Genomic DNA, 239720 nt, shown 5'->3' on the forward strand with positions numbered 1-239720 from the left:
CCACGCACAAAATAAGGGCATACGAGGAAGATATGCTCAACAGTCTCCTCCACATCCATGCACCCGGAACGCACGGAGTACCCCACGTGTCTGAACCTGTGTAGATACTACCTGAAGCATCCATGGCGCCTCCCAACCACCAGAATAAGTCGGTACGTCCATTTACCCTTCGAGGAATGGGATAATTCCACCCGCAATCTGATCATCGAGGATGATCTTCTCGTACTTCGTATACCCTTCGTGTCACGTTTGCCTTGCTCACCTTTAAGGAGTTGGCGATCACGATGAGTTCCTTATTCGTGAGCTACTCCTTCAACTCAGCCTCAGCACGACTGCCATCGCTCACGAGTTCGATGGCTGGCAGGTTGGCCGAATATCCCTGGTCTGTGTTTGAGACACTGGAACGTCGCACGTGAGACTCGACAGTTGGAGGCCAGAAACTTTGTTCGAGACATGGAAAGAGTACCTTAATGATACGCTCCAGGATCACTGGTTATTCTGCATATTATTTTCCTGTTTTTTTCTCTCTCTTTGTCTCTCTCTCTCTCTCTTTCTCTCTCTCTCTCTGTTTCCTATTCTTTTCTGTATTTTTTTCCCTAGCTTTTTCTTCATCTTTCCTAGATTTAGAATTCATTATCAAAAGCCTAGTGATAACAATTTTCATTTGATGTATTATAACCGGGGCTCTACATTTTCGAAACAAAACAATGAAATTGATTATTTCGCGCTGTCATGCCGATTCGAACAGTTTCATTTTCACTTGATTCCTTCCGGCTGCTGTCATCTAATCACTTCTTTCTCTCTTTCCCATCTGTTGTTCATCGGATCGTTTCAAATGAAACTGATGACTATTTCAATTGACGGAGAGAGTGATGGAGAGAGAGACTCTTTCATTTTCTTCAGCGTCTCAATTAAAACTAGCACCGCATCGCGACGGCAATGGCATCCAATAAATACGTTACGAAAATTCCGATCAATATTTCGGAATTTTTTTCGCTGTTGATCACTGGCGCTGCGTAACCACTTCGGATTGTGGAACTGGTTTTGGTTTTCTCCGTTTCATATCGTCACGGTTTTCTTTTCTCCCTCGTCCATATATTTGCGCGAAGTACTGTATGGAAGCCCCCTGTCTCCGTTAGCGCTCATTTTCATTTTCGATTGAGAATCGTCAAGTGAGAGTGATGATGATAATTTTCTTTTTCAATTGAAACGCATTTACATCAGTTTCTAGCCCTGCAGTTGTCAAAATCAAAGCAAGAGCTTCGGAGTAGTTTTCATGAGACTCACGAAGAGCTTGAGAATAATACAAAAGCTTTTCAATTAAAAGCGACGTGTCAAAGCGTCACTACAACCTGATAATTGTCAGTTGAAAATCAGGCTCTGATTATAACTATCACCATTTTTCAATATTCTCCTTTTTTGATTTTCAATGACTGGTTTTCAAATTTTCAACAAAATATCTAATTCGCTATCTTAAAAAAATTCCTACCGTTTCGGAGTTCAATTCCGGAGTTTGATGTGAGATGGCGCTATTGGGCTTGCGATTAAACTTCGCTGAATCAAGTATTTAATTTTGTAAACACTTCTAAAGTGCTATGATGATCCTTGTGGCAAGACAGCTTTATTTAAAAAAAATATTTTGGTAATCCTGCTCATTATTTTAAAACTAGACATCCAATACAAAAAAATTTCAGCTTTTCCAACATACCTTTCAAATATAACTGAAGGCTTTTGTTGGTTGTTGTTCGGAATGGCAAAGCTTTTCCCTCCAGTCAGTTTGCTAAGCATAGCACATAGCATTATCTTAACAAAACGGTTCCATGTGGAATAATGAGCTCACATACTTACACTAGAAAAGGCTATGAATATACGTGTTACGTAACGATGTTCCATATAAATTCAAAATGAAATGCTAAATGAGGTTAAGTAATGAGTCGCTTGTACTGCACTCTAGTGCAGAGGTGAAGTATATTTCCATTCTGAAACATAGATTAATATGTTGAATTCTAAAGCACTCCTGATAATGAGCTGCAAATACCTGAATGCTGGCAGCAGTGATTCAGTTAAATACTGAGCCATCATTATTTCTGAATTACAGCATACCATCATCATCGTCGAATTTTTGTCCAGAGAGCCCTTTTCACTACATCGTTTACAATCCTTTTCACTTATTACATCCGTCACTGCTTCCGATCTGTGTTTCGCAATCATTTTTCCATTCATCATTCACCAGTTGAATCAATCATTCATCGCGTAAAGGGTTTCGCATGGTAAGTTCCGTTTCAACCTCTGCAGTGTGCTGCCAAAACCACTCGGAAGCTCATCAGTCCATCGTGGTTCCCCCGTTACGGGACACCTACGCTGATGCGCTTAAACCATCGTCGTCCCTTTGCCCCGGTGTCGGAAGCGACTTTTATGATTGATGAAGAAAAGCGAACCGAGGACGGTGCACCTTTCATGGGTTCTCTAGCGCTGCATCCATCTATGATGCTTGTCGTGGAATATTCTCAAGTTGCCTAAATTAAATGAATATGTCATCATTTTACCATGTGTCGGAGCACTCAGCATGTGCCTGGGGTAAAGCATAAAAGCAGAGCCCATCGCTCTGGTCGGGGCGATTACCTTAAGAAGGTCGAAGCTCTCTATCGAAATTAAACATACATATATGTCACTTCATTAGTTTGAGTCAGCTCACAGTGGTAAATTTTCCAAATTATCCTATCGCCCTTTTACTATGTTATGTTGACTTATCGCACTTTCACTATGTTATAGGGTAATCGTTCCTATATTCATCTCAGTACCTATATTCATCTCATCAGGCCTTTTTGATCAATTCATCGTCAAATTTTACCATATTTTCAACGTAAAACTTTCAACCACTTGACAAAATTGAGCAGCAAATAGATTTACTTTCAAAAATTTGTAGAAATTTGACGGTAAATTGGACAAATTTGAGAAATAAGATGAATATATGTGCAGCTAGCTGTTGAGATGAATACTGGAGCGATTACCCTATGTATAAATATTCACTTCAATTCGGATGCCGAACGCGATCTGGCCCTGGAATATTTATTAATATAGATGGTTGCATTATTCGACCTTCTCCAGGGGCATTTCATAGATTTAGAAGATATTAAAGTTATTCCCCGATTTCAATCGAGGATGATTCTGCTGAGGATACCAAATTCGTACTAAAAATGTTATTTCGCTTCATTCAAACAATTTAATCATCTTCTTCTTTAACCGATGAAGAATATTCAGAAACAAAACTTGTATTTGTAAACTTGTGGAGTATGACAGATGATACAACACAAGTAATTTTTCTTGCTATTATTCTCTGTGAAGCGATAGAAAACTCGCAGTCAGTAAAAACTGATTAATATAAATATTAATTTTAAAGCGATTCCCAAAATTCCGACCCTTCGAAAATAGCGCAGTCTGTAAGGCGAGACTTATGTTATGCAGTCGGCAAGCGAGACGAGATTCAAAATGAGATTGGTTTGATGAAACTTCAACTTAATGTCGACCAGAATAATGAATAAGGTGGGGCGCTTCAAACTGTTTGCAGTTTATAGCCATAGTTTTCAAACCGTAGTGAACAACCAGTCCCACTTAATCTGTCAACTTAGTGTGTGGAAAATCTCACCAGTAACCATAACAAAATTAGACTCATAAAACTTTATTACTATTTTTCACTCGCAATATCCGGTGCTAGTCTGTTTCGTTATTATAGTTCCATCTGGTCTAAAAAATAACCCTGTTTCACCATACTATGGTGTATTACTTTCGACTACACCAGCATCACCATTTGTGTTTTTACTTTAGCAATGGCAGGAAAACATTCGCTTTTTGATTGAGAAGTTATTCCCAGAAATTTCAGGTCGAAAGTTGTAAAATTCGAGGCAAGGCAACACTTTATATTTTGAATTAGAAATGTTACGAATATCCGCATCCGCATCCGCAAATGCGGAACATCCTACCATGCGGTTATTGAAAAAAATATCGCTTCATAAAATTTTGTGGAAAACATTTCCTTGGTGTATTTACTGTTCACCCAAATAACTTTTGCACTGGAGAGAAAAATTATCATGTGGAATAGGCAAAATAAAACACAAGGGATGCTACGGATATCCGCATCCGCATCCGCAAATGCGAAACATCTGCATGAAAAATGACATCCGCATCTACATCTGCATCCGTAATCCCATATCTGCATCCGCATCCGCATCTGCAGATGTCTGAAAAATCACATCCGTAACATCCCTGATGAATGGAACTTTCCATACGAAGTGACCACGAAAATGCATGAGCACGATCATCATGTTATGGACAGCAAGCTTGTTCTTAAGTGATAATTTGTATTTTCTGTTTATCAGTGTATATAAAGATTTAATTAGATAGTTGCATTTGTTTGATGTTTTGTCCACATTTGATCTGAATAAAAGCTTGCTGTCCAGAACCAGACCAAGGTACACCAACTCTCTGGCCCAGTCTATGGGTGTATTGTTAATTTGAACCCTGGCTTTATCATGCGGAACGAGTCGGGGTGAGTTCGAGTGGAAAAACAGAATTGTCTGAGTTTTAACCGCATTGATGCAAATCTTCCAGTTCTTGAAGTAGTCGGATAGAACATCCAGACCCGCCCGCAGTTTCCTTGTCAGCGAACAAATCACTCGCTCTTTGTACTTGATAGCAGTGTCATCTGCGAACATAGACAGGACACCACCACCCGGAAGGGGAGGGACGACTGACGTAAAAATATTAAAAAGAATAGGACCCAGTAGGCTACCCTGTGGAACTCTAGCATCAACATTAAATGTATCAGACTGGGAACTGTTCAAGCAGACTATAAACGATCTACCCGATTGATAGTTTTTGATGATCTTCACAAGAAAAATCGGAAAGTTATCGTTGCAGCTTATAAACAAGGCCATCGTGCCAGATGTTGTCGAATGCTTTTTCAACGTCTAACAACGCCATGGCAGTTGTTTTGGAAACAAACTTGTTCCGCCTTATAATGGTCGCTACCCGAGCGAGTTGGTGCACTGTGGAGAGCCACTTCCTGAAACCATATTGTTCTCTAAGAAAGATATTGTTTTGCTCAGCGAACTCTAGTAAACGTGTCAGAATTAGATTTTCGAATAATTTCGAAACGGACGATAGCAGGCTAAAGGTCGGTGGAATCTTTCCCAGGCTTGTGGATGGGGATTACTTTAGCAAGCTTCCAACGGAAAGGGAAGTAGCTCAGTTCCAAACACTTGTTAAAGATCTTTGCGATGTTATGGAAGAAGTCAATGCTCAAAACCATCGACACCCGCGGCCTCCATATTTTTAGAAGAATCAATGGTTGCCATAACCTCATTAGCAGAAATTTTTGATTCATCAGAGACGTCTAGAGTTGTGATAGAGATTCTATGCATTGCAGCGGCCACATCAGGTTCAAAGGGATTCACCAGGGAACGACTAAGGTTATGCGAATTTACAAAATGCTGACCAAGTGCATTAGCTTTTTCAGCTGGTGTTATTAACAGAACTTGGCCTGCGTGTTGATCAAGTTGGGAGAGAGGGGTAAATCGGGGAGATAAATGTTGTCGTCGGGTTTGAGATGCGTCTCGGTGATGATGGAAATGTCGATATTCCGCTCGTCGAGGAAATCGGCGAACTCGATGATTTTGCTCTTGAGCGAGCAAGCGTTCCAATTAGCGATGTTAATGTGTTCACGGTCCATACTTGGTGATAATGTAGATCGCTGCTTGCAGCTGTTCTGCTCGGGTTTTGCAAGTACGAAGGGCTACGTACGCTTCGGCCAGAAGATGCACAAATTCCTCTGTAGAAAGCAGGGAGTCTGCGCTGATTTCATCGATGTCTGTTCGTGTGAACTTCATTCCAGTAGCAGGGGTTGAGAGCCACGGAAGTCCCGGTGGAGGCGAGGAACGGTTCGAAGCCCTGACATCAGCAAACGAAGTTGTTAGGCGATTATTCAGTGGAAGAGGTGCAAGCACTGAAATCTGGCGACACGAAGTGATAGCGGGAAAATATTGTTCGTTGTGACCGTTCTGCGACCGGGTTAGTTGTTGGTCGAGGCTCTTTTGCTAATCTCTATGAATTCCGCCCGCTTTGGTCAGGTTTGACTGGTAGCCTTATGTCCAGCTCCACAATTCTCACAGAGTGGGTCGGCGGTTTACATTAGTTGGCAGGCGTCGGGTGCGTGCGTTTGGCCGCATTTGATGCAGCGATAGGCCATACGGCAATTTTTAGTCCCGTGTCCAAACATGAGGCAGTTCGAGCATTGGGTGACGTCACGATGCACTGGTTTGAAGCGCTCCCAGGTTACGATGATGTGAAAAAGTGCTCGGATGGACTACAGGTCCGCCAGCCACGTTGAATTTTTCTCCCGTTTTACGAGATATAACTGATCACGGTACTTCCGAGTTTTGTTGTGACGCGTCATCTTATGGATCTGGATTGGTTTGAGTCCTTTTGCCTTTAGTTTCTCCAATAGGGTGTTACAGTATCACTTGCACCGCCATGTAATGATTCAACGGAACCATCAGTTTGTATCCTTCAGTGCACATGCGAATGGTGCATTTCAGTCCTTTGTCAATATAAAACACTATTGCTTCACGTAGACCTTCCGTGAAGCCTTTCACAAAGAAAGGTGGGATTTTCGCCTTCTTCGCTATTTCGGGATCAGTGACGTTCTCCAGAACAGCGAATCTGTTGTTGGCCAAAAGCTTTGAGCCGCAGAATCAGGTGCATTGCCAGGCCGAGGCCGTTTCCCCGTACTGGAACTGGTTTTTGATTTACCCATATCATGGTTCACCGTAGCGTCGGTTTCCAACGCGAACACAGAAACTTACGAACGAACGGACAAAGCGAACGGAGCGAAAATAAACTACTGTACTGCTCAACACTCTAGCAGAGAATGATGATGAACTGATTTGCTCGAGGTGAATCTAACTTCCCGGCTAACTAGGTACTTCATTCTGTCGTCCTTTTTAGGGAAAGGCAGCAAGCGACCAATCGAAATTCGACATTTGCGTTTCGACAATGTTCAACAATTTTCAATAGTACAATAGTTCGTACAATCAGATTACAATTTTCTGCATTTGGACCGGTGCTCAAATGATTTTTCAATCGATTGCTGAAAAAATGACAAAAATCGGTTGGAAACTGACTGAGTTTAAAACGTTTGAAATTGGCCCATTTTCGTGCCGCTCTCGATGCTTTCGGTTTAGAAATTGGATTCCGGTATTAAAGTTGGGTCTCTGTATATGTTGCCGTAAAACGTATTCTACGTCAAAATGCCTGACTTTGCAACAAAGAGGGGGTCCCACAGGTCGGGGGGTATTCCAATCGACACCAAAATTGGATTTTTTTTTTTTTCAAAGTGAATCTAGACGAATAATTCCCCCAACTTTGAGCCAAATCCGTGGTGGTCGTGTCCAAGTGGTATGGACACTTCGTATGAAACAACCCTGATTTTTTCTTGTTTAACCTAAGGTTTTAAGAGTGTTGTTAAGATGTTCCGGGATATGAAGACCATCGAGCGGCGCACTGGAGGCGGCCGAAAGTGGGATACCCATAGAAAGCGCGGAAGGTAAGACAGTACTTTAAGAAGAACCCAAACCTTTTCACCCGAAACTTGGTCAGAAAGTTGAATTTTTTTAATTGGTTCGTCCAGCAGACAAGAAAGCGATCTGAGCTACGTGTTTTTGAGGCCAGGAAGGCGCCAAACCAGACTGACAAGCAAAACACGGTGGCGTGGCAGGCGATCTGCGAGTGCGGACGGTACAGCGAGTCGTTCGTTACAAACGGCACCATGAACGGGCATATTTAGCAAGATGAATGTTTGCAGAAGTGCTAGCTACCCTTTCTCCGCTCTTACCGTAGTCTCACGCTGTTCTGGCCGGATCGTGCTGTTACAACAAGCCTGTAATGATTTCGCAAGAAGCGAAGGGCGTTGATGTGGCAAACCCACCAAATTCACTACACGCAAAGTTTTTCCGTATTACTTAATTAGCAATAACGTGAAATGACTCTTCAGGTAACAAATCTCTTACTTAAAAAGCAACAAAGTTCATCTCCAGTCAAGTAACAACACATACTGCCTCATATGTAGCACGTGTTACGGGAGTACGACAATCTGACTTTTCAACCACATGCAAAATTTTCTCTGGCGAGAAATCTCCAGTCAAGAAATAACACCGTCGCATATGTTGTACATGCGCTGCGACGGTGACTCCCCCTGCCGCAGGTTAATGTACAGCACTACTTAGAGCTGTACGTTAACTCACGGTAAGACAAACCGTCATCGCAACTCAAGCCATTCCTTCTATCTTCAACTCATCCGGTGTGCGTGCATTAGTTTGTTGTACGCATAAGGAATGAAGAAATAATATGACAAGAGTTGCCAAGCAGCATTTTTTGCCGTCATACAGTATGCAAACGTTGATGATTTCAAAGACTTCAAATGCGTCTTAGAATCATATCACGATTTGTAAACTGCGTCAGGGAAAAATACAAACATTTGCCTCTACGCAAGCTATCTAAAACACGCAATGAGTGTGCTTCATAGAAACTCATTTGGACCTGTTTCAAGATACAAAACTCGTGCCCATCCCGAACAACATTCGCAACTCTGGGCTCACGGTATTGCGTATTTTCATTTCAAGTAAACACTGTGGAATGAAACAGTGGTGTTTCTAATTAGACATTTGAGGTTGACGGGTGAGATTCTTTTTATGTATAAATGAGGCAACAGAAATGAACCTGATCGTTGCATTAATACAAATGCAACGAATGAAGTTTTGCTAACACATGCATTGCGGTTCTTGGCTGTATGTTCTCCTGCAAAAACACATACAATCGTGTGGCCGTCATAATTTTTGTTACTTTTTGGTTATTACTCTTTGTGTATAATGCGCGGTCTAATACACAATAAGTAATAAAAAGTTGCACCAAAGTAATAAAATGTTCCCCGTTTGTGTTGAGTGTAGAACTTCGTCCGATCGAAAAGTTTTGAGCGATAATAAAAAAAAACTTTAGAAAAGCGGAAATACATCCAAAACCGATGAATCTTTGAAGAAAAACTGGGAGAAATTGTACAAGAAAGATGGGCAGAGCCTCGCCCAAGATCTCATAAACAGTGTCAAGAAGAATTTCAATAAATCATGCCAAAACATAGCTAATATATAGTTATTTAAGCCCCGAAAATTTGAGAAATATCCGATTTAAACTGAATTTTTTGTGATCATTTTGTGTGTCTCATTTTTTTCGAGTCTAACCTTTGCCAATTTTTAAAAAGAGCGCGTCTTGTTGGCTTTTGTTTACATGCTCCCAGTCGGACTTCGGAACTGAACCAGAAGCAAGTAAGATCAAACCAGACCGAGAATTGAGCCCGAATTTCGTTTACTGTTTCGATGTCTATCCATTTCAGACAAAAAATAAAAAATAGCCAATCTTTTTTGAGTTTGGTAACAACCTGACAGCCAAAAAAACGCTTCGTTCTGCACTCTTATCGGCACCACAGAGAAACTTTTTATAAGGTTAGTAAAGCTCCTCCTAACACGATTGAAACAGGAACATTCACATCGGATCAAAGTACATTTTCTTCGCCTATCATTGTGTTTCATCACCGATTCACCAAAAAGTAAAAGTGTCACATACGTCAGAGCAGTTAAAGCTTTCTCCAGCATATGGCAATCAAATCAAAGACCACGCATCGAAAACAACCCGACATTTTGCGTTAATCAATTTGCGGCAAGAACTGTTTCCAAAATCCCCAAAAGCCTTTTGTTAGCAAACTTGGTTAACTGTTTAATTCGACAGCGCTCAAATTGTTTTCTTTCACCGAAAAAAAATCTCATCAGCAACAAACAATGACGACTCCCCGAAACAGCTTTCGACACACAAAAACAGGTCTCCTATCCCGCACCAGAAACATACGTCAGAGCATTTTCTTGTTATAAAAAACTTTGTATGGTTGCGTTGCGTTTTGCCGCTGGCATTTCGAAATTAGTCCGTTGGATAAGCAATTCACTAGGTTCTGTATTCTGACGGTGGCATTAGACCATTAGGTAATTGGGTAATTGTGCTGATTCGATTCCACTCCTGCTGGCAGTTCGGCGATGAACTATTTTTACACTGAATGTAAAGTTTTCTAAATCAAGACCAAACAAGCAATCAACTTGCAATAAATTGTTTCTCTAGAATTCTATCCCAAACAGTCCAGTTTAACTCGTTTGATGCAGCTGAGCTGTAAAAGCAATTACATTCGAACATTTTGAATTTCGCTATCTACACAGTTTTTGGCAATACGAAGCCGTACCTGTATTCTAAACGACGATAGCGATGATCCACCATGAGAATCAATGGGAGCAAAAAACACTAGTACATTGACAGCAGAGCTGCCAGATTTATCAGTTATTCCAAGATTCTTCGAAAAGACTAGTTTTCTATGAATCGAACACTCTCCAGTAGCCAAAATAAATCTGGCATACCTGCCATACGCACACAGCATTTTTTCCTGGCCCTACGCTATTTCCGGCAGCCGCTAATGTGATTAACAACTGTTCGCTTATTTCCTCTGAATGTTAGCCCTGTGGTCTCATGCACTGGTCGCGTAGATTGACTTGATGTGGTGTGTTGCGGTCAACGGGCATTAGGGCGTGTTTTCGGTAAACGTAACGAGGCATCCGACTGACTGTTACCTACCTACCTGTTTTCAGCCTCAGTGAATTTCTGCGTGTGATCTAACACTTTTTATGTCGGCAGCGGCGGACGGGAACAAACCGCCGTCAAGTGAGTGAGGGTTTTATACTACCATTAGTGTTGCGGTGCGGTGCTTTCTTTTCGAGGGTGTTACCGTACCCAGCCTAAAATGGAATTGGTACAGTGGTTCAGTATTACATCATGCATCACACTGAATTTACGTTCGAAATATTATTGTTATTACTGGAAACATTTCGCAAATTGACAAAGCTTGTCATGACAAATTGATGAAATTTTTCAATCCGATAAGCTAATATGGCGAATGGATAAAACACATAAAGGATGTTGTCAGACTACTAGTTCAATGGATATTTCGACTACGTCAAAACCATCCAACTAGTACTAGTTAAATGAAAATATCCAATGAACTAGTAGTTTGACAATCTCCATTGTGTGTCTAATCCATCCGCGATCACCGCTCGTGTACATGTCGAAAGGGTGAAGCGAAAAGTAACTACATCTATTCATAAAGTGCTCGCAATAGTGTTTCCAGTTATTCTCTCAAATTTTATATTCTGATACATTTACATATAATGGTTGAGGCAGTACAAATAAAATGTCACGAATCGAAACGATTAAAAACAAACTTTCGATGAAAATAGCAAGCACTGAAAAGCTTCGCCACGCAAAAGGCGCTTCTAGTTTTTCCGAAGGCACATGAAAGATCAATTTACCGTTGAGCTGATCCAGGAACTATAGGTCCACGGTACCAAGAACCATGGTTCAGCCGACATAAATGGTAACTTGATTTATTGCAATCTACAATTCAATCCAAGCACTGTAATTCTGTTGTGTATAATTTATTTCCCCATTACAGAAATCATTCAACATGATTGAGAACTTAGATCTCACTTTATGTAGCGCCTCGATGATGAAAGTCTCAATTTCGCATGTCTTTGACGAGCTAGTATATCAGACAACAGTTATATCAGGAAAGAGAACAATCTAGGTATTCGAAGAGAACCAATCGAAACACGTTCGAGGAGCACTAGAGCACGACATGCTATAAAAATATTAGAATGAATAACAGCAACAAGAAACCTAACCATTAGCTTAACAAGCAGGCTTGCCAAATCCACCGATTTGTTTCACTTCTAAGGATGTTCAGTACATGGATAAACCCGTAAGGTATTGTAGAAATCCGTAGAGACGAGCGGTGTCATAATGCTCTGGATGTTCATGGATACTTCAAAACACGATGTTGACTTACTGTCATTTGTTGTTTGCTTACCGCTCACGATGAACCTTAACGTACCGCGACGACGTAAGCGACCCGGTGACATATTCCGGTGGGTAAAATCCCGCGGGATGAAGCGAAATACGGGAGACGGGCTCGGCGAAAAACCGTTCGAGATCCAGACGACCGCGTTCGGCGAAGATGCCAGCGGCCATCAAGGTGATGATAGAGCGGGTTCGTAGAAAAAAGCTTTTGGAATACAAGCCGTACAAAAACGCAAGGTTTACGGAGTGTCGAAGGTTATAACGAGGAATAACTTGACCAGAGTCAAACTGATACTTTCGCGGCACACAAGTCAGGAGTTAGTGTTTTCTGGCGAAAAACTCATTGTCTTGCAACAGCCGCAGGATGCTGGCGGATATTGGCCAGCATCCCTCCGTCCCACATGGACATTGCGCGGTTCCGAAGCGTCGCGTCGGTGATGCTTCGAGGAGGCGTATCATGGTGTGTCCAGCTGGTCTCGTGGTACGATGTTGCCCTAACTAGCCAATCGTCGTAGATTCGAGTCTCGGCTCGGAAGAAACTGTTAGTTTCAGTAGGATCTTAGCGCTAGCACCGTAATTGTCCTGTACACTTAACAGTTGGCTGCGAAGTCGGTGAATAACAAACAGAAGGTCGAGTTCCGAATTGGAATGTAGCACCACCACCAAGACATCATGGTGTGGGAATCTCCCGCTCGTGTTTATCGAGGATAAACGTGAAAATCAACTCCACGTGCTATAAGACCGAGGTTCTGAAATAGGTTGTGGCCCCGGCCCTTTGGAACCCCTGCGAAAAGGATTATTACGTTTTTCAGCAGGACGGCGCACTTACCTACACGGCGAGTAGTATCCAAGCGTGGAGTCGGGAGAATTATACTGATTTTCTCAAAATGACTTAGTAGCCTCCCAGACCCCGGATCTTAGTCTCTTGAACTTTTCTCATTTTCAATATCTGATACAATATGTCGATAGACCATGTGCGTGACGCCATTTTTTTTTTTAAGAGCCATTTTTTTTTTTTTAAGAAACGCCTCAAGCTCGTTACAAAGGGGGGTGTTGTTAAGATCTTCAACCAACATTGCCTCAATGAAAATTAACCGATCGGGGACGATTCATAGCTGCCCGAAAGGCTCTACGATATCCTACCCTAGCCATGGTATCTCAATTTCGATTAGATTACTTTGGGACCTCAAAATCGACTACTCTAATATAGGTAAGTATCCAAGAATGAGTGATTTCAGAGAAAAATCGACGACAGACGCGGGGTAACACCAAACTTCTTCGCACGTGGAGACATCCAGCGGTCTCCGCAGAAAAAAGCTGGATGGATGAAGCGAAAGGCAGTTTGTTGTTCTTTACGCCTATGTCCACACCGGATATGACAGTCGACAGTTTCTTACCAATCAAGACATGAACTAGAAGAACATCACCAGAGACCTTCTCCTGCTTCGTATATGCAACGCCTTCTCCTGCTTCGTATATGCGTAAATGAAGTAAAACCTAAATAAATCCACCCAGTCGTGAGACCCAGCCTTTCTCCTTCGAACTTGTAATTTGTTGAAATAGATTTACTCCAACATTTAAAAAATACACCTTGATTATTTCTGCTGGATTTGTTATTCATTCTAAACAACAAATTTTTAGTATCCAACAGCACAACTATACCGAACATTTAAAATTTAACATATCTTCTGCTTTGTGCAACACTGGCACAACTCAAAATTTTGCATTTTTGAGTTTTTGATGGCAAACGATGCCAAATACTATTAAGTTTCATCACACGAAATCCCATTTCGAAAATCACAAAAACTCCAAAGTCATGAGTAGAAGTGCCTTTGCTGCACAAATCGAAATTTCTCCATAAAGTTAGTAAAAATAAGGTTTTAACTTGGACAACGTGAGCACGTAATATGTGCATAATAGACCCAAAGATATTAAATAAGGATTGGTAATCTTAAACTTCAAAGTTTTCTTGAAAACCGAAAAATAAATTTTCGACGCAAATTTTCAAATGCGTTTTTCTCGAAACTATGTTTTTTGAGTTGTGCCAGTGTTGCACGAAACCGACGATATATGAATATAAATTAACACATATACATGCAAATAACATTAAATTCTTTCAACTATATAATGCGATTTTGTTTTGATTGTGGTATAATCGATTTGTACTCATATACTGCCTATAAATATTCAGATTCTTTAAGTCAACGTTAGTCAGTAGATTTCAAATAATGTATAATTAAATGTTGTTTCTTGTAAATTAATTTGAATGATCTTATCAGTGAAATTAAAATTCTTTAACGCAGTTGATATTACTGATCGTTTTTGAGGAGCATCCAATGAATTGCAAAATACCAATCAATATGGGTTCTTGAAACCTGGATTATACCCAGTGGCCAGAATCCGACCTAAAATCCAATTTTCAATCCCCCCCATGACCACTTCTGGTTGCCTGATAATCATAAAATCATAAAATCCGTCATAAAATTGCCGAACTGCCTAATCTGGGTATTTCTATGGTGAAGATGGCGACAGTTTCCGATCAACAGCCTAAAGTGACAAATATCATCCAATACGATTTGAAGAAGCGGTATGATACCCTGAGGCCAGAAATCATCTTCAGATGCCATTTTAAATTTCTAGATAGTAGCTTCCGGTTCTACCAGTCTAAAAGGGACAAACATTACCCAATGTGAGTTTTTCAGTACCCGGGATGATGCTCAGAGACCAGGAATCAACTTCATACTTTATTTTGAAATCCGTATTTGCGACACCTGTTTTCTTTAAATAAGTCGTGTAATCTTTGAAAGAAGAGATTTTCAATATTTTTACAATTTAACACATAATGGATAAAATAAAAGTCCGATTACACTGGTCAACACAAGTGTTGCCCCGAAGGTCAAACTAATAGAAAATGAAAAATTATAGCTTTTCCTGTGAATTCTTTTCTTTCCAGGGCAACTATAATGAGCTTTAGAGCAGCAGTTTTTTCGATTTTATCAACCAGTGTTATAATCAAATTAAATGGGTACCAATAAAGCAACTAAACCTTCAATTTAAAACTAAGATTGTTGAAATCAGTGATGCCATCTTTGGCAAAACGAGGGAATTTGATAAAGTTTTCTGAACACGTTTCATTTCATAACCTTCGAACTAGTTGTTCAAATCGGTTGTGTGGTTACTGAGATAATGGAGTTTCATAACTTTTACATTTTGATACATAACAGACAAAGTTACAGTCCGATTATAATAAAATTCAATAGGGTTTTATCAGGCAACTAGACCTTTCTATTGCATCTTATTTTGTGAAAATCGGTCCACCCATCTCTGAGAAAAGTGGGTGAGATCAAACAGTCATAGAAACATGTTTCTTGTCATAGCCTGAATTCACATTATTATACATAACGGACAAAGTTAAAGTCCAATAACAACAAAATTCAATAGGATCTTATGGGGCAAGAAGACCTTCCATATGACACTAATTTTGTGAAAATCGGTCCAGCCAACTCTGAGAAAAGTGAGTGAGTTTAAACAGTGTTTGAAACACGTTTCTTTGCATAACTTTTGAACTACATGTCCAATCATTATGAAATTATTCCAAGCCCGTTCTTTTGATACCAATTTTGTTCAAATCGGTTTTGTAGTTTCTGAGATAATGAAGTTTTGTGATTTTCACATTTTGATACATAACCTCAAAACTAAAAATCCGATTACAATAAAATTCAATAGGGTCTTATGGGGCAACTACACCTTTCATTTTCAATTAGTTCCATGAATATCGGTTTACATACATACATATACCGTTACATACATACACACACACACACACACATACACACACACACACACATACAGAAAATGCTCAGCTCGTCGAACTAAGTCGATTGATATACGAGATTCGACCCTTTGGAGCACTTTTATACCTTTGGTTTTTTCAGTGATTGCTATACCTTTCTAGAAGAAAGGCAAAAAGAAACACGTCAAGTGCGTAGCTCCAGCGGAAATGTTCAAAAATGCGATAAGGACCATACAGGCAACTACATCTAGGCAGGTGCAAACGGACGCCCCTCTGCTCGCAATATAGGAGAGGTTGCTTGAAAACTGGGGCAGTTCCCCGAGAACATTAAGAAACGATTGGTAGTGATAAGCCTTACTTACTTTACTTTATTTTGTTGGCTAACGGACCGTTCTCCGGTCTAGGGCCGAACGAATTAGAAATGTCCAGCTTCTTCTGTCTTGGGCAGCCGTTCTCCAGTCTCCCCGTACACCAGCAGATCGTGCATCTTCTTCCACCGCGCACATCCACCGCGTGCGAGGCCTACCACAGAGTCGACGGCCTCTTCCTGGTTCTCTACTGAAAATAGTTGTGGCGCCTCTCGTCAGGCATTCTGCCTACATGTCCAGCCCACTCAAGCCTACCCCGCTGTATTACCTTCACTATATCAGCATGTTTGTATACCTGGTACAACTCGTGGTTCATGCGACTGCGCCACACTCCATCTTCTAGCTTACCGCCATGTATCGAACGCAGAACTTTACGCTCAAATACTCCGAGCACTCGTCGATCAGCTTCATGTTCGTAAAGGGCCACCGGGAGTTTCAGCGTCCTATACAGCGCTAGTTTTGTGCGATTTTGCAAACTACGGAGCCTCAGCTGATTACGTAGTCTGTAGAAGGCCCTGTTCGCAGCTGTATATCGTTCTTTCCACGTTTGCTATTCTTACTGCACCCTCTGATGTTGAACAGTAAGTTGAAGAGGGCATCCCCCTGCTTCAGTCCAACCAACGTTACGAACGCGGCTGATGTCTCGCCAGTTATCCGCACGCACGATTTCGATCCCTCCAGCTTTATACGACTCAACTTAATTAGTTTCGAGAGGAAACCGTGTTTCAGCATGATCTGCCACAGCTCGTTTCTTTCCTCTGAGTCGTATGCCGCCCTGAAATCCACGAACAGATGGTGAGTCGGTAAGTTGTACTCCCGGAATTTATCGAAGATCTGTCGCAGGGTGAAGATTTGATCCGTCGTGGAACGCCCCTGTCGAAAACCAGCCTGGTATTCGCCAACAAAGGATTCCGTTAACAGTCTCAATCTGAAGAAGAGGATACGGGAGAGCACTTTATATGCGGAATTGAGCAACGTTATACCTCGATAGTTGCCACAATCCAATCGATGACCCTTTCTATAGATAGGGCATATGAGGCCTTCCAACCAGTCGTTTAGCATTTGTTCATCCGCCCAGATCCTTAGTATTATCTGGTGGTTCGATAGTACAGCCGCTCGCTTCTCGCTATTAGAAGTTCGGCCGGGGTACCATCCTTCCCAGCGGCCTTGTCGTTTCCAGCTCACAGCACATCGTCTTTTTAACCTCCTCCTGTGTTGGTGGCTCCACAGCTTGTTCGTCACTCATAATCGTCATCCTGTTCCTGCTCTGCTCATCCAGCTCCTCACCGTTCAATAGCGCCTGAAAATGCTCCTTCCACCTAGCTGCAACGGTCGGTTTATCAGCAAGCAGGTTACCGTCCTTGTCATTACACATGACCGGCACAGGGAAATTCCTGCTTCTGACTCTGTTGATAGTTCTATAGAATCTCCGCAAGTCGTTTTGAGCATAGCTGTCCTCTACGCTGGCGAGCACCTGCTCCTCGTACTCGCGCTTCATCCGACGGTGGGTTCTATTTTCGGCAGCTCTTGCCCCCCCCATACCTCTCTCTGTTCTGACGCGTAGCCGCAGTGAGTATGCGGCTCCTGGCACGGTTCTTCTCATCTGTCGCTCTCTGGCGCTCGGCATCGAACCAGCCATTAGGCTGTCTTCCACGCGGCGTACCTACCACCTCTCTCGCAGTCGTTTCGATGGCGCCGTGGATACTGCTCCACAGCCCATTTATGTCTTCCACTCCTTCCTCCTGCTGTTCAGTGATAAGCCACAACAACAAATTTAAGGTCCGCCATAGAACCAGCTGGAGTAGAGACTGCGGCTAACCAGAGAATCGGCTAAACGACCAAAGAATATGAAGTTGGTGCGGAGTAACGGCGACGCCAACATATTCAGGACAAACTGATCTATGTATTCTGAAGTCTCAAAGATAATGAGAGACGAGGCCCAACTCAAGGATTTAAATTGGATGCACGGAACATCCGCCGATCTCACACCAGCGAGATGGTCCTGGAGCTCTGCAAAAATGCCAAGAGTAAGTGCGCCTCAGAGATAACTTTCCAGCTCAAAACCCTGAATGAAATCGCTAGATGAATGCACAAGCCCTTAAGGAACAGTGTGTGGTGTTAGTGGCCACAGAGACTTCTTACCCCAGGATGCCACTTGGGCATCCTTCAGTAGCTAGAGGTTTGCTTCAGATGCTTTGAGAGAAGACATAAGTCCTGGATTTGCAAGGGGCCCGACAGAGACCACATATGCAGGCGCTGTAATGACACAGGCCATCAAGCGAAAGATACGAGGAGTCGCCCAAGTGCTTGCTGTGTACCGGGGGGGAGACGCCAAACATTTCGTGGAAGATTCAAGGTCGACAAACACAACTTTAACCTGAATCACTACAATGCCAAGCGGTCAGCTCAGTCGTTATCATCAGTGACATTACGATTGTATAGGATCCATAGCGCATCCCTTCCGGAAACGGTAACTGGGTTGCGGATAAATCCAGTATTGCGGCCATATGGGCGAAGAGCAGGTTCCCAGCTCAAGACGTTGTGACAACTTTAAACGAAAAATACACTGTTGACAAGGTGGACGGAGTGTTCTACTCTAGTTGTTATGCTCCGCTACGTCTATCAAAAGGTTTTTCCCGATGATCTACCCTTGTAACTATGGAGCAGACAGGCTAACGCCATTGGTGGCGAGTGAGTTCAATACTTAGGCTGTTGGATGGGAAAATCGCTGTACGAGCCACACGGATCAGATCTTGCTGGAAGCTTTGACAAAGCTCAACCTATGCACTCGTGTTATTCGTGTTTTGATAAGACGGTCGTTTTTGGATAAGCGAAGTAGTGATTTTATCGTACGCGCGGTGGAGTAATTCTTCAAAAATCGTCACCGTTTCTTTATGTCGTTTCGGGACAATTCTTCCACAACCTGCCCTGAGGCTTAGGTTTCGTGCTGGGCAAAATCAACACGACGAGTAGCCCTCTCTGGACGTGACGCTTAAACTACTCGTTTATACGTCCTGGTAAGTGTTTAGTAGACGGAAACACATCGCGGCCGTATTTTCAGCAGAAATGGTGCGGAATCAGTCATCGAAGTGACGTTATGCAGCCTAGGACTGATCACGAACCGGAGGGTAGACATCAGTAGAAACTGCTGGTCGGACGTGAGGCAGCAAGCGAGAGGTAGAGCCAACACTCCAAACAACCTATTCCCCGAAGAGTGGAAGTGACAGAGACTGGACCTATTTCAGAAGCCTGGGAAACAGTCAGGTGACTCATCGGCATAATGACTACTGTCTGCTAGATAACGCCAGATTAAAAGTCTGGTAAGTACCAGTTTCTGGTAGGTAGGTCCGTGCTGGAACCAATTCTCTTCCTCATTAAGATGGCGGAGGTAGCGCCTCAGAACAAGGGAAGGAGCATTCGCTATTGCACAATCGTCACGCTAGACTGTGAGGAATGTATTCAACAGGGTTAGTAGTGCGTCCCAATCACCGTAGGAGTTTGCAAAGTTTCATCCTGAGCTCGGTATTGTGAACTGTCATGTAAGACGATGTGTTGAAGCAAAAGTTCCCTGTAGAGTTTGTTTTCGTCGGCTTTGCAGACGAAATAACGCTAAAGATCTACGATGAATCGATTAAAGAGATTGAGTTAACGGCGGCACATGGTATACGCAATATCGAGGACTGAATGCACTTCAGGAAACTAGAGTTAGCGCATCATGAGACGGACGTCATGGTTGTGAACAACAGTAAACAAAAGCAACTAGTGGTGGCCAGAGTCGGAGCTTTAATATTATATTATCTTAAAGCGATTCAAAGGTTTTGGAGGTTGACGACGGCTTCAACGGCTAATGCAACACTATCTCGAATGACATCGAGGAGGTAAAAGATTGAAGTAGCTTTGCAGTTTTGTTTTATACACTATAGCAAAGAACAACTTTTTTTTGAAAAATCTTCTATATTTCCAACATAAATAGTTCATTTAACGAACGGAGCTCAGGATTAGGGCAGGCGCTACTCAGTTAGTGAATCAATATAACTAAAATTTCAAAACAAACTGAAATTAAGCTACAGATACTGAGAAACATACTAAATAAAAACAAGCGGGGTCCTAGCGAAGTTGATAACGTCTCCGCCAACCACGCTCGACGCCTGGGTTCGAATCCCAACGCCGACATAGGTGTCGATGATTGTGGGGTGGCGTCATCCACTCACAACCAACCATACTGGTCTAAATTCAATGCTAGCCGGCACCGTGCGATTTTCTGAGGCTGATGATCTGATCTTTTGGAATCACGCCTTACATCGCATGAGGAAGTCAAGCCGTTGGCGCTGGTCCGTTAAACAACGGGTCGTAAGTTAAGGTTCCTGGTTGGAGTCGCTTCCCCGGGCGTCGGTGATTGGCACAACAACAGTGGCGGAACTAGACTGACGGAAAATAAGCGAGAATAAAAAAAAAGATGGAATTAAATTCATCATCACACAGTGTCTTCAGCAAAACTCATCGACCACTCACAGTATCATTAGTTAAATTGCATTTTTGAAACCTTATATCTGTAAAAATACTACAGAAAGGTAAAACCGTAAAAACTGCGTTATAGTGTAATCTAGTTAATGGTATCACGCAGAGCTGAAACCCACTACTGCTCCTCCGCCTTTCGTTACTATAATTTGCTAGTCAAGAAAGTCGAGCCAAGCATTAAGGCCGTCCATCATTAATAAATCCGCAAAGAAAACTTTGAACTACCATCCACAGCACCTCAAGGAGCACATCAAAATTAATAGATGGAAAAAATAAACTCTGCCATGGCAACATCAATAGTGATTACCATTTGAATATTTAACAGAACTACCGCTGCGAGAATGCGGTGGTCGTCATCAGAGCTTCGTAGAATCGTGAGATTTATAAAACCTGTAATATCTGCAGAATGTATAATGAGCATTATAGCAGGAAAAATCTGCACAGCTGCAACCGTATCATCCCTGTGATAACTGGATGAAAAAGCCCGTCGAAATTACGCTTCCCTTTGCGGGGTTAATTGCAATTCATAGTTAAAGGGCCACTATTTGTCCTGGAGAGGAAAATTGTTTTATAATTCACGTACTTAAAAGGAAGTACTGAGTCGACGGTTCCAACCGACCGCCGGCTGTTGGCTAGTCCGAGGGCATACAATTAAGTGCGCTTTCTGTCCGGAGCTCCCGCGTTAGCCGTCGTCCGTTGGAAATTACCTGTTATTAATTTTCAGACGCCCGACGGTGAATTTCCACTCCAGTGCACCATTGCAGAACGAAATAGATGGATGGTGGAAAGTCGTGCTGATTTAGGTCTGGCACGAAAATTGTAAAGCCCGACTGAAGATGAAATATAGTCTGGTGACATACCCCCTCCCTCCCCCACATGGAACGCGTTTGGAGTCAATTCGGATTTTCCCTCTCTGTCAAAGTCGTCTTGCTAAGGCAACTCAAAGCACTGCACCGTCCTGTGCTAATCTGCATGTTGTTTCTAATTACTGCTCAGCGAACGTGTACAATTTTTCTTTGTTCGCCGAGTTTCGCTAGCTGTCCTGTCCTGTGTAAGAAAGCGAACTTTCCCAGCGATGCGGAACGAAACGAGCAGCAGAGTCTGCACTGAAGATGTCACATCAGGCACGGAGAAGCAGCGAACAACTTAATCTACAGATTAGCACTGTAATAAGCGAACTAAACTGTGCTTGCAGTGTTTCGGGTTTGAGCGCGAAGTAAGTTGAAAATCTAATTAGCCAACCTGCTGCATGGACGAGGACATGTCGGATCCTTATGCGACGGCTGCCTCATCCAGAAACACCGGTGACTGATTGGGCAGGTTTGTTTCGTAACAACCTTGGTACGGTTTCTGGCGAGCTTCGCTCGCAATCAGTGCGCAAAAGTTGCTCGGAATGAAATCTAATTCAACAAATCCGAGGCAAAGATTTCTGGATGCACAGAGGGAACAAAAAAGAATCTGACGCCTTTGTTGTAAATCGGAATGCTACCTGCATTCTTGGCTGCCATCGAGGGATTTCTAGAACGTTGTACTGCATGGAAAACGGAATGTTCTTTTTTTGCATAAAAACATCAAATAAAAAATGTATTCCGGCTGAGGTAAGCTTCGAAAATATGAAAGAAATCTTGGAGGAAGAGCTTCTCTTTTTTGCTTTTACTGAGAAGAAATGACTTCCAGCAGCACAGATAGCATATTTGCAAAAGTAGGAAAAAATCCAACGCGAGAATCTCTTTCGTGGAGCGAAGGTTTTTTTTTAATTATTTTGTTACTTATTCCTGGAGTTTCCTTTTTTTACATTTCAGTGTGATGATGCAATCCTTAGATTTTCGCTTACCAACCCAAAGCAGCAGCTCCACTTAACGTTTGCATACCGTTTGTGAAAAATTGCAAAATTGTTAGCTTCATTTTTGTATTCCATTTTGGTTACTTGAATATCGCTGTTTTGCGAAAAATGATGTATTTCCACAACTGTACAACTTTACTCTCCTGTTTTTACTTCTCGGATTAAAACGCGAAAGTTTTTGAAAACAACTATTTCTAATTTTAAAGCTATGAATCCTTAACAATTTGGATTTTTGGGGATACAAGCTATGATGGAAAAAAATAGCATCTAGCGATTTTTGAATAAGTACTTATAAACCTCGTATAAGATGCATTAAACTCACACTCCTGCAAACAGATGTGTGGGTCGAGTTACAAAGATTACAAAAGAACACCATATAGGGAAACTGCTCCATTATTAATCCCATTATTCACGAAGAATGCACGGATTAAACACCAAATTCTAACGAAATCATTGAACAAATGACTTAATATGCTTACATGCTCTCATGGAATCATTAAGCATTTTTCACAACGCTTTCATATCCATCTCAAAACTTGAATCACTGCTCAATTATTCATCTCACGACGCCTTCATATTCATCACACTGTTAATAATGAATGAATCACATTATCATGAATTAGCTTAGCCGCAGCCCGTCGTAGTAGGTTACCTAGATATCCGCTGTAGTTGTATACGCGCAAAATTGGTAATCTAAGAAAACCACTGCAGTGCTGTCGATTTATGTCAATTATGTCGGAATAATTCAACATTTTCAGAATGATTTTTTCGTATTAACAGAAACTTATTTGGCAACTTTTGATTTTCTTCAACGCAGTGAAAACAGATGAAAATACATACAGTTGAAATTTAGGAATTGTAGAAATTCATCTCTTACATTCTCTTCTCCCCTCTCCATCCATTTTATTTTTTCAATGCGACTGACTTTCGGTTTTTTTTATTATGGGGGGTTTGTTAGTAGTTTATGTATTTATGATTAATATTAGTAAATAATGAGTATGTGTCTCCAATCACAAATGGTAACTTCTCAACGCTGTTAGAAAAATTGTAATTTTAATTGTTAGGATTTGTTTGCTTTCGCAATTAGGACTTATCATTCGTAGGGATTTAAACCTACTTGTCAGAAAAGAGGAGGTAAACTTACAACTAACTTAATTGCTAACTTATTGGCTATAAAGAGAGCTTATCGTAGCAATTGAGGATTGCAACGATTTTTGTCGAAAATTGTTAATAATTTTATTTGACATAGCTTCTAATGGTTCTACACCAGTAAGTCTATGTAATTCGAGTGTACCAAACCAAGGAGGACGCTTCGAAACCATTTTCAGAATTTTATTCTGAATCCTTTGAAGCGTTTTCTTCCTTATCAAACAACAACTTGACCAGATCGGTACAGCATTACTGGTCTAAAAATTTGTTTGTGGATCAAAAGTTTATTCTTTAAACAAAGTTTGGAATGATAGGATATAAACATCTCGTATATTTGATAAACTTAGCTTGTACACTTTCAATGTGCTCTTTGAAAATAAGTTTTTGACTGACTTTCGGTTATTTTTTCTCTGGAACTGACTTGCGATTACTTTTCATAATGGGACAATTCGACTTGGTATTGATTTCCACTTTCGTTGAACAAACCATTATTTTTTATCGGTACATCTGAAATTACACTCAATGATAGACCAAAATCCGATGCTAACTCAGAATTGACAAAATTACAGATGGGACTGACTTGCGGTTACCGGCAGTACAGGACTATCCACATTCCTCGTGGACAGTTGTGCAGTTAGGGGTTGTGAAATGTCTACGATCCATACAAAATTTTTAGAATTTTTATGGACGGTTGTCTTTTTTTTTTTCTTCACATAACATTTATTTGACACGGCACAAATACAATTTAATGTTTAACGGCGCCAATTATATCTGATGACTTAAAAACTAAAGCAAATTTTTTATCCTCGCTGCCGACTACGAGCTGAAATTAAGTCTAACTTAAAACTAGCATGGGATTTCCAATCAGTGTTTTGTTGTTCAATGGTCGTCTGATAATCGTCGAATGGCATGTATGGATTCGTTCTGCTGAGCCACGATGTCGTGAGTTGGGACAGAGGCTCGTAGTCCTTGGGTCCTGGTTCTGTTGTGCGGGGTCTGGTTGCTGGTTTTGTGCTTAAGGTTCAAACGTGTTCTTGTCGTTTTGTTGGGTGTAGACGGAGGGGAACGGGACTAGACTGGGGCGTGGATGGATTTCAGGAAAACGTATATAAGGGACATGTAGGATAGGTCACGGCTCGCCAAGACATCACGAACAGGAACAGCCGGCTGTCTACCCTCGGCCTGCAGGGAAGCTATTAACTTAGACCTGGCGTCACGGTGTACAGGGCATGACCAAACCACATGCTCTATGTCGTGATAACCTTCACCACAGGCACAGATACCACTTTCCCCGAGCCCAACACGACGGAGGAGCGCGTCAAATCTATAGTGATTGGACATAAGCCGGGACATCACGCAAATGAAATCCCGACCTACATCCAACCCCTTGAACCACGGGTTCGTCGATACTTTGGGGATTATGGAATGTAACCACCTTCCCAATTCCCCTCTGGTCCAAGCATTTTGCCAACTGATGATCGTATTCTGACGTACAAGTGCGAAAAATTCATTAAAGGCAATTGGTCTTTCATAAATATCACCGTTTGTTGCGCCCACCTTAGCCAAAGAGTCCGCTTTCTCATTACCCGGTATCGAGCAGTGAGAAGGGACCCACGCTAAGGTAATCTGAGTAGATTTTTCGGATAAAGCACTCAGATGTTCCCGTATTTTCCCCAGGAAATACGGAGAGTGCTTAACATCTTTCATCGATCGGAGAGCCTCAATGGAACTGAGACTGTCCGTAAAGATGAAATAATGGTCCGTGGGCATTTTTTCGATAATCCCTAGGGTGTACTGAATTGCAGCTAATTCTGCGACGTAAACAGAAGCAGGATTATCGAGCTTATGGGAGACGGTTAAATTGTTATTGAAGATACCGAAGCCAGTGGACTCATCAAGAAGTGATCCGTCAGTGTAGTACTTATTGTCGCAGTTGATGTTTCGATATTTATTGGAAAAAATTTTAGGGATCTGCTGCACGCGTAAATGATCCGGGATTCCACGAGTTTCTTCTATCATGGATGTATCGAAAAACACAGTAGAATCAGAAGTATTTGATAAGTCGACACGATTTGGAATATTCGAAGAAGGGTTAATATTTTGGGACATGTGATTGAAATACAATGTCATAAAACGGGTTTGAGAATTAAGTTCGATTAACCTTTCAAAATTTTCAATCACGGGACGGTTCAAGACCTCACATTTGATTAGAATACGAGAAGACAGGCTCCAGAAGCGGTTTTTCAATGGTAGTACTCCAGCTAAAACCTCCAAACTCATCGTATGGGTCGACTGCATGCAACCTAAGGCGATACGCAAACATCGATATTGTATTCGCTCCAGTTTGATCAAATGTGTGTTTGCTGCGGAGCGGAAGCAGAAACACCCGTATTCAATAACAGACAATATCGTTGTTTGGTAAAGCCTTATAAGGTCTCCTGGATGGGCTCCCCACCATTGTCCGGTTATTGTACGAAGAAAATTCACTCTTTGTTGACATTTTTTCATCAGATACCTCACGTGACAACCCCAGGTGCCTTTAGAGTCGAACCAGACACCAAGATATTTGTGTACCAAAACCTGAGAAATCGTTTTACCCATTAATTGTGTTTGAAGCTGAGCAGGTTCATGCTTCCTAGAAAAAACTACTATCTCAGTCTTCTCCGGAGAGAATTCGATACCTAGCTGTAAAGCCCAAGCAGACAAATTGTCCAAGGTATCTTGCAATGGTCCTTGCAAATCGGCAGCTTTGGCTCCTGTAACAGAGATTACACTGTCGTCTGCAAGTTGTCTTATCGTGCATGAATTTGCCAGACATTCGTCGATGTCATTTACATAAAAGTTGTAAAGAAGGGGGCTTAAACATGAGCCCTGGGGAAGACCCATGTAGCTAATGCGAAAAGTTGCCAAATCGCCATGCGTAAAATGCATGTGCTTTTCGGACAACAAATTGTGCAAAAAATTGTTCAAAATTGGAGAAAATCCTTGTCGGTGAAGTTTACCCGAAAGAATGTCAATAGAAACGGAATCAAAAGCCCCCTTAATGTCCAAGAACGCAGACGCCATTTGTTCTTTACGAGCATACGCCAGCTGAATATCTGTTGAAAGCAACGCAAGACAATCATTCGTCCCTTTGGCACGGCGGAAGCCAAATTGAGTTTCTGATAGTAGACCATTTGATTCGACCCAGTGGTCTAAACGACGGAGTATCATTTTTTCCATCAATTTCCGGATACAGGATAGCATTGCAATCGGCCTATAAGAGTTGTGATTAGAAGCTGGTTTCCCTGGTTTTTGGATGGCGATCACCTTCACTTGCCTCCAATCCTGCGGTACAATGTTTTGCTCCAGGAACTTATTGAACAAGTTCAACAAGCGCCTCTTGGCATTGCCGGGTAGATTCTTCAACAAGTTGAATTTGATTCTATCTAATCCAGGCGCGTTATTGTTACAGGACAGGAGGGCAACTGAAAGTTCTGCCATCGTAAAAGGTGATTCTATCGCGTCGTGGCCCGGAGACGCATCGCGAACAATATTTTGCTCAGGAACAGAGTCCGGACATACTTTCCTGGCAAAATCAAATATCCACCTACTTGAAGACTCCTCGCTTTCGTTGGCCGTAACGCGATTCCGCATTCTTCGGGCTGTGTTCCAAAGAGTGCTCATCGATGTCTCCCTCGACGTCTCGTTCACGAACCGACGCCAATATCCACGTTTCTTTGCTTTAGCCAAGCTTTTAAGCTTGGTATCAAGCTCCGAATACCGTAAATAGTCGCCAGGTATACCTCCCGTCTGGTAGGCCTTAAACGCGTCGGATCTTTGCGTGTAGACATCGGAGCACTCTTGGTCCCACCACGGAGTGGGAGGCCGTTCTTTGATCGTTACGCCGGGATATTTCTTCGTTTGGGCTTGCAACGCGGCGTCGAGAATCAAGCCCGCGAGGAGGTTGTATTCTTCAAGTGGTGAATGATGTTGAATCGACTCGACCGCTTTTGAAATCATTTCCTCGTATAACTTCCAATCGACATTTCGTGTGAGGTCATACGGAATGTCAATTGGTCGCATGCGAGTTGACCCGTTAGTAATTGAAATAAGAATGGGCAGATGGTCGCTACCGTGAGGATCGAGGATTACCTTCCATGTGCAATCCAACCGTAGCGACGTCGAACATAAGGATAGATCCAAAGCGCTTGGGCGCGCTGGAGGTTTCGGGATACGTGTCATTTCACCGTTGTTTAAAATAGTCATGTCGAAGTCATCGCAAAGGTTATAGATTAAAGAGGAGCGGTTATCATTGTATGGGGAACCCCAAGCCACGCCATGAGAGTTGAAGTCTCCCAAAATCAAACGTGGCGAGGGAAGAAGTTCTATTAAATCAAAGAGCAGCCGTTGCCCAACCTGTGCTCTGGGGGGAATATATATTGAGGCAATACAAAGCTCTTTACCTTGTATTGTCATTTGACATGCGACAACTTCGATGCCTGGAATCGAGGGGAGGTTAATACGATAGAAAGAATAGCACTTTTTAATCCCTAAAAGTACTCCTCCATATGGGGTGTCTCGATCAAGGCGAATAATATTAAAATCATGGAAGTTGAGATCAATATTTGAAGTAAGCCAAGTTTCACAAAGGGAAAATGCATCGCATTTGTTTTTATTTATCAAAACTTTAAACGAATCAATTTTTGGTAAAATACTTCTACAATTCCACTGTAAGACAGAGATAGAATCCTTCATATACGCAGTTGAATTAGGCATCGAAGGATACAATCGCTGCAAGGAGGGGCCATTGGGCAGTCAACTGCTTCAAAAATTATCTAACTGTTGGGAGGAATGCTGTAAGAAAAATTTTAATTGGATCGGGTACATTGAAAGTTTCAAAAATTCAGTCCACAATGTCAGAAAATTTCACTAATCCAGAGTTTGTTTCATCAACTGGGAGTGTAAAAGGAGCAACTGGGGTTTTAGATGTTCCTGGCAGTGCTGGGAACTCCTTCTGGGACTTTAAATTTGCCAGCCCAGGAGGAGTTTGCTTCGGTTTTTCCGCAGCACTGTTTGGTTTGTTTGTAACTTTCATTTCACTTTGAGAAATCTTAGGACCTTTTCTGGGAAGTTTAGGAGAGGAAATATTTTTCCTCTTTCTAGACTCCCCAGGATTGGCGTAAGATGCTCCCGCTGGTGAATCGTCAGAATCGGTTTCCTCAGAGGGCAACAGATCGAAGGGGTTCGAAGTAACGGGAGAAGTGGTAACGGTCTTCTTCAGCATGTCAGCGTAGGAGCGCTTTGAACGCTCTTTGAGAGACCGTTTTATTTTATCCCTGCGCTGCATGTACACCGCACATGTCGAGAGCTCATGCAGATTTTCTCCGCAGTGAATACACTTTTCAGCGTTAACACTGCAAGAATCTTCCGCATGAGACTCCCCACACTTGCCACAACGTGCCTTATTGCAGCAGTAGGCGGCTGTATGGCCTAACTGCTTGCAATTCAGGCAGTTCATGACGCGGGGCACGTAGAGCCTCACAGGGAGACGAACCCGGTGGATCGAGACGTGGCTTGGTAGTGCAGACCCGGCGAACGTAACTCGAAACGAGTCTGACGGAGTGTATACTGTTTTGCCACCGATGATCGATGCTGACCGCAATTGCTTGCAGTCGAGCACCTTTACTTCGGGACACGTTTTGTTCTTAAAGCACCCTTTGGCACTTTGCAGTATACACTCGACGGACAGACTCGAATCGGTTATGACACCGTCGATCTCCACGTCTCGTGCGGGTATGTAAACGCGATACTCGCGTGTGAAGAGCTCAGAGCAAGCTATATCGTTGGCCTCTTTCAGGTTACCGACCACGACACGGAGCTTGTTAGGCCGGACCTTGGAAATTTCGGTCACGCCCTTGTACTCCTTCGTCAGGTCTTTAGAAATCTGCAAGAGGTTCAACTGTTTCGATTTCGGTCCCGCCTTTGGCCGAAAATAGACAGTATAGCTGCCCTGGGCTCCGTCTGGGTAAAGCCTGGGGCGAGGGGGGACTGAAGAATGAACAGGGGAGGGGGTAACAGAAGGGTCAGGGTCAGAGGGGTTCGGGGATGGTGGCGCGGGAGGCGAGGGATCTACATCCATCGCGCTATGTTTAGCGCACTAGCGCTGACAAGAACACGTACCTTTTTATTTCTCCCTTCCAGTAAGGTTGGTTGTCCGATCGTTCGAAGTAGCAGCCGTTACAGCCAGCAGCACCAATACAGCAGCACCAAACAGCCACCAGCAGCGAGCCAGGTGTGAGATCACTCCACACAGCGATACGACTCGCTGACACTGATGGCTTCTTCTTTTTCCTCGTTTGTGTCTCGTCCACTGCTGTAGCACAATCCAGCCAGCAGCCAAATCGGCTTACGCACCAGCTGGCAGTCACGATGCGAAACAGTTGCACAAAGGAACGACCTTGAACCCGGATTTATTTCACTCGACCAGGCAAACAATGCCAACACTTGTTCACACGTCTTTTGTTTTATACTCTATCGGACCGATCACCAAACACGTCCAGTACTGATGCGTGTTCGGCACAGAATGCTGGACGGTTGTCTTGAAGGGTAAGTTTTCTGACCGCGTCGTGGATGTGCTTTCATTGTTCCACTGCTCGTTCAGGTCCACTCCAACTGATTCATCGATCAGTCTATCAACCTTCCGAGTGTAAACTGCTCCTTCCAATTTTCATATATATATATATATATATATATATATATATATATATATATATATATATATATATATATATATATATATATATATATATATATATATATATATATATATATATATATATATATATATATATATATATATATATATATATATTTTCTGTAAATCAGGATGTGGTTCAGTTAATAATCGCTTAACTCCCGAGGCTCAAAACAGTAAAATGAAGTTTTTACTAACTTAAATCTTTTATTATTCATCACCAGATGTAGATTGCTTCATTAAACCGACTCGAACGCGAAGAATCATAATGAAGCTTAATTATTACCAGAGAAGTAAATTACCCCGGGAATGCTAACGGAACTTCAACGCTCTTAATTCTACAAGCATTTTTTTCTTGTTTTTTTTTTCGTGAACTTGAATTACTCCCACCGAACGGCCTTCAACTGAAAACATCTCATTAAATAAATAATAACATGCCTTTAATCCCAGCCACTATAACGCAAATTGCACTAAGTGTTACCGCCTCCGCTCTTCTCCTCAGAGCTTCAAGCTTAACCCCCGGCGTCTATATAAACGTTGTACCACCCGGTCTACTCCTAAGATCGTGATCCCTCCTGTGAAACCAGGCAACGCGGTCGGGCGGGATGTCGTTTCCCCGAATGCATAATGACGGCGAAAGAGAAAACCGCAAACTAATTAACTGCGGTGACAATTAGGTTTTGAGTTTTTTTCCCCAGGATAGGCCACAGGATGGGGTTCAACACCATGGGAAGGTTTTTTTCTCGCCCATGAACACAGAACAATGAGACTAATTTAAGCTGTTACTACGAAGGGGATGGAGAGGAAGGGTTAATCCAACGCTCTAAAGAAATTGTTTGATCCACTTAAGCTGATGTATAGGTTCAGGATAAGAAGGAGTTGGTTCAGGATCTAATTTCGGCGGTAAACAATACTCGTTGCTTGTCAGACTTTAAATTATTAAAATTTATGCAAGCGGGTTTGAAAAAAGTCATTTGCCGGCGTTTATTTCTTCAAAGTCGTTCCAAAACTAGGATATTTCATTGACGTTAGAGCTCTACTGTGTATTTAGATACTTATATGCTGCCCACATTGTACACATACTCTACATAAACAGCCTCCATTGATTTCTTACACTTTTCGCTTTTAAGCCGATAAGTCAATTACTAAGCTCAAGCGCTCAATTCTTTCGACGTCGTAAAAATTAGCAAACGAAACATAAAACGAAAGCCGAAAGACATTACCACTTTCGTACAGCAAAAAATGCGAAAGCCATCCTCCTTTCCGCCATTAATTGGTGTACGAGAAACTTTTCCCTTAAGTTTTCCATTTCCGGTTGCCACTCGTTTGTGCGCCTTCAGATTGTCATTCAGATAAAAAAAGATCCTGAATAAGAGGGTTCACGTACGGTGCTCCCGTAGGTATCTTGGCTCGTACACGAGAACTGACCAGATGCAATGAATTCCAGCGTGCATCGATATTATTTTCATTCTGTTTTTCTCGGGGAATGAGATAGACTGAGCGAAACGGGAAGCCGTGGGGGTAAATGCAATAAAAATGAAGACTTATTAGTGTGGCGTAATTTTTATCGTTCCTGGTTTTTCCTGGAAGCTCCACACTTGTCTGAGTATAACTGTACAAAATGGAGAAGCTCTGGCGAAAACAGCTTACGAAAGTGCAGTCAGACGTCTGGACACTTGTGAAATTGTGATTTGTGGCCATACTGTGGGTTCGGTACTGTGTCAGTGTAGAAAGAAAGAACTATTTCAGGAGGCATGGTTTTGAAGTAGTGAAAAACTATTACATATATATCTAGAACACAGTTATATTTACTTTACACTAATGGGGCCGGAATGTTTTTGTAAAAACAGCCTCATTTTATTAATGGAAATAGAGTTCACAAAATCTGTTTTCATTAGTATTCTTCTGTGTTGAACTATCAAAGGCAAAGCCGGCTTTACGATTGTGGGGACCCGTACGAGTTAAAAACAGTTACTTGCTATTGAAAAGATACCAAAAATTATTAAGGATTTTTTCTTACGAGTTTTCCTGTAGAGAACTTATTAGTTAAATAATCAACATTTAATTCCTTTAGTATATCGTACTCGCAACTTAAGGTGAAACGGGATTGTGGTCTTTTCCTATACAATTTTGAGGTTAGAGTTTTTTCTACTTTTGTAGTAAAAAAATCGGCTTCCACTAAATAAACAGCACTCATATTGCTACTTCAGGCATGCAACAGTTGTGAAAACAATTAATAAAAATTTCATGTACGTAGTCTTCATAAATCAAGAGAAAATTAGATTGCAAAATTCGGGTTGATCGCGACCACGTCCCGTTTCACCTTAACAATGCTAAGTTTGACAGCCTGTCATTCTTCATAGTCGTACGCAACCTGTTTTCAATCAGTTTCATCTTCGAAAAAGACCTTTCCCTAGTTGCGTTCGAGATCATTAGACTCAAATAAATTCGCAACGCAATTTCAGCGATTACAAATACATTTTGCATATTGTCGTTCACAATCACATTGTATAAATGTGATTTAAATGGACTCTGAACTCTGGAGGACTTTGAAATTGCTTAGCAAACGATGAACTAACTCGTTTCCCAGTACATTTCCCAGATCTGGTTCGATTCATATGGTGTGTTAATGTGTGTCATTCCAGGAGAATGCCAGGTGAACTCTTATGGATGAAGTCGTGATATTGACGCTCGCTAAAAAAAGCACTGAAGGAAAGTGTCAGTTCAAATTTTCTTATTGTAAATCGAACCTTTGATTGAATCTCATTTTTGATAAAGAAAAAACTTTTTCTCGATTTGTGGGGGCCCTAAAAATGTGGCCCCCCTTTAAATCCGGCTCTGATCAAAGGTATAATTAAAAAACTGGGTATCGATGTTTTCTTCAAGGGACCGGCATTCTTATAGCAAATTTCTTTATTCCACCAGCTCACCTCGTTTTGATCTGGAAGCGCACTAACTGCTGTCAAAACCCTTCTTTTTCCGCTCGATTTTGACCTAGTTTTGACCTGCCGTGCTGCCCGAAGCGCACTGTAAAATTTGTCAGCTTCAACCCACCACCGCACGTGCTAAGTTCGTAAACAATTATCGTGTATCTCTTTCTTACTTGCGTCTTAAATGGCGATGACGTTTCATTATTCCTCGGCAGTTTTGCCCACAAACAGTGGAACAAAGAAATTCGCTACTAGAGTATACAAATTACATGAAAGCTTTGTTTCCTAGTTTAAATCAATATTTCGTTTGTATAGATACGCAATTTTATAGAAGAATACTAATCCTTCTCGTGATTAATTCACTCACTTTCAATACGGGTTGCCTAGCAGTAGAGACATGAGCGCAAGAAGTTATTATGGAGCGAGAGAACAAAAAAAAAAATCAGCGTACAAGATGTGAACACTTCATCTTGAACGCTGTTTTTTTTTTGTTCTCTCGCTGCTATATTGCTTTATTTAGTGATACCACTTACCGTGCAACGCGCGTGCTGTTTAAGTAAATCGTTGCGTAGTTCGGTCAATCATCAACTGGAGAACAACGTTCGTGTTGGTGTTCATCGCATGACACAAACAGTAGGTTTCGTTTTCATGAAAGGGGTTTCCATGCAAAATTCCAGCTCGATCGTGCAGCCTCTTTTCCGGAAGCTGGTATGATCACAAAATTCCATTTCCACAGATAGACAAACATTCGATGCAATTCCCCTCTCTGAAACAATATATTTTCTCGGTATTCCCTCGCCAGAATAAACTGGTGATGCTAGACACCTTGACACAAATAGGCAAAAAATTAACGAGAAAGAATTGTTTATCTCGGGGGTTCCAGTAAGAAAAGTTCATGTTTGTTAAAAACAATCAATCTAGCAACTGAATTGATTCCGGGCGGTCGTTATTTTCTCCATACATATACACGGTAACTTATATAGTACAAGTCCCTGGTAATGGTCTGAAAGAACAACTTAGCTTTTGCCATCGGACTTCCTAAAGCCGTGCCTCAAAGTGATCAAGGCTCCACATTTTTTGACCAATGAAAGTGAAGCATAATTCGATATCGAAAACATTGTTTGATGCCAAATATCTTAGGGATATATGAATCTCCGAGACCTGATGTTATGTCTAGAATTGTTGTTTATATGTATTATTACAATTTTCTGGGAGTCAGAATGTTTTCGAGCTGGAAAAGTTGATTTTTCTCAAAAAATATTATTTGAGATAGCACTAGATCTCGAAGTTTTAGCAATTCTGAGACATGAGGTTTCAGAAAAAATATTTATGCATGTTAAACTTTAGCCACTTTGAGGCTTCACATCCAGAAATCCGATTGAGCTGAATTTGCTTGGGGACAATTTTTGTAAAGTAAAGGCATCTGGGCCCTGCCGCTGAACGTAATTTGAAGGTCAATAAAAGCTGTAATGCAACACTCTTATGTTGAGTTGAAGAAATTGCAGTTCAACGGTCTCCGGGGTCGTAGGATTTGACTATAAAACTATGGGGGGGTTTGGAAATGCTACTGAAAAATAGCCAACACAATTCCAATAACTTTCAACGAAGAAGACAAAGTCTTTCTAGAAAACGAAGAAAGAAAAAAATGGATCCATTCTGCATAACTCCGTAGAGCTTTGTAAAATAATAAAAAAAAACAAATTACATCTTCAAGGGGGGACCATACTCTGGAAGATTGAAAAATAATTAATATTCGTGATTTTTTCTTTGGATGTTCAAAGTATGATGAAAAGTTCATGTATTTGGCTATTGATATTTGAGAATGTAATTGGCATGTCGTGGATGCAAATATAGTGTGTATTACGCGAGTAGGGTCTCCCCTTAAACATCCAGAAACGAACAAACATGCAATAGTACAAAAGTAGACCTATGGTATCATAGAAAAGTGTTGGTTATCAATAAAAATTAAATTCACGAAAAGAATAATTCAGAACATTGAAAAAAAAATGTGAACTCAAGTCCAGGTGCTTCTTCTGTAATTTCTTTTAAAAAAGTTACTTCATTCTTTAAAAGGGGGAGATGTAGTATACTCAATTAACATATCAATTGCTAATATACTTTTCATTCCTTCATCCTTGCGTCGAATTCTAGCACTTCTCACCGTAAACTGCGAGGCTCTTTAATTTCACCAACAAAGCCTTTTCTGTCTTTCCCAACAATACACGCAAAACTTTTCCTTATTACTTTAGAAGCAATAGCGCAAAATTGCTTTTTGGGTAACAAACCTATTACTTAAAAGGCAATAAAATTCTTCCCCAGTCAAGTAACAACACATACTGCCATATATTTAGCACGTGAAACGGGAGTACGACTATCTAATAATGGTCGTTTCAACCACATGCAAGATTTTTTCTGTCGAAAACTGCTCCCTTTCCATCTCAAGCAAAAAAAAAATTACACACCGTCGCATATGTTGCACATGTTACAAGTTTCTTCAATCTCCAATTCATTTGGTGTGCGTGTATTAGTTAGCATACGGAGAAGAGAAAAAATATGACAAGAGCTGCCAAGCAGCATTTCCCCCGTCATAGAGTATTCAAACGTTGATGATTTCAAAGACTTGAAATGCGTCTTGAAATGACATCATGATCTGTAAACTGCGTTAGAGAAAAACAAAAACATTCGTTTTCCTGCAAGATATCTAAAACACATACTCATTGGTTCATGGAAACTTATTTGCACCTGTTTGAAAACACAATACTCGTGCCTATCCAGACAATATTCGCAACTTCTGCAACTCTGGTCAGACAGTATTACAGATTTCCATTTCAAGTAAACACTGGGGGACGAAACGAAAGTGTTTGACATTTGAGGTTGACGGTTGAGATTCTGATTATGTGTGGATGAAGGGGACAAAAATTAACCTGATCGTTGCATCAATACAAATGCAGCGAGTGAAGTCTTGCTAACACATGCATTGCGGTGCGTGGCTGTATGTTATCCCCCAGAAACACATACAAGCGTGTGGCTGTCATAAGGGGCCATCCACATACCACGTGGACAGATTTTGATCGATTTTTAACCCCCCCTCCCCCACCGTGGACAACTGCCCATATAAATTCTAAAAAAATTGTATGGACCGTGGACATTATCCAATAACCCCCCCCCCCCCCCCAGCTGTCCACGTGGTATGTGGATGGCCCTAATTTTTATTACTTTTTGTTTGTTACTCTTTGTGTATAATGCGCAGTTATAAGACACAATAAGTAATAAAAAATTGCCCTAAAGTAATAAAATATTCCCCGTTTGCGTTGGGTGCAACCATAAACATCAATTTCCAACGTTACACCCGAGCAATGTAAGTTATGTTGGTTATGTATTATCCAGAGACTGCCCCGAATAAAGTGCCACGTAACTGCATGAGCGCATCAAAACAACGCATGTTTTATATAAAGTTTATTCAGATAGTCTTTCATGGAACGATCCTCAAAATCTACCTTTCTATGAAGACCGTTGTCGACTGCTTGGAATGAAAACTTTGGAACAACGAAGAAGTGTGTCACAAGCTGTATTCATGGCAAAACTAATCACAGCCGAATTTGAGGCTCCAGATCTTCTGTCTGAAATAGGATTTTATGCACCATCCAGAGTTTTACGATCGAGATCCATGCTCCAGGTTGAATTTCAGTCAACGCAATATGCTGCCCATTCTCCAATTTCTTCAATGATTCGTCAATTCAACCGCTATTCTGATCAGTTCGACTTTAACCAAGCTCCCATTCTATATCGCCGCAGAATTGAAAGCAATATGTAAAAACTATCGTAACTATGTTATTGTGAATTATGTTAATGTGAATTATGTCAAAGTGAATTATGTTATTGTGAATTGTAAAATGTAGTGTAACGCTATTGTAATTGTTAAAAGATGGTGGGGTTTTTACGCACATTTGAGGAGGGTATTAAAGACCACCTCCAATGAGCTTTTCCCCACCCACACACTCTCTACATTTTATTTAGATCGTAAATGATGAGATAAAGAATTGAAATAAATAAATTAATAAATTAATAAATGAAAAACCAATGCATGGCTTGGGTATGTAAGTAGATATAAGAAATTTTGGTTAAGATCTACGAAGCAAAACAGAATTCATTATTGTGCATACGCTCAATTCGAGCAAGGTATATCTATTCTATACAAACTGTACAATCTGCAATATCTCTAAAATCAATAAAATCTACAAAAGCTGTAAAATTTGTCAAACTGTGAAATCGGTAAAATTCGTAAAAACTTTGTAAAATTTAGCAATACGAATGAATCTTTGAATCTTCTGTAAACAGACAATATTTTTGATCCCTAATAGACACCCGGCGCAGGAGATTATCCCAAAGTTCGGTTTTTGTCATCACAAATCCCTGCGCCAGCTATCTATTACACTGGTCGGCAAAATGAAAAAAAAGTGCAACCCAAAAGCTCAAATCATTAAAAGTGAAAGATTATAGCACGGTGCTCCCACAGACCGTTATTATAAAAAAATGTACCAAAGAATCTGAGTACACCAGTCGATTCGTTATGACGTCCAGAATCTCTGGTCAAAATTTCAAAATCATCGTACGTTACATTTTTGAGTAATGCCCTTTTGAAGGTCGTAAAGTACAAGAAAAAACGAAATACTTTATTCAACCGCCATTTTATGAAATAACTTCCAAAATAGTTTGTACACATTCCGAGTATTATATTTCAAGGCATCAACAATTGGCGAGAAGATTTCTTTGAAAATCGCTTCAGATTTGATTGTGAAAAATTGATTATATGTACTCAATGATTGCGGGAAAATTATTTCATATGAGGCGATCCAGCCGCAGGCTGAAAACCTCAAAAATACAGACAAAAAAAAAATTATTTCATGAAACAAGGCCTTATTTTTTGTGTTTTCAATTTTTCGATAAATCCACCTAACAGTTAGATAAAAAAATATTTTTTTTCTAATTTTCAATATACCAGTTGTGGAAAAGTATAAAATAAAAACAATTACTGAATACTGCGATGTCCTATCTGTACGTTGGACACGACAAAATAGAGTTTTTTGTGGAACACCCCTCCTTAATATCAGTTTTTTGTCTATAATTTTATCTGTAATGGTCAAAACTATGCAAAATGTTCTAAAATTTTATTCATTCAACTAAACTTTCCCCAAGACTTTGTAAAATTTATTGTTTGGACAATCACAGAAACAGTTATAGACAAAAAACTAGTTTGAAGAAGGGGGGTTCCACAAAAAAATCTATTTTGTCGTGTCTAACGTACAGATAGGACATCGCAGTATTCAGCAACTATTTTTATACTTTCCCACAACTTTTTTGAAGAAAGCAATCTGGTTTATTGAAAATTAGAAAAAATATTTTTTTTACCTAAGTGTTAGGTGGATTGATCGAAAAATCGTAAACGCCAAAAAAAAGGCCTTGTTCGATGAAATAATTTTGCCGAAGACATTGAGTACATAAAATTAATTTTTCACAGTCAAATCTGAAGCGATCACGATTTTTCGAATTTAGACCACTGTGCACTGTGGGATTTTCAAATAAATCTTTTCACCAATTGTTAATGTCTTAAAATATACTATTCTGGAAGTTATTTCATAAAATGGTGATTGGAAAACGTGCCTTGCAACAAGTATTTCGTCGTTTTTCATCACTTTCTTGTACATTCAAAAGGGCATTACTCAAAAATGTACCGTACGATTACTTTGAAATTTTGACCAGAGACTCTGGAAGTCATATCGAATCGATTGGTGTACTCAGGATCTTTGCTACATTTTTTTTATAATAACGGTCTGTGAGAGCACCGTGTATAGCTATTCAACCATACTTATGAATTTTGGTGCCCCTATACATTACCAAAACGCGTCAACTTACGCGAGAGTATCGTACATAAATTACTCGCAAGGTTCGTCGCTTGAACGTTGGTTTCGAGGAAACTCATTTAGGTCTCTTAAAAAACGGTTAGGGACACCAAAATTTAATTAAAATAGCTATAATCTTTCATTTTTTCCGGTTTGAGCTTTTGGAGTGCACCTGTGTCGACCAGTGTTATTGAAAAAAAATATGTTTTGGCGTTTCAACAGTTTGTTTTTTTTTTTAATTCTAAACTTTTTTGTTTCTCATTTCACCATCACAAAAATTTGACAGATTGTATCAAACATTGTTGTCTTAAATGTGTAGAAAATATGAGATTGACAATTTGGAAAATTTGTATAGGACAAAAAAAATTTACAGTCCCTCCACAATTATGGGTCATTCAACGTGTTGCTTGAATGTTCAAAAAAGGATATAAAATCGGAAAAGTGGTCAACTACGAATATTTTACTATCTATTCCTGTGTTCTGATGTATACTTTCGATCGAAGATTAGTTTCACTGCAGCTGATGTGTGTAAATCGGTTGAGAAGAAAAATATAACTTGCCTACCAAAAGGCACAATCATGGGTCACTTTTGGCATTCAACATCATTTGGTCTGAAAATTCGTCAAAATTCATCACAAGAGCTTTTTTATTGTGGTAATAACTTGATAATAAGTTATTTTATTCAGTCTTGATGCATTGTCATGCACAAGTTATAAAAATAGCAAGAATATGGACTGACCCACAATTGTGGAGCGCAAAATGTAACATTACTACAATTATGAGTCACTTCACTTATTGCACCGAGCAGAATTATTATTTTTGATGACATTTTTAACTTCAAATCATTCAATCGTATAAATAAGGTTAAAAGTGAGTTATAAAAAATGCCACTGCTAATAAAAATCTTCCGGTTTCGTGAAAATGAACATACTTGACCCATAATTGTAGAGACACTGTATATATTTTTTATAGAACCGCAGTTCTATTACCTACTGCTTTGCTAAATACACTACTTCAATCATACATGCCGTTTCTCTGGTATAAAATATTTTATTCATCAGTTACATTTTGAGGTCAGCAGCCAATGAAAGGAGTAAAACCAAAGTGAAGGAAGAATTTTTACCATTTAGTTCACGTAACACGTCACCATTACAAATAACTGGATTATAACAATAAAATAGTAAGAATATCAAGCATATCCAAAGGCCAGCGTGACAGGCCAATGTAAGTCATTCTCTTCAAGAAGACTTACAGCATATCGAAGTGGGGGCGAATGTAACGTCACCCATCATTCCTCCCACATTAGCTTACAGGGTTCCGTCACTTTGTTTGACGTAACTAGAACCCGTAAAAGAACCGGTCGTCTACCAAATGATAAAAAGTAAATAGATATTATGCGAACTCATTTCTGGTATTTTAAAACAGGTTCCCGGTAGGGGGTCGGGGTGCCCACTACACCTTGATAATTGAATTTTTTTTTTTTTGTTTCAAGGGAAATTGTCAAAACAGGTTTTTCTATTGGTTTTCTTCATTAAAAACAAATCGCCATCTTAGACTTCAAAATGGTGTCTAGAGTCAATTTTCGCCTTTTGTGCATTGACCCGACTATTTGAGGCTGTTCACCGCCACAACTCAAAATTGAACAATTTTGAAATTTTTATGTCAAACGATGCCAAACACGGTTAAGTTTCATTTCGCAGGAACTTTTTCGATCCCGTTTCTCTTGGAACTAGAAATTTTGAGTTGGCCCAGTGCCGCACGAAACCCACAATAAGGAAGGAATATCAGAATGTAGTCTTTGCTTTGTTAGAGACCGAATACACCTCTGCATCCCTACAAAGACCACGGAATGGAGTTTTTGTAAGTGGGATGGGTTTTTGATCAGGATTCACTTTGATAAGATATGTGACAATGATTTAATTGTGTTAATGTAGCAACATAGATATGATCATGTTGTGTTTTAGAGCATGTACAGGATGACAAAAAAGTCCGGTCACACACGGAAATTTCAATATTTCAAAGAATAAGAGAAAAATCTGAATCTGGCTTTTATAGCTTTATTCAGTAACTCATAAAGATACTTCACAGACGATATCTCGGAATTACACCACCTTTCTCTGATCGAACCAGTTCAGATGTCTCGGAAAGTCGTCGCAAGCGGCGTGCACGTGCTCCATCGGCATCTCGTCCCAGATTTTCATGATAACTCGTTTGAATTGCTTCAAATTTGTTATTTTATAGTCGTTCAGCTTCGACATCATGTATCCCCACTCGGAATAATCCAGTGGATTCAGATCCGGAGACGACGGAGGTCATTCATTCTTCGAAATGAAATCGGCCGAGTTTTCCTCACACCACGCCTGAACAACCTTTGCGGTGTGGGATGGCGCGCCATCTTGCTGGAAGCAGTAGTAATCGTCTTCAAACAATAGTTCAGCTTGAGGCAGAACATTTTTATTCAAAACCGTGTCCAGGTAGTACGCTGCGTTGGTTTTAACCCCTTTATCGATAAAAATTAGAGGCAGTTTACCTCTCTTGCAAATGGCTTCCCAAACCATCAATGACGTCTTATTTTGAAACCGGGAAACGTACAGCTTGTCCGCAGGAGCTTGCTTGAGGCTTACATTTCAAACTAGATCATTTTGGCGATTGACTGTTTGCTCTAAAACAAACAGCTTCTCGTCCGAAAAAATAATCTCGTCATCTGCGCGCCAACCGAGCAACTCCCGCGACCGTTGGTGCCTCTTGTCCATTGGAGCTTTGGTAACCCCATGAACCACCTGTTTTTTGTACGGTGTAAGTTTTAAATCCTTGCGCAGAAGCAGGCGGATTGATTCTCGGTTCATTTTAAGGTTACTGGCCAGCTTCCGTGCAGATTGAACGGGATTCCGGCGAATCCGGTCTCGTATAATCTTTTTCAGCCTTAGAGTTCTCACAGACTTTGGTCGTCCAGATCGTGCCTTGTCCTCGGTGCCTCCGATCTCTAGGTACCGATTTATGGTCCGGTGCACGAATTTCCGGTTGATTCCGAGCGGTTTCAGGTGTTTGAATATGTGTCCGGGTTTGTACCCTTTCACATATTCAGCGATAACAGCTGCTCTTAACTCTGCCATGACTCACAACTCAATGTAAACAAACTACACAAAAACGAAACTCTGCTACATTGGGCAGCAAAGTTAACCCTTTCATTTGACATATAGATGGCACCAGAGAGATGTAACGTGTAGGCTACAGGCTACCCCAAAAAAGTGTGACCGGACTTTTTTGTCACCGTGTAGAGAAGATTTCGGTTAACTGCCTTTCATAGCTGAAATTTTTAAATTTTTAACGAAGAAACGGCAAAAAAAAAGAAATAGATTAGAAAAACATATGGAATGTGTCCGATAGATTGTGAATCCAAAAAAAGTAAAGAACATTTATAAGACTAATTAATGACATATAGTTGTTGTTGTGCTCCTTTCTGCAACTGAAAACATTTATTGAAATAAGTTATTACAACAACATTGCAGCGCTTGCACAGATGTGTCACTCCTTTCTACAACCTTATTTTACTTTACCTCTATGGCGACAGGTCGTTAACGACCCACTGCCGAATCCAGAATACGTCTCCACATCACTCGGTCTTGGGCTAGTCTTCTCCAATCGCCCCTAACACCTGCCGATTGGGCGTGCTCCTCCACGCCACACATCCAACGAGTACGGGGTCTACCACAGAGTCGCCGACCTCTGTCGGGCTCTCTCCTGAATATTATCTTCGCCGGTCACTCCTCTGGCATTCGCACCACATGGCCAGCCCACTGTAGCCTGCCGTGTTTTAACAGCTAAAGACTTCCTGCAACGGCCTCAGTCTATGAAACAGGATGCAGGATAGAACCTTATACGCGGAATTGAGAAGTGTTTTACCTCGATAGTTACTGCAGTCGAGTTGATAGCTCTTTTTGCAGACTGGGCAAATGAGTCCGCTGGTAGTTTGTTTTCGACCCAAATTTTTAGCGGATGGATAGCACGCAACAGCTGCTCACTCCCGGTTTTGAAAAGTTCGGCTGGGAGTCCATCCTTTCCAGCAGCTTTGTGGTTTTTTAGCTCTTTACAAGCTTCCCTCACCTCGTCTGAGCTTGGCGGATCCACAGCTTGTCAAACCTCCTCTAGTTCTCTCCTGTTTCTGTCGACTGCTTTATCCTCTTCGCCGTTCAACAAAGCCTCGAAATGTTGCTTCCAACGCATGATCACCACTGTCCCATCGGTTATCAGGTTCCCTTCCCTGTCGTTGCATATGGCAGGGATTGGCATAGTCCGGTTCCTGATTACGTTTATCACCTTATAGAAACATATCGTGTTGTGCCTGGAGGAGCATACTTCCGCCACCGCAAGAGATCGTTCGCAATGCTCGCATTTTTGCGTTGGTGGAGTCTCTTTTCAGTCGCTCTAGCCTCTCGAGAACTCTCTCTCATCTGGCGTGTTACACGATTTTCGCCACCTTCGTGCGAGCTTGGGCTCGATTGTTCTCATCTGTTACCTCTTGGCACTCCGCATCGAACCACGTGTTGCATGTGGTTCCTGCAGCCGTGCCCAACACCTCTCGCGCTGTGTAGCTGACCGTGTCGTAAATGTGCTTCCACTGTTCGTTCAGATATCCAACCGGTTCACCAATCCGCTCGTAAACCTACCGTGTACTGAGCAGCAACTCCGTCAGCTGACAACCTCTGGACTGCCGTAATCTCGCAGACTGTCATAAGCGCCATTTTTTCAAATATGGGGTTCTTATGCCAATTTGTTCGTTATTCGAAGATCCATCTTTTGATATCTTTCTTTTAATTGTTACTTGTTCGTACGTTGCATAAAATCAAGAAAACAAAATGACGTATGCACCCTTTCAATACAAAAGTGACAAGTAAACCGTTCGTTTTTGGGCCGTATTGAAAAACTTATCAAATTGATGTACGTCATAATGTTGTATCACAGCAATGGATGTCCAACCGTATCCTCCTCGAAGTGCTCGATTTGTATACGTTGGCCAGCCGAGTTCCCGCGATAGAATCTACCGCTCAGAACTCACGTTCACCCGTCATCAGCCACCACCTTAACTTTTCGCAGTTCTCCAAACTCGATTATTCGGCGTCTAATCACACAGATGATCCGGATTCTTGTTCAATTTCGAATTTTATTTATATTTGTGACATTTCTCTTCATGCCGATTTTATCTAGAAATGCCAAATTTGTCCAAATATCGGCATAACTAACTGCTCTCGATTAGATATTACTAGGATATTTTTCAAAGCTCCGGACAATCGAATTCGACCTGTAGTACTCATCACATTCGATTTTGGGCTGTCAAGAAAGCAATCGTTTTTCAACACAATGAATTTTTAAAAAAATGAACCGTATTTTGACAACCTTTGGCATACCACGCATTCATAACCAGCACACGGTTCACCATTCGATCAGCATTGAACATCCGTTAAGAAATAAAAGACATCGGTTATTTCGTCGTTCATAGCTGAAATTTCACATTCGTTCTAGACCAAAAAACATTCCTAACAAGCGTTTCTGGCCGTTTCGAAGCACGGCAGCCAGCCAGCCAACAGGACAGACGGCGCGCCGCGGTGTGCCGCTTGTCCTAATATCCACATCCCAAAAAAGTCCATTTTGCCCATCTTCTCCGATACGTCCTGCACTTTATATCGTATCATAATAATGAAAAGCAGAAACGTGATCGAAATAATCATTGCCTCCTTGCGAGTTCTGTTCCGAACTCAAATCGTGGGCAGAGTATCCCAGGACATTCATCCGTCGGGGAGAAGAGGTTGTTAGCCAATTCAACTTTATCTTGAATCGATACACCCGTCCATCTGAAGCGAATAAAAACGATAAGCGTAGAGATTGTCATTTTGTTGTTGTTCAAAGTTTTCTTTTCTGCTGTCGCAAACATTGTTGTTATCGGTGGAAAACATTCCAAAAGAAGGATTTATTCTCGTCCGGCTTGCAGTCGGTTAGCCTTGAAGAAGGTGCCAACATACCGCAGCGGCTCCAACCGGAGGCAACCGCCAGCGTCGTCGTCCTCGTCATCGCGCTGTCACCGCTCTAACTTTTCCAATAAGCTTTCGGTCGATTACGCCCGAAGGAGGAAAGTTTTCCCCCTTTTTTTCGCGACGCTTGACGCTTAATTATAAAACGCTTTTGGGCACGCGGTGTAGCGAAACGTAAACAAAAGCAGGAAAATATTGGCTCCAATCGTTCGTTGTTTGCTTCATCGCGTCGCGTCGGTGGAAAATCCGGCAAAATAAGATTCCGAGCATGAGATTGTCGGCTCCTCGGGGCAGGTCGATATAAAATTATATCATAAAGTACCAGGAAACCGTCACGGATCGACGCTATTTTGACATGAAAAACAGATCTCCATCCCGCTATCTCTGTCGGTTGTGTTACAACCATTTTCGAGGCGTAAACTTTATATATTCGACGCAATTCTCATTTATCTTAGGATTTTTTTTCCATCGCAGCAAATTGAAAGAATTTGCCCAAGTAAAAGATGTGGGAGCTGTGATCGAAGCTAAATCCAATATTTTCACGTCACCTTCGCAATCGACAGCGCATTTCCGGCATTTTCCCATCGCACGTACGTTCTGGAGTACGCCTAATACGCTTTCGATTTGTACCGATTTTGGTTTTGTCTCCTGGATTGCATTCGGTTCATGTTGCGTCACCTGGCGTCGTTCTCATCACTAGGCTTCCAATCATACCCGTCGTCGCCTATACACAGATGAATATCAATCTGATTGATGATCCTGGAGCGCTCTACCCGGGGCGACCAGCCACTGTTCTGTCCCTGCTGGTCTTTAGCTGTGCGGTACAATTCTTGTTTGCTCACGAAATCAATTATTCAAAGGAAAACGAAACGCTTTGATTTGAAATTCGATCCAACTTTCCGAAGGGATCCGTCTTGTTTCGCACTGAGTCGTTTGTACCACTTTTTTTTCGTTATCTCTCGTTTTCGTTATCTCACCGCCTTCTTGAGGACCGAAACGGTACAATACAATATTCGATTCGAAGCCCGGAGGGCTGTGTCCAAAAAAAGCTCGATGCATACCAAAACAAAACAAGTAGCATAATGTACAATGCATAAATAGGATGAATTGGTCTACATGTGCCGCTTCATTCGCTTTTTTTTTTCTAATAAAAAAAAACATACCCAAGAGACAATTCCGTATGCTGGGTACCGTAATATTAGTAAATATCACAACACTAGTACTCAACTGGTTTGGCCCTGAGTAAACGTCTTTCGGCGATTCTGAGATTAGGGTAAATCATGTATTTTGGACAGGCTAAGGAGTCATTCAGATGAAATTGTAAATATCTCTATCAAATAAACATAAAAATGGTATCTTAAAGCATGCAAAGAATACCACAAGTATCATTAATCAAATGAGCATGACACCCCACAATATTATCAGGAGATGTTTCTAATAGAACATAATTTTCGAAAGGTATTTTAAATATATTTTGGACAGGCAAAATATATTGTGGACATTGTCCAACATATACTTTGGACACCTGAGATATTCTTGCATATTTTTTGAACATCTGATATTTTTTTCTATATTTTGACGCATTTAATGAAATGTTTCTTACCCTTGAAAGTAGGGAACCATTGATATACAACGTGGACAAGATTTGAATCATTCACGACCAACACCAACTACACCCGCCTCCTCAACTGTAATCTACCGCGCACGAGTGCCTCCTTATATATAAGCTCTGTAAATTTTTATTTACCAAACGCTTTTTTTGTATACTGACCACCAGTTGATGTAGTGTCTACGTGGTACCAATTGAATGATTCATTTTCAATTTTAAAAAAAAACATTCAGCGGCGTAGTGAGGGGAGTGATATAAGGGTTCAAAATACTCACAGAGCCTCAAAATCTGTGTAGTTTTCATTTGCGTAATCCTTTTTGAGATTATATAACACCAAGGTAACTTCAATCTGATAAAGACGGTAAACAATGAGCTGTCAAAATAAACAAAGCGCTTGCCTGGCAATGTGAAATTCGCCGCTCTTTTTTTTTTTTTTGTTTCACAGATCAAAATGATGTCCAGAATATATTTCTTCTCATTTTTTTGAATACATTTTGGACAGTACAAATTTAAGAGTTTTGAATGATTTTCTAAGAGTAGTAAATAAACAAAATGTGTGTTAACCTAATATAAGTGCGGTAAGACAACTAGTTTGACGGTGTTTCTGTTTTATTCAGATTTATAGCTTCTTGAAGTACAGTCGGTTTTGCTCTGTTCCTCTTGATTTTGACTGAAAAATGGAAGTCTTGAGTCAACAAATTTTAAATTATGATTTTTTTCTGTAATTTTGAAACATTTTGTCTATATTACCATACAGCCTTGAAACGACAGTTCAGATATTGGTTTAGAATACTGGTATGGGATTATATGCTTTAATTACGAAATAAAAGCTGATAATATACCCAGCCTGTCCAAAATATATGCATGTTCAAAATATATTATCTACCCTAGCTTTAGATCATTTCATACCTTTTCGAATGTTAAGAAGCATTTTTCGACAATTCCGAGAGTAGTTTGAAAATTAAGAGTAGTTTGAAAAATTAAGTAGCTTCTCAAATAAGAGAAAAACATGATGGAATATTATTTCAAATTAAGTTCAAAATCTGGGTGCGTCTTGAGCTGCCCGACAGATCAGACGTATTTTTGGTTGCTTGTGGACTGGTCTTTGACTGCCTATAGCTTCAAAGTTTGTGTTTTGTCAGTGTGTCTTTTAAAGATTACCTGGAAGTTAACTTACATCAGTCTTTCTCAAGACTACCTATTTCTTTCTTTCTCAATACTTGCAATTTGATATTATTTTTGAACTTTTTTCGTGTCACCTGAAATGACAGGACGAAAAAAGAAACCACGCATCGCTACGGGGAGGAAAAGGGAGGCATCTCTTTCTGAAACTAGCTTATGCAGTGAAAATTTATATGATATTCTGCCTGAGCAAGAAGCCGGCGAAATTGAAATGTTCAAAGTGAAATTTCTGTAAAAAAGGAGAAAGTTCCACCTATTGTGGTAACTATTGCTTCTGAATCTAATATTTTTAAAAGAGAACTTTCTACGTTTCTCTCCGACGTCAAAGTTACTTATCAAATTGGCCGAAGAGGCGAATGCCGTTTACTGGCCCAAACATTGAAAGATTGGAATCGTCTTATTCAGTATTTAACTGAAAAGATGTATAATTTTTTTACATATGATACTAAGAGCGCCAAGCCGTTCAAGGTCGTATTGAAAGGTCTCACCAACGATCAAACCGTTGATGAGATCAAAATTACTTTGACAGAATTACTTGGTATAGCCCCTACCCAAGTAATTCTGATGAAACAAAAATCACGAGGCGAAAACAGTCAGCGAACTGGAATTTCCCTTGTAAATTATTTAATTCATTTTAACCGCAGTGAGGCTAATAACTTAAAATTTTTTGAAAAAGCACATGCTTTATATAACGTGCGTGTAAAATGGGAATTATATCGAAAGTTTGGTGGAGGTGAAAAGAATATCACCCAATGCCGTGTTTGCCAACGTTATGGCCATGGTTCAAAGTTTTGTAACATGGACCAAAAATGCCTAATTTTTTTTTTCTTCACAGAAAATGCCTAATTTGTGGAGACTCTTCTCACAAAAAGGACACATGTCCTGTGAAAGAGAGTAAAAATTTTCGCTGTGCGAATTGTAACGGCAGCCATATGTCGAATTTTTATCAATGCCCAGCCCGTTTAGCAATTGTTAAGGTAAGGCAAGGTAAACAAATTTCAATTTCTCAATTAAAACCAACTTCAAAACAAAATTCTCCAAGCGTACCAGTGACGCATAGTTTACCTACTCCTTTGCATACCCGTTTAACTTATGCACAGGTTACAGGCAGTTCGAACATTATACCGCCTAGTGTTGGTAGTTCGAAAATGACCGTTAATATGGGTAAGCAAAACACGCTAGTAAATAATTGTACACCTATTACTCCAGCTAATATTGCTGCCGAAAATATTTTTTCGAATGTCAACTGCCTGGTCCTATTACGGCAGGTAAACTTTCTTTTTTGCAACAGGCAATGTTCGATCTTATGAACGCTATGTTGCAGGCAAAATCAATGTTTGAAGCCATTCAAATAGGCATAAATTTACTATTAAAATTGTTTCTAATTTAAAATTTAGCAATGATTTAAAAAAAAAACAATTAAAATATTAAATTGGAATGCTCGCTCACCGAAGGCCAATGAGAATGAGCTTTTTAATTTTTTAACAGTAAATAATGTGCATATTGCAATTATTACTGAAACATTTTTGAAACCTAACATAAAATTAAAATATGATCCCAATTACGTGCTTCATAGATATGATAGGATTCAGGGCTCCGGCGGTGGAGTTGCAATTGTTGTTCATCGCCGAATCAAACATCGTGCTCTTCCCCATCTTGAGACGAAAGTTATTGAAACTTTGGGAATTGAAGTTCAAACTGAACTTGGGATTTTATTTATTGCCGCAGCATATTTACCATTTCAATGCACACGTGAGCACAACAATTATTTTAAAGGTGATTTACAAAAACTCACCAGAAATCGTTCGAAATTTTTTATAATCGGCGATTTTAACGCTAAACATCGTTCATGGAATAATTCTCAAAGTAATTCCAATGGCAAAATTTTATTCAATGATTGTTCTTCAGGATACTATTCTATTTTGTCTCCGAATAGTCCTACATGCTTTTCTTCTGTAAGAAACCCTTCAACAAGTGATTTGGTGCTTACAGATCAAAGTCATGTATGTAGTAATTTGATCACACATGCTGAATTTGATTCTGACCATCTTCCAATAACCTTTTCTTTATCACATGAATCAGTTTTAAACCCTATGAGCTCTGTTTTTAATTATAACACGGCTAATTGGGAAAGATACAAAACTCATATTGAGAGAAATTTCAACAATGAGCTTGATTTGCAAAACGAAGTGAATATTGATTCCGCTTTGGAAGCATTAAAATGTGCAATTGTTGATGCCAGGAATTATTCTGTTCCAAAGGCTCAAATGAAATTTGATTCACCAATAATTGACGAAAATCTTCAACTTCTAATTCGTTTGAAAAATGTCCGCAGACGTCAATATCAACGTTCTCGTGACCCTGTTTTTAAAACTATTTATAAAGATTTACAGAAAGAGATTAAACATAGATTTACTCTTCTGAGAAATCAAAATTTTGAGACTAAAGTTGAAAAATTGAAACCATATTCAAAACTTTTTTGGAAGCTGTCGAAGATTCTTAAAAAACCTTCAAAGCCTATTCCAGTTTTAAAAGATGGTGAACGTTTTCTTGTATCCAATGAACAAAAGGCTCAAAGACTTGCTCAGCAGTTTGAGAGTGTTCATAACTCAAATTTGAATTTTGTAAGTCCAATTGAAAATTAAGTCACACGTCAATTTGATTTAATTTCTTCCCAGATTTTTTTACCTGCAGAAATAATTGAAACTAACTTGAATGAGATTAAATCAATTATTAAAAATTTCAAAAATATGAAAGCACCTGGTGACGATAGAATCTTTAATATACTAATCAAACATCTCCCTGAGAGCACAATGGATTTTTTAGTGAAAATTTTCAATTGCTGCTTCAAAATTGCATATTTTCCCAAATTATGGATAAATGCAAAAATTACTCCAATTTTAAAACCGGATAAGAACCCAGCTGAAGTTTCAAGTTATCGACCAATCAGTTTGCTTTCTTCAATAAGTAAACTGTTTGAGAGAATTATTCTTAACAGAATGATGTCACACATCAACGAAAATCCAATTTTTGCAAATGAACAGTTTGGATTTCGCCATGGGCATTCCACAACTCATCAATTGCTCAGAGTTACTAATATGATACGAGCTAACAAATCTGAAGGTTATTCCACTGGAGCTGCTCTTTTAGACACAGAAAAAGCATTCGACAATGTTTGGCATAAAGGTTTGATTGCGAAATTGCAAACTTTTAATTTTCCAATTTTCCTAATCAAAATTTTAAAAAATTATCTTACTGATCGAACTCTGCAGGTTGTCTATCAGAATTCAAAATCTGATAGATTTCCTGTCAGAGCAGGTGTACCTCAAGGTTCAGTCTTGGGTCCAGTCCTGTACAACATATTCACTTAAGATCTTCCTGATTTTTGGCCGAGCTGCAGGCCACCACGGGTCGACACCTGGCGACCGTCGAGGCCATGCACGCGTGTGTGACCACCGATAGGTGTGTGATAACATCGATTAGTCCTGGACCGGCAGCGGGAGCTTGCCTAGGGAGTGGTGGGGCTTCGGGCATTGGGCAGTCGATTCCCCGTTAAAGCCACGGCCACCCGTAAGCAGCTTCGACGGAGCGAATTGTGCCGCTCCCATCATCCAAATGCACTAACCTGCCTATTGGGGCTGATACCAGTAAGGTCCCAATTATGGTGTACTGGTCGCTGTGTTTTTAGGTTTTTGAGAGGGAATACGATTTTATACCACGACGTTGGGCTGGCACCTGCACCGAGCTCCCTTAGTAAAGTCGTGTGACAACGGCTTGAAACGGCGAGGTGGCATACGGCTGCAGGGGTCTTCGTCCCGTAAAGCCTGGCAGGCCTTCTATAACGTTCCGCGGTCATTGCCTGATGGGAATCAGGCAAAAGTGGGATCAGATGCCCTTTCCTGACTTACGCCGGTCGGGAGGCGTCATAGTTGCTCATGAGGGGCTATGGCGACCTTCACTAGCCATGACCTTACTGCTCCGGCATAGGCCACCATGGGACCATATAGGCAACCACTCCACCATGACCAAGGATAGCGGCTGGAAGGGGGACCCTTTTTAACCAAAATGTTTTCTTATAAAATCGACGAAGAGGCGAAAGTAGTGGATGGGGCGGACGGGTTAGTAAACCCGTTTGCCAGGCGGGGCATCGCCCGGTCTCCACCGAGACTGACCGATGCCGGTAAAGGCGGCGCACAGGTTGGTACACCTTTTGCGACACCGACAGGGGAATTCTGAGTTGGGGCAAAGGCGGGCACGCCTAAGCCAGCACCAACCGGAACGGCGAAGACTGGTGGCAAGGTGGAAACACCTAAAACCGCCAAGGAGCGGGAACAGATATCTGGGGCTATGCTACTCTCTGCGGTAGAAAGCCACATGAACAAGTTCCCGAGCGTGGAGGCGGTGTCCGTACAACTTGATGAAATACTTAAGTTCACGGACGAACGTAGCAACATATCAAAAGACCTGAAACAATGTCTTCTGTTGTTACGTATGAACGTTTGCAGCGCGAAGTCCGAGCTTTCGCAAGCCCTTAAATGGGCTGACGATGCCGAAAGCAAGGCACTCGCGCTAGAGGCGAGGCTCAACCAGCCTTAAAAAGGGAGTGCTGCAGCTGTGTCTAAATACACACAAACAGCTGCAGCATCGTTTGCCGAAGTCTGTTCAACTGAACCGACTGGCAAACGTGCGAGGGGCTCTCCGGGGGAAACGGCCTCCAGGACGCAACGAAGGCGGTTGTTCGGTGACAGCCAGGAAGCTGGCTCGTCGGTCTAGCCGAGCAAAGAACCGGCAAACGGCGAACCGGCAAACGGCGAACCGGCAAACGGCGAACCGGCAAACGGCGAAGCCACGGATTGGACCACCGTGGTGAATAAGAAGCGGCAGAAGTAGGAACGACGCGCGAAGCGCGGCGACCGCAATTAGAAGCCGCAAGGGGCGAGAAGGCGGAGCAAGGGTGACGCGCTCATTTTCAAGACCGATGCGTCTAAGTACGCCGAAATCTTGAAGGCCATGAGAGGCGAACCCAAGCTCAAAGACCTCGGCACGGACGTCAGGTCAATTCGTCGGTCACGCACCGGCGAGATGATCCTCGAACTCCGCAAAGAGGCGAAGCGCTGTGCCTATAAAAAACGGCCCAGGAAGTGCTAGGCGAGGAGGTTCAAATCCGAGCCCTCACTCCTGAAGTGACTCTCCAGCTTAAAAACCTGGACGAGATCACCGAAGGGTGCGACATAGCACAAGCCTTCGAACGAGAGTGTGGAGTGGTAGTGACCGCAGAGGCAGTTCGTCTCCGCAGGGGACCGGCCGGCACCCAGGTTGCTACCATAAAGCTTCCATTAGCGGAGGGTAACAAGGCCCTGAAGAAGGCCACGTTGAAGGTGGGTTGGTCGGTCTGCCCTCTGGGCACCTTCCAACAGCCTGACGTTTGCTTCAGGTGCTTTGAGCGGGGGCATAAATCCTGGTCGTGCAAAGGGCCCGACAGGTCCAATTTATGCCGCCGCTGCGGTGGCGCAGGCCACAAGGCACGGGACTGCGGTGCACCTTCCAAGTGTCTGGTATGAACCGGTAAACGGAACGCCAAACACGCCATGGGAGGCCCCAAGTGTCCGGCTGTACGGCCGGCTACTAAGCCGCAGGCCTGAGGGTGATACAGTTAAACCTGAACCACTGCTATGCGGCGCAGCAGTTGCTACGCCAAGCGGCTGCTGAGTCGTTGTCGGACGTGGCCATCGTCTCGGACCCATACCGCATCCCAACCGGAAACGGTAACTGGGTATCGGACAAGTCTGGGAAGACGGCCATTTGCACGACAGGCAGGTCCCCGGTTCAGGAGATTGTGTCGACCTCCAGTGAGGGGTACGTTATAGCCAAAGTGGATGGAGTATTCTACTGCAGTTGCTATGCTCCGCCAAGTTGGTCTACCGAAACGTTCGCGCAGATGGTCGACCAAGCAACCGTGGAACTGACGGGCCTATGGCCGTTGGTGGTTGCGGGTGACTTCAACGCTTGGGCTGTCGAGTGGGGAAGTCGCTGTACAAACCAGAGGGGCCAGGTCTTGTTGGAAGCTTTGGCAAAGCTCAACTTAGACTTGGCTAACGTTGGTACAAAATGCACCTACAGTAGAAACGGTGCCGAATCGATTATCGATGTGACGTTCTGCAGCCCGGGACTGATCACGAACTGGAGGGTAGACGACAGCTACACGAATAGCGATCACCAATCGATCCGCTATGAGGTAGGCGTGCGGAAGCAAGCAGCGAGTAGGGCCAATATTCCATCCTTCTACGGCTGGAAAACATTGCATTTCGATGCAGATGTTTTTGGGCAGGCAATTAGATGGAAGCACGAAGGGGGTGAACTGCTCCCGGATGTGGACCATCTAAATTCGATGCTGCCATGGGCGTGCGACGACACGATGCCTTGGTCTCGTCCGCCTAGAGAGGGTAGGCCACCGACATACTGGTGAAGCGATACGATAGCAGGCCTGCGCAATGCATGCCTCCGTGCAAGACGGAGGATGCAACGCGCACGTTCTGACGAACAAAGAGCGGAACGTGGTGTCGCATTCAGATCCGCTAAGGCAACGCTTAAGAGCGCAATCAGAGCCAGCAAACGAGCCTGTTTCGAACGACTCTGCGCCAGTGCCAATTCGAACCCGTGGGGTGACGCCTACAGGATCGTTATGACCAAGTAGGAGGTGCGCTAGCCCCGGCCGAACAATCACCAGCGATGCTAGAAACGATCATTCAGGGCCTCTTCCCAAGCCACGAACCAAGTCCCTGGCCTTCGGCTGACGAGTCACCACCTACCGTGAGTGACGGCAGCCGTGCAGAGGCTGACGATGCGGTAAGGGTGATGGAAGATGAATTAATCGAGATCGCAAACTCCCTGAAGGTAGGCAAGGCTCCGGGACCGGACGGAATCCCAAACTTGGCCATCAAGACGGCCATCAAAGAAGCCCCCGGGTTGTTCAGGGCGGTCATGCAGAAATGCCTTGACAACTGCCTCTTCCCGGACGTGTGGAAGCGCCAGAGGCTGGTGCTGTTGCCGAAGGTTGGGAAACCACCAGGTGACCCATCGGCATACAGACCAATCTGCCTGCAGGACACGGCGGGCAAGGTGCTTGAGAGGGTAATCCTCAATAGACTGGTGAAATATACAGAAAGTGAGAACGGTCTATCAAGCAACCAGTTCGGTTTTCGAAAAGGTAGGTCCACGGTGGATGCAATTCTCTCCGTCACCAGAACGGCTGAGGTTGCAATCCAACGCAAGAGGAGGGGCATTCGTTACTGCGCGATCGTCACGCTTGACGTGAAGAACGCGTTTAACAGTGCCAGCTGGGACTACTTAGCCTTAGCGCTACAGAGTCTCAGAGTGCCGACGCCGCTGTACAAGATTCTGGGCAACTACTTTCAAAATCGAGTGCTAGTGTATAACACAAACGAGGGTCAGAAAAGCGTTCCGGTTACCGCAGGTGTACCGCAAGGTTCCATCCTGGGTCCGGTACTGTGGAACGCTATGTATGACGGCGTGTTAAAACTAACACTCCCTCCAGGGGTGGTGATCGTGGGCTTCGCCGACGACATAACTCTTGAGGTCTATGGCGAGTCTATTAGAGAGGTAGAGTTCAAGGCCGCGCTATCAATACGCGTAGTGGAAGACTGGATGCACTCCAGGAAACTGGAGCTATCGCACCATAAGACTGAAGTTATTGTTGTAAATAACAGAAAGTCTGAGCAGGAGGCATCGATTAGTGCCGGTACATGCACTATCGCCTCAAAACGCTCGTTGAAGCTTCTGGGGGTTATGATCGACGACAAGCTCACGTTCGGGAGCCACGTCGATTATACCTGCAAGAAAGCTTCCATGGCCGTGGCAGCGCTATCTCGCATGATGGCAAACAGCTCGGCGGTTCGTAGCAGCAGGCGCAAAGTCCTTGCTAGCGTGACCACGTCCACACTCAGGTATGGAGGACCAGTGTGGTCCAAGGTATTGAGTACCTCCAGCCATCGCGGCAAACTCGAGAGTACGTACAGGCTAATGTGCCTAAGGGTCGCGTGCGCATACCGAACAATGTCGTACGAGGCGGTTTGTGTCTTGGCTGGCATGATGCCCATCAGCATCATCGTCAAAGAGGATGGTCGAAGCACTACCAACGCGACACGAGGGGTATTCGCAACACCATACGGTCATCCTCAATGGCCAGGTGGCAGCGGGAGTGGTCCAACACTACAAAAGGTAGATGGACACACCGACTCATTCCAGAGTTAGGAGGCTGGATTAATAGGCGCCATGGGGAAGTAACCTTCCATCTGACACAGATCCTGTCAGGCCATGGCTGCTTCAGGCAGTACCTGCATAGGTTCGGGTACGCCGAGTCCCCTATGTGCCCCGCTTGTACGGGTGCGGAAGTGTGTTCTTCACATGTCCGCGCTTCGAGCGGGTACGGTACGAAATACTGGCAATAAGTGGGATGGACACCACGCCAGAGAATATAGTGCGTAGGATGTGCGAAAATAGGAAAATCTGGGATGCGGTTATCACGGCAGCATCACAGATCGTTAGTATTTTGCAGGGCACCAATCGACGGGAAACCATCGACGTGCCCCAGTTAGTTAACGGTTAACTAACTGGCCTGTATAGGCTGCTCTGCTACCCATAGAGGTAAGTGCGAAAAGCACGACGGGCCCTCTCCCTGAAGTAATGCCTTTCGGCGGTCCCGGGAAGACCAAGGGCTTTAGCTGTTCAGCTTAGGTTGCTCAGCATGGGTAAAAGCAGATCTTCCTGATTTGCCTCCAGGATGCACAAAGTCATTGTTCTGCGATGACACAAGCATTTCCGTAAAAGGAAAAAGTCTTCGTGTCATATGCAGTCGATTGCAGAAAAGTTTAGATATTTTTTCTTCCTACTTGCAAAAGTGGAAAATCTCTCCCAATGCTTCTAAAACTCAAATGATAATTTTTCCGCATAAGCCTAGGACTTCTTTCCTCAAGTCAAACAATAATCACGTTGTCAAGATGAATGGGGTTATTTTACGTTGGTCTGACAAGGTTAAGTACTTGGGACTTATTTATGATAAAAAACATATTTTCAAAGAGCACATTGAGAGTATACAAGCCAAGTGCATCAAATATACGAGATGTTTATATCCTCTCATTAACAGGAATTCTAAACTTTGTTTAAAGAACAAACTTTTGATTTACAAACAAATTTTTAGACCAGCAATGCTTTATGCTGTACCGATCTGATCAAGTTGCTGTTCAACAAGGAAGAAAACGCTCCAAAGGATTCAGAATAAAATTCTGAAAATGATTTTGAAGCGTCCTCCTTGGTTTGGTAAACTCGAATTACATAGACTTACTGGTGTTGAACCATTAGAAGCTATTTCAAATAAAATTATTAACAATTTTCGACAAAAATCGTTGCAACCCTCAATTGCTACGATAAGCTCTCTTTATAGCCAATAAGTTAGCATTTAAGTTAGTTGTAAGTTTACTTCCCCTTTTCTGACAAGTAGGTTTAAATCCCTACGAATGATAAGTCCTAATTGCGAAAGCAAACAAATCCTAACAATTAAAATTACAAATTTCTAACAGTGTTGAGAAGTCACTAGTTGTGATTGGACACACATACTCATTATTTACTAATATTTATCATAAATACTTAAGCTACTAACAAATCCCCCCTTAAAAAAAAGCTCAAAATCACTGGAAAAAGCTCAGAATCATTGGAAACGTTTTAAAAAGTCGAGAATGGTGATGATCTTAAATTTGGTTCAGATCTGACAGGAACGGCTTTAAAAGCCTAATGGTACTATTTTTCCTGTTTAACTTTTCTATCATTCAGAAACCTGAAAAACAGCTTAAAATAAGTTATCTATAAGGCGTTCCTCGTACAGGGTGTCGAAAACCTGGGAAATCAGGGATTATCAGGAAATTCATTTTTCGATCAGGGAATATCGGGGAAAACTGAAAAATATTCAGGGAAAATTTTTTAAACCGATACGCGATATTTTAAAGCGGCTTTTTAGCGCAAAACTGAATTTTTCAGCACAAAAGGGTAATTTGGGAAATCTACTGTTGGGTTTTATATCCGATTGAATACTTTATTCACTGTGAATTCAGATTTGCGTTGATCTACGTTGTACTTTTTTGTACCGAATGCCGAAAAATATCAGGGAAATTGATGTTAAACTCAGGGAATATCAGTGAAAATCAGGGAATTTTATTTTGAAAACTTCTTCGCCACCCTGTCACAGACATCAGCTAATTTTAAATCCCTTGCTCTTGCGTCTTTCAGCGATTTTGAACTTAATTTGGAATTTTATGTTTTTATTGCTTATTTGAGAAACTTTCTCAGCTATTCTGAGCGTTCTGCGATTCTGTGCAGACGTTTTTCAGCGGTTCTAAACCTAATTTTAGATCATATTTTATTCTTTTCTTTTCTGACATTTTGCCTAATTTGGAAACGATTATTTTTTTCTTTCTCTTTCATTGCACCAAGTAATGATTGTGGAAGGATTTCTAGCGATTCTGATGATAATTTGGAATCATTTTAGATTTCAACCTTTTGTTACCTTTAGAAGCGCTCGCTCATTTCGAGCGTAACATGGAATTTGTTGGTGATTCTGAGCATAATTTGGGAGCAATATTTTGGTGTAGGACTACATCTATCTGGAAGTAAAGGACGCAAATTGAAAACCTAGCAGTCCAACCATGGAAAAAGTAATCAGGGTTTGAAGACTTACATTTGAGCGATTTCTTATCAGATTCTCGAGTAAATGGCTGGGCAGTACGTACCAGCAGTGCAGTACAGCCGTACTAGTTGGCATACAATGAACCCCAGGGTGGTTCAAAGCAGAATGCCCAGCAACTCCTATCTCTACCTCCACGTGGTACCGACTGGGATACGAACAACCAAAGATAGGGTGAACCGGTGGGAACTTGGTCGTATGCTGACAGGGAAACGGGAGCTGTTCTCCTCGGAGAGCAGCTTGCCTGAGCATCTGCTCTCCATGTTAGGGGCGGCTCAAACAGCGTGTGAATAATCCTGAAGCCTCAAAACACCGACCTGGTGATTCTCATCACTCGACCAATTCTGAACGATCAGATTGCTGCCCAGCTTATGGAAATCAGAGTGCGGGGACCTGGAGTACTGAATAAACGAAACTAGAGACGAACGTGAGACGTGAGATACCTTTACATTACCTAAACATTATTTATAAATATGCTTTATTTACCTAAATTTTGGTCATCTAAAACTATCTATTCTACTATAGTGCGTGTGTGTGTATCTATTCGCTATGCCATAAAGCTATGTACAGGGTGGGGATCTTGGCTAAACATTGGTCCGGCAACCACTCAAACCTCTCCGTTCCTTCCGATAATTAACCAGTAGCTCTGCATCGACTGTAATTGCATCACTCGGCAATCACCGCATCATCCGGGTACGGTAGGCTGTATTCGGCAATGTCGTCAGACATTAGATGCGCTGCTTGTGCCGATCAGTCCGATCAGCGGCTTAGTTTGTACGGCGGCTGGTTCGGATCCCAGCTAACAGTTCGTCCAGATGTGCGAGGTAGAAGGGCGGTATGGATGGTAGCTTCGCCAGGCGCTTTGAACAAAACAGTAAAAGCCGCCGAAAGGCTGACGGCACAACCAATGAGCTGGGTACCGGCTTTATAGTACTGAGCAGGATGCAGATTCGTGTGGTCAAGGGGCAGGCAGCAGAGCTGCATACCACCGCGGGTCGACGTATGGCGATCGTCGAGGACACACAATACATGTGCCGGTTGTCCCAATGTGTGGTCCATAGTATGGCAACTGGCAGCGTAGTTAATGGATATGAGTTGGATTTCGTAATAGTAACACGTCCTCGGGCTGGCACCTGCATCGATCTTCCTTAGTAAAGCCTTGTGACAACGGCTTGAAACGGCGAGGTGGTACCCGGTGCAGGGGTCACCGTCCTAGAAAACCTGGCCGTTCCGAGTCCATTGCCTGGTGAGAATCAGGCAGGAGTAAGATCAGATGGTTGTTCCTGACTTGCGCCGGTCGGTGTAGTCATAGTTACTCATAAGGCGCTATGACTGCTCACCCTAGCCATGACCTCACTGCTTCGGCATAGTCCACCATGGGACCACGTAGGTGACTACTCCACCATGAATAAGGATAGCGGCTGGCAGGGTGGCCCATTCAACTTCAAGATGAACTCATTAAAAACTAAAGAGACGGGTGCGGAGAGATTACCCAATCCCTTCGCACGAGGTGGCATCCAGCGTCTCCGCAGAAGAAGGTGGAGACGGATGCGGTGAAGCCTGGAGGTGAAAAAACGGTGAATCCGTCCGTGTCCACACCAGACATTTCGGTAGACGATCCCTCGCTAGTCGAGGCCGTCGAAAGGTGTATCGACACGCGGCCAAGAGTGGCGGCGCTGTCCGAACAACTCGACGCCATAATCGAGTTCTCGGCGAACAGGCGGAATATCACTGATGACCTGAAGCAGAGCCTCCTCCTGCTTCGAAGCACCATAGATGAAGCCAGAAAGGAGCACGAAGAACTCGTAGCTCAAACTCGTAGATAGGGGAAGCGGCCCCCAGGAACACCAAGAAACGGTTGGTCTTGCTACTCCCACGGAAGAACACACCAACCGGTTCAAGGTCCACCGCGAAAACGACACAAGTGGAGGCTACGGGCTACGGGCAACCCTTGGACTACCGTAGAAAGTAGGAAGTGTCGGGTAGGTGCGACGCGCCAAGATGGCGGAGCGGCCAGAGGACCAAAAATGGTTATGGTGGACGACAAGCCCACGTTCGGGAGTCACGTCGACTATGCCTGTGAGAGGGCCTCATCGGTTATTGCAACACTATCTCGTATGATATCCAATAGCTCAGCAGTTTATGCAGCAAGCGAAGACTTCTTGCCCGCGTAGTTTCGTCCATACTTAGGTATGGTGGGCCAGTGTGGTCCAGAGCGCTAGATATTAACAGCTACCGCGGTATACTGGAAAGTACCTACAAGGAGGACAGAGAGTGTTTCGACCAACGTGATACAAGGGCCATACGAGGTACCAGAAGGTCATTCTCGATGCTCCGCCGGCAGCAGGAATGGTCTAACTCCACAAAGGGCAGATGGACGCACCGACTTATACCGGAGATATCCAGCTGGGTCGCGACAGGGATCAGTAGGTGTCTGGGGGAGTGTAACTACTCCAGCATCTCTCCCCTAGTCTCATCTAGGGTTTGCAATCCCGGGAACGATTTCTCGGGAATTACCTTTTCCCGGGATTCCTGGATTCCAGGAATAGAAATATTGATTCCTGGGATCCCGGGATTCTCGAGCTCCTCGAAAATTTTTCCATTACAATAAAACTATATAACATATCAAAACATGAAACTTACGTTGTAGAAGTGTGAAGCAGCTTCAAAGTGTGCATTATACGAAGTGAAGATTTGCTTGAAATGACGATTATTATTTGCTTGCCGTATAATATAAAATTATTTGCTTAAATTATATGTTAAAAATATATGCTGTCTTATTCAGTAAACGAAAAATTAAGAAATGTTTCCTTTGTCTAATGTCTTTTTTGCTAATGAGTTCACTACTAAGCGGATAGTTGCTTGATTTTTTCTTTGTTTATTGACAAAGAATTTTGAAACCTGTAAATTGATAAAAAATTGAAACCCGTAAACCAATGCGACCAGAAATCGATAAATTAATAAAACTCAGTCAGTGTAACTTGGGTCGTGGCCGCGATTACACATTAAATACGTAGGCATTCAAATGTTCTAAAGCCTGCCTGCAAAACACTCAGCTTTATCTTCAACAAACTAAAAGTATTGGACTCTTCAGTTTCTCTTGAAATGTAGCAAGAGCTGGAATCGGTGATTAAGAAGTATTCTAGAAATCAGACACCAGTGGTGATTCAGCGATCTTAAGTCCGAAACGATTCGAGGATTCCAGTGAATATATATATATATATATATATATATATATATATATATATATATATATATATATATATATATATATATATATATATATATATATATATATATATATATATATATATATATATATATATATATATATATATATATATATATATATATATATATATATATATATATTCACTGGAATCCTCGAATCGTTTCGGAACAGAGTGGTCTATGTACACAAACCTGGTAAAAGACAAAGAAAATGACGGTAACTCGGTAACTCGTAAAAAATGGCTAGTGTCACAGGATATATGGTACATATAGCATGTCACATGTAAGATGTCACGTGTAACATTACATGTAACACAAAATGTTACATATTACATAATATTTTACATGTTACATATTACGTGTTACATTACGTGTAACATGTTACATATTACGTGTGGCATGTACAGAACATGTTACTTATCACATGTAATATGCTACATGTTACGTGTTACATGATAGTATTACACCGATTTATGTACATAGACCACTCTGTTCCGAAACAGAATGGCCATTCTGTTTCGGACGCAATTTCAACATGGTATAAATCACCTTTAAAGTTTTATTTTTTCAAATATTTTTGATCTCCCAAGTACAGTTTTCTGTGTAGGTGCGGAATATGCAAAAAACTCATTTAAAAAAAAAATGGTCACTCTGGTTCGCAACGGCTCATATGTCTTCCCTATCAATCTAAGCGTTCATTTCCCTGATGACGATTTTGATGTCTCTGCGCGAGCAACTATCGTAGAGTTTCTCCAGCTGTGCATAGAACGCTTCTTTCTCTACCTTGGGGTTTCCCTCGTAAGGGCCATGCACGTTAGGGATAGTGTAGTTGTAGAACCGGCCTTGTATTTTTAACAAGCACAACATGTCGCTGATCGCCTGCCCTTTTTTTTAGGGTGGCAGGAAATCTGCAAACAGACACCTGAGAAGAGAACTCAGGGTGTGGGGATGAGACTAGGGTTTGCAATGGATTTCCCGGGAAACGGGAATGAAAAATCTTATTTCCCCAGAATTCCCGGGAACCGGGAATGGAAAAAAAATCTTAGCAAAAATGGGATTTCAAATTAAGTTTATTAATAAAATGTATCAAAGAATCGTTTACAATTTTATTATCAATTCGCATGAAAAACGGATTAAAAAACATAACTTATTCAAGTTCACTTTATTCATTATCGATTTTTGTAGTAAATGTTAGCAGAAGAGTAGGTTTCATATATATATATATATATATATATATATATATATATATATATATATATATATATATATATATATATATATATATATATATATATATATATATATATATATATATATATATATATATATATATATATATATATATATATATATATATATATATATATATATATATATATATATATATATATATATATATATATATATATATATATATATATATATATATATATATATATATATATATATATATATATATATATATATATATATATATATATATATATATATATATATATATATATATATATATATATATATATATATATATATATATATATATATATATATATATATGTAGTCAGAGTGGTCTATGTACATTGGTGAGATAAAATCACCGATTTCGCAAAGAAACTGCTAATTTTATGTATCCCAATGTTAAACCACTTCATAACCTTTATATTAGAACATTTGTTCGGAAGAATCCGTTGAACTGAATTTTATTCAGAGATTTTTCGAAAATTGCTTCTCCTGAACCATTTGCTCGATGGCACATAGACCACTCTGGTTCGCAATGGCTCATATACAAGCCGGTGATCGGCCCGCACAGCCTGCACACCGTGACAAACGACAACGGCCAGCGATGCGTCAACTTCGCAGCTTCTCGAGGACTTGCAGTCCGAAGTGCCTTCTTCCCCCGAAAGGACATCCACGAAACCACCTGGAGATCACCTGACCAACGTACAGCAAACCAAATTGAACATGTTCTCTTTGACAGGCGGTTCTTCTCAGACATTAAAAACGTACGCATCAATCGAGGTGCGGATATTGGCCCGGACCACTACCAAGCTGCGGTATCTTTGCACTCAAAACTGTCGATCGTATACCACGCGCGACATTACCGAACCACGTGGCTCAACATTAGGCAGCTCCGGGATTGTGGAGGAATACGCGCAACAACTCGAAGCGGTACTATCCACGGCGGAGGGGCTTGGCGTATCGCCTCTCGAGGACGGCTGGTGCAACATTTGCACAGATATCGGGGAAATCGCAACGGCGATACTAGAAGTGGAAGCACCGAGTGGCAGAAACGAGTGGTAAGACGGGAAGTGCGAGACCGCGGTGAATAAGAAGAACCGGACCTGGGCGATATACCTGGGCAGGTCAACGAGAGAGAACAGGGTCAATTACAAACGAGCACGGGATCAATGCCGCCTACAGAATACTCACACAGATCCTGTTCCGTCGTCTATCACCTCTAACGAGGAGGTCCGTGAGTCAGATCTTTTCAATTCGATAGATCTAACAAAAATGTTGCGCGTACATACGTCCCCACACATCACATCTTCATCGACTTCACGGCGGCCTATGATACAGTCGATCGAAAATAGCTATGGTAGATCATGCACGACAACGAATTTCTGGATAAACTGACTCGACTGATTAAGGCTACGTGCGTGTTTCGGGGATACTCTCGAGCCCCTTTGAATCACGCAGAGGGTTGAGACAAGGTGATGTACTTTTCTGTTTGCTGTTCAACATCGCCTTTGAGGGTGTGATCTGGAGGGCGGGCATCGACACGAAGGGCACGACTTTCATTAGGTTTGTTCACTTTTTGGGCCACGCGAACGACTTGGATATCATAACATGTAGCTTTGCGACGACGGAGGAAACTTACTTAATGCGTCGAAAACGAAACACATACGACCGAGAGGTTCCAAGGAGAACGACATCAGCCTCCCAACTCAAGTCTCTGTAGACGGCGATTAACTTGAGGTAGAAATTGTGCCTACATTTCACTTGGGAAGATACTTCGATCTAGTCTAGAACGAGGACGCAAGAAGTTAGCGCTGTACAAAACCCTGATAGGACCGGTAGTCCTCTACGGAATCGATATCGAGACAACAACCCTTCTCGCGGAGGATCATAACGCTCGGGCGGACGACGGATAATGGCGACGGCGCACCCCATTGCACACCTGGCGAAAATCAATAGGTTGCGGTCGGCGGTCACGTCGTAAGGCTGCCGGACGACAACCCTGTAAAATCATTTCTTCTCAGCAACCCTGCCAGCACCAGAAATAGAGGGGCGTAGCGTGCACGATGGCTCGACCAGATCGAAGGAGACTTGCGGGTGATAAGACGGCTGGGGAACTGGTGAAACACAGCTCAAAACCAAGCAATATGGCGACAACTTCTTGATACAGCACGAGCCACCCCTGCTCTCGTCTGATTGATCTGTAGTTCTACTTCAACCATGCAGTCATGTCTTGGATACTAAACTCCTACTATTTTTCTACCAGTCTCGGCTTATAAAAGCTGTTTTCGGCCAATCTGAACCAAATTTCTCATCATTTCATGTTTGAATTAATTTATTGTTAATGATTTTTTTTGGTTGATATAACGACAAGGAATCTCCTCATCAGTGGTTTAAAAAATTGTGGTTTTTCCTATTTTTTTTTTTTTTTCGAGGAGAAATATCACAAGATATACTGACCACGATTATTTAGTGAATGTCGAAGATAAAATGAGATAAAAATAACCTATAACTTACAACCGTTGCAAAAATGATCAATTCTTGTTGAGTAATTTATGTTTCATGGTAACGATACTCATGAGATCAACTGTTAACCACCAGCACCAGCAGCACTATAGTTTTCGAGATATTATATAGATTAAAAAAATAGTTAATTATTTGTGAAATAATCAAACTGAGTTCACCCTGAACAACAAAGCAATGTGATGTAGTTTTAGCTGTGTCGAATTCAAGCTTCTGCTGCTGTAAAACTTCAATAGACGGTACTTTTCGGTTTTTATGTATGATTTTTTGATGAAATTTGATGCGAAAATAAATTTCCCGGAGTTTGAACATATTTCAACTTGAGGGGCAACAATGGCGCCATTTTGAATTTTTGAAAAACTGGCAATTTTTGAGTTTTTTTTGACGCCATTTTGTTCCAAGACCAAACATCAAAATTTTAAGAATTTGTCCACCACATATGAGCATCCTTTTACCCATCTTTTGAAAAAAAACAGATCTTAAATCGGACAAAAACTGAGCTCAAAACGATGATTCTACGAAACCGATTTTGGTATAGTTTTAGTATATTTCACAAAGTAAAATAATATCGATTATTTCTGAGCATTGATGGTAATTCGCTAATATCTTAAAGTGGTAGTCAAATTATATCTTTTTTTTAATTAAAAAAGTCTCAGAAATCGAATGGTAGGTGTCTGATTTACGTTAAATGTCAGCAAAATGTCGATTTTGCCCCAATTCCCCTACAATACCAAAATAGGTTTATCTGCTGACATTTTACGTAGATCAGGCACCTACCATTCGATTTCTGAGACTTTTTTACTCAAAATAGGATATAATTTGACTACCACTTTAAGATATTAGCGACTTACCATTAATGCTCAGAAATAATCGATATTATTTTGCTTTGTGAAACATACTAAAACTATGCCAAACCCGGTTTCGCAGAATCACCGCTTTGAGCTCAGTTTTTGTCCGATTTAAGATCTGTTTTTTTCAAAAGATGGGTAAAAAGATGCTTATATGTGGACAAACTATTAGAATTTTGATATTTGGCCTCAAAACAAAATGGCGTCGTAAAAACCTCAAATATCACCGGTTACTCAAAAATTCAAAATGGCGCCATTGTTGCCCCTTAAGTTGAAATATGTTCAAACTCAGGGAAATTTAGTTTTGCATAAAAATACACAAAAAATTATACATAGAAGCCAAGGCAGAAAAAAAAATCAATTTTTGTTGCACTGTGTTATTCTTTATCTCAGGATCCTCAGTATACGAAATGAGACCCAAACTCATAACCTCATTTGAAATAAAAATTATTATTAGCAATGCTGATAAAACCATTAAAAATACTAGGTACATGTAAATCGTTTGAATAATTCCATTCACGCAGATTAAAAAAAAACGTGCTTTTTTGCGCAGTGCGTCGTCCCGTATAGAGAAGCAATGTGCTGGAGTCTTTCATAGGCCCATCTTACCAGCACAGTCGGTCCGTTTCATATGCACGTTGTGAAACAGTGGTTTTCAATTTTTTTTTTATGAAAACTTTAATAAAATTCACTATAAAAAGGAAAGGTTTGCATTATTTCATGAAAAGCATTGATCAACGTTCAATTCTAAGAATATCGTTGGTTGAAATATTGCGTTTTGAACAGTGTTGTTAGTCTCACTCATAAACAGCATGCAACCCCTCAAGTGAGTTTCTCGTAGCTGCCGATATCACACACTGGAAAATTTTCCATTCAAGCTATTTCTCGTTCTTTCTCGCTGTCATCCTTGCTTTCATTCGCTCCCGAGACCCCTTCTTGCGAGCACAACCTGCCGAGTACAATTGTTTCAAAGTGCATTACGAGAAGCAGTCCGATACCCTACACGTTCCAGTATGCGATACTTTACAGATTCTTCCCTCACGTTCGGCTGTCGGTGCACGAAGCAAAGCAGGGTAGATGAAGAAAGCATTTTCGTTTTCGAGCACAGTTTTTCAAGCACTCCTCCTAGTCGAGCAATTTTAGTCGAGTACTCCTATTCACAGGAACTCGTGTACTCTTTTACAGTCGCTGAATAGTAATACAAAAGAGTTTTTGGGTGTCGGTGCGTGCTTGCTGCTACTCAGAGGAATGCATGAAGAAGAAAGAGTATCTCGAAAGCGTGTGTGCAAAAGACTTAAGTAGCATATGTCTCGTTCTCAAGCAGAAAGGAGGAGAAAGATTTTGCTCTTAGCTCGCTTTGCAACGCTGGCTTTGGACAGAACAACAAATGGTTTCAGTCTTGCCCGTCATTCCCCTACGGTACTGTTGCCCTTACCGACGTGTTTTCTTTCAAGACATCACTTTTTATTAGGTTCTAACAACAGATTAACAAATTGTTTAAGAGAGTTAAAAATGAACATACTTCGCCAATCGCTTCAGCGATTTGGTCGCCTCCACAGCCAGCGAATCAGCAGCAGTACCCTGATTCCAGTGCTAGTTTTCGATAGCGTAGCGGTATCCTGTGTAAACTCGCCACACTATTTTATAAAAAATACAACTAACGGGGCAGTGCAACAACTAGTCCCCAATAGTTGCAAGGACGTGGCCAGGGTGGCAACAGTTCTCTGGAGACATCTGACCTTTTTTTAAGGAAAAAATATATTTTCAATAGCAACTATACAAAACTATATATTTAAAAATGATGATCTAGGGCTCTGAAAAATTTGAAAACAATCACAAGTATTTTTGACATAATTCCAAAACTTTCCAGAAAGTTTCGAGATGGTGTTATTTTCCGTTCAAAACATATGGGCTTTCAAAATTGGTACCGTATCCCATTTCCAATCGAGATTCGAGCGCGTAGTACTGGCATTGACAGTCCCAGTTGCAGTTATTTGCAGAAACACTGCAAGGTTTGTAAATTTAGTTTATAGAAATAATTTTGAGCCGCAGAACGCTCACGTTGCGTGGCGGTACCAACTTTGAAAGCCCATATCTGATGAGTTATAAACTTTGAAAATCGCATTTGAATCCAAGTAAAAAATACATTCAATTCAAAATTCGAATAAACAAAGTTTTTTGAAACTCACGTAAAAAAAATACTACATGAAAACCGTAACAAGCGACTCTACTCTAGTTAACCACTTCATACCATGAAAATCATACTTACGATTTTCAGCAACCGGACAAGAGGAATGATTTTGCTAGAAGTTACATACTTTTCACCAGACGCTTCAGTCGATACCTTTTCTAAAAGTCTCAGCGCTCTGCAAACTTCTTTAAGAATTAATAACTCGTCAGCATTTAACATTGTTGGTGTTTTCGGTACAATGAGCAATACTCTCGAGACATAATGCACCATCATTAGAAATCTGTCGATCATGAACATTATTGCATTCCAACGTGTACGGACACTTTTACACAAGATTTAGGAATTGTCCTTCCTTCTTTCCATCCTCAATTTGCAAATTTCCTAATTCCCTGCTTGCTGTTTCACTGGCTTTGAAAATTTTTATCACACTTTTCATTTATTTAATTATGTTGGTTTTTTTTTTCTGCTGCAGCAACCATCATTGACGGATCTTCAGGAATCAGGCACTCAAGATCATCGTCATCGACCTCACCTTCTTATACCACTGGTTCTATACACGCAGCGTAAGCCTCTTTAAACAGTGGAACTGCCTTACTTGCGATTAAGTTTATTGTATGCGCTAAACAGGGAATATGACGTCCTTTACCAAACTCGAGTTTAACTGCACCAAGAATACTTGCCCCATGATCTCATGTCACGGAAGAAACTTTTTCATTTTCTATGTCCCATTCATCGCAGCAGTCACGTAATTTCTTCGCGATGTATTCAGAGGTTTTCGATTGCTCACATTGCATAACTGCCAACTAAATGGAGTGCAGTTGAGAATCGGAAACGTTCTAACAAAACATTTCTGTAAAATATAGAATATTAGATTAACAGAAAAATTGTATTCCTAGAGGAAAGATTCCGTTCCTTATTATCGGTTATTGAATATTATTATGTTAATGTTATTTTTCAATAATGAGAAGAATTATTATTATTTATTGATTATTTCAACCGACTTAAGTCTCAATGAATAACAATATATATGACTGGGGAAAGCCGCCTTGAAATGCTATGAAGGCAATTTTCAAACCGGCATGAAAACCCAACATCTTTTGACGTGGGACTACTTCTTTGTTTACTATACTGAGATGCATTCTGTAAAATTAGAAATGAAACTGGCAAATGTTGCGTCAGATTTCAAACATCAATAACAGCATAACCACATGATGGATAACAATAACCAATATGTTGTTGGATAGATAAAATGTAGAGCAATTTTGTAATATGAGCAAGATCGCGCCAAATGACCTATGGTCCAATATCGACCATTTTTGATTTGAATGAAACTTTGCACACGTATTTGGCTTAGCAAACTGAGCATTTTCCACAGATGGAGAGATTTTTTACACCCATGAGTTACATTCTAAAAGGGCGTATACCTTTTGGCATAGGTTTTATTCGAAGCATTGTAGCCCAGAAACCGTTGGTTGTATAGAAAAACTGTCTGAGAATGAGTTGTAGGGAATTAAAAATGCACCATAAAAAAATATACACTGTACAAAAAAAGTTTTTTTTTGACCAAAAAAATTAAAAATAAACATTAAATTTCAATTTAAAAAAAAAAGAGTTGATTTTTTTTTATTTTTTTATTAAAGAAACTTGACGTTATTACGCAACTTTTAAAAGAAAGTCCAGGATGGAGAAATGAAAAATAATTTTTTTATGGTGAATTTATAAAAATTCTAATTTAAATATTTTTCAAAATATTTGTATTCTGATGATTTCAAAAGATGCAAAGAGTCATTTTGAACCAAAAAGCTCTTGGTAGTAAACATTCTAAAGGCATCGGTTTTCGAGTTATTTTTAATTTTAGCTCGAAAAATTAGTAATATTTAGGAAAATACACGTTTTTCTTAATTTGTCCATGGTTCTCCAGCAAAAACCATACGTTCATTGGAATGCTTGATCAAAAATATACAATTCATTCCTTGACAACAAAATAATTATAATAACAAAATAATTATATAACAAAATAATTATAATAAACTCAAGCGCTGTATCTTATCCTACCTACCCGTTCCCCCTTGCCGAATGTTTTATAAAAAAATATGTTTGTCGTGCAACACTACTCACTCGTTTACTAATAATAACTGTTTGTAAAGTAGGCAACCAATAACTACTGGGTTACCTATAATATCTGTTTTCGTATATATATATATATATATATATATATATATATATATATATATATATATATATATATATATATATATATATATATATATATATATATATATATATATATATATATATATATATATATATATATATATATATATATATATATATATATATATATATATATATATATATATATATATATATATATATATATATATATATATATATATATATATATATATATATATATATATATATACGATTGCTCTTCTCCAGAAGTGTTAGTAACAGTTTGCATTGTGTGAAGATGAATAAAGTGAAAATGGAATACACCAAGCCCAAATGCTGTAAACCCTTTCCTGATCATCGGTGCTCATCAAGCTTACGCAATTTAAACGAAAACGTTATTGCAAAATTAAAAATATTGAACAGTCAAGCTCATTTTAATACGTCTTTATCAATTTGTGGTTCGTGTAGTTATTGGAATGATAGTCAAGCCACCATTCATCCCTTCGTTGTTTACTATTCAGAATCTGGAACACTTAAGAATATCAGCTTCATCATAATATCGGAAGTACTCCATCATGATACTGTTGCGGTTCAGGTGTTCATTGCCAAATCAATGAGTTTTTTGAAAACAACAATAGAGTTAAAAAAAGCGATATTAATGTCTAATGGAGTTGCCTCACAATATAATAACAGAAAAAACTTTGCAAGTTCAAAACAAAATATAACGTCGATGCAGAGTGGCATTTTTTTGCGACTTCTCATGTTAAAGGCCCATGCGATGCAATTGGTGGCATATTAAAACGAATGGCAGGAAATGCAAGTTTAGCTAAAGAACATGAACATCCCATTACAAGCGCAAAAGAATTGTATGATTGGTCTAATCAGAAAAATGATAAAAATTCATCAAACATGTCATTTAGTTGGGTATCATATGAAAAATATGAACAAGGAGTAACAGAATGGAGCAATATTTTCAAAAAATCTATAATAATAGCTGCCAGGCAAAAGTATTACTCTTTTGTTCCGATTTCAGAAAATAAGATACAAACGAAGCTGTTTTCAAAAGATGACGAATCATTTACTAATGATGTATATAAAATATAAGGTGAAACTAGTTCTGTAAAGTATCTATGTCATAAAAAAATATGTTCCTAAGATAATAAAACTCGAAAATAAATATTTGATTCTTATATATATCTATATCGCTTAGAACATTTAACTCTTTTCTTGAGAACCGTTCGCCCAATCGTTTTGTTGTCAAGGAATGAATTGTATATTTTTAATCAAAAATTCCAATGAACGTATGGTTTTTGCTGGAGAACCATGGACAAATTAAGAAAAACGTGTATTTTCCTAAATAATTATAATTTTTCGAGCTTAAATTATAAATAACACGAAAACCGATGCCTTTAGAATGTTTACTACCAAGAGCTTTTTGATTCAAAATGACTCTCTGCATCTTTTAAAATCATCAAAATACAAATATTTTGAAAAATGTTTGAATTAGAATTTTCATAAAAAAATCAATCTACCATAAAAAATTATATTTCATTCCTCCATCCTGGACTTTCTTTTAAAAGTTGCGTATCACCGTCGTTTCTTTAAAAAAAAAAATTAAAAAAAAATTTAACTCTTTTTTTTTAAATTGAAATTTAATGTTTATTTTTAATTATTTTTGATCAAAAAAAATTTTTTTTGTAGTGTATATTTTTTTATGGTGCATTTTTATTTCCCTACAACTCATTCTGAGACAGTTTTTCTATACAACCAACAGTTTCTGGGCTACAATGCTTCGAATAAAACCAATGCCAAAAGGCATACGGCCTTTTAGAATGTAACTCATGGGTGTAAAAAATATCTCTCCACCTGTGAAAAATGCTCAGTTTGCTAAGCCAAATACGTGTGCAAAGTTTCATTCAAATCAAAAATGGTCGATTAAATTTTCGCGTATTTCCAGGCGATTTGCAATGATTTTGCTCATATGCTAGTTATCACTCTAATTTCTTAAATAAGCGGTAAAATTGATAAAAAGTTTCAATGACAAATTCACGCGAATAATAAACCAATTACATGCGAGCATTCCTAGCACAGACGACGTGAATGGACACCATCCGTTACCTATGATCTTTATATCAATATCGAAACAAAAATTGACAGTCTTCCCGTCCCGAAAGGTCAATTTATGTTTGCTTCCATGAGCTCAGACTATTATGGTTTCTCGAAGGTAAAAGTTTTCCGAAATGTTTGAAATAATCTCCATTCTTGAACAATTTCCAAACCTGCTTTCAGAACCTAATAAAATCTGATGTCTTGAAAGAAAACATACCGGTAAAAGCAACAGTACCAGTGGAGTAAAGAACCGCACTGCCGTGATATGACATTGTGACGTAGATCCAAGTGATCAGTTTTTCAGTACGGCCCAAAAACGAAAGAATTTCTCGTCACTTTTGTATGGAAATGTGTGCCAACGTCACTTTGTTTTTTTGATTCTATGCAACGTACGAATAAGTACCAACGAGAAAGAAGATACCAAAAGATAGGTCTACGAATAAAGAACAAATTGACATAAAAACTCATTTTCGAGAAAATGGCACTTACGTCACTTTGTCATCTCACGGCAGTGCAGGTCTCTCGTCGTCTATGATTGCAGCGGTACTCTTCTATTCGTACATTTCAGCGGTACACTTCTATTTGTACTGCAGCGGTACTATTCGTATTGCATTGGTACACTTTTGTTCGTACATTTCTATTCGTGTGCAATCGAGGAAAACTGCAATTCCGCTGTTGATGGTGAAGGAGAGTTTATCTCATAAATATGATAACTATCAATTACTCAACAAGAATTGTGAGTTTTTGCAACGGATATTGATTTAATTTTATCTTCGATCTTCACTAAATAATCGTGACCGGATAGTATCGAAAAAGTAAACTCCCAAATATACACATTTATAGAAGAGTAAGAGCCTGCGAATGCTTGTGAATCTTTGCTTTATTTACTAAGATTCATTCCGAATCTCTTTTTACATTTCAAAGTTGTTAGATAATATATTATTATTCTAAACTTTACCATAATAAACGTTTATTAGCTGTCTTCGTCATACATCGAATGTAGTTGTAGGCCAATGAAAAAATGATTGTCAAGCAAAAAAATGGAATTGTTGATTGCTACGATTTTTTGCTGGAACTTGTTAATAATTTTGTTTCAAATATCTCCTTATGTTTGGCAATTAATCAACCTTTGTAAGGGCTCCCAAATTATTTTTAAAGTAAGATTCATATTATAGATTTGATTTAATCAGAGTTAAATAAAAAAAACCATTTATTATGATAACGTAAGTATTATTGGATTTGGTTTTCGAGGATATAGAGTTAATTCTGACTTTGACGCATTACGAAAAATTCTTGGTGATTTTTCAACAAGCACGATATGGTTGTGCCTTGTCAAATACATGTTGTTCGCACAAAAAAAATACTACAGGCATAATATCGTCAGATATAAACGATATTCTTTCGAATCTTGTTGAATATATTTCAAAAATTGATTTCCAGGGGAGGCTGAAAAAAAATACGTACAGTCGATGAGCAAACACATTGATTCTGTCTGCAGACCCTGTATATTTTGTAACAAAAAATTTCCTAATTACAGTGTTTAGTCCCACGTCACCATTTCATACGACCCTAGGGCTGTAAACCTTGTAGTATTCAAAATTTTATAAAATATAGAGAAAAACTCACCGAGAACGAAATGATCAGTGATGCCCAAATAGCTTTTCACAGTCATCATTTCAGTCCACACATCAGTTGTTAAGCAAATGGCTTCGACCGAACCGAAAAGGCTTTTAACCTTTTCTTTGGTTGTTCTTAACTTAGCGCGTAGCATATCGCTAAATTGGGTTTTGTGTGGAACCTTATAAAGCGGACACACTACCTTCATTAGTCGTCTGAATCCTCTCTTATCAACCGTACATAGAGGCAAGTTATCAGTGCACATCATGTACATGATAGATTTACTAATCTCTTTGCTTCTGGCGCCATCAGCTAGAACAATAACGAGCGTTTAGGATCGAAATCACAAATCAAGTTGTTGAAATATGAATTCTAACTCAACAGTTTGGGCGCTTTTGCATTAAGTATTTACACCGCTACAACCGCATTTCATTTTGAAACGTGTTCTCTGAAATAAAATTCATCCGATATCATGCGAATCCCTCTGAACCGAACAAGAATATCGAAGAGGCAACCACGAGTCCGAAACACTACCTACATGGTTTTGATTCAATAACTGTTTCAAAATCCATCAATCAATCGATGTAATTCAATCACAAGTAATATCAGAATAAATTCCAATTGAATGTATTGAATTTGATTTTGTTAACAACTCAACACAGAATTGTTATTTACTTATGTGATATGGAAAAATAATCTCGAGATTTGACTCAAAATTTGGTACGAGATTTCGAGCACGAAAAATTTGCACCAGCATTTATGCACATGTTTTACTTACCTCCAAAAGATGAAGCATGTTTCAGCGTCGAAACAATTGTTGGTTGTTTAAATGGTGCAGTTTTCTGGTGTTCTGAAACAGTCTTTTCCTCGATATCCTTCTCCAAGGATGAATGTTTATGTTTTAATCGCATATGGTTTAACATATTGCTCGTGTTCCGACAGTAGGTCATGACGATTTTACAAATTTTGCAATGTAGTTTTTCGTTTGCCCACTATATCAAAATAGGGTAAGCATGTATAAACCGTTGCCGTAAGGTTTTATCACTAATGCATAATGTTTATTACCTGATATTTACACTTACATATCTCAAATGAACCTATAAGCAGCTGTATCTAGTGACGAAACGGTAGAAATTGAATAGTTTGCTTAAATATTTAATGCTTTCTGCTTAGGGTTACCACTTGGTCGGAGTTAAAAATCATGACAACTTTTTTCCAGCAAAAATTTGATCTAAGCTATTTTCACTTTTTGAGGTATCAATATACCTAAAATACCTAAAAAATGCAACACTAGTAAATTGTTTGAAATAAACTTGACAATAGGGGGTTTCGATTGGGAAAAATACCTGCTTTTTTATACTAATCGATGACCGACCTTTCAGTAGGCACTACGAATTTTTCTTAAATCTCTATGATTTTTCTTTGATTTTTAAATTGCAAAATTAGATTTTTTTATAATTTCATCAACTAGCAAGTAGTAGTGAACAAAGTGACACTTCTGCTGCTGGAAAATATAACCCTGGTAGAGCACAAAATGACATTTCTGCTGGAAAATATTACCCTGACAGAGTACAAAGTGACATTAATGCTGCTGGCCTGTGGAAATATAACCCTGGTTCGCGTGTTATGACAGGGATGCCAAATGTGTCGTCACATTTGTTCTAATTTCGAAGGCATTAGAGCTGATGTGAAGAAGTGGAATAGCCGGAAGAAGTCTAATAGTCGGTTGATTAACCGCACCGGATTTAATGTGTTCACTGGAATTTTTGCTAACTTTCATCGAGGACCGTGTTTTCAAAAATTCCTATGTGTGGAGATATTTTTCTGGAGTGTGAAGACATTTGAATAATGGCCTGGCATCCCTGTGTCATAGTTTCTTGACGGCAGGGTTTGTCACTTACAGTTGTTAAAAATTTAAAATCATTTTTTTAATAGTTCTGCTGTATAAATTAGAAAAATAATCAGTGGAATATGTATTTCTTTGACATTTCGTATCAAACTCTATTGTCAAAAAACGATTAACGGTTTCAACGACTAGACAATTTCTCTCATCAAGATTCCACCAAAGAAAAAAATATTCCGAAATAAGTTTATTTTAGAATTATTTAATTAATTCATTTTAGAAAAATCAGGATAAATGGTAAAATATAAAAAATAAATGCTCCAAATGGTTCTCAAAATCAGGACATGTCCTGCTAAATCAGGACGGATGGTATCCCTACTGCTATACTATATATTGTCTTTCCAGTCGTTCCACCAATAGCAATAGAGCAGAATCAACTGTGACAGAACAACCATGTTGTCAGTTAGATTCATTTGTTATGTTCTACTTAGTTGCGCGGGCAGTGCAACCAGTTTAGCAGATAGATAGATAATTGTTAAGTAGTTTATGTATCGCTATTTGACTAAGTCCAATTATACTGACTATCGATAAGTAATAGAAATATATTTATCGCTCCCCAAACAGTAATAAGGTGGTTCAACTTAATTTACGATATTAGTGGTTAACTGATATACAAGTGGTCAACGAAGTTCAACGGATACTTCCTGGGTCATATTATACGGCATCTGGGGCGTTTTATCCCGGTAGATTGAAAAGCTTGCGATTTAATTATATTTTGACGTAGAATACTTCTCTCAGGAAGTTCGACCACATAGGGATGTGAAATGAAAATCTAAAACCGAAAAAAGTGAAAAATTTGTCCAATTTCAAATGGTAATCAATCATTTAGTATTCGATGGATTTCCTTCGTTCTTGCAGCAATAGATTGGAAAACCTAAGATTCTTCCCAGATGAAGATAATTATAATTTTATTATTCAAACTATTGTACTATTGTCAAGCCTTGTCAAAACGAAAAGTTCGACCTTTGATTGGTCGTTGTATGATTGCTTCCCAAGCACGGTCGACAGAATCATATACCTTGCAATTCAAAATATGCTATTTGGCCTATATAAGAGCCTGTTTCAGCCGTAGCCGCTCATAATAGTTCTAGACAGCGACAACAGCAGTCCTCCCTTAGCAGCAGCAGTAGCAGCAGTGCAGTGGATACCAGCGATAGCGGATAGCGGCCACAGCTATGGCATAGCAATGGCTAGCGCACTAATTGCAGCGAATATCAGCATCGATAGCAGCTGGGCCAGCTGATGCAGGAACAGCGGATACCAATGGCAGCGTATAGCGGCCACAACTGTGGCATGGCTACGGATGGCGTAGCAGTTGCAGCGAGTATCAGCATCGATAGCAGGTGATGCATTGAGGCAATTTAGTGAAATGCAGTCTTTGTACGATAACGGGCACTAGTAAATGCATTCAATGAAAAGTCGACTCATTTTGATAACATATGAGCCGTCTAGTTTCGAGTGTTAAATTAGCTTTTCACTGTTTATTTTATCACAAGAAATACTATATTCGCACTGTCAGTGATAACGCCAACATGTGATCGGTATCTTAGCCGATATTTGATTGAACAACAAATTGTCTTTTAAGGATGAAATCAAAACCTGATAATTAAAGAGTTAATATTTTCTCTTGAGTTAATTTACATTTTTAAATTTGTTAAAGTTATAAATTTTACTTTATCTCCGTGACTCAGAACGTACTGAGTTATCTTTTCCTTCAGTCATGAGCACGACATCCGAAAAATTTTCATTATCTGCATAAAAATTATTTTTTCACATAACCAAAATTCAAAAATTATCAAGCCCCAATCATGACAAGCAACTTACTATAATATTGAAAATGGTCAATCCTTGTTGAAGCGCAAAATTCGATTGATCTGATTTGTCAACGTTTATTTACTAGAAAAAATGACTGATACGGAAGCAGCCGGGTTATCTTTCTTGTAAAAGTATTCTACTTCAACCTTGCGGTCGTGGCTTTGCACACAACCCTCCTGTGATTTTTTGACTTTCGGTTACCGAAAATGACCAAATACTTGAATCGACTTCACTGACCTTTTTGAAATCCTGTATGATGGTTTCCGGTTTCTAGAGATCAACCTATAATGACCGAACACCAACGAAATGATGCCAAGAGACTTTAAATCAACTCAAGACGCCGTTTCGAAATCCAAGATGGTGGCTTTCGGTTTCCAGAAATCACCAAATACTACCCAAAATGGCTATATTCATAATCGAGATAATGCTCATAGGCCAGAAATCGACCCTTGAAGTCATATTTTAATTCGGAGGCAACTTCCGGTTATTGGAAAACGGTCAGGAATTATCATTTAGGAATCGAGATGATGCCCAGATACCGGAGAACATATCCACATGCCAGTTTGAAATCCAAGGTGGCGACTTCCGGCTCTCGGAAAACAGCCTTCAATGGCCAAACACCACCCAATATCGGTATTTCAAATGGTGCCCAGAGACCGTGAATCAAATCCAGACGCCGTTTCAAAATCCAATACGGCGATTTTCGGTGTCAGAAAACTACAAAAAATCACCCAACACAGGCATTTCTGTAATCGAGATGATGCACGTTGGCCAAAAATCGTTCCCAAACACTATTTTGAAATTCGAAGTGGCAACTTTCGGTTGCTGGAAAACAGCCAAAAATCGACAGTCCAGTACCGAGATGATGCCCAGGGATCGAAAACCAGTCCAGACGCTATTCAAAAATGCAAGATGGTGACGTCCGGTTACCGAAAATGGCCATATACCAATAATAACCAACGGCCGAAAATCGACTTCATTGACTGTTTTGAAATCCAATATGACGACTTCCGGTTTCTGGAAAGCAACATATAATGACCGAACACCACCCAATATGGGTATTTCTGGAATCGGAATGATCCCAAGAGACCTTTATTCATACAAGACGCTGTTTAGAAATCCAATATGGTTACATCCGGTTTCAGAAATCTCCAAACATACCCAAATGGGTATTTTCATTATCGAGATGATGTACATAATCCAAAAATCGACCCCTGACACCATTTTTCAATCCGAAGTGGCAACTTCCGGTTGTGGGAAAAGGGCCAAAAATATTTATTTCGTAGTCAAGATGATGCCCGGAGACCGGAGAACAAATCCAGACGCCTTTTGCAACTCAAGATGACGATTTCCGGCTACTGGAAACTACTAAATACCACCCAATATTGGTGTTGCACAGAAGCTAAAAATTGACTACAGACGCTATTTTTAAATCTGAAATTGCAACGTTAGGATACTGGAAAACAGCCAAAAATCATTATTCCGCAATCGATATGATACCCAGAGACTGGTAATCAAATCCAGATGCCATTTTAAAATCCAAGATGGTGATATCCGGTTTCCGCAATACCGAATACCCAATACCAGGCCCCAAATCCAAGATGGCGATTTTCGGTTTCTGGAAAACACCCGAAACGATGGGTGATAGTTATAGACATAAACATGTTAATACAAGACAATCCAACATAACTATTGAACTCATCTTTTGTAATCGTTCTCGAATGCAATAATGCAAGCCATGTTACAAACAGCTTTATGTAGTTCTACGTCAAATTTGCGATTGTGGTTGTGGAACACAATATTACAAAATAAATATCTCATTAAAATTTAAAAAAAATGGACTTTAACAGATATTATCGATTTAGCTGAGCTTTTTTACAACGATTCTCTACAATTTACAAGGTACGTATTAATAACCCACGTTAAAAACACTGACTGTATAGGCACCAACATTTTTATTACTAGTTTATCTTATAATGACGGAAATAATTGTTTTCCTCTCAACTTTAACAGTTGAGGTAGTTCTCACAATGAATGGATACCCTAAATGGGTTTGTAAAATACACACTTCAAATTATTTTTAATCGAAATAATCGACTTCAATTCATTCATGTTTGGTATGTGGGTCTTTTTGCACGTGTTGCTTGATTAGAGACTTGGATAATGCTTGAGCTATTCCTAGCCAAAATAATAAACTTAGTATCAGAACATACCGTAAAGTTTTTAAATTATTTTCAAATGTATTTGTTAGAGTTTTGATAGAAATCGGAACATTGTAGAAACATGATTCAGAAAAACAGTTTTTAGGGGAGAACACATAGAGCCTTATAGATATAACATGGTAATGTTAATATTTGATAAATATTATATACAGTTGATAGATATGCGGTTGCCGTAAACCTAATGGCGCAGCAACGCGGGCCGGGTATCAGCTAGTCCACCAATAAATAAAAAATAATTATTTGTTTAATATCGCTCTACTTCCAACTGAATTTTCTACCTCTTTTGCAACAAAAGCATTGAAAACATTGACAACATTTTTTCTGTTAACTGTTGTGGAATAGTCGCATACTTTAATTACTTTCATGATGAATGTAATTTTGCATAAATAGCTGTGGTAGTTTTTGTAATCATGCAAGCCGGCACGAGCCAAAGTGTGAAATTCACTATAAGTCCACCATCTACAACTTTGCCATTCAAACAAACCGTTTTGGCTGTGCGTGTGTGGTCCCCGTGACTCTGTGGTTAGCGATGTCGTTCGGCTAGCTCTCCCACACGGTTGTGATATCGGGTTCGATTCCCGATCGAGTCGAGGAGTTTTTAGCCCCAAGGCTAAGCGTGCGGTTTTGGGAGGTCACAGTTTGCTTCTATTGTTGGTAGACGCTTTATTTATTGCGTCCGTGGTAATCGCATTTTATAGTGGTATATAGCACAATGAATTGTGAATTTCGTGTGGTAATTGTAGGTGAAAGTGTTTCGAGTGTTATAACATTGTATTGAAAGTGATTTGGAAGTAAAACGATCTGTAAATTCAAAGTTTTATTGCCGTTTTTTTACAATTTGTCGCCTAGCAAATGGCTGCTTTCAAAGCGCAGTGTTGTGTTGGTGACTTTCCTTTGATACGGTAATGTGCAAGCATATTCTTTGCCGACGGCACGATCTGCTGAGAGGCAGAAACTGAGAGAGCGGCAGTTGTGACCATAGAAACAAGTTGGCTATACTTGTTTGTGTGCGAGCGGAGGCATGTTTGGTTTGCTGAAAGCTGATTCAATGACAAAGATAAGTGCATACATTTACAGACATGTTTGTTTATTCTTTTATAAATGACTCGAAGGTAGTAGTTTTCACCGATAAGAATCAAATTGTTTTTTTTTTCTATATTTCGTGTTGTAGACTGTAGACTTGTAGTGTGTGCAGTATAGTATGAATTTTTTAGCGATGAATTTGTGCGTCATTTAATGGCGAATTCATCTTTCATGTGTGCTACCACAGCGTAGCATTTTCGTACTGTTCTGTCATTCATACATGCACCGCTTGAAAAGGTGTACCACACGATTGCGGTTCATCTATTCTGCGATATTTCCCAATGTTAAAAATGTCATGAATTTCCTAACTGAAATATATCTGATGACCATGTTTTAATATCCATTGTCATTCCTTTTCTATTTATGACTTCACTAGCTTTTGAATAATTATTTTTACGCCATAGCAAAGTTTTGTTAAACATGCTAAATTTTTATAGACGCAGATCCGAAACGGTAAAATGAATAATAATTGTTCTGGCATTTTGTAAAGGGTTTAGAAATACTGTAATGTTGTGTCAAGCTCGTTTCTGCGGCTGTGCTACACCGTCCTGAACTACACTTTACAGCTCGAAAACAAACACGCAAGCGACACTACACTCAGCTGTCATATTTTAAGTACGCTATTTGAGAGCATTTGTTTTTGTTATTAGTGTTTTTAGACTGCACCCTGTCTCTTTCGGGTGTAGTCCAGGATAAAGTGTGTAGTCGGATACAGAAAAAGTATAGTCCGGAAAGTGAAAAAAAGTACAGGACAAAACTGTAGTCCGGGTGTGAATGCGCCGCGGAGACGAGTTCGACATTACTTATGCTTTTACGCATGTCGTTTGACAAAAAGGTCCCCATCGCTCAGCTTAACAATGAGTCAACATAACGCGTAACATTACTCGAACTCGTCACCCAGAGAGTACTGGTGTGGTTTGTGGAATTCGGAATATGGTGCATTGTTGCTAGTCGAAGTCGAAATCTGATGATTCAATTTTTTCGATTTGTCTAGTTTTTGATTCAATTTTATCGATTTGTCTAGTTTTTGAGCAGAGGTTTTTGTATACTATGTCCCAATAATGACTAGTTCGGCATTTTGTCAACAAACTTAAGATATATATTTCGGTCAATCTGCGTATCTGCATTTTTCAAATTATTGGGGCTTTGGATGCATGAAACTTGGCCAATTTTTCTATTTGATAGGCAACACTCGCATCGACAGTTAATAGAGAATCGGCGTGAAATATCGTGCTCCCGAGCGTCTCCGTCGGTAGTCGTGGATTGAGCGGTCGTGCACAATGCTTTGGTAAAACGCGTCTCCGGTCCGGGAGAGTTTTGCTCATATAAATGTTTTCGAAATGTAGTGACCCAACTTTATGATATGTTAGTTCGAATCGTCCACTTAGTGTGGTATACCATTTTGCGTTTCACTAGGATGTACCACACTTACCTGTGCGTGACGGTAACAACACTCTTTAGTTTATTACTGCTTTAAATCGGTCTCAAATAAAAAAATCGCTTTTTAAGAACAGACGAACAGTATACAAGAAACGCCGTTAGTCGACCTGTTAAGCTCAAAGACAGATGTCCGGGTGACCGAATATCTAGAGACTTCGCGTCGATAGCATTCATGAGGTCGTATTTTCTACAGATTGGTTATAAACGTGTTATAATTTTTGATATAAATAGGGTCACTTCACGAAGAAGTGATAGAAGTCGCGAGGCGTTAACGTGGACTCAAGTCTCGTAGCTTTCGTAACATTGTGTAGTCAGCTGAGATCAATCAATGGGAGACACGTTACGGTAGTTGCATAATGACTACATAAACAGATGTTCAAATATTTGAGTCGGTCTTGATTGAGTCATAGGTCCGGTATTCTCGCGTGCGCTTTATTTTTGCAGTGTTACTTCATCTAACATATTGATCGCGTTATGATTTCCGTAGAAGGTATAATGAACTCGTACGCGCGATATTTGTTATTATGAACCCGGTACTCGAACTCAGCGCATCGTTTACCAAAACGAACCTGCTGCAAACCTTACCCTTTTCTCCACCATCCCAGGGATTTCTCGTGGAAGTGCAGAGGTGTTCTCGGCTTCCAATAAAGCGAGTATTACGTCAACATATTCCTATACACACTCCTTCTTTGACCTGCATTCGGATGCGGCCGGCGCTGGTATTGCCTAATATAAAGATTAAGGTCACCAGTTTTTACACATTGAGGATGAATATTAGTCCCAAGCATCATCTGTTGGTTCTCTGTGTAATTACAGCTGATCTGGCAATAACGGAGTAGCAACCGCGGGCGGTCAATCATGCCCATGCTCATGCTCATGCCAAGGCTAAGCGTGCGGTTTTGGCTGTAAAAATATCCACTCTATGGGTTAAAAAATATTTTGACTCCAAAACGATTTGTTTGATTGACTTAGTATCTTTGGTGAAGAAGTAGATGATAACTTTGTCCTTCCAAAAAATATATACCCTGAAAAGAATCCTTTTCTTTCAAAAACAAAAAACTTTTTTTCTCTTGATTATTCCATGTTCGGACGGTCATAAATATACGTTAATCTTTTGTAGTTTTCATAAAAAATATAGATTTGTATAAAATGATCTTTTTAGATAATAAATTTTAATTTTTCTTCAACTTTGAAAAAACATAGAGTGTATATTTTTTTCGGAGAGACAAAATTATTATCTAAAACTTTTCCGAATACGTTACAGCGAACAAACAAACCGTTTTGGCTCTAAAAATATTTGTAATCTTCTATTCCTTCTAAACATAGCATTTATGAATAGCTGCTCAAAAATGAGTCGTGTTTCAAAATATAAAACCAATAGCATAAAATGGCATCTTTTGCCAATTTTTTTTTTTTTTTTTTTTTTTGTTAAGGAATTAGGATTACGTTGTCCATTGATGTGAACTTTTGTAATATATCCCAGTCAATTCCTATACGTGTCCCTTTGCAAAATACAATCACCACTATTGTTTTGAGCGATCAGGTACCTGCACCGACACGCTCCCAGTCAGGTAAAATATGGTTTATGAAGCCAATCACCTTTCCAGGATTCAAAGAACAAATCTCTTTGGGCTGTAAAAAGCCTTGATCTGCGTTTAAATAATGCACCACAACTGCAAAGCAGATGTTCTGATGTCTCGCGTTCCGTATTACAAAAGCGACAGATATCATCCTGAACCCGGACAATGCTCTTTAAATGATATCTTCTCGGACCGCGCCCCGTTACTACGCCGACGTATGTACAAAGAGCTCTTTTGTTGAGCTCTAGGAGCTTTTTTGAATAATTTTCGTTTGGTGTTATACATCTCTTAGATTGGGAACACTTTTTGACATCCAACCAATTGGTTGTCACTTTTTGTTTCTCCCAGCGTTTAAGCTCCATTTTCACTGCACAGTTTGATATACCACAGAAAGGTTCTGGGCCGATAAACTGTGAGTTAGATCCTTGTTTTGCAAGTTCGTCTGCCCTTCTCATTCCCACCAATGCCACAATGTCCTGTAACCCATTACAAATTTACTGAGTTTGTTTGACACAGCTTTCGCAATGTGAGAATACATTCCCAGACAATCTTGGGTGTGCATTTATAAGCATCAAGTGCTTTCAGCGCTGCTTGACTGTCAGAGAAAATACAAATATTTGCATGTTTGTATTTTCTAGTCAGACAAACATACGCACATTCAAGGATTGCAAAAATCTCTTGCCACTGAAATATTAATTCCAGGACCGTCTATGAAAAGTTTCAGCCAAATCAAAGATGACAATTGAAAAAAGCTGGAAAAGCTTGGGGCTGCTCATTTTCAAGATTTTATTATTTCAAATTGTAAATAAAATTGTATTTATGTACTAACAAAATATGATAGATTATTACCATATCAGAATAAAATATCACTATAAAAAGTCTGCCAATGATTAAAAAAAAGAACGTATGTGAGAAACACTTGGGGGAAGACATTTGCATAGTTTCGTCATTCTTTTTAAGAGGGGAAGGTGAGATGGCTGTTAAGTCAATACCCAGTTATACGACACACAGTCAATACCCGGTTATACGACACACAGCTGTTTGCAATATGGTCAGACCGTTTTGCTCGCTCGCTTTCAGCCTAACCTACGATGCGATGTCCAAGCTCCAACGCGACTGCAGAAGAAGCATCAAATTACCCATAGCGAACGGCAAGACGTTTGACTATGTAAAGTGCAGAAGATGCAAATATCCGCGTGCGTCACTCCAATTGTTTCGGCTTTCTGTCTCCGTCTTGAAAATAACAATAATTGCAAATCGATGTGCAGATTCAATATTTTAGAAACCTTTGCAAAAAAACACAGTTCAACATTTCATAGTGGCCTCTTTGATGCAAAAACACGTTTCTCCGAGTTTGGATTTCACCTAAAGGGACAACAATGGCGCCATTTTGAATTTTTAAGAAATTGGAAATTTTTGATGTTTTTCCAACGCCATTTTGTTTTAAAGCCGAAAATCTAAATTCTAAGAGTTTGTCTACATAATAACATTTTTTTACCCATCTTTTAAAAAACATATTTTGGATTGGACAAAAAATTACTTCAAATCGGTGCACACTGTTTCCAAAGCTGCAAAAACATGATCGAATTATTTTGACCCAAAAACATTGATTTTAGGAGCCGATCGTCTCTAGCAAAGTTGTTCCATTAATTATTCTCCATGTTATAGAAGTTGTAATTCCATTCACTTTGTTCAGCAAAGTTGTAGCAAGTTTTAAAAGAAATAACTTTGTGAAAGACATCATACTCCTATCTATCTATTTTATTGGACTTTTGTAAAGTTTTCTATAGATTACTACTGAAAATCATTTTTTGCTATTTAACTTTTTGTAGTGATTTTTTGAAATTTTTGAATGTTCTATAAAATTGTTTACTACAGTGAAACGAACAATATCTTTGAAGAAAGTTGGTTTTTATCTCACATATATTTTTGGATGTTGATGATTTTCACTAGAATAATGCCCTAATTTAAACTAATTACTCTTAACTCAAAAAATGATGATTTTGGAGTCGTAGTGTCTTAAGTAAAATTGTTCTATCAATTATTCTTCATTTTGTAGAGGTTAGAATTTTGTGATTAATCTACCTGAAAGTGATAAATGAGTTTTATTTTCCTTATCTTTGCATGTAAAAATCCACTTTGCGTAGTAAAGTTTTAGCACATTTTATAAGAAACGACTTTGTCGAGGACACTTTACTTGTATCTGCTAATTTAAATGAACTATTGTGAAGTTTTCTCTAGACTGCTCCTTAAAATCATTTTTTAATATAACTTTTTATAGCAATTTTCTAAATTTTTTCAATGTTCTACAATGTTGTTAACTATAATAAAACACACAAGTTCACCGAAAAAAGTATATTTTTTCTCTTAAGTTTATTTAGCTTTTATTGATTTTTATTAAAATAATGCACACATTTATTTACAAATATCTACACAGGAGACAGTGAGAGACAAATGCCTATATCTGGATTGAATGATATTTTACTTATACTTAAATATAGAAATAGTTTAGTCTGCAGATATTTGCAGATTTCAAAGATACCTGTTAGTAAGTTAGTGCATTAGTTCAATACAAATCGTCAATAACCAATGACATGTGAAAGATAAAAATGAACTTTCTTCGATGAAATTGTTTGTTTTGTTATAGCGAACAACAATGTAGAAAAATGAAATGTATGAAAAATTGCAGAAAATCACTACCAAATGTTATATTGGAAAAAAAATATTTTTGGTGGCAATCTGTAGAAAACTTCACAAAAGTTCATTTGAAATGGCAGATAGAAGTATGGTACAAAGTTGTTTATTATAAAATGTGCAACAAATTCGCCGAACAAAACGAATTTTTATATGCAAAAATTAAAAAAGTAAAATCACAACATATTCCTATACACACTCCTACTTTGACCTGCATTCGGATGCGGCCGGCGCTGGTATTGCCTAATATAAAGATTAAGGTCACCAGTTTTTACACATTGAGGATGAATGTCAGTCCCAATCATCATCTGTTGGTTCTCTGTGTAATTACAGTTGATCTGGCAATAACGGAGTAGCAACCGCGGGCGGTCAATCATGCTCATGCCCATGCTCATGCAAAAATTAAAAAAGTAAAATTCGCTTCTCACTGTTAAGTGGACTAATTACAAAATTTCAACTTGCGGTGGTTCTACGAAAACAGTTATGGCATAGTTCTAATACACTTCACAAAGCAAAGCGAAGTAGAACTTTTTCTAGTGGAATAAATAACAGTAAAGACAAGAAAATGTGCTGCTAGTCAACTTTTGTTCCGGATTCATATAATTAAAATGTTCGGCATTTGCAACAAAAGTGATCGGAGGTTAAATCACGGCTTAAAAAAAATTTAATTTAACTTCTCAAGTTTTGTCAGTTTGCCATTTTGCTTATTTGCCATACCCACGGAATAGTCCAACGTTATTGATCCTTATAAAGAAAAATGAAATTACCTGAATTTGACCACATTTTGACGGTTCTTTGTGTGTCTGTGCAATATGCGAATATGCTATGCTACGCTATGCATCAGCAGAACTTTTCGGCTATTCTGAGCTCAATTTGAGGTAGAATTGAAAAATTATCAATGATACCTTATAAATTAGATAAAATTACAAGAAAAACAAACCTGTTTCGCTCATCAAATTCAGCCATTCTCGTTTCATTCCAACCATGGTATCAATCATGTGTTGTGTCATTTTCCAACCTAACATCCAGATAAACATGCCAATAAAATATTTTCCCCGTGCTCGAGGTGAAAACTGTTTTATTGAATGATAACAACCGACGGGTTTCGCACGTGGAATTGAAATGGCCATCAGTGTTTTTTTCGTGAATGCCACCAGGTTGTAGAGCTGCGTTTCCCGTTCTTTCGAACAATGTTTTTTGCACTCCCAGCAAACCACAATTCCGCAGGTGAGCTCCGGTGTTACAGTGTTCAAATCGGCAATTTCGATAGTGGGCCTTTTTTTGCTTACCATACCAGAGACGCCAAACTGTACAAAACCGAATCGATCCGCTAAAGTGACGCTGGTGAGAAGGTAAAAAAGGAATACATAAAACACCCAGACGGATGACAACACCGCTAACCGCTTTTACGAGGAGGCACAGAAAGGAAATGGTGTGATTTGTTTTTCACTGCTTCCAACCTGTGCTGCGTTGGTAGTCTTGGGCAAACATGCCTTCGTTGAGCCTATCTTTGCCGTTTCATTGTTCGAGGATGACAATGAAAAATAGCGCCTGTAACGTACACACACGAATGTTCGAGATGACACGTGGTATGCGAAAATGGACTGACATGACAGACCACTTCTCTGTGGTACCGAGTAATAGGCATGTAATTTTCCACTTAACTGCGGCCAGTTACTAGACAAAGGAATTTCTTTCCGGAGAAGAATTTAAATTAGCCAACATGTTCTATAATTGATTATTATTTATTGAGTTCACGCTCTTTTTTTTTTGACTTCCGCTTCGATTGGGCTACGAACTTTTTGCAGTGTGTTGTGTGTGTTTGTGTAGAATTGCCCATTTAGTCTGTGTAATTGTTCATCAAAATTTCTAAAATGGCATGTACCTTTTGAATTTTATCATTCTTTTGATTTTATAAAACTTGATTTTCATAATTTGCCTACTAATGTTTGTATGTGAGTTGTGTTATATTTTTTGCTTTTTTTTTGTTTCTCCTCTATTTACTACTGTTTTCTTACATTTTTTCTGATTTATATGTGATCATAATGCTTTGCACTAAAAAGACTTTTTAGTAACATAGTTACCTTTCGAAGGAACGTTTTGTGAAAGGTGCAAATTGTTCACTCTTATGATAAACTAATGGATGACAAAATATTGAAAAACAACTGTCAACAAAGTTTTTACAAAAGTTATTTCGACCTTTCCTTTGGAGAATATAGCGATAAAGTTCAATTTAACTAATTATTTCTTTTAACAATTAACACAACTTGGATGCACACTCTCATTCACTCGTGCATTCCGCTTTAGTCTAGACCGTGTCCAGGTACACAAGCGACTTTCTCGCCGCTGACACCGATCGATAAACGCCAGTCTCCGTTTCATAGCACGTTAAACTAAATGGTAAAAATTAACTTAAACTTTAGTGTGGCACAAAAAAGATCCTAGATATAGCTGTTCACTCCCAAACAGTAAAAAAAGTTACGTTTTCTCGCAACCACTAATTATCTTGATACTGGGGTGAATCCATAGTGATGGGTTCTGGAGGTAACGTTAACTGGTAAATGTCAATTTTTAAAAGTTTTGAAGTAAAACTAAAGCACTTCGAAAAATTATCTAACGAAAGAAAAAAAATTCTCCACGTGCCTGTCGCGGAGATTGTTTTTTCGCCCATTGTTCTTCTCACGGACCGGTGAAGGGGACCGAAGTCACAGAAGTTCCGCAAAGAGCAGACATCTTAGGAAAGTCGTTGCTTGTTTGCCCTTTTGAACGAAAATGCCTTTTTTCCGGGTCATCCATGTCGGGTGCTTGCTCTTTGTTCGGAATAATAATAATTGATATTAGCCGCGACGATGAGAAAACTTGGATGGGTGATGGGTTGGATGCGATTTTCATTCGTCAGTTGGAAAAATCCCGACCGTGCTAGGTACTCGGGTGAAATACGAATTACCCCACTTTGATGCTAATTTTGACCCGTTAATTTAACAATGATTGACTTGAATTGCATCGGTTTCTACGCAAGTTTTGTCCTGTATCCCAACAAAAAATCCTACCTTTCACAAACACATAATACGATACTATTACAGGTAAACATTTTCATACGGAAGGGGTTTCAACCAAAACATCGCATGACAAAAGTTGAGTTATGGCAAGGATGAAAAATATAGCATAAATCTAGGAAAAGTTTTACAAAACATCCTCGTAAATTCGCACCATCCAACTTTTGCGTGAATATTCCATCGTAGTAAAGCAAATGTCTTAGCGAGATTAAATTTAAATAATATTAACAAACAATGAACAGTGCTCAATTTGCACTGCCAGCAAAAACCGATTAGTTGGATAAACACAGACGAGTTACTCCGATCCTCTCTACTTCAACTCCTACAACTGTTCGTCCTAGTTACCATGATTCATTCCCTCCCAAAACTCGCGAATAAACGAAAACTAAATTGATTGCACTGCTCTTATCAGCACCCGTCAAGCTTCAGTGCCCGAATAGAGGTGCGGAGAGTGGTTAATCGAGAAAAGGCGTGTAAACAACGATAGCCCTTTCCAAACCGAGTTGCCACACACAAACTTCCCACCGAAACATCCAAGCTTTCGCACACCGTCACGGCGCTGTCTGTTGTGGTCCTCCTCGGACCCATTCACCGGTAAACTTTTCGCCTAATATCTGTTGCTGTTGTGTTATGAACAGCCGACAAGCGTGCAACTTGCCGGTGCTATAAATTAAAAATTTATTTACCTACTGTTCGCAGCAGCTTGTTTTCCTATCAAACTTTTCCCTAATTTATTCTGGCTTGTTAAAATAATTCACTCTTTGCGACCTATATCTCGACCCGTCCGTCGCCTCCGTACGATTTCACTCTATTTACAAGGTGTGCAAACATTTTCAACCAAAACAGGTCTCTCTCTCTCCACCTGCTTAACCACGCCGCCAGGCAGCGACGACGATCAAAGGGGGAGGAGGGGGGTCAAGCCAACATTCGCTTGTCTAGGAGATGAACTTTTCACCCGCGGCTGAACTGTGTTCTGTTGGTTTGCTTTGCTTTTTCTTTACTGTTTACTGTATTTACACAATACCAGGGGTGACGCCACCCACATCGAGTTTGCCGGCTTTCTACGATTTTTTTGCTACTCTGTTTGTAGAAGCTTATAAGGTTTCTTTGATTTTCTCATTCTTCGCTTAATACCAGCGATGTCTACTTTGATTTTTGTTTCTTACTTGTGGTTTTGATCGTTGTTTCGATTTTGGTTTTGTTTATCAACAAAATTGGTTTTTGGTGACTAGAAAATTAGCATACAATAGCAGTGACGACAAACGGTAAAACCCAGAAAGCAGCGTGTAATCGCCAACCGAAATGACGAGTTGGCGCACATTGCAGGTTGGGTGGTCCTCTAGCTACTTCAACTGTCAATAAATACCTTTATCCGCTCATCAGTCACGTCCCCGTTGTGTGTGGTGGTCGTCCCCAGCACCGCTCCGGATATGAAGCTCGGATGTCCGTCTCCCCCCGGCGGCGGCTGCTGGTTCTGGTGGTGATTGTTATGCAGGAAGGTGTTCGTTCCACCTGCCCCGGCCACCCCATCGCGACCGTGTTCATCGTTCGGAATGGAAAAGTGCCGATATGAAATAAATTCCGGTGCCATCGGCTGTTGCTGCCGTTTGGCGGCTTCCAACCGCTGCTTCTTGATCTTGAGATAACCGAGCACCGAGACTAGCACTATAAACACAATAATCCCCAAGCAGCAGCCCACTATTAAACCTAGCCGCCGTGTCAGTATCGAATGAATAATGCCCTGGCTGGACATGCCGTCCACCTCGGCCAGTGGATTTGGCCCGATTGCGTCCAGTGTGCGCACTTCCGTGCACCGAGATGTTGGCGTGTCCATCATCAGCGAAAGCAACGTATTGCTGAACGAAGTGTCCAACTCGTCCATCATGAAGCCCGGCTGATTGTTCAGAATCTGGTTCTGGATCTGATTGGATTGGTTCAGCAGGCTGTGGATGTCACTATGGTAGGACAACCAGTTGCCCAGGCCTAGAACGCAAATCAAGTACCGGGTGTTCGACGATAAACGGTCCAACTTGGCGGAGTTCGCCAACCGATTCAGTGTCCGACCGCGAATCTGCAAATGAGAGAATCGGAAAACAAGGTTACATTACTGTGGTTGTTTGTAAACTCGCTAGCTAGGAGAATATCAATGAGAGCATGGATGTAACGTATGAGACGAACTCAAAAATTTTAATCGTTTTTTCATTGAATCAAAATTTCATTCCAATTTTGGCATTTATATTTTGACTAATTTTCTTCCTACTCACTTTTTGCTTTATATTTTGCACTTTCCGCAGAACTGTTATTTTGTTGTTTTTGACGTAGAACTGCGTCTTAGTTTAGCAGGGTAGCATGTTATGTAGAGTGTAACAAAAATTAGCCCTCTTTAGTTTTTGATTACTAGCATCTAATGAATTTTGAACGCCAACAAGTTCACTTCTATAGATCTGGATGGTACATGGCATGGTACGTCATTCTCGAACCCATGCATTGTAATTTTACTAAACAGATTCTTGAAAGATATAATAGTTGAAATATCATTTTAATTGCAAACTTGTGGAAAAATGAACTAAAAATAAAATGGAAAAGCAGCATTTAACCAATCGCTAGCTTGATTTTTGTTCGTGATGTTAATTCTATGTCCATATCGAAGATGACCCCACCTTTTTTTTAAGTTATATCATTCTCTCCGTTCCACGAAACCCTAAGATATTTTGATTTGTATATAACAGGAATGTACTAAAAACGTCTTTTTAGAGCCAGGACGGTTATTCGATTACTGTGATGTCTTTGGCAGTTTGATTCTTTTTTCCGATGGTAAATTGATGCAAAGTTGAGTTGTAAATCAATCATTTTGGTTTCGTTTCGCTGCATTCAACCAACAACCACCCCGATTTTATAGTTGAGAAAAGCATGATATAGTTTAGAATGGTTACTTTCACTAAATAGTTCCTGAACACTACACACTTAATCGATATGTTAAGTTTTTCACGATTTTTGGTGTAATTATTGGCATATCTTACCAGTTAAAAACCAGCAAAGCAGCGGCTATCCAATCACGAGTTCGCCTTCTTTTCCGAACAAAATAGAACTTTTACAAATGCAACAATATCCCTTTCCGACCGAGCCCACACAATTGTGTAGGTAAAAAATGACGGATAACAAAACCTAACTCGAAGCAATTCCTATTTAAAAACACTTGCTTGCTCCGGTTTTTTATTTTTCGTAGCAGCTACGATGTTGACACTAGCGTTGTGAACAATAAAACAATGAATAGGACGTTCAAAAAGCGAGAGAGAAGGTTTTGTTCAAGTCACCTTCTACCTACGCAATTATACGGGCCCGGTCGGAAAGGGATATAACACGTATCGTGTCGTGTTGCGGCTTAGAATGAAAAAAGTGTTCTTGTTCTCGTGTCGGATGGATGCAGATACCAAGACTGCAACTGTTACGTGTTGAATATTGCCGACGTGCGACTGGGGGGAATTAAAATTCTGCTAACGGTAACTGATGGCAGACATGAGCATATAGTTCGTAATGCTGCTGAGATGTCAAACTATAGCCGTCTTTTTGGCGTGGGACTACGTCTTTGTTTTCTATACTGGTATGCATTCTGAAAAATTGGAAATGAAACTGGCTAATGTAGCGTCAGATTTCAAACGATAATAACAGCATAACCACATGATGGATAACAATAGGGGTCTCCACATCGAGCTCGTATACGAATACCCAGCCGTAAACTGTGTATCTTCCATTACTCGTCAATGGAGGTGAGTATTTTTACGGCTGGGTATTTGTTAACGAGCTCGATGTGAAGACCCCTAATATGTTGGTGGATAGATAAAATGTTGAACAATTTTGTAATACGCTAGTTATCAATTTTTTTTTTCATTGCAAAACGGTAAAAATCGATAAAAAGTGTCAAGGAAAGATTTACGAGAACAATGAACCAAGCACATGCTAGCATTCCTAGCACAGACGACATGAATAGACACTAACCATTCCCTGTGATATTATATGTATCAATAGCCAAAAAAAATTGCCAGAGTCTCCCCATCCCAACAGGTCAATTTATGTTTGCTTTCATGAACCTAGACTAATTTGATGTCTCGAAGGTTCTCGAATGTTTTTTTTTTCGAAAAGTTTGAAACAACCCCTTTTCTTGAACAATTTTTAAACCTGTTGTTAGAGCGAGATAGAAACTGATGTTTTGAAAGAAAACTGGTGGTAAAAGCAACAGTACCGTGGAGTATATGTGGAGCAGAGCACCGCTAGTTTCTCGTCGTCTATCATTGCAGCGAGCACGACTTCTATTCACGTGCAATCAAAACTACAACGCTGATACTGATGGTGATTGAAAGTTTATCTCATGAATATGATTACCATAAAAAAACATAAATTACTCAACAAAAATTGAACATTTTGCAACGGTTATAAGTTATTATTTTATGTTTTTCTTCGATATTCACCAAATAATCGTGACCGACTTAATATCATAATTTATATTTAGTTTATAGAAGAATAAGAGACGGCGAGTGCTTATGAATTTTTTGTCCATTTATTAAGATCTATTCAGAATCTTTTTTTTACATTTCAACACTGTTACACGGTGACAAAAAAGTCCGGTCACACTTTTTTGGGGTCGCCTGTAGCCTAGACGTTGCATCTCTCTGGTGCCATCTATATGTCAAATGAAAAGAATAACTTTGCTGCCCAAAGTGGCAGAGTTTCGTTTCTGTGCAGTTTGTTTACATTGAGTTGTGCGCCATGGCAGAGTTAAGAGCAGCTGTTATCGCTGAATATGTGAAAGGGTACAAACCCGGACACATGTTCAAACACCTAAAACCGCTCGGAATCAACCGGAAATTCATGTACCGGACCATAAATCGGTACCTAGAGACCGGAGGCACCGAGGACAAGGCACGATCTGGACGACCAAGGTCTGTGAGAACTCCAAGGCTGAAAAAGATTATACGAAACCGGATTCGCCGGAATCCCGCCCAATCTGCACGGAAGCTGGACAGGAACCTTAAAATGAACCGAGAATCAATCCGCCTGTTTCTGCGCAAGGATTTAAAGCTTACACCGTAAAAAAAACAGGTGGTTCATGGGGTTACCAAAGCCACAAAGGATGGTCGCGGGCAGGCATGTCCAAACCCACCACACCACTGCGTGTGTGTTTTACGCGATGCCACGGAAGGTATTTTGATTGCACTTCAGTGCTTATACAAAACTAAAACCCACTGTGTTCTAAATAAAACAGCCCTTAAGAAGCGTCGGTAAATACAGGCCCGAGTGTTCCCGACTTCGTGAGCCCTCGAGAGCCCGCTTGCTAACACGTGTTTTCTCAAACGCTTCATTTTTACAAAACTACATATGAAAAAAATGTTGCAGGTGGTTGTATCATACTTGTATGCGATGACTACCGTCAAGCTGTCCATTATTATACCATTGTCGATCTCATCGTGGCGACCAATGCTTGTGTGTTCCCTACAACTGCAAGCACTCGGCTGCCTCATGTGCCGAAGTTCAAAACCCTCGGCTCGTGTGTTAACGAATGGCTCTCCAGTGTTTTGTCTTAAGCTAGCGACAGAGGGTAATACGAATAGCCCTGCGTGGTGTGTTTGTTAGCAGATGGGCCACAACCGTTTTAGTGTGCAGTGTTTTCCCCATGCCTGGTCGCGGGAGTTGCTCGGTTGGCGCGCAGATGACGAGATTATTTTTTCGGACGAGAAGCTGTTCGTTTTGGAGCAAACAGTCAATCGCCAAAATTATCGAGTTTGGAGTGTGAGCCACCAACAAGTTCCTGCGGACAAGCTGAACGTTTCCCGATTCCAAAATAAGACGTCAGTGATGGTTTGGGGAGCCATTTGAAAGAGAGGTAAACTGCCTCTTATTTTTATCGATAAAGGGGTCAAAGTCAACGCAGCGTACTACCTGGACGCGGTTTTGAATAAAAATGTTCTGCCTCAAGGTGAACTATTGTTTGAAGACGATTACTACTGCTTCCAGCAAGAAGCGCCCCATCCCACACCGGAAAGGTTGTTCAGGCGTGATGTGAGGAAAACTTGACTGATTTCATTTCGAAGAATGAATGGCCTCCGTCGTCTCCGGATCTGAATCCACTGGATTATTTCGTGTGGGGATACATGATGTCGAAGCTGAACGACTATAAAATAACAAATTTGGAGCAATTCATGCGAGTTATCACGAAAATCTGGGACGAGATGCCGATGGAGCACGTGCGCGCCGTTCGCGACGACTTTCCGAGACGTCTGAAGCTGGTTCGATCAGAGAAAGGTGGTGTAATTGCGAGATATCGCCTGTGAAGTATCTTTATGAGTTACTGAATAAAGCTATGAAGATTCAGATTTTCTTTTTATTTTTTGAAATATTAAGATTTTCCTGCGTGACCGGACTTTTTTGTCACCCTGTAGATATTTTTTTATATTTAACTTCACAAATAAAATAACATACTTATATTAGCTCTCTGGGTGAGGGAGGGTGAGAATTAAAATACGTAAATCACTGAACAAACGAATTTATTGTGTCCGTAATTACAGTATTTAGTCCCACGTCACCATTTCATACAACTCTAGGGCTGTATGACTTGTAGTATTTAAAAGTTTCATCCTTAAGTGTTCAGTATTCTTAGCAGAACGTGCCGAACTTTTCTGTTTAAAATCGGATTAGTTTCGTATATACCGCTGCACACTGTTTCTAAAGCTACAAAAACGTGATCGAAATAATTTTACCCCGAAAAATTGATTTCGGAGGGGAATTTACCAATTTTAATGGACTTTTGAAGGATTTTTCTATAGATCACACTGAAAATCAGTTCTGTTCAATATGACATTTAATAGTTGATGGAGGAAATAATAGATAAATATATACGTGATGAGTTTCTCAAAGACTCCCCGCTGCAAAGCGGCAAGTCAACAGAAACTGCTCTTCATAGCTTAGTGACGTTTATTGAAAAGTCCTTGAATTATCAGACGGCGAAATGTGCCTTTCTTGATATTGAAGGGGCCTTCGATAACACGTCCTTTGCATTAATTAATACGGCTCTCTTCAATAAGGGAATCGACCAAGCTTCAAGGAGCTGGATTCACGGTGATCAAGGGATGCCCGCAAGGAGGGGTTCTCTCGCCCTCGTTATGGTCACTAGTTGTCGACGCACTTCTCAACAAGCTTTCACAGCTTGGTTACGAGGTCATTGGATACGCTGATGACATCGTCCTCATCGTCAGAGGTAAAGACGACGCAACTCTGTCGAGCCGAATGCAAGGGGCTCTGAATGCCACCATGTTATGGTGTCTACAGGAGGGTCTAAACATAAGCCCCTTAAAAACAGTCCTAATTCCATTCAGTAGACGAAGGAAGATCTCCATCGCTCTTCCAACACTGAATGGAGTTAGACTGGTCTTCAGCAATGAAATCAAATACCTCGGAATTATTCAGGACAAGAAACTGAACTGGTCTGCACAACTGGATCATGCCGCTAAGAAAGCGACCTTCGCGATCTGGGCCTGCAGGACTCTGTTCGGTAAGACCTGGGAACTGAAACCAGACTTGGAACTCTGGTCTTACGACCAAGAATCACCTATGCTGCCCTTGTAATAATAATAATAATAATAATAATAATAATAACTCCAACTGCAGCCATGGAAGCTATGCTCTGCCTACTGCCTCTACATCTTCATGTGAAAAAGGTAGCAGAGCTTGGCGCTCTAAGGTTGCAAAGGAGGAAAACTATACTCGAAGGGGACCAAATCGGCCACCTTCGCATACTTAGGGAGTTCAAACTAACTCCGCTATTAACTACAGTCTCCAACTGGATTGACACGCATATTCCGTATAGAGTGATGGAAACAAACCGCTCTATGTGGAACAATGGAGGGCCTAATCTTCCACCTGGCATCGTCTGTTTTTATACGGATGGCTCGAAAATGGGATCCCTAACGGGATCTGGTGTATACGGGCCCGGTTCCAAGTAAACGTTGTCCCTGGACAAATGGCCCACCGTTTTTCAAGCAGAGGTATATGCCATATATACCTGCGCAAAAATATGTCTGAAACGCAACTACAGACATGTGAATATCGGTTTATTCTCGGACAGTTAAGAAGCACTACTAGCACTTAAGTCCGTCAAATGCGCTTCCAAACTTGTTTGGGAATGCATTGAAACTCTACGGGAACTTTCCCGACAGAACTCAGTTTTTCTGTTTTGGGTGCCCGGACATTGCGGAGTCGATGGTAATGAACACGCTGAATAGCAAGACAGGGATCAGCTAAGCAGTTTATTGGCCTCGAGCCGTTTCTGGGTACGTCCAATTCCGCTATCAAAACCGAACTACTGACTTGAGAAAGGATAGAAATAGCATCCCAATGGCAACAGGTACAGGGTTGTAGACAAGCTAAACAGTTAATCTTTCCGAACCCTGGAACCGCCAGAATGTTACTTAGTCTAAATCGTAGTGAACTACGGATAATCACGGGACTCCTTACCGAGCACTGTCCCGCTTTTTATCATTTAAAGAAAATCGGTGTAGTGTTGAACGACACCTGCCGATTCTGCAAATCTGAACCAGAGAGTTCAGAGCATTTGCTTTGCTCTTGCTTCCTCTAGGTACAACTTCTTAGGGAGCTACCTTTTAACTCTATACCAAGTATGAAGCTCTAATCCAAAGCAGGTCATTAGTTTCATCAACTATGTTGTACCTAATTGGGGTACAGGTTTACAACAAAACAGTTCTACTCCATCAATGAGTACGAGCAATCCGTAACCTGTGCAGAGCAATCAGGGCCCACCACAAAAGACAATCAGCAATAATGTCGCAGCGGTATTTCAGTACCCAGTGCCCTGCAAGCATACAGGAACAAAAAAAAACATTCAATAGTGATTTTCAACAATTTTTCAATCTTCTACAACATGCTTTGCTGTAATAAAACAAGCAATTTCATCATAAAAAGTTTATTTTATCAAAGATCTGCAGACAAAACCAATTCTATTTTAAAATATAAGTAAAACATCATTCAATACAGATATAGGCATTTGTCTCTCGCTTTGTAGATATACGTAAGTACATTGGTGCATTATTTTAAGGAAAATCTTCAACAACTAACTAAATATAAGTGATAAAAATAAACTTTTGGGTGAATTTATGGGTTTTATTAAAGTGAACACTATTGTAGGAGATTGAAAAATTGTAGATAATCACCCTAAAAATCTGTATTGAAATAACAATTTTAGGGGCATCATAAAGAAAACTCCACAATAACTCACTCAAATTGGCAGGTAGAAGTATAGTGTCTTGACAAAGTCCTTTCTTAGAATAATACTGCAACTATACTCAGCAAAATGGATCTATATATGTAAAAACGAAAAAAATAAAATTAATTTCTCACTTTCAGGTAGATCAATCACAAAATTCCAACTACTATAAAATGATGAACAATTATTAAAAAACAACTTTGCTGTGGTCACCAAGGCTTCGATATATATATATATTTTTTAGTGAAAAGTAATTAGTGTAAATGCACTAAGCATTATTTCAGCAAAAATGGTCAATTACTAAAGAAATATGTTGGATAAAAAAAAATTCTAAAGAAATTGTTTGTTTCGGTATATTGTTGAATGTTGAAAAATTGTAGAAAATCACAATAAAAAGTAAAATTTAAAACAATTGATTTTTGGAGATAATCTACAGAAAACTCCAAAAAAGTATATTACTATCCACAAAGTTGTTTCTTTCAAAATGTGCCACAACTTTACCGAACAAAGTGGATTTTTATACTCCAAAATGAGAAAAGTAAAATTCGCTTCTTACTGATAAGTGGAATAATCACAAAATTGCAACTTCTATAACATGCAAATTTCGATCACGTTTTTACAGCTTCGGAAATAGTGAACATCAAACTACCGTGCATTTGCAACGGCAATCACAGTTGCAGTTTAATTAAAACCACTTATTATACTTTTTTAATTACATGTAATAAGCCTAAAAAATGCAAATTAATACAATTACAAATTTCATTCAGTTACCACAGAAATGCATTACACCGCAGTAAATGCATTATACCGCATTCATACCGCGTCGGATATCCGTACTGATATATATTATATGGCTGAAGAGTCTATCATGCGGTCGTGTCCACCCTCCTACTAATTTTATTATTTTTGCTGTTTTGACTCTTTTCAATGACTACACGGGAAAATAGTTTTCACTGATTTTGCTGTTTTCATCGAATACACTGTTTTTACTACTACGAGAAAGTTAAGATTTGCTTTCGACTGAATATTGTTCGCAAAGGGGTTTTTTTTCTCGGCTTTACAGTCATTTAGCGATCAAAACAGTTATATTTTTTCAATGCCCAACGTTTCAATGCTTTATTGCATCTTTATCAAGGGTTCTACAAAACGAATTGTTTAAGCAAGTTTAACCAATTCGTTTTGTAGAACCCTTGATAAAGATGCAATAAAGCATTGAAACGTTGGGCATTGAAAAAATAAAACCGGTTTGATCGCTAAATGACTGTAAAGCCGAGAAAAAACCCCTTTACTACAAGAAAGTTCCGTTTTTGGCAACATGCTCCTCGATTTACAGTTGCCAAATATGGAACAGTGCCAAAAACAGAACATATTTTCTAAGATTTTTTTTTTGTTATTTATTGTTTTAAATATTAAAAATCAACATTTAAGTATTTTGGCGTATGATCCTAAGGGTTAAAACCACTATAAAATAAAATTAAGTATTTATTGGACATTACACTCTCTCTAAAGTTTCTTCATATTGTCTCACGAAAGAGAATGCGACTGATCACTTGTGGCGCACACGGTGCTCCCACATACCGTTACTATCAAACAAAAAATACCATAAAAACGGTGAACGCCAGTTTATTCGTCGCATTTTTGAGTTATGTCCATTTTATGTTAACATGACCGATATTCTTAGGAAAGTCATACAAACTCGACCAGTAATTGGTTTTAGCCTCTCAGGTTTCAATAGTACTTTGTAGTTACAAATATTTTGCCTACCTATAAGCAATTTGCATGAACAAAAAATGAGTCGAAGCTTCAAAAAGGGCGCAACCTTTTCATTGCAATATAAATTAAATAAGTGAGAGGTCGCTCAACCGAATCAATCTTAATAAAAGGTTATATTTTTGAGTAATAGCTTTATGTCAACTTTATCTTCGATTTACGTAGTCAAGATTTGCAACCATAAAACTGAGTTAAAAGGGATTTATGTATGTAACGTTCATTGTTTATGCGTTTGTTGAGATTGATTCGGTTGAGCGACCTCTCACTAATTTAATTTATATTGCAATGAAAAGGTTGCGCCCTTTTTAAAGCTTAGGCTTGTTTTTTTGCTCATGAAAATAGTTTACAGGTTGGTAAAACATCTATGTATACGTACAAAGTACCATTGAAATCTTTCCTAAGAATATCGGTCATTTCAACATAAAATGGACGTAACTCAAAAATGCTACCAACGATTTTTTCAAAAATTTACCCAGAGATGAAGAACATCATAACGAACAAACTGGCGTTTTCCTTTTTGCATGGTATTTTTTATTTGATAACAACGGTCTGTGGGAGCACCGTGACGCAACAAAGGATTAGCCCTTATATTTGAGTGAAGTGTTCTGGTCCGATCAATTACGCTTGGGAAAAGGTAGAAAAGCATTGTTATTTAATAAATACTTGTAAATATTCTCCTCAAGTAATTTATCCGAATGTCCAAAACATAAACGTGGAAAAACAGTGCTTTCTGTCTTTGTAACATCTTTACAAAATTAACAATATTTCATAAAAATCACTTGAAAAGTCATTATTAATAATTTGTCTTGAAATAAAGCTTTTAGATTTGGTTATCTCCATCTTAAGAAATATTATGCACTTGATATTATGCGGAGAATTTTGTTTGTGTTTTCATAAAGATACGCTCAGCTTCGAGTAGAATCACAATATTTCGTTTCGTACGATTTCACATTTAATCTATTCAATACTTTGAATAAATGTTTAGATAATTCTTTAAAAGTTATCCATTGACAACATTTTGCAATCTCTCTAAATTATTTACATATATCGACATAATAAAAAAATTAACTTTAGACCTTCGCAAATGTTAGTCTAGATGTATTTTCAATAATGAGAAGTGCCCTAGAAGGTAAGGCCTACACATTCACAAATTTTCATTAAAAAAAGAAAATGTTTCAAGTCCCACAGTCGAGTTTGCCCAAAATGTGTGATATATTGTATGTATTTACAATCGTAGAAAACAATAGGGACTAGTTTCGAGCCGCTAATCAGTAAAATATTAGATGAATTGACAAAAAAAAATTTGAATTTTTATATTTTTATTCCAATTTTATACGTTTAGACTTTTTACATAATTTAGGTAATTTTACTGTTTTATTATACATACTGGGTTCATGATTTTTACTTTTGATGTTTTCTGAATGTTTTACTATTAATAATAATATTATTATTATTATTGTTACTCTTCTTATTCCGAATACTTTCTTTGTTTTTTTTTTTTACTCTTTTTTATGTTTCTACTTCTTTGTATATTTTGACTGTCTTCAATGTTTCAACTGTTTTGTTAATGTTAAATTAACTTTTTTATGCTTCCACTGTTTGCTATGATGTTACTACCTTTACTCTTAATGCCTTATTCCTACTCTTTTTGGTATTGATCCGGCTCCAATGTTTTTTTTTGTTTCGCCATTTTTACTTTCTTACTGTTCTCGATTTTGTTTCGTTATTCCATTGTTACTGTTTCAGTTCGTTCTATTTTATACTGTTTTTCGCCATTGTTCATAAATCTTATGTTGTTTTTCATGTTTCTTTTATTTAAAGTTATTTATGTTTTTTTAATACTGTCATTAATTCTACTGTTTCTTCGTTACAGTTTATACTACTTCTTCGCCGTTATTGTCCACTGTTTTCTGTTTCTACTATTTACCATGCTTGAAAAATATTGCAATTGTTCCAGTTTCTCTATATTCATGTATTTTTACAGTACTAATTTTACTGTTTCTGCTGCTTATACTGTTTTTGCTGTTTGGACTGTTTTTCCTGTTTGTTCTATTTTCACTATTTTTACTGTTTTTACTATCTTTGCTGTTTTTATTAGTTTTACTATTTTACCAGTTTTAACTTAATTTTACTTTATACTTTCTTTAATGTTTTGACTGCTTCGACTGTTTTAACTAGTTTCACTGTTTTCACTATTATTACTGTTTTAACTTTTTTACTGTATTTATTGCTTTTACTATTACTACTGTTTTACTTTTTCAACTGATTTTACAGTCTTCACATTTTTCTAGTTTTTAGTGTTTCTACGATTTTTACTGTTCCTAATATTTCTATTGATTTAATTGTTTTACTATTTCTGCTGCTTGCACTTTTTCTGATATTTCTACTGCTTGTATTGTTTTTGCTGTTTCTGTTGTTTTCGCTGTTTTTACTGTTTTTACTGTTTGTACTGTTTCTACTGTTTTTGCTTTTTACTTATTGTTTTCACAGTTTTTACTGCTTTCACTGTTTAGCTGTTCTACTGTTTTTGCTGTGACTGCTGTTTTTACTGTTTTTATTGTTTTTACTATTTTTACTGCTTATACTGTTTTTACTGTTTCTACTGTTTCTACTGTTTTTACCTCTACTATTTTTACAGTTATTACTATTTCTACAATTTTGACTCGTTTTAATATATTCCTGTTTGACTGTTTTCATCATTTTTCTGTTCGCACTGGTATTATTGTTTCCACCATTTTTACTGTCCTAACCGTTTCTACTTTTTTTACTGTTCTTACTGCTTTTACTATTTTTACTGTTTTTACTACTTTTACTGTTTCTACTGTTTTAATTATCATCACTGTTTTAACTCGTTCTACTATTCTCCTTGTTTTACTGTTTCTACTGGTTTTACTGTTCTTACTGTTTTTACTGCCGTTTACCTTTTCATACTGTTCCCATTGTTTCACCTGTTTTTCTTGTTGTTTCTGTTTTTGAGTTAATTTTAATTTTTTGCTGATGATGCCATTCTACTGGTTTACTATTTGTAACATTTTCACTGATTTTTATGTTTCGTAGTTTTCACAGTTGCCATTGTTTATACTGTTTACTATATACATTTCGATGACGTTCATACTTCCTTCATTATTTTTAGTGTTTTAGTACATTTACTGCGTTAAATATTATATTTTATTAGAAATTTTCACTGTTTTCAGTAACTACTTATTTTCGTATTGCTCTTTTTACTGATACTTACTGACTCTTACTAGAGATTATGCTGTTCAAGTTGTTGCATTTTTCTAATAGTTTTAATATTTTTACGTTAAACATAATTTCAACGAAATACGCATTTTCCACAGTTTTTTCGGTTTGAACTATTTTCTTAATTTTTACTGTTGTTTTTGTTTTTTGTTGTTCGTGCTTCCAACAATTGATATCACTTTTTCAACTGTTTATACTGTTTATTATATATTACAAATTTCCTGCTTTGGCAGTTTTCTCAGCTTTCACAATTATTGCTCTTTGAGCTGTTTGTTGCTTTAATTACTGGTTTGATCGTTTTATTGTTGCTGCTGTGTTTACTGAGTGTATTATTTTTGCGATTTTATTTGTTTTTACTCGTCTAATATTTCAATATTTTAATGTATTGCTGGCTCAAAGTTTAACGGTTCTTACTATTACTAATGTTTTGACTGTTCTCAAATTTTCAACTTTTCTATTATGCTACTGATTGTACTATTATACTGTACTCCTGCTTTCACTTTTTTTCGACTGTGTAACATTTCTCTATTTGGATTTGTTTTTTCGTTAACTATTTTTGCCTTTCTCCTAGAAAGGTATAGCAATCACTGGAAAAACCAAAGGTATAAAAGTGCTCCAAAGGGTCGAATCTCGTATATCAATCGACTTAGTTTGACGAGCTGAGTATTTTCTGTATGTGTGTGTGTATGTAACGCTCTCCCAATCTCACGATTCTCTCGATTTTCTCAGAGATGGCTGGACCGATCTTCATGAAATTAATTGCAAATGAGAGGTCTAGTTGCCCCATAAGACCCAATTGATTTTCATTGCAATCGGATTTTTAGTTTAGAGGTTATGTTTAAAAATGTGAAAATCACGAAACATCATTATCTCAGAAACTACTCAACCGATTTGAACAAAATTGGTTTTAAATGAACGAACTACTTAAAAAACCCCTAACTTTTGAATTTCATGAAGATTGAATGTGCGGTACAGAAGTTATTTAAAGAAACGTGTTCTGGAGAGTGTTCAATCTCACTCATGTTTCTCAGAGATGGCTTAACCGATTTCAACAAAATCAGTGTCATTTGGATGGTCTAATTACCCCATAAGACCCTATTGATTTTTTTGCAATCGGACTATTACTTTGCCTGTTATGTTTAAAAATGTGAAATCCAGCTATGAAAAGAAACATATTCCGAAGAATACATAAACTCACTCACTTTTCTCAGAGATGGCTGAACCGATTTCCACGAAATTAGTGTCAAATGAAAGGTCTAGCTGACTCATAACACCCTATTGAATTTTACTGTAATCGAACTGCAACTTCGTCTGTAATGTACCGAATTGTGAAAATCACGAAACTTCATTATCTCAGAAAGTACACAACCGATTTGATCAATAGTATTATCAGATGAACGGGCTAGTTAAGGGTTAACTGATGAATTATGATTTTACACGTGGTTTCAAAGTTTGGCTGCTTTATACGTTCCCATTTCATTTGAATATAATCGAACTAAGCAACCGTTATGTATCAAATTGTTATTAAAACAACGAAATTCTATTATTTCAAAGATTACACGATTTATGTGAACATAACTAGTGTCATACGAACGAGTCATCTCTCAAACTTACAAATAACAAACTTCATAACAATTTGATATGTGGTTCAAAAGTTATGGAAAGAAAAGAAATTCAAAGGCTATTTTAAACTATACCTGCTTTGATCAATATATGTGGCCACAATATAATTAATTTAAATGTGGTATCGTACCATTTGAATGTTCCCGGTATCGCTCGTGATAGAATTGTTCGAAATTAAGAGTCATTTCTTTTATTTCGCTATTTCTTGAGCATTTACATTACGTCAAATTTCAAATTTTATACTTCTATTACAACATCATTATTTTAGAACCCAAAAAGTGAATACACATTTATTGGATTGAAGCGTTCATGTAAATCTATTTTTACAAATAATAAGTTCGAATGAGAAAGGCTGGATCTGACCGCTAGGTGGATTAATTTAGGTTTTTTCTTGTTCATTCTGTTTTTATTGAAGTCAATGTTTTCACTGTATTTACTGTTTTGATTGATTCTCCTTCGACTGGTTTATTTTATTCATAGGCCGAGCTCGATTACAGGTCGGACTCGATTGTGTATAGTCTCCGATTTTTTTTTTTCACTATAAATAGTCGAATGTCATATATAATGAAATCAAAAAGGGTTTTTTAAGTTCTATCCGAGTTTTTGCTCAGATCATACTCTTAATCGCTAAAGTTATTTTTATCGAGAAATTTTACGCTTGTATTTTTGTTTGGCCGTTAGGGTGTCACATTATACCATTGAATTCTCAAAAAGAATATTGTAACTTTTGAGCCGTTGAATCAATTTGAACTCTTTTGGCATCAAATTTAAGGTAATGAATAAACCTCTGAAGAAAACATGTTCTACTGTATTTTGAATAATAATAACTATGCAAAATCAAATGATACAAACCGTTTTCTGACGTTTTGGAGCATCTGAGACTCAGAAGACCTTATTGTTTGATATTTTTCTGAATTTTTCAAAAAAAATTATATAAATTTTAAATTTTTTCGGAGCTATATATTTTTTATTTTAGAGATAGGATTTTTTTTATCTTTCAATTTCCACCATAACCACCATGCGTTTCCATTGAAAAAAGCTACTGCAATGCAAAAATATCGAACGATAGGGACTTCTGGGTTTAAAAACTTCCAAACTGGCAAAATAAAATTTACTGCGATTGCTAAAAAATGCAAATTGAAGTTTTAAATACAAAAGTAATCTACATGGCAACACTTCCGATAAAAAAAAATATATTTGCCTTTCTCCTAGAAAGGTATAGCAATCACTTGCAAAACCGAAAGTATAAAAGTGCTCCAAAGGGCCGAATGGCATATATCACTCGACTCAGCTCGACGAGCTGAGCATTTTTTGTATGTATGTGTGTGTGTGTATGTGTGTGTGTATGGGCAAATTTTTATTCTCACTCACTTTTCTCAGAGATGGCTGGACCGATTTTCATGAAATTAATAGCAAGTTAAATGTCTTGTTGTCCCATAAGACCATATTGAATATTATTGCAATCGGATTTTTAGTTTAGAGGTTATGTATCAAAATGAAAAAATCATGAAACATCATTATCTCAAAAACTACACAACCGATTTGAACGAAATTGATTTCAAATGAACGGGCTACCTTAAAAACCCTTAACTTTTGAATTTTATAAAGATTGAACTTCGGGTTCAGAAGTTATGAAAAGAAACGTGTTCTGAAGACTGTTTAATCTCACTCATGTTTCTCAGAGATGGCTGGACCGATTTTCATGAAATCAGTGTAAAATTGAGGGTCTAGTTGCCCCATAACACCCTATTGATTTGTTTTGCAATCGGACTCTTACTTTGCCTGTTATGTTAAAAAACGTAAAATCCAGCTATGAAAAGTAACATATTCCGAAGACTACTTGGACTCACTCACTTTTCTCAAAGATGGCTGACCCGATTTCCTCAAAATTAGTGTCAATTGATAAGTCTAGCTACCTCATAACACCCTGTTGAATTTTACTGTAATCGAACTGTAACTTCGTCTGTAATGTACCGAAATGTGAAAATCACGAAACTTCATTATCTCAGAAACTACACAACCAATTTGATCAATATTATTTTCAGATGAGTGGGCTAGTTAAGTGTTACCTGATGAATTATGATTAAACACGTGGTTTCAAAGTTTGCCTGCCCTATACGTTCCCATTTCATTTGATTATAATCGAACTTAAGCAACCGTTATATAATAAATTGTTAATAAAACAACGAAAGTCTATTATCTCAAAGATTACATGAGTTATTTGAACATAACTAGTGTCATACGAATTAGTCATCTCTCAAAGTTACAAATAACAAACTTCATAACAATTTGATATGTGGCTCAAAAGCTATAAAAAAAAGAAATTCAAAGACTATTTAACTTTACTTGCTTTGATCGATATATGTGGCCTTAACATAATTTAAATGTGGTATCGTACTATTTGAACGTTCCAAATTCATTGATTCCTTGCGATGTGTTTAAAGTCTGCAAATGCACGACGAATCGGCCATAGGATATGATCAAAGTCAAATAACAAATCGTTTGAAATGATTGGTTTTATCGAAATGACAACATCCTCGACTTTTGGTATTCGGCCATTTTCAGCAGATTTTCTAGCATCAATCTCGGAAATACCCATATTGGGAGTTATTTAGTTATTTCGGTTGGTTTTCAGATACTAAAAGTGGTCGTCTTTAAATTCAAAATGGTGTCCAGGGTCAATGTTTGGTTTCTATGCATCATCTCGATTACGGAGATATCCATATTGAGTATTATTCGGTCAGAAGTTGCCATTTAGCAATTTAAAATGGTACCTGAGGTAAATTGTTAGCTCATTGCATCATTCTGGTTCCAGTGATACACAGATTGAATGGTATTTGGCTATTTTTGGCTGTTTTTCACAAACCGGAAGTCGCCATCTTGGATTTCAAAATGGTATGTAAGATAATTACTAGCCTCTGAGTGTCATTCTGGTTGAAGGAACACCCATATTGGATGTTATTCGATCATTTCCGGCTGTTTCCCAGGAACCGGAAGTAGCCAAATCAAATTCCAAAATTGGGTCTGTGGTCGATTACAGCTGCTGTGTATTATTCTAGATCCGGAGATACTTATGTTAGACGGAAATCAGCAATTTTTGGCTGTTTTTTTGAAACCGGAAGTCGCCATTTTGGATTTCATAATGGCATTTGGAGACAATTTCTGGATTTTGAACGTCATACTGGTGAAAGAAAAACTCATATTGGGTGGTATTTGGTCATTTTCAGCTGTTTTCAGAAACCGGAAGTCGCCATCTTAAAATTCAAAATACTATCTGTGGTCGAGTTTAGCTCCTGTGAATCATTCTAGATCCGGATATTATTATATTGGGTGGAAATCGGCCATTTTTGGCTGTTTTCCAGAACCCGGAAGTTGCCATCTTACATATTAGTTACCCCTTAAAACATCCACATGCCAAATTCGGTTTCATTTGCTTGGCTTGTTCAAAAATTTATGTTTCGTTTGTATGGGACCCCTCCCTTCCAGAAGAGGGAGGGGTCTCAAACTATCATACGAACCTTTATCGACACCAAAACACCCTACATACAAATTTTCACGTCGATCGGTTCGGTAGTTTTCGAGCCTATATGGATCAGACAGACAGACCGGACTGCATTTTTATATGTATAGATTACAACATCAATGTTTTAGAACCTAAAGAGTGAATATACATTTATTGGATTGAAGCATTCATGTAAATCTATTTTAACAAATAAAAGAGTAAATGAGAAAGGCTGGATCTGACCGCTAAGTGGATTAATTTAGGTTTTTCTTTATTTATTGTTTTATGTTCCTCAAAAATCACCTATCAATCTTTTTCATGAGTTTTGCGTATAGGATGCGCCTATTCTACAATAAAGAGGAGGTCTTACAGCGCGGGAGGCAGTTCAATCAACACCAAAATTGCGATTTTTCCAAGGTGACACGAAATGAATTCCTCTAAAAAATGCAAAATCTGTGACGTTCGTATCCTAGTTTGTGCTTTTTCGTGATTACTCCGTATGAAATGACCCCTCTAGCTATTTCGAGTATGATCGGAGCAAAAAAAAAAAATCGTATGTGACTATTTTGCATGAATGTGCAATGGATATTAATATTCTGGTTAAATTCCACTGTTATATACCACATTTTTTAACTGCTTTCACTTTTTATTATTTTACAATTTTTACCATTTTTGTTGTTACTTATATTACTGTTTGTATAGCAAACAACTTGGTATTGGTATAATTACTCGCGCGCAACTCTAATAAGTGAAACTTTATTCAGCAAAAAATGCATAAAATGCGAAGATTTTTTATACCTTCACAAGCAACCATGAACGGATTAACATGAGGTTATTCTTGGCATGCCATGTGATTAAGAGGAATCAAACCAATATTTACTTACATCCTCCACCGTATCGAGCGAGTGAAATATTACATGATACCCGTGCAGTCCGGAGTGCTCCCGGCTCTGCCATGACACCAGCACCGAGTAGGGCTGTATATCCTGGATGGCGATTTTCAGTATCAGCGGCGTGTCGCAGAATTCCTGCGGTTCCATCGTCAAGAGATTTTTACCCTGCACTTCCGGTGGCTGTTCGCAGCGCACATTATCGTATCCAAGCGTCCACTTCCGGTGGTCGCTCAGCCACTCCCACGGCTCCTGAGTGTCGCACGAGCAAACGAGGGGATTTTCTAGAACAGAGCAAACACAAGAAACGAGAAGAGCAACACGTTAAATTTGAGTACCAATTTGGGCCATCTGTCGGCGGATCGGTAATGAAAGTTATCATAATCATAATCATTAAAGCTGATCCCCCTGTACACCGTAATGCCGGGAGCAACTTTTCGCAATGCTGCTATCTTTAGGAGAAAAGAGCCGGGCCGGTCGACAGTCAATATTAATGTGGTACTTTTTTTGGCATCTATCGAATCGCAACAAACAAACAAAAAAACACAGCGAAACTCTTGTAATCTGTGAAAACAGAAGATAAATATAAAATCAAATTTTTTGGACCGATAACGATGCAACTTAGAATTGACTTTCGTCGGTGTTGGTTGTAGTAATTATGACTCCATCAGCGTTGAAACTTTTGAAGAGGAAACGATGGAAAACTTTATAAATTATAAACCCAGTCAGTTTGCTATGTGACACAACTAAACTGCGAACTCACCTTCCACTCGCAGCTGCCGCAGGTGCGTCTCCAGCGGTTTCAGTGCCCTCAACGGCACATACTCGAAGTAGTTTTTACGCAAATCCAACAACCGCAGGGCCCGCAGTGAACGGAACGCATCGGACGAGATGCTGACGATTCGATTGCCGTACAGGACCAGCTCCTGCAGGGCAACCAGATGACGCAGGGTGTTTTTCTGCAGCCGCTCCAGCTGGTTCGAGGAAACATCCAATATTCTCAGCTTTTGCAGGTCCTCGGTAAACTCGTCCAGATCCTTGATGTTGTTTGTGGAGATGTTGAGGATTTCCAGCAAGCGCAGCCCTTGGAGGCGTTCTTTCGGAAGAATTTCGATTTCGTTGACACTTAGGTCCAAAATTTGGAGATTGGATAGCGCGACGAAAGCTCCCGGTGAGACTCGATTGATGCGATTCTGGAGCAGATAGAGCCTCTGCAGAGCCGGGTAGATTTCGAAATCCTTACTCGTCAGGATGGTAAGGTTAGTCTGGCTGATGTGAATTTCTTTAAGGTGAGGATAGCGCCGCAGATCCGCGTCGGAAGACATACTTTGGTGTATTCGCTGCAGCGGGTTTCCGGTTAGATTTAACCAGGCCAACCGGGCGAGGGATGATTCAGACAGAGCGGCGTTTGGAATCTGGCTGAATCGGTTGCAGGATAGATCGATGCGCTGCAGACTGATCGAGTGCTTGAAGAAGTTTTCCGGAAGTGCGAGCAGCAGATTACCGCTGAGGTCAATCATGTCCAGATGCGGGAGGGTGATGGTGTTAAACCCTGACAGAGAGGAAATACTGTTGTCTCGCAGGTCCAAGTGGCGTAAGTTCGGAAGACCGTTTAGCTTGAAGAAATCTACGCTGGTGAGTTGATTCTTCGATAGCGAGAGGAGCTCCAAGGTTGAAACGTTCGACAAAGCGACATGCGGGAAGTCACTGAAGGAGTTGTTGTACAGTCGAAGTTCCTTGAACACATTCAAATTGACGAAAATGTTCCTCCTCAACGTGCGCAGCAGGTTACTGCTGAGGTCTAACTTGACCAAGTTGTTGTTTTTGCTGAACAACGTGTAGGGTAAGTCGCGGATTGCGCACCGATCCAGGGCCAACGTCTGCAGGGATGGCAACCGGTCCAACATATTTTCCCGTATTATAGTAAAATTGTTAGCCGAGAGCCGAAGAGTTCTCAGTGAGCTCGCATCTATCTGTTTGATGTCGTCCGATTTCAATTGATTTTCCTCCAAGTTTAGTTCGTTTAGATTTTGCAATCCTTTAAAAGCGTTCGGTTCAATTCGAGAGAGTCCACAGCTTTTCAAATTAATAACACTAACGGAAAAGTTGGGCTGAAACACGTTCGATTGCAGCACTCCCAGCTTGTTATAGCTGAGGTCCAGAACTCTCAACCTTCGCAAAGCTCCAAACACGTTCGGAGTTAGCTTTTCCAACTCATTGTCAGACAAATAAAGCTCATCCAGTTCGGCCATACTGCGGAAAAGGTTCTCGTTTAATTCGGATAACCGATTTACGCTCAGATCCAGATGCTTAAGCGCTCGCTGTGAGTCGAAAGCACCCACCTCGATGCTGACGAGTGAATTATTCCTCAAGTAGAGCCTCTCCAAATGTATGAGATCTGCAAAAAGCATCTTGTCGAGGCTTTTAAGCATGTTATTTTCCAACCAGATGACTTGCACATCGGTTTGACCCTGGAACGAACTTCCGTGGAGATATTTGATTGAGTTCGAATTCAGCTGAATGGAAAGAAGCGACGACGACGCCGATGAAGACTCAGAACCCAAGCTTCCAAACGGAAGCTCCTCACTCACACCCGTTTTCGTCGTTATCAGTTTGCCTCGAGCTGTGAGAGGTTGCTGTAAATGATTAGCCGTCGATCCGTCCGCCGAATAGGAGAAAATCGTATCGATTTCATTCAGTGCATTTTCCTGCAAATTTATATACTGCAGCTGGTGGCAATTTTTGAACGCAAACCTTTCTATCACCCTCAGCGCGTTATTTTGCAAATGAAGCTCCATTAAGTTACTCGACTCAGCAAACAGCTGCTCCCTGATAAGCCTCAACTGATTATCGTTCAATCGCACCTCTCTTAAATTAGGCAGCCGCCTGAACAGACAACCTTCTAATTCACTTAGCATATTATTATCTAAACTCAGTGAGTGCAGCTTGCTGGTCGACTCGAAGAATCCCGCCGGAATCCTCGGGATATGGTTTCCACTCAGATAAAGCTGCTCCAGATTGAACAGCGTCACTAACGATTCCGCGTCTAACCGTTGAATTGAATTGTTCTCTAGATAGATCACCTTAACACTAGTCGAATTACTGAAACAATCGTCCGTCAGTTCCAGAATGTTATTCTCACTCAGAAAGATCTCCCTCAGCAGGGGTAAATTCGCAAACACACCGCTCACGTAGTGGATGTGATTGTGGCTCAGATCCACGGTGTGCAGCTTTCGATTCGCGGCGAACACTTCCGCGTCCACAAACACTATCTTGTTGTGGCTCAAATCCAACGATTGGAGCTCCTTCAACGACACGAAACTATCTCTATGTACCAGTTCGATAAAATTATTATACAACGATAGCGTCTTCAAGTACGGAAACGGATTGAACACATCACTGTACAACTCGACAAAATTGTTCAAACTCAGGTCCAAAAACACCAACGAACTAAACCGAGCATAACTGTCATCCTGTTCCAGTGAGTTAATTTCGTTCATCGACAGCCGCACCGAGCGCAAATTCTCCAGCCGCTTGAGCGCCGCCGTTGGAAATTGCTTGAGCTGATTTTCCGAGAAGTCAACCTCGGCCAGTGAATCCTCCAGCCCGACCAGCGCATTTTCCGGTACCCGCTGCAGCCGGTTACCCTTCAGGTTTAGCTTGACCAGATGCAGCCCGTAGAAGGCATACTCCTCAACGGTTCCGATCTCGTTCAGCTCAAAGTCCAACACCATCAGCTTCTTCATGCCACTCAGGGCTTTTGTGGGCACCTGCGAGAGGAAAGAGAAAACACAAAAACGCACTATCAGAATCCCATTTCCCCTTCGGCAAGAGCCACACGGGGAACGCGGAAAACACATGTCCTGTCGGATTAACGGAAACTTTTACCACACACCGGGCGAAAGCACTCAAGTGCACTTTCGCCCGCTAGGAGCATCCGCATACGGGGCATGTGTCTTCCTTCTGGCCACAGAAGGAAAATCGCAAAAGCACAAGATTTCAACGCGTCGCAAACTTACTTGTGTCAATTTTCCATTTACAATACTTAAGCTCTCTAAATGCGCTCGTAAATTATTCAAACTGTTCTCCTTCAACTGCTGCAAGTTGGAGTGGGAAAACTGAAGATGTCGGATGTTGACATCGTTGCCACTGCTGCTGCTACCGGTTGCCTGTGGCGAGGCGCCAAACTGGGACCCGGACGACGAGGCAAACAGATCTGCGGTAAGGGATTTCACCGAACGGTCAAACTCGTACACCGACAACGACTGGATGGGGGCCGATATAAGCTGCAGCGTCGAGCGCAACGCTTCTCCCGTGATGCTTGGGCATTCGAGAAACAGACCTACGAAGAAACGACAAAAAATATGCTATCGGTTTACGCTGCATGCACCTAGGCTCCTCTTCACTCTAAAAGCTTTCCACACAGAAACGCGTAATGGTTTTCCAATTTTCACCACATAGTCTTGCGCCATACGGCCTACGTCTGTCTGCACTATGCTTGAATTTTAAAAACAGTACAATAAAAACCAACTCACTGCTGGTCTACGCTTACCATCTTCGAACTTGTAGCACGGACAGGCGGAATTCTCGGCAAAGCTCGGACACTCGATTTCGTTCGAGGAAGACGAGTACGTTTCGTGTTCGTCCAGCTGCTGCAGGGGATGTCGGGCCTGTCCAAAGGCGGACTGACCGCCACCACCACCACCCCGGAGCCGGAGCACCTCCTCCATCCGTCCGTAGCTGATCTGGTGCAGCAACACTAGACTGACCAGCAGCCAGCACCGCCACAAGCCGTACTTGTAGTAAGGCTGCATCAGCCCCAGTTTAGGCCACCTTCGAAGCATCATGTCGTTCGGGGAAGGATTTCGTTTGATCGACACGATACCGTGGCACGGTGGCACATTTCACCCGCGCTTTTGTGATGCTTACTCTCACGCTCTGTTCTGCACGCTGGAAGCCGGGATAGTCGATTTCATTCGCCGGAAAGATGTTTTTCTGAAAGAGCAACATAGAGAAGAGAAAAAGCGAAACGTTAGGTGCAAAGCTAGCTTCTAACAGTGGGATTAAGTTTTTGAAGTATGAAATTTCGATTTCAGTTGAAAAACCTTAGTTATTCCATTTAGTTGGAATGATTTAATCTTTGCTATACAACCCCAGGAAAATACAGTGCCCAATAAATAATGACAAATTAGTAGCAGTGGCGAATATTATTTTATAATAAACCATACAAAAAAATTATTATTAGCCGTGTTCAGTGTTCATAATGAAATATTCCTTTCATATTCAACTAGCTGGGTACCTAATCTTGCTCGGGGTTCAATAAAGCTCTTGTTATAATGCTGGTTTGAAAGATACTGAAGACTGGTTGAACTCGAAAATTGATATTCCATGTCCCTGTCGAAACGTGTTGCGAAGTATGTTGAGAATCATAAATGTGAATGAATTTGACCCTTAGTAAGAAATCACATAACAAAATCTTTTTTCATCTCTGTTAATTTATCTCTCTCTCTCCCGAAATTAGGTTTTAATATTTTCCATATCAACTCTAACACATTCTCTCTCTCTCTCTCTCTTCCTCTGGATGTTGCTTTTGCTTCCTGATCCCTTTTTCTTTTCTTTTCCTTCCATGTTTTTTTTCTAATTCTTTTTCTCTTCCTCTTTTTGTTTATCTCTTCTCTCGGTCTCTCTCTCTCTCTCTCTCTCTCAGTTACGTTACGCAAAAAACCGATAACCCTACCCTTAATGTAACAAAACGTAACTCCACTACCTACTCCCTTATAAAAATTACGTAAAGGAGTAGAAGAATTTGCTTAATAAAACTGCTCGGCTCTAGAATGAACAGGGGTGGTAAAATGGACACCTTCTTACATCTCGACTATTACGTTGAAAAAAAAATGTATAAACACCATTGGCACCTTATCTTGAATGCACTCGAAGCTATTTAAGACAAATTATGCTACATGAAACAGTCAAAGAATGAAAATAATAAAGTGCTCCGAAGGGCCGAATCGCATACATCACTCGACTCGGTTCGACGAGCTGAGCATTTTCTGTATGTGTGTGTATGTGTGTGTGTATGTGCAGATGTTTATTCTCACTCACTTTTCTCAGAGATGGCTGAACCGATTTCCATGTAATTAATTGCAAATGACAGGTCTAGTTGTCCTATGAGACCCTATAAAATTTCATTATAATTGGATTTTTAGTTTAGAGGTTATGTATCAAAATGTATAAGTCACGAAATATCATTATCTCAGAAACTACACAACCGGTTTGAACAAAATTGGTTTTACATAAACGGGCTACCTGAAAAACCCGCAACTTTTGAATTTTATAAAGATTGAACATGTGGTTCAAAAGCTATGGAAAGAAACTTGTTCTGGAGACTGTTTAATCTCACTCATGTTCCTCAGACATGGCTGAACCGATTTTCATAAAATCAGTGTCAAATGGATGGTCTAGTTGCCCCATAAGACCCTATTGATTTGTTTTACAATCGGACTCTTACTTTGCCTGTTATGTTTAAAAATGTGAAATCTAGCTATGAAAAGAAACATATTCCGAAAAATACTCAAATTCACTCACTTTTCTCAGAGATGGCTGAACATATTTTCATGAAACTAGTGTCAAATGAAAGGTCTAGCTGCCTCATAACATCCTATTGAATTCTACTGTAATCGGACTGTAACTTCGTTTGTGATGTATCAAAATGTGAAAATCACAAAGCTTCATTGTCTCACAAACCACACAACCGATTCAAACAATATTGATATCAAATTAACGGGCTAGTTAAGGGTTAACTGAACAATTTTATGATGACTAGGCATGTGGTTCAAAAGTTGTGAAAAGAAACATGTTCCGAATACTTTTCAAAACCATTCGTTTTTCCAAAGATGGCTGAACTAATTTTAACAATCTCAGTGTCAAATGAACGGTTTGGTTGCCCTTTCATTTTATAATAATCGGACTTTTATTTCAAGCGTTATGTATTGAATTCTGAAAACAACGAAAGTTTATTGACTCAAATATTACACGACTTATTTGAAAATTACTACGGACTGTCTCTCAGACGTACAAATAACAAGTTTCATAACAATTTGTTACGTAGTTCAAAAGTTATGGAAAGAAACGAAATTGATTGATCAAAACTATATTGTACTATTTGAACGTTTCCGGTATTGCTCGTGATTACACATCAAATCTCACATTTTATACTTCAATTATTACTTTAGATAAAACATCAATATTTCTTTAATGGATTGAATTTGGCAATTTAAAGTTGTTCTCCAGAAACCATAAGTCGCAAAATCGTATTTCAAAATGAATTATGGAGCTCATTCCCGGCCTCTAAGCATTATCCCGGTTCCTGAAAAACTCACATTGGGTAATGGAACTGGAAGCTACCGTTAAATAGGGTGAAATTAATCAGTGGGGTGAAATTGATCACCTGAAAATTCGTGATAAAAAATACTAATCAAAAGGTATTGCTCTTACAGTACTAGGCAATGTTAACGTGTCCTTAAACGCAACTTTTGCATGATTCACATACCTGTCAAAGTTAACCCTTGCATGCCCGGTGCAATTTTTCATATTTTCGAAAAATTCTTCTAACTCAGTCAAAACTCAATCAAATTTGATAAAACAAGTTTCCAAATAATAAAAAAAGTATTGAATTTACTTAAAGTAATCTTAGCTAAGGGTTAATTACGTTAAATTTGGAGAAGTGAGTAAAGTTTGATAAAAGCTCAAAAAATGTAATTTTCCACAATGATCATTCCATACTATTAGAGAAATACTAATGAATTTGCAGGAAACCACAAAGATTTTAATTTCAGAGCTATTGAGCTTTTGCAACAAACCGAATTGAAATCGGTCTAACGACGATCAAATAAGAGCAAATTTAGCAACAAGCAGCTCGTGAACCAAAATAAACAAATGAAGCTCGTGAACCAAACAAAACAAACCTGAAATATCGTTGTTTTCGTTTCCAAACTAACTGTAAATGATATTCTCCAGTACAGAAATCATCATTTATCACTAGCATATCGAAAAAAAGCACATTGCCAAAAGAATGTATGGATTTCAATGGTGATCAATTTCACCTCAGTTTACCTCATAGTACCTTATAGAATCATCGAATTTATTCCATGAAGTGGACGATAGAAATTTCACCATAAGCCATAGAGGTTTGATGGAGCACATGCCAGTACTTGTTTTAAAATTAAACTATTTCGGGAAAAATGTACATGAAGCTAGTTAATTGTAAATTGTTATAAAAATTGATCAATTTCACCTCGTTCCATGGTATTCTCTACCTATTTTTTGCATCAATCATTAGTTTCTCAGGTAATGTGCGCGGTCGACTCATGGTTTTAGTGTTTAATTGTGGAGGAACTTGAAAAATAGCTTATGGTGTCCAATTTATTACCCCTTCCCCTTCACCAGTATTATTTTACACAGACTTTCACAAACCGGAAACCGCGAATTGAATTTTAAAATAGCGGGAGATAGATATAAATTTTCTGTTTCTCGGCGTCATATCAGCTCCGGAAATATCAATATAGAGGAAACCGGAAATTACTATCTTGGAATTAAAAATAGCGTCGAATATTGATATTTGGTCTTCGAACGCCATTTTGATTCCAAAAATTACATATCGCAGTAAATAATCCAGTTTGGCAGGTTTCCAGGAGCTGAAAGTCGCCATCTTGAATTCCAAAATATTGTCGGACATCGATTTCCGGTGTTTTATTATTGGTTTCGGATTCGGAAATACCACTATTCGAGGGGATTTGAAATGTTCTTCTTAATTTTTTACTACTTCCCAGATGGCGCCTTCTTCGATTTGAAATTGGCATCAGACAACATATTCCGTTCCGGAAATCAATTTCTGGCCTCCAAGCATGACCCGAAAGTCATCGAATTAATTCGAAAAGTTACCATAATGCACGAAAAAGTTTGGTTGAGATCTGGTCAAGTATACAAGAGTTATGCTGAAACATACATACAAAACTTTTCTTTTCTGTAATTAGATGTTTCTTTACACAGTTTCGTTGTCAATCAGATTCATTTGATTTTAGTACATTCGAACAGATTATTTGGTGCTATTGTTTTAAACACAACTGTACCTCCACGTAACCTATAAAGCAGTTCTTTTAAAGGTTGCTACAAATACAGGTCAAAATCGATTATCCGGGATTCGATTATCAGGAATTTTATTTTTTTTTTGGTGTTTGCTTATAATTTTATTTAGAAATTTTACCTTTACTATCCCTTCCGTCATATTTGTTACCATTTATGTCCCTTCCGGCATGTTTAGGACGCGTCCAAATTAAGTGGATATAGTAAAAGCCTAATTTGTTTTTTTTTTCTTTTCAAGATGTTACCCCCTTTTTACTCAGAAATAATTTCTAGCTACGCCATTGCATCATACAAGTAAAACAACAACTGGAAATATTTATTTTATGCTCGTTAATCACAAATTCAAATATTTTTTTTGTGATTCGATTATTAGAAAGATTTGTTTAACTAGAGGGAAAAAATTATTGATACATACACCGGATAATCGAGTCCGACCTGTATCATTGAAGAGTAAATAACAATTTGCGTTGTGCTAAGTAAAAAATGCGGTGATATCCACAAATGCAACACTCTACTTTTTATATCTCTTTTATATCTTTTTCAGAGGCCAGGCTACTTCGCCGTTCGATGCTGATCGATCATTTCCGATTTCGCTGAAACTTTTTACAGTTGTTCTTTTTGATAAAGAGGTCATTTTATGATATCAGTTGTTTATGTTGACTCACGACTGCTGTTTCAAAAGGACTTATCCAAAAATGTAACTAATGATTAAAATATTCTGTATCAGAAAAACGGTTTGTTTGATTGAAATAGTGTCTTTGGCAAATTTATAGGCAATGAAAATGCGGTTCTTAAAAAAAATATATACAATGTGAAAAAGTTTTTATTTCTGTAACAAATTTTGCAAATTGTCATTAAATATTAGTTTTTAAAATCTATTTTTTCACAATTCACGATAATAATGTTTACTACAATCTGCCAGAACTTAGTGATGGTACTTAAAATGAGAAACCAAAAAAATTAAATTTTGAAAGCTCCAATGAGTTGCCCTAGGAATATTATAGCTTCCGGTGAATTTCGATGCCCCTAGTGAATGCAGAAGTACATCAAAGGACCGCAGAGTAATTGTTCCCCGTGTACGTCGTTTCTACGTTTCCTTAGGGGCCATCCACATACCACGTCGACAGCTTTGGGGGAGGGGGAGGGGGTATGGGTATTGTCCACGGTCCATACAAAATTTTCAGAATTTGTATGAGCAGTTGTCCACGGAGGGGGGGGGGTGCAAATTCGTTTAAAATCTGTCCACGTGGTATGTGGATGGCCCCTTACGGAAAAACTCATTTAAGTCTCTCAAAAAAGTTATCTTTGCTAGGGGCAAGAAAATTCACAGGCATGCTTAAAAAGCTATAATCTCTCATTTTTTTCAAGTTTGAGCTCTAGGGTAAAATCTTTGTTTACCAGTGATGATTACCAGAAAAAAAGATTTGAAATTTTTAGGTCAGAAAACAAAACACCATTTTCTTTATAACGTTATACAGGTTCATCTAAAACTATTTGAAGGTAATTTACTATCCAATGATAGTTTGTATTGCAAACCTATTAGAAATACCGTTGATTTGAGTGAGACACACGGTGCGGCATGAACCGGTTGGTAATAATTTTCTACATAGAACCATAACTTTAATTAATACATTTTCTCACATAGTTTCGTTCTGCATTGCCTGCTAAGATTTCTTCACTGCAAACAAATTTTGCACAGTCAAGTATTATTTGCAAATAATACAAATAATAATTATTTGCAAATAATACTAAATGCCGTCTGGTGACGTTGAATAGGGAGGTTTGTTTGTAATTTAATCATTTCGTTTTAAGTTAGACTGGCCAACACAGTCAAGGTTGCATATCCAATTTTGGGGTATCCATTTAGTTCAATTGGTCGGGTGCCGATAGCTCGTTCCACAAATACAATTTTAAAACACGATGGACGACAGACTTGCAGTGCAGCCCTCAAATAAATGCTACAAGTTTGACGAAGAAAGCCATTCTCTAACTCTTATGCCTGAAGTGTGAGAGCCCATATTCAGCTAATATTCGCGGTCAATATTACAATATTCACAGCGAATATTGACTGAATATTGCACTGAATCTGGGCTCTTACGCTTCAGCCATTAGAGTTAGACATTGTACAAACTTGTAGTACTATTTAGTTTCTCTAAATAGTACTTGTGGTGCGAATTATCGGCACGCGATCGTTTTTCTGCGTTTGCGGGAAAACATAATTGAAGTCTATAAAGTATTTTTTTCAATTTTGTAGATTGATTTCCCGGAAAACGGGAATGAAAAATCTCGTTCCCCGGTAATTCACAGGATCCGATAGAGAAAAAAATTCTCAGCAAATATGATATTTTAAATAAAGTTTAGTAAAAAATAACACTAAATTTGTTAGAATTTCATATTCAATTCACATGAAAAACGAATTGAAAAAAACAAAACATGTTCAAGTTAACATCAGGAGTTCGCAATGTTTTATTGCAACTATTTGCAACACAGGAGTTTTAAGGGTCTTCAAGAACGAACAATGAACCAATCACAAGCGAGCATTCCTAGCACAGACGACGTGAATGGACACCAACCATTCCGTGATATTCTCTGTATCAATATCAAAACCTAAATTAATCCACCTAGCGGTCAGACCCAGCCTTTCTCATTCAATTTTTATTTGTAAAAATAGATTTACATGAACGCTTCAATCCAATAAATGTATATTCACTCTTTAGGTTCTAAAATATTGATGTTGTAATCTTTTCATATAAAGATTACAACATCAATATTCCTTTTCTGGAAGGGAGGGGTCCAATACAAATGAAACATAAATTTCTGCACAACTCAAAAACAAACCAAGCAAATGAAACCGAATTTGGCATGTGGATGTTTTAAGGGATAACTAATATGTCCATAATAGTTGGATGAAACACAAATTTGTGCACATCTCGAGAACTAATCAACCAAATGGAACAAAATTTGGCAGGTAAATGTTGTTAGTGGTAACAAATATGTACATAATGGTTTGAAACCCGACTCCCTCTTCTATAAGGGAGGGATCCCATGAATATGAAACACAAATTTCGCACAGCTCAAGAACGAATCAAGAAAATACAAACAAATTTGGTATGTGAATGTTTTTAGAGGTAACAAATATGTCCAAAATGGTTTGACGCCCCTCCCTCTTCTGGAAGTACATGTTTCTTCACAAATTTTCTGCACATCTCGCGAACTAATCAACTAAATGGAACCATATTGGCAGGTGAATGTTTTTAGTGGTAACAAATATGTTCCATAATCGACCTCAGACAACATTTTGGATTGTAAGATGGCAACTTCCGGTTTCTGGAAAACAGCCTGAAATGGACGATTCCCATTAAATGTTAGTATTTCTGGAACCAGAAAGATGCACAGAAGCTAAAAATTGATCACAGACACAATCTTGAATTTTAAGATGGTGACTTCCGGTGTCTGGCAAACAGCCGGAAATGACCAAATACCATTCAATATGAATGTTTTCGGAACCAGAATTACGCCCAGATGACAGAAATTGATTTCACAGGAAATTTTAAAGTCCAAAATGACGACTTTCGGCTTCTGAAAAACAGTCCAAAGTGACCAAATATCACCCAATATGAGTTTTTCTTCAACCAGTATCCTAAATACAATTTTGAAATCCAAGATGGCGACTTCCGGTTTGTGAAAAACAGCATAAAATAAACAAATACTATCTAATATGAGTATCTCTGGAACCAGAATGATGCAAGGAGCTAACAATTGACCTCAGGCACCATTTTGAATTGCTAAATGGCAACTTATAGGCAACAGTCGGAAATGACCGAATAATACTCAATATGGATATTTCCGTAAACGTGATGATGCATAGAAACCAAACATTGACCCTGAACACCATTTTGAATTTGAAGACGACCACTTTTAGTTTCTGGAAAACAACCAAAAATACCTCCCAATATGGGTATTTCCGGTGTCAGATTGATACCAGAAAGTCTGCTGATAATGACAGAATACCACCCAATATGAATATATTCAGATTTAAGGCGATGTACAGAAGCCAAAAGACGAGGATGTTGTCATTTCGATAAAACCAATCATTTCAAACGATTTGTTATTTGACTTTGATCATATCCTATGGCCGATTCGTCGTGCATTTGCAGACTTTAAACACATCGCAAGGAATCAATGAATTTGGAACGTTTAAATTATGTTAAGGCCACATATATCGATCAAAGCAAGTATAGTTTTAAATAGTCTTTGAATTTCCTTTCTTTCTATAACTTTTGAGCCACATATCAAATTGTTATGAAGTTTGTTATTTGTAAGTTTAAGAGATGACTCGTTCGTATGACACTAGTTATTTTCAAATAAGTCATGTAATCTTTGAGATAATAGACTTTCGTTGTTTTATTAACAATTTAATATATAACGGTTGCTTAAGTTCGATTATAATCAAATGAAATGGGAACGTGTAGGGCAGCCAAACTTTGAAACCACGAGTTCAATCATTATGCATCATTTAACCCTTAACTAGCCCGCTCATCTGATAATAATAATCAAATCGGTTGTGTAGTTTCTGAGATAATGAAGTTTCGTGATTTTCACAAGTCGGCACATTGCAATTGAAGTTACAGTTCGATTACAGTAAAATTCAATAGGGTCTTCTGAGGCAGCTAGAGCATTCATTTGACACTAATTTTGTGAAAATCGGGTCGGCCATCTCTGAGAAAAGTGAGTGAGTCCATGTAGTCTTCGGAATATGTTTCTTTTCATAGCTGGATTTCACATTTTTCAACATAACAGGCAAAGTAATAGTCCGATTGCAAAAAAATCAATAGGGTCTTATGGGGCAATTAGACCTTCCATTTGACACTGATATTATGAAAATCGATACAGCCATCTCTGAGAAACATGAGTGAGATTAAACAGTCTTCAGAACACTTTTCTTTTCATAACTTTTGAACCACAAGTTCAATCTTTATGAAATTCAAAACTTAAGAGTTTTCTAGGTAGCCCGTTCTTTTGAAACCAATTTCGTTCAAATTGGTTGTGTAGTTTCTGAGATATTGATGTTTCATGATTTTCACATATTTAAACATAACCTCTAAACTAAAAATCCGATTTCAATAAAATTCAATAGGGTTTTATGGGGCAACAAGACCTTTCATTTGCAATTAATTTCATGAAAATCGGTCCAGCCATCTCTGAGAAAAGTGAGTGAGAATAAAAATCTGCACATACACACACACACACATACACACACACACACATACACACACACATACTCACACATACACACACACACACATACAGAAAATGCTCAGCTCGTCGAGCTGAGTCGAGTGATACATGTCATTCGGCCCTTTGGAGCACTTTTATACTTTCGGTTTTGCAAGTGATTGCTATACCTTTCTAGGAGAAAGGCAAAAAAATGTCAGAGTTTCTCCATCCCAATTTTTGTTTGCTACCATGAACTCAGACTAATTTGATGTCGCGAAGGTGAAGATTTTTCGAAAAAAAGAGCGATATTAGATGAAGCAAATGCTTACCTAATTCTTCGTTTACTGAATTACTGAATAGTCAGCAAATATTTCTGATAAATAATTGAAGTGAGTAATTTTGAATTACATTGCAAACAAATATTACAATATTGATCACTTCAACAAAATATTCGCATCGTGTAATGCCAACTTTAGTGTTGCTATACGGTTTGACGACGCCAGTTTCGCATTTTGATAGGGTCTTTAATGTTATTTAATTTTAAAAACTAAGGAAGTCGACATTCTGGAATTTGGAGGTTCTTGAGATGGGGCCAATGGAACGTACGCGTTAAGTGCGTTAAAACAAAGAAAACTAGAACAAGATACCTAACTTACATATTTTTCATACATTTCGAACACGACCGATTTCCGACGGTTAGTGCTGCCATCTGATGACTTAAATTCTCATAAAATTGTCACTATGAGCAAAACTGGTTTATCGTGCATAGTTCGTCATCGATCGTTGAGCTGTTCAAGATTGTATATGAAGAAGGTGTAGCTGTTTGGTCAGCGCGACGCTTAAGATAACATGCAAATTAATGATATTGTCATTTTTTGCACTTAATGCTATCGCCATATTTTTTGCACTTCAAAGTACGAATGAAAAGTGTGAAATTGACTGTCAGAGTGGGGGTTTATATTGAAGGGTTAAATTTATTTTCAGATCTCATTCTACCAAAACTTAAAGTTTGATATGTCGCAAACCAGGTTTCAGAACCATTGTGCATATTGTCAGGTTCACCGAGGCACCCGATTTTTGCTTTATTAACCTCGTCAAGGGTGGAAAACTTGGCTGTAGAGCGTGCTCATAGCGGTTATCAGGAAGGTCTGATGGTACGCTTAATTTTAAATGATGCGCCGATAATTCTTGATTTTTCCGGAAAATTTCATGTTTGAGAACTAAACATTCGTACACGTTGTTATCATTTTTCGGATGGCAGCACCGTAAATTCGTCCACATGCATACTGAAAAATAGTTTCACCTTTCAGCAGTCATGTCTTGGCCTTGGCGTCAATTGATTTTGACGTTAAGTATACATCATATTAACAGTGTAGAAATTAATTCCACTTTTGCTCACGCACAGCGACAATCATGACCGATGAATTATGCGAGAGTCAGGTATCTTGTTCTAGTCATCTTCGGTTAAAAGCTCTGATAATGCAAAACTGCGCGCAGCGACTATTTCGGATTACGTCAGTGGTAATGAAATGTCGTGATTTGTATTGAATACTGAGAAGGAAGCTCGTGCATGAAGTGCATAAAAAGGATAATATTTCAGAATATGCAACGAAAGGTTGCATCGAGTATCTGAAATGTCTGTGAGAATGGAATATATTCCTGGGAGACATGCCGGTACACGCATTTAGGGGTTAGACCTTCGAGTTTTGGTTAGCGGTAGGGCTCAAAAGTTTCGTCTTCCCGAAAAAAGTCCTCATGCAGGATTTCGGTTTGGTCGGACTTTGGATTGTGGTACCTCGTGAAGTAATGAACTACTACCTGTCCTTTTATCCGGTCAAAGGAGTGGAGCTTTGGTCGTTTTTCTCGTCATTCCGCGGTCCGATTGAGCTCTGTGTTTTGTATGAGAACTTCTTTCGAGAAGCGATTCTTTTGAACCCTGCCGCTAAACAAAATTCGAAGGGTAAACCATTGCACCTTAATGCAGACATGATCACAAACCCACACTATTCATCTGTAAAAAGTTTTAATGTTAAGAAGCTTTTGTACCACATATATGATGATTTTCAATAAAGCCACGTTTTTGAGAATTCTCCATTTTTATCACACAACACACAACACAACGAACAGTGAAACTCGGTTGTGGAACGTTGGAAAATTTTTTCTTCACCATATTTTTCTTGAGTACAACTCTACAAACTTAACTATGTCGAGAAAATCTCGTCGAAGAAAAATCAGTACCTAAGTTCGGTTTATTAGGAGTCAACCCTGGAAAAATAATATGAGTAAATTTGAATGCTAGTTTTTATCAACATTGCTCTTCTGACGTAGCACTACGTCTCTCAAGAAGTTCGGCTACATAAGAATGTAAAATGAAAATCTAAAAACGGAAAATGTGAAAAATATGTTCAATTTCAAATGATAATAATTCCGTTAGTTTTTAACGGATATCCTTCGTTCTCACAGGAGTCGATTGGAAAATTTTCTATGCATCCGCCCAAATTCAAAGAATTGAAATTTGATCATTGGAACTACTTTACTATTGAAATATGTCAAGCCTCGTTAAAATGCAAAATTCTACTTTTCCAAGTACGGTCGACAAAACGAATGATGATTTACTAGGGATGTTTGAGCTATTCGGCCTATATAAGACATTACTTCAGCCTAATTCAGTCATTTTAGTCTATTATTGTGTATTTAAATAAAAGTTATCAAAACTTCGCTGATAAACTCCAATCAGGCTCACTTCCGATGTTTATTTTTGGTTTTCTCGCAACACTGTAACCATCTAAGCCGCCACTGCGTTGTCAGTCCGGTTTACAAAAGCAAATACACCAAGGTCGCTTTTCACGCGGGTTTTTTACGCGGCTTTTTTTACACGGAATTTTGAATTTACGCGGTAGCTACTTAGCTCTATCTGCATGCACACTCTGACTGTTAAAACTTGTTTGCGTCACATAGTGTTTGCTCCGTTTCTTTTCAGTAGTGTCGTATTTATATGTGCAAATTGAAATTCGGTAGCACTTCAACTCTTCTTTTGCACAAAATTTGAATATGTTTCTCAATACAAGTAATGTAACAAACAACCTTATAAAGTTCTATGTCAACTCTTGTGTTTTTTTTTTTAATAGTGCGAATCCGTTCTCATATCTAATTCTAATGAAATATTATAACTTAAATTCTGTTTTTTAATGAAGAGGTAAGAGGTAAATAATTTATATGTAAAAACTTGCCCTTTCAATTCATTAATAGTTATGCATCAATTTTACGCATGTTTATATGTTTCTTACATCAAAATATTATTATTTTTCCAGGTTTAAAAAAGTTAGATTGTTACTTGATTCTAAATTCTCGAAGGCATTATTAAAAACCAGCTTTCATTTATGAGAGGGGCCTAGACCCTACCGCTTGAATAACGATAAAAAATATATGACTATACATATATTATATATCATTATTAGCTTCCGGATGCCAAATTGAAGATTTTGCGCCGAATTGATATTCTAACAAAATTGTTCTTCATCTGTTGTTTGAGTACTAATGAATGGATTAAATATAGTGATCGAGAAAAAACACATCCGGTGCCCGGTTTGCCATTGTTTCTTACCGGAAAATCAAAATGTACCCAACTCCGTAGCAAGTACGGAAAACAATTCGACATTCAACTGGCAATATAATAAAATCTCATTGGCCAAACTCCATTTCACTCATCGAAACAGACAAAGGAAGAAGCTGAACAAGCAACACCTACTAAAGACATCGACAAATGAATAAAACATTCGATATTCTTTTTTTCCCACTGTACTTCGCAGTTTCGAGTCACCCGCCGGTCCACCTATCAGAACATTGATGTGACATTTTTATTGACGATGGTAGTTGCAACAATTCAAGGATTTACCGGCTACAGAGTGAAACGAACCGGAAATAAATATAGCGTCCGATTTTTTCTTTCTCTCCTTTTCTCGACAACATCGTCAGCCGCAAGCAGTCTCAGTCACTTAGTTCTTCCACGGAAGGAACAACGGGGAGACCGGTGTCGGCCGGGCGGTAGAAGGAAGCGTCGAGAATTATTGTTTTAATTTTCCCGCACGATGATCCCCCCGGGCTAACCGACTAACAAGTAAGTACGTAGGCCTCCGCAAAAGCATATCGATCGGTTGCAAAGAGCTTATCTGATGTCACCGTCGCCAGGCTCCCGGTTTGAGTGTGTTTGTGTGGAAATAATGAATATCGAAACGACAATAAGTTTCGCATGCCGGTTCCGGTACGTGCGGCGAATAAAAATGGAAGTTTTACCTAAAACCGTACTCCTAAAGAGATCGGCACCTGTACCGAAAGAGTCTCAGGTGGATTGAAATCTACTATATAAAAATGGAATTCCGTAACGCTTGATCTTATTGATATTATTCCCTCAGTCTCTGAGGTGTACAGAACATATTGAATCGTTCTAAATCAAAAATAATAAGCGGTGACATGTGGGTTTTTAACATGAAACATCAATGTTCAGGAAAGACATTTGAAAAAAAAATAACAGGTATCTAAATACTAAAAATTGAGATATTATTCACAAAACTACGTAAAACATGCAAAATTATGACTTTCTGTGCTAAATTTACCTCTAAATCAAAATTCAAAGCGATGACATATGATTCTTTTGTCACTGAAATGTTTGTTAATGTTCAGGAAAGACATTTGAGGAAAATTTATCAGTATATGATCACTAAACCTTGAGATATTATTCACAAAACTACGCAAAACATGCAAAATAATGACTTTTTATACTTAATTCGTCTCCAAATCAAAATTCAAAGCGATGACATGTGATTCTTTTTTCATTAAAATGTTCGTTGATGTTTAAGAAAGACATTTGAGGAAAAACAATAGGTATCTAATTACTAAAACTTGAGATATTATTCACGAAACTACGTGAAACATGCAAAATTATGACTTTCTGTGCTAAATTTGCCTCTAAATCAAAATTCAAAGCGATGACATATGATTCTTTTGTCACTAAAATGTTTTTTAATGTCCAGGAAAGACATTTGAGGTAAAATAATTAGTATCTGATCACAATAACTTCACAAAACTACGTAAAACATGCAAAATAATGACTTTTTATACTTAATTCGTCTCTAAATCAAAATTCAAAGCGATGACATGTGATTCTTTTTTCATTAAAATATTCGTTGATATTTAAGAAAGACATTTGAGAAAAATATACAGGTTTCTGATTACTTATACTCGAGATATTATTCACAAAACTACGTGGAACATGCAAAATCATGAATTTTATGCTGAAATTGCCTCTAAATCAAAACTCGAAGCAGTGATCTGTGATTTTTACTATAATAATATGTTCGTTGTGTTGAGGAGAGATATTTGAGGCAAAAATAATAGGTATCTGATTATTACACAAAACCACATGAAACATGCAAAGCCATTTTTTTTTAGGCTCAATTTGTTTCTAAATCGAAATTCAAAGCGATGACACGTGATTTTTTTTTCAATAAAATGTTCGTTGTTATTCAGGAATGACATTCGAGAAGAAATAATAGTTATCTGATAACTGAAACTAGAGATATTATTCACAAAACTAAGTAAAACATGCAATATCATGAATATTTTGGCTCAATTTGTCTCTAAATCCAAATTTAAAGCTATGATATATGATTTTTTTTTCTATTGAAACGTTTGTTTATGTTCAGGAAAGACTTTTGAGTAAAAATAACAGATTTTTGATTACTGAAAATTGAGATATTATTCACAACACTACATTAAACAAGCAAAATCATGAATATTTGAACTTAATTTGCCTCTAAATCAAAACTCAAAGCTATGATATGTAATTGTTCTTCATTGAAATGTTTGTTAATGTTCAGGAAAGACATTTGAGGAAAAATAATGGGTACCTTATTGCTAAAAGTTGAGATATTACTTTGAAAACTACGTGTAATGTTCAGGAAAGACATTTGAGGAAAAATAATGGGTATCTTATTGCTAAAAGTTGAGATATTACTTTGAAAACTACGTATGTTTGAAGATGATTTTCTGCATACAGAAAAACACATTAAAATACTCTTTTTGAAATTTATTTTTGATACATATGATACATGCAAAATTTTGACTTTTTAAGCATGAGCTCAATTCGCGTGTAAATTTTTTTTTTTTTTCAATAAAATGTTCGTTGTTCCTTTCAACATCTACAAATATTTTCTAGCAGAAGAATTTATGTTTTAATTTGGTGCGAGTCGAGCAGAAAAAAAATACATTTCTGATGTTTTCGTAGTTTTGTGAATAGTAACACATTACGGGATTCGAAATACTTTTTCACTTTTACCAAAACTAGATTTTGGGACATTTGGCTGGAAGAAAGGCCGAATTTCATTGGTTTAATCTTTTTTTTTAAATTTCCACGAAGTTATGTGTATTAAAACGTTAACTTCTCCTCAGACGTGGTCCTTGGATACCAACAAACATTTTCATTATAAAACTTCACATGTTATCTCTCTTTGAATGTGATTATAGAAGAGAACTAAGCATGAATGGTCACGCTAAATTCTTCTTACGTTGATTTCTTTCTTCTAAAAGTTACATAAAAAGAGGTTTTACTGTGAACGATTGACGAATATCCGGATATCACCCGAGTGTGGTATATTCGGAACTGGGATGACCCCACATAACATTTTCCAAAATAACGACTTCTGGTTTCAGGAAAATAATCTCAAGTGGTATTTGGCCAACCATTTCAATACTTCCGAAACTTCCGAACTCCATACGTCATTTTGAAATCCGAAATGGCGATTTCCAGTTTCTGTAAAACATCCCCAAATCACAAAATACAATCCAAAATGGGTATTTCCGTTCTATGCGTTCTCAGAATGTTAAAGTACTTTAAGGGATGATGGACGTATAAGATGTGAAATATTTTTGAAGTGAGTTGTGCTAATAATGCAATGAATTATAAATAATGATTTCTAATTTTGAAACTTTTGATCCCGAGCATCGCCGGGAACGTTCAACTAGTGTATACATAAAAATGAAATTTTCTCGAATCAACCTGCTTCTACCCATTCGATTTTCACTGCCCGATAATTAAGTGCTACGACAATGTCTAATTCTTTCCTAACAAAAGTTATTGTTCGAAAAGTCACAATGCTTGACTTTCCGCTGCTTCCGGCATCGATGTTTTTTTTTTTACTTCTCACTAAACTCGATTCCTATCACGAGCAACCGAAGACGGATAGGAAAATGCGATCGTTAAAAATAACGATGACAACATTCCAGACAGAAGCTGTCAAACATTGTGAAATGAGACACAGTCGTAAACCGTGCCCCTCCTGCACCACAGTGAAAGATCAATAACTGCTTCTGCAGTTGGGCGAAAAAAATTAGGTCACAACTGTGTTTGCTGCAGGGAATGTTCGATCGGAGGAGAATGGGTGGGTGGCCGTTTGAAAATGAAGCGAACTCCGGCTTTTTTGCCTCATCCTTTATCTCGCAGCGAGCAGCTAAATGTGGTGCTTGCCACTAACGCCATGCGATAATCAGGTTTATTTACTAAAGAGAGGGAGAGGGTGCCAAAGCGGATCTGAAAATGAGCACAATTTGATTATTCTCGCTGAAAACTTTGTCTGACCGAAATGGCTTTTTGCAGTCGTTCCACAAGGTTGAGGTTATTTAGCTTTTCGGTGTTCATTATGATACCGGACGTTTCGGAGCGATTCGGCATATTTTGGAAAAGCTCAGCTACGAGAAGCTGTTACTGCGGTTGAAACAGCTTTCCTTGCACACACTACGAACGACAAACTTTGCATGTGTGAACAATCAACGCCTTACTTGCTAACGATAATTGCAACAAAACGCCCCCTGGAGGTCGCCGGCTGGCTAATCTTTCTGTTGTCTATTGCTGCTTCAGTCACGAGGCTAAGAATCGTGTTTATCTTCGTGTTTTCCGCAGTGGAACGTGCTTCTAGCTTGTAGGCACACCAAACCACACCTTATCGCAACGAAAAACGACTCCGTACGAGAGCCCTTAACAGTGATTAACTTTCCTAGAAGTAGTACGTAGGTACACCTGTTGTGCAAGCAAACATGCGAATTTGTTGCACTGCAGTTCATGGTGTTTTCATTAATTGCGCCCATAAGTAAGCAGCTGCAAAAGTTATTGTGTTTGTATCATCCTGTGAACCACATTAAGAGTCTTTAGATTATGGAAAATTTACGGAAATAAATCCTGAAATTTTCTTATTTAATCCCCATTTTCAAATCTGGAACCAAATTAGACATTCGCAACTACTGTGGAATTGCTATTCTCTAATGCATTCCTAAACTGTTCGAATCAATTGTAAACGATTTTTTTTCAGCAAATGAAACACAAAATTACAAACCAACTTTTTTTCGCTTTTATAAAGGCTACCTCAAACCTTTTAGAAATCGTATCATTTACTGTGAAAGCCTTGGACAGTGGCAGCCACGTAGAAACCCTTTATACAGACTTTAGTGAGGCATTCGACCGCATCGACATAAAATTAATATATTTCAAATTGCAGGAAATAGGAATTCAGAATGTGTGTGCTGATCCCATTCGTGACACCTCTGGGGTCCCTCAGGGCTCCCACTTAGAACCTCTTCTCTATATTTTGTATGTAAGCGATATTACCTTCCTACTGAAACACCTGAATATACTTGTGTATTCAGACGATATGAAATTATTCATGGAAATATCTGAATCCAATGACGCTGTAATATTCCAGAACGAAAGCAATACATTCAACATTTGGTGCACGAAGTCTTTACTCCAACTTAATGTAAAGAAATGCAACTCAATGAATTTCAGTAGAAAAGCTCAGGCTCCATCTAACGACATATTTTTAGGAAACTAAATTGTAGATCAATGCAAAATAGTAAGGGTCTTAGGAGTAGTTCTGGACTCTAAGCTCACATTAATAGAACATTACAACACAATTATAAACAAGGCAAACAGCACACTAGGCTTTATAAAACGCTTAAGTCACAATTTTCTGAACTTATACACTATGAAATTATTATACGTAACCTATATAAGACCAATTCTCGAATACTGTAATGTTTGTAATTTGTAATGTAAATCACTTGTAATCTATCTGTAATTGAATGTAGTCTACATTAGTTTGACGAAACAAATGAATGAATATTCGAATACGTTGCTAGAGTCTTTAAGTCCACGCACACAATAAAATTAGGGTAGTACAACGTGTCGTAGTGTAGCAGTAGTGAGTTACTCCAGTAGTCTTCATAGAATTAGCTGTTGCTATATGTAGCACAGAGTATAAATACCCAAGTAAATCCAAATTCACATTCACACGGACATGAAAGGCGTGATGGCAACCTTGACAGGACACGAACCAATAATTTTCGGATCGAGAACCTGCTACCAATAACTAAAAAACATAACCAATTAAAACAAAGATAAAAACAAAGCTACACTATTTAAATTAATTTAGTACGATTAAAGATAGAAATACAAATTAAATTATCCTAAAAGAATGTCATGTCGGAAAACAAACAGAAATTCCTTAAAATCATATAAATAAAATGTAAGCCAAATTGCAAAATATGGAGTAACACATAAAAGAATGGTTATACCATTCTTTCGAAAGGGGGAAGGGTGTAGTATTGGAGTGGAACTTATTTTCAAAAATTTTAGCTGGAGTTTTTTCCCAGGTAAAAAGACCTGTTTAGGGTTTACTAATACGGTATTATTATTAGTAATTAGTACTATTAGTAATAACAATATAAAAATTAGTTAAATGGCACAAAGAGCATAAAAATTTTTAACCCTGAAAATATAATCATATTTTGATATGCGTAAAAGGATATTCATGCGTCAAATTGGCTCCCGACTTACAAATGATTGAAAATACAACTTTTGCTTCATAAATTATCGATGAATGGTCATTACGGCCACGGTGCTCCCACAGACCATTATTATAAAAAAAAAATGCACCAAAGAATCTGAGTACACCATTCGATTTGTTACGACGTCCAGAATCTCGTTTAACACGACAAAATAGAGTTATTTATGGAACACCTCTCATTAAAATCAGTTTTCTGTCTAAAATTTCTTCTGTAACGGCCAAACCAATGCAAAATGTTCTAAGATTTTATTCAGTCAACTAAGCTTCCTTGGAACTTTGTAAAATTTATTGTAAACTGATTTTAAGGAGAGGTGTTCCACAAAAAAATCTATTTTATCCTGTTCAACGTACAGATAGGACATCGCAGTATTTAGCAACTGTTTATCCTCTCAAAATTTTCTACAACTTGGCTGAAGGAATCAATCTGGTATATTGAAAGTAAGAAAAAAAAATTTTTTGCCTTACTGTTAGGAAAATTGATCGAAAAACCAAAAACGCCAAAGGTAAGGCCTTGTTCAATGAAACAATTTTGCTGAAGGCATTAAGTACGTAAAATCAATTTTTCACAATCAAATCTGAAACGATCACGATTTTTCGGGTTTAGACCACTGTGCAGTGCACTGTGGGATTTTCAAATAATTATTTCCACTAATTGTAAAATATAACCCTTGGGACGTGTAGAAACTATTTTGGAAGTGATTTCATGAAATGGTGGTTGAAAAACGTGCTTTACAATAAGTATTTCGTCGTTTTTATATCACTTTTTTGCACTTTACGACCCTTTAAAAGGACCAGGGCTCTACATTTTTGAAACAAAACAATTAAACTGATATACTCGCGCTGTCATTTCGATTCGAACACTTTCGTTTTCACTTGATTCCTTTCGGCTACTATCAACGAATCACTTTTTTCTCTCTTTCCCTCTTTCCTCTTTCGGATCATCTCAAATGAAACTGAAGACTATTTCAATCGACGGAGAGAGTGACGGAGGGAGAGACTCTTTCCTTTGTTTCAGCGTCTCAATTGAAATTAGCACTGCATCGCGTCGTTTGATGGCAGTTTTCTAATACCGCAAGCCGTAGTTAAAACGGCAATGGCATCCAATAAATACGTTACGCAAGTTCCGATCAATATTTCCTTCCTCTTTCCTATATATATGCGTGAAGTACTGTATGGAAGCCTTCTGTCTCCGTCAGCGCTCATTGCCATTTTCAATTGATAATCGTCATTTGAGAGTGATGGTGATAATCTCCGCTTTCAATTGAAAAGCGTTTGTATCAATTCCAAGCCCTTCAGTTGTCAGAATCACAGCAAGAGCTTTCGACTGTGTGTCATGTGACTCACGAAGTGCTCGAAAATGATACAAAAGCTTTTCAATTGAAAGCGACAGGTCAAAGCGTCACTATAACCTGATAATTGTCAATTGAAAACGACTTTGTCAGGCTCTGAAAAGGACATCACTCAAAAATGTACCGTATGGTGATTTTGAAATTTTAACCATAGATTTTGGACGACATAACGAATCGAATGGTATGCTCAGATTCTTTGGTGCATTTTTTCTATAATAACGGTCTGTGGGAGCACCGTGCGGTGTTAACACATTGATAAATAACAAAAACTAGAATTTAGGTTTCAATAATCCTTTTTTGATTGAGAAAAGACGAGAAAAAAATGACGCACTGTCAGACATAAAGAGCGCAACATTGCTGATAGCGAGGTGTCAAATCGACGCAGACTATCTTTCCAGGGTTAAACAAAACATATGCCTATACACCGGATTCTCTTTTTGCTCGGTCTTTTTTTACACAAATTTTTTACACGCCTTTTTTGCACGGTTTCTCGAAATAACTCGAGTTTTCTAAAAACACTCGTTTTTGCATGGGAAGCATCCACCGTGCACGAACTCGAAATTCTTTTTGGACGTCTTTTTTTTGCACGGATTCTCGAAATAACACTTTTTTTTTTGCACGGTTTTATCTCTACCCAGGACGTATCTCCCGTGCAAAAAAAAACGGGTGTATTCAATAAAAAATACAAAGGAAACGAAAAATTGCAATTTCAATGTCATGTTGCTCTAGGATAGAAATGTATCATTTATTTAATAATAGGGTATCGAACGTCTTCGTCAGTGGTTTTCTTCGGCAGTTTTTCTGCAGCAATCTTATGCAAAAGGGGGCCGAAGAAAACCACTGATGAAGAATTTCGATACCCTACATATTTATTTACATAAGTAGTTGGCCCGTAGTGGCTAGCCACTTTTAAAATGCATGTTGAACTAATAAATTTACTATAAATGCTGGTATTTATTCTAAAATGATTAACCTTCTTTAAAAAATCTAGCTTGGAATCAAGATTCAACTATGACAATTCGACAGTTCGATGTAGATGGTCAACGCTAATTTTGACTTAACTGTTAACCTTAACTGTGAGAAACATCCTATTGTCAGTATATCATGAAAACGCTTGGTATGATTGTTTATTTGAAAACGAATCAACAACTTCCCTCTCATACGGAGCCACTGCACAGAACTTTTCTTTCCATTACTAACCCGGTTTCGAAAAATTGTTTTTTAATAATTTATAAATTTTCGTTTAAACTGTATAACTTAAATAAGAGTCCAATTTTTCAACTGTATGATGTTAGGTATCAAGTATAACTTACAAAACAAATAAAAACGAATGTAATTGAGAAAAAAGTAACGGTTTGCAAAATAGTTGTCCATGAGAAAATATCGAACTCCAGAAAACATTCACGCGTGCAAAAGTTTGTCTCCGTACTTTTTGATAGTCATAGCAAAGCCTAGAATAACATGATACTGACCTCTCCTATTCATTATTGGGTTGATAAAATCACTCTGAGATACTCCGATATAACCTCACACATGATCAATTTCGCGCATGAAAACCATGTCCCCCGCGTTCCATCATCGAGACCTTGTTCCTGGTGTTAAACCTGAAATGCGTGGTGCAAGCCTTCAATCTGTATGAGGGTGCCAACGGGAAACACACTAAGAACTTTTTTTTGGCGTATTTCGATATAACGCGTTTTTATACTCGAATTTCAGATTTTACGCAGATTGTTTAGAAAAGTCTTTTTTACGCGGTATGATTTTAATAGTTTTCATTTTCAAATTGCTTATTTAGAGTGTCCGATGAGTTTATTTAATCCAATTACTGAATATTCACTGATTTGGCCTAATCGTTTTATATTTTTCCTTGATATTGAGTTCGATTCGTAGGTTGAAATAATACTGCTGTTTATTGTTTTTCGATTTTATTTTCTAGCAGAAATGGTTAAAAAACTTTTAGCAAATGAAGTATATTTTTAACGTGAACTTCGTTTTTTTTAGGCCGATTTCGGAGCTTGTTTTGTTCTTCTTTTAGCACAAATCAACAAATGCATGGTTATTGAGAGGGTTTGCCTACTGTTAAATATATTCAGCAAATTTGAAGGACAGCAACTATTTTTGATTCCAGAAAAAATCGAAAACTACATGGCGTTCAAACATCTAAAATATAAACCGGTGATCAAATTTGACATCATGTTTCAAAAAAATGACAAATAGTGTAATCTTATTCTGTATCTATATTTATAAAGCAATGACGTAATATCTTATGATTTAGTGTCGTTGTGACTGGTGATATTTTCATATATCGGCAAGTGAATTATCACTTTTTCCATACAGTTTAAACGTCGGAGTATAGTTGAAGGATTACGTTGGAGCACACAGTATTTTGGTCTTGTTTTGAATAACCCATGTTGTACTTGACTTTTTCATAGTCGGGTACTGTCTCGTGCCGTCATCCAATAATCTAATTTTGATGAAGCTGTATGATGTTACAGGACTAATTGCATATGTAACTATAGATTGACGTTCATAATCAACAAATAGTGGTTTAGTTAATTTCATATCTCTCTGACATGCTGAATATTTATGACACTACGTTCCTTTCACACCCCGAAATCATCTTCCTCTGTCTATAGCGAAACATTATATTTTTGGCGGTTTTCGTCGATGCAACTGGATCAAAATATTTACCCATGTGCGAATAATAACACGTGGGCCTAAAAAAGTTAAGACTCAGTTCACTCTGATTTCCTCACGCTTCAATGGAGGAGGAGGTGTGGTGTAGAGGACTAAATGCAATCAATGGTAACTTGTCGTCACTATAGTAGTGTTTGCGTTTCCACACACAAAAAAATAACAAACTTTGGTGTACTTCAGGCTCATAGTTTGCTAGGAAAGAAGGCAATTTTAGTAACTTGCGTTAGGCGTGTGCGTGACCACTGACAGCTTACAAAACTATATATATTCCGATATTTACATAATACATAATATCATTTATTTACATAATACACAATTTAATACACATTTACATAATACATAATATCATTTATTTACATAATATACAAGTAATGATTGCGAGCCTAATAAAAAAAAACAAAAAAAGAACTGCATTATTTGGGACTATTTAGGATAACTTCACCATCATCAGAAGGATAACAAAACTTTAATCAGAAAACAAACAAAAAATACTAGAAATCAAGAATCTTTAAGTAACACATACAAGAATAGTTACACCACAGACAAACAGACGTGCCTATTGAAGAAAAATCCTGAAAAATCTTCGTATTATTCGAAACGTGTCACTCATGCGCCACCATGTGAGCTTATTGCCTACTAACTTATTTTCGTAAAACGGTTTTTGTCTTTGCTACTGGGTGTGTACGCTTGCTTAAATCAACACCAGCTGCATTACTGACGGTTTTTGTCTTTGGTAATGAATATACACGCTTGCTTATAGCGACACCAGCGGCATTATTGCCTACTAAGCAAAACTTCAACATAATTGTTATTTTTCTGGTCGATGAAATCGTCATCAAGTGGCACGTCTGTTTGTCTGTGGTTACACCATTCTTCCGAAAAAGGGAAAGATGTAGTATTAGGGTGGAACATAATTTCAAAATTTTTTACAGGATTCCTTCTTCCGTGCCCTCTTTGGAGTTTACTAATAAGCATATAAAAAATGGTTGAATGGCACAAGGAGTCTAAAAATTCTTAAACAAAGCATATGCCATAAACACGTGATTTATTTTGATTTCCCGGGTATGTGGTTATAAGGAAATGCAAAAGATGCCTATGTAGTAATGAGCGGTAAAAGTACGCATTGGTCTTTTAGAAGCATAAACCAGTTGGAAAACTCATTTTGGAGCAAAAGCTTATACCATTATAAATAACGTTGTTTTTGTACAGGAGTTACCAGAGAATCACTAGGGATCCCAAACAGTAAAATTTGTTTTAGTCATGAAGTTTGTGCATCACAGCTACAAGTTCTTATGCAGGAAAAAGTTGCAGCCGCACATTTGTTTATTTTTCAATGACAAAAAAGCGCAGTAGGTGAAGCCAATTTCAACATTTATGTTGTTTCAACACAACTTATTATTTACACATTTAATTTGATAATCACATGATAAATGTAGCGTGATCAGATTCATCAACGTGGATGCATCGTAACATCAACTTAGACGAAATTTGAACAAACAATTGTTCAAATAACGATTGATTTTCAATTATTTCCAGCAACTTTTGTTACAATTCACTTGCTTCTAGTTGCTTTTTCTTCACAGCTTCGGGTCGTTACTTTGGTCTCCTGTAGAAAATTCAATTGGCTGGACTTTCAACCCACCTATACCGTTGGTCACTGAGCGAAATTCACGGGTTACACAGTAATATTGAGCGGAAACGAGTCAAAAAGACTCACAATTAATTTAACAAAAAACAGCTTGAAAATTACAAGACCATACAATTTTTTTATTAAAATTGCTTTTCGCGGGAAGGGAGAGTTAGTAGGGATTTATTTTTACTTGCGCATATATTTTTTCACGATGAGACGTCCGTCGGGCACTCCGCTCGGTGGGGGTGTAGATGTTGATTGGGTGGCTTGGCTGCGTTGCTGTTTTAGAGATGCGGTGATTTCGCTGGTCGGATTCGGTCCTCTGGCCGACTGGGCGTTGTAGTATCGGACGCAGCGGCGTCGGTGGTCACCGGTGGGACCTCACAAGGGTAGCGCCGGCTTGTTGATCGATGGATAATCGGCTAGCGGGTAACCCGGAGGGTGTCACTGTTGCACTCTGGATGGCTTCAATGGCCTTCCAATTTGGCCACAAAAGGTCTCACTTTGGGCTTTATTCCGCCAAAACTTCGACACTGGATCTTTAACGCGCGACTACACTCCTCCGGGTTATAATCAAAAATTCTCCTGCATATTTGCTATCCGACCTTTTTGTTTACAACCTGTCCGCTTTCCATCGTAGACCCTCCCTGCCGCGTAGCGCACCACCCCGTTGTTTGTACCCGACGACTCGAAGCTTTTATAAACTTATCGTTTAGTTTGGTGCCAGGGTTTTATTTATCATTATTTGATTTTTTAGAACAATTTATTGATTTTACCTAATCTACGACTTGCTTTCTCTTAAATTTAAATTTTATATACATGCAAAATACAACAAAATAATTCACATAAACAAACAAAAGAAATAATTTATATACAAAAACTAAGCAAAATGGCACCAAACGAGGCTATTAAACAAAAATTAAACAAAACTCAAACATAACATTGGAGTATGTAAATGTGTAATTTTTGCTTAGACATTTACTGACAATTATTTATACATGTAACATGTTTAGTTATTACGCTTAATCCATTCAGCACTAATAAGTTTGTTTCTCAGCGCTATTAGCTGAACACTTCATGCAGATCATCTCTGGCATAATCAATCGCGTAATTTGAAAAGAACATGTTATAAATTTACAACATTTTGTGTGTAATTTAGAGGTTTACTGTTCGGTTGTTTGTTTTTTTATTTCTTCAACTCCTTCACCGGAAATATCCAGCGTAGCGATCCTCCATTTTATAAGCAAGAAGCAGAGTGATGCGCTTGCGCTATATCATTTTACTTCTAGTTGGAGCTTTTGTATGAAAAAGTATTGACCAAATACATAAAATATTTACTACAGCAGCAAGACAGATGAGCAAAGTTCATTTTCTTTGACATAGTTTTACCGCAATGAAATTATGAAATTTTCCAAAGCAGGAAGAAAACAAACAATCGACGCTCCCCTTTGAAAAATTTGCTTAGTTGTCAGTTCATCCAACTAACGAACACGATTAGTGAATCGTTGGGTGGCAGTTGTGTTCCAACCAACGAATTTCGGCTGTATCACGTTGGCAACCTATATGCTCCGCCCACTAGATTTTAAATTCCTGTTAACACGCATCAACAACGGAACCAGCATCGTGGTTTACGTTGTTGGTGTGACATTTTTGGAAGCTGCTATGCAACTTCAGTTGTTGCTTGTATATTCACAATTTTATCGTAGTAACAAAAGTTGTTTCTTGAAACCTCAGAGTTTCGTTAGTGCAACAAATACTCACAAACCATTTCTTTATTATGTTTCAATTGTTGCTTGGGATACAAAGCACACTGTAGTGATTTCAGCGAAGTTGATCCATCAAAAATTCACATTTTATGAAAGTAGCGATTATTCGCGATAAAAGTTGTGATTAATACAGCTAAAATTGAGAAATGAATTTTACTTCTCTCATTTTTGCATATCAAAATTCACTTTGTTCGGCAAAGTTGTAGCACATTCCATGAAAACAAAATATACCATACTTCTATTTAAATTAACTTTTTTGGAGGTTTTTATAGATTGTTACTTAAAACCTGTTTTCAATAAAACTTCCATAGTGATTTTCTACCAGTTTTGAATTTTCTACAATGTTGTTTACTATAACGAAACAAACAATTCAACAACCACATAAAATTTATTCTTATTTTTTATATTTCTTTAATTATTGTCGAATGCCTATATCTGGATTAAATGATGTTTGACCTATATATTTGCAGATTTTGTAGATATCTGTTAGTAAACTGTTGATTTAGTTTATTTCAAACCGTCAATAACCAAAGAAATATGTGAGATGAAAATAAGAGGCAATCTATAGCAAACTCTACAAAAGTATGTAAGTAGGTAATTAAAAGTATGACGAGCAGTCCACAAAATAACGGGCAACCAATTCAATCGACTATTTTTGATTTGGTTGAATCTCTAAGTTTCTATGAGCAAAAGATGCCATTTTGTGTTATTAATTTAATTTTTTAGAACCCGACTCTTTTTGGGAAGGCATTCATGATCTCAAATATTTTTACAGTCAACACAAACAAACTTACTCAGCTACTATCGTTTTTCATTCCACTCTATTCTCTCAATATTCTTCAAGACTCTCGCAATGACCATAACGGTTGGCGAAACCCAATTTGAGCAATTATAAACAAACGAAAACATGACATCAAAAATATGAACGATGGCGAACAGTAGACGCAGCACCAGGTATAAATAACAGTTCTAAAAGGTATGTTATTCACGTCGATGCATTAGTATTAGTAAGCGTTATGAACTTTTTCCAATTTGTATGAGATTTAAAGTGATTATGCATTTTAAACTAAACTTAGAAAACATACTTTCGTGAAAAGTTATAGAAATGATGCTGAAATATGTTTTATTTGTGAGTGATACATAAACATGCTGAGGTTTAGGTAAAATATGCTGTTTTTCATCATTTTACCGGTAACCTTTTTGCACTTTTCGTTTTTTTTCCTGTACTCTAATAGCGCTTCAAATTAGAGCCGCTAAGGTTTAATACAGTAACAGAAGACAATGACTAAGATTATGCTCCAACTATTAAAAATTTAATATTTTTATATATTTTATTTCGACATATTGTCGCAACCCCCCCCCAGCTGGTCTCGAGGTACGATGCTGGTAAACAAGCCAGTTGTCGTAGGTTCGTGTCTCGGCTCGGGAGAGACTGTTACTGTTAGTAGGATCGTAGCGCTGGCCCCGCAATTGTCCTGCACGCTCGGCCGTTTTTACTCTAAATTGGGTAAGTTTTGACTCAATTTCGTTAAAAGTAGATCTACCCTAAACAGAGTAACCATGTAGTTACTCATTTTTGCGTAGCATAGATGAATGTCAAAAACTGAGTACTACTTACTCATTTAAAAAAAAAAGCATGAATTAGCCAAACTGAGTAACTGTTACTCAGTTTCGTTAATTTGACTTCCCTACGCAAGAGAAAACATTAAGAAATTCGGAAATTAAAATTTGAAAACAACATAAGAAAAATCGTTAAAATGTTGTAGATTTATTTCCCATCAAGCTACCTAATTATTAATATTTTATATTATTACCATCTTTCGGAATGCTTTGCGTAAAAAAGCTACAACTCGGTACAAGTATCATGGAGACAAAGCCCAGCACTAGGGAGAGCCCAAATGTGGATAAATCAGCGCTGGGTTTATTGTCCGGTGTTAGAGAGGTGCCCACGTATTTAACTTCAAGATTGCTTCCATCCGACCTTCCATCATACAAAGAACGAATTCCTTCTGGTATTATGACTGTAAGGGCCGTTCCCACCAACAACCTAGCACCAAACATATACACATTTTTAGTTTTTCCTCTAACAGCATCACGATTAAAAGTATACTTCCGGCTATACAGGAACCAACTAGTATTACAAAAAGAATTAGCATTACCGTCTCATCCATGATTTAAGAATATGGATCTGACCACTCAAATAGCTTGATCGATATGTTACAAAATCAATGTAACAAAAACAGAAGTTATTCGAACAAGCGGACGTGTCCGATGTTTTTATGCACTCATTTTTCGCGTTTCGTTCTCTCACTACTGCAGCACACACTTATTTGACTTGTGGCTCATATATCAAAGAGCGGATTATTATTTTATTGTAAACTATTCGTTGCAGTACTTTCAAAACTAAATCCATGTCCGAATAAGCGAAACAAAAAGGGAACTGTTAAATGCCTGGCTTTTGTTTACAGCAAACTGATATAAAATGAACGGTTACCCAAAAGTGAGCAAAACAAAAAAATACGAAAACTGGGTGAAAGTTACTCAGTTTCGTTAATCAATATAACTCATTTTTTGACATTTTGAATCAAAATACGAAAGTGAGTACTTTCTAACCAATTCAGAGTAAAATTGAACGAGCGTGTGTACACTTAACAGTTGGCTGCGAAGTCTGTGTACAATAAACAGAACGTCGAGTTCCGAACCGGAATTCTTCACACTAAATCTCGAAAAATATCAATTTCTAGTGTGTTCCAACTGGAGATTCACTCTCCATAAAAAAAAATTAAATATAAAACAATATAAAACGAGAAATTCTCAAAACGCGGAAATTTTCATAACGAGGTTTGTTTGTGTGCGTGGATAGACCAAAATGTAGCATACCTTCTACTATAACTGTCATTTATACCTGGGACGAAGCTTAGGTATTTGGGTCATGTTCTGGAAGTGAGGTTATTGTCAATCATAGTATCGGAGCAGGGAACATAACATCGTCAAAACGTAACATAGCAACTTCTTTAAACAGTGTACGTTTTGATTTTGTCGTTAGATCAATTGAGTTTCAATTTTCGTCGCGAGTCGAAACAAAACCGTTCACTGTTTATAAAAGTTGCTATGTTACGTTCTGACGATGTTATGTCTTTCACTACGCTTCTACGATTGATAATAACTGTCCCCTGTAAGCCATTAGCGTTCGTGGAAAGCTGAATATAACTGATTGCGAAACGTCAGCTGTTTCTGGTTGCGTTCATACTTTCCGGCCAATCTTCAGGTTACTATGAAAACTCTAACTAAATTGCACAACCTACGGTTGTGAATAATTTCACAATAGGTAATCCCCCGCATGCTGGAGATGAAAACCTAGCCTAGATTTTTATGGACAGTCCTGCCCATACACTTGCATATGGATTGAAAATTGAAACAAAAAATAAATAGAAGTTCACCCAGTGTCCATGGCGCTTCCAGAAATTGCTCACCTATTATTGGAACTGGCCAGCCTACTCTGATTTTCGTCCCAGCATTGTCCTGTTGCCGGTGTGCATCCAACTGTGTCTCTGCCCGGATAAGCGGTGACCTGGAATTATTGCGCGAGTTATTGTTGCACGTTTGACGCCGGCGACCCGTGCCTGTTCCGGCGGATTTATGCACACACACACGGGCGCACACAGTAACTATGAGAACAAAAGCCAAGTCCGAAAAGTTTAGGAGGCCATTTTTCCACCGTGGCTGCCGAGAGCGGCACTCGAACGAGACGACACAGAAAAACCGCTGGACACTACTATTTGGCAGCGGTCCAGCGCCGGAAATACGCGACGGTGCGCTTTCATATCTCAGAAAGGACGACAATGCGTTTTTGTGCACACGAAACTGTGTGTGTGGATTCTGGGGCTAAACGTAGTAAATGAGGCCATTGATTGGATTGTTCTTCTCCAGGACACATAAAGTGGCCACAAGGCGCTGCCGGTGACGGCGTTCACTGCGTCACTGTAGAAGAGAGACAGTTTAATAGTTTAATGGAACCGGAATTATGCGCCGTACTGGAACGCAACTGCGGCTTTTAAAAACCAAACCTTCGCAATCGTTTGATAACCTTGAACTTCGATAGGTGCCGGAACGAAACGGAATGGGAAAATAAATAAGATCGATTTCTGCTCCGTTTTTCCTTCCAACGTGGGTGGATGAAAAAGCAGGCATAGGCCATGCTCCGCATAAATTTACTCGCCTAAAGCTGTCGACAGTCCGATAGAGTGGTTCACAGCCGGTAAGATAATCACGGTAAAATTCCATTCTATTTCACGGAGGGATTATGGTTTCCAGAATCTTTCTAATGAACCATCTAAATTTCCAAGATCGTTGAGTCGACCCCTGCTTCTTGAATCGCTCTAGCCTATAGGTTATGGACGATAAGTAGGAATGCCAACTCTCTGAATAGATCTCCAATTCAAAGCAAGAGTGTGCCTATTCACCGGAAATCTAATTTATTCTTCTGATAGGGAAGGCTTAATTCAGGAAAAGAGGAAAATACCAACACCATCCGAGTTTGTATAGACAGGGTAAAATAATATGGCTTGATTCTACGTAACGAAACGGGTGTGGCCGGCAGAAAAGGACGCCGGTGTTGTACACATTAACACTCTTCACTATCTCAGCTTTGTGGGTATTGAATTCAAATGGTTCAAGAGTTAAAATAAAGTATTCTCATTCACCCCAACAAGCCCCAACAGTTAGAATGGCTTACGGAAAGTTTTGCTCCGATCCTCTTATGTGCAGCTAAGAAGAATGTGTGACTTTGCTGAAAACTGTTTGTGTTGCCAGCGGCAACTGGCAACTCAATCGTGATGGGCATTCCGGGGACGGGTTTGCTTTTTGCTTGCATCATCGAGTATGGCAAATTGGAGCTTGCCTCGAGAGCTGCGGACGAGGAGCTTTGATTGGAGTGATCTCGTACAGCCACGTTTGCCAGCTGCTGGCGTAAGGAAAAATCTCTACACTTGGCTGTTCACTAGTTCCAACAAGAAACAAAACGCTTTGTTAGTGAAATTTCAGACGAATAACATTAAACTTGTGCGCTTTTTCTGCCCTTCCGCGCCACTACCGTTTTTCAGCAGGAAAATTTACCCCATTGCACAGTAAGCTCTGTACTGTGGAAAACCGTTCCAGCCACCGAGTGCTACCCCAGTTGGGTTAATAAAAACAGCGATATTCGTGGTGTGCCGCGGAGAAGGCTGTGTGCGGCCGTCGACGACGACGGTTGGGATCCATCCAGTGGGAGCCATCACCAGTAGGCGAGGATTGATGTTTTTAAAGCTTGCCGAGCGAGACGGATTGTTTACATTAAGGACTGTAATGTAAATATCGCCGCTGTGGGCCGATACTCTGGGATGCTCGACTAACCGACGTTGACAGCGGGGCCAGTGCTGACGTGCTTTGATGCGTAAAATGCGTAAATTATGCATACCAGAATAAGGCCCTGAAACAACGATGCCGCCTGTTTTGATAGCCACATTTTCGGTCTGCTGTGATAATTTTTGGGTTCCTCGGAGGAATGCGAGACGTGCCCCAAAAAGATGCTGCTCAGGGCGGTGGTAATCCTTCACGCAGGCAAAATTACCAACAACATTCACGAGGAAGTACTACTTCGTTTGAAAGAATAGAATGGGTATGCATTTCAAAAGATTTGATCATAATATTTTATTAACAAAATAATAACATTCTTTTGAACAGGCCGTCTGGAAGAAACCTACAGGGTTGCCCTTAAAATGATAGTTTTCAAGCTGTGTAATTGGCGATTTAACGCAAAACTAAAAACGACCGTGCGACTTCTGGATTCGAACTTTATAACTAGGAAAATGATGATAGATTCTATTTTTAGCCAAGGCTGATATACACAGTAGGTTTTTTTTCATGCGATATTTGCGTAAAATGGATGCTCTTGGCGTCAAAAAGAAAACAGCTGGTTAGAAACTTTCAGCAGTATCTAGTAGACTGCTCACTGTCAAGAAAATACATATGTAATTGAAAATACATGAGATCCGGTTTCGTTTCTAATTTGAGGTTAGGTTTTTACAGGAGTTGGTAGGTACATAGCGTGTTGGAATTGCATTTTCTTAGTTTAAATCTACCGTTTAGTGACAAAAATCAAAATTTTTAAAGTTTCCCACCTCGTAAACTCGTGATAACTCACTGCAAATAGAATCGCGATAGATTAAAATGCTGCCTAAAAATCATCATCATCATTTTTACCGTAGCGCCAGCTGTCAGTCGAACAGTCATTTTAATCGCCCATACTCTTCAGTTACACACTGCAGCCATCTTGTGTCTGGATTTTGAAATATATACTTGTACATAAGGGTAGGTTTGTGTCAATTGGCTTCTAGTTCTTCTTCTTTTCGTTTTAACTCACACTCATAAATTTCCTATTATTGTTTAGCAAGGTGCCTGTCAATGTTGCCAAAAATACTTAGTAAAGTAGATATCAATATCCAGAGTACTTTAGGTCATAGATTTTAATTCTAATTAACACGTTGTTACCCGGTCAACATTGAATGTAACACAATGTTGCTGTTTTGTAACACAGAAGTAGCATTGTTACGTTACAAAATTATCTAATTGCAACATAACTGTTACAAAAAAAATGGTAACATTGTTATGTAACAGTATTTAACGAAACTGCAATGTAACAAAAATGCTTTACTTGTAATGTAACGAAATATCCCTTTGGTAATGTATTTGTTACGTTGCGATTGTAATTTTTTTTTAATAGGGGGATTTGTTAGTAGCTTAAGTATTTATGATAAATATTAGTAAATAATGAGTATGTGTGTCCATCACAAATGGTGACTTCTCAACACTGTTAGTAATTTGTAATTTTAATTGTTAGGATTTGTTTGCTTTCGCAATTAGGACTTATCATTCGTAGGGATTTAAACCTACTTGTCAAGAAAGGAAACTACTTGTCAAGAAAGGAAACTAACTTAAATGCTAACTTATTGGCTATAAAGAGAGCTTATCGTAGCAATTGAGGATTGCAACGATTTTTGTCGAAAATTGTTAATAATTTTATTTGACATAGTTTCTAATGGTTCAACACCAGTAAGTCTAATGTAATTCGAGTGTACCAAACCAAGGAGGACGCTTCAAAATCATTTTCAGAATTTTATTCTGAATCCTTTGGAGCGTTTTCTTCCTTGTTGAACAGCAACTTGACCAGATCGGTACAGCATAAAGCATTGCTGGTCTAAAAATTTGTTTGTAAATCAAAAGTTTGTTCTTTAAGCAAAGTTTAGAATTCCTGTTAATGAGAGGATATAAACATCTCGTATATTTGATGCACTTGGCTTGTATGCTCTCAATGTGCTCTTTGAAAATAAGTTTTTTTGCGATTGTTATTAATTATGCATATTTCAAGGTTATCAAAATATAACGTAACATTTATCTGAATTAATAGCAACATTGTAATGTTGGAGTTCCATTTCAAGCGCATCAAAATTGTATTTGAAATTTAAAGTATAGTAAACACAGTCAGGCTTCTTTACGCGGGGATACGTTCCAAATTTGTATGGAACCGCGTGAAAAAAGAATAAATTGAGTCAAAAAAATAACGTAGAAAACCGTCCCAAAACGTGCGAACTTTGATTGAATATGTTGGTGGTCAGTGAGGGATTTTCATTATTTAAACCAAAAATTGTGATTTTATTATTGAAATCTTTGTCCTAAAACGGAAAACGTGATTGGAACGAAGTCGATATCATATACCATTTTTGAGTTTTTGAAGAAAGCAACCGCGTAAAAAACCTGACTGTATAATAAAAACATTCGAAGCTGCCGAATACCGCTGGTTACCTTACCATACACACATTTTATTTGACGGTTATAGACGTAAAGAGACACAATAATGAGTAGACTGCTACGAAAAAAACTGTAACATCTGTTAGTTTTATCTTGTTGAAACCGCGGGATATTTCAAAAGCGTGCGGGACAATTTGTTCAAACGCGGAACTGTTCCGCGAAACGAGGGACTTCTGGTCACTTGAAATTATGAGCAATTTTTCTCATGGTCTGAGATTTCGAAATGTGAACGTGTAAACGACAAACCGGAAGAAGTTTGACTCTACAGATTACCGTAATATATATCTATTTCAAACATCTTTTCAAGGGGCAGAGAGAAGCTTCTCAGTAATACGGCGATTGAAAACGGAGCTTTATAAGGTCAGCACGCAGGATCAATTTTCATGTCTAGCTCTCCTCAATATTGTTTGCTTGTTTATTTTTTTTCTTTTAAATAATTCATTAGAAAAAATAAAAAAAATGCAGGAAAGCTCCTTTCCGCACCTTGGGAAGAAGTTTGAAATGGAATAAAAATCGAATTATTATAGTTTGTGAAATCAAAAATATGATTATTATATACCATTTTGTTCCTTTAATGTTCTTTACCCAATGATGTGTAACCATAGGCGCCAACTTTGGGGGGAAAGGCTCTTTTTACCCCTCAAAGTCGGCGCCCATGTGTGTAGTTCTTTACTGTAGGACCACTTCCAGGGAATCAACAGGCGTTGAAAAAAGTGACAGTCAGTGTTAAGACGGTTTGCCTTTCTATTTCTTAGTTGCTCGTGAAATTGATTGAGTTAGTTGTTCGTTATATCTTTAATTCAAAGATTCAAAGATGTAACGAACAATACTTTCCCCTCGTACTCCAAACTAACTTGATAAACATTTCGAATGTTATATTTCACATAAAAAGCGCAGTCCTTGATGAAGCATTAGATGATTTGAACAGTTTAATTCTCAATGACCAGAGCTTATCAGTTCCTAAGGCTCAGAAATTACTTGCACCAAATATTGACAATGAAAGTAAGTATATGATTCGAACGAATAAATCTGAAGGCGGATCCATTCGACAGTATTTGGTATAAACTTTAATAACTAAAATGTCAAATTTCAACTTACCTCTTCCTGACTGACCGCCCTCTTCAGGTCAACTATTTAAATAGTAAATTTGATCGATGGACTGTTAGAGCTAATGTACCTGAAGGAAGTATCTTGAACTCAATCTCATACAAGAGTTTTACCACAGACAAACAGACGTACCACGAAATTTATTTTCGTGGATCAAAATAACGGTCAATTCAAATGAGTTTCAGTTTTACGGAATAGGCGGTGGTGGCGCTGATGTGCTTTTTCCCTTTGAACTCAGTTGACAGTTGTCGCGCGCTGTGCCACTGAAAGGCTGAAAATTTATCTTGTGTGGAATATGTCCAGTAGGTGTCGCAGAAGCTAGTAGGAACCACAATTTTCCTAGAATTTTGTACGGAGTGGCGCGTATGTTTGCCTGTTATTTTATGTTATGCGAACCTATGTTTTTACTTCTGATCTTCCTGATTTACCACCAGGATGTGAGAAATCTCTGTTTTATGACAATACAAGCATTTTCGTAGAAGGAAAAAGCTTGCGTGTCATATACAGATGGATGCAAAAAAGTTTAGTTTTATTTTCTTCTCACTGGCAGAAACGTAAGATTTCTCCTTGCGCATTCAAAGATCAATAAATTATTTTTACTCATAAGCCAAAAGTTCCATTTCTCAAACTCACCAAAGAATAGGTTGTTAAGATGAGCAGTGCGATCTTAAATAAGTTACTTACTAGAGAAAATTTATGATGGGAATCTTACTTTCAAGGATCATCTTGAGAATATCCAAATAAAGTGCAATAAGTATAAAAAAAAGTTTATGTCCTTTTATCAAAAGCAATTCTAGCCTTTGTCTCAAGTAGGTATAGTGCTTCCCAACCGGGGGTCGCAGCCGGAAAGAGGGCCGTGAGGCTCATCTAGGTGGGCCTCGAAGCTCTTGGTAAATTTGACGGCTAACTAAAATTTGTTTCCAGATATTTCCTTAAACCAGATGTTTAACTCTGATATCATTTTACTTGAAATTAGTAAAAGTCAGCACAAATCAAAACAAACAAAAACAAAAACAAACAGTAAAAACAAAAATAAGTCGATAGTTTTGTAGCACATTAAATCTGTACCCAATAGTAATAAAATTCAACAGTGCACTAAATAACGTTTTTACGTAGCATTCGGAGACCATCTTCAGAATCCGTGGATCAATGATGCAAGAGTATTGCATCTAAAAACAAAACTCATTGCTTTATTCGAACATACCCTTTCTTCTAGTTAAAACTTTTTGATAATAACGGGAAGGGTAAATCACATACTCACAAACACGAATAAATAATCAGCATGTCTCTCACTGTCAATAGTGGTATTGCCAATAACTGAAGTTCGGCATACAGCAGACACCCGAGCAAAATCCCAATACCTTTTTGGTTACAGTGATAAGCCCATACAGGGAAAAAACCGTAATGTTACAAATTTAGATTAAGATTTCTCTCACACCTCATGGAAAGTTTTCCTGAGTAAATTTTAAACCAGTAAGTTTTACAAATAAATTATGACAAATTTATTGCAAATTTTAACTCATTAAACCAATCACTAGTATGCTTCCCTTGCACAGACATCACAAAGTGGAACACGTTCAAAAGTTACAAAGTACAATGCTGACCGGAAGAATTTATTTCAACATTCTTTACATGTAGAAAAGCAGCACACGGTCATTTGTCATCTACGTTCGTTTTCGGTTTGGCTTCCTCAGTAGTACTACTGGTGAATGTAAAAAGCAGTTAGCGGATGATATTATCGAGAGACAGGTAGCCCACTGTGTAAGTCAGCTTTATTCACTTTTGAGTCAATTCCTAAAATATCAACAGATAGCAATAACAATAGAAAACGACGAATGCTGGCTGCTGAAGACATCAGAAGCTTTTAAAGGTAGTGCCGTAGTGAAGTTTGACTAGCATCCAACTGAAACCGAATTTGGTTTTTCTTCTAGAATATTACGGTAGTTAAGAACACGAGTACTGACAAACAGTTCTTCTCAGGACAAAGAAGTTGGTAATTAGAAAATAAGTTATTTTTACTCTCAATATATAGTGATAACAACAAAATCAACCAGAATGTACTCAGGGCTTCAAATAGTGAATTGACAATCTGGAAGGAGCATCAAACTTAGCTCCAGCCGACGAGTCAAATGATTACAAAAAACTGCCAGCTGAAACATGGACACAAGTGGGCAGTTGTGTCTTCCGACAATAGCTAAGTGAGAAGGTGCGACGCGATCATTGGCGCGTAAACCATATTTCCACGATGAAGGGTATACAAGATGGTGCCGCCCAAAACAGCATCTGATCTCCATGTTAGGAGCGGCTGAACAACGTCCTGGTGTCGGCGTAGGACTCTAAACAGAGCTGACACATTGTTACAAACAACGTTAGAGATAATACGAATCGGAACAATCGGCATGAACCTTGGTAACGAAATAAGGATTACGATTGGAAACTTGATACATGGAAACGGGCACCGGGCGTCTATTGTCTAACAGAGTTGTGGCACCTCCAGCGAACTGGGAACAGGCCAGGCTTCGAAATGGTCACGGTAGAACCACTGTTCACTGCGATAATCGTCTTCTTCTTCCTCTGACGCTACCAAGGCTCGCTGTCTGAATACATTCTTAAACAAACTTGTCAAATGAGTATCGCCATCACGACGTTATTTTTCTCAAACGTATTTTGACATTTTTGCTAGAAATGAGAATTACGCACGTTGAGTGCGTGTATTCTGGAAATTATTAATATCATTGATCTTGTAATAATGTTTTTCAACATAAATAAACGAAGTAGACAAAAAAGGCCGAAACAACATCGCTAAAAGATTGACAGTGTGCATCTCTTCGATACACGAGTGTCGTTTGACTATCCTTTTCTTTCTGTGAGCTGAACGGCGATGGTTTGGTTATTTTACATTCACGAGCGAAAGCCGACTGTGACGCACGCTAAGGAAGCGAGATCAAATGAAAATGGTGACCGTTTACAAGCCTGGAACAGGCTCCATAGTACTGGTCAAGATGCGCCAATGCGTGATGGGGTGGAAGCCGATCAACGCGAGGATGTGTAAGTTGAGGATGAAGGGCCGGTTCATCAACAGCATTATCAATGTCATTATCAATGTGCACTGCCCACATGACGGGAGACCCGTCGACCAGAAGGAAGCGTTTTACGCGCAGCTGGAGCAGGTCTACGATAGCTGCCCGCGTCGGGACATGAAAGTCGTCATTGGGGACATGAATGCTCAGTTAGAATGGGATGCATTGTACAGACTGGTAATAGGACCAAATAGCCTGCAGGCCGTGTCTAATGATAACGGCCATCGATGCGTGAACTTTGTAGCCTTCCGTGGTATGGCAGTCCGATTTACCTTCTTCCTCCGCAAAGATATTTACAAAACCCCCTGGAGATCACCCGACCAACAGACAGCGAATCAACTCGACCAAGTTCTAACTGTCGGTAGGTTCTTCTTCGACACCATCAACGTTCGCACCTACCACAGTGTGAATATAGATTCGAACCACTGTCTAGTAGCTGTGTACATGCGCTTAAAACTCTCGACGGTGTATAACACGTGCCGAAGTCGAACACGGCGACCAAATATTAGGTAACCGCGAGACGCCATGGTTGCACAGGAATACACAAAGCAGTTGAAAGCAACGTTACCCACGAAAGAGCAGATTGGCACAGCTACGCTTGAAGATGGCTGGAGGAGCATTCAATCCGCTGTAGTGCTACTAGGTACAACGGATACAAATCACCGAAATAACTGGTTTAACGGCGAACGCAAACAGATAATCGAAGAAAAAAGCGCAGCACGGGCGAGAATGCTGTAACACCGTACGAGAACAAACGTGGAATGATATTGACGGACACGGGACAGCCAAGACTCAGTCCTCAGCCGAAGGAAAAAGCGTCAACGAGAGGACCGAGATCGCATAGTGATGGAAGAGCTGTACCACGCTAACGACCCTCGGAAGTTCTACGAGAAGCTGAACAACTACCGTAAACGCTACGTGCCGCAAGCCGTGATGTGCAGGAGCATGGGCGGAAACCTCCTTCCGGACGAATGTGAGGTGATCGAAAGGTGAAAGAAGCACTTCGATGAGCATCTGAACGCGATGCAGTAGAGCTTGAGGACGGTATGGCAAATGATCTTGGTGCACGAGCAGGATACAACAGAATTCAAGCCTCCGATCTCCTGGAGGTGAAGGAGGAGATTGGCCGGCTAAAACGAAAAAGCTGCTGGAGTGTGTGTTCCATCTACAAAAAAGGCGACAATTTGGAGTGCTGCAATAACCGGGCAATCACTCTGCTGAACGCCACCTACAAGGAACTCTTCCAAATACTCTGCCGTCGACTATCACTATTTGCGAAGTAGTTCGTGAGGCACTATCGGGCGGGATTCATGGGTGCCTACGCCACCACGGATCAAATATTCACGGTTCGCGAACACAATCGATCGAGACCAGCTATTGCGAATACGGATTTCCGGACAAACTAACGCGGTTGATCAAAGCGACGGTAGATCGAGTGATGTGTGTACACGGTGTCTCTGGTTGAAGAACTTATCCAAAAAAAAATAGTATCGCTCTAATACTCGTCATTCGAAAGCTGTCCCCTTTAATATCCTACCAAAACTGAAATGTTCTATTGGGGGGTCTAGAACTAGATTTTTACTACAACACGCCTATGAACTGTTCAAATGATTTCATTCTTTAATGGAACATAGATCAGTTTTCACATCCACTGGTGCTAATAACTCTATTTTTAAGAAAATGGCGCTTGGCTCGGTCTGGTCGCACGCCGACCATTTGTAATTGAAAAACTAGTGAAATGGAAATAAATAATATGTTTCAGAAATATAAAAGGTTATCAGGGTTCTCTGATCGTACTGAAAAATTCAGGATTGTTTTTATTTATATAACAAAACAAAGCTTTACATAACATCAGATTTTTTGAAAAGGGTTAAATGGGGTAAAAAAGACCATTGACAATTTTGAGTCGAAAATCATCTGAAAACAAATAAAACGTTGTGACTTTGATTACATTGGTTTTGATTGATGATTGATTTGATTGATTTCTTCAAAAATCGACATTCTATCCTATAAAAAATATAAAATGCCGGTTGTTAAGATTTGCTGTCGTGGTTTCATTATAGGATATTTGCATTTTTCTTCAAAAAATGGTTTGTTTGTTTGTTTGTTTGTTTATTTGAGACATTTTACACCAAGTATTTTGGTGCATTCGTGTCTTTTTTAAAAGTGTTAACAATTTTCGTTTACAGTAGTTTGTACAAATCTGTTTCTTTTAAATAATTTAATAATTTTGTCTCGTTTTCGTCGATGTTTTGAAGAATTGGTTGGAGATTCGTCGCGGTTATTCCATGTTTTTGTCTCGTGACCTCATATTTTCTACAGTGCAGCAGAATGTGACGGACAGCTCTTTTTTGCTTGTCAACAAAACTGAATCCTGTATCTAAGCTATACGTTTTATGGAGCAACTTAAGAGCTTTCATTTGATGTTATTAAATAATGCGCCGTTTTAGTAACGACCGAGAAAATTTCATTATTCATACATGTTTCAAATCATTATTTAAACCCATTGTGTCAGGAACGCAACTCCGTTTTGTATCGATGTCCCCCAATCGAGCTTAAATTTCCAGGGTTTGTTCATCCATGAAACAATTGGTACATATAAGTTTTTTGGGAAAGAAGTTAGTGGGGTGAAATGCAGAGTGGGATTCAGGTGTTGGGGGCCTGGGACAACAATTTTCATGGGGCCCTTTTTTCTCAAAAAAATTAGTTGAAATGATTTAACGCTTCGCTGGAAGGTGACGAGCAAAACAAAAAAAAGGTCTCTAACCTTTATTCACGTCTGGTCTAGAACCATGGGGGCCCCTCGTGTCGGAAGGCCCATTTGGGCATTTGAAGAATGTTTGAAGTATTGGCTACTAGAGATGGTCGGTTTGGCTTTTTTGAAACCCGTACCTGACCCGTACTCGAGTTTTGTTTTTCGGTCGAAACCCGAACCCGACCCGAACCCGAAACTTTTTTCCCGATCAAACCCCAACCTGAAAGTTTTATTTCTAGGAAACCCGAACCTGAGATTTTTTATATAGATTTTTTTTATAGCCTGCTATAGCCAGCATTTTAAATGTAGGTACAAAATGGAGTTGCGCTCCTTGTGTAACAGGTTCAAACGATGGCCTAAACCTTGTTATGAAAAAATCGATTTTTTTTAAACGGTGCACTTTTTGAATACGTCTAATAAAAGCTCTTGAGTTGATTTATAAAACGTATTGTTTAATTGTAGGACCTAGTTCTGATGACAAAAAAAACTCCAAAAATCGCCATGTTTTTGAAGAAAAGTGTAAATATCTAATTATGTAACCTCGACAGCAACTTTCAATAACCGACATTGTATATTTTTATAGGATAGAATTACCATATCAATTTTCAGAGAAATCGATTAAGCGTACAAAAAGTTATAGCTTTTTTTGTCTTTTCAGCAGTTTTTGGACTCAAAATTTTCGAGTCTTTTTTACCCCACTTTACCCTTTTCAAAAAATCTAAGATTATGCCAAATATTGTTTCATTGTATGAAAAAACAAAACTTGAAGGTTTCAACACTATCTGATCGGGCCCCCCAGCACCTAAATCCCGTGATAAGTATACATAGTTCCCATTCCACCAGCTTTTCAATTACAAAAAAAATGAGACACCGTGTGTAGTTCGCGTATCGGAGGAACTCTCGAGTTGATTCGAAACTCGAAAAGATTATAGGCAAGGTGATGGTCTCTCGTGCCCAGGGCTCTACATTTTCGAAACAAAACAATGAAACTGAATATCTCGCGCTGTCATTTCGATTCGAACAGTTTCATTTTCACTCGATTCTTTAGCGCATCGAAGCACTTCTTTCTCTCTTTCCCGTTTGTTGTTCATCGGATCATTTCAAATGAAACTGATGACTATTTCAATTGACGGAGACTCTTTACCTTCCTTCAGCGTCTCAATTGAAATTAGCACCGCATCGCAAATCGTAGTTAGAACGGCAATGGCATTCAATAAATCCGTCTTGATCCGTGAAAGTTATTTATGAGTTATTTAGACGAGTAAAATAAATACATTAATTAAAAAATTCGCAAAAGCTTCTAGTGCTTTTCTAATTTGACTAATATACTTCTCTAACGATAAACCGACCATGAATGCTTTTCGGTAACAATCATAATTCTAGGCTTTCTGGCAATAATACATTATAAGTCAAACCAAAATCCTAGTGGTTTGCTCGGTTTGCTTACATTTGGATCAGAGAGAATCAATTTAAAATGCGGCTGTGGAACAAAACGAGAAAACTAATTAGAAAAGTAGGAAGACAAAATAAATAATAGACAAAACAGCAGACAGAAAGACAAAAAGATTATTTCCTCGAAACATAGAATGGCTCTAAAGGCAGAAAGCAATAATAGCAGAATAATAAAAGTACTATAAGACAGAAAAACAACAAAACAGAAAGAAGATAAAACATCAATAGATCAAAAGTAGACTAATATCTAATAATAGTTACAGCAACCGTGCTGATATGGCCATAAATCCGTACAGTTTGAGTTACAGAATTGTTATTACATCGCTATACCAAATCATCTCGATTCCGAAACACCTTTCCAACTTTATCGCAGTTTTACGGTCACAAGTCACAAGGGTGTTCCCGTTGCGTCCAAAATCATTCGCCAGAAATAGTCGTTACCATCACGACTTTCCTTTCGTGAAGGTGCAACATCCGCACGAAAACTTCTCCTTCCGATTGGTAGTCTCAGTTACTTCGCAACCGAGGGACTCGCGTGCGAATATACTACCGAGCCAGATATTTATATACTCCATTGAAGTCACTCTAAATTGAAGTACCTACCAACCACGTCTCTTCCCACGTGCCAACCATACTGCGCCACCATCAAAAAGCAAGAAGTGCCTTCCGGTGTACGGTACTCCCGTCCTACCGTTTGGGCACCGGCTGCTCAAATTCGGTACCAGCAAAGGTGAAGCCTTTGATGTTTGCCTCCATCTCGCCTTCCTTCTCTTCGGGTAACGACAATCCTCCCACGTGCGGAAATGTCTAACGATGTCACTTTCGATAAAACATTCTCCAAATCACACTTGACGTGTAGAGGAAAATTCCTCAGATTCAACGACAACTCGTTAGTTTTACTTTGTGTTTTTTTTTATTATTTTTTCTATGTCGAAGACATGTAACCCTAGTAAAATAATAATAATATCGTTGCACGTGCCCTTTTTTCAATATATTTTCCCATTAAGTCAACATGTGCAATCGCAAAACCATGCGGTTGTTTTCCGAACATCGGAGCTACATTGCTGCACAATTTACAAGCACTACCTTTCCCTTCGCGGTACCCTTGAGCACACTGGGACCAGATTATCCCTTCCATGCTGGTTTCCCCATGTAGAATCCCTGGGAATGTAAACCAGCCACGGAGTAGTTCGTATTTACATTTCGCCGGCTTTGCTTTTTAGCACCGAAAACAAATTACCATGTTGACCGTTGCCTCTGGCTGACTGCCTGCGGATGCTACTGCTGCTGCTGCTGCTTAGTGTTGCATATTTTCTCAACGAGTTCTAACAGTTTTTCACGCGTTTTCCCCCCTTGCCATGCTGGTGCGATGGCATCCAGCAAGCAACGTGGAGACGTAAAGGCATGGCAGCAGAAAAGTTGCATCTCGCCCGTATGTTGGCTTTGTTGTGCGATTCTGGATGCGACCCTATCTTTATAGTAGCAAACAGTCACACACCCACACATGCGGTGCTGCGCTGCAGCTAGCTGGTTGTTATAGGGAAAAAGACATGACAATTCACCTAGAGGAGTGGTTTTTCTTTTAGAAAATTTAGAAATATTGTTCCAAAGCATGATGATCTCTACGGCATTTAATTTTTTTTGTAACTTAAAATCAGATCTTTGGAAAGTGAGTGTTTGAGATATTCGATTTACAATTGTTTATTTTAACTTTATGTTCAAGAAGAATTCCTTTTTTTACGGTATATATTTTTTCTTGAACGATTAAAATGCTATTTACAACTTTGCTGAAGATATCACAAAAAATTTAACAAAACTTTTTGGCTCAAATGAAAAAGTAGTTTTATTAAAAATTATAACTTTTTATTTCATTTCTGCTTGATCGGACAACCATTAATAAGGGAGCTAGTAGCCTCGAGATTACAGAGTCCGCTTTGACATGCGATGGGTTATGAGTTCAAATCTTTGTAAAATCGGAACGTTTGGTGTCAGAGGGACTTTTACGCATGGGTTTATTCTCAGGCATCATCCCATCCTCTTACTTGACTCTTTCCTTACGCTAAATTCTAGAAAAAATGTCCCACATGTTCAACCCATAGAAATATATGTACAAATTTTTAGCCAAATCAAAATGACAATGGAAACAAAAATAGGGACGTTTTTTGAGAAATTGCACAGTCATAGTCTCATTATTAAAATTACTTTTGCGTCTTAAAAAGTATTTCCGCTCACAGGAAATACTCTGTCTGGTAAACAAAATAGGTATGTGTGCAAAATTGCATTCAAATCAAAAATGGTCATTAGAATTTTTGCGTATTTTCAGACCAATTCGACTTCTCTCTAGTGATACATAACATTCAGCCGGTTAGACATTATCTAGAGCTTCAATTTTCCCTGAGATTGCCATACCTTTCTAGGAGAAAAGAAACAAGATGGAAATGAAAATAAGCTAACATGGAATGCCGCGGCAGCAACGTCAGCAGAACTTCGAAGCAGCTAATAGTTTACGACCGGCACGGAAAAACGACACACAGGAAGGTGGGAGTGCATTTTTATTCACTTTGCCACCGGCTCCCCGGATCCTATCGGGAGGAAAAAACAAACGCGGCAGCCGCTTAGCCGTCGTCCCCTTCCGTCTTTCTCTCTCTCGCACAAACACATTTCCCCTGAGCTGGCAATAGTTGTCCGTGTCAGGTTTCTAATATCGTGCGAGCTCATAAAGTTTGATGTTTGTTTTGTTTTTGATCTCACGCATAAATTCGCCGACTAATTGAAGTCTGCGGTGGACGACGCGGAAGCTGACAGCGGGCGGTGCTGTAAAGTTTGGCAGTAAAATTTTATCACTCTTGCAGACCGGACGACCGACAGTGCGACTGCGAGTTCTTCTGAAGCAGCGGACTTTTCCACAAATGGAAATGCGTATACATATTTTTCCGCTGCCAGACGGACGACGGCGGAGTTTGGGATGCGGTTTCCGCGGATATATAACAGCCGGCGGCAAAAAAAAGTCTCACGAGCGAGCGCCTGAATAGTGTTTGGGACTGCGTTTTAATGCACTTGTGAAATACGATGCATGTTATCAGCTATCAAAACATTATCGACATATTTTCGGTAGAAACACGCAAAGCCCATTAAAATGATTTTTTCTTGCTTTGGTTTTTGGTTGGTTTATGCGATAAAAAAACACTTTAATCCACGTCAACGGTTTAATGGTGTCTTCGGTAGGTGGTCTTGCTTCTAATATTTTACCCATGTAGCATTTTTATTTTCATTTCGGTTTTAGAGCAAATGTTAGAGCCAATTTTAAAACTGTTCTTAACAACTTAACTATAATAACAAACATTTACTAATCACCACAAAACATAAAATACTTTGGCCCACTTTTTTTTTTTTTGTAACCAAGCGATCCATTTTAGGAGTGATGGTTTTAAAATAAATATAACATCACACTTGTTGGTTATCACAAATAAGTGAAAAAACTAATATAACTAAAGGGAACCTTCTCCTCCTTGAGAAGTTATATGGAAAGAACTAATGCCGTTATTTTGTTTTTACAATTGCGTAACATTTTATTTTATGCTGCCAATTACGTTCGAATGCTTTGGTGTATCCGATAGGTAAAGCTATTGCTCAGTGTCTGCAGGAAATTACTTGTTTGTTCGTCATTTAGATTTGTAAAAACCTCCATCACAATATGAATGCTTTGTTATCAAATAAACTCATGATTGGGAAACTCGGAGCTCTGCCTTATTATGTCTAAGAATATACACTCTAAAAATATTATTAATTTTTTGACAAAAAAGTTTGAAGAAAAATTAAAAATCAATCATTTAAAAAAAAACTTATTTTTTTAATCTAATTTTGTTCTATAAAAACTTATATAAAAACTACAAAATATTACCTGAACAATGCAACCGGCCGATTATTGAGAAATCAAGAAAATACTACAAGGTATACAGCCCTAGGGTTGTATGAAATGGTGACGTGGGACTAAACACTGTAATTAGGGGATTTTTCGTTACAAAACATACAGAGTCTGCAGCCAGAATCAATGTGTTTGCTCAGCGACTGTACGTATTTTTAATTTCAGCCTCCCCTGGAAATCATCTTTTGAAATATATTCAACAACACTCGAAAGAATATTGTTTATATCTGACGATATTATGCCTGTTGTATTTTTTTGTGCAAACAACATGTAGGGTAACGAACGTCTTCGTCAGTGGTTTTCTTCGGCCCCCTTTTGCATAAGATTGCTGCAGAAAAACTGCCGAAGAAAACCACTGACGAAGACGTTCGATACCCTATTTGACAAGGCTTATCGTGCTTGTTGAAGAAGCACCAAGAATTTCTCGTAATGCGTCAAAGTCAGAATTAACTCTATGTCCCAAAAACCAAATCCAGTAATACTTACGTTATCATAATAAATGGTCTTATTTATCTCTGATTAAATCAAATCTATAATATGGATCTTACTTTCAAAATAATATAAAGCCAAAGGTTCAGGCCAAATTACAAAGGTTCATCAATTGGCAAACATAAGAGAATATTTTAAACAAAATTATTGACAAGTTCCAGCAGAAAATCGTAGCAATCCACAATTAAATTTTTGTTTTTTGCTTGACAATTTTTTCATTTGCCTACAACTACATTCGCTGTATTACGAAGACAGCTAATTTACGTTTATTATGGTAAAGCTTAGAATAATAATATATCATCTAACAATTTTGAAATGTAAAAAGAGATTTTGAATGAATATTAGTAAATAAACAAAAAAATCACAAGCATTCGCAGACTCTTACTCTTCTAAAAATGTATATATTTAGGAATTTACTCTTTCGATACTATCCGGTCCTCGATTATTTAGTGAATATCGAAGATAAAATTAAATAAATATCCATTGCAAAAATTTACAATTCTTGTTTAGTAATTTATGGTAATCATATTTATGAGATAAACTTTCAATCACCATCAACAGCAGCATTGCAGTTTTGCCTCGATTGCACACGTATAGAATTGTTTCAAACTTTTCGGAAAACTTTTACCTTCGAGACATCATATTAGTCTAAGCTCATGGAAGTAAAAACAAATTGACCTATTGGGACGGGGAGACTCTGTCAATTTTTATTTCGATATTGATACAGAGAATATCACAGGGAACGCTTGGTGTCCACTCACGTCGTCTGTGCTAGGAATACTCGCATGTAATTGGTTTATTATTCGCGTAAATTTGTTATTGAAACTTTTTATCAATTTTACCTCTTAGCAATGAAATTAGAGTGATAACTAGCATATTACAAAATTGTTATACATTTTATCTATCCAACAACATATTGGTTATTGTTATCCATCATGTGGTTATGCTGTTATTAACGTTTGTAATCTGACGCAACATTTGACAGTTTCATTTCCTATTTTTTTGAAAAACCGAAGCAAGTGCCCCCCGGTTTTAATTTCAAATCAAACCAGGAATACCCACCGCTTCCTGGGGCACCAAAAACCCCTCGTGCACCCATTTCTCGATCAGAAGACATAAAAGAAACAGGGTTTATAAAATTTTCTGATATTGTGGACTGGATATTTAAAACATTCAACATACCAGATCCCCTTCAAAACATTCTTCTTGCCCTTCTCCCTACAGTGAAAACCTATTTGAAGCAACTCACAGCAACTTGGCCCCTCATTTCAGTTATCGTATCTTTCGATGACTAATACGTCGAAAGAGGTTAGGTATTTTGTCACTGTGCTACAGTGGAACTGCAGAAGTATCATCCCCAAATTCGATTTATTTTCACATTTGATAAACACAAACAATTGTGATGCGTTCGCGCTCTGTGGAACTTTTCTCAAGTCAAATGACCAACTTAATTTCCACGATTTAAACATCATTCGTCGTGATCAAGACTCACACGGTGGAGGGGTACTTTTAGGGATCAAAAAGTGCTATTCTTTTTTCAGAATCGACCTCCCCTCGATCTCGAATATTGAAGTTGTTGCCATTCAAACGAATATGAATGGAAAAGACCTTTGCCTTGTTTCGTTATGTATTCCCCCATCAGCGCGGATTGAACAGAAGCAACTTATTGATATAGCAGAATTGCTTCCCGCACCTTTTTTGATTTTGGGAGGTTTTAACTCTCACTGGTCGTTATGGGGGTCGCTGTACGACGACAACCGATCTTCTTTAATCTGTAACTTGATCGACGACTTCAATATGACAGTTTTGAATACTGGGGAAGCGACACGTGTACCTAATCCTCCAGCACGTGAAAGCGTGCTTGACCTATCCCTCTGCTCGACATCACTAGCGTTAGATTGCCAGTGGAAAGTAATCAACGATCCCCACGGTAGTGATCATCTTCCAATCGTTATATCAATTGCTAATGGTTCAACTCCCCCGAACCCAATCAATATTTCCTACGACCTTACACGTAATATTGATTGGAAGCGTTATGAGTCTATTATAGCGGAATCTATCGAGACTCACGAGGAACTTCCTCCGGAGGAAGAATACGCGTTCTTAGCTGGCTTGATAATCGACGCCGCGACTCAAGCTCAGACGAAACCGATACCCGGGGTAACGATTAGACAGCGCCCTCCCAACAAATGGTGGGAAAAAGAGTGCTCTGAGCTGTACGCGCGAAGGTCCGCGGCGTATAAGGACTACCGGGAGTACGGCACTGTCGACCTACTTCGAAAGTACGAGGCACTGAGCAGGCAGATGAAGAGCTTAGTGAAGGCGAAAGAACGCGGGTACTGGCGGCGGTTCGTAAACGCGTTGTCGAGGGAAACAGCGATGAGCACTCTTTGGGATACCGCCAGGCGCATGCGGAACCGTGACGTTTCGAATGAGAGTGAGGAGTATTCAGATCGCTGGATACTCGATTTTGCCAAAAAGGTCTGTCCGGACTCTGTACCGGAACAGAAAACCTTTCGCGACGCGTTTATAGTAATTACGAAAGAGCCTCCATTTTCGATGTTGGAATTTTCAATGGCTCTCCTGTCGTGCAACGATAAGGCTCCAGGGTTAGATAGAATAAAATTCAACCTGTTAAAGAATCTATCCGACTCTGCAAAAAGGCGCTTGTTGAATTTGTTCAACAAGTTTCTTGAGCTAAATATTGTTCCGCATGACTGGAGGGAGGTAAAAGTCATTGCTATTCGGAAACCCAGGAAACCTGCCTCTGATCACAATTCATATAGGCCGATTGCGATGCTCTCTTGCCTCCGAAAATTAATGGAGAAAATGATCCTCTTACGGTTAGACAAATGGGTCGAAACAAACGGGTTACTTTCAGATACTCAATTTGGCTTTCGACGGGGCAAAGGGCCGAACGATTGCCTAGCGTTGCTTTCTACTGAAATTCAACTAGCCTTTGCTCGAAAAGAGCAAATGGTTTCTGCGTTCATGGATACTAAAGGGCCTTTGGCTCTGTCTCTGTAGAAGTTTTAAGCGCGAAACTTCATTCGCAGGGACTTTTACCAAATTTGAATAACTTTTTGCTCAACTTGTTGTCAGAAAAGCATATGTATTTCTCGTGTTTCGACAACTTCCCGAATTAGTTACATGGGTCTTCCCCAGGGCTCATGTTTAAGCCCCCTTTTATATAATTTTTACGTCAAAGACATCGATGAATGTCTTGCAAATTCATGCACGCTAAGGCAACTTGCAGACGATAGTGTTGTATCCATTACTGGTAGCGAAGCTAGCGATCTGCAAAGACCATTGCAAGATACCTTAGAGCTCTTAAGCTGGGTATCGAATTCTCTCCGGGCTGAGCTGGCGCTGGGCTGAAACTGAGCTGGTCGTTTTTTCTAGGAAGCATAACCCAGCTCAGCTGCAGCTCCTACTAACGGGTAAAACGATCTCTCAGGTTTTAATCGCTAAATATCTCGGGGTCTGGTTCGACTCTAAATGCACCTGGGCTTGTCATATTAGGTATCTGACACAAAAATGCCAACAGAGGGTTGATTTTCTTCGTACGATTACCGGAACATGGTGGGGTGCCCACCCAGGAGACCTTCTAAGGTTATACCAAACAACGATATTGTCAGTTCTTGAGTACGGCTGTTTCTGCTTTCGCTCCGCCGCGAACACGCACATTATAAAACTAGAGAGAATACAATATCGTTGTTTTCGCTCCGCCGCGAACACGCACATTATAAAACTAGAGAGAATACACGTATACACGTTGTTTGCGTATTGCCTTGGGTTGCATGCAGTCGACCCACACGATAAGTCTTGAAGTGCTAGCGGGTATTCTTCCGTTGAAACATCGTTTTTGGAATCTCTCTTATTGGTTGCTAATTCGATGCACAGTTATGAACCCATTAGTAATTGAAAATTTCGAGAGGTTGCTCGACCTTCAATCTCAATCGAGATTTATGACTTTATATTTTGACTATATGGCTCAAGATATTAATCCTTCTTCATACGATTCCTCCAACGTCGCACTTTTAGATACTTCTAATAATGCTATATTCTTCGACACCACTATGAAGGAAGACATTACTGGTATCCCGGATCAATTGCGGCCGCAAGAGATCCCTAAGATTGTTTCCAATAAGTTTAAACATGTTAGTTGTGATAAAAGGTTTTACCCAGACGGGTCTAATCTAGATGAGTCCACTGGCTTCGGTGTTTTTCACGAAAATTTTACCGCCTCCTACAAACTCGATGCTCCTGCTTCCGTGTACGTCGCAAAACTTGCTGCTGTTCAGTACTCTCTTGGAATCATCGAAACCCTACCCATAGACCACTACTTCATCTTCACAGACAGTCTCAGTGCCATTTAGGCTCTGCGATCGATGAAGCACACCCCGTATTTCCTGGGGAAAATACGGCGGTTTTTAAGTGCTTTAACAGATAAAAATTACTGGGTTACCTTAGCGTGGGTTTCTTCTCTATGTTCCATTCCGGGCAATGAAAAAGCTGACGCTTTAGCTAAGGTGGGTGCTATTGATGGCGATATTTATGTAAGACCAATTGCTTATGATAAATTTTATAGCATTTTGCGTCAGAGAACACTCAACAGTTGGCAATCATCATGGAACTCAGATGAACTGGGACGGTGGCTACATTTCATTTTTCCTAAGGTATCGACGAAAGCATGGTTCAAGGGGTTGGATGTAGATCGGGACTTCATTCGCGTGATGTCTAGACTTATGTCCAATCACTACACGTTAAACACACATCTCAGACATTCTGGGAAGCGGTGATCTCCAGTACACGACACAGCTATACGGGTTTATAAAAAATGCTGGCATTAAAATTTGATTTTTTTATCTATTTGTTAAAATACAATTCCCGTCACAAACTGAAAGAAAATGATACACCAGGCTGGAAACACTAAAACGAAGACTCGGCATCTTTTTGTTTACGCAGACACCTCAGACCAAAACTGTTCAAATAGAACATCACTGGTTAGCCACGTACAAATGAGTACATTCTGTAATATAAAATAGTTAAAAACAAAATTGTAACTCCCCTCCTCTCACCTTAAATCCCCACTAGCTCGTAGTCGGCCGCGAGATATAAAAAATGTGCCTCCCTCTCTTCCCTGCTACTTTAGAATTTTAAAAAAATGTACTTGGCTCAGTTAAACATAAATTGATCGTGCCGTGTCAAATAAACTATTTAAAATAAATAAATTTTCTATTTTACAGAATGCATCCCAGTATAGTAAACAAAGACGTAGTCCCACGTCAAAAAAGTTATTAATATCCATATTAAGTAGTTTTCGGTCATCTTCGGCTGCTTTTTAGAAACCGAAAATGTCCCTATTGGATGGTATTAGGTCACTTTAGACTGTTTCCCACAAAACCGGTCATCTTAGACTTGAAAATGGCATATTTAATTTCCGGCTTCTGGGCGTCCGGGCGTGGTTCCAGAAATAATTATATTGGATGGTATTTGGTCATTTTTAGCTGTTTTCCTGACACCGGAAGTAGCCAAAATGGTGTCTGTAATCGATTTTTAGCTTCTGTGTATCATTTTGGTTCCGTATGTTGGGTGGAATTCGGCCATTCTGGGCTCTTTCCTAGAAACCATAAGTCGCCATTTTGTAATTCAAAATGGTGTCTGAGGTCGATTTGTGGCTTCAGTACATCATTACGATTCCGGAAATTCCCATATTGGGTGGTTTTTAGTCACTTTCGGTTATTTTTCAGAAGCCGGAAATCGCCATATTGGATTTCAAAAAGGCATTTGGAGACAATTTTTGGCCTCTGAGCGTCATTCTGGTTCCGGAAACACCTATATTGGGTGGTATTCGGTCATGTTCAGCTGTTTCTCAGAAACCGGAAGCTTCCATCTTAACCCTCTAGTACCCAAACTAATTTCTAGACGGGCTTCACTAAAATCACCATGAATCATTATAAACACTTCAAAAGTATTTATTGAAGCTTTTTAGAGGTTTGACTGAAGCTCGCCAAAAGGCGGCATTGGGCACTAAAGTTAAATTAAAACGTGGCTTCTAGAGTCGATTTTCGTCTACTGTGTAGTGATGGGAAATATCGCCCAAAACGGACATCGATAACAATCGACAATTAGGGGTTTTTATCGATATTATCGATAAGTATCGATAATTTGACAGCTTACGTTTGCGGTAAAAAAAATTTTTCAGATGATGATGAAAAAAACTATTTCAGATGGTGATGAAAAAACTATTTCAGATGGTGATGAAAAAAAAACTAGGACAGATAATTGCGTTGGATAAATTTCCCATGGAAGGTTATCATGTTAGCTTCCTCGCAAAAAAAATATTACGTCCTTGCGTGCGGCCTTCCGGCAGTTAACCGGAACATTCGCCATGGCGGACGAAAACATGCGTGTAGCCATGTTTTTAAACTCTTTATTAATTCCTCCTCCGTTTTCGCGACAAAATTGTTGGAATAGATCTTGCGCTTCAAGTTTGCCCAAAAATTCTCGATGGGAAGCAGGTGGGGGACATTGGGCGGATTCGCCGACTTCGGTACCACATCGATATTCAGCCGCTCCATTACCTCCAACGATCGCTTCGAGTAGTTGGCCGACGTCAAATCTGGCAAAACACCGTGTCTTTGCGCTTATGGTATTTCTTGATGAACGACGCAACTTCTGTCAGGCACTTCGTACTATAAATTTCACAGCCAGCCCGGAGCGAAAGAAGAGCAACTTTGACATCCCTTTCTCGCTGATTGTCAACCACAGCCGCACCTTCTTGGGGAACTTGGTCTGTGAAATAAACTTTACCTCCCTGCCCTGCTAGTCGTTGCCATCCAGGGTGAGATAGGTCTAGTCGTCCATCACCACTGTCACGTCGCGATTCGCCGGGAAAATCGACTTGACCATCTTATTCAACCGCTGTTGCTGCGTCATTCCCTGCAGCTCCGAGACCAGTGGATGGGACTGCCGCTTCCTGCATGTATGTCCATATTCTCCAGATACTTTTTCACTGTTTTAGAGCATGCACCAATCTCTCGACCAAGGGCACGCAGCGATTTAGCCACTTTTGCCTCGGTATTCCTCTTCAGCATCCTTTGAAGCTTCTTATCGCTCAGGGTCGTTGGCCGTCCGAAACCGGGCTTTCTTTCGATGCTCTGATCGTTGTCCAATAGTGTCAAAATGTTGTAGATGCCAGAACCGGCATACCCGGCGTCCACAAAGTGCCGCACGATGTTCGTTTTTGACGCGGCGGGGTACCGTTCTTTGAACGCGCACACTTTTGAACGGAGTAGCTTCACTTTTTTCGCCACCACAGTTAGAGTTTGACTGATAAAGCTGTCAATTTTTTTAGGCTAACTCATGGGTAACTATGATTGATGATGCATGAGTAATTTCGTCAGTACGATTAAAGGTAAACCCATGAAAAATCGGCAATTTTCGTCCATTGTTTTTACCGCAAACGTTATTCGACAAATGCAATTTTGCTAATTAAAATTTGTTAAAAACAGAGACAGTGATGGCCCAAACAGAATGGATATGTTTGCGTTGCGTTGACGTCAATTTGACAGTATATGTATGGGCTAACTGTCAAATTGCCGCAAACGCAGCCGCAACGTATCCATTGTGTTAAGGCCTTGAATGACAAATCTTACGATACTGCGAATGAAAATTCAAATAACCGGACGAGTTAAACAGTTTGTTTTGGAAAGTCTTCGGGTTTTACGCCGGGAGTGCTTTCTACGGAGTAGTTTCAAGCCAAGGTTCATTTTGAAGGTTGTATAATAAGGGAAATAATTGAAGCAGGCAAAATTCTGTCAATTTTTAAATGGCCAATTTTCACGAAAAATGAATCAATTCTGACAAAACAGGTTTCATTTTACTGGAAAACTGTCCTAGTATCCTAGTATTACTTGAGAACTGGACGTGACCAAGGGTCACTGGAAATGTTTCGGATTTCCGGAGTGTGTGTCAAAGTGTACATTTTTGCAACGCGTAGAACTTTTTCTGACATTCTGTTTCACTTAGGTTTATATGTTGTCAATAAATCAGAATTTATTTCGGGTTTATTGGTAGCCAAAGATTGAAAATTCGCCAAGGAATCATCGAGGTATGAATTTATTAAGTATGGGTTTGGCGGATTTTCCCTGTTGGGTACTATATTTCTTTGAGCTTGCAGTACTCTAGCAGAATTCAATCGAACATTGTGGGTGAATAGGTCTTATTAAACCAAGCAACTTTGCAAACTTGCGTTTGAAAATTTATCTGGATTAACATTTAAAAAGGTCAGATTATTTTCACGCGGATTTTCTCTAAATGGATATTCATGCAGATTTTCAAATTATCGAGGTATTTTGCGCGAATTTTTGAATTAAAGCGGTTTATCAAGCGGATTTCTGAATTAACATGGTTTTTTCACGAGGCATGTATCCCCCGCGTAAGAAAACCTAACTGTATTTGAACCTTTTTCTTATGAATCAATATATCTTAGTAAAAATTATCTGAACTATCCTTCAAAAATATAAAAAATGAGTTTTAGGATCCTACTCCGACAAAAATATAATTGTAAAAACAAAAAATGTTTTTAGAAAATATCGGTGATTTCAGATTTTTTTGAATGAAGTATTTTAGATAGACAATTTAGTTGCCTTAAACGTTCTATGCGTTGAAAAAATGTACACTTTGACACACACTCTTGAAACCCGAAACATTTTCGGTGTAGGTTGGTCACACCAAGTTCCCAAGTAATACTAGTATAATACTGTTCTCCAGTAAAATGAAACCGGTTATCAAAATTGATTCATTTTTCGTAAAGTTTTGGCCATTTAAAATTCGAGAGAATTTTTTTATCTCAATTATTTTGTCTACCCCCTGTATAAATTAGGATATTTTTTTGGCGCAACAATTTCGTTGATTTGGATTTTTAGTGGAACTAAAAATTGTTTGTTGGGTAACAGATACTTCAAACTTAAACAGTTCCAAGTTAAACTAAACAATTACCAGAGAAATACCGATAGACTGCCACTATGCATGTCCATCATATTATAAGAGTAAGCAAGCCAAAGAAAATGAATTTTATTACAATTTCGTACCATTGCTTTTTAAGAGGTGGTGCAAAAAGTTTGGATATTTTTTTAAACTTCTCCAGTACTAAGTTGTCGAATTCATCTGTTCTCAGGAAGCTAAAAACTATAAATACCTTTTTAGTTTCCATTATTTTTCAGAAACTCAGTGACACCCAGGGCGAACCTTCACACCACCCCCAACAATGCTAAATCTTGTCGAATAGCAGCACCCAACAAATACCTAGCGACAAAAGCAACTCCTGGGGAAGGGTAGGTGAGGTCTCATTCTTTTGGGTCTCCTCCAGTAACCAGCCGCACTGACTTGTGCTCACCCAGAGGGGATTCACTAATGTCAAATTCCACATATGTGTGCGTTATCGCAGATCAACTCGGGTCCATGACGTTTGTTGGTCCATGATGTTCGTAACTATGAACAATAATGGGGAAAAAATCACTACACAACACATTTATGAAAGTTTCTCGCGGTTTTACGAGTTCTGATTCAAGAAGGTTCCGATTCTGTAATATTTCACATCGATCATTTTCATCACCAAAAAGAACACAAACCAAAACAAACGCCATGTTGCCGAATATGTTGGTTACACGATGTTTGACAGATAGATCCCCCCTGTGCTCACCCTTAAAATATCGATAATTATCGTTAACGTCAAGAAATTAACGATAATATCGATGTCCTGCATCTATCGATATTATCGATAAGTATCGATAAGTTTCCCATCACTACTACTGTGCATCAAACCGATCACTTTAGGCTGTATTTCGAAAAAAACTGGTTGAAATATCTGTTAAAAAGGGCTTTTGCTCTTAAAAACCTCCGCATGCCAATTTTGGTTCCATGTACTTGATTTTTTCTTGAGTTGTGAAGAAATATGTGTTCCATTTGTATGGGAGCCCCCTCTTTCAGAAGAGGGAAGGGTGTCGAACACCATGGAAATATTTTTGGCTCTAAAAACTTTCACATGTCAAATTTGGTTCCATTTATTTGATTAGTTCTCGATATGTGTAAAAATTTGTTTTTCATTTGTATAGGATCCCTCCCTCATGTAAGAGGGAGGGGTGTCGAATCAGCATGCTGGATTGGGTGCATGAATTGTGCTAAATTTGTGTTTCATTTGTATGGAACCCCTCCCTTCCAGAAGAAGAACCCCTCCCTTCCAGAAGAAGAAGAAAAGAAAGAAGCCAGTCTTCAGAAAAGTTTAGATATTTTTTCTTCCTACTTGCAAAAGTGGAAAATCTCTCCCAATGCTTTTAAAACTCAAATGATAATTTTTCCTCATAAGACTAGAGCTTCTTTCCTCAAGCCAAACAATAATCACGTTGTCAAGATGAATTGGGTTATTTTAAGTTGGTCTGACAAGGTTAAGTACTTGGGACTAATTTACGATAAAAAACTTATTTTCAAAGAGCACATTGAGAGTATACAAGCCAAGTGCATCAAATACACGAGATGTTTATATCCTCTCATTAACAGAAATTCTAAACTTTGTTTAAAGAACAAACTTTTGATTTACAAACAAATTTTTAGACCAGCAATGCTTTATGCTGTACCGATCTGGTCAAGTTGCTGTTCAACAAGGAAGAAAACGCTCCAAAGGACTCAGAATAAAATTCTGAAAATGATTTTAAATCCCTACGAATGATAAGTCCCAATTGCAAAAGCAAACAAATCCTAACAATTAAAATTACAAATTTCTAACATACTCATTATTTACAAATATTTATCATAAATACTTAAGCTACTAACAAATCCCCCTCTTATAAAAAAGCCAGTCTTCAAATGTTTTTTTGTGACTCTGACTTTGTGAGTATTGTCTTAGGATTGCGCCTTTAGCGTGAGAAAAAGATGGTGTGTTGTGGTGACCAACAGCAACTGGTGCTGCAAAACTGCTGCGGTATGAATGTTCGTGTAAAAATTTAAAGTGGCAATTGATACAAAGAACTCAAAAACGGGACTCCCGTTACGGGATTGTCATACAAGAGCTGAAGTCAGTTCGAAAGAATGGAAGCACTTTCAGATACTGAGACCGAAGAAAGACCGATACTGATACTGGTGCAATTCAAACGTAACTAAAATTTTTAATGACCTTGTTACTATTCCAGCTATACCTCGCACAGTGGAGCACTTAGAACACCAAACCTGATCAAAATCATTTTAATGTATTTTTGGCCCGGAAACGTACCGTGAACCGAAAATATAATATAATAAATAGTTTTGACTAAAAGTTTCATAAAATAACCCACCTTTGAGTGATTTGTTACTTTTCTGATGATGTAGTTCGGATTCAATGGTAGTTTTTTTTCTACCATAATTGACTGAGCCTTTATAAATAAAACATAACTATTTTTTTTAGATCAGTGAGGTTCGGGGATGACACTGTTTCGTTTATCAATCAATCTGAGCACTCCGAAGAATCTGAATAGTCACTAGTATGATTATCATTGTCCGTGTACTAGAACGTGTAGTTTCACTCGCAACATTTGCATTGCTTCGGACGAAAAAGCTTGTACGTTTTCCTTGGAATTCGGCCTAGAGCTCGTAATCAAAGGATCCGAATTCAATAGCAACCTGTTGAGAATGTTACAGAACACCCATCCGTTACATGGCAGAGCTATGTTTGTTCTTGATACTAAGGCAACAACACTGCCGGAAGCTGAAAAGTTGAATTTCTTCGATGATTTTCACAATGATGTATATCATGAGTTCGGATTGGTTCGGATGATCTAAAACCACCAGTTTGACAAGAAACATACAGGCTTTGATTTGCAATTTACTGTTTACGTTGAAACTCATTGATACTTAACTTACTCCATATAATATGACATACAAAAAATCTCATTTACAGAATTTTTGTGTTTATTGGAATGTTCCCTGGCAATATTGAGACTATTTAAAAGTCTTTCAAGTTTACAGATTGATTAACCTTCTTTGAAAATCTCCATAGTTGGTTTTATGATAAATCACTACGTTGCACAGTTTGACTGTTTTGAAAACAAGTGAACGGTACGGAAGCATCGAATGCAACAACAGAAAGCTAAAATTTCATCGATCTTAACCAGCTGTAACGAAGGTCAACAATACTTCTAGATGCTCATGAGCTGTCAATAGATTCAGTGGGCATCACCATCACTATGCAAAGCATGGTTAATGAACTTTTGCTTTTTTGACTTGGTGCCTCGGTGCGTTGAACAAATATTTGCATTAGAAACATCACAAATAATTTTTACCCGTACTTTGGTTTTAGTGACCTGGCTCCAACAGATGGAAATATTGAGGACATTGTATTTATCGACAAATGGATCAAGCCTCATGAGAAGCCTTGAATGATGGTACAATTTTGATCGAGTCCGCTCAAAGTTGCCGTGAACCGGTATCAATGAAACTAATTGGGTCCTGAGGTTTTGCACGGTTTTCTGATTTTTATGTATCAGCTGAAAGAGTGTAATTTTCTGAGCAAGACAAGATTTTTAAAAATTGATTATCGTTGTTCTTCGATTTTTAAATAACGAATTGAAAACTGCTCGAAATGTGTGAAATGGTATATAGGCGAACTGTCATTAAATACATTTCGATAAGTTTTCTATTCTTCATTTAATCCTGTATAAGGCAGTGGCAACTATATTGCCACCAACGAAAAACTAATTTTTTTTGTTGCGCCAAAATTTCGTTTATAAATTTCGCTTGAACAAGGTCTTCTGGGGGTCTCTCGCTACACTCTAAGTTTCCTAAAACTGCTAGAATTTTTACATTTTATTTACGTTTTACTGAACTTGTGTCGGCTCCAAGCGCAGTTTTCACGGCCTTGCAAAGGGTTAAAAATCGAAGGACAACGATAAACATTTTTTTAACAATCATGTCTTGCTAATGAAATGTTATATTAAAACTGTTATAGATTTAAACCCCAGTTGCTGCCAATCAAACACGTACAACTGAAAAACTAACAAAAATGTTCTCTATGCAAAAAATATCTCAACGAGGTGCTTCAATTCGAATTTAGTAATCGTGAAAGTGTCCCTGTTATCCGCACAGAAGATTTTCTGTTACCAGTTGATTCATTGACTATGTTAAATGATTTCAAGCAACATTTGAAGGATCCGGCAATTGTGGCCAAATATATTACTATAGTGAGTCACATCTGCGCCCCTAGAAGCAGAAAAGATTGTGTTGATTGTTGCCGTCGGCTCATTGATTACTTTTTTACGCGGCAATTTTGACCAACATGCACATGGACAGGGATATCGAGAGAAAATCTTACTTCAGATAAGTTAAATTCAAAATCTGAACTTCACACAAAAGTTCCTATTACGATCCATAGGATCGCAACCTGTTTTTGAAGTTAATTTTAGAGGCAAACAATAGCTTCACGGTAATAAAATGCGAAGAATTTTTTAAACGAGTTCTCAAAAACAGTAAATAATGACTACTAGGGTAAATTAATCTATAGTAGACCCCTTTTTTATAGTGGACCACTCGTGAGATCATTTCAGCTTCTCCTAACATATGTTAAATTAACGTATAGTGAAATATGCGAAAACTCAAGGGATTTTCAGAAAACTTTCATCGGGAAATGTCTTTCCCAGTCAATCTGCATCAGAATCAGGGGAAGCATGTATAAATTCCGATTTTTGTGAAGGAAATTGATTCAATCCAACGAATGGTTCACTATAGAAAGGGGGGTCCTCAGAAAATCTGTCTTTAAGCACATGAATCGATCGACAAATTTGAATTGTGAAATTAACATATAGTAGACCCTTTCCTATAGTGGCGGTTATACGGTTTAATGTCAATTTATTCATTATGTTGAATAGTATAAACCAAAACTCGTTTGTGGAGTTGTTTTGTACTGGGAGCCCATCTAAATTTATGATAATAGAAATATTTGTCGGCTGCATTACAGAGTCTGTGTCTAGGGGCTAGACACATTTATTTTCATGAAAAATATTTTGCTAATATTACACGATATTGGTTGATATATTTTGATATTTATCGTTTATCTGTCAATTGACATCCTCCAACGACAATGTAACGCTTGATGTAACGGCAATGGGCTATGATATAGATAGAGGGGTGCCCGAAAATGGAATGGTAAATACTTTTTAATATTGAATATTGGGAATATTTCGCAATATATCAATAGTGTCTTACCCCTAGGTCTGTGTCGTCTAGTAGGCATATCGGAAAGTTGGTTGTTTAATATATTTGAAGCTCTTTCAAAGCGGTGTGTCTGATATAAACTTCTAAGTTCCATGATTCTCCAGCAAGTTTACAGAAGTCTCTTTTTCAGAACAAATGAAACTGTTGTCTTCTGTGTGGTTCTCCTCTGAAAAGATTATTGATGTAGATTTGAATTGAAACCAAGAAGATTTACTGAAATATCTGATTCACTTCATCATGCTGAGTATTTGCTCTCTTACGCTGTCGTACTTTTCTTTCTTTACCACCTTTATATTCCTTAATAAGTTTCGTTGTCATCTCTTCCTTCCACTTTAACAGTATATGTATATGTCAAATGGGACGATTTTGTCGAAAATTTAGGAAGAATGTTAATCAGCAGTGTTACTAGTGAAACGTCATAAAAATATTAAGCAGTACCAAAAAGGTGGCAACTTTTTCCAATTAAGTTTGAAACCCGGTTTAACTTTTCATAATGAGTTTTACAGTAGTAACAAAATTCAACTGCTTACTGATGGAAGGCAGCATTTCAAAACAGAACAGCTGCTTAGACTGTCAAAAACTGATAACATTCCTTATTTCATATGAAGTACCTACAAATAAAGAAAAAGTCATTCGAATCGATTGCTGCGAACTATATCATCACAGTTCATCCCTCAGATCTTTACACGGAAGCTTCGCCCGCCGGATATCAACGTCAAGCCGCTACTCGTAAACTTCCGAAGCGAGCATTCTTCTTTTTTCTTCCCGGCTCTCCTCCCGTTTCGGAACGCAGATCATTTCCGCCGCAACTGCGCCAAAACAGCATCCCATGACCGTCAGCTGTCGTCGGGGTGAAACGTGATGAACTCCACTAAACGTGCTGCTGCTCACAGTGTGATGAGGATGACGACGGTTGATGGCTGGCTCCAGCAGCGAAAAAATAGATGTGGATAGCAGTTCCGGCTCGGTTCCAGCGGGAATGAGTTGTTGAAAGCGCTCGCGCGTGTTCCTCCGTATCCATCGGGATTATTCTGGCTGCCAAAGACGACGACGGTAGCGGCGATGACGATGACGATGACGACGACGACGACAATAGTCTCCCTTCATGAGGACTTTTCGCGTGAGATCACGCGAGTTGAACCGATAGCATTGTGGGGTAGTTCATCATTCGTCTGCCAACGCTTGTGATACCGTACGTACGCCAAAACGATACGACAGTTTAAGCTTATGGGTGTGCGAGCAGGACCGAAGACAAACACAAAAACCGATTCATTGTATCTCAGTAGGTCATGACGACGTATTATGAATGTTACGTTACTCGGAGAGAAGCTTCCCCCCCCCAGTTTTCGTTTTGGGTAAAGCAACCGGCAGAAGGATCACGTTCCAGTTCGCTTCGATGGGCGGATGGTGTAATTAATCAAAAGGAATGGAGCCGAGATCCGTCTCAGTGAATACTGTTGTGTAACTAAATAAGAGATTAAGTGATTTGATTTAGTTTCGTTTTCATGAGAAATGAACGTGGCGTTTACTGTACGACAACGGAAAGAGTGTATCTATTGTGGTTGTACAAGATTGCGTTCTTTTTAGGGTGGCCATATTTTGGTTTGCATGTCCAGGTAGACAAGAGGATACGAGTACGGGTTGAAACAAAATATTCAAATTCTAATCTGTTGAGATTAATTCCTTTTCATCTTGAGCTTGGGTAGACTAAACACAAAAATGTTTGGGTTGGGTGCAAATTCAATTTAAAAGAATCTTTAATGAAAAAAAGGGTTACCAAAACTTGAATCTCTGCACACACAAAGAAAAACAGACAATTAGGATAAGGATATGGTCACTCTAATACAGCACCTCTCACACCGCTTTCAGTCGCGTGAAGAAATGTGATTTCCAGAAGCACGAAATAAATTACCAACGAATTCCAAGCTTGTTTTGCGACTAATTCGTAGGTACACGGTTAATCATTTCTTTGAAATTTCAATTAATTGCGACGGGCAACAATCGAGTTAGCTCGAAAAGAAATAATTCCCAGAATATTTGACCGACTCGGTAGCGTTCGACATTGTTTGTGCTCAATGTTAGTTGCCGCTCGTCCGAATCGAAGACGCAATAACCTCTTTCCATCAATCTCTAGTCATCATCGACGGACGGAAAGGAACGCGAGCAGTGAACACGCATCTTCACGGTAACCATTTTCAAGTCACGCCCCACTGAACCGTATCGGCTGCGATCTAAACTGTCTTCTATTTCGAGCGGGACAGTTGGCTTGCCTCTGGAATGATCAACAGCAATGACTGCCTGGAACCGATACCGTAAGTGTGTCACGCTCATTATACTAGATAGTATATGAACACGTTGACAAGTTAACTTCAATCAGGTTTTGAACTCGAGCAGCACAGGCACAGCATTTTGCGGACCGTAGTTTCACGGTTGCAAAAAGCGACTGCGTGGTGCCGAGCTATTTTCGGTTGAAATCGTTCCGGGATGCCGTGACAGTATTAGATTTTATTTGATGTTCCAGTTATAGCCTTTCCCAGTAATTTATCTGCGTTACACAAAATATTGCTCCAAAAATCAATAACGTTAACTACTCTCAGTTCAGTATGTTATTAGTTTTTATTTTTCAAGCAGTTAACGTATATCTGTGTTCCACTAACCAGTACCTAGTAAATTTTTTAATAAATCCCCAATTGTGAACTTGGCTATTAGAGTATGAAAAACCAATTCCTAATTTTGATTATTTAGTGTAAATTGCAGAAAAAAATAAAAAAAAAAATTCCTCCGTATGAATTCATACGGAGGAATTTTTTTTTTATTTTTTTTTATGGAAACAGATGCTTAGCGATTATAATTCTGTTGGTTTAAATTTCCTACTCACAAAGAAATTATTTTTCAGTAAACACTTTCTTTCAAAGCAGTATGATCAAAACAAGTTAGACTATTTTCATGGTACATGAATTTTCATGTCACATATGGTCGTTCATATTCACCTAACGGTCGAATTATATCACGAACAAATTAAGTTTATCGCAACAATCTATCTGTCTAAAAAAGAAACAATAATTCATACTTAATCCGACGTGAATTCATTCAAATCTTATCGATTCATAAAATTTGTATCATGATCGAAACAGGGTGAATCATAATCGCAACAAAATATGTATCATAATCGAAACAGCCATTTATTTCAGTATTTTTAGTTTGACTACTTAGCTTTCTAAAACTATACTAAAGTCGCTTTTTACGCGGGGGATACGTGCCGCGTAAAAAAAACGCGTAAATTCCGGAATCCGCGTAAAAAAAACCAGCGTTATTTCTGCATTCCGAGTGAAGGAAAACCGAAATCCGCACAAAAAAAATACAGTAAATTCCGGAATTCGCGTAAAAAAACGCGTAAATTCCGGAATCCGCGTGGAAAAACCGCCTAAAAACCCGCGTAAAAAGTGACCTTAGTGTACTCGCAACATTCTAAAATTGACACTCTGAAAGAAAAACAGTCTTTTTAACAAAAACTTTTCCATGAATTGTAGGTACATATGTTAAAACCATCAATTCATGATTCAATGCTGTTTCAATCATGATACAATAATTCCTACTTTAATGTGAATATTTTGCACAAAAAGTGTTTCTTTAATTTTAATTTAAGGAGTAAATGTAGTAATGAAGATAGAAAATTAAACTAACTGAAAATATGATTGTAGAAACTACGAAAAATATAGTTCAGCAGGTGGGACTCGAACCCACAACTTCCAATCTCCGGTCAGATGTGTTCCCGTTACACCACCGCAGAACGTTAAAGACGTAGTTCTAAAATCGAGTTTTGTATCGCTTATCCAATTCTCGCACTTCGTACATTTACTCAGTAGAGACTATTATTTATAGCTGGCTATTGTTTCAACACCCTCAGTGGAAGTTGGAATGACTTCTCAGTGTGAGAGATAGAAACGTGCCAGTAAGTTGCCATCTCTACCAGCAGCAACATCGACTTGCGTCACAAACATTTTTACTTTTCTTTTTTCGACTCTAAGCAAAGTCGATGTTGCTGCTGGTAGAGATGGCAACTTACTGGCACGTTTCTATCTCTCACACTGAGAAGTCATTCCAACTTCCACTGAGGGTGTTGAAACAATAGCCAGCTATAAATAATAGTCTCTACTGAGTAAATGTACGAAGTGCGAGAATTGGATAAGCGATACAAAACTCGATTTTAGAACTACGTCTTTAACGTTCTGCGGTGGTGTAACGGGAACACATCTGACCGGAGATTGGAAGTTGTGGGTTCGAGTCCCACCTGCTGAACTATATTTTTCGTAGTTTCTACAATCATATTTTCAGTTAGTTTAATTTTCTATCTTCATTACTACATTTACTCCTTAAATTAAAATTAAAAAATAGCATGACTTTGCTTAGAGTCGAAAAAAGAAAAGTAAAAATGTTTGTGACGCAAGTCGATGTTGCTGCTGGTAGAGATGGCAACTTACTGGCACGTTTCTATCTCTCACACTGAGAAGTCATTCCAACTTCCACTGAGGGTGTTGAAACAATAGCCAGCTATAAATAATAGTCTCTACTGAGTAAATGTACGAAGTGCGAGAATTGGATAAGCGATACAAAACTCGATTTTAGAACTACGTCTTTAACGTTCTGCGGTGGTGTAACGGGAACACATCTGACCGGAGATTGGAAGTTGTGGGTTCGAGTCCCACCTGCTGAACTATATTTTTCGTAGTTTCTACAATCATATTTTCAGTTAGTTTAATTTTCTATCTTCATTACTACATTTACTCCTTAAATTAAAATTAAAAAATAGCATGACTTTGCTTAGAGTCGAAAAAAGAAAAGTAAAAGTGTTTCTACAATTTAAATGTTGTAGAAGCATTTTATGGAAAAATCTACTGCAACCCCAATGCAATATTTGATTCCATTATTACTGCGTACAAACAAGGCATGAGAGCAATTGTAAGGGCAAATTGTGTTAGAAGATGGATCATTTTTTGAACTTTCTTACTAATAGTAATACTCAAGCAATCTTAATGTAAATTTCTGTACAGCATCAGGAGTAGATGTTTGCTGTTTCTGCTAAACGTTTGATAAATTTTCCAATTAAATAGTGGAGAAAATTCGCATTTGAAAAATTGTTCCGATCACGGTTTTTTGTCGGACTGTTCCGACCTTATTCATTCTTTGTAATTTATTTTTAGAGCATTTTTCTATTCAAACAGAAGTTTTATGGCTACATAATTTTAATTATGAGTGGCAAAGTTTTCGAAATGGTCGACGAAAATTAATCTCGTCTGCAAACTACGACAAAAAACATCAACGTATTTTTGTTTCTAGAACAATCGTTGTTAAAACTACACGAAGCCCTTTTGACCGAGAGAAAAGTGCTGGAAACATCCGTTTTTTTTTTTTTTTAATTTGTTCTGGAAGCCATTATGTACAAACATCTCTTCTTCCATTGTGTACAATCATCTCCTTATGCTCGCCTACAATAGATCAAGTTGATGCCAGATATACCATAATGACCTGAAGATAGCATTTGACCGTGTCGACCATGAATTTCTGCTAGCTGAACTCGTTAAGTTGGGTGTGTCGGCAAACTCAATAGCATGGTTTTCCTAATAACTACAACATCGCGAAATGGCAGTGAAATTAGAAGTCGATTAGGGTAAAATATCTGTTTGGTTCCGAAATAATTCAGGGGTACCTCAGGGCAGCGTTTTAGAACCTCTACTGTTTTCACTATTTGTAACTGCAAATTCACCTGTTGGTTTAGCACAGCGGTTCTCAACCTTTTTTTTGTCCGCGCACCCCTTGGCGATATTTTCCGAATAAATTGTACCCCCTGGCTTGGCATATTTTCGCACATGTTCTCGCAGAGTGGAAGAGAGTAGTGGTAGATCTTGTTGTGGTAGTCTAGTTCAGATTTCAAACTAAAATATGGTTTGTTTGTTTGCTAATTTGTTTGTTTGATTGTCATGTTTTATGTGCAAGTTTGAACAACAAATGAAGTATTTGAAAAAAAATTGCCTTGTCCGCCATTGATTTTTCTTTCGCGTACGCGTACCCCAGGTTGAGAATCGCTGGCTTCGCGAATCTGTTTGCCGACTTTTTTAAATTTGTGTATAGCCTATACCCACGTTTTCGCCTGACTACTCAACTTTCAACCTAAATCTTCCACTCGCTGAAGTACCTCAGTATGATGTGTTGTCTACCTTGAAACAGTTAGACGCTTCTAATGGACCGGATGTTGACAATCTTTAGCCATTGTTCTTGAATGAGTGCGCTGATTCTCTGAAAATTCCGCTATCAATTATTTTCAATTACTCGCTTCTTCAAAGTACATTTTCCAGTCTATGGCAAACAGCTTCGATTTACTCGATTTACACAGCTGGTGCTAGTCACGCCGCTGAGAATTATCGGCTTGCATTCACGCATCTTCTCCATCTTACTCGGTGTTTCACAAGGTAGTGTTCTAGGTCCACTCGTATATATTTTTCATCAACGATCTGTTCTTTCGTTTGAAATCTGATAAATCTTTGTACGCTGACGATTTCAAACCATCGCATTGTAAAGACTCACCTCGATTGCTAAGCGCTACAGACGGATAAAGATCAGTTACAACGTTGGTGCCTTGAAGAGGAATTGAGAAAGACATTTTCTCGCCGGCAAACTAGAATCGAATCCGATTATTTTAATTGAGCAAAAACCTTGCAAATAGTAAACTCAAGTTCGACGAGCAAACCTCCATCACAACCACTAAAACATTCGCAGCACTAGGATTCATTCAACGACCACCAAAGACTTCAATGACATTTATGCTCTAAAGACGTTGTCTTGCTCGTTGGTTCGGAGCGAGTATGCGATATGCCAACGCAAACTATCCGATTAGAAAGAGTCCAGGCCATATATTATATATATGGTCGCCAGTTTATGCAACGCAAATTATCCGATAATAGAGAGTCCAACGTGATGCTTTATTAGAATTTGCCCTTCGCCATTTGCCTTGGTCCCAGCTAACCTGCCTAATTATGAAAGCCGCTGTAAACTTATCGCTTTGAAGACGCTCAATCTCAGACGTACTAATTTCTAGGGGATTTTTGCGTTCGACTTAATTCTTAACAGTCTTTCATTGTTATGAAATGTGTCGTCTATGCTCCTACTGGAAGATTGCATGAGCGTAACTTATTGTCTATTAGACGTCATGAAACTTTCTATGGTTCAAGTGAACTTCTGAACAAACCCAAGTAACACACGTTGTTAAAGAATAGGTGACGTTACCTACTCCATGACATCTCTATCTCCAGAAAAGCGCAAATTTTTAAGGCTACTAGAACAAGTATCGGTACTTGATAGAATGAAGTAGCAAAATACATCTCGAGTACTAATACGGCAAAGCGTAAATCTGTTGATATGACAACTGAAAACAAGCGCATGCGCAAATGTAGTGTTATGCGCAGTGCAAATAGATCGACAATCGTTTTTCTCAGTTGCAGTGAATAAAAATAATATTCAATATTTCAAAATGAGTTGTTTCTTTCGCTTGAATATTAAAATTGTTTTCGCATAGTTTCAACGCTATCTGGACATAAAATCTAACAAAACTAGAAAAAGTTGTTAGATGTACGATAGCAAAAATTGGAGTGATATTGGTTACACTGCAAGCGTTTTGTTTATCTTTTCATAGCGCAGTGCATTTCGATCCGCCTTGAATACATATAGAAATCGTTCAAATAATTTGAATATCAATTTGATCAAGTAATTTACCGTTGGCTGCGGAATACTAAGACCTTTGTCTACAGGAAAAGCACTTTACAGGTACGTAGTATTGTTATCAGATGGCGCAATGTCCTACGAAAAGACATAGTTTTGTTTGTTGTGCTCATGTAAAAAACATCTGCAAAACCAGAAAAACAAACTTGTTTCAAATTGCAGTTGTATTCAGTGTTGTCACATTTTCATCTGTACTGGAAGTTTACTATACTAAAATTTAAAAAAATAACTTTTTTGTGTGAGGAGATAAAGGAATAGTTCATTCAGCGAAGTTGTAGAAGATTCAAAAATATGAAACTTTGTGGAACAAATGAAAATCCTATATTCATTTGGGACGAAATTATAAAGTATATTACATGGAACATACTTAAAAGTTAGTATTTTTACTTAACTTTTGTTAGTTGCATTTTACACGAAAGTATTGTTCAGAGGAATTGTTAGGGCACATAAAACACACATTTTTGCCAAAAGCCATATATCTCCAAGAGTTTTCCTTACAAAGTTATATCATATTTTAGCTTATTTTTTCGATAATTTCAAAAACGTATAGGTTAAAAAGGAGCAGTTGGAATCATGATGTCAATGCTTTTTCTTAAAGTTGAGCTGAAGTACTATAAACTCCTTAAGGTTCCATTTGTCCCAATCCACCCATATTAGAGTACGGCGAGCATATGTTACGGTAGGTTTTCATATATACAAAAAAATAGAGATGATTATGGAGATGGTTAATTCGGCAAAGTTTTAGAACGTGCAAAAATATGAATCTTTGCTAAACAAACAACATTCCTATCTTCATTGGGTACAGAGTTACAGAGTATATTCTATGAAAGTTACTTGAAAGTTAGTTTTTTGTACTTAACTTTTTACAAGAAAACGTTGTTCTAAAGAAGCATTTGGGCATACAAAACACACGTTTTTGTTGAAGGCCACACATCTCCAGGACTTTTCCTTACAAAGTTATAGCATGTTTTAGCTTATTTTTTCGAAAACTTTAAGAACGTATAAAGTAAACAGGGGCAAGTAGAATCATGATGTTAATACTTTTTCTCGAAGTTTAGCTCGAGTGCTCATAACTGTTATAAGTTCCAACTGTCCCAATCCACCTTATCTTTATTCTATTAGTTATTAAAGTTATCGAAAAAATATACTGAAATATGCTATAACTTTGTAAGGAAAAGTCCTGGAGATGTGTGGTCTTCAACAAAAACGTGTGTTTTGTATGCCCAAATGCTTCTTTAGAACAACGTTTTCTTGTAAAATGTAGCTAACAAAAGTTAAGTACAAAAAACTAACTGTCAAGTAACCTTCATAGAATATACTCTGTAACTCTGTACCCAATGAAAACAGGAATTTTATTTGTTCAGCAAAGTTTCATATTTTTGCACGTTCTAACTTTGCCGAATAAACCATTCCTCTATCTATTAAAAACAAAAGAAGTTCGTATCTTTGATATATAAAAACCTACTGTAACATATGCTTGCCGTACTCGGATATGGGTGGATTGGGACAAATGCAACCTAAAGGATATTATATATAGTACTTCAGCTTAATTTCAAAGAAAAGTGTTGACATTATGATTCCACTTGTCCCTTTTTAACCTATACGTTCTTGAAGTTATCGGAAAAATAAGCTAAAATATGATATAACTTTGTAAATAAAATTCCTGGAGATATATGTCTTTTGGAAAAAATGTGTGATTTGTGTGCCCTGTTAGGGCACACCGAACAAAACTTTCGTGTAAAATGCTAGTTGCTGTAAAAAAACTAACTTTTAAGTAAGTTTCATGTAATATACTTCATAACTTAGTACCGAAAGAAGATAGGATTCATTTGTTCGACAAAGTTTCATATTTTTGAATTTTCTACAACTTCGCTGAATAAATTGTTCTTCTATTACTTGACACAAAAAAGTTAATTTTTTATTTTTAGTATAGTAAATATTTCATACTTTTTTACAATTTGCGATTATGCGAATCATTCATCCAAAGAATTGCTCCGAACACTTTATTAAGCTAGGATGAAGGTAAAAGGCGCTATGGAATTAAGTTCCACTTTTTGCCTCATTGGACCACTGTGCACTGGTCCATAAATTTTATTTTGTAAATTTTTGGAAAAACAACTTCAACGATGTTTATTCTTTATTTTGAGAAAACTGTGACTGCAACCGTTAATATTAATTTTGAACTACTAGCTCGATTGTCAATAAAACTTATGCACACTTAAGAAGAGTTCTTGAGCTCGGTAATGTAACACTACCGAAATTTCGGATATTTTGTGCCAAAGTTTCAGTTAGGTTAAACCGAGATTTACGAAATCATGTAACTGCTGCCATTTATTTACCCGAGTAGTGCAATTTTCGGCACAAATTACCGATATTTGACAATACATTCTAAGTGTGTGGATTGCGAGATCACATTAATCGTATCGTTGCAGAGTCTGTTAAAAAGTATTGTCTAATCTTTTTAACTATTTGAAAAATCTGCACTCATCTGTACTTTTTCTCGAAAATCTGTAATCTGTACGGTACAGAATCTGTATCGAAAAAACTGAGAAAATCTGTACATTTCCAGATAAATCTGTACAGTTTGCAACAGTGGTTGTATGACTGATGAAAAACAACTTCAAACACAATATTACGAGACATGTTGAAACCATTGCGCTTTTAGTATACTTATAGTTCGTTTAACAGTGCTGCTTAACCTATTTGCCAAATGGTGTAATTGTAACAATATAGTAATTCACCTTTCAAAACGTGCAGTTATTAGTTTCTCTCAAAAAAAGGTGAAGAGGTTGTTGATAAGGCACGACCGCAACTTAGAATTACGAGAGCTAGTCTTATGTCAATGTATTTCTTGCAATGGGTTTCGGAATACACTCGATTGAGGTTAATCAATTTGATGGTGTGAAACGGTAAATTTCAGTAATAATGTTCTTTCACTGAAAATATTTTTTCGCTATTATCTGCACGCACATTTCGAAAACATAAAATTCGTAGGTTGTAAGTACTTTTGTAGATTGTATAGAACATTCGTATTGCAAATTATCGAGTAGAATTGCAACATTCCGCATATTTTGTACAATTCACGAATGTACTTTCGTACGAACGTCCTCGTCCTCAAAAAGACAGTAGGTTTTAAGTTTCTACAAAGCTAAAAATTTAAAAAAATATGCCTTCTTTCCCGTTTTCTTCGGGCGCAGAACAGCTTTAATATTCAGTAGAATACCTCCCTGGGTAATAGTGACCAATACGTCGCAGATGATGAATTAGGCCTACTAGGAATTGAAACCCTACCCGATATGAACAGGACTTTGTCTTTCCCTCGACTTTGCCACGACCAAACATTGTATCTTGCATTGTAACTTGATTGTCTTAAATACCTACGGAGAGAACTTGCGTAACAAAAAGGTGGTGCGGCGTAGATGGTAGAATGAAAGAATTTGACAAAGGGGACAGACTTGGCTGTACACTGTTTGTAGGTACAGGTATACCTCGATTTTACGCACATTCTCGTTTTTGAAATGTGCGTAAAATCGAATTGTGCGTAAAATCGAAGCAAGATTTTCAAAATTTTTAAAAACTTAAAAATAATTTCCGTAATCGGAAAATTGAGAATAAACATATAATGGATCATCCAATTATTACGTAACGTCCAAAGAGGGGGTTGGAAAGTTTGACAATCCATATAAAAAAATTTTAAGGTCCGAAAAATAGTTACATAGCGGGAAGGGGAGTCGAAAAAGATAACCATTTGCGTTACGTAATTGATAGACGTTCTTTACTGGGCCGTTTATGGCAGGGAACTCACTCAGAATATCTGAAACTCAAAGACAGCACAAGATATCAACCTCATTCCAATCACGTTTTTTGTTTTAGGACACAAGTAATCATATATCAGTTTTAAAAAAAAATCACAATTTTTGGTGTAAATACTCAAAATTTATGACATTGTATTTTAGCCTTCAGAATGACCACTATCATATATAGTCAAAGTTTAAACGTTTTGGGACGGTTTTCTACGTTATTTTTTCAACTTAATTTAGTCTCTTTCACGCGTTCCCAAACACATTTGGAACGTATTTCCCGCGTAACAAAACTGACATATTTGTGGACATATTTTAGGTAATTTCAGACCTCCGTGGATGATCTTTCATATGAATTTTCGAATAATTATATGGACCGTGGACATCTTCCTACCTCTCCCTAAGTTTCTACGTGATATATGGACAGCCCCTTATTTGTGAACGATACCTAATTTATATAATCCTGCAACAGCGCAATTCATACAAAAAACATTTGAATTAAAAATGTGTTTGAAAAAAGTGTGCATAAAATCGAGGTAAAATGTACGTAAAATCAAGTACGTAAAATCGAGGGTGCGTATAATCGAGGGTGTGTATAATCGAGGTATGCCTGTATTAGGGTGGGGAATCGTCATATGGAAAAAATTAAACTTGATGGCAGAAAGCCAGAACCAAGTTTCTTTTGTTATATTTGAGCCCCCAAACCGTCCTAAATTTATTGGAAGTCGATTGGTTTTGTCTTCGCTTGGCGCATTGCATGTCAAATTTATTCGTATGGAAAAGCCAACTTTTCTGCGTTTTCCATTCTTAAGAGCTCAAAATGGCCCAAACCATAGGTTTCATGACTTCAAATGGTAGGTTTTTTGATGCCTAACAACTTGGCCGAAGACACTAAGGAGCTAGGGTGTCCCAAAAAAATACTAGAGCTGTTCAAAGTGGATGATGTCGAAATTTATGTTGCAAATCATTTTTTCTGCCAACACTGCCAGCCCAAGTAACAAAACGGGTTTTATCAAAGTTTTATAGCGCTGTTTTGGCTGTATTAAGCGCTATACAACTATGATAAAACCAATATCGTTACTAGGGAGTGTACCGGCGTCAGTCAGATTTCCATCAGAATTAACCTCTGAAACACATTGTAGATTCTTTCCACGGCTGGAATATTGACCTAAATTGGTTTGCTTGATCCAGCTTAGTGTATAAACTCGTTACGACAGGTTACTTCTGATGGGAATCCTACTGACGCCGGTACATTGGTAATGTTGGCAGAAAACAAGATTTTCTGCATCTAAAACGACATACTCAACTTTGATCAACTATAGCTCTACTTAGGGACATCCTAGCTGTATAGTGTCTTCAGCAAAGTTGTTAGGCATCTGAAATACTATACTTTAAAATATTGCAGTGCATTATAAAAGCATTATTGAGCTCTTTAGAAAGGTAAATGCAAAAAAGTAGGTTTTTCCATATAAATTTTCATACAAATTTGAAATGCAATGCGCCAAGCGAAGACAAAACCAATTGACTTTCGGTAAGTTTAGGGTGGTTTTGAACCCCAAAAGGAACAAAAAAACTTGGTTCTACAAAATTGATCACTTTTCCCCTCCCTAGTAGGTATACAGTCGAAAATTGTGCGCGAAGCACATTAGTTTTTCGTCAATTGTATTATCGTCAGCAAGCATAACGTTAAGATGGCACCGAAGACGAACGACAAAGCAGCCAAATTCAGACTGCCTTGTGCTTTCTGTTGGCCGAAGAGCTAGCCAAGTACGCTAAGTCCGAAGCAAACGCTGCACATAGGAGTAAATACGTTTAAAACCTGATCATAAGTGAAAAATGCAAAGTGAATCAACTTTGTATTGTAGTGCTTCATTTTGAAGTGTGATGTATGCTTGATCACTTGACAGCTCATCAACATCCAAAAGTTATGTTTACGGTCTTAACGAGAGGTTTGAACCGACCGCAATTTAACAGTTTTTTGTGCATGATAATGACGCTTTGATACCGTGAGCTAAAATATAACGTTCCGAAGATAAACAAGTGATTTTTAAATTAAACAACGATGGAGATTGTTAAAGAATGTTAATCGAACAGAAATGTGTACTTAGCATGTATGCTAGTCTCTCCAAATACCCAGGTGTTTGTTTTATATTACGTGAAAGTGCTAATATTTTTTGTTATAATGGTGAAGAAAAACCTTCCGGATGCTTCCGGTCTCGTGTTTTATCGCTATGTGAAAATAACCAAGAAATTCTTATTTTTTCGCTTCTTGGATAGTTGTAGCCTTGATTACCCAAATGAAACTTTGTCAAACGACTGAAATGTGTACTGAAAAGTTATTTCATGATAAATTCATGTAGTTGGATGAGTTTTGACCCGACTATAACTGAATTTAAATTTCATTATAAGAAATGTCATCCATCGCTTTGAGGTGGGTTACTCCATGAAAAAAATTATCCAAATCCAATCATTTGTTTTTTTTTATCACAATATGATACGTTTTCAGTGCAAAAAAATTTTTAAAATAATTATGATCAGGTTTGATGTTCTAAGTGTTCCACTGTGCGCTGATGCAAACAGCTGATGCAAACGGCAAACAATTTTTTTTTCTATTTTTCTCATTTTGTCGTCCACGTAGCGCCTTCTTCCCTGAGTGTATCTTTCCAAAGCCTGGTAAAAAGGAAGTAAACAGGAGGTTTGTTCGTTACTTGTTTTGTAAAGTTACTGCAACCAACTACGGGTGCTGTATTTTCTCACTATGACGCTATCAGTTCCTAGAATAATAGCAGCCCGTTTCTAGATAATAAACTTACTCAGATGCGGAAAACTCATTTTCACAACATGAATTGAAAATATGTGGTTTCCTCGAAAGTACGGTTGGTTTTAGTTTCCACAAAGGTCATGCCTTAAAAACGGTGCTTTTCACACAGACGTAAGATCCATAATCTAGTGCTGTGAAAGGTGATCTGCCAGCGTAGTCTGCCGGTTTCAACTGTTGGTCTGTCCGCTTTGGAAGGCTGCTAGATATTTGAAATCGCTGGTCGATCCAGCTCCAAGCAAACAATCCTTTGGCTGCCAATGGTCGGAGGCCGGGAAAACATCTAGAATTATTATGTCAATAAATTTGATATTTTATTATTCTTCCGAGGTGTGTGGGAACCTTAAACAACCTTTTCTCAAATTTTCACGAGAATCGATCGATATAGGGTATTTGTTCCAAAGTTCAGCTCATTAAGCCGATATTCACAAAGAATACAGGGATTAAACACCGAATTTTCACGAAACCATTGAACAAATGAACAAAATATATATTTACATGCTCTTATGGAATCGTCCAGCATTGGAAATTTAGTAAACTTAGCTAGATTTATCCTGAATTTTGTAAAACAAATCATTTTTCACAACGCTTCTATATTCATTTCAAAACTTAAATCACTGCTCAATTATTCATCTCACGAAGCCCTCATATCCATCACACTGTTGATCATGAATACATTACACTTTCATGAAAGAACGTAGCCGCAAACCGTCGTGATTGGTTACCTGGGTATCCGCTGTAGTTGCTTACGTGCGAAATTGGTAACCTACATAACCACTGCAGGGCTGTCGATTTGTGTTAATTATGTCGAAATAATTCAACATTATCAGTATGATATTTTCGTAATAACAGAAACTGATTTGGAAACTTTTGATTATCTTCAACGCAGTTAAATTGGATGAAAATACATGCAGTTGAAATTTAGGATTTGTAAAAATTTCATCTCATATATTTCTACTAATTGAAGCTTGTTTCTGGAGATGAATGTTTTGAAGATAAAAGTATTCTTAGTGTGGAGACTGATTTTGTTTAGTGATTAAAATAAATAAACGGTCCGCAAAAAAAACTTTGGTTGGCTGCTGACCGAATCACGTTGTAGCCGTATAAAGCAATGCGCGGATTTTGTTTCCTGAGGTAGGTGATTGAAATACATAAGTTTTTGAGTGCAGATGTCCGACTATTATATCAAATTTAGAGCTTTCAAGTGAGTTTTTGAGGGTTTTACTTTATGAGAAGTCTAAAGCGAACTAAGAAGAATCCATTCCATTGATTAGTAGATTGATTTAGTTTCAAAAAATGCGTTTTTTTCCTGTTCTCAATTGCTCAATTGAAATGCGTTGCGAATATGTGCCATCGAGCAAATTGTTCAGGAGAAGCAATTTTCGAAAAATCTCTGAATAAAATTCTGTTCAACGGATTCTTTCGAACAAAATGTTCTAATATAAAGGTTATGAAGTGGTTTAACATTGGGATACATAAAATTAACAGTTTCTTTGCGAAATCTGTGATTTTATTTCACCAATGTACATAGACCACTCTGACTTCATATATATATTCACTGGAATCCTCGAATCGTTTCGGAACAGAGTGGTCTATGTACACACACCCGGTAAATGACAAATAAAATGACGGTAAATCGTATAAAATGGCCAGTGTCACATGTTATATGATACATATAGCATGTCACATGTAAGATGTCACGTGTTACATTACATGTAACACAAGATATTACATATTACATAATATTTTACCTGTTACATTTTTCGTTTTACATTACGTGTGACATGTACAAAACAAGTGGCATGTTCCTTATCACATGTAATATGCTACATGTTACGTGTTACATGATAGTATTACATCGATTTATACATAGACCACTCTGTTCCGAAACATAACGGCGGACGAATTTTCAACACGGAATAAATCAGCTTTAAAATTCGATTTCCGAAATTTTCTTAATCTTCCAACTTAAGCTTCTTGAGTAGATGCGGTTCAGCGTAGCGTAAGCACGGTATATTTTGTAGATTGCAGACTGATGACTAACGCTTCCACTCGGATTGTACGAGGTACAATGTTTGGGAGTAACATTTAAACCAATCTGAGTTGAAGTAGGCCCGATAGTCATCATTGCTGGCCACGCCCATCTTTACCGTAGCTTGGGGATATTAGAAAGGATATTGATGATGTAATACTTACTTAATAAGAGGCCACCGACTCAGTGACACTCTCGTAAGTACTACGGAGTTGGATTAAGCGGTTTAGGTTGTTTACGCAAAAACTACCTATCAAAATTGAAAAACTGGCAAAATTTCATGCATCCAAAGCCCTTAAAGTATATAGAAATGCAAACATGCACTTGAGCCAAAACATTTTCCTAAATTCGATCTCAAACCGCCAAACTTATCATAGTACAGTTGTCGTGTATTCATGTCACGCTGCTACAACGATTATTTATAATTATAAAAACTAGTCAGCTGCAACATTTAACCAAAAGCTTGAAAAATCGAAAAACAAAAGCTCACAGAAACTTTGTTCTGAAGAATTTCGGGAAAGCATCCAAACATATTGTCCCATATCGTAATAAGCAATGGTATTAAATTATATATTAAGTCAAATTTTTCTCGGCTTGCTCAAAATACTAACGGGATCGACCCGTCATGCGCGGTTAAACAGTTCGAAACAAAAAAGTGTCAAAAGTGTTATTTTGTGTTGCGTCCTGCGCCTCAAACACGAATTGAAACAAAATTTCAACACATTATCGAAAAACGCACTTGTCGATTAATGGAAACAAACGCGCAGCGCATAATTGAAAACAAAAAAAAACGAGAATCATCGCACCCAGGCAACCCAGCTTGGCAGCTTGGAAATAAAAAAATGTTCTACATGCCTTAAAAACTTCGTACGCCAAACAGATCATTCACACATTCTCTTCTCACATTCATACTCTTGCCAAAAGGGCAAGCCGAAACCCGCTATCAGCTACCACACAAAACCGAGTGCCTAATGTCGTTTTCGTTTTCGCGGTGTACTACACTCAAATGACACTTTTGACACCGAAAATGTTTTATTAGATTTTTCGTGTTACCATTTTTCTGTCTCTCCCTACACTTTTCCTGTCACTGATGACACCCGAAAAAAGCAGAGTGTGCTGTAGGAAGTTACCAACACATTCACACGTATGTGTCAAAACTGGTTTGTTTTGGTTTTCGTTCCACGTGGTAAAGTGTCAGGTAAATTTTTTCTCAGCACATTTGCGAGATGGACAAATGAAATTGGAACGAGACAAAATGACGAATGCGATTATGACCAAAACAAAACGAATTGACAGCTATCCCATTATTACGCATACCAATGCAATGACACTGAAAATGTTTTATTTGAAGCTGCAAAGTATAGCACGGAAAAAGTGTAGTACACCGCGAAAACGAAAACGACATAAGCATTCTCAAAAAAAAGAGACACAAAACGTATACTCATCTAGATCATTCTGATGATGGTGCTTTGTCGGTGATGGTATGCACACCGAGCAGCACCAAGCGACACCATAGCACAATGCTATCCAACTGCCATCTTCTTCGCTCACATCACTACGCAATCTTTTGTACGTGCATAACACACCGCTAGCCAGAGCGAAACACTGAGTTAGCACTAACACTTGCACAACTTTCCTGGCTTTGCAATTTGGCAATTTTTGAGCGTGGATAAATTGGCCATTCCAACGCTAGAAACACTCGCATTTTCACTGATACTTCATTATTACCGCGTTATAAAAACATCACTGATAACTTTTCTTCACTTTTCAGCAAATTTGCTTGCATAAATTACTTGAAATTGAATAATTTAACGGAGAGGTTTCAGAGCACGTAGCCGTGCTGCCAACTCTCCGCTTCTTGAGTAGATGCGGTTCATGCAAAAAACTCATTTTCGAAAAAAATGGTACCACTCTGTTCCGCAACGGCTCACTTGTGTTTTCATGTTGTATAAGATGAAAATATGGGCTGAGATAAATAATGGAACAGTTCCCCTACCGATTTGTGTCAGCACTTTGTATGCTGCTGTCTCAGACAATTTCGAGGATTTTTATACACTAAAGTCGCTTTTTACGCGGGGGATACGTGCCGCGTAAAAAAAAACGCGTTAATTGCAGAATCCGCCTAAAACAACCGCGTGAATTCCGGAATCCGCGTCAAAAAACCGCGTAAATTCCGGAATCCGCGTCAAAAAACCGCGTAAATTCCGGAATCCGCGTAAAAAAAGCCACGTAAAAAAAACCCGCGTAAAAAAAACGCGTAAAAAGCGACCTTAGTGTATTCGAAAATCCCTATTCTAAGCTTAACTTCAAATACCTATAACTCCCTCAATTTTGATCCAATTTTAGAACAACAAATTTCATTTTGAAGGGAAATTTTAAACATATTGTCGGAAGACCAAAAAAATATATTCAGGAGCCCATGTGTGCCTTACAGCCCTGTGAAATAGGTCGGGATGATCGGATAATCAACAGCCCATGGGAAAATCACCGTACTTCTTGAACTTTTAGGTCCCGGTTTGCACATCGCTGCTCCAAGGGGTGAATAATGGTTAATCTCAAATCCGTGGAACAAGAAAAATACAACGTTTAAACACCTTTCGGTTTTTCCGACTTATGTTTAGAGACCTGCCACTGTGTACTGCAGTAAACGGTTATATTTACAATCAATACTAAATTTCTGCATGCTAGTTTTTATACGCGACTACTGAGAGCTATACTCCAGGTGGGCGTGTCGTTGCGCACTCGAGCGAGCAAAACAACAACAAAAACAACAAATCGTTAAAAATCAGTGTCGGCTGAGCTCGAGAAGAAACATAGTGATTAGTTGTTGAGTTGGATTCAGACAACTGACACCCTGAAGATTTGCGTTCATCTTTTCTTTATACGAGGTTATAAGATTAGTTCTTTTACATAGCAAACCAGAAAATATTGAGAAAAACGAAATGTGACATGTTTTACATACTTGTCTATCTGCATTTTACATACCGACTAAAAATAGCACCAATAACGGCCTTGATAGCGTCAGAACAATGTGGCATTCCCATTTTTAGAACTGAAAGTTGGTGAAAAAAATATAGTTTAATAAACTATATTTCTCTCTTTTCAATGAACGATTATTTAGAGGGGACTTAAAAATCCTTTAAAATGGCGTAATATGATTTAACTGTCGTCCAAATTCACATTCAATATTGTTTTCTGAATTTCTGTATAAAATATTAGATAACGTTTGTAGTAAGTTGAGATGAAGATCTTAACTGTTTGAAAATGTCTGTACCAAAACACAACTGAATGTAGTAGGAGTGAACATAAACAATTCATACTTTGATTCTTATGTTCGACTAGGTAAATAAGAGTTCATTCCTTGAGTTTTGGTGATTGTTTAAAAAGTTCTTATTAACACTGAGTTCAAGAATCAAAAGACCTGTTTGTGCAAGCTAGTCAAAAAAATCAACAAATCATTGAGATTTCTCTCCCAAACATAAAAATAACTATGATTATCAAATCAAAAGTCCAACTTTGAACATGTTTGTGAGTCGCTTCAGAATACATGCACTGCTAATGATTATCAATCACCAACGAATCGATCAACATGAGTAAATCATTAAAATCTATTTTAGTATCTTAAAGTTATCATCGTAATCGAAAACATCAAATCAATCCGAGGTCAAGTGAAATTTTAAATGGCGCCTTCGCTGAATGAAAATATGAACCGTCGAAGAAACAAAAGCTATAAATTGGAACGAAAAATTCGAAAATAAAACGAAGAACAACTTTATGTCGTTGAGCAACGCCATTCAGACCGTCGTCATGCTCGATGGCAGTTCCGGATACGTATGAATTCTCCCCGGGGGGGTTTTCTTTCGATCTGTGATAATCTATGTTTGACATGTAGTTTTGCGTCGTCTGTAAAACAGACTTGTTTTTTTTTGCCCTCACTCGATCCGTTGGAAGGCGGCAATAAATTCGAACCGATACATCGTCAATCAGAGCATTCCGGCTGGTGAGCATTTTCCCAACAGATCTAGTCATTAATTTTAATGTTTACACCAAGCAAAGAAATCAACGCCCGAACGTTTTTCGAGCTCCAAATCTTCCTCCCCCAGCTTGGGCCGCACCCCTCTGGGATTCCCTAGCCGCACGCCACACTGGTGGTGAAACAACAGACGAAGCAACAAGTCGTGGCCTATCCCACCGCTCCTCCGTCGATAACAAAGAACCATTCTGAGGCAACGAACTTCGTTGCTGCCGGCGGACGTGTTTGAAATAATTTCGTATCTATTAACTCAATTTAAATCGACTGAATAAAATTATTTACATCCGTGGGGAAAGGGGGTTAGGTGAAGACGCTCGTATGTTTCCTCCCTGCACCGGAATAGATCTGCGACGAGAGCATAATGCGTCTATCCATAGACCGTTATGTTCGGTGCCCAGCCTGACACTACAAAACAGTCAGTCAGTCGTGCATTCAATGCATAAGTCATTTCCTTCGGAGTAAAGCATACCTATATGAATTGACAAGGGGGGAGAACGAATGTATCGTATGAAATCCGCTGGCCAAATGATGATCACTACTGATGTCTAGTAGATACTAAGAGAAGTGCGCTCCAAGATGCATTGTGTGCGCAGATGGAAACGAGCTATTTGCATAGTAAGTTTGCAATTAGCATTAGTGTTTGGCTCTCAGTATGTGCAATATCTAGGAAAATGCAAGCCAAAGATGGAGGAAATATTCAAGAGTAAACATTACAAACTTCGGATCGAATTGAAAGCGTTAAGTGAAGTTGAATTAGCCTATTTGCGTGAATTGTGAAATATGATGAGAATTTCCCGTGTGCTCTAAATACGGGAACGATTTCCCTAAGCAATAGAATCTTCCTGCGAAAGCAGCGAACTGACTGACTGGGTACATGATCGTGCTCAAGGGGTGTGGAGCTCGGTTTTTGGGCTTTTTAGCAATGACAGTGAATTAACAAATGATTATAAAATGGAAAAATCACAGGAGAGTTGTGTGCAAAGCCACGACCGCAAGGTTGAAGTAGAATACTTTTACACAGCTCTACTTACGCTGTACATTAACCTACGGCCGGGCGAATCGGTTCGCGCCGCTTTTCGCGTTTAGCCTGCCAGAGGCCTTATGCGCACGGCCAACACAATAGAAAGGTGTTTTTCATATTGAAAATTAGACACGGCTTTACTGGAGTAAGCGTTGGCAAATGCATCAACCGCTAATACCGCCGCTATCGTGCGAAAGTCAGCCTGGTAGAGGCCTGAGACGTGGTGACCAACCACAGGGCAAGTGCTTTGTTTAATTTGAAGGCAGCCACAGGTGCAACCCGCTGCTAACCTCTGTTACTGCTGAGTGCTGATATCTGCTGTCAACGCTGTGGACGGTCCATCCAGCTCACCTTCCGACTAATGAATGTAGCTAGTTTTCCCAGAAACACTCTTTCATAGTCGAAGGGTCCTACGAAATAGGCCACGCCTTTCTGTTCAGTTTTACCATTTTGTAATGTTCTTCAGACGAATTATACCACAATTCGCATTTGATTTTTGTATCCAGCGAATAAACACCGATGGTGCTCTCACACTAACGATTTATCCCTAACCGTATTGCGGCTTGTAACATCAAGCGATTACGTTTGCTCGCTGTTGCGTATTGCATCATGTTGCAACTTGGCAGCTGGGTGACGACAAAATTCTGTTCATGCTGAATGATTGAATCGACTTCATATTAACTCTGCATAGTCGAACTAACTGCTTTTGTGAATGCGTTCTAACAGGGCAGTTTGTTATTCAAAATCTGTTATGCTTATCACAGCCTTTGCGCTGCCCCAACAGTGAGGGGTTAACTCAATAAAGTAAAAATTTGACAACTACAATAGAATTTGATTGCATCCCGCACAGAATGTCTGCTTGTGTTGATGCCAGAAAATTATTAACCTTCAATTATTTTTCTATTTGCCTTGAAAAAAAGCATTTTGCGGTTGAAAATCGGTTGCTAATTACAACCTTTGAGCTGCCCTAACATTGGGGGAATTAAGATACACGGACAACATGCACTGTGGAAGCTATTTCACATTCAGTAAATTAGAAGGGTGCGACAGATTTAAATTGCTAGGATGCAACACAGAATGCTTGCTTGCGATGACAAAAATTATTAACTTTCAATGACTTGTTTATTTGCCTTGAAAAAGGCATTTTGATTTCCGAAATTGGATTTCCTGATGGCAATCTTCATGCTGCCCCAACACGGGGGAAATAATGGCTGTCTGGCGACACACGCTGAGAAAAACCGCGCTGCTCCTGAGACGTGGTGACCAACCACAGGGCTAGTGCTGCTGCTAAGGAAGGACGACTGCTGCTGTCGCTGTCTAGAACTATTATGAGCGGCTCCGGCTGAAACAGGCTCTTATATAGGCCAAATAGCATGTTTTCAGTTGCAAGGTATATGATCCTGTCGACCGTGCTTGGGAAGCAAGCATATAATGACCAATCAGAGGTCGAATTTTTCGTTTTGACAAGGCAAGACTATTTTCAATAGTGCAATAGTGTGAATAATAAAATTACAATTATCTTATTTTGAGAAGAATCTTAGAAGATTTTCCAATCTATTGCTGCAAGAACGAAGGAAATCCATCGAATACTAACCGATTTATTAGCATTTGAAATTGGACATATTTTTCACTTTTTTCGGTTTTAGATTTTCATTTCACATCCCTATGTAGCCGAACTTCCTGAGAGAAGTATTCTACTTCAAAAAATGATTTTTTTATATAAATCAGAAGCCAATCATCAAAAATCATTAGACCGAAATTTGTTTGAAACCAACCCACCAAAAAAGAATGATTCTCAAAGGGGATATTACAGTTAAGTCATTGTAGAGTTAATAAAAACAGTGTTGAAAAATAAAATTACTAGGCGTGAAAGGTCTGGAATTTACATGGGTAGCCCCTAAGCAAAACTCCTGCACACGACTAGGGCAGTGCGTTTCTACCGCGCGCTGACTGCCACATATAATACAATTGAAGGAATACGTTCCAATGGGGCATACGAGGCGGTTCATTCATCATAACAGGCAAGATGTTACTTAAAGCGTAAATATGCGGCTTCATGGCTGTTGCCTGTTGAGAAACGTGAGAGTACCAGCAATTGGTGCGTCTAATTGGAATTTGCTACGGTCTAAGGGACGATCCATTAATGATGTCACGCAAAATTTGGAAAAAATTAACTCCTTCCCTCCCCCTTGTCACAAGCTGTCACAACTTTCTTGACCCCCCCCCCCCCTTAATTACGTCACGTTTTTTAGGATGCTGTTGATGAAGTCGAATATCGACGACATAGAAAGCCGAGACAGTAACTGCAGCATCATTGCTGATTTTTGAAAGACCATCAATATTTAGTTCAATCAATTCGCAATCCAAATCTGTTCCACATGTTATAATAGCCAAGCATTTTTATTTACGTTTTGTCACAATTTTGGAATAGATTGGATTGATACACGGTAAAAAATGGGCACGTTTTTTTCAAAGGATTCTGCATTTAACTTAATTTGTAACAAAGCACTACGAATTGAAGGGAATGCGTATTGATTTTCAAGTGATGCACATTTTGCAATGAAGTGATCCTTAGTTGAAACTTATACAAAAGAAATCACCTCCAAGTTGCAATGCATATCCTTTGAATTAGCACCACTGTTTTAATCCTTTGCAATTGTATTGTTTTGCACGCTACGAATGTCAAAACAAAACGAAGATGGCGAACCAAATAAACACCCTTCAAACGCAGACAAATATTTTTCCGGATGAAGTCATACCTATTCTAGAGCGTAAGTATGGAATAATTACAATAGTATTTTAAATAATAAACAGCTTGTTTTCAGAACACGGAATTGATCCGACGGACACGACAGCGGCAATTAACTTATTAACCGAACTCAATATTGCTTCCATCCAAGAAACCGACGAGGAGATTGTGGTTATTTTTAACCCGTCGAAAACATTAAAGTCTTGTGCAATTCAAACGGATGAGGCTCTGGCTGATGCTGATCTAAAGGTACTGTATAACTTTCTGATGAAGATTATTTGTAGTTATAAGGTTTAATAAAATAATAAAGGTAACAATGAAGACCAAAATTTAAACAAATCATTATTTTTCGATATCCATAGTCCATCAGTTGAGATTTCATGCGATAGCAAGTTGATATCAATGTTATAAGCATTCCAAATTCAAATCGCAGCATATTACTACATGAAAACTAAATGATAATGAAGTGCTTTGCTATTGATATCCTTGTACTTTGTATTCATCCGATTCAAGCGAACGACATTTCAAATTGAAATGTATGTCTTGTAGTGAAAATTCAACAGCAAATCACTTTATATCAATGTGTAGGTTTGTTTCATCTAATTCAATGGATCGACATTTCAAATTGAAATGTTGGGCAAGTAGTGAAAATTCAACAGCAAATCACTTTATATCAACGTGTAGATTTTTTACGGTGTAGACACTACGAACATGCACGGTAAAACAGAACTAACGAACGTTATGCTTTTTAACGTGAAAAAAAATTGGCATTTATTTTATCTAAATCAAATCTTAAACAAAAAAAGGGATCGTAGAGCTATAAATGAATGATGCAAATATCATAAATAGTTCTGAGTTGAACACTGTGATTAGGTATGTGACATTTTTTATTTATTAATTTTTTTTTTTGAGTTTAAATGTGATGTCACACTCAAGCCCCCCCCCTCCCCCATATGTCACAAAATGTCACAATAATTGAAACCCCCTCCCCCCTAAACGCGTGACATCATTAATGGATGGTCCTTAAAATGTACTGCTGCAGCATTTTGCTTCCAGCTGTTACGGCCGACGAAAACTGAATGCGTGAAAACTGAATGCGTAATACACATTTCCTTAGTGTCGTCTCACAATCATTTCATTCGTTTTTTGAATCCTTTTCGTTACTGTTCAACATTCTCAAAATTCCAGGCTTCCAACACGGAAACCTTTGATACCGAAAATTGACTTTCCGTCTGTACAGCAAGTACAATTTCGGTGCAGTTGCACTGCATGTTCTCGGTTCTTGCTTGCTTGTCTCGGACCAATTGCGAGATGTTGCTGGTAAATACTGACCATGACAAGCCACAGGCCTGGTTTATATCGACGGGCAGAAAACATTTACGAGGATGGTACTGATGATGATGATGGGGATGATGACAATAATTCTGATTGTGGGAATCGAGAAACTCGTGTGGAAGTCCGCATAATAAAACAACCCAATACACTAGAGAGGAAAGGTTAAGGAATAGATTCGATTACCGAGCCGGACACGTGCATTTGAGCATCAATCCGTCTGATGAAAAGCAACAGACAATCTTATTTCAAAAAATCTGAGTCCCCAGTTATCGCGGAAATATTTAAGATGTTGTTCCGTCGAACTGTCATTTGACCTCAGAAATTCAAAATTCACAAACCTTGAACTGGAGGAAAAAAGGTTACAGTTTTCAACCATTCGTGTGCATTTTGGTGCTCCTAGTCAATTCTGAAATGCGTAAAGTGTTCAGAAATTTGTCCGTAATTAGCAGCGAAGCCAAAGGAAATAAGGATTCTAACCACTGATTAACATTTGATTCTCAAATATTTTTTCAATATTAGAGTTTAGTAGAGTACATTTAGCAGTAGGGCTCAAATATTTCGTCTTCTCTGAAAAAAAATTCCCATGAAAAAATTTCAGCTTAGTCGAGCTTCCGAATGTGGAGCCTCGAAGCAGTCAAAGTTTCATTTTTTTGATGGATAGAAAATGCACAGAAATTGTTTATCAAGAAATTACCGAAATCGATTTTTTTTCCCAAAATGTCTTAGAAATGCATGAAACTTCGAGATTTGGTATTGCAGAAAAAAAATTGATTTTGTAAAAGTTCGACTGTCAGGAAAAGTTTTCCAGCCTAAAGACATTCGGACGCTCAGAAACTCGATTTAAGGAAAAAGTTTAGAGGTAACACAAGATCTCGAAGTTTCATGCATTTTTAAGAGGTTTGGTTCGAAAATCAAAAAACTCACAGGAAGGTTGTATGCAAAGCCACGACCGCAAGGTTGAAGTAGAATACTTTTACAAGAAAAATAACCCGGCTGCTTGCGTGTCAGTCATTTTTTATAGTAAATAAACGTTGACCGTTCATTGGCAGTATTGCAAGTTCTTTTTGTTTGATATTTTGAATGAAGTTCATTGAATATTTTTATATTTTGTGCAAATGAGAAGTGAAGTGCTGCCGCATTGTAATATGCACATTTAATACGACATCATTAAACGGGAACGGAACAAAGGCTACGGTTATGCAGAACGCGAATGACGGCGCGATGCGATTCGCCTTACTGTGGTGAAATGTACAGCTCTTCTTAAGGCGCAGTAGAGCTTTACATTTCAACACATTTCGTCTTGCCGAATCGCATCGCGCCATTATTTGCGTTCTGCATAACCGTAGCCAAACACTAAGCGATGCAAACACGTAATAATAGTCAGAGTATGCATGTAGATTAGGGTGTCCCAAAATTGCACAAGTCTGGGGCTCACCCTCCAACAGATAGAAAATGGTGTTACGAACAAACTTTTGTTCGGCGGCAGCTCTAGAAAATGATTTTTTCAACTGGCCCCGATGACTTATTTGAAAAAATCGGTTTTTCTTATGTTAAATCCAAAAAACATGTCCAGTTATTCAATTTCCCATGAAACCTAATCCTTTTATATTTTTTACAGGTTCCTTAGGGTCTAAACTATAAGGGGAAAGTTCGTTTCGGATTGATTATCGTCAATTTATTTTCCTAAAAAAAAATCTATCGTTTGGAAAAGAGATTTTTCAAGTATACTTTGACATTCAATCAATAAAAGTGGGTATTAAACCAAATGCTCTCACCAACTGAATACCATTAAAAGTTGGGAAATTTTATGGGTTAGAACATTGCCAAAGACTACATGGCTCTGAAATAACTTGATTTTGAGTTATTCGTGATTGACTGTGGAATAAAAAGTTACATTTTGATGTTTTCCAATACTAAAATGTTCATTTGCCGTATCATATAGTATTATAATTTCAACTAAATCTCCTGCTACTCAAAAGGCCCGTTCTGCAGGGTCATTTATAATTGTTAAGCTTCAACATTTCGATTTGGCTTCAAGATAATTCTTTCTATCCAGGCCTTGGGATCTTTCTGAATAAAAAAAAACTTGATATCAAGCCGTAGTCTATCGAAATAACTTTAGTGACTTCTTTGTGAGTCCACTAAGCTTTTTACAGATGAAAATTTTTTCACTCTTGAATTGTCGTTTTCACTGCTCACCTTTTTCAAGTTTTGTACCACCTTCCTCTTCGTCATCATTCACATTTTTATCGGTAAATACCAGGCTAACTTCGTGAAGATACCACAAATGCAGTATGCAGACCCGGCACCGTACCGAAGACATCGGAGATTGCGGGTCCAAGTCCCATCTTAATAAGTTTTTTTTCTAATTTTTAGCCGCACTTTCTGTTCATGTTCATTTTTCGCATCCTCGTTAGATTACATACATTTCCTCCCCTTTAGTAAACTTGATAATATTTATTCAATTTCTTCACTCGACCTTGATTATTGTAGGAAAACATTAAAATTCAACTTTTTATTTCACAGTAAATTACGAATAACTCAAAATCAAGTAATTTTAGAGCCATGTAGTCTTTGGCAATGTTCTTCCCCATAAAATTTCCCAACTTTTAATGGTATTCAGTTGGTGAGAGCATTTGGTTTAATACCCACTTTTATTGATTGAATGTCAAAGTATACTTGAAAAATCTCTTTTCCAAACGATAGAATTTTTTTTAGGGAAATAAATTGAAGATAATCAATCCGAAACGAATTTTTTCCTTATAGTTTAGACCCTAAGGATCCTGTTAAAAATATAAAAGGATTAGGTTTCATGAAAAATTGAATAACTGGACATGTTTTTTGGATTTAACATAGGAAAAGCCGATTTTTTCAAATAAGTCATCGGGGCCAGTTGGAAACATCATTTTCTAGAGCTGCCGCCGAACAAAAGTTTGTTCGTAACACCATTTCCTATCATTTGGAGGGTGAGCCCCAGACTTTTGCAATTTTGGGACACCCTAATGTAGATGAAGATAATTAACTTTGGATTATAGCGCAAAACGGGAAAATATTATGGGTATTCATGTCGAGCTCGTGAACAAATACCCAGCCGTAAAAATACTCACCTCAATTGACGAGTAATGGAAGATACACAGTTTACGGCTGGGTATTAGTATACGAGCTCGATGTGAAGACCCCTATTAACTCTGCAAATATTCATTTGTCAAATTTATTCACTTATGTTCGAGCGTCTTGATAGAAAAATTTTCACTACACTTTTCACTTTTTATTCACTTTCACTATTTAATTCTATCACTTTTCACTTTTCACTTGCAAATACGTATTTCGGCACTGAAATAGTGCCTTCGTCAGTGCTTATTTGGACTGTGGAGAAAATAGCGAAACCCCAAGGATTTTATACCTAATTAGGTAAACGACTGGGGCAAATTTTAATTCAGAAAACGTAAACAACTTGAGTCAGGTAGAGAAATGTGCGGCCTGGTGATCCATGCCTTGTCGGGGAGTTTTCGGTAGAAATTTAAAAAGCCAAGAGAAATGATTACCCTGATCTCTGTTAAGGAGGGTAGCTGGGTTTTGTTTGAAAATTTCTAAACTTTTTGCGACATCTAATTTCCAAGGGGATGTTACTGATCAAACTAGACTAATGTTGTCGGTAGTCATAGCGTGATCTTCATGAAATATATGTTCGGCTATTTTGGATCTGAAAAAAAAAGTCATGAGATTAAAATTAGAACTTTAACTCCTCCTTTTCTCATTAACAAGATGGAATTGGAATGGATAAAAAATAGTATAAAACTTCTTTATAGTAAATTAAATTCAGTCACTTTAGAGTGCTACTCCCTTCATTTAAAACTGGCCAAAGAGTTTCCCTTTGGGTTCCCAGAATTCCTAACCAAAGTAAAAGTTGCAGAACAGTGTGAGGGGGAAAGAAAACAAAAATTGGGTGCAAAAAAGATTAACCAGTTGTTTTCAGGAAATAAGAGTAGTAAAATGACAACTAAGATAAAATATATAGAAAATTTTGTGGTCAATCGATCTTCGTGTGAATTCTCACAACAGCAACAAAATCTTTTGAACAAAGGCCTCAACTTTGCTGTTTCTTCTAAACCAAATGTTGAACAGGCAATCATTGATATTGAAAGTGGGATGGGCTGTTGCAATTTTTCCACCGCACAAATTAGTGAAGTGCGCACATCCTTCTTGGATAATTCAAAAAAATGTCCACGTCTTGTAAATAATAGCACAGACTTACAGACAATCAAAGAATTATGTAATAAACCTGTCTTTTATTTAAAAGCTGATAAGGGGAATAAAATTGTTATTTTGAACAAAAATGATTACGATCAACAAATGTTGGAGAAAATTAATAATGGCCCATACAGGCAACAGAGAGTCAACCCCCTTACCGACATGGTGAAAAACTTTGAAAAAACTATCAAAGAATGCCAACCTATTTTTGGTGACGCTTTGAAAAATCTTCGTGTTTCGAACCCTTCTCTTCCTAGGATAAGGGGTCTCCCTAAAGTACATAAACCTGGTTATGAAATGAGAGAAATCGTTTCTGCGGTGGGGGCACCAACAGAAAAATTGGCAAAATGGTTAGTCAAGGAATTTCAATCAATGCCGAAAAAAATTCCTAGTCGATCTGTTAAGAGCACAGGAGTTTTTGTTGAAAATTTAAAATCATCGGGGGGCATCAACACTGGCCAGATAATGGTTTCTTTTGATGTCACAGCACTTTTTCCGAGTGTTCCAGTGAAAGAAGCTATAAATCTTTTGGAATATTGGCTTCTTTCCCAACAATGTGACAACCCTTGGAAAACTAAAGTACGCAGTTACTTGAAGTTAACTCGACTCTGCATGGAAGACAATTATTTTTCATTTCGTGGGAAAATTTACAAACAAACAAAAGGAGCACCGATGGGGAATCCTCTTTCACCTTTCTTATGTGAGCTTTTTATGGCACATTTGGAAAATAAACTAAATGAAAAAGACTGCTTACCAGATCGTTGGTGGAGGTATGTTGATGATATTTTTTGTATTTTACAACAGGGGGACTTGGAAAGATTTTTGGGAATTTTGAATGGTCTTCATAAAAATATCCAGTTCACTTTGGAAATTGAACAAATCAACAGGCTTCCATTTTCAGATGTAGTCGTTGTTAAAAACTCCAACCACTTTGAATTCGAAATCTTTAGGAAACCCACACATACTAAGCGGGTAATACCTAACACTTCTAACCACTCCTCCCAGCATAAAATGGCTTCTTTCCACCATATGATCCACCGTATGGAATCTTTGCCTCTCAGTAATGAAGGTAAGAAAAACGAAATGGAATATATTTTTGATATTGGTGAGCAGAATGGATATAACAGAAGAACCATACAAGCCATTTATGACAAAAAGAAACGAATCCAACATAGGAAATCTCACACAACACTTACTCCGCTAACAGAAGATCGGAAAAGAGTAGTGGTTGAATATGACGTCAGTTTCACTCGTCAACTTCGTTAAAAATTTAAAAAATTTGATATCGATATTATCTACAGTAGTAGAAATAATCAAATGAAAACAAAGTTGGGTCTACTAAAGACACTATTGACAAATTACATAGGGCGGGTGTTTATAAAGTTGCATGTCCACATTGTGATAAAGTTTACATTGGCCGCACAAAAAAAAATTTAGACATCCGGTTTAAGGAACATACTTCAGAACTTGTAAAGGCTAAGAAAGACTCAGAAAAAGGAATAACTCACCATTTCAGATCCAAAATAGCCGAACATATATTTCATGAAGATCACGCTATGACTACCGACAACATTAGTCTAGTTGTAAAATGATCGATTAAATTTTCGCATATTTCCAGGTCATTTGGCGTGATTCTGCTCAGCTGCGCTAGTTTCGCAAAATATTGATGTGGTTTCGCATTATCCAATTATTGCGTATATTTCAATAGAAAAAATAGAATCGAAGCCACAGCACTGCATCAATGTAGAGAATTAGCGAAAAGGCACTATCAAAGCTGGTGGTCAGTGAGTAGTGATTTTAGATAAATTTGTATATCTATTATACAGAATTTGTATTCATAACACCTAACCTAACACTTCGGTGTTAGATGCTTTGGAATTAGGATTGTAATGAAGCATCACCCGCGTATAAATTGTTGCATGAACCAGTTATGGCTTGAGGAGTTTGCATGGAATAGGGCCATAACTGGTAATATTGCGCTTATGTGATAAGCCGTAACCGGTGCACTTACCATGACTGGCTCATTATTATCGCCAATAATAATACCCTGGACAGCTTTCAACTAATTGTCCCTCTTGGTCAGTTTTATTCTAAAAGGGACATATACTTAAGTTTGTTGATATCGAATTTCCTGGATTCTACTAAGATTCGATCTCACAATCATCCGTTTGTCAAAGTGAACTCTTTAACTTTGCTCACCTACATCAAGCACAATAATATACGGATTTAAAATATCATAAAAGAACTAGATTTTCTTACGGTACCTACACGTTAAAGTTGAATGGTACGAAACCATTTTTTTTTTTTCGAAATTAGCGCAACTAATGATTAAATTGTAATCTAGAACACAAATGTGTGTTGCCCATAATCCAACTGATGCGCTAGCCTATTTTCAATGTATTAGGCGGTAGCAAATCATTACACTTCTAAAATAGCAACCGATTTTGATACCATAGATGATTCGTACTGGTATCTGTAATGTTTTTCAGAAGACTTGTTGAAGCATTGCAAGTGATAGGCGAGCTGTTCATATGAACCGGCTCACTAAAATGAAACACGATATTTTGAGCGCTCTAAAACTGGTTGTTCGCCCGAAACCGAAGCTTACCGAAACCAGTCGATATCAAAGAGACCATCGGCTATGGAACAAATTTTTTATAACGTAAATTTTTGCGATAAAATATTGCAAAACGTTTGACGAAATATTTTTTTATCTTTATTTCTAGACATCAATCGTGTTTTTCAACAAAAGCGCGTAAGTGAATGTTGAACCACAGTTTGAGCTTGTCTGTCGTCACTGTTTTGATTTTAATATCAGACGAACTTGAATGGAAAGTTAAGACGACAGATATCATCGGGTAACACAAAATATCGATTCATTGAACATCTACTCACGTTTTACTATGTTACTATTGAATCTATAACTTTATATTACTGCAAGATCATTTAAGTAATCAAGAGTCAATTTTCATCCTAACCATTCTGTTATTTCAAGCAACAACGCTGCCAAGTTAAGTTGAGACAAGTCTAGCTGTTACGGGCAGTTCATTTCATCATTTTACATGTTTATGTACTCAATATCTCTTCTAGTCGTGGCGGTTAAAAGTTAACATTCGGAGGAGTTCTCTAGAAACCTTGACACAAAAGTCTAAAAACCATTGAGAGCGCAACCAAACAGCCAAAATAGAAACAACAGTGATTATTTTGTATTCACAATACTTGGAAGTGTCAATTCACTACTGATAAAATCATTCCCTTATTAAGTTTTTAATACAAATGTGTCATAAAAACAAGCGATTCAAGTTCAAATCTTATGCCTCAATGAACAGATTTAGGTTGCCGAAAATACACAACAATTTAGATGTTGCCTTGATAAGTTTTCCAACGTAATAAAACTTCTCAACCCAGCGTTTTGTCACCCATTCATTCAGTTTCGCCTAAACAAGAAACCGCGCCCCCGGATGAAAACTCGAAACCCATTTACACTCTGTTTGCGGTTCCCACCATTGCCCAAACAACTATATATATATATAATTTTACCTCCAACAACTATTGCAAACTGTTGCTACTTCCAGTTCACTCTTCACGCCTCCGGGAATTCGGTGTTTCCCTGCTGCAGCAACACAGCAGCCGACATGACCGTTGTGGCGGCAACTACAACAACTGTCAAATTCCACAGCACGCGTCCGTTTTCCACTTGACACAAACAGCTGCTGGCAGCTTTAATTTATATTGAAATTATTCTACCGCGGTTCTTCCTATTATTCTTCACGCCAGCTTCCCCTTTGCTTGTACCGACTGCACTCAAACTCCCCGGTGTGTATATCATCAACCAGACAGTAGCGACCGAACACGGAGAAGCATCATTATCATCATTAATGCCTTTTCACTGCACAAATTTCAGCTTCGCCGCTGGCCTCGCACTAAATTCACACTTGCCTTCCGGTTCGTTTTCCGGCGTCAATTCAGCACAAAAGAGTAGATTCCGTGTGTATCATTAATCTTCTCACACTCTAAGATTACGCCCAACCACCCCTGGTCGCACTCCGCCGCGAAATGCACTGACTTCCCGGCCAATTCACTTTTCGTCTCCGTCTTCTAAGAGGATCATTCAACCATCAATCACTCAATCGCATGCGATGGACCTAAACTTCGACCGTCGAACACAGCAAGCCTTGAACCGTCAGCTGATGAGTCGTCGTTCTCCTCTAACGTGCGCGTTCGAATCGAATAAGCCGGCTACTGAGTCTTTGTCTTAAGTGGATCTCCCTAATGGATTTTTTCCGGTGTCGTCTCTCAATGCAGCTGGATCAGCTTACGAATACTCGTTCCGTCACCCATCACCCAGCTGCCAAGAACTAACAGAACGCACAACTTATGTTCACGCGAATGCTAAATTGACTCGAATTTTCGATCCTAGCTTCAATGACTCAATGTTTGCTGCCCACTTAACGTAATTATCCTTATGCTCGATGAAGATGCACTTATCACTAATCTCGTTCAAACACACGCACCTTCACTTGCACATGAATAATGAACTCTCTGCATCCGTTGTTTACAACAGTAGGTCATGAGATTTGCTGTCTATGGAAAAGGATCACATCGCATCTGTGACTTACGGCATGCCAGGATATGTAAGTAGCCGCCAAGGGGCATATTTAATCCAATCTTAGTTATCGACCGTTAATCGAAGCAATCCACACACAAGCACTTGCTACTGCAAGAATAACAACAGCAATACTCGATATTACCCTCCAGTATCGGGTCCACTAACTACATTATGTAATTTATGCTACTTCCCAAAGGATGCTTCTTCTCGGTGGCATGGGATGTTCACTTAACGCGTGCTACACATTCGTGAATCGATATTTTCAACTGATTTCGTTACCCGGTTCTGCGCTACGTGGAAAATCTATCACCTCAAATCCGGTGGTGTCTATCGGATACACGGCAGGCCAACACCTTCTTTTGTTCGGTTGCTCTTTTCAGGACCTTTCAGCCCAAGAAAGGGGCCAGTCAATAACAACATTCGCTTTCCGAACCGATGGGATATACGGGATCACGCAACGGATGCGACCGCTTCGGACGAGAGTAAGTGAAAAACTAACTCCACACGGCTAACGGATACGGAGATGATGACACAGCTCCTCTAGGCCGACAGGCGGCCCGATATCGCGAAAGATGTTGTAAACTGACAGCAGCACAGTGCACAGAGCAGTAGAGTACCATGCGTACATCGACACGAGGCATTTCGGCAGTGGACCCCTCGACGACCGAGCGCGGGAGAATGAGTGACGCGAGGAAAATGTTGGGGCATTGCAGGCGTGGGACGGTTGTTATGAGTGTGTTCCACAAACGGGGAAATCGTGAGTGCAGGCCTAGGGTTCCAATCGAATACAAATAATCTAGAATATACAACGTTTCGTGTAAAATAAATGTTTTATGAAAAAAAAACACAACTGTAATCAAACATATTTCCTACAATGGAGTGGGCACGTTTTTGTTTTTTATGCTAGGGTAGGTATATTCTATAAAAGTAGAAATGGAATCGCCTTCGTATGAATTTATTCATAAGACTGGATTGCAATGTTAACGTAGAATTACGACAACTTGACATATTTTATTGTATTTCTTGCAATAGGTTTGGAAATACACTCGATTGGGGCTAATTAATTTGATGGTGTGAAGCAGTTAATTTCGGTAAGAATTCTCTTTCAACTTTCTTTCAAACAAATGATTGAAAACCTTGAAGCGAAACGGTGCTTATATACCTTTTTGCTCGAGAAAAAAGAGCAAATTTTGTAATTTTTTTCGAAGCGTGTAGCATTTTTTCTATTGCACAAAAGTAGTAATTTTCTGAAAGTTCAATACCAATTATTTGGCTAGCAATGGCTGTTTCGCCGAAACGATTTTTTTTGGCAGAGGTTTGCCTTGTTTACGATAGCGACGCCGCAGATCAAGTGAAATCAAAAAACTCATATTTTTTATTAGTTTAGTAGTGTGCCGGGTATCTGAACGATCGTTTTCATGGGTATTTTGTTTTCAGTGCAAACGGGAACGTTTTTCCCGTAAAAAACGAGTTTTCAGTTTTGTGAGGTTTATGTATCGAAAATCGATCGTTCAACGACCGGGAAATTTAATAACGAACATTTGAAAAAGATAAAGAAAATTGGTTCAGTAGTTTCGCAAACACGGCAAAGTCATTTTTTAAGAAACACCATTCCGAGATAAACGCGTATAAAGTTTCGAGTTTGGTTTATGCGGCCGTACCGAGACGCACTGCAAATCGCTCTAACTTTCTCCTTATTGCTCAAATATCTATGAAAACTTGTAAAAATGTTCTCAAGATGTCGTACTTTAAGATAATGCAGTTAAAAAAATCGATTTTTCGAAATCTAAAAAAGTATACAACCCCTTAATTGACTTGAAGTCATTTGAAAATAATATTAAAGGTTACTGGAACTCAGTTGCAGGTAGAATGTGACAGTAAAAGTCCTCGGAATAGAATTGTTTCTAAATGGATATTTTAATTTTCGAGCTAGTTTGAATCATGTGAATTAGAAATCTGTAATTGGGCTACTTAGTAATACCATCGGTTTCATGTATCACTGTAACAACATAAAATTTTGCATTTTTGATAGCAAACGATGCCAAATACTGTTAGATTTCAACCCACGAAACCCCGTTTCAGATTTCACGCAAACTTCAAAGTTATGAGTAGAAGTGCCTTACCAGCTCAAATCGAAATTTCTTTATTAAGATCGTAAAAATAAAGTAAAGTAAACTTGTACAACGTTTCCTAATATGTGCATAATAGAACTGACTAATTTTCAAGCATCTTAAATAGGGAGCTGCGTAGCCGCATGGTTACAGAGTCCGCTTTGTCCAGCGGATGGTCGCGGGTTCGAATCTTAGTAGAACCAGGCCATCCGATGTCAAAAAGGATTTAAGCATGGGTTTATTCTCAGGCTCCCCACCAGTTACCCTTCCTTCACGCTGAAATCTACTACAATACCTTTGCGTGACTTCCTCTTAACAAAAAATAAGTCCCACTTATCAATAAAACTGGCCAGAAGGACGCACGACGAAACTTCTCCAGGGAATTATAATTGGTGATATTTGGCAAGAGGAACGAGTATCGGTATAGTAGCACAGTAAGCGTGTAAGGAAGAGTATCACATTACACACAAGCACTGATGAACAATAATAATAAGCATGCCACTTCTCAATAGCGGTATTGCTATTAACAGAAGTGCGGAATACAGCAGACCCCCGGGCATATCTCACAATAGATCAACGATTCTGGTCGCAGTGAGGAAGTCCATACAGGAAAAAAAAAGCATTTTAAATTGGACAATTTCGAAGTTTTTGGTTTTTTAATTTTTTATTTCAAATTTAGAATTTTATAAAAATTTTAATTACAAATATTTTCTGGTAGGCTCAAATTTAAATTTGTGATTTTTAAGCTCTGGATTACCATTACCATTTCATGAAAAAGCATACAGGATGATGTCTTGTAGAAATAAAAATTGAAGCCCACCTTCAATGTGTTGTGTTCAGTCAAAATTTGTTCAAAACTTATTTCGAGTTAATTTTTACACTATTTTTTTTAAAAATAAGCTGTAACAACTTAGACAAAATATAATAGTAACTGAGACCCACAGAATCATTTTGCATTATGTACAAACTCTTGAAACTCTTTCTAGAAACTTGCAGACTCAACTACTCAACCATAAGATGCAACGACAGCGTGAAACTATCATTGCTTTGTCTTTTTTCTTTTTGCTAACCAAAAAAAATCATGCCACGTGCATCCCAGAAAACCGATGCTGTGAGTTCGGCAGTACATGGACTTTTTTCTGTTTTTGTTATAGGCGTTTGTCCCTGTTTAGTCCAGTGTTTTGATTGTTCTGTCTACTAGATTGTGTAGCAGTGGACACTAGTTTCATTCATGATTATTAACTACCGCAAAAAAGGTTGCAGCGAAGGAACGTTTAGATGGAAAAACAGAAGATGGGTGAGAAAACAATTAGGAGGATTTTTTCATACAATAGTGAAAAATGTAAGTTTGGAAATGCACAAATAGATAATCAATTTTAAAAAAAAGCTCTGGATTACCATTACCATTTCATGAAAAAGCATGCAGGATATTGCCTTTTTTTATTCTCGCTTATTTTCCGTCGGTCTAGTTCCGCCACGGTTATTGTGCCAATCACCGACGCCCGGAAGGCGACTCCACCCAGGACCCTAACTTACGACCCGTTGATTAACGAACTGGCACCAATGGCTTTACTTCCTCATGCGATGGAAGGCGTGATCCCAGAGATTTGCCGCCTCAGAAAATCTCCCGGTGTCGGCTAGGACTAAACCCAGACCAGTTGGGTTGGTTGTGAGTGGATCACGCCACCCCACAACCATCGACACCTATGTCGGCGTTGGGATTCGGACCCAGTCGTCGAGCGTGGTTGATGGAGCCGTTACAAACTACGCTAGGCCCCCGCCTTAGGATAATGTCTTGTAGAAATTAAAATCGGAGCCCACCTTCTATGTGTTTTGTTCAGTCAGAATTTGTTCAAAACTTATTTCGAGTTAATTTTTACACTATTTTTTCAAAATAAGCAGTTTCAACTTAAAAACAGAAACAAAATATAATAGTTACGTAACATAATAATCTCTGTAATTTCTGTTCAGACCCATAGAATCCTTTTGTATCGTGTATATTAGATTATTATGTTATTTGATTTTTCTAAGGCCTTTGACACCATCCCTCACCGTATGCTTTGTCGAAAGCTGGAAAACCAATTCAACTTCTCCGAGTCTGCTGTAAACCTAGTAGAATCCTACTTAGAAAAGCGAACACAGATTGTATTTTGTGATGAAGCGCAGTCTGAGGTCGGTCATTGCACGTCTGGCGTACCACAAGGATCAGTGATTGGACCATTGTTGTTTTGCTGTCACGTGAACGATTTACCTGCTGTCCTTCGACATCGTTCTATTCAAATGTTTGCAGACGATGTAGAACTATTTATAAACCGTTTGGGTGCATGTTTGCGTGACTTAATTGCAACGGTAAACGCAGATTTGAAAAGGATTGCGGAGTGGTCACGGCACAAGCAATTGTTTGTCAACCAAGCGAAGAGCAAAGCGCTGTTTATACGAGGACGACGCACAGTGCGTTGAACATATGGAAAGCTTGGACAAAAGTCAAAATCCTTCGTATAAGGCTTTGTTTCTGCACAATTTCTATTCAAACGACTTTTTTATGAAAAATACTATACAAAAGACCAAAACTTGATTTATCTCCTAGGGTAAGTGGAGAAGTTTCGTCGTGCGTTCTTCGGGCCAGTTTTATCGATGAAAGGCACCTATTTTTGTTAAGAGGAAGTCACGCAAAGGTATTGTAGATTTCAGCGTAAAGGAAGCGTAACTAGTGGGGAGCCTGAGAATATACCCATGCTCAAAAGTCCTTTTTGACATCGAATGGCCTGATTTCTATTAAGATTCGAACCCACGACCATCCGCTTGACAAAGCGGACTCTGTAACCTTGCGGCTACGCAGCACCCTGTAGATTCACAACTGGCTCACTGGCTTTAAAAGCATCTTTCAATCCAAATACTTCCATCGTTGTCGAGAAAACTGCATCATTTTTACTGCCAATTGATTGCTGATGCCACTTCTCAAATAAGGTTTTGTATGTCTGGCGCGCAAGTTGACCTACAAAAATGCAAAAAAGTCATAAATTCGCACAAATTAGCAGTTGAAGTTAATGTCTATTGTTTCTTCGCCTTTCATAGTAACTTTTAACATAAAAGATTGGTAAAATGTGGTAGATTTTTCCTAGGGTTTGCAATATTCCCGAGAATTGATTTTCCAGGAAACGGGAATAAAAACTCTCATTTCCCGGGAATTCCCGGGAACCGGGAATGAAAAATGTGCCGCCTTTTTGGGCAAAATATTTTTTAGGGATAATATATATCGTCGGTTTCGTGCAACTTGCAACTCAAAATTTTACATTTTTGAATTCTTGATGACAAACGATGCCAAATACTGTAAATTTTTCTCAAACTAAACTCCGTTTCAAAACTTACAAAATATCAAAAGTTATGGGCAGGCTCTTCTTGTAATACAAGTCTTGTAAAACGTGCTCATAAAATGTGCATAATAGATCCAAAAACGTCGAATGAGGATCGGAAATATTAAACTTTGAAGTTTTGTTGAAAATTAAAAACCAAATTTTCAACGCCAACTATCAATCGAGTTTTCCTCGAAACTATGAATTTCTAGTTGTGCCCGTGTTGCACGAAACCGACAATATGCTACCCTATTACATCATAGTAAATATTTGCTCAGGATTCCGTGTAAGAATCTGGATTGATTGACTGTAACGTTAATCCGCCATTTGCCGGTTTTCTGTGAAAGACTGAGACAAACCAGAAAAAAACAATAGAAGACTGAATAATCAGTTCAATACGTCTTAAAAAAATCAGTTTTAAAGCATTCGCATGCCTACCTAATTATTCTGCAAAGACGATTTTAACGATGAAATCGCCGCCAAGACCCTGACTTTGAGTTTTATTAAATTATTTAAAAAAGGTCACATTGATTTACGGTCTTCCAATTTTTTTTTATCAATTTACAGGTATCGGAAAGTTTATCAATTAAAAAATTCAACGACATTGCAAATATTTTTAACAAATAATTGAAGCAAATTATTTGTAGGTAATCACAAATATTAACCGTCATTTCAAGCAAATATATGCTTTGTGTCATAGCCACTTTAGAGCTGCTATACAGTTTGACGACGTCAGTTTCCTGTTTGATAGGGTATGTACTTTTATTGCACTGTTGCATGGAAAAATATAGTAAATCTTACGGAGTTTATAAAGGAACTCGGGAGTCCCGGGAATCCCGGGAAAAGGCATTTCCCGGGAAATCGTTCCCGGGATTGCAAACCCTAATTTTTCCACGACTTGTTTGAAAATTTTGATGTTTTCCAGTTTTTTTTGTGAATAACTTTATGTTTACCAACTGATTCACGATGTTTCTCAATAACAATCACTCTTAATTGTATATAAATGGATTATACAAATCATTTTTCATGTAATCCATGCCAAGTTTCGATTAGAAGTCACTTAGTTTTTGTGTATCAGAGAGAAAGCGTCATGCGCCAATTTCAGTCTTTTGAAACTCGTGCTTTTTCACTCTTAGCGCGTGTTTGCTTCTGTTTCCACTTACTACGCGTGTCAGAGACGTCAGAAACTTGCACAAATACACTCATACGATGGTAGAAGGTTGCAGTAACATAAAAACATAGTTTAAAATGACGAAAAAAAATCATCAAATTTTCGACTTTTGTCTATGGGTCAACGCACTGTGCGACATAGAGTTATACAGCTCGACCCCACTGCCAAATATTGTTCTTGATGGCCAAATCATCGACTGGGTGGATTCATCGAACAACCTTGGATTTGTGTTCCAATCGGACCTCCAGTGGGATGACATGATAAACCAACAATGCGGAAAAATTTTTGCATGCTTACGTTCGCTTCGTGCTTGTGCAACCGTTGCCCCAATTGATACGCGGCCTAAACTTTTTTTGTATGCTTACCGTTCTTGCTTGTTCTTATGGAAGCTTATTTCATCGCGGACACCGCCAGTGCTCTTTCAAAGGCTTTACCATCTCAAGGGCGCCGTCTCCAAAATATGATTATAAATTGGAACTCCTTACCAACTGTTATCAAACAATCGACATCGGAAGCAGTTTTCAAAAGGGGCTGTCTATAATTTTGGAACCGTCCTTAAATGTAGTAAAATTGAATGTTAAGATAAGATAGAAGTAGGGTAACGGACCCATAAATCGCCACTTTCATTCAAGACAAGCAAGTTGAACGTGATATATTTTAATGTGCTACCTCGACAATGTACAGTATTTACTGTATACTGCTCAATAAACATTGTGTTACATATTCGGGTTGCATCACGGCCAAAATAACTTATCTAGTCATGTTAAATAGAAATTTCCTGATGGGTGCCCAAGCCCTTCAATTCGCCACCCGAAATCCTAATTTCGCCAACCCAAAGACTCAATTTTCGTAATCTTCGAAACAGGACGGAAATGCAAATAATGCTCGATCGTTAAGCTATTTGAAAAAATTCTGTTGCTGCCTAAATGTTATGAGACAGCTGTAAAATGAAACAAATCCACACATACAAAAAAGAATCAAATTGATGATGTTATGCAATTGACTGGTCAGCAATGAGAAGCATTTATTTTATTTTACATTAGCTGAGTATTCAGCCTTACTCGGAATTCAATATATGGTGGTTTTGAAAATATTCTATTTTATGTTGAACCTATATTTTTAAACTAAATTGTAAGAAGATCATTTTGTCAGTCAGGGGGCAATGTATGTGTATTGTGATAACAAAAATATGTGATGCAAGGAAATTTTTCAAGAACATTAGTTTTTCTTTGAAACTACACGTTTTACTTTTGCCAATATTGTCTTTTTTTCTTGCTTCTATTTCTTCCTTTGTTCCTTCTTCTTCGCTTGCTCCTGTTTCTGCAATTCCTTTTCGAGTTTGCGTTCCTCTCAAATTCGCTTCCTGTCTTCCTTCTCTTCTTCGAGGCGTCTCTTCTCCTCCCCCTTCTGAGGATATTCACGAACAAATTCATCTGATGTTAAAACGTGATACCGTTTGGACCTGTATTCCCTTTTGTTTTCTCTTTGAAGAGTGGGTGGCATCTTCAAGTAATCATTCAATACCTGATTGAGTGGGTCAGGGGCGCTGTTTTGGGGCATTTTGGCGTCAACCACTGATTCCTTAGCAGTCGATGAATTTGCCTCATGTTGTGTTTCACAGACGCCGCTCACAGGTAGCTTCGTTATGTCTGCTTGAATTTCAATTGCATCAAAAACCATTGTGCTGCCTTCACCCTCTAAGTTACTTCTCTCGATTACTTCGACTGCCTCTGGCATTGTCTCTCTCAGAACCTGAAAGATAGTAAAGAGTGCTTTTTCGTCTGGGTTGTCGAAAATGACGAAATCACTCTTGAACTTTTTTATTTTTGACGTTCCGATCACAGAAACACATTGCTCCAAAGCCTTATTGGCTTTGTGATAATCATCCATAGTTGCTTACCACGTACTTTGAGAACAGCGGCGGAAATCTCAGTCTCGGAGTAATTACACCGATAATTCTTAGTTCTTTGCTGTAAATAGAATGAGGAAAACTTATAGAACCAATGATTGTTAAGAACTTCAGCAGATTCTTACCATTTTTCAATTCGAAATTCTTAAAAACACTCTTATATGTTTTCAATTTAACCAAGAGTCGAAAATTGAATACACTTGTGAAATCAAAACACTGTATGACAGTTCATCTGGCGAATTTAGGGTCGAGTGCATAATATGGGATCCAAATTTCGCCAGTTATATTAAGGTATAAAATTACAGTAGTTTCATGAAATTTGAATTATATGAACATGAAAACCAAGCAATAACAGTGTAATTAAAAGTACTTTCACAAAGTTTTCTATAAACTAAATGTTTTATGCCAACTTTTCCACTGAGTTTTTTTTTGCCATCTGTTATGGTTTGGCAGAAAATTTTGCTCTTTACGTGACAACGTTATTTTGATCATAACTTCAGAAGACATTATGTAATAATAAAATATTTTTGTTAGTGCGTTCAAGCACAGAAAACATTGCCAATTTTTAGAGCATTAAATATAATCATGAGCGGTAACTACATCAAGTTTAAATTTAACAAGATTCACTGATTGACGAAAAATGGGGGGGTGGCGATTTTTGGGGTTCCCAAGATAAATATTGTACCAATAGTGATATTCGGAGGTAGCAGTTTAAAAAGGTTTACTTTACGCTACCATATTAATAAACAAACAAACAATCAAACAAACTCTTGAAACTCTTTCTATAAACTTGCAGACTCAACTACTCAACCATAACATGGAACGACAGCGTAAAACTAACATTGCTCTGCCTGTTTCTTGTTGATATTCAATAAAAATCATGCCACGCGCATCCCAGAAAATCGATGCTGTGAGTTTGGCAGTAGGGGTTCTTGGGGTAAAACGCACCAGTTAACGAAAGCAGTGTATATTCTTGTTAAGGCTGAGAGATAAAACCAATGTTATATACTGATCAATATTTTTTTTTTCTTCACATAACATTTATTTGACACGGCACAAATACAATTTAATGTTTAACAGCGCCAATTATATCTGATGACTTAAAAACTAAAGCAAATTTTTTATCCTCGCTGCCGACTACGAGCTGAAATTAAGTCTAACTTAAAACTAGCATGGAATTTCCAATCTGTGTTTTGTTGTTCAATGGTCGTCTGATAATCGTCGAATGGCATGTATGGATTCGTACTGCTGAGCCACGATGTCGTGAGTTGGGACAGAGGCTCGTAGTCCTTGGGTCCTGGTTCTATTGTGCGGGGTCTGGTTGCTGGTTTTGTGCTTAAGGTTCAAACGTGTTCTTGTTGGGTGTAGACGGAGGGGAACGGGACTAGACTGGGGCATGGTTGTATTTAAGGAAAACGTATAGAAGGGTCATGTAGGGTAGGTCACGGCTCGCCAAGACATCACGAACAGGAACAGCTGGCCGTCTACCTCCGGCCTGAAGGGAAGCTACAAGTTTAGACCTGGCGTCACGGTGAACAGGGCATGACCAAACAACGTGCTCTATGTCGTGATAACCTTCACCACAGGCACAGATACCGCTTTCTTCGAGCCCAATACGACGGAGATGCGCGTCAAATCTATAGTGGTTGGACATAAGCCGAGACATCACGCAAATGAAATCTCGACCTACATCCAACCCCTTGAACCACGGGTTCGTCGATACCTTGGGAATTATGGAATGTAACCACCTTCCCAGTTCCCCTTTAGTCCATGAATTTTGCCAACTGATGATCGTATTCTGACGTACAAATGCGAAAAATTCATTGTAAGCAATTGGTCTTTCATAAATATCGCCGTTTATTGCACCAAAGCCAAAGAGTCCGCTTTCTCATTGCCCGGTATCGAGCAGTGAGAAGGGACCCACGCTAAGGTAATCTGAAACGATTTTTCGGATAAAGCACTCAAATGTTCCCGTATTTTCCCCAGGAAATACGGAGAGTGCTTAACATCTTTCATCGATCGGAGAGCCTCGATAGAACTGAGACTGTCCGTAAAGATGAAATAATGGTCCGTGGGCATTTTTTCGATAATCTCTAGGGTGTACTGAATTGCAGCTAATTCTGCGACGTAAACAGAAGCAGGATTATCGAGCTTATAGGAGACGGCTTAATGATTATTGAAGATACCGAAGCCAGTGGACCCATCCAGAAGTGATCCGTCAGTGTAGAACATATTGTCGCAGTTGATGTTTCGTTATTTATTGGAAAATTTTTTAGGGATCTGCTGCACGCGTAAATGATCCGGGATTCCACGAATTTCTTCTTTCATGGATGTATCGAAGAACACAGTAGAATCAAAAGTATTTAATAAGTCGACACGATTTGGAATGTTCGGAGAAGGGTTAATATTCTGAGACATGTGATTGAAATACAATGTCATAAAACGGGTTTGAGAATTGAGTTCGATTAACCTTTCAAAATAATCAATCACAGGACGGTTCAAGACCTCACATTTAATAAGAATACGAGAAGAGAGGCTCCAAAAGCGGTTTTTCAATGGTAGAACTCCAGCTAAGACCTCCAGACTCATCGTATGGGTCGACTGCATGCATCCTAAAGCGATACGCAAACAACGATATTGTATTCGCTCCAGTTTGATCAAATGTGTGTTTGCTGCGAAGCGGAAGCAGAAACACCTGATCAATATATAAACACCTTTATTTATTCGTTCAAACTCGCATCTGATGCTAAAACATTATAGGAAATGCATAAAACGCATTTTTTAAAAGAGTGTAAAAATTTTATAAAAGTCGTCAATCGAGGCAAAATGCACTCTTCCTGGGGTAAAATGCACCGCAACAAAGGGGCAAGAAGCACCATGCAAATGAGGTAGGTCTACGGGGCAGAACGCACTACAATATTGGTGCAGTACGACTCATTTTGTCATCTAATAAATAAAGGCAAGAAGGTTTTCTATGGAATTCCATACACTCGAGCGGCATGTTTTGGGGAACACCGTTTTCGACTGCCTCTAGCACCGATCGTAGCTGTTCAACGATCCATGACCGCCGATTAGACTTCCGGACAATGCTGGAAACGAGATAAAATGTAAGCAACAATTTTTTTTACAAAGAGTTCTTTTGCCCCGAGCTAAGAGAAGCGGTATGCCTCGAACGTAACAAAAGAATGTTTCTGGCTACATAACGGTAATTCTCATTGAAACTTATCGATATTTCATCAGAAATATGTTGCTCGACATATATTCGATGCAATAATACTTTCCGCTGGTGGAAAACATTAATTTAAGAGCTAAAAACACTTGATTTAGCTGAGAAAAAAATTAGACCGTATGCAACGAAAACGTTTTTTTGTATTTATTCACATTTTCTGACATTTTAGTGCTGCCAAATTGACAGGGTGACTATAGAAAACATAGATTCAAATAATAGATTTATTATTTTGTTATTTTGTTATTATTATTTTGTTATTAAACAACTGAACGGTGCTTATTACCCCAGGTACCCCTACATGGACTTTTTCCGTTTTTATTGTAGGCGTTTGTTCCTGTTAAGTCCAGTGTTTTGGCCGTGAACAACAACCCAAACAATTTGCTCTACAGCTGTCTTCATTCTACGGCGACGTATTGGAGCAAGACCTTCTAATAGAAATGCCAAGACTTCGAAGACACGTGATCTTCATTGAGAATAATGCTCGTATTGTAGTGATCCTTCAACATTTTTATGCCAGTTTCTATTGCTGTGCACCAATCTTCAGCGTCAAGGGTTGAGGGTCAGGATTGCATCCCAATCGCCGTAAGCTTCCATCCTGATAGAACTTAAAAGTAAAGGAATTCAAAAGTGTATGTGGTTCTATCAACAGCTTAAACGAAAATTAATAAAAAAAATTTCCATCCTGGACCAAGTGTTGTAGAATGTCATAGCAAATCGATCAGAGAGGTCACGCATACACCATGTCTAGTACTGAATGCACTCCGAGAAACTGAAGGTAAACCAATAACTGTAAATCCGAGCAACAGGCGGTGGTCAGAGTCAAAGAATCACCATCACCTCAAAGCAATCTTTGAAACTTTTAGTGGTTATGGTTCACGCTAAGCTTACGTTTCAGAACTACGTCAACTTGGTCTGTAAGAGGTCCTCAACGGCTATTACAAGAAGTGCAGCGGTGTACGGTAGTAAGTAGAAACTTCTTGCCAGAGTGGTTCAGTTCAACTTAGGTATGATGGACCAGTGTTGTCCAAAGCGTTCAAAAGGCTACTAGCAGTGGTAAATTGGAAAATACTCATAGGCTCATGTGCTTGAGGGTTGTGAGTGCGTATCGAACATTGTCGTACGACGCAATCAGCGTCTTGCCCGTCACACAAAGGGCATACGAGGTACCAGGAGATTCTCGATTATCAGATGGCGGCGGAAATGGTCAAATTTCGCAAACAATAGATGGATCTTAAAAAATAGAGCTAACATACTCATCCCGGAGGTATCCGGATGCGTCGGGAGGCGCCATGGAGAAGTGAACTTCCACCTGACACAGATCCTGTCGGGCCATGGCAACTTCTGGCCATATCTACACAGGCTCGGACACGCAGAGTTCCCCATGTGTCCCGAGTGCGTGAATTTGGAGGAGACCACTGAGTATCTCGTCTTCGTATGCCCTCGTTTTGCGCGTGCGAGGAGCGACATTATGGTAGTGAGTGGGCCTGACACTACCCAGGGTAAAGGAGTTCGAAAGGTGTGCGGAGACTCGGGCATCTAGAGTGCGGTTTGTGCAGCCGCCTTTAGGCTAGTCTTGGTGAAAATGCACTTCGCCATATGTAGCACCAGACAAAAGCCACTCTACCGACTGACGAAGACTCACCAAGAGTGTAGTGGCGGTTCATTTATTTTCTTAAATCGTTGCAATACTTGCTTTTTATCGCGCGCACTTATGAAGCCTTTGCTTCTCTTGCGAAGTACTTTTCTCACCGAGAAGAAGCACTGCTGAATTAAAACCCAAAAAATAAGTTTTTCCACGGCAACCAAAATATCAGAAGTAGCGACACTTCGAGAGTAATAACTTAAAAACAAATTGATAACATGTTTCTTATTTCTACTGACTATAATGCAAGTCAAGCTATTTTTATTTCTATTTCAAGCAGTACATGTGAAGCTAACGATTGAAAAACACAGCAACAGACTAGCGCTTTTCGATCTCTTACTAATGCAGTAAACCCCACTGCGACGTGAGAGTTGCGAAACAACAGCCAGCCACCGAACAATACTCTCTACTGAGTAAATGATGACGTGCGATAAAGTGTACAAGCGATACAAAATAGCTATTTAGCGAGGTCGACTTATACGTCTTGCGACGGTTTAATCGGAAACGCAACTGACCGGAGATTAGAAGTTGTGGGTTCGAGTCCCACCTGCTGGACTATATTTTTCGTAAATTTCTTATTAACTATTTCCCCAGTTAGTACAATTTTCAATCGTCAGCTCCATATTTACTGCTTGAAACAGAAAAAAAGTTAATAACATGTTATGAAATTTGAGCATTTAAGAAGTTAAGGTTGATACAATCGGGCAACGCCTAAGATTTTTGACTTTCAGCGCCTGTTAAGTTATCCGACTTTTCAAACCAAATAGACGCGTATTGTTTTGCGTATTGCGTATTGCACAGTGGTCCAGGAATGCAATCTAGTGGAACAAAATTAATATCTCCCGATCGTGTTGGATTTTGAGATAGTGTTTTGGGCAATGTTCATGAGAATAATCAAGGAACATTTTTGTATAAAAATATTTGTACTAAACAGGTACTAAACTAGTACTTTTTATCTTAATTCTTTCGATTCAGATGGATGGTTTCTTTTATAAAGCTTTTTTTTAGCCAATAAACAAAATATTTTTAGACCAAAAGAGTTCATATTTAATCTCTTTAACATCTCCATAGGCATTGGGCATAATATTGGATAAAAAATAGCACATTTTTTCCTAATTTTGTAGAATTTCACATAATTACTCACAGAGTAAAAGCACCAAGGAGTTCCGGGCTGAAATTTCGTCTACATACACCTAATTTAATATTCTTTCAGCGCTGAGAGTTTCAGGTTGCGCTTTTGTGCGCCAATGGAGATTTAACATTTAAAAAAAAATCGTCGAAATTTTTGCTTATTTGAAATATCTCAAAAAGAATCGGCCATAGCCATCCTATTTCTGCGGCAATGTTAAAAGTTTAAAAGATGCATAACTAGAAACTCATACAGTTTTTTAGTGCACTCAGAAAATTTAAAAAAATTAAAATAAAAGTTTTTTGTCCATTTTGCCCAAAAAAATCGATATCTCATACACTATGGCTTCTTGAATAGTTGTGACGTTGGAAGAGTTTTATTTAATTGGCTGATAAACAGCTTTATAAAAGAAACCATCCTTCCGAAATTTAAAAAACAATGAAAAAAATAGTACTAGTTTAGCACCTATTTAGTACAGGTACTAAACAGTTATCAATTTTGTTCCGCTAGATTGTATTCCTGGACCACTGGACCACTCCGCTACAACGTGCGTACATGCAAACGTTCAAGTTTTGATCATCCAATGTGTCCTTTCAAAACATACATTCACTGGTCTGCAATTAGCACAATAAATGTGTTGAATCCTTCTTGTTGCGACAGAATTTACTGATGCTGGTGCCAGTAACGTGAAACTGAATGCTTATGAATAAAACTACAGTCGTCGTTAAATGCGAAATGTTTTGAACAAACCCAATATCTTTTTAATTGTTAATAATTCGATGATGTTTTTGAATGACCGGGTTCATGATAGTGAATCGATCAGTTCAGATTTGCATTGCACCTACCCAATAAAAAGTTCCACCTACTTTTCCCCCTATTAGGTCGGTTCTCGTAGGCACGATTGCCCGATTTTGATTCTGATGAATCAACTGATTGTTGCAACAACGCTTATGGGCGTTTAACAGAGGGCTTCACAAATTCATCAGTATATGGAATCGGTCGACGCGAACCAACTAAATCGGTTGATTAGTGAAGGAATTTCATCAGACCTGTATGCAAAACCAGACGAAATAGATAGATTAGTTTGGCGAGAATATTGGTTGAACCAAACGAAATAGGTTCATTAATTTCGACATTTTAAGAAACCAGACTACATCGGTTGATAAGTTGGAAAAGGAAACTAATTAAATCAAACTAAATAGGGCGATTAATCGGTAATCTTTAAAAAATTTAAAAAATATGCTGTATTCGAATTTATTTATCTTAGTTCTACATTATTTAGTTCTTAAGGAAGAGAAGGCTGGAGATTCAATTTCAGTCTCAGACCATGTAGAATTCTGCTGATCAATCAAAGCCGCAGCCGCATCCACTCTACGTGCTTTTACGTTTGAAGATCCATCAACTACCTCTGCCAAGCTGTGTCTAGCTGAGACATCTTCAGCAGTTTTTTATCGCATTCCTGCGTCTCTGCAAGCCGTGAATTGTGATGTTGTCTGAAAAATTAAGATAGTGAAATTATAAAAATTCACTCACTGTAATACCGAAGAAACTTACTTTTGAATGTTTTATGAGGTTGAGCTTGCGAATTTCGTCTAACATCGTCCATTTTTAGCAGGTAATAGGAAAGCCGTCAATATTAATGTCTAATATTATTTCTTCCATCGAGATAAATTGTGACTTATTTCTCAGCCAACTGGAAAAGTGTGTTTTGGATTCCAAAATGCACGTACTCACCAGGATCAACCTTACTTGGAGGTAATACAGTGTCTGGTGTTTCTAATAGCATCATCAAGCTCATGGTAACGTCAAACCCTTCATGATGTAAAATTTTCAAAAGAGCTCTAGTCGCTGCAACACTCAGACGAGAATCCGATACAAACCGGGCAAGTCTATAATTCTTTCGATGTCTTCGCCATCTCTGCTATCAGGGTTCGCTTATCTGCTTTCGTTGTCGTTATTGTCATTTTGTTGTGGAATCTCCTCCGAGTATTCTATAGAAAGAAGTTTCTTTATAAATAAAGATGTTTATAAATAAATATATAAATAGACTAGAACCGGGAGTTTTAAGGATTCCAGCCTTCAGCCAGAAAAGATACTTGATTGCAAGCAATTGCACTCAGTATCGTTCCACAAGGGTGTAAAAACTTACACCCAATCAGACTCTTTTAGGGTGACTTTCGCCGGGTCTGCACGTCTACCCGTCCGCTTTCTGTGTCGCGGATGATGAACTACATCAAATGCAAAAAATTGGGACACACGGCCACCCACTGCGGCAATAAGGAGAGATGCGGCAAATGCGGAGGGAAACATGTAGATGACGCCTACGATAAGGATGCTGAGAAGTGATAAGGATGCTGAGAAGAAGAAGGGCAGACTCCACATGAGCTGACCACTTGCCCGCGAACAAGCAGCGCCAAGACAAAATCAAGCGGTCTTTGAAAGAGCGCTCAAAGCGCACTTTTGCAGAAATGCTTAAGAAGGCCGCTGCCTTCAAACGATTCAGCAGAACCTCCTTTTGCCGAACCTGCGAAGTCTAGGAAGAGAAAAAAATTTCTTCTCCCAAATTTCCTAGGAAAGGAAAGGAGATCCCCATCTGAAATGGCAATTACTTTCAAACGAAAAAGTGCGTTTGAAAATTCGAAGCAAACTCCCCCGGGGTTGGCTAAATTGGGTTCTCGCAATGAGTTTCCAGCAACAATCAAAACCCAACTGTTCCTTCTATTTCGTCCAAGATTCAACCAGAATCTGGACTGCTGAAATTTTCTGATATTGTTGCCAGCTCTTTATAAAATTTTAACATAACTGATCCTCTTAAATGTCTTCTGCTGGCATCTCTACCAACAGGTAGACAGATTGAATCAGTTGACTGCCCAATGACCCCTCCTTGCAGTAATCGTATCCTTCGATGAGTAATTCATCTGCTGATGTGAAGGATTTTATAAATTGAGGGTCTCACGAAAAGGTAGGTGGTCCAACCGACATCAATGTTGAGATTTTTGCATAAAGACCTTACATGAACGATCCCTAAAATTTTAGTCTAGACTTGACACTACCATATATTAATTGACGTGTCGGGACGAGGATTTTTTGCACTGACTGTAAATTTTTGCACTGACAAAAAAATAGAGGCCAAAGTAGACGTCAAGTCCTATACATGGCGAGCACATGATTAACTAATTGTACACATCAAAGAATGGTTCCACTTTGACCCGTTTCTTAGCATATAGATGATTGCAATCCATAATGAAATCAAACAGTAATGATCGTGTCCAATCTGAAGTAACATCCCTGGTGGTTTCATTTTTGCTTTCGCCGAACGTACCACAACACAAATAAAAAACAAAAACCGTAGTTATGCGTCAAAAATATAGGGTAGGAAACCTATTTTAAGCACTTATGGAGCCTCAATGTGACGTAATGCTCGAAATGTGTGAGGTGAAATACAAACAAAGGTATATCAATTTGATTATTTTCTTTTTCTCTATCAGTACTTGTTTTCAGATTGTAAAACTGATTTGGCAAACTTGAACATAACCAGTAATCAAATAAAGACACTATTCATATCACCCGAACCTATTTCAAGCGACTGATTAAAATGGGCGCCACTGCTTAAGTCGTTCTTTATAAAGCAAAGCAAAGCCTTGGTGCTACATTCCGTATCGGATCTCGACCTTCTGTTTATTATACACAGACACAGACTTCGCAGCCAACTGTTAAGGTGAAACGGGACGTGGTCGCTATCAACTCGAATTTTGCAATCTGATTTTTTCTTGATTTATGGAGACTACGTATATGAAACTTTGATCAATTGTTTTCACAACTGTTGCATGCCTGAAGTAGCAATTTGAGTGCTGTTTATTAAGTGGAAGCCGAATTTTTGACGATCAAAATACAGAAGTTAAAAGAACTCTAACCTCAAAATTGTATAGGAAAAGGCCACAATCCCGTTTCACCTTAAGTGTACAGGACAATTGCGAGGCTAGCGCTACGACCCTACTGACACTAGCAGTCTTTCCCGAGCCGAGACTCGAACCTACGACGACTGGCTTGTTAGGCCAGCATCGTACCTCGAGACCAGCTGGGAGAGCTCGTTCTTTACACTAACTAAATAAATACACTAAAGTCGCTTTTTACGCGGGGGTTACGTGCCGCGGAAAAAAACCGCGTAAAAATAACCGCGTAAATTCCGGAATCCGCGTAAAAAACCGCGTAAAGTCCGGAATCCGCGTTAAAAAAAAACGTAAATTCCGGAATCCGCGTAAAATAACCGCATGAATTCCGGAATCCGCGTAAAAAAACCCGCGTGAAAAACGCGTAAAAAGCGACCTTAGTGTATTAACATGACAATCACTGCAAAAAATAATTTCTTTCATTCTATGTTTTATTCAAATATATTACAAAACCCTTTATTATTTTCCGTCGCAGAAAGGCGGAAATGGTATACATTACGCCCTAGATACCAATTTTCGCCATTTTGACCCACAGTGCATTTTCGTTCACAACAACGAGTCGCTCACCCACCACCCACTTTACTGCATACTGCTGGTTATGCGGAGTGCCACTGAGTGCTGTTGTCACGGTTTGATCGAGCACTCTCAGTAATTCTCACTCTCCCACAGATTCGCTTTCCAGCCAATTTTCAAACCACCGCACCATGCGCGTGGCCGAACAGCCCCAGTGTAGGCAACCACAATAACGTTAAAGCGAGCAGAGCAGCCCCCAACCGCCGTTGCGACGACGCTCTGTGGAAACAGCTGGTTTCTAGCCAGCATCCGACAGTACAATTCGCAGTACGTGCAAAACGGAACCAACCGATAAACACAGCCGAGAGCATCCATTGCCCATCGAAGGGTTATATTTATATGGCGATGCATTCCGTTTCTCTTTCCCACCGAACTCTTTTCCCGGCCGTATCGGTAGAGTGGTGTTGTTTACGCACCTTTTTTCCGCTCCGCCGTTGTGTCACGGTGGAACGGTTTCTGAAAGCCGTCACGCTCTACCCGTCCCCTGCCACTGTTTCAACCCTCCCAGGGTGTGATTAGCACTGACCGTGACCTTATGGCAGCCGCCGTGATTTGGGTCGGTCACTGTTACACACGTTCGACGGTCTGGCTCGTCAAAAAGAGAGCTTATTCTGGGTGCGTTGATCTCTTGGGTTTTTAGCTTTAAGCATGGTTCGAATTATCCCATTTTTGGGCCGATAAAACATGGGTTGCCATACGTTTCATAATCGCTTACCGAGGACCGTCGTTTTGCATTACTCAATTGGTTGTACCAAGCAAATAGCAGCTCCCCTAGAGGGAGACCCAACGGAGTTGTCACACAAGCGTAATCTTTGCCGAAGCATCGCATTTGCATAGGAAACAGAAATTCGATACTGTCCCAGCTGTTCCATGAGCCATCGAGCAATTTCACACTATAACCCGATTAAATAATTCATTTATAATTGATGATAATAAAGCAATTAATTGTATAATTTATGGCTCTTTAAATGGATTCGTTAAGGACCAGTGCATGTACAAGCAGGAATTACTGCTGTGGAAGATAACATTTTCTTCCTCTTCGGTCGGTATGGTAAGCGTACCTGTTTACTGCCCATCCGGTGTTATAATTTTCAGCAGTGACTATGGTCTGCTGGATGTGCACCCTCAACCTTAGATTGTATCGAACATGTCGCTTCGATGCGTTGCGTTGCCATTGTTGTCGATGATAATTATCTCGTGATTCCATTTAATCATCGACTATACAGGCTTATTGCAGGACACATTCTCTGCTCTGCATCGGCCTTCTAGAGGCGACCGGCGACCACCTCGAACCGCTTGTCATCCTAGCGAAGCGCACCGGTTTGAACGGAAACAGAAGCCATAATGCCTTTTCGCCAAACGAAGGAATCTCCACTGTATGTGCAGTGCTGCTGCTCATCTTTGAAGTGTGAAACCCCGAACGTCTGATAATATCGACCACCTGCCGCTGCAATCGTTTCCAAACCCGTTATCACCTCACAAAACGAAGGCTAGCCTAAGGCAGACAGAACGGATCGGTTGCTGCCATGGGCGTGCGAAGGATTTGCGCGAAAGGGGGTTATCCAAATGAATATTTAAAACTATATCTATATAGTACTATGATTTTTTTGACGTTCCTGGACATTTTCTGTTCGCCACGCACATTATTGGGAAGACCTGTTACAAATTACATTTTTTTTTTTTCGAGAAAAAAATTTAATGAAAGCCGAAAATATCAAATTTATCAAAATGCCAACAATACTAAAACATGGATAAAATCTCAATTTAGACTTTACCAAAACTTTCCAGAGCTAAATTAAAACTCTCGTCCCCACTTTTAGGCTGTGCTTACTCCGCTTTAGAATCAACTGAAATGACCACTTTTCTAGACCAAACTTTCCAGTGCTAGTATTGTCATCGCGAGCCTATAAATTCCTGCCCACAGGTAGCGGCAAACAGGGCTTTAGTTGCCCTACTCGGTTCAAGCGAATCTAAAGCAGGTGCTTCTATTTTCACCAATGGGAGAGGTCGGTCTGCATTTATTAATTCCTGTGATACAATTTCAATACTAACCACATCTAAGCACAAACGCTCTCCACCTCAAGCTGATATCCGATGCCAGTGATCGGATCAAAATCGGATTCACTTTTATCACCTTAAGAGCAAAATGGAAACGACTTGCATCGCAACTCTGGCCTTCACGTCCGTAGTCGCAAACGATTATCAGCCCTCCCTGCGGGGATCGACGGTCCCCGTTGTCTGTGGTGATTATGTGCGATGTGATTTTCAGTTGTGGTTCACCATTGTGATTATATCATTCCGGTCTGACCCACCGCACTGCGCTCTGCTCGATAGAGGTACGAGGTAGATCCTGTCTCCGGCACCAGAACTGTCTTCTTGGGTTCGTCTACCGTTCGTTTATTTCCCAATCGTATGAATTTATGCATGCATCGCTGGGCGACGACACCACGACGCCGCTGTGGCCACCGCCGCCTCCGCCGCTGGCTGTACACCGGATGATAAGGCCTGATATGTTTTAGCGCACCGACGCACGGCGGCGATTTGTCTTTCGCATCTCGCGCGCGCTGTTAAAGTGACATTTCGCTGGAACGGCATCGCGGTTGCTACACAAAGAATCTACGCCCGTACCGGATGACCCTGAAAGTATTTCGCCCATCTGAGCCAAACACGCCGCGTGCTGTGGCCAGGGAAATACAGGTTATTTAAATATAATGAAGCGAGTTACTTTGGAACACGTTTCAGTGATGATGGCTTTGCGAAAGAGACACACTGACAATGGCAGTGCTTCTCTGTGGAACTATGAATAGGTGTATCCTACCCAAGCAGCACTTGCAACATGTTTTCAAATGAGACTACTCAATATTTGTTGTTTTAAAACTTTTTTAACGGTGCAAGAAACTTTTTCGGTTACTCTGAAGAAATATAAAAGAATTGAGCAACATTTTGCTATTTACGTGTATCATTCTCGTAACTGAAAACTAGAAATTGCTCAATAGTTTTCTGCAATCTATTTCCAACTGCATATTTCATGATGCTTTTAAATAACGATAGTGTCACATGATGTTGCATATTGTTGTTTCACAAACGTTTTCTTTTAAGGAAAGCAAACTAGTGATGAAAATGTATAGCAACATCTTGTTGAACCAAATATTTGCTAAAATTACCACACAGTAAACAGCCATCTCTAATATAAACGAATGATAAATGATTATTGTTGGAAATATGGTTTTGTTATTCCATATTCCGCATGATTAACACTGCAAATCCACTGAGCAAGGTTTTCTGAACTATCGTTTCCCAAAACATTGTTCATAATTTGGCGAGTTTGAATCATAAAATTTCTTTTACAACACTTTATAAAAGGCGCGTGAATAATTACGAAGTAAAAACATTTTTTGCACGGTAAATTTTGAATCGCAGGTAGAATAACATACCTATCAGAAGCGTAAGTAGAAAATAAGTTCGATATATTTGAGGTTTTTTATAATGTATGTAGTTATATTGAACTTCGCGACACCATCACCGAAGAGTAATGACAGTAAAGGTAAACAAACTTAACTTTATTTCTCCTCTCTTTTCTTCCTATACTGCAGCGGCTATCGATGCAGATGATGGTTCACATAGCACTGTTAGTTGCATATAGGCTCCACCTCCTGCGCTTTTTCGGTTATTTACAAGTTGAATAAAAGTAACGGATGCGATTTATTACAATCTTTGAATGCTGCATTGAGAGTTGCATTTGCTTCATTGCAACAATGCGTGCTGCTTGGGTTGATGTTAGATAAATTTAGTTAGCTTTTGCCGTATGTAAGGTTCGGTTACACTTTCCTCTCCACAAAGATAGTCGAATTAGATCAGCTGGAAAATCTGTAATGATAGTGGAGCAGGCGTATGCATTTTGGCATAGGTTTCATTTAGCACATTATAGGTCAGAAACCGTTAGTTGAATTTATAGAAAAACTACTTAAGAATGAGAATTAATAATGCGTTATACAAAAAAAAATTGTTTTCATCAAAAATATTGAAAGACACTTTTTGTTCAATTTTTCTTTAATTAAAATCTAAGTTATTTTTATATAACTTTATAACTTTGATAAATACGTAACTACCGGAACAGAGTGAGAGGAAAAAAATCTCTCATCGTTACTTGGGTCTTTTTGAAAAAGGTCTGCGAGATTTTCAATGAGTTTCAGAAGGGATCGTGACTGAATGCTATTTCATCTAAACGAATTATTATTAAACCGTGTTCAATATATTACAATGCAAGTTTTCAAGTGTTTATTGGGTTGTTTGACAGTTATGTTTCATTTTTGAAGCGCGATGAAGTAATTTCGAGAAGTCATTTTCGCTAAAGCAGTTGATCATACACCTTTTGCGCTCATGGTTTGACGGATACGGCTTGTTTTTGATTCCGCTTCGACCTTTTCTGCTTCTTGTATGCTTTTCAACTTAATCTTACCTTGGCACGATAGGCGGTACTGAGAGGTGACCCTACTTTTTGGCCACATCACGAGCTGAGGCACTCTTCTTACTGGTATGAGCTCAGAAGACTTTTCGGTCCAAAGTTCCGTCTACCGGACCTGATTTTCGTCCAGATTTCAGGTTATCCTGAAAGCTGCAATCTTCACCATTCACTAGTGATGAAAACCGGCGCTCACAATACACAGAATTCTAAGTTAAACAATAAACAATAACACACAGTGTAAAGCACAGTGGTCGAGCCACATAAGAAATGCTATATTCAAGGTATCCAGTCCAACGGCTTTTAATTAGTGGGAATTTGGGTTCATTTTTGCCAGTGTGCGTTGGTCGAAAATTGACATCGCCAACCAGCGTTGCCGGTGCTAGCAATGTTTTGACTGGCTGTCGTGTGTGCCTAAAAGAGAAGCACACATTTTTATTTGACATGTTTCTAAATGTGAATTTGTATAGGTGTGAAGAGGGACGTTCGCCTTCGCCATGACAATGACAGCGTTCCCAACGGTTGGCGGCAAAAATAGAAATAATTCTATTTTTTGCAACAACAACAAGCGACGGTCGACCGCTGTGTTCTGATTAGTCGAAAAAGAACGGAACGGTAACGGTTGACCGCTGCAACGGTTAGTCTGATACAGGCTTTAAGGTCCTCCGCGAGAAGCGTTGTTGTCTGTATTCCGTAGAGGACTACCGGTCTTATCAGGATTTTGTATTGCGTCAATTTCGTGCGTCGTCGCACTCAACTCGATCAAAATGTCTTCCGAAGTGAAGAGTAGGCACGATTTCCAGCCTGGATGCGTGTGTGGATCTCTTTTCTGGTGTTATTATCGGCGGTCACCAGTGACTCCAAGTACATGAACTCGTTGACCACCTCAATCTCAAGCACCGTTTACAGAGACTTGAGTTGGGAGGCTGATGTTGTTCTCCTTGGAGCCTCTCGCTCGCATGTATTTCGTTTTTGGTGCATTTATTCATTTTCTCCAGCTTCGGCTTTCAGTCGGGCATAAGTTTTCATCCGCTTTCGCAAAGTTACGTGTTATGATGTCAAAGTCATCCGCGAAACACAGAAGCTGAACAGACCTTGTGATAATCTGGCCTCGCGTGTCGATGGCCGCCCTAAGGATCGCACCCTCAAGGGCGATGTTAAACAACAAATAGGAAAATCCATCACCTTGTCTTAAACCTCTGCGCGACTCAAAGGTGCTCGAGAGTATCCCCGAAACACGCGCTTGCCATGGTGGCTTTGATCAATCGAATTAGTTCATCCGGATATCCGTTGTCGTGCATGATCTCCCAAGCTGTCCTCGGACGACTGTATCATAGGCCGCCGTGATGTTGATGAAGATGTAATGTGTGGGCACGTTGTACTCGTGACATTTGTAAGATCTGTCGGACTGAGAAGATCTGGTCCGTGGTGGCACGGGTTCCCATGGAGCCCACTTGGTACTGGCCCACGAACCTCCTGATTAAAGGTGATAGACGACGGAACAGGATTTGTGAGAATATTTTGTAGGTGGCATTGATAAGCGAGATACCGCGGTAGATGCGGCAAACCAGACTTCCAAATCCTGAAAATGATCCATCATCTGCTGCTGGTGATCCTAGGTTAGATCCTGCTTTACTTTTGTTTGTTGTATCGCCATTCAGGGGTCCATCAAGGTACTCCTTTCCCCTGTCGATCGCCGCGCTGGTATCCGTGAGAAGGTTCCCATCTTCGTCGTTGCACATGTTCAGCAATCGTCGATGCCGCTTGTTCCGGTTCGTATTTAATTCTTGATTGTTCGTAGTATTTCAATTTTTGCCTTACTAGGGCTGTGAATGCCTAGTCTTGCGACGGAGCTGCCGTCTTGAGTGTACTTGGCGAGACACCGCATTTCATAATCCGTCCGCTCCGGATCAGACGCTGTTTGAGCTGCAAGAATAGACGCTCAGGCAAGCTGCTCTCCTAAGAGATCAGCTCCCCCTTTCCTGTCAGCATACGACAAAGTTCCCACCGGTTCACCGATCTTACCATGGTTGCTCATATCCCAGTCCATCCGTTTACCAACAAAACAAACAATAACGTAAACTCAAACCCGCTCCCACCCCTTCATGCGTTACAAATTTGTGCACGATACTTCACCGCTTTGCCTTCATAAGTCATTGGTGCAAAAGTATCAGGTGCAAGTTTTTTTACAATTACTTACTTGCTTACTTACTTAGATGGCCGTATGTCCTAAGACATGGCCTGCATAACGTGGTTCCGCCAATTCACTCGGTCCATGGCTGCCTGCCTCCAGTTCCGCGGGCACCCGGTACTTTGCAGATCGTGCTCCATCTGGTCCACCCATCTCGCTCGTTGCGCCCCTCGCCTTCACGTTCCCGCCGGATTTGAAGCAAACACCAATTTTGCAGGGTAGCTATCCGGCATTCTAGCTACATGCCCTGCCCAACGTATCCTTCCAGCTTTAGCCACTTTCTGAATACTGGGATCACCGTAGAGGCGCGCAAGCTCGTGGTTCATCCTACGCCTCCACACTCCGTTCTCCTGCACACCGCCAAAGATAGTTCTTATCACCCGACGTTCAAAAATTCCGAGTGCTCGCAAGTCCTCCTTGAGCATTGTCCACGTCTCATGCCCGTAGAGAACGACCGATCTTATTAGCATTTTGTACAGGATACACTTGGTGTGAAGACTCAGATTTTGCGACCGTAGTTTTTTATGGAGCCCATAGTAGGCACGACTTCCACTGATAATACGTCTCCTTATCTCCCGGCTGCTATCGTTGTTCTTCACCTCGAACTCATCCCCGTCGATTGTTACCGTATTGCCTAGGCGTGCTCGGACCCACCTGCAAGCATATACTTAGTTTTTGACTTATAAATCTTCAGTCCGATCTTATCTGCTTCACGTTTCAGTCGGGTATACTGGTCTGCCACCGTCTCAAATTTTCTGCCGACAATATCCACGTCATCCGCAAAGCAAATAAATTGACCTGATCTGTTGAAAATCGTGCCCCGCATGTCAAACCCCGCTCGTCTCATAACACCCTCTAGCGCGACGTTAAACCGTTAAACAATAAGCAGGAGAGACCATCACCTTGTCGGAGCCCCCTGTGAGACTCGAATGGGTCCGACGTTCCACCCGAAATTCTCACACAACACTTCACATCCTCCATCGTAGCCTTAATCAGTCTTGTCAGCTTCCCCGGAAAGTTTTCGTCGAGAATTTTCCATAGCTTTTGTCGGTTTATTGTATCGTATGCGGCTCTAAAATCGACGAAAAGATGGTGTGTAGGGACTCTAAACTCACGGCACTTTTGGAGGATCTGCCGCAGTGTAAAGATTTGGTCAGTCGTAGACCGGCTAATGGTGACAGGCGTTGGAAGATGACCTGGGAAAACACTTTGTAGGCGGCGTTCAGGACTGTGATCGCTCGATAGTTCTCGCAGTCTAGTTTGTGGCCCTTTTTGTATATGGGGCAGATAACCCCTTCTTTCCACTCCTGCGGCAGCTGTTCTGTACGATCAGCCGATGCAGCGAGCTAGTCAGTTTTTCGGGGCCCATCTTAATAAGCTCAGCTCCGATACCGTCTTTTCCGGCCGCTTTGTTGTTCTTGAGCTGCCGGATCGCATCCTTAACTTCGCTTATTGTTGGGGGTGGCACATCTTCGTCGTTCGTTGCACCGACCATGTCTTCTCCGCTCCTGTTGTGGTCTCCTGCTTGCACGCCATTCAGGTGTTCATCGTAGTGCTGCTTCCACCTTTCGATCACCGTCATCCGATTTCGATCATCCGTCAAAATGCCTCCATTCTTATCCCTACACATTTCGGCTCGTGGGACAAAGCCTCTGCGGGATGCGTTGAGTTTTTGGTAGAACTTTCGTGTTTCGTGTGTGCGGTGCAGATGCTCGAGTTCTTCACATTCCTCCTCTTCCTGGGGACGCTTTTTTCCTTGAAGAGTTGGATTTGCTGCCTCCGTTTCAGTCTATATCGCTCCACATTCTGACGGGTCGCTCTACGCAGCATTGTTGCCCGCGCTGCGTTCTTCTCGTCCAAAATCTGCCGACATTCTTTGTCAAACCACTCGTTACGTCGATTCGGTTGCACGTGTCCCAGGACTTCCTCCACAGCACTGCCGATAGCTGTTTTCACGACATTCCAGCGATCCTCTAGAGGGGCTTCTTCAAGCTCTCCCTCTTCTGGCAGTGCAGCTTCGAGCGATGACGCGTACTGTGTTGCGATGTCGTGTTGCTTCAGTCGCTCGAGATTATACCGTGGCGGGCGACGGTACCGTATGTTATTCACAACGGATAGTTTTTGGCGTATCTTAACCATCACTAGGTAGTGATCTGAATCGATGTTAGC

The 239720-nt window shown here is 38.9% G+C and overlaps 1 protein-coding gene across 4 annotated transcripts; it reads right to left on the reverse strand.

Moving 5' to 3' along the window:
- Positions 1 to 89194: 89194 nt before the first annotated feature.
- Positions 89195 to 212359, reverse strand: LOC129719055 (protein artichoke). Of its 4 annotated transcripts, XM_055670425.1 has the most exons (7): positions 210763 to 212359; positions 191797 to 192084; positions 115373 to 115815; positions 114840 to 115162; positions 111584 to 114590; positions 110815 to 111104; positions 89195 to 92595 (listed from the first exon to the last, which is right to left on the reverse strand). In XM_055670425.1, exons 3-7 carry the CDS (start codon positions 115665 to 115667, stop codon positions 91873 to 91875), a joined length of 4638 nt encoding a protein of 1545 aa, XP_055526400.1. In that variant the 5' UTR covers positions 115668 to 115815; positions 191797 to 192084; positions 210763 to 212359; the 3' UTR covers positions 89195 to 91872. The 4 variants fall into 4 exon arrangements, with proteins under 4 accessions (XP_055526400.1, XP_055526393.1, XP_055526417.1 ...); XM_055670418.1 differs by lacking the exon at positions 191797 to 192084; XM_055670442.1 differs by lacking the exons at positions 191797 to 192084; positions 210763 to 212359 and adding an exon at positions 151457 to 151552.
- Positions 212360 to 239720: the final 27361 nt, after the last annotated feature.

This window comes from Wyeomyia smithii, chromosome 1 (genome assembly GCF_029784165.1).
Source record: "Wyeomyia smithii strain HCP4-BCI-WySm-NY-G18 chromosome 1, ASM2978416v1, whole genome shotgun sequence".
Classification (NCBI taxonomy): Eukaryota; Metazoa; Arthropoda; class Insecta; order Diptera; family Culicidae; genus Wyeomyia; species Wyeomyia smithii.

What these genes read in the sequence shown, in the direction of transcription:
- LOC129719055 (XM_055670418.1), bottom strand. Translation starts at nt 115,667, where the DNA reads ATGATGCTTCGAAGGTGGCCTAAACTGGGGCTGATGCAGCCTTACTAC. An exon ending in GTGCTACAAGTTCGAAGATG is followed by an intron (nt 115,163 to 115,372) that starts GTAAGCGTAGAC and finishes GTTTCTTCGTAG; the next exon opens with GTCTGTTTCTCGAATGCCCA. An exon ending in GCGGCAGCTGCGAGTGGAAG is followed by an intron (nt 111,105 to 111,583) that starts GTGAGTTCGCAG and finishes GCTCTGTTCTAG; the next exon opens with AAAATCCCCTCGTTTGCTCG.